A 223,983-nucleotide genomic window follows, 5' to 3' on the forward strand; every position below is an offset into this window, starting at 1 on the left:
AATACTCAACTGGGTTGAATAAGTGAACTGAAAGTGTCATCCAAGGGATTTTTATTCCTGCAAAGTTTGAGATAAAGGACACCGTTGTGCTGAGGTGTACAGATCGTTCCATCTACCCTGCATGGGGGGATTAGGGGATGGAAGACCTGGGAAGGGGAAGCCAGAGAGGCTGGGCCTCAGAAGCCAAACATTATCCTGACAGCAGTGGGGAACCACATGACCAAATCCATGTTCTAGGCAATGCCTTGCCACCGCGTGTGGGTTGTGTGGAAGTGTGAGGTACAGGTGGCCGTGAGCATGAGCCATGGCACGGACGTGGGGACCAGGAACAGGGTCACGGCTGGTTAGAAGTGTGCTGTCCAAAACTGTGGCCACCAGCAACAGGCGGTTATGGAGCCCCTGTCTGTGGCTGGGCAGAACTGAGATGCACGGGGAGTGTCTGATAATGCTTTGACTATATTGAGTTAAGTAAAATATATTATTAAATTTTTCACTATCTTTCATATAGCTACTGGAAATTAAAAAAAAAATTTTCACGTTATTGGAATGTGGACTCAGAGCACTGTGTTTGCTAGGCAGGCAGCCTATCACTTGAGCCATGGCTTCAGCCCTAAAATTTTAGCAGCTACAGAATTTCCAGGTACAGCTCGCAATGTATTTCCTGGTAGTTGGTGCACATGGGGTGAGGGAGACCCTTGGTCTAATTGTAAGTCTCCTCCTCCTCCATTCTCCTTCCTGATGAGACCATGCAGTGCAGAGGCCCAGGGCAGCACCAAGGTAGCCAGCTTTCAGCTTAATACAGCACACAAAATTCCCTCCCTTCAGAAGAGCAACTGGCTAGAAATGAAACAGGTTGATAGAACAGGCAATGAGCCCTTCTAAGAAGAAACCTGAGGATCCCCACATTAAACAGATGAAAGATGTTCAAACTAGTTCTTCTCGAGCCAAGGTGTGCAAACTGGTAATCTCAGCACTGGGGAGCTAAGGCAGGAGGGTCTGGAGCTCAAGGCTAGCCTGGGCTACATAGCAAGACCCTATGTCAAAACAAAACACAACAAAAAGCATGCCCCCAAGACCACCACCCGCTCCATCACCTGGAAACCGTTCACCAAAACAAAATCTAGGACTCGTGAGTAGCTCAAGCTGTGAAAGTGAATGCCTAGGAAGCATGAGGCCCAGCTCAGTGCTGCCAAAAAGAAAAAAGAAAAGGAAGCCAGGTGCAGTGGCTCTTGCCTGGAATCCTAGCTTCTCAGGAGGCAGAGATCAGAAGGATCATATTCAAGTCCAGCCCAGGGAAAGTAGTTAGCAAGACCCTATCTTGAAAAAGCCCATCACAAAAAAGGGCTGGTGGAGTGGCTCAAGGTGTAGGCCCTGAGTTCAAACTCCAGTACCACAAAAAAAAAAAAAAAGAACCATAGAAATACAAAATCCTCAGGCCCCATCCCAGCCCTACTTGAGCCAGAAGTTCTGGGCATGGGATCTACAACCTGTATTTTACCAGCTCTGCCCTGACGCCCGCTGATGTTTGAGGACTGTGGACTAAATGCATCCTGCCATCTGAAGACTTAAAAGCCTGACGCATACTAAGTGCTCCTAAAAACTTTCCTTTACCTTGTTTGCTTCCTAGTCCCAGTGTAAGGCACCTCTGCTCCTTCCACAGCACCTGGCTGTGTGTGTACCTGGGGCAAGGTGGCTGTATCACCTAGAGGCATTTGCTACCTTTCCATGCAGGATAGACCTGCCTGAGGTATCAGAAGCCCCCCGCTCGGCTCAGTTCAGTGACCTCACCGCCCTGTGTGCTCTTGACTCATGGGACAATCTCCCACCGTTCTGGGGCACAGCTGACAGCCCCAGGGAGCCAACTCAGCAGCTGAGCTTGGCACTGGCTTCCCTGCATTCCAGAACTGCCTGTCAGGCCCCTGACTCAGCACACACGTGTGCTCTGATTAGACAGAGTGGCCTCAGTTTCCCATCACAAAAATGTTATGCAGCAGTTCCTGTTCACAGAGAGGATGTTTATCATGCTTGGGTCAGTGTTGGATGGACAGTCAGGCTATGCATCGGAGTTCTCATGATAAGGGCCATGGATACCTCAGGCTGAAGAGCTCCCAGTGGCTCCTTTGGTGTCACACCTATGGATGTAGAGGAAAGGAAGGTTCAGCTATTGTGAGCACCCAGGAGCCTAGCTCTTTAGTTTTACTTGGATCCCAGAAGGTTTTCTAAGAGGGCAGGGCCATCTTTATCATCTGAAAGTCTCTATTAAATGAGCTGTGAAAAATCTGAGAGTATTGTACCCATTTCATGGATGAGGAAAGTAAGGACCATAAAGGTGAAATGATTTTCTCGGTCACATGGGTGGGATATGGCTAGGCTGGCATTTGTACTGGAGTCTCCCTGACTTGAAAGCCAGACCCACTGCTCCATGGAGAAATGCCATGCTAACCCACAGGCTTAGCAGCTCTGTCTGAGCCATTTAAATCCAAGCTTGAAATGTGAACTTCTGATCTATGTTAGAATCTTCACAGCTCTGCATCCTTCGAGAAACATGCCTGTGTGAAGCGGAAATGGAGCTTAAAATGTTCCTAGATCTACATTAAAGCCTGACTCACTCAGGCCTCTAGGCCTGTTGTTTCTCCTGTAAAATGGGCTTAATGCAGAAAGCCAGCCTTCTTTCACCCAGCCTACTTCTCTAGGTTCACCTGGTTGTTGCCCCATCAGCAGCTTGCTCCGGCCTTCAGTGTGGACGTGCCACCTTGGCCAGGCATCCCCCCATCCCAGACCTGGTTGCTTCCGCCTAGGGCCCCTAAGACTGAAGCTGCAATAAGCACTCACACTCAGGTTTCTGCATGAAAGGAAGTGTTCGCTCCTCACGGACAGATGCCCAGGAGTGCACTACTGAGCTGTGTGTTGAGGATTTTCCCACCAGCAATGGTTGAGGGGACTTGTCTCTCCACATCCTCACCAGCATTTGGTGCTCGTTGTTTTTTCCAAACTGAAGGCCTTACCCATGTGAGGCCTGGCCAGTGTTTAATCATTGTGATTGCTCTCACTGACGTGGGACGTCTTTCCATGGCTTATGTGCCCGCTGCATACATCCCCTTCGGTGAAATATCTGCTCTTGTATTTTGCGCATCTTCTAGTTGAAGTGCTTGTACTCTGGCTGTGGAGCGTTAAGTTCTTTACGTAGGTGGATCATAACCCCTTTGTCAGTCCTGTGGTGCTCAGATTATCTCCTCCCAGCGTGTAGACCACTACTCGAGAGCGTTAAACTTGTTCTGCTCTATTCCCAGGCCCTGAGAGGCTGCTGAACAGTTTTTTGCAGTGAGGGATCGAACCCAAGACCTCATGAAAGCTAGGCAAGTGCGCTCACTGAGCTACAGGTAAAGTGTTTTTTTTATTTTGGTGCTGGGGATGGAATCCACTAAGTAAGTGCTCTACCTCTGAACCTCATCCCAAGCCCTGAGCACTCTTAGGTCATGGGACAGATGAGGAAGCCCAGGCTCAGAGGCTAAAAGACTTGTCTAAAGATGCACCAGGAGTTTGGGAGCAGAACCCAGACCTCCTGTCCTTCCACCAAATTGCTCTTGCCACTTTGTGGAAGGAGTGGTTCTCCCTATTCCTCATCCCAGATGGACACCTGGCACAGTTAGCAGCTACTGTGCTCTCCTAGCTTGCTGACATCAAAGGAGAGGGACCTCTGCTCCTGGGAAGGGCTGGTCTTCTAAAAGGACCCTGTGCCCAGAAGAGGAGCCTTCCTCCAGGCCATGGAAGGGTGTGATCCCAGAGCAGTTTCTGCACATGAACTTCGGGGAGACCGAGGCCCAGGGAGGGTCAACCTGCTCGAGATCAAATGACTAAGATTTGGGGGTTCAGTTATCAAGCTCCCTGCAGCTTCTTCCTTTCAGCCCTGACACTGGCTTCCTATAAAGAAGCCAGATGCATTTGATGCAGAGGAGACCACACCTGGCTCTCAGGAAAGGAGAAGGGAAGCAAAGGCCTACAATTATGGGGAGGTCAACTCTCCCTGGGACACCAGCACATTAGACAGTTGGGGAGGAAATGGGCCAAAAGCTTTGGTCATCTTTCCCATGCAAGGTATGGGCCTGCAGTCCTTGTGGATTTACCTGCAGGTGAAAGAACTGAGGTGAAGAAAGAAATGAAGGCCCCCATCGGATGTGGTTTATCTGGGCTCTGGATCCAGAAGCATAAGAGGATGTCTTTGACTCATCTTGTCCATTTGTTCATCTCTGTCTTGATAAGGTTAATGTGAGCCCTAGGCTCACAATCTTTAGCAGTCAATGATTATCTAATTAGCTGAGGATGAAAACCAGGCCTTGCACAGGCTGGGCAAACACTCTATCACATCTCCGCCATTTAATATCTGGTTTCCAGATATTTTGTCTTTCTAAAAAAATAGCTAGTTTTAATTTATGGCGGACAGTACTGGGTTTCCATCTTGGGTGGCAATATAAAGCTTCTTTCAAGATGTAAAGATGTGAATTAAAAAGAAGTTAGGCTGGGGTGAATTCAGGGGTGGAGCACTTGCCTAGCACACGAGGCCCCTGGTTCAGTACCTAGTACTGAAAAAAATAAAAGGAAAGTGGGCCAGGCATGATGACGACAGCTCATGCCTACAATCCGAGCACTTGGGAAACTGAGGCCAGCCCGGACTTCAAAGGGAGGCCCTGTCTCAAGCAAATAAACAGGGTTGGGGGTGTGGGCTCAGTGGTAAAGTGCTTGTCTAGCAGATATAAGGCCCTGGCACTTCTATCTCCCAGCACTGCAGGGGAGAAAAGGTTATAATGTGTTATTCAAAATGACAACTATTACTGTGCAATATTAAACTTAAAATATGTAATAAATAGAAATGCAGGTGTGTTCCGTTTGAAGTTTAGGCAACTTTGCTCTTGAAGACAGGACAGCATGACGGGGTCTGGCGGGGGACATTTAGACAGAAGCTGTGCAGCACAGGGGTGAATGGTGATCTGTATGGGGCCCAGGCTACCCTGTGCCCTGCGGGGATGAGGTGGGCCAGGGAGGGGAAATTCAAGAGAATTCTGGAATCCCATATTCTTCTCACCTAATTGTCCTAATGGATGTCTTTGACCGACTCTGGCAAAAATATGAACATTGTCTGGTAATTAAATTATTTATGGAATTGTCATTTTTGTTAGGCTTGAAAATGGCACGGCAGTTATGTGGCAACAATGTCTTCCACTGGTGATGCAGGATGGAGCAATGACTAGTTAGTGACATGACGCCATGCCTGGATATACTGATCTTTTGGTTTTGGCGGCACGGGGGCTTGAACTCAGAGCCTTGCACAGAGCCATGTCCCTAGTCCTGGATTCATTTTGAAGTGTTCCAGCAGCATAAACAGGGAAGAGATGACGCAGGATTGGCCAGTGTGGATCAGTGGAAGCGGGAGAGTCTATGGCAGCTGCATTACACGTTCTTACTTCGTGTGTAATCTGAAGTTCCCACAAGCCAAGTGTTTAAGGATGCAGCGTGTCACCGGGTCCACACTGCACAGCATCAGAGAGGCACCTAGCAATCAGACACCAGGAGGCTCCAGGAGCGGCCCGGCTAACGCACACGCGGCTGCGAGATCTGTTAGTACAGCGCTGCTCTTTAGGTCTTCAGCGATCTCTGATAAAGCAGCTCAGGCTGGGGACGCAGCACAGTGGGAGGCGCATGCCTAGTGCTCTGGGTCGGATCCCCAGCACTGTAGGGAAAAAAGTGTGGGTGCTCCCTGGGACAAACACACAGGAGAGGAGCGCAGGAGGAAGGAAGGTAGGCAGAATGGAGGGAGGGCAGCAAGGAGCAAGGGAGAAAGACTGAGAGGCTCTCAAGGGCTAGAATACCTGCCTAGCCAGTGGAAGGATGAGTTCAAGCCCACTATGAGAGAGACTTGAAGAAAAGGGTATCTTGAGCCCCAGGCCCCAAGTGTCTGGAATGGGCTCCTATCTGTGGGAAGAAGACCCTGCTTCCAGTCCTGGAATACTCCCAAGAACGCCAGGAAGTGACTCCTCGGAGTGGTGTGGAGGCCTAGCGCTATTTGGGCATGTCCCAGGACACACCTGTGCCGTGGGAAGAGGCTGGGACAGGGTGCCCAATGACGGGAGCCACGGCCTTAACACCCCAGCAGTGTGTGCCTACTTCTCTGCCAGGACGTCCCTGCTCCTCCCTCTGTGGCCCTCCCCCGTGACCTTGTATGAGCCAGGGCTCTGCCAAAAACAGAACCAATAGCGTGCAGACAGACAGACAGAAAGACTGTCTTGGCTCACATAGTTATGGAGGCTAAGGAGGCCCAGTCCGCAGGCTGAAGGCCAGGAAAGCACAAAGGCCTGAGGACTGGAGGCTCCGACTGAGGGAGGAGCATGTGGACGGGGCAGCCCACGCAGAGAGCGCACAGATCTGCAGGGCTCCCTGCAGACCAGATGCTGCCCACAAGCACTGGTGAGGCCAATGGGACTTGGCCTGCCTACTGGTTCAAATGCTCACCCCTCCCATTGCCCCCTGGCACACAGATCCCAAAAGATGTTTTAACAGCTGTCTGTCCACGGCTTGGTCCAGTCAAGTTGACACCTAAAATTAACCACCACAGTGCCTCTGATTCTCCTCTCAACATACTTTTCCTTTGAAAAATTTAAAAACTTTTTCAACTATGGTACATGTTGCACTGTGTGGTAACTCCTGGTCACCATGTCTCCATTACTAAATGTGACAATAATAAAAAAAAACTAAGATCTCCATGTACCAGCTTTTCTGCCAAGAGCTTTCCCTCAGAGGTGGCTGCTATTGGCTCCATTTTTTTTTTTCCCAGTACTGGGGTTTGAACTCAGGGCCTTCACCTTGAGCCACTCCACCAGCCCTTTTTTGTGAATCATTTTTCAAGATAGGGTCTTGAGAACTATTTGCCTGGGCTGGCTTTGAGTCACAATCCTGATCTCTGCCTCCTGAATAGCTAGGATTACAGGTGTGAGCCACTGGCCCCCAGCTTTTGGCTCTATTTTATAGAGTGGCAACTGAGGCTCAGAGAGCTTAGTCACGTGCCCAAGACCACACAGCTCCAGCAACTCAGCTCGTCGAGCGACTCAGCTCCTTGTCACAAAGCTGTTCTTCAGCACATGTCCTGGATGCTTGAGGGAGCAGTCAGCACTGTGACCCCCAGCTCCCCCACAGGCCCAGCTTGGCCACCTTCACCTGCCTTCCTCATTCACTCCCAAAGGTGTGATGGAACCATTCCAACCTTGCTTGCTTCAAGCTACAGACATCTTCCTCCACCCCAGCCAAGACAGGCCCATCTCCATCTCACTAACTCCGCAGCAGGAGCCGAGACCCCACTTTGAGTTCTGGCTCTGGCTGTGTGGTGTGTGCTTCGCCTCCACAAGCTTTGGCGTCCTCACAGGTCAGCGGGGGAACCACCTGCCCCTGGGGACAGCACCTGTCCAGCTCAGCAAGCATTCCTTTCCTGCTTCTCCAGAAGGGGACTACAGAACTCCTCCAGGGCCCCTGTGATGGGGCTGCGACCTCAGGACACAAAGCACCAGACTCAGGCACAGGGCGAGGAGCTCAGAGGGCACAGCCTGCCCCCAGCCCAGGCTTGTCTTCAGGAACACTCCATCCACCCCTAACCATGGACCACAACAAATGAGGATTTGCCAGGCACCTATGGGTGCCCTAGGTGGAGAGTTGGGGAGTGAGCCAGTCCTGCTCCCGGGTCTGGGGGGATGAGAGAAATCTATTTCTGAAGTGTACAGACAGCTTGGCAACCACAGCTTCCCCATCTTTCTTGCTCTTCACTGCTTCTCCCAGCTGGACCCATATTACTTGAGTGTCCAGTGTGCTGGGCACTGTGCCTGGGGCCGGGCCGGAGGGAAAGTGATACTGCTGCATTTAGCAGCCAGGTCCAGTGGTTAGAGTGGGCCTGGAATGCAGGGACTCCCGACTGCTTTTGACTACTAAGTCTTTTCCAGGTGCAGAGGACTTCCCAGACTGCCATGAGACAGAGGAAGGGAAGTTGGGGGTGGGACAGAGGAAGTGTGTGGAAGGGGAGAGAAAGGAGAAATCCAGGAAGGCTTCAAGGAGAAGGCAACAGCTGGTTTTGAATGTTGCTTGGGCTTTGGCTTCATTACTTGTTTTTTCCTATAATTTCTCCCACCTCTTGACAAAATCAAGCATGAATCACTTCTGGTAACCTGAAGAAAATACAGGTGAATGAAGAAGAAAAAACAAGTATTTGGAACTCTAGTCACCCAGAAATAATTGCCATTGACCTAGTTTGTGTATCTTTCACCTTTTTTCTAGGAATACTTTGTTTCTTACAAACTCAAAAGCAGGCTGAGAAGCTGATCTTTGAGGTGCAGAGCCATGGTGCCCCACTGCAGCTCGGGATGATCTCTCTTGCAGCCTAGGAAAATGAATACACAGGTGCCCAGACCACTTGGTCTCAGAAGGGTTGTGCTTCCGCTTGTCAGCCATCCGGCCAACCTGAGAAGCCTGCTAATACAGGAGAGCAGAATTACTGTTAGCCTCCCATTACTATAACAAAATATCCAAGATTAACAGTTTAAAAAGAGGAAAGGTTTATTTGGGGCCACATTTTGAAGGTTTTGGTCCACAACCAGCTAGCCTGTTGCTTTGGGCCTGTGGCAGAACAATAGTTCATAGGAGAGTGTGGTGGATGAGGCCTGTTCACCTTATCACCAGGTATGAGAACAAGTGAGACAGGGCCCTTCCCGCATGGGTCCTTCCAAGGGATGTCATTCAGCTGGCCTGAGGCAACAGACCTACCACCCTATAACCACGGCCCCGTTCACTGTAACTGCACAGAGAAGGCCCCAGCCCAGGTGAATGTTGCTATAACTCACGGAAAGCCTCTACTGGTCTCACCGTGGCACCACACCAAGGCTGAGCTGGTTCCTCCAGCCCTGCTGAGAGCCCTACAGCTAGTTGGTCTGAAAAAATAATCCACAGAGCTCGAACTGGTGGCTTCAAACAGCTCACAGTGAAGAAAGCTGCACTGATGGCCTGGTGGCCATTGCCATGTGGGTGTGAGTTTTGAATCAGAGAGTATGCTTGGACCCTGTGTGATCAGACTGCTATCTGAATAAAGGAAGATGTATCAGAGAGAGAGAGAGAGAGAGAGAGAGAGAGAGAGAGAGCAAGCACAAGCATAGAATCCCTCAAGGGCACATATCCAATAACCCAAGACCTCCTACTGGTCCCCATCACTTATGGTTTCCATGGCACCATCATGGGGACCAAGCCTTTAACACATGGGTCTTTGAGGGACATCTCAGGTCTAGACTGTGGCTACTATCAACAACCTCCTCCTCTAATCCCTGTGTCTGCCTCTGTCCTGGTTCAAAGTGCAAAAGGGAAAGGGGTTGTCGTTAGCAAAACACAGTAGTGTGAAAATCCTGACATTTTAGCTACATTCTTCTGAAATGACTTTTTTCTTTTTTTTTTTTTTGCAGTGTTGGAAGTCAAAACCAGAGCCTCACATATGCCACAAAAGGGCTCCGCACTGAACTGCACAGCAGCCCCCCAAACAACTTTTCAAGTGCATCACAGTTTACTCGTCCGTCCCTAGCTGGACATCTATGCTTTCTCCAGTGTCTGGAAATAGATACAACCCTGGGGAGGAAAGCACGTCCTCAGGGTATCTGTGTAAAAGAGGGGTCAGAAGGGCTGTGGGGACCAGCGAGACTCAGAGTTGACAAACTCTGGAAAGGGCCAGGGGGAAATATGTTAAACTCTGCAGGCCAGGCTGTCTCTGTACCAACAATGCAACTCTGCCATCACAGGGTGACTGAACAGCGTGGAGTGTGGCTGTGTTCCAGAAACAGGAGCAGGGCTGTCTGGGCTGTGGGTTGCAGTTTGCAACCCACAACCCCTGAACTAGAACAAACATGAGAAAGTGCAGGATATGGTGGGGAACACAAAACCAGAAAGGGCAAAAACATACCCCACAGTATGTGTGCCGTGGGAAGTAGAGAGAGGCCTATAGACACCAAGAGAAGAACTGGAGATATCAACTCCTTATGCCAGAAACTGAGTATCTGTTTCCTTCTTTTCCATAGCAAAAGAGGGTACATGGCTACCAGAATGTAGACCACATTTTCCAGTGTTCTATTCATTATGTGTGGCCAATAGATTCTAAATAAAAGATCTAGCGGCAGCTTCTGAGAACTTTGCTTAAAATACTTATGACTATTACCTTTGTTCCTTTTTTCTTTTCTCCAACCCAACTAATTGGAATGTAGATGTGATGGCAGGAGTCACAGTAGCGATGTTTGACCATAGGCCATGAGATCTTTTACTTTTTTTGTGGTTCTAGGGTTTGAACTCAGGGCCTCACACTTGCTAGGCACACACTTGTACTGTGTGAGCCACTCTGCCAGCCCTCAATGAGGAGTGCTTTTTTTTTTTTTTTTAATGTTTTTTAATTTGGCAGTATGGGTTTGAACTCAGGACATCACACTTGCTAGGCAGGCACTCTTCCACTTGAGCCGCTCCACCAGCCCTCAATGAGGCGCTGTTGAGATGTGTGAAAGACTGAATGTTTTGTCCCCTCCCCAACTGTATTTTGAAACTTAATTCCCAATGTGATAGTGTTTGGAGGTGGGTCTTGGGAGGTTCCTCATGAAAGCACATAAATCCCCTTGAACAAATTAATAAATAAGAGACCCCAGAAAACTCCCTTGCTCCTTCTGCCAGGTGAGGTTACAAGGAGCCATCTATGAACAGCAAGCACTCAACAAACTGCACCTTGACCTTGGACATCCCAGCCTCTGACACTATGAGAAGAAAGCATCTTTCTTCTCTTTTTCTTTCTTTTCTGTTGTAACGGGGTTTGAACTCAGGGCACTTGGTGCTCTACCATTTCAGCCATGCCCCCAGCATAAGAAGGAATTATTGTTGTGCATAAGCGTCCCAGCTTATGGTATTTTGTTACAGCAGCCCTCACAGCCTGAGACAGGAAGGTTAGTTATCATGGGAGCAGACTTCTCAAAAGCAACAATATATACCAGAAAGTAATGAATAATATCCTCAAAGTGCTGAAAGGAAATAATGATCGACTTAGAATTCTAAATCCACCTCATGAGCACATGATAAAAGCTTTACCACACAAGGGAGGGGTGAGGATAGGTAAGACACCTAAAAAACTAGCTAGCATTTGTTGCCCTTAACACAGAGAAACTAAAGCAGATACCTTAAAAGCAACTGAGGCCAAAAGGAGAAGAGGACCAGGAACTAGAGAAAAGGTTAGATCAAAAAGAATTAACCTAGAAGGTAACACACACGCACAGGAAATCAATGTGAGTCAATGCCCTGTATAGGTATCCTTATCTCAACTAGCAAAAACCCTTGTTCCTTCCTATTATTGCTTATACTCTCTCTTCAACAAAATTAGAGATAAGGGCAAAATAGTTTCTGCTGGGTATTGAGGGGGTGGGGGGGAGCGGGAGGGGGCGGAGTGGGTGGTAAGGGAGGGGGTGGGGGCAGGGGGGAGAAATGACCCAAGCCTTGTATGCACATATGAATAAAAAAAAAAAAAGAGCAAGAAGGCTTAAAAAAGATATTGTTAAAAACAGGGTGAGGTTGCCACTCCTAGGTTCTTGCTGAGACCTTCCCTGATTTCCCACACCAAGAAAAACAAACCTGAATATAAAGAAAGGAACAAATCAGAGAAGGAATTGTTAGTCAAGAAACTTTCAAACGCATGGGATAAATCTAATCCAGTACTTTCTGAAATAATAAAAATTAACTTAAGCTCTATACACACAACCCAAAATAGAACTCATATTTACACTGAACAACAGTACCTCTCAGACAGGAGACAGTGACGTTCAAGAATCAAAATTCCCATATTATTCAGGAGAGGTAGCGGTATTAATTAACTTGTGAATTAAGTTTGGATTTTATGCTGAGCTCTGGTGGCTCACGCCTGTAATCCTAGCTACCCAGGAGGCAGAGATCAGAGGATCGTGACTGGAGGCCAGCCTGGGGAAATAGTTCATGAGACCCTATCTTGAAAATACCCAACACAAATCAGGGCTGGTGGTTCAGGTGGTAGAGAGCCTGCCTAGCAAGTGTGAGGCCCTGAGTTCAAAGCCTAGTACCACACACACACAAAAAAGGTACAACTTTCAAAATATCAGAGGGAAGCAGCAAAGGTGGATTTCCTTTTAACATTTTACTTTCATGTGAAGTTGCAAAAATGGTCCAGAACCTTTCATCCAGGTTCTCCCAGTGGGGACATCTTATAGAATTTGTACAATATCAGCAACTTTTCTTGAACCCAAAGAAAACTGAGATTGTAGGACAAACCATCACCCTGAAATCTAGAAAGACAAGCGAATCTCCGATGTCACAATTGAGATCTACTCACCCAGAGCAAAAGCCACGGAGGCTGGAGGCTGTAAACTGGTAGGAACACTGAGATGGTGATTTAGACAAACTGCTAGAGGCTGAGTGTGGACTAGAGTGAGAGTGACTGGGAGCTAGAGTCCAAGGGGGAAGCCCCACACCTTTGTGAGGTTTTGTTTTTGGTGTTTGTTTGTTTTTGGTACTGGAGTTTGAACTAAGAGCCTTGCAATTGCTAGGCAAGTGCTATACCACTTGAGCCATACCCCCAGTCCTTTTTCCTTCAGGTGTTTTTGGAATAGGATCTCATGTAGATGCCTGGACTGTGACCATCCTAATTCACACTTCCTGCACAGCTGGTATGGCAGGTGCACACCACCACATCAATTGTCAATTTTTATTGATTGAGATGGGATCTCACTAACGCCCCCATACATACTGGCCTCCACCTTTGTTTTCAGCCTCCTGAGAAGCTAGGATTTCACCACACACAGCTCCTTGGTAAGTTTTACATACAGGAATCACTTAGTTCTCATGGTGAAGAGCCAAGAAAGATTCCTTCCTGAATTCCTGTATTTGGCAAAAATACAACATTCATACAGTAAATAATCTCTCAGTAAACAAGAAACAGAGAATGTTCTCACCTTGACAAAGAACATTAGAAAAAACCTACAGCTAGCATTAAGCTTAGTAGGTGAATGCTTTCCCACCAAAATCAAGAATAAGGCAAGGATGTCCTCTCTCACGACTTCCGTTCAATATCACACTGAAAGTCGTAGCTACTACAATATGACAAGAAGAAATTAATGCACGCAGATTGAAAAGGAAAGAATACAACTAATTAACAGATGCCATGACTGTCTTGGTACAGAACCTCCAATTATAGACAGAGACACAGACAAAAAGAGAAGGAAAGGAACTCCAGGAACTTACAAGCTGGTATAGAAGATCTCTAATGTAGTAACATCATTTGCTGTCTTACAACTGCTCCCAACAGTGTACAAGTGAGAGTCTGAATATGTATTACCACTTATATAAAATACATATGTAACTTATAATAGCATCATCTGAAAAAAGAAATACTTAGGAATAAACGTAACAAAATGTGTAGGGGACCTGTACGTGCAAACTACAAACTCTGATGAAAGAAATCAAAGAGGAGCTAAATAAGCAGAGAGACACTCTGTGTAAACGAATTTGATTGTTAAGATCACATTTTTGTCAGGCACCCATGGCTCACACCTGTAATCCTAAGAAATCAAAGAGGAGCTAAATAAGCAGAGAGACACTCTGTGTAAACGAATTTGATTGTTAAGATCACATTTTTGTCAGGCGCCCATGGCTCACACCTGTAATCCTAGTGACTCAGGAAGCAGAGATCAATCAGGAGGACCGCAGTTCAAAGCCAGATGGGGAAAAAAAAAAAAAAAACAACTCAGCAAGAAAACAACCAACCCAATTAAAAAATGGACAAAACATCTGAACTCAGACCTTATCAAAAATCTACTGAACAAAAGCAAGCATAAACAAATGTTCAAGCTGTGTTGACAGTGGCTCACACCTGTCATCTTTCCTACTTGGCAGGCTGAGGATAGCGGTTTGAGGCTAGCCTGGCAAATAATTCATGAGATCCCATCTCCAAAATAAGCAGAGCAAAACAGACTGGAAGTGTGGCTCAAGCAGTAGAGCACCTGCTGTTCAAGCACACATGAATCCCTGCAGAGTTCCAACCCCAGGCCCACCAAAAGAAGAAAGTGCAACATCACTTGTCAGTAGGGAACTGCAAATAAAAATGAGACACCACTACAATCCTATAAGAATGGGTTAAAATTTAAAAAACTCAACAACATCAAATGCTGATGAGGCTGTGGAATAATAGAAACATTCACTTATTGCTGGTGGAAATGCAAAATGGTACAGCCACTTTGGAAGACAGTTCTGCATTTCTCACAAAGTTACACAGAGCTTACCATTGCTACAGCTAGCAATCACGCGCCAAAGTATTTATGCAGCTGGTCAGAAAGGTGTGTGCATAAAACCTACCTGTGAAGCTGAGTGTAGTTGTGCACACTTGTAATCTCTAGAAGATGAGGCAAGAAGATTGTGAGTTTCTGGGCTAGATAGTGAGACACTGTGTCAAAAAATGAAACAACAATAAAAACAAAACAAACAACAAACAGCTGCCTTTGAATGCTTACAGCAGAAACTGAAAGCAACCATCAGATTGGTGAATGGATAAACAGGTTATGCTACATCCATACAATGGAACATTATACAGCCAGAAAAAGAAATGAGGTGTTGAGACTGCTGCTGTCCATCAGTGGTAGGGCACTTGCCCAGCATGGACAAGGCCCTGGGTTTGACCCCCAGCACTGCAAAAATTTAATAAATAGATAAAAGATGAGCAGCTGTCAAAGATAAGCTCACCTGGATATTGCAGCAGGAATCTCCAACTGGGGGAACCAGCAGAGCCCAGCTCCAGCTTAGGTAGGGGTGACCTGTCCCTCCCGCCAAGGCATTTTGATGGCAAGGCATTTGATGGTGACTGTGTCACCCAGTGGCATTCTTCCCGATACAGCCTGGCCATCAGCCTTCCCACGATGTGACAAAATCCCCACTAGAGGAGGAGCGGCTCAGCTGGCTGGTTTTCTGGTCACCTGACCCTGTGGCTTTGGGACTGTGGCAGAGCAGCACATCATACTGGGAGAAACCTGTCCCAACATGGCAACAGCGGGAAACAGAGGAAGAGGCAGGAAGGGGCGGGCCTGTAATATTCTCTTGGGAGGCACGCCCTGTGACCTCACTTCCTGTCACCTTGGGCCCCCCCTTAAAGGTTCTACAGTCTCCAATAGGGCTGTATGTGGCCTTTCAGGAACACTTCTAAACCATACCAGGGAGTTTGGTCAGAGTTGTGATATGCCAAGTGTTTTACAGTTCTCAAAAGACATGAAGAAGACGTGGATGATTTTTTTTTCTTTTAATTTCCCAGACACTAAGTAATCCAGGCTGGCTTCAAATTGTAGATCTTCCTGCCTCAGCCTCCTGAGTGCCGGGACTTCAGGCACTCAGCACCTCACCTAGATGCTTCATGGAGGAATCTTCAATGCATATTACTGAGTGGAGGAAGACGGGTTTCCAGAACGCAACATACTGTGTGATTCCAACTACACAACATGCGAGAAACAGTGAAGTTATAGGCACAATGATCAATGGCTACCAGAGGCTCCAGGGGAAGGAGGAGGGGTGACCAGGTGGAGCGCAGGGGTTTTTCAGGATGGTGAAACTATACAGCAACTCTTCATGATATTGTAATAGTGATAAATACTTGATGCTATGCATGTGTCAAAATCCATTCAATTTTACAGCACAAAGGTGAATTTTTAAAAAATTTATTTGCCACACTGGAAATTGAACCCAGAGCCTCCCGATTGCCAGGCAGGTGCTGCACCACTTGAGCTACACTTCCAGCCTTTTTCGTTGTTTTGTTTTTAGGAGACAGGCTCTCAAACTCATGATCTTCTCGCCTCAGCCTCTGAAGTACTGGCATCACAGATGCCACTGTGCCTGTCTTCTTCAAATTTTATAGCAGGCTGGGGAACTCCAGAAAGGAATGCAGAATGTGAGAAAATAATCTAGCTGTATTACAAATATATACAACAATGTCATTGAAACCTCAAATTTTATTAGAAAGCGTTAAGAGGCCACTTAAGCAGTGGCTCACACCTGTAATCCCAGCTAATCAGGAGGCAGAGACCAGAAGGTTCACAGTTCAAAGCCAGCCCAGGCTCAAAAATGTTATCAAGACCCCCATCTCAACAAACAAGCAAGGTATGCATGAAGATATGCATGAAGTTTAAGTAGGAGGATGGAGTCCAGGCTAACCCCTGTCAAAAACACAAGACCCTATCTAAAAAATAAGGTGAAAAGGGCTGGGGCCACTTCTCACGTGGTAGAGCACCTGCCTAGCAAGTGCAAGGCCCTGCGTTCAAACTCCAGTACTGAAAACAACAAGAACAACAAAAGGTAGATAGAACATAGAGTAAGACCCAGCGTCTTGGTTTTTGAGACGGTCCAGGCTGACCTCAAACTCAGGTATTACTCCTGCCTCCGTCTCCGAAGTGCTGGAAGGCTGAGTAGCTGGGATTACAGGCTCAAAACTTAGAAACCCAAAATGCACGTTCCTTTCAACACATTCGGGGTATGCACAAGAGGTGATCATCTCCTGGGACCTAAGGCAAGTCTTAAATACTGAAGAAGTGGGATTGGGCAGATCTGAATCCCAGTGCCTCTGGGTTTGCCACAGGCGCGGGACATCTCTGCCCATCTCTTCAGTCTGTGTTGCAAAAGCAAGCCAAGCAGCTGCTCCAAGGCTCAGACTCTACACTAGGTGATTGCTGTGTTCCTCCCCCAGAATATTCAGTCCCTTGAGAGGCTGCCTCTTTCCCCAGATAAAGCCTGTCGGGTATGGGGTTGAGGCAGGAGAGAGACCCTGGGAGAAGCAAGAGATGCCTCTCCCTGTACCCCAGTTTAGGGACTCTCTCTGCAGCCTCTGTTCAGTCACTTGGCTGGGGATACACACACACACACACACACACACACACACACACACACACGATCTCCCTGGGCCCCAACCGACATCCAGAGAGAGGGTTAAGGGTGGCAGCAAGGGGCCGGGTGATGAATGCACCCTCCAGATCCTACAGGCCAGCATGGGGGCGTTGAGGGGGTCGGGGGAAGGGACGTTTAAGCTGGGTTTCTTGGTTGCCTGCAGATGAGAAAAGCTGGTGCGCAGCAGTAGAGGAGGCGAGGCGAGGATTCGATGTTAAGACGCGGAGCAGGGTCAAGAAGCCCACGGAGGGCGGGGCCCCGTGGGCGTGGAGGGGCGTGGCCAGGCGGGGCGGGGCCGGGCGGGGCGGGGCCAGGCGGGGCGTGGTGCTGGGAGCGGGGTGCGGGCGGCGCTGCGCACGGGCCCTGGCGGTGGCGCGCGGCTGGCGGGGGCTGCTATTTCTGTCGCCGCGGGCCGCGCCGGGGGCGGGGGAGGGGACAGGGCACGGGGAGGGGAGGCCGCGCCGCCATATTCGCTCCCGCCCGCGGCCAGCGGTGCAGCCAGCATGAGCACCGCCGCCTTCCACATCTCCAGCCTGCTGGAGAAGATGACGTCCAGCGACAAGGACTTCAGGTGCGCCCGATTCCCCTCCCCCCACGGGAGCCCCGGGGTCCCCCGCCCCCTCTCGGACCTCGTCCCTCCTCTCAGGTGCTCAGCGCTGGGCTCCCCCGCGTCGATGCCCCTCATCGAGCTTTCAGCCTCTCCTGGGGGATCACAGCTCTGTCCCCCATTGAAACCAGCCCTTTCCCGGGACCACTCCCTCCCTTCTGATGCCCCCAGCTCTGTCCTGTCTGCAGGTCTTCTTCCACGCCGCCCTTCCCTCTCTCTCTCCTGTCCTCTCCACGTGGCCCTCCACGCAAGGTGGGCTGTGTAGGGTGGGGGCTTCTAGGTTCTGTACCACCTGCCCCCCCATACACACATCCTTTCTTCTCTGTCCCCTTCTCCCAGCACCCTAGAACCACCAGAACACAGCTGAAAAGAAGGGTGGGAAGATCTGGTACAATCTCTCATCCTCAGGGGAAACTGAGGCCCAAGCAAGAGAAGGGATTGACCCACAATCACACCTGTTCTTGACCCTCCAAGCAAACAGGAGAACTTACAGAGCATTATAGCCACACCCCCTTGTTGGAGGTTCTGTGACTTTGCCTCCTTGTACAGATAGGGAAACTGAGGTTCAGAGCTGTCAAGGGCCTAGGTACAACCACAAAGATAGGAAGTGGATGGAGGGCCTAGAGTCCAAGTCCAGCTCAAGTACAGAAGTAGGGGTCTTAGCCAGAGCCTCTGAATCCAGCTCACAAAGCAGGCGGTCTACACCTGAGCCACAACTCCAGTACATTTTGCTCTGGTTATTTTGGAGACTGGGGGGTGGGGGGAGTCATCTCATTAACTATTTGCCCTGGCCGTCTTCAAACCATGACCCTCCTGATCTCAACCTCCCAAGTAACTAGGATTACAGGTGTGAGCCTGGCTTACCCCTGCTGTCTTTTGAAAGCTATTCCTCACACCCCTCAAGAGGTCCCCCTCTGTGGTAAAGCCTTGGAGCCCTGGTCCTGGCTTCAGATCCTGTTTCCCATGACTTACTGGCTGTGTGATCATGGACAAGTTACTTCACCCCTCTGAGCCTTAGCTTCAGTTTCTGTAAAACGGTAACAGAGCCCACCTGAGAGGGTTGGTGCAAGGAGGAAGTGAGGAAGTACCTTCGATGTCCTTAGGTCAGTGGCCAGCACAAGGAGCCTGTCACACCCTCTGGCTTCTCTAGACCTGTGTACCTGTGCCTCCCCCTTCTCTGTTGCTCTCACTTAGTTGTCACCTCTTTGGAATATCTTTGGACCCCACACAGGATTAGGCATCTCCTACCATGTTTCTGTCATGTCACCTTTGGACTCGGGGGACCCTGAGCTCCTGGACACTGGGATGGTGCATTTCCTGTTGATGTGCCCAGTAGGTTTCCAGGGGATGTTTGCTGGGTCCCAGGCTGTTCCTCTTCTCCAGGGGCTTGGAGGGGTGCAGTAACTTGCCCAAGGTCACATGGCCCAGGTCAAGTCTACAGGAGAGGGAGAGGGAGTTGGCTCTGCCAGCTAGGGCCTGAGAAGCCTTTTTGGCCTGTTCCTGCAGAGGTGGCAAGGACACTTAAAACCATCCTGAGCATATGAGAATGGTGTCTATTTTTAAAGTCTGAATACCAGGGGACAAGTCCTGCTGACCAGCTGTCCAGGCGCCTTGTGGCCCTATGTTTCAGCTGAGTTGCCTGTAGGGTATCTCTGGGATGGTTGGAGGCGGGGGCACTTTGGTTTCTGCAGGGGAACAAAGACTGCACATGGGGGTCCCAGTCCGTGTGGGGGAGCCCTGTTCTTCTGGATCCTGGCTTTGTGAGGAGAAGGCTCTATTATGGCTGAAACTCTAACAGAGAAAACCAGTACACTAGTGGGATATGGCAGGAATTTCCAAATAGTTTTTTGAAAACACAATAGCACTGGTTGAGATGGGCCAATTCTCCACCCAATTTGCTGTGCACCCTCTCTGAGCCTAGTTTTCTCATCTGGCTCAAGTAAAGAGCTGATTGTCCATTTGAAACCTCCAAGGATTCTATGAGTTAGGGACAAGAAAACTTCTGTTGGCGAAAAATTACCAACAGATTATACCCCACCAGTATATATTTATACAATGTGGCTTTCTTTCTTTCAGAGCTGGGTGTCTGCAAGAACTCAGGGTGTCTGAAATACAGTGACGTGGTTTAGTTGAATTTTGTTTCTTTTTTTTTTTTGGCATTACTAAGGATCGAACCCAGGGCCTCATGCATGCTAGGAACTCAATCACTGAGCTGTATCCCCAGCCCGGGTGACATAGTTTAGAAGAGTTAATTTCTGAGTTTGGGCCCCCATGTCACTGTTTAGCTCTAAGGTCTGTTCAGCACTGGCTCCCCTCACCTACCCCCAGATCCTTTGCAGATATGTTCTTTACTGAGTCACAGAGATGTGCCTGACGGGTCCCTTCCTTCAGGCTTTCACAGTCTCATGGAGAAATGCTCTGGTGACCACACTTTGATTGCAGAATGAGAAGTGCTGTAACGGCCATGATTCACATCTGGAGATCAGGAAGGTCTTGGTTCAAGGCCATCGCAGGCAAAAAGTTATGGAGATCCCATCTCGATCAATAAGCCTGGCCTGGTGGTACATGGTGTGGTCCCAGTTATACAGAACGCAGTAGGTGGGAGGATTACGATCCAGGCTGGTGCTGGTCAAAAACCTGAGACCATACTTTAAAAATAATCTAAAGCAAAGAGGGCTGAAGGTTGGCCTCAAGTGGCAAAGCAGCTGCCTAGCAAGCTCAAGGTCCTGAGTTCAAACCCCGGTATACCCCCTCCAAAAAAAAAAAAGGTGAAAAGGTGATGTAATGGGGGGGGGGCAAATTGCTCTGAAAGGATCCTGTCCAGAGGACTCAGTTGTGGTTAGAGTTAAGTGGTCAGAGTCATCCCTGAGGTGGGGACATCTGATCTGGGCTCTTGACAGATGAATAGGAGTTGAACAGGTAGAGTAGAAAGCCAGGCAGGAGCCTGTCTTGAGCTCCTAGGAGCACCGTCCCTGAGTTGTCAGGTCAACTTCAGCAGAAACTCATAAGGCTTAAATCCAAAGCTCCTTAGCCCTACCTTGGCCCAGGTCTGTTGTGCCATCCTCTCCCTGCCTCCAGTCCAGCTTCCTGCCCTCTCTCAGCAGGTAGAGACGGATCCAGCTGTTAAAAATAAGCAGCTGTAGGGCTGGTGGAGTGGCTCAAGTGGTAGAGCACCTGCCTAGGAAGTGTGAAACCCTGAGTTCAAACCCCAGTCCCACCAAAAAAAGCAGCTGTGACAGGAACAGGTGCCTTTCTGGTGACAGGATGCTCTGAGTCACCATGACATCCAGCAGCAAATCTAAGCCTGCACAGATAAGGGCTAGGATCCAGAGGAGGGGTGCTCTTGGTGGACTTGCCTGACAATGGCAGGAAGCAGGACTTTCTTTGGGGCTATCACACTGGGCCCAGCTTCACTGCATCTTCTTGCTGCCCTGTCCTGTTTTTTCCCCCCAGTCTCTACTCTCAAGTGCTGGAAGTGGCAAAGTGGGAACCCTGAATCCGAGAGAGGACAGTTGTGACTGGCTCCTGCCAGTTGCTGCCAGCAGGGATTGTAGGCCCAGGTGTATTTGAATCTTCTACTTCCCGGAGTTATACTGTTTTTTGTATAAACTATTCCAGTTCTCCGATGTTGATAAGTAATTCAACCTTGGAAAACACATTTACAAGCGGGACACAGCCAAGGGCTGCCAGTCCCAAGTCGTCTGCCCTCCCCTCTTCATTTCAGCACGAATGGTGCCCCCATGCTGTCCGGCCGCCCCTGCTCTCTCTGACCTTCCAGCTCAGAGTCAACTCAAAATTCAAACACTGGGAACATTGAATCAGGGTTTTGGCATCAGGCCACTGGGGTGGGTGGGTAAAGCCCTTAGATCTTGTGCCCACCCTGGGTGATTGGGCCATGCCTGAGGAGCAGCTGTTGGAGCTGGTCTCTGCCACAATATGAGCTGTGACTCATCAGCTGGGTCCAGTGCCCAGGTTTTCAAGTGTGACTGGTTGAGTGACTTCAAGTGGTAGAGCGCCTGCCTTGCAAGTGTGAGGCCCTGAGTTCAAACCCCAGTACCACCAAAAAGAAAAAATGATAATAATAAACGTGATTCTTGACCCTGAACGTTATCCGGGAACTTGTTAGAAATGCACATCCTTGGGCCCCAACCTGGACCTTGGGCTAAGAAAGTGGGATGGGGTCCTAGAGATATTGACAAGCCCTGCAGGGGCTTCTGATGCTGGCCACAGGCCAAGATTCTCCCTCCACCTGTCTAGCATAGGTGCTTGCCCACACCTGACTCAGTCATAGGCATCTTTTGGTGTTCCCATGCCAGCCGTTGCTGTGAGATAAGAATGATGTCCTGTCATAATAATGGCAGCAGTGCAGTTTACTGACTGCTTACCCCCTGCACCTGCAACTCCAGGAGGCAGGCTCCCATTTTTCAGACAGGTACCCTAAGGCTCAGAGAGGGGAAGTAATTTGGCCAAGCTCATATTTGCATAAGTGGCAAAAGCCAGGAGCCACATACCCTGAGGCCATGAGTGTGTAGTCAGTGTCCTAAATTATTCCTAGTCTGCCACCCTGTGGCAGTTGGTGTCATGCATGCCTGTTCTCGTGTGCTGCCCACCTTGCTACTCCACTTGCCCTTGAATCCTGGTATGGAGATTGACTTCTGAGGGGAATCTGGGATACTGCTCTGGGAGCTGATAGGCAGCCCTCCCCTCCCCTCAGGTTTATGGCCACTAGTGACCTAATGTCGGAGCTGCAGAAGGACTCCATCCAGCTGGACGAGGACAGCGAGCGCAAGGTGGTGAAGATGCTAATGCGTCTGCTGGAGGACAGGAATGGCGAGGTGCAGAACCTGGCCGTCAAGTGGTGCGTGTCATGTCAGCCAGGACAGGGAAGGGCGAGGGAGACAGCTGCCTGTCATGGGAGCAGAGCTGATCTCAGGGCCCCAGCATCCCAGCAGAGGTGCACAGTGGCTCCGTCTGGGCTCCCCAGACAGACCCCAAGCCAAGGAGTCAAGGCTCAGTTTCTGGGGGAGGTGAACTGAGGAGAAGCAAGGAAGAAAGTAGGGAGGTGTGGTGGGCGGGGAGGGGGAGAGGGCAGTAAAGGGAATGTTACCAAGTGAGGGCTGCTGTAGAAGAGCCGGGCTTTTATCGCACTGGGGCCCCCTACTCCCAGGTGTAGCACAGGCCCCACCCAGGGGGCAGGGAAACTGGGTCATAAAAGGTAAGACTGAGGGGACATGGGATGGAGGGGAGCAGGACGGTGAAAAGGCAGACACCAGAATCTGTGTTTGGATGCACTCCAACATCTGAGGTCTCATTTAGAGCTGCGGTTTTCAACCTTGACTGCACATTAAAATCATCAGGATGGCCAGGCATGGTGGTATACCCCTGTATCCCAGCATTAGGGAGCAGGAGGCAGGAGGATCCGAGTTCAAGGCCAGCCTGGTCTACATAGCAAGATCCTGTCTCAAAAAACAAACAAACAAAAAAAACCAACCTGCATTTAAAAGAAAGTTCCAGGCCTCACCTGAACCCAGTTATCTCAGACTCTGAGGTGGCTCCCAGGAGGTGACAGTGTGCGACAAAGCGAGAAGCAGGAGTCTAGTGCAGCCTGGGGTCGTGTGCAGCTGCAGACCCCATTTCAGGAGATCCAGGCTGAGCCCAGAGATTCTGCAGCCTATCAGCTGCCGGGTGACACTTGATGGTGCTAAGCCTTGGGGAGAAGCAAGGCTCCCAGGCTGAGAGCTCCAAGGGGATGACAGCATCAGCGAGTGGAACCACGCCAGGAAGGCACATTCTCCAGCTCCACCTGGACCTCCACAACCTGTAACTCGGGTGGGGCGCAGCAGTCTGGGTTTTAATAAGTCCTCCAGGGGAGTCGGCTACATCCTCAAGTGAGAGAGCCATTGTTTTGTGCCACTATTGGGCCTACAATAAGATGCAAAACAGGTGCGGGAGGTGCCAGGATCGGTGTTGGCATAGCCAGAAAGTACCTCTTTACCTCTTTTTCTAGCGAAACAGAGGGCACCCTGTTGCACAGGAACCTAGTATGTGTGGCCCCAGAAGCCTGAGGGGACAGAAAGGGCTGTCCTAACTCAGGACCCTCCTCCTTGTCTCCCTCCCTGTCAGCCTGGGTCCTCTGGTGAGCAAAGTGAAAGAGTACCAGGTGGAGACTATCGTGGATGCCCTGTGTGCCAACATGCGGTCGGATAAGGAGCAGCTCCGAGACATTGCTGGCATCGGCCTCAAGACTGTCCTCTCAGAGCTGCCCCCTGCAGCCACAGGTACCCAGGCCTACTCATCGTAGTTTGTGATAAAAAAAAAAAAAGGGCTCAAAGAGGTGAAGGGACTTGCCTCAGGTCACTCCGCTAGGAGTGGTAGAGAACTCAGCTACAGATAGTTTAAATTCAGAGCTCTGTGTCTACTAGGATGCTTCTGGCTGTGAGTAATGAAATCTAACTACTGGCAGATTAAGGAAGTGTGGAAACTTTCCTCCTGCCTCAGCTTCCCGAGTGCTGGTATCCCAGGTGTGCCCCAGGCCACTTCATTTTTGCAGCAGTTCACCTACCAGCCTTTTTTTTTTGGCAGTATTGGGGTTTGAACTCAGCACCTCATGCTTGCTAGGCAGGCGAGCTACTGCTTGAGTCACTCCACCAGCCCTAGTTTTGTATTGTGTATTTTCAAGATAGGATCTCATGAGCTATTTGCCTGGGGCTGGCTTCAAACCACAGTCCTCTTGATCTCTGCCTCCTGAGTAGCTGGGATTATAGGTGTGAGCTGTGTCAGGGGCACAGCTCTAGCAGCAAAGTTTTGACAAGGTTTTGAGTTCTCTGTTTGTATCTCTTTTCCTTTCTAAAAAAAAAAATGCATTTCCCCAGAAGCTTCCAGAAGGATTTTACTTTTGAAATGAAGTTTAGTTTTTTGTTTTGCTTTGTTTATATATATATATATATATATATATATTTTTTTTTTTTTTTTGTGGTACCAGGGTTTGAACTCAGGCCTCACACTTGCTAGGCAGGCACTCTACCACTTGAGCTATACTCCCAGCTCAGAAGACTTTTACTTTTTTATCTTACTGGCCAGAGCTGGGTCACTTGGCCACTGCTAGCAGCTGGGAGGGTGGGAAAGGAAGGATTTAATGGGGTCGGCTTCCCTAGTGGAAGAGGACAAGGCGGGGGTTGGTGAGCCAACCCAGCATGTCTCCTGTAGTTAGTTCAGACTCTGGGTCCAACCTTGAACTGCTGGAGCCCTGGATTCCCTGGACCCACAGCGTCCTGGGGAATCTGGGCTCAGGAACACAGCCAGAGCACAGGCAAGCTGGAGGTGGAGGCTGCCTTTCCCCCGGCCAGGGCTTCACCCTCCCCACCTTATGTTCTGTTCAGGCTCCAAGCTGGCCACCAATGTGTGCCGGAAGATCACGGGCCAGCTCACCAGTGCCATCGCCCAGCAAGACGATGTGGCAGTGCAGCTGGAAGCCCTGGACATCCTCTCCGACATGCTCAGCAGGTGAGGGAGGCCACACTGCGCAGTGAGGAGGGGACACTGGGAGGGACTCTGATCCACGGTGCTGTACACCGTTCTTGTGCTCAGGGCTCCTTCATCATCCAGCAGCCATGAAGGAAGGCTTGGTTGTCACCATGACACAGCTCTGAGAAGCAGTATGGCCTGCCCAAGGTCACGCTCTGCTGAGCACCTACCCTGTGGCCAGAAAACCTGGCAGTGCTAGACTAGCATTGGCTTGGTTATTCCTAGAGAGGCGTTCATGGGCAAGTATAAAACCACGAATGCTGAAAGTGTAGTGGCAAGAATGAGAGCAAGGCCTGTAAGAGCTCACAGGGGGCCCCAGCCTGGCCCCAGAGGCCAAGCCAGCCAGAGGGCAGAGGCATGAGGAGACATGGGGTGCCAGGGCTTGTGCCAGGTGGTTGAGGGCCTGGGCTGTAATGAGGAAGGCAGGTGTGGAGAGAAGATGGGGAGGACTTTGTCTCCTGCTGCTGTTTCCTTGTGCCCTGTGGAGAGGAGAAAGGAGGGGCTTGAACAGGCAGAGGCTACGTAAGCACATTGCCTGAGACAGTCGATACCCCAGGAAGGAGGTCTCCAAAAAGGAGGAGGCTTCCACCTGGCCCTTGGGTACCAAGTTCATGATGTTGTCACAAAAAGCATTTTAGAACACATCAAGGTAGAAACTAAAAAAGTCTATTAGTAAAGCATAGCAAAGATAGAGACAGTCACAGCCCAGTCATTGGTGCGGGCACACCTGGTAACAGGTGCCATGAGTGTTTCAGCATCAGGTATTTATAGCGTAAAAGTGGGTTGGGGGTTGGCTTGAATTCACCTTAGGAAAAGTCCTTACCTCTGTTCTGACACCTGGCATATTTAATCATTCTTACTGTTACGATTGTTACCAATTAGCCCAGAGATTTCAAGGTTGGTCCGCTTATTAAATTTGGGTCACTATGACATAGATGTCTGAGCATCCCTTTAAACCAAGGATGGGTCCTGCCAGATGCTCCCTTCAAGACAGGCGTCCACTCTCAAGATAGATATTTTCTTTTATAAACATTTTTTGTGCCTAGAGGAGTCGTTTTCCCAGGTGTTTTTTCTCAGTATAAGTGTCTTTAAGATGTCTTTGTCATTTCCCAGAGTGCACCAATCATTTGGGCGAGCAAGCAAGGTCAGGGTGAGAGAGCTACTCTTTTTTCTTTTTTACTAAATGTTTAGCTTATTGAGAAATGTTGTACTTAAAGCAAAAAAAATAGTGCCTGTGTGCTTTTAATCGAACTATTAATACAGTGTTTACCTGTGAATTTCTGGCTCCTGTTTCTCATGCCTCATTTTCCCCGATCTGCACTGACTCAGGTGCAGGCAGAATAGTATGGGTAATGTAAAGGAGGTGGAGTAGGTACAGAGGCAGCGTCTCTACGACCCCCAGGGGTCTTCTTTAGGAACTGGGGGAGAGGTGGGGGACTGGGGTGATGCCTTCCAGGAGTGAGTGTGTGGGACAGAACGTGATGGATTCCGTTTGGGGCTTGTTGATTTTGAGGTTGCCTGCGAAGCTCTTTTGAGGACAGGTCCTGGGGCCAGGTCTATCCTGCTCATCCTGGCTTGCAGCAAAAGCCCTGTCACATAGTAGGTGAGTAAATAACAGACTATAGCAGCAGGATCTGGCAGGACACAGATAGGAAGGTGAGGTCAGTTAGGACATGTAGAGTAAGAAGAGGAGATGACTCAGGACATTTCTAGGGTGGAAAACCTGGTCAAGAGTGAGAACAGAGGAGCTAAGGCAGGGAACATGCTCTGTTGCTGCCTTTTGTCTTGAACCTGTCTTGAGCCTGAAGCTCAGCTTATGCTACAGGCACCGGGGAGCCATGGAAGGAGTTAAGCAGAGAGTGATCAGGTCAGATGTAGATTTTAGACCACTCGACTCAGTGAAGAGGATGGGCTTAGGAAGGCTGGTATTGAGGCCAACCCTAGATCCCCAGAGAAATCAGGACAGCCCAACTGCAACTCCCATCCCCACCCCCATCACCACTGGACCTTCTCCCCAGGATGGGAGATTGGACCCCTGAGTTCAAGTCCTGGCCTTGCATTTATTTCTCATCTGAGTGGCCTTGAGAAGTCCCTCTGTCTGCTTCCTTGCCTGTAACAATAATTTAATCTGTCCTCACCACTGGAGGACACCGCTCCATTTTCCAAGGGCCACTGGGTTACGGTAATTCCAGGGAGGAGGCCAAGAAAGGGTAGGGAGAGGTGGGGAGCCTGATGTCTCTTTGACCCCCAGGCTAGGCGCCCCGCTGGGCACCTTCCATGCCAGCCTGCTGCACTGCCTGCTGCCCCAGCTGAGCAGCCCACGCCTGGCTGTGCGCAAGCGAGCCGTCGGGGCTCTTGGTCACCTGGCAGCTGCCTGCAGCACCGACCTCTTTGTGGAGCTCGCCGACCACCTGCTGGACCGTCTTCCTGGCCCCCGCGCCCCCGCCAGCCCCCCTGCCATCCGCACCCTGATCCAGTGTTTGGGCAGCGTGGGCCGCCAGGCAGGACACCGCCTAGGTGAGGGGAAGGGGAGGGGCCGGGGGTGGGCCCAAACGCAGGTGCAACTGGCCTTAGTCTGCCTAGTGGAAGTCTCCCTGGGGAGGGGCTTGTACCAGTCACGTCTCTGGCGATATGATCTAGCCCCATTTTGACAGTTCACAACAACCCGTGAGCCAAGTTTAGATTATTTCTAAATTTTATTGGGGATTAACATATATATAATTAACCACACTATTTAAAATGTATACATCAGTACATTTTGACCTTTAGATATACTCAGGAAGCCCTGACCACAATCAAGATGTGATATTTTTCAGTCATCTCCTCAAATTTCCTTGCCCTTCATAGTTCATCTCTCCCTCTGATTCACCCCAGCGAGCCAAGTGAGCAGAGGTTTGTTAAGTAGGGAAGAAAAGCTGTACAGGAGAGGTCTCAGAAAGGTGCAGCCCCAGTCTCAGACTCCTTGATAAGAGTTCCAAGCTAGTGCAAAGCAGTACAGGTAGACTCAGCCTGCAGTCAGCCCCCTCCAGCCCTGGTTCTCACTGCAGGAGGCTTTGCTAGCCTGGGATATGCCCCACCCAGTGCACATGTCACTCTGGGTCTAACCCCCCCCAAATGAAGCCACTCCTTGGCCACCCTTGGAAGTGTGGCCCTGGGAAAGAGCCCTGCACAAAGGCTCTGGATGGTTGAGCAGGAAACTGTGCGGTCCCAGGTATCCAAAGTAGTGTCTAGAAAAGACATATGAGAAGTACAGGGGGGTCCCTTCTTGTACTGTGGGGAGGGTTGTAGCTACCAAGGGTCCAGGTGGGATATTTTAAGGGCTGGGGACCAGGTGGGGACCCCTTTTGCCAGGTCTGTGAGGGCAGTACTGCCTTCCCCCTTCTCCCATCTGGAGGTTTATCCCAGTGCAGGAATAAGGCAAGGTCCCAAACAATGGTTCGACAGCATATGGTACTTACTGAGTGCCCGCTCTGTGCAGAAACCTGAGCTAAGCTCTAATGACATCCTCTCTCATTCATCCTCACAAAATTGCTGCCAGCAGGCATCGTTCCCCATACTGTGAAGATAAGTAGACTGAGTCAGTAAGTCTTGTGACCTCCATCTAGGTGGCACTTGGGGCTAACCCCACATCTGCCTGCTCATGAAGCCTGAGTTGAGTTTGAAGTGTCCAGGACAGGCTGAGTGCTATGGGATGGGGGACCACGGGATGGTCTGGCCATTTCAGTGACCCCATGGTCCTGCAGGGGCCCACCTGGACCGTCTGATGCCCCTGGTGGAGGACTTCTGCAACCTGGATGATGATGAGCTCCGGGAGTCCTGCCTCCAGGCCTTTGAGGCCTTTCTGAGGAAGTAGGTGAAGTGGGGGTGGAAGTTGGGCCCCCAGAGTTCTTTTGGAATTTGGTGGGGATGGGGGACAGGGTGCCAGCCTCAAAACAATAAAGTCATAGGACTCACCCTTGGGCCCACCCTGTCCAGCAGCACCTCCCCATCCTGCCCCACAGGTGCCCCAAGGAGATGGGCCCTCATGTGCCCAATGTGACCAGCCTCTGCCTCCAGTACATGAAACATGACCCCAACTACAACCATGACAGTGACGAGGATGAGGAACAGATGGAGACTGAGGACAGCGATTTCAGTGAGCAAGGTGGGTGGACAGCCTGTTGTGGGTATTGGAGATGGAGAGGGGCATGGCCTTCCCAGGATACCCCAGCCAAAGATGGGATATATCTGGGCCCATGCAATGGCCGGCTCATTTGAGACCCCATCCCCCCATCCTGAACTGTGCAATCACAGGAAGGAAGGTGGGACAGCTGGTCCTTTGTGTTTGTGGGTTCTGTGTCCACATACTCAACCAACCGTGTATCAAAAATGCTTAGAAAAAAATCCCATCTATACTGAACCAGCACGGGCATTTTTTCTCCCAAAACAATACAACTATTTTTCTCTAATTGGCTCCAACTTTTAAAGTATTTTTTAAGTCTTTGATCGATCATACATTAATAATATGAGGGCATTTCATTGTGATAATTCAATACATGCGTACAGTGTCCCTTGAACAAGTTTACCGATAATATTCTCATTCTCCCTTTCTCTCTCCCCCTTCTTTCAAACAATGTTTGGTGGGACAACTGTTATATAGAATAACAAGTTTTCATTGTATTATATCATTTATTATATTATAACAGCTATGGTACAGTGTGACAAGTAACTATTTCCGTAGCTGTACATCGTACCAGTGTTACGAGTAACGTGGAGATGGTTTGAGGTATAGGCAGTACGGGTGTAGGGTCTATACAAATATTAAGCCGTTTTATAGAGGTGACTTAAGCATTTTTAGATTTTGGCATCCAAGAGGGTCCCAGAACCCACCCCCCACAAATACTGAGGAATGACCAAGACTGCTGCCATTCATTCAATATCTACTGATAGTCTAAGCTCTTTTATGTCGTATTCCTCACAATGACCCCAAAAAACAAGGAATCTGAGACAGAGAAGAGACCCACTGAGATGACACAACTAGGAGGTGGCACAGCAGGGCCTTGGAGCCTGCTTTGACAGACCCCCCCCAACACCTCTGAGCCGTTGTCTTTTGTACATGGCTTTCAAGACACTGCCTTTAACCCAGCAGGGGAAGCTCTGATAGAGGAAGGATAGCCCTGATGGTGTGAGGGGAGGTCTGGCTGGGGGACTAACTTGGTGGCTTTTTTGCTTTGTGCCTCTGGTCCTCTTGCTCACTCAGACAGATTTCCAGGGCAGAGAGGCCCCTGGACCCTAAAGGGTCCTAAAGGGTGTGTATGGAGACTAGGGGCTTAGCACCTTATAGGAACAAGATCAGACAGGCATGATGGGGCCTTAAATGCCAACCAGGGAGTTTGGCCGTTTTCTTTCCAGTAATAGCTGTGGATGTTTCCTCTAGGGTGGTATAGGGTGGAGGGAACAAGCAGGGGTCCAGCAGAGGGGATGTCTGCTGCACTGACCTACTGTGGCTCATCCATATGCCTGTGCTCTGAGAGTCTGAGTTAGCAACAGACAAGGACGGATAGGAACACCCTGGCCTCTGAGTGTGTGCTGAAGGGTGCTCTTTGTAAAACCATACTCTTCTAAGTTTCACCCCAGGTGACATGGGCAGGTCTTGTGGCCCTGAATCTCAGCTCTGCAGTTTCCTGGCTGTGTGCCCCTAGGAAAGTCTCTCACCCTCTCTGAACCTTGCTGTGTGGAATGGGGCTCCAGAGCACCTTTATTTCCGAGGTGTGGCGACTGCTGCCTCTGGGGGCTTGTAGAGTGGGAATCTTCCCAGACCCAGTCTGGCCTTGGTATTAGTCCTGCCGAGAGGCCTGCGGAATTGGGACCCCTGAGAGACTGGGGCTGGGCTGAGGGAGGAGGCCCCAGGGGGTTGTGGTGCCTCTGCCTTGTGGAATCCCAATAAATAAAACACCACACAGCCAGACCAGAGGGCGAAGCATGGCTCTCGTGCCCCAGATGGGATCTGCGAGTCTCCATGGTGGACTCAGAAGTCAGTTTTTCCCTTGGTGCAGTCAGACGGTTAGGGACTGGAGGCCGAGAGGGCTCCAGTTTAATCCTGGTGTTTCCCCAACGTGGGCAAGCCGCTTCCTCTGTTGTACCTGTGACATAAGCCCTGCCCCACAAGGTCATCACAAGGCTGAAATGAGATATGGGTGTGCTGTGCTGGATGCCATCCCTAGCACACAATGTTCAAAGGGTGGGTGGCATTTCTACCGGTACCTGCCCCTCCTGCCCTGAGCACACCTGTCTGAGGAGACAAGGGCTCCATGTGTGTCTTGTTCCTGCCCCAGAGAGTGAGGACGAGTACAGTGACGATGACGATGTGAGCTGGAAGGTGCGCAGGGCAGCAGCCAAGTGCATGGCCGCCCTGATCGGCTCGCGGCCCGACCTGCTGCCCGACTTCCACTGCACCCTGGCGCCCGCACTCATCCGCCGCTTCAAGGAACGGGAGGAGAACGTCAAGGCTGACATCTTTGGGGCGTATATCGTGCTGCTGCGACAGACGCGACCCCCCAGAGGGTGGCTGGAGGCCGTGGAAGAGCCCACCCAGACCGGCAGCAACCTGCACATGCTGCGGGCACAGGTGGGCATGCCTTTGCCCACTCACCTGTTCCCAACCCCTCCATTCACCAGCCCACCTTCCCATCCTTCCTGCTGGGTGTGTATTGAGCACCTATCCTGCACCTGGTCCTGCGTACAGTTCAGCTCAAGTCCCTGCACCCTGGACTGCACAGGACAGTCTCGGGCAGGTAGTCAGAAACCCTAGTTGGTCTTGAGGATGGGTGAGTAGTTGGTTTTACTCTAAGAGTAAGCAGAAACCATGGGCTGGGGTGACGGGGTCCAGTTCACTTTGGAAAACTCACTCTGGCCGCTAGGGAATGGACCACAATGGAGCAAGAGTCACAGTTGGGGACCAACAGGAAGACATGTAGCTGCCTGGGTGATGAGAGATGGTCCCTGAGGCCCAGTGGCCACCGAGGGACTGACAGGATGGTCAGGCCCGAGAAGTAGGTTTTGGGTTGAATCATCAGCTTTTACAGACGGATTCGATGTGAGCAGGACAGGCAGGTGTCACGTGACTTTCCGGTTTCTGCTAAAGCGTGAAGTGCTTGCTGTTCCCTGGGATGGGGGAAAGTAGAGCGGAGGTAACATGTAGGCTTCTGCATGTTTATGTTTGAGGTCCTCATTGGATGGCTGCAAGTAGAGCATTTTCTGTTACTATAACAAAATACCAGTGGGTACTTAATAAGAAAAGAGGCTTATTTATAAGCTCAGAGTTTTTGAGACGGAAAGTGCAAGCAGCATGGTGTGTGCTCTAGTAAGGCCTCCCGTGGCTACATTACATCATGGCCAGAAGACATAGGAGAGGGAGAGACCACATGGCAAGACTGGGAGCCCGAGGGAAGAGAAGGGCCAGGCTCTTTTATTATAATAATTCTCTCTTGAAAGCACTGGCAGAGTGGCTCAAGTGTAGAGCACCTGCCTCGCAAGCCTGATGCCCTGAGTTCAAACCCCAGTGCTGCCAAAAAAAAACAGTAGATAATTTGAAAACGAGTCCTATGAAAACTACTTAATTCCTTCCAAAGTGATCACCCCAAGGACTTCACACTGACTGCACCCCTTGAAGGTCCCACCATCTCCCAGTACTACCACCCTGGGGACCAGTCTTCCAGCACATGAACCCCTGGGGGACATAAGCCATAGCAGATGCTGAAGTTGAGCTGTCAGGCAGGCAGAAGTTGGTGAGTTGTGCTGGAGGTGTAGACGTGGGTGTCGTTAGCATCTCTGGGTTTAGAAGCCCATGGGGAGGGAATCTAGTTGAGGGAAGGAAGGGGCCCCTGGTGGTAGCGACACACACACTGCCTGGGTGACCTGGAGCCACTGTTTTCTCTCTGTACTTGTAGACATGCAAGATTCTTGCCTCTGAGCATCTGGGTGTTGTAATCAGGTAGCAGCACAGAGCACTGGGTACTGGAAAGGCATCCTGAATCCTCGGCAGCCTCTCTGGGGAGACACTTGGCAAAGCCCCGGGGTGGCAGGTACACTGGAGAGGCCCCCTGGCCAGTCCCTGACCTGCCTGCCTGCCCACAGGTACCCCTGGTGATGAAGGCCCTGCAACGGCAACTTAAGGACCGCAGCATCCGGGCCCGCCAGGGCTGCTTCACCCTTCTTACCGAGCTGGCAGTTGTCCTCCCCAGCAGCCTGGCTGAGCACATGCCCACACTGGTGTCAGGTAGGCTGGACCGCAGCTGGGTGACTTCTGTCTGGGCCTCTTCCAGAACCCAGACCTCTGCTTGAATTAAGCATCCCCCATTCCCAGGCTGACACCCCTGTGGTGACTCCCCACCACTATCAGGGTGGGCTCCAGCCTAATTCCCTGTGCTCTGTCCCCTAGCCAATCAGTAGCCTCTCAAAGCTTCTGCAGAAGAGTTTAAGGTCTGTGGCTACTCCATCCTGCTTCCGTGGAGGGCCGTGTTGGGTCAGGCTCTGTGGCTCTGTAACCCATGTTGTATCTACCCACAGGCATCGTCTTCTCCCTGGCTGACCGATCCAGCAGCTCTACCATCCGCATGGATGCCCTGGCCTTCCTGCAGAGCCTGCTGGGCACAGAACCAGCCGAGTCCTTCCATCCACACCTGCCCACCCTCCTGCCACCTGTGCTGGCCTGTGTGGCCGACCCTTTCTACAAGATTGCAGCCGAGGCCCTGCTGGTGCTCCAGGTGCTGGTGAGGGCCTTGTGGCCACTGGATAGGCCTCGGATGCTGGACCCTGAGCCGTATGTTGGGGAGATGTCCACAGCCACTCTGGCACGACTCCGTGCCACTGACCTGGACCAGGAGGTGAAGGAGCGGGCCATCTCCTGCATGGGCCACCTCGTGGGCCACCTGGGTGACCGGCTTGGGGATGATCTGGAGCCCACGCTGCTGCTCCTCCTGGAGCGCCTGAAGAATGAGATCACCCGGCTGCCTGCTGTTAAGGCACTGACGCTGGTGGCCAAGTCCCCATTACAGCTCGACCTGCGGCTCATCCTGGCCGAGGCACTGCCCATCCTGGCTTCATTCCTGCGCAAGAACCAGCGGGCACTGCGGCTGGCCACACTGGCTGCCCTGGATGCCCTGGCTCAGAGTCAGGGACTCAGCCTCCCACCACCTGCTGTGCGGGCAGTGCTGGCTGAGTTGCCAGCTCTGGTCAGCGAGAATGACATGCATGTAGCTCAGCTGGCTGTGGACTTCCTTGCCACAGTGACTCAGGCCCAGCCGACCTCTCTGGTGGAGGTCAGTGGCCCGGTACTGGCAGAGCTGCTGCAGTTGCTACAGTCGCCCCTGCTGCCTGCCGGGGTGCTGGCAGCCACAGAAGGGTTCCTACAGGCGCTGGTGGGGACCCGGCCCCCATGTGTGGACTACGCTGAGCTCATCGCCCTGCTCACTGCACCTGTTTATGACCAGACTGGGGACGGTGGGACTGGCCTGCACAAGCAGGTGTTCCACTCACTGGCCCGGTGTGTGGCTGCCCTCTCGGCTGCCTGCCCCCAAGAGGCGGCAGGCACTGCCAGCCGCCTGGTCAGCGATGCCAGGTCACCCCACTCAAGCACGGGGGTCAAGGTCCTGGCGTTCCTGTCACTGGCCGAGGTGGGCCAAGTGGCGGGGCCTGGCCCCCAGCGGGAGCTGAAGACTGTGCTCCTGGAAGCCCTGGGGTCGCCCAGTGAGGATGTGAGGGCCGCAGCTTCCTACGCACTGGGCCGCGTGGGTGCTGGCAACCTGCCCGACTTCCTGCCCTTCCTGCTGGCACAGATCGAGGCTGAGCCCCGGCGGCAGTACCTGCTGCTGATCGCACTCAGGGAGGCCCTGGGGGCCGCCCAGCCCGACAGCCTGAAGCCCTACGCCGAGGATGTCTGGGCGCTGCTCTTCCAGCACTGCGAGGGCGCTGAGGAGGGCACCCGGGGCGTGGTGGCCGAGTGCATTGGGAAGCTGGTGCTTGTGAACCCCCCGTTCCTTCTGCCCCGCTTCCGGAAGCAGCTTGCTGCAGGTAAGGCACAGACACAGGCAAAGGGGGCTTGTGCTGAGTGAGCTTCGTCACTGCATTCCAGAATGTCCATGCATCATGGCAGAAGACCCACAGTGGGAGGCTCTGTGTCCCCGAGGCTTACAGACTTTCTTCTGCAGGATCTCTGGGACAAAGGGGACAGACAGAGCCTTTGATGTGTCCCTGTTGAAAGTACAATCAGCCCTTTTGCCAAGGGTGCTGCATCCACAGTCAACCAACCCTGGATTGAAAACATTCGAAAAAAAAGTGTCTGTACTGAGCACATATGGTCTTTCTTCCTGTTGTGACACAGCCATTCTAGTAACCTAGAGCTGACTCAAAGTACAGGGGAGGGAACTGGAGGAGCTGCTCTGGTGGCAGAGCACCTGCTTAGCAAGCATGAAGCCCTGAGTTCAAGCCCCAGTGCCACAAAAAGAAAAAACACAGGAGGATGTGTTTCAGTTCTGTGCAAATAGCAGACCATTTTATAGAAGGAACTTGAGACTTGAGCATGCTTGAGTTTTGGTATCCACATGGGTCCTGAAACCAGTCCCCTGAGGATCCCAAGGAACAGCTGTACAGTATGAAAATTCATGAGGCCATTTTCGCAATCCTTGGTTTGGATGCCAGGCGAAGGCTAACCAAAGTGCTTCTCTGAGGGGCCGGGGCTGTGGAGGGGCAGCGAGCATACTCAGGCCAGCTCGTGCCAAGAGCAAGCGCCAGTGTATGCTGGGATGCACGGCATGGCCCTGGGATTTGGAGAGGGGCAGGCAGGAACCAGGAGGGCAGGTGTGTCATGTCATGTCGGGATATGTCAGGGTGTTTCAGACCTCCCAGAGAAGGCAGGCAGGTGGGTTGTGGGTTCTTACGTGTGAGAGCCTCAGTATCAAAGGCCTCCAGGCCTCCGCAGGTCCCTGATGGGAGCAGCAGGTGCACTGACTGACGTGACGCCCGTGAGGCTCTGTGTGTGGCACCCGAGTTAATGCTGCTCTTGATGCTGCGTGTGTCAGTGTTACAGCTAAGACCTGTTGGAGTTGCTCGGTTCCTGGTCACCCGTGGACAAGGGAGCACATTGTTACGGACGTCATCTATCACATTGCACGAGGAATCTTGAGAGACAAGAGTCTCAAGAGGAAGAGTCCTGCTTTCTCTAGGCACTGATTGATTTCTGTCCCACGTACAGAGCCAGCTACCTGGCCACATTTCCTTCTTACCACCTGCTGTTGGTAAGGTTAGGACCCAAATTAGTGGCCTGCTCCTAGCAAGTTCCTGGAACTTCTGGTGGGCTCTCCCTGCACACACCCCTCCTAGACTCCATCCTCCTCCCTGCTGTTGTTTGCCTTTGCCTTTTCTTTTTTTTCTTAGCTTTTTCTTTCTTTCTTTCTTTCTTTTTGGTGGTACTGGGGTTTGAACTGCCTTGCTAGGCAGGTGTTCTCCCACTTGAGCCACCCCCACCCAGTCAGCCCTTTTTTGTTTTTTAGTTATTTTTTGGATAGGAACTCAAGCTTTTGCTCAGGCTGTGATCCTTCTACCTACACCTCCCATGTAGCTGGAATGACAGGTGTGTGCTGTTGGGTCTGGCCCTTACTTTGTTTTGAGACAGGCTGTCCACATCTTTGTCCAGGCTGGGTTCAAACCAATATCCTCCTGCCTCTGTCTTCTGAGTATCTAGGATTACGTGTATGAGCCACTGCACCTGGCTGGCTTGTTTTTTCTTTCTTTCTTTTTCTTTTTTTTTTTCTGTGGTACTGGGGTTTGAACTCAGGGCCTCACGCTTGCTAGGCAGGTGCTCTACTGCTTCAGCCACTCTGCCAGCCCCAGTGTTTTTCTAATACTCAATTCTCGAGTCATAGCAAGCAATTTAGAGTCAGGGATCTCCTGGCACGTTTCTGTCATCAGTAAGGGAAATGCACCTCCCTGCCATTCTTCAGCCTCTCCACTCAGAAAGTGAGCAGCAAAGCAGAATAAATGAGTTTTTCATCACCAAGCTGAGGGTGCTCTGAATTGTGGGAATCTCCTTGGCCTCCAGCCTGTCAGAAGCAGACTGGGGCCTTGCTGGACACTGAGGCCCAGCAGGAAGTACCCGGCCAGGAACTCAGGATTCACTGTGTGGCCTGAGGTTAATAGGAGCGTCATGATTCACTGGGAGAAACTGTGGTGTGGCCTCAAGGCGGGAGGGAAGCCTATCTGTAGCGAGCAAGCACCGTCTTGGGTACCATCACCTCAGAACTGCCAGTTCTTTCTCAGCCACAGGAGGAAGAATGCAGGGCAGGTTCAAGACTGCCAAGGAGAACGGTCGCATTAGCTTCCCCAGAGTCAGGAGGGGGTATTGCAAGTGGGGAAGGGGTGCAGTTGCAGCTGCATACTCCAGGTTGGTCTGCTTCTTGCTGAATGGCCCCCTTTTGTCCTGCAGGTCAGCCACATACCCGGAGCACGGTCATCACAGCAGTGAAGTTCCTCATCTCAGACCAGCCCCACCCCATCGACCAGCTCCTGAAGAGCTTCATCGGTGAGCACCTTTCCTGCCTTCCCCGGTGCTCATACACTTAGCCCAGGGTGGTCAGAGACCTGAAGGTCACATTGCTTCCCCTTTGGGCAGAAGGGCCTGAGTCTTACGTTGGGAGACCTGGGTTTGAATTGTTGGGTGGGCTTAGCATGCTCCTCTCCCTGCTGGGCCTCAGTGTCCTTACCCATCAAGTGGGCATGGTGCCCACCTGGAAAGAGCACAGGCTACTGGGGGAAAACATGCTCTGTAAAGGCACAAGCTCCAGAAAGTGGAGGACTGGCATACCTGAGCCTGTGAGCACCCAGCCACCCCTGTCTGAGGGCCTCTGGCCAGAGGAATGCTGGGAGGAGGCCTTGCCCTCCCTTGGGTTCTACAGAGCCAGGCTGCTCCTCACCCTTCTGTGCCTGGATCCTGTGGCCTGTCATGGGACCACACCAGAATCCCAGCCCTCTTTGTCCAGGAAGGGCAGCTACGTGGAGCCCCGAGAGGGCGTGGTGCTCACCAGCTTTGGCGTTGATTCTTGGCGCTGCTATTCCCTGGCTTGTGAGTATGGGCAGGTGTCTCATCCTCAGCTATGAAGTAGCGGTGCTGATCCCACCTGCTGGGGGCTGTGCAAGACGAAAGGGTCAGTGATGTGACCACACTCTGAACTGGCGGTCACATTCTCCAGCAAGATGTGGTGGCTTCATTCCGTGTCCCAACCCAGCAGGCACACCTCCCAGCTGGACTTCCCCTGTCTTGCCTGAGCTGCACATGGCTGGCACCTCCAGAGGCCTCCACTGGGAAGTTTTGAGTTTGGCTTTGTATGTGTGAACCCTAGATCTTGAGCCCTCACTGCATCAGGTGCGAGATTATGGCCTTTAATTCAGTTCATCACCGTTGATTCTCACAGACCCCTGTGTGGTATGTGGCACTGGCCCCATTTTACAGATGAGGGAACTGATTCTCTGAGAGGGGTTTTGAACTCACGTCTTGCCAGTTTCCCATAGCTGGGTTCTCGCCAAAGAGGAGGAGGACTCTGGTAGCCAGTGTGGCACAGTAGGAAGGGCCCAGAGGTTCCCTGTGCTGGGGTGGAGCCCTCTGCTGTGAGACTGCATCCTTCCTGGTGCACCTGGTTGAGTTGGACACTGCCAGGTGTCTCCACTCCATCATTATTTTACTGCAGAGGTAGATCGTGTGCCCATCTTGTGCAGAGCCCTAAATTCCATCTTCACCAAAAACTAAAATTAACAAAGCTCCTTTTCTTCCTTTGGAATGAGTCTGTTTGAGTCTATGTACAGATCCTCCTCCTCCTCCGATTTCTGCCTCCGTCCTTGTTTCTTGCCTGAATCAGCAATCACGGTTATTTGCCAAGTGGTATCTTTTGTTTGTTTGTTTGTTTTTGGTTTTGGTACTGGGGTTTGAACTCACAGCCTACATCTTGAGCCACTCCTCCAGCCCTTTTTTTTTTTTTTGAAATGATGGATTTGTTTTTTGTTTTTTTTTTTTTTGAGATAGGGTCTCGTGAACTACTTGCCCAGTCTGGCTATGAACCATGATCCTCCTGATCTCTGCCTCCTGTGTAGCTAGGATTACAGGCGTGAGCCACCAGTGCTCAGCCATTTTAATGTTCTTATTTATCAGTTAAAATTTAATTTAAAAAAATACTAGCGAAGTTCTAGGGGACTGGGGTATAGCTTGTGGTAAAGCACCTTTTTAGCATGCACAAGGCCATGGGTTCAATTCCCAGCTCCCCAGAAAAATAAAGCACTAGCAAAGTTCTCGAAAGTCTAACCTGCACACAAGGCACCCTGTGAATGGTGCTGTGACGCTCACAGCATTTCGCCCTCCTGTCTTCAGGAGCCTCAGGTGTAACATGAATGCGCTCACAGAGTCCTTCCTCTGAGCCAGGCACTCTGCCTAAAAGCCACCCCGTCCTACCATGGAGCTCCCCATTTTACAGATGAGGTCATCAAGGCTCTCCAAGGTCCCGTAGTCATGTAGGAATGTCCAGAGGGAAGCCAGGTGTCAGGGCTGCACAGCTCACAGTAACCAGGGTGCTGTGGGGAGATGGATTTGCATGTTGGCTCCGTGCCCCTGTCATTGTCCTCTGCAGGAGAGTTCATGGAGAGCCTGCAGGACCCAGACCTGAGTGTGCGCCGGGCCACTCTGGCCTTCTTCAACTCAGCTGTGCACAATAAACCCTCGCTGGTCCGGGACCTGCTGGACGACATCCTGCCCCTCCTCTACCAGGAGACCAAGATCCGCCGGGACCTCATTCGAGAGGTGCGGGGCTGAGCAGCGCTCCTGTGCTGGCCAGCTCCTTGTTAGCTGTCCCCTGGGAAATCTGGGCTGCTGCCACTTCTGGTGCCTCCCTGGCAGGGCTGGTAGCCTGATCCGACTGAACCTGTTTCTTCCCAGGGCCTCACAGGGCTGTCACAAGGAGTCAGTGAGTGAAGTCCTAGCAGGGCTCAGGACCCTCCGGGGATGTAAACGGGTGCTCACATGGCTGATCTAAAAATCCAACGTCTGATATACTCCAAATTTGGAAACTTTTTGTGTGTCAACCTGGTGCCACAAGGGGAAAGTCCCACACCTGACTTCGTGTGATGGGTCACAGTCAAAATGCAGGCCCCCTAAATATATATAAAATGATTTTTGTGCTGTGTATGTAAGGTCATGTAAAACATTAATTTTGTGTAGACTTGGGTCCCAACTCCACAGTCTCACCTTATGGATGTGCAAATACTCCAAAATCCAGAAAACTGAAATCCCAGAATGGCTGGTCCCATGCCAAGCATTGTACATAGGAACGCCCCAGCTGCAGGTGCTGGCACCCAGCAGCTGAGTCCGAATGCTAGGGCTCCGAGTTGGATCAGATGTGGTTTCTGCCAGCAAGGAGCTTGCGTGGCCTCCTGGAGGAGAGAGGTATCCGCCCTGCTGCCTGCCTAGGGCAGAGAGAGGGGTTGAGAGGCACAGTGTAAAGGTGACTGGACAACTAAGCCATCACAGTGACATAACAAGGTCCCAACTGCCAGGCATCACCGAGGAAGAAGTAACTCATTAGAGGGGTTGGAAAAGCTTCGCAAAAGAGAGGGGCGTTGTAGCTGTGTTTTGAGGCACGAGAAGGAGTTTACCATTAAAAGCTGAGCCTCGTGGTAAAAAGCCTGAGAGAGACCTGGGTTTGTAATTCTGGTTTGGCCTTTTTCCAGCTGTGTCCTTTGGCCAGTTCATGAACCTCTCAGCCTTAGTTTCCTTCCACATTAAAGGGGTTAGTGATAGCGCCTTCTTCCTGGGAGCATCTGTGGTGCTTGAGAAAGGTATCGTCTGTCGGGCTGAGGGTGCAGCTCAGTTGTACAGTGTGTGCTTAGCACGAGGCCCTGGCTTTGATCCCCAGCACCACACACACAAAAAGATGTCCTTTGTCAAGCATTCAGTACAGCCTGACCCTCAGACAGCGCGCTCTCAGTAGCTCTAACGGTCATGTTTATTGTTGCTGGCATCTTGAGCTGAGCAAAGGCGTGACACTTGAGTCCATGAGGCATGACCTGTGGCGGGGACACGGTGTGGAACACAGGTGTGCTGTGTAGCAGGAAGGGGGTGGTGTTCTTCCACCCTGGGCCACCTCCTCAGATGTCATTCTGTCCTGCAGGTGGAGATGGGGCCCTTCAGGCACACAGTGGACGATGGGTTGGATGTGCGGAAGGCAGCCTTTGAGTGCATGTACTCGCTGCTGGAGAGCTGCCTGGGCCAGCTGGACATCTGTGAGTTCCTGAACCATGTGGAGGATGGACTGAAGGACCACTATGACATCCGGGTAGGAGTGCACCCCTGGCCAGGCCCCTGCCCACCCTGGCAAGGGACAGCCAGAAGTGCCACAGACCCTCCTCCAGGCACCCATGACAGCAGCTTGTTATTCTCTGATAAGAAAAGGGAGCCAGCTGGGTGCTGTGGCTCACGCCTGTAATCCTAGCTATTTGGGAGGCTGAGACTGGGAAGATCTAGTTCAAGGCCATCCCGAGCAAATAGTTCACAAGACCCATCTCCAAAATAACCAGAGTAAAATGGGCTAGAGTCATGGCTCAAGCAGTAGAGTGCCAGCTTTGCAATCGTGAAGCCCTGAGTTCAAACCCCAATCCTGCCAAAAACCAAAACAAAACAAAGAAAGAAAGAAAACGGCACCAGGTTTCAGACCCCTTCCGTGGGAGCACGCACAGGCATACTCTTAGCAGGACGGTTTGCAGTGTTTAGAGATGTCAGACCCCAGACACACTTGCCTGGGCTTATCTCACGTCACCACGTGCAGAGCCTCTGGGCCACTCCTTCATGTGCCAGAGTCTCTCCCATACAGCGTTGCCCCCACAGCCCTCTGGGAACAGGGAAAGGTGGTGACTCCCTAAATGTCCATCATGGAGAACCCACACAACAGACTGATTGTGTCCCTCTGGTCACGGAGCGCCAGCAGCATCGCACAGTGAGCTGGACGGTCACCAAGATGTGCTGTTTCGATAACAGTGCTGGACCTTTGGGCCGTTTCTTTACCTGTGGGCAAAGGTGGGGCCACCAGGACCTGGAAGAGGCAGGTTTCTTCATTGCAGAAAGTGCTGAAGTCTACTCACATCGTAATAGGAGCAGTTGCCTTTTCATTGTAATGCATATGCAAAACGCAAAATTTACCATTTTAACCTTTTTCTGTTTTAATGCTGGGGATTAAACCCACCCAGGCCCTGGAGTACGCTAAGCATGTACGATGCCACAGAGCTACACGCTCAGGTTCCATTGTAACTTTCTTTTTGGGGTGGGGGTACTGGGGTTTGAACTCAGGGCCTCACACTTGCTAGGCAGGCGCTCTATCACTTGAACCACTCCGCCCACCCTGCTGTCTGCTTTGTTTGTTTTTCAGGTAGGGAGGGTCTCACCAGCTTTTGCTTGAGCTGGCCGTGGACAACGATCCTCTGTCCGATCTCCATCTCTCAAAACACTAGGATTACAAGTGTGAGCCACCACACCTGGCCCTCATGCCCTCCTCTTGACAGCTCTCCAGGGGAGCAGGCCTCCAGGGGAGCAGGCCAGGCCCGTTTGCCATGAACCCCTCTGAAGCTAGGGGGGCAAGGGTGACGTCTCTGCGGCACTCACCGTGTCTTCAGGTCTTCACTTCTTCAGCGAGAGAGACGGGAGACTTGGCCAGTTTGAGGCACAAGTCAGGAAGCACAGGAGTTAAGAATCATAGCTCATACAGCTTTTTTTGTTTTTTCTTTGAGACAGATTCTTGCTATGTTGCCCAGGCTGGCCTCAAATTCAAGATCCTCCTACATCAGCCTCCCACATCAGCCTCCCGAGTGCGGGGACTGCAGGCGTGAGCCACCTCACATGTACCGCCTCCTGAGGTTCATGATGCTTTCTGCTGTGATGGCCCCAACACATGCTGTGGGGCTTGTCAGACAGCTGCCCTCTGTGCCGTGCATCACTTGTGGGCATTTGCCAGTGTCAGTTACCCTCCTACAGGCTAAATCCTGACCTGTAGCCATGTTTAAGTGGCTTGCAGTTTTTATTTTGTGTTGATTTTTTTAATGCAGGTACCAACATTCAAAAATTAAGACATTTCACATGAAAATAGGGATTTCTTGCCAGTACAATGTGGCTTGCATCTGTAATCCTACCTACTTGGGAGGCTGAGTTCAGGAGGAGGGAGGTTCGAGGCCAGCCCCGGGCAAATAGTTCACGACACCCCAGCTCCAAAACAACCAGAGTAAAATGGACTGGAGGAGTGGCTCAAGCGGTAGAGCACCCACTTTGCAAGTGTAAAGCCCTGAGTTCAAACTGGAGTCCCACTAACAAAGGAAAATAGGGATTTCTTTTGAAAACAATCCATTGGTACTGAACTATACACCCTCATTCTCAGTGTATTAGTCTGTTTTCTGCTGCTATAGCAAAGTACCTGCAGCAGGGTATGCTATTAAGAAAAAAAGGCTTAGCTGGACATGGTGGTGCACACTGCTCTGTAATACCATCTACTCAGGCGGTAGAGATCAGGAGAATCAAGGTTCAAAGTCAGCCCAGGCAAAGCATTAGCAAGACCCCATCTCAACCAACAAGCCAGGAAAGGTGCCAAGCATCTGTGATCCCAGCTAAGTGGGAGGCCATAGGTAGGAGTATTTCATGGTCCAAAGCAACCCGGGTCAAAACTGGAGTCTCTATCAAAAAAATAATTAAAGCAAAAAAGGGCTGGGGCATGGCTTAAGTAGTAGAGCACCTACCTAGCAAGCACAAGGCCCTGAGTTCAAACTCTGCTACCACCAAAGAAAAAAGGTTTATTTAGCTCACCTTTCTGAGTGCTAAGAGCACAGTGTTGGCATCTGCTTGGTTCTGGTGCAGGCCTGTGGCAGATGGTATCACGTGACAGGAGCGTATGCAGGAGACTTCGTATGGTGAGGCAGGAGGTTCTCAGGACCCAGGCGGGAACTAGCTAGGATCCTCCAAGGACTACATCAATCCCTTCCCAAGGCAGTGCCCCCAGTGACCTAACCACCTCCCACAAGGCCTCACCTGGGTAAGGTTGGGGACCAAGTTTCCAGCATGTGAACCTTGGGAGACACCGAGAACATCTCCAGAGCCACTCGCCCACCTGGCCACGTCAGCTGGCGCTGAGTAGCTGCTGCAGGTGGAGCTTGTGCTCGAGCCCCCGTGAGCCTCTTCCCTCATGGACAGGGTCACCTGATCCCAGGGGCACCTGAACTTGCGACCTACCCCCTCCCTGGTGCCTCTTCTTACCCAGTCATCCACTGGACAGCAAGGCGTAGCTGGCCATGTTCATTGTCACCACTTACATGTTCTAGACAAGAAAGCTGAGGCTCAGGGAGGGAGGGAGTCCATGCTGGTTTGGACTTGGGCTCTGCTTATTCTCCCACCGTGTCACTGAGACCTCTGCCTCCTTTCTCCTGGGCAGATGCTGACCTTCATCATGCTGGCCCGGCTGGCTACCCTATGTCCTGCACCTGTCTTACAGAGGGTGGACCGGCTCATCGAGCCACTCAGGGCCACCTGCACTGCCAAGGTAAGCCCTTGTGCAGCCCCGGGCCACCTGCTGTGTTCTCTGAGCCTCGTTAGTCGTTGTTTCACCGTGCACCATGAATGTACTGCAGTGGTGGGTGAGCCGCTGCTCTCTCCTTACATGGCCCTGGGACATGCTTCTGTTCTCACCGTTGCCACATGGGAACAGAGACTCACAGGTGAAGTCATTCACCAGAGTCAGCTCCAAACCCAGCTGCTTTTTTTTTTTTTCATGAAGTAAGCACCTCTTGAGGACTTGGCTTTGAAAGATACCAAGGACACTATGTGATGGGCTCACTCTTCCCAGTCTGCTCAAATCCTAGCTGGGCAGCTGGCCACAACCCTTGTGATTGATTAAGTGATCAAGGACAAGGTCACTGCTAGACTGGAGTGTCTCAAGGTCCTGAGGAGGGAGCTGCAGTGTAGGGGACAAGAGCCTGAACCCAGAGAAGGGGTTCCAGTGAAGACCTGGTGAATGAAAGGCTGTGAGAGGGCAGGCACTAACCAGAAAAGGGCCAAGTATTTTTTAGGTTGGAGCTTAAAGGAGAGCAATGGTTTTCTTTTCTGTTTCCTTCCTTTTTGAGATGGGCCTTCCCCGTGTTGCCCAAGTTAACCTTAAACTCTGAGGCTCCAGCCATCCTCTCGCCTCAGCCTCCCAAAGTGCTGGGACTACAGGTGCACCCCACCATGCACAAGCAGGGATTTTCAAGTTACTTTTCCCCAAAGCTGAAATTTTATGTGGATGAAACAGATTAAAACTAGTGGCTCATTAATTGAAACTTGACCTGTAAGTTTAAATCATTAACACTTTGTATCCAATCAGTCCATGGTCCACCATTCTAACTCTACAAAGCTCTGAACACCAAAAGCGCTTGAAGAACTTACTCAGCAACAGACCTTGTTCCCTCCTTCTGTAACATAACGTACCGTGGAGGAAGTAGTGACACATTTGAGTGTAGGGTATTATGCCAGACACCGCTGAAATGTTATCTTCACAGTACTTTGTTTTGTTTTTATTCGAGAGAAGGTCTTCCTGTGTCGTAGCCCAGGCTGGCCTACCTCAGCCTCCTGAGTGCCTGGATTATAGCCATGTACCACCGTGTTTGGCCCTAGCATTATCTTTTCAACACCACCCTCCTCCCCGATCCTGGATTCCAAGCCCATCTGGCCACAGGGCTTTCAGAGAAGGGAGATGGACCTGGGTGGTCAGTTAGTCCTCAGCAATGCTTTGAAGAGAAAGCTTACTTACAGATGGGGAACAGAGCCCAAGGAAGCAGCCACCTGAAGTCACAGCTCTTGGGGGCCAGCCATTTGAACCCAGGACTGTCTGGGCCCAGCACCCAGCTCTGGCCTACTACAGCATTCTCGATGGGAATTGCTCAGCGTAGTTAAGTTGAACTTTACTCTTGAGCAGTGGAGAAACTACTGAGATGCTCTGAATTCACAGGAGATGGGAAGAAGGAAACAAACCTTGGGAGGCAATTCTGATTTTCTCTAGCTGTGTGTGCAGAGCACAGCAGCTCCCAGGGGCAGGGACCCATCTCAGTAGCGATTCAGTGTGGTCAGGGGCGCCCAGGTGGGCTGTAAGCACTGGCAGTACCCTGCGCTTACCGTCCCCGCTATCTCTGCCGGAATGGTAATTGCTGAAAGGAAAGGTAGGCGATTTGGATGGGCTGGTCACAGCCCCCCTTGGCCACACTGCAGGTGACCTGAAGGGCAGAGGCCCATCAGGGAAGCAAACAGGTGGAAAGCCAAACCAGCCCCGCTTAGGGGGAGCTTGTGGGGATGGGTGGCTCTGTAGAGGTCTACTCCTCCCCTTCCCTTGCCTCCCATTTTAGGTCAAGGCCGGCTCCGTGAAGCAGGAGTTTGAAAAGCAAGATGAACTGAAGCGCTCTGCCATGAGGGCGGTAGCTGCCCTGCTGACCATCCCCGAGGTGGGGAAAAGCCCCATCATGGCCGACTTCTCTGCCCAAATCCGAACCAACCCCGAGCTTACCACCTTGTTTGAGAGCATCCAGGATTCTACTCCCGCCCCTAGCATGGATTTCATGGAGCTCAGCTAGTTTTCCCCAGCTTGGGCCCAGCCTGAGGAGCCCCTGCAAGCCCCAGGCCTCATCCCCGACCCCGCAGGCTTCTTCTGCCTTTCCCTCACCTCACTGGGGGCCTCCTGCCCCTGGTGGGGGTGCACAGTGCCTTCTCCAGGGACCCAAGCTCACAGGCCCTCGGTCCGGTCCAATCTGCGAGGCTGGCAACAGTGGGTCCTTTACCTCAAGATGGTCATTCAGAGAATTACGGTGAGTTTCTAGTGACCCTCACACCACACCCCTCCAGTTACCCTGGTTCCTGTGTCTCAAGCTGGCAAATCCACTGTGCTCATAGCCATGTGTCCCAGCTTTCTCACTCCCACTTCACATCTGAACCGAGTGCCATTAGTGCTTTGGAGGGACACCTGTGAAGGAGGTGTGGCTCTGGCAGAGCAGCTTACCTTCCATGTGCCAGGCCCTGGATTCCACCCCAGAACAATCCCCCCCAAAAACACCCCAACTTAGTTCCATTCTAATTTTTCTTTGGTGCTGGGGATTGAGCCCAGGGCCTTGTACATGCTAGTCAAGCACTCTATCACTGACTACACCCCAGCTCAGAATGCTTTTATTTCTACATGACAGCAGTGAATCAGAAACTGAGAGGACACCAAGGTTTCTTTTTGTTTTGTTTTGCAGGGAGGATGGGGTGGGGGATTTGGACAATCTTGAACCTAATGTTTCATTTCTAACTCCTCTACCACCCAGACATAACCACAGGCTTGTGTCCTTCTGAAGGGTTTCAAATATGTCTAGTTTTTAGTATCAAAGATACACAAATATAAATGTCAGGCCAAAGTATTTTCTGTGACATCTGAAGTTAATAAAGAACGGATTCTAAGTTGTTACATTTTCCACAATTCTTGTTACTACTGTAACACAATCGAGTTGGTTTAAAGTCCTGGAAGTGACCAGTTCACTGCACAAATATCCAAGAATAGATTTTGACCAGCAGTAAGGCAACCTGGAAGACATTCACCTACTGGAACTAAGGGACTTATTACATTATCATGACTGGGACACCTAGAAAGGGTCATTTTGTAGCCAGCACCGTTTTTCTGGTAGGTTGACTATAATTAGAGAGTAAGGCTAGAAAGCAAAGTCTAGTTACTAATGTCTCCTCCCCACTTCACTTTGTAAAGGTTTGTTTAGTTCAGTTCTCAAGGTCCAAGGGTTGAGCGCACCTGGTGAGGCTCTTTCTTGCTGATGGGATCTCATGAAAAGAGGGGCAGTGTTTTATGTTGTCGCTGTATCCCTCTGATCTGTGCTCCCATGTACAAATACTGCCTTTTCCAAAAGTGGAATCTAAAAACAGCAGTAAGATTCATGACTGAAATCACCAAGGTTGCTCAGCATCATGAACTCTGAGCACTGACCAGGTCTATCATCAGTCATATCCCAGACCTTGGAAGGCTGCTGTCTTCCAAGTACCCAGGGCCGATCATGTAAAAGCAGGCTGTATCTCCCTGTTGTGGACTTCTGGACAGAAATTACAGTACCCTAGGAACACCATGAAAGAACTCAAGGGCGCTGAAGTCCATCTGATGCTTTTATGCACATTTCCCAGTTCTCTCAAGAACCACAGGTGCTTATAAATCCGCGTTGGTGAGACTAAACATGACTCAGTGCTGCCTAAGTGTATGGTATGAGGGCCAAGCCTTTCCCCACTCCACCTGCAGCTGACTCAGGCTAGTCTAGAGTCCAAGGCCCAACTTCCTGTGCAAGAATCCAGGCCTTTTACAAACCCCCTCCAGATGGAAGATTCTGCAGGGTATGAAAAGGCAAAAAACACCTCTGACAAGTTGTCAAAGCCCATCAAGAAAACGAGAACTAAAACCAAAGGAAGGAAATGCCAGATGACAGTTTTTGAAGGTTTATTTAAGCACAAATAAAACACACACGTGGGCCGTCTATTCGTTTTCTTCACTGCGCAGCCTGGCGTTGGGGTTGGTGACTCTGATGGCCAGCTGGGCCGCTCTTTCCACGATGGCTTTGCGGTTCTTCGAGGAAACGTTGTGTGCGATCTCGGCACAGTAAGATCTGGGAGGGAAGCAAGCAAGTGGGGAAGAGGCCCCTGGAAATGCCACCAGGGAGGTGCCAAACAGACGGCCAATCCTGCCCCTCAACTGCTGGCATTGTGGTGGAGGCTCCGGCAGTGACACAGGAGCTCTAGTTTACAAAGCACTCATCAAGTCCTCACCGTAGCCTGCGAGATGGGTACTACTTCCACTTTACAGACGACACCAAGACTTCCCAAGTAGCACAACGGGCAGGGCCATTATGAAAACACGTCCAGACTCCAGGTTCTAAAGTTTTCCCCTCAGACTCTCTGGTGAACGAACCCAACTCAACAGTTTCAAGGTACTTGGCCTTGTATGTCAGAAGTTTTGAAACTCTGCAAAGTGACCAAGAATCTGACTGGCTTCTAGTTTGATGAGGTGACTGATGAAGCCAGAGACGTTTTGAACAGTCAGTTCCCAACCCCTGAAAGCCATTCCAGCCAGAGAAGCAGGACTGAATGACTTAAGCGAGGCAGCAGGTAAACACTTCTCAAGAACTCTGAGAAAACAGCCTTAATAACCAGATTCCTACTGAGTGTCTGTGGTTCCTATCTGTAATCCTAGCTACTCAGAAGACAAAGATTAGTAGAATTGTAGTTCAAAGCCAGCCTGGGCAAATAGTTTGCTAGACCCTATCTCAAAACACCGTAACACAAAAAAGGGCTAGTGGAGTTGCTCAAGTGTTAGAGCACCTGAGTTCAAACCCCAGAACCACTAAAAAATAACCACACACTAACTCTAGGCAGAATTTTGATTTCACATAGAACAGCACACTAAAGGTCAAAGTAGTTGTAACCTTTCATAGTTTTTGACAAAACACATTGCATTTCTTTTCACTCTCATGAAACTCATCCTTGTCCACCTGCACTTACGTGCCATCTTAATGTCAGTAGCATTTCCCACACTGTTGCACAATCAATCATTCTGAATGGACTCAACCACTCACTACCTTCCTATTGTTTTCCAATTGGCCACTGCTGCAAGGATCTGCTTTGTGGACACGTAGGGATAAATGCCCAGAGATAGAACTTGTGGGTCATATGTCACAGAATATTTCTCTGGGTCTGAGAAACACTGCCAAGTTACTCCTAAAATATTTTGCATGTAAAAGAAATGTTTCTATCAGCAACATTTGCACTACAAATGAAGACTACTTTGTCACAACACAGATACCAAATTGTATCTGTCTTTGAGAATTCAGCTGTGGACCTGCCCACTGTGATTTGGATATTTACGATTCCTACATTCACCTTTTCCAAAAGAAATTTCCAGCACTTCGATGCCTGGTTAAGCATCCAACCTTACAATGACCTGGCCAACTCAGATCACTGGCTTCCTTCATTTATATTGTGTCTACAGCCACCCTGGAGAAAAGATCTTTGTAAACACACACATTTCCACTCAGTCACACTGTCCGTGTCCTTTACATTACCTGGGACAGTGGAGCTTTCTGGCTTCCATTTACCCGGACAGGAGGAAAATAAAACTGTGTGATAAATACTACCAAGGCCTCATACGGCACTCACCTTGGGCTCACCTCACTTATTCAAAACATCTGCAGCCCTGACTCCCCACCTTGTAGAGCATGCTTTCTGCCTGGGCCTTCTTCCTTTCCTCTCCCCTCAGATCGAACGGGGCTCTACAGCCCTGCCCCAGGCAGGTGCGAGCCTTTCCTTAAGCCTTTGGAAGTCTGCTCAGCACTGAATCCAGTGTCCCTTAGGTACAAGGCAGTGTGGTTTCCTCCCACCCTCACATAGAGCAGCATTCTAGAAAGGTCTGCCAAAAGGATGCTGCAGTGCTCACTCTGTCACGCAAAGTCCTTTTTTCCCTGAGTCTCTACACTTGTAAGGACAAAGGTCTCCCCCCTCTGAAACAGAGGAACCATTTTGAACTCCTTAATAAGCAGCCACTAAATTCCCACAGGGAACCACCTTCCATTTCCACAAACACACAACTACTCCTCCAGCACCCCAGAGTCTACAGTTCCTTCCAGAAACACTCACAGGCTGCAGACCCCTGGCCCGCTAAGCCAGAGCTGGGACCCCACTCACTTGTTACACATCAGAAGCACTTCCAGCTCCTTGACATTGTGGACCAGGAACTTCCGGAAGCCACTGGGCAGCATGTGCTTTGTTTTCTTGTTGCTCCCGTAACCGATGTTGGGCATCAAGATCTGGCCCTTGAATCGTCTCCGCACTCGGTTGTCAATACCCCTAGGTTTCCGCCAGTTACGCTGAAAAAACCCCAGATAGTTACTTACTCTCTGTGCAGCTCTTCCTCTTAGAGCAGGGAAAAAGGAACAGATTCAATGTCAACCAGGTGCTGTCCACGGATGACAGGACTTTCTGCTGCTTATGTTCTAAACATTAGAAATGCAGTCCCATTCACTTGTAAGCAATGGTTAAGTAAGAACAGATTGGGTGTGACATGAGGGCACAGCTGTGCACCCTGCTCTCATCCATAAAACCAGACAACTTCCCTCTCCTGCAGTCCTCAGGCCTCAAACATTATACAAACACACAGCCCTTTAATCATCTCAAGAACCCAGAAAGGCACATTCAAGAGCTCCCAGGTCAACTACAAGCCAGTTCGCCGGCAGAAGCTAAGGCTCTGAATAAAATGCAACAGCAACAGCTTAGCCAGCACACACTCCCACCTGCAAGCACCCACCTTAATTTTGACATAGCGGTCTGACTGGTGCCGGATGAACTTCTTGGTCCTCTTTTTCACGATCTTGGGCTTCACCAGAGGTCTGAGGGCAGCCATGATGCCTTGAGAGCGGAGTAAGTCCAGGTTAGAGAAGAACCTTGGAAAGAGGGTTTCCTGCCGAGTGCCTGCGCCATGTTGCAGAGTGTCTTCCAATCACCAGCTACTGAGCCAGCTGGGAATGGAATGGGTGCCTCTGCCGGGCTTGCTTTCCCTCCTGTTTCCGAAGCTGGCAGAATACGAGCCACTCTCCAGACGCGATCCCAGGAGGTTAGGGTCACCTCACCCACTCACAGCTCTGGCACTTATGCCCACAACTGGCCTAAAACCCAACACTAAGACCTAGCTCGCAAGGAGCAGCAAACCCCACCCTTCTAAGATCCCCAGCCACGCCGAACGCATGCAGTGCTGGCTCTGCAGCAGCCTCCACCACACAGAACCTCCACCCACCCTCCCGCCCGTGGGCCCTGCTCTACCTGGACAGCGTCAGCTCCGCCCTAAAGTTTCCTACCCAAGATGGACTCCCCGGCTACCCCGCTTTTCTTACTGCGGCGCCCTTCCTGTAGTTTACTTTGCTCGGCACTCAGCAGGAATCCAACACCCCGGCACCATGACACCCGGGAGAGCAGGGAGTACTAGTAACATCTTCACGATCCCGTTGGTCCCGACCCACCACCGGAACTGCTAACCGAGCGGACGGTCCTGGCAGCCCAGGGCTAAAGGGTGGAGCGAAGGAGCGCGGGCGCGGCGCAGTACACACGGGCCGCCTGGGCTGTCACGCCGGACCCCTCCGCTCGCTCCACGGCCGCTGGGAGCCTCCAAAGTCTAGCCCGAACTAGCACCTCGTGCTCCAAGGACCAAACAAGCTGTCCGCGGCCTCTGACTGACCCCAAGTGGTCCCCATAAGGCAAGCGGCCCCGGGAAGCAAAGCCCCAAGACGACCCCGGGCCGCATCGCTGTTACGATGCACGTTCCAGCAAGCCAACAGCGTCAGTACCCACGGAGATGACAGCGCAAGAAGGGAGCCATTCTCACCAGGGAGCGATGAGGCCTGATGGGGACCATAAGAAGACGGATGGGGAACGATTGGGACTCACCGAGTAGGAGATGGCAGCCACCACGGAGGCAGCGCCGAGGAAGAGGGAGGGGAGGGTGACGCGCAAGGGCTGATGGGAGCGTAACCTCTGGGTCCTGGCAGGGAAAAGTGAAGCACTTCCGGCTTTGGGTCCTTCAATGAAAATAAAGACGTGCCAGAAGTAATGCAGCAAAAAATGCGAAGTGCATCTGTGTTGCATTAGACATTAGTATCTAGGCATATTAATATCTAGGGATTGCCTTCTCTTGGGACCACACAGAAAACTTGGGGTTCATTCTAAGCTAAGACCTGGTGGGTGGGAACCTACTTCCGCCAAAAGTGGAAGCCATTTCCGGTTTCTGGACCCTTTGGCCTGTTCTCCACGTGCGCCTCCTAGTGGCCGGGAGGGAACAAACCAGAGATTTCCTAATAATTCTCTGTTGTGAATTTCAGTCCTTCCTCAGTTCCCGCAGGCAATTGGTTGCATAATCCGCAGATGCTCATAGAGAATGATGTAGTATTTGCAGAGACACCACCCATACCCACCTGTATGCTTTAAATCGGCTCTAGATTACTTACAATGTCTAATGCAGTGTAAATGCATTCGGTTATCAAACTGTATTGTTTAGAAAATAATGATGAGAAAAAGTCTGCACAAGCTTAGGGCAGACGTGAGTTTTTTCAGATATTTTCTATTGGCGGTTGGTTGCATCTGTGGATGCAGGCGTGGAACTTGCAGATATGGAGGATGAGTTGTATATAGTAAATAGGGACTATAGTAAGGAGATGATAACATTAACATTGCATGGGATCTTATATCCTTGCCACCGTTCTATAAGGCAATTCTATTATTTCCTTCATTTGACATATGTGGAAAGCGAGGTTTGAAGGTTTGACTCCAAACTTCACACTTCTGTCACCAGGACGAAGGTGGGCCAAGGAGGTTACCAGGAGAGGTCCTCAGCTTGTCTATTGGGGTCCCGATGTAGTCACAAAAAAAGAATTTTAGGACATGTAGAGGTGAGACCAGGAAAGTTGATTAGTAAAGCAAAGCAAAGGCAAGGACACAGGTGCGAGCACATGAGGTGTGCTGAGTGTGCTTACATCAGGGTATTTATGGACGACAGAGTGGGCTATGGGTTTGGTTTGAAGTCACCATAGGGACTGGCGGTGTGGCTCAAATTGCAGAGAATCTGCTTTGAAGCCCTGAGTTCAAATCCCAGTCCCATCAAAAGAAAAAAAATTCCACAATTTAAAGTCGACTTAGGATGAATGTTCCCCTTTGTTCTGGACACCTGGCATGTTTTAGCCATTTTTGCTGTTATACTGCTTTGACATTATGAGTTGGGCCCAGACATATCAAATCTAGTTGGTTTACTAAATTTGGGCCATTGTGTCATAGATGTCTGTTCTGAGTATCCCTTTAAATATAGGATGGGTTTCATCAAATGCTCTTATTAAGACAGATGTCCTTCCTTAAGGTAAGTATTTTTCCTTTGCAAAAGCTTCTGTAATCAAAGGATTCATTTGCCAAATGTTTTGTGCCCGGGGTAAGTGTCTTTAAGATGTTCTGAATTGGTTCCCAGAGAATAGTGGTCATTTGACCAAGCAGGCAAAGTCAGGGGGAGAGAACTGCTTTTGATGTTTTGGTGGCACTGGGGTTTGAACTTGGCTTCCTGCTTGACTACTTTAGTCACACGAGTCACACCACCAGCCCTGCTTTTTCATTCTGTGCTGCAGCTCAGTGAGGGAGTGTGAAGCTTAGAGAAAATAGTGTCAGTGTGCTTTTAATCAAGCTATTCATCAATACAGTGTTTACCTCTGAATTCCTGGCTCCTGTTTCCCATGCCTCACCTTCTCTATCCTAAGCTAAATGGCCTAGTTTAAAAATTGTTCCTTTTTTAAATTTGGCAACATTTATTTTATGTTTTACTTTTTAGGCATTTTTTTCTTTTACACGTTTTTTAATTATATTGTTGTACTGGGGTACATTGTGACATTTACAAAAGTTCTTACAATGTATCATAGTTGAATTCGCCCCCTCCATCGTTCTCCTTTATCCCCTCCTCCCCCTAAAAATTGTTCTTAATTTGTTTGGTTAGCTTTTGTTTTTAAGATCATTGTGACAATCAAATTCCAGAAGGAAACAAAACAAAACCAAAAAAATCTTCATTCTACAACTCAAAACACAATACAAATGCCACTGGTGACCTTGACAGCAGTTCCAGGAGAGACAGGGCAGGTGCTGAGCTGGCTTGTGTTGATGCCTGAATGGGAAGTGAGGAGGGAAGACAACAGTGTGTGCTGATGACGTCATCTGGAGATTTGGGCTTTGAAAGGAAGGGGAGTTGAGGAGTCCCAGAGAAGGGAATAGATGTCTTGTCCTAGGTGTCACAGCTGGCAAGCAGTAGGGCTGGGACTAGAACTCGCTTGTGTCTGTGGCTTCCCACACATCATGAGCATAAGTCCAGTGGGACATGGGGCGTGGAAGCACATTGCTAATGGCAGCTCACAAGGTGCACATCGTGATGGGGACAGTTTTGACAGGGTCAAATGGGTTTAGTCGTGGGGAGGGCTCACGAGCCAGAGAGCATGTCTCCAGTTTCCAGATACCCAAGAGAGTTGGGAGCAGTGATCCAGTGGGGCATGGGGGAGTGAGGGACATTTGACAGAGGAGGGCATCCTGCTGCTTCCCTGTAGCACCTCGGTCCCAGGACAAGACACCACGCAGACGTCGCTGTCACTGTCCCGGACACGTACCTGCTGCATCCCCCTAAGGCTAAGGACTGCCAGACACCCCTCTGGCCATAGCCCCTGAACAAGAAATCACATCAGCTGGGTCACAGGTCCCATGAGAAAAGCTCCAAGCTGGTTTATTTTGAGAGGGCCTAGGTCAGGAGAGGGAAACAATATAAGAACAAAGCTGCATGTCCTTCCCTGGACACATCTACTCTCCGAGACACTGGACACTTTGGATCCAGGGGAACTGGCCCCAGGGCAGCCATAAAACAACTTCCGCCTGACACTGACACGCTTATGTCTATGGCCCTGGGCCCTGGCCACCCTGTCCCTGGCCCCTGGTGGCTGCGTGAGGCCACACCTGGGCCCCTCTAGTCGATGGAGTACACCTTGTTAGCATCATAATGGGCTTGGGTCATGTACTTCCCACTCATCGGCCACCAGCGGTCAGGGTGGTAGATGGCTGGGTAGGCGTGGCGCTTGTACTGGATGCGGCTGAACAGTGCCAGGCTCTGGTCTGTGGCCACAGTGGGCAGGTAGAGCCGCAGCTTATCCAGAAGGTGACCGGGCCAGAAGGAATTGGGGTGAGTGAGGTGGGAGCCACTGACACTCTTTGCCTTCAGTGTCCTGGAAAAGAAGACACAGAGGTCACACAATGAGCAAGTGACTCAGAGCAGCACAGTGAACTTCTCTAAAATCCAAATTCTAAGCCCCTGCCATCCCTTCTTGAAGGGTATTTTATTTTATTTTGTAGCAGGCAAGCGCCTGACAGCTGAGCTACATCCCGGCCATGTTAATCGGGTGCTTGGACTACAGCTTCTGGAGCCAGCCTGGCTGGGTTCCAGCCCCTACTCTGCCACTTAGCAGATGTAACTGAATGTCAGTTTTCTCTCCTGGAAATGGATGCTGGGAGTTCCAGCTCTGCTGAGAGCTTCAAGTGAGCTAACCCACGGGAGGCACGCAGAGCAGCACCACCTGGCACCCTCCCGGTGCTCTTTCCATGCCTTTCCCAGCAGTGTGAGAAGCCCAGATGACCTGCAGGGCTCCAGGCTCCTCCTAGCCCACCCTCCTAACAGACAGAAATGATGCTACAGACCAAGCAAATTCCTCAAAGTCCTTAAAGTGCATCTTCTTGACTTTCTTTGATGTTTTCCTGATGGAGGAAAGAGAGAAGCATTTTGTTAGGAGAGGGAAAATCCAGGCTATTGGGGCTTTGGAAAGAGGGTTGGGAGCCATGGAGGGGATGTGTTTCTGAGCTCTAAAAGGAGAATCCCTTCTTCTTGGGATGTGGCTCTAACTCTGCCTCATGCCCAGAGGACACCTCGTGGTGGATTTAGCTCAGCCAGACCTGGCCTCACACCCTGGCCGGCTGGTTGATGGCTAAGCCACCTCCTCTTTCTGAGCTTTTTTTCCCATTTTCCAGCATGGAGGGCTCCAGAACAGTCAGTAGCAGCTGCTGAGCCTGACTCCCTCTACCCCTGCTTTCAGCACAAACTCCACACCTAGGGCTGGGCAGATGTCACTTGTGGATGACTGTGCTCTTTCCCTCCAAACCTGAATCTGGCCTCAGAATCTCCTGTGGGGGACTTGTTTTACATTTGGTGCGGGAGATGGAACCTAGAGTTTTGTGCAAGCTAAGCGTGTGCTCCACCACTGAGCCCCCATCCCCGGTGCCCAGGCCTCAGGATCTGTTACGAGTAGAGAGAGAGTCACTGTCCTTCCTGGAGCTAGGAGGCCTTTCTGCTCCCTTATGTCTGTGGCCAACAAAGCTTAGGCCACAGTCTCTTTCCTAGGCCCCTCCCACTTCCTGGGTTCACAACGCAGAATTGGTGCCAGCCTCTCTGGGATGGAAAGTGGTCACCAAGGGATCCACGGTGCCCTGTTGGCCACTACCTGCCTGCCTCATGTTCAGGTTTTACAGCCTGTACTAGCTGCAGGCCTGGGTCTGCCCTGCATGTGAGGACCCTGGACCAGGGCGGACCAGGCCAACAGCCACAATCCCTAACGGAGTGCTGCCTGCCAAGAGGATGGCACATCGCTCTCCTCTAATCCTCTCTCTGTGGTAGGAGCCTTGTGTCCACCTTCCGCACAAGACACCAAGCCGCACAGGGTAGGGTAACTTGTGCCTTTAACCTAGGGTCCCTCTGGTTTCCACGTGGCTCCCACACAGCATCCTACCCCAGGCTCTGGCCACACCACCCAGGAGGCATCTGGGAATAGTCTCAAGTGTTGGGCGGGCCTGGGCCCTCTTCTGTCCTCTGTGGGGATGCTGCCCTGTTCTGCAGTCACCACTCATGCTGCCCATGGGCTATCACCTGCTGCTTGGTCCAAATCTGTGCAGTCCAGGCTTTGGATGACAAAAGGAGGTCACTTTATTAGGATTCAGATTGGCCTAAGGGTCAGGACCAGGTCTCATGGCAGTGTTCTTTTCTCCTCCTAGAACCTTCCTCTTACTATAGAATGAACATGCCAGGAGCCAGGAGCAGGGCAGAGGGCGAGAAGGGGCTGCGGAGCCCTGGCATTGACTCAGGACAAGAAGGGTGGCCTTTGGATTATTCCCCAGGAGCCCATGACCGTGAGGGGAGCCAAGTGGGAGTTCAGGAAGGGGGCCCTGACCCTAAGCATGAGCCAAGGGTGACTCTGGGGAATAACCAGATTGGGACATAGCACACTGGTACATGAAAGTCCATGCTTGCTAGCATCCCAGCCTTGCAGCTGAAGAGACATCAATGGGACAGGTGGCAGGGGCAGGGGCAGGAAGCAAGTCGCTTTGAAACTCAGCTTGTCAGCCTTCTTGGTGAGGCCCTGGGTCCTGAGCAAGGAGAGATTTTGGGGGAAGAGCTTCCAGTCAGAGTAGTAACCCCCAGGCTGCTTGATGGGGCGCACTTTGTCATCCTGGAAAATGATCTTGTCCCCTGGGTACAGCAGCGCTGGGAGCAGCAAGAAAAACAGGAAGGATTCATTACCTAGCACCCTCCCTGAGCCTTTGGGGTAGATGGTGGCTATTTTTTTAAAAAGTAAGCTCAAATTTCTGTTTTGAAAGACTTTTTCTTGCTGGGCACCAGTGGCTCATGCCTGTAATCCTTGCTACTCCTGAGGCAGAGATCAGCTAGATCGAAACAGTTTTCAAGACTCTATCTCAAAAATACCCAACTCAAAAAAGGGCTGGCAGGGTGGCTCAAGTGGTAGAGCGCCTGCCTAGAAAGCATGAGTTCAATCTCCAGTACTGCCAAAGGAAAACGAAAAAAAGACTTTTTCTTTTCTTATGGGGGTATCAATTTTTTCTTAATTTGCATTTAGTTGGCACTAATTGTATGAATTTATGGGACACTGGGACATGATCCCATTGGGGTAATTACATCTGTCACCTCACATATTTATCGTTTCTTTGTGGTGAGAATATTCAAAATCTTCTTTTGAGTTATACAATACAACACTGTTGACTGGAGGTACTCTATGCTTCATAGAACACCTTGTCCTATAGATTATTTTCTTTTTTGGTGGCACTGAGATTTGAACTCAGGGCCCACACTTGCTAGGCAGGCATTTACAACTTGAGCCACTCCACCAGCCCTTTTTTGTGATGGTTTTTTTTGAGACAGGATCTGGCAAATTTTCTCAGACTGATTTTGAACCATGACTCTCCTGATCTCTGCCTCTTGAGTAGGTAGGAGTACAGGTGTGAGCCACCAGCGTCCGCCTAACATTTTATTTTTAAATGGTTGAGGATTCACCAGAAGTTGCAAAAGTAGTGCAGAGGGGTTCCCTGGAACTCTTTTGCAGCTCCCCCCAGTGGTGATGTGGCATATAGCTCACTCGATGATAGGGAAGGGTCCTGTTTATAACAGGTCAGCAAAGGCCCCAGGCCTGGTGCAGTGGAGAATTCAATCAAGACTTTCCTAGGGCCAGCGCCGCTGGCTGACGCCTGTAATCCTAGCTACTCAGGAGGCAGAGATCAGGAGATCATGGAACCAAATTGCTCCCCTCACGTAACGAGAGTGACAATGTCTCCAGGAGAAAACAAGGACTGAGATGATGGCCAACCAGGCTTCATCCAACCAGTGCTGACAATGAGCTGCCAGACCACCTGCCACCTCTGAGCACCTGTGCCCGGGCTGCCCTCCCCTGCCCCGCTCTTCATCTAGTTAAACCTGAGGCTCACATGTGAGCTGACGCCCGCCTGAGTGCTCTCTCTGCCTCCCCACGTGGTTGGGGAGGGGCTTTCAGGAGCAGCTATCATGTCTAGCAAAAGTCCATCTTCGGAGTTGGGACTGTCCCTCACACTTGACCTCAGGACTCCTGTCCCTCGACCTTTCACCAAGCTCGGGGCTCCATGACCCAGACCCCCACCTTCTCAGCCTGCGCTCCAGGAATCCTAGTGGCAGCAAAACAGGCTGGCCTGCTCCTCCCTTCCTTCTTCCCAGCGTCCCCACCACAGGTGACAGCCACCTCACCTTAGCTGGGCCCTCTTGGCACCAAGCCTTTACCTTTCACGAGGATGTCCTCCGTCAGCGGGAGGCCGTAGGCCTCACAGAGCTTCCAGCACTGCAGGTAGACCAGGAAGGTGTCGGTGCGAGCCTTGCCAATGATCTCCTTCATCTCCCCCTCCACGGTGGATGGGAGGCAGTGCTCATCAAAGTGCTTGTCCCCGCAGCGCACCAGGCGACAGCTCTCCGTGTACTGGATGGAGGGGATGGACAGCTGCGGGAAGAACAAGCGGTTCCTGTTGCTTTGCTGGCCACCTTCCTCCAGCCTCCTCCACCTCCCTGGGGAGGCCCCTGAGGGGCGACGGAAGAGCACACACAGCGGGCTGTGGCTCAGGGGAGAAATCACTGGGGGTCAGGGTTACCCCTGAAGAGCACCTAGGTGAGCAGCACGCATGGCTCTGTGTGCAAATGACTGTGTGACAGCAGCAGGAAGGGTCAGGACAGGAGTGCCAGGGGCATCCTGAGGGAGAACTGCAGGGGGCGCTAAGTCAGACATAGCCATCTGTGACCTAGAGGAGGAGACCACATGCTAATGTCGAAGGGTCTGGGGGTGTGGGTGTATAGCCTGTCTCATTGGCTACCTCTGTCTCTCTCTCTCTCTCTCTCTCTTCTCCCCCCCGCCCTTTTTTTTTTTAGACAGGGTTGCACAACATAGCCCAGGCAAGCCTTGAACTCATGATCCTCCTGCCTCAGCCTCCCGAGTGCTGGGATTACAGCATGCACCACCACACCTGGCTCTATAAATATTTACTGGATGAACTAATTCACACGATCGGTCCTTCCTTCTCTCTAGATCCTTTCTTTATGGATCCTGGAGCCAGGCCCTTGGATTCCAGCAGTGATGAGGCTGCAGCCTGCTCTCAGAATGCAAAGTTACAAAGAACAGCCGAGGGGAGCTCCATGCTTTCCAGATGGGATCTTTTCATCTTTGCAGACACCTCGTGGCACTGGTGTAGTTCTTATTATAGAGATTATACAGATGAGGGATAGGGCTCAGGGAGGTGAAGACCCTCCAAGCGTCCCCCAGCTGGCAGGCATGCTGTGCCAGTGCAGGGCCTTGAACCCCGGCCTGCCTAGGCCCCAAGCCCTGTGCCCTCTGAGAGTGGGCGGGTACCTTGTGCCGCCGCTTCCGCTCGCGGTACCGCTTGCCCACGTCCTCCATCTCCTCCAGGGTCAGGGGCCGAAACTCCAACTGTGTGTTGACCTCGGGCACTGTCAACAGGTCCATCTTGGGAGGCTCTGGGGTTGGATCCACCGTTGGCTTCTTGGGTGAAGTCTTTAGGGAAGGTTTGTGCTTGGCCGGGATGTGATCTAGAGTCAGAGGGAGGAGATGGACTGGGGGCTGAGAGGGAGCCCAGCCATGGGGCCCGCCAAGCAATGTCCAGTGTCAAAGGGGAGGCACTAGGCTGGCCCTCTGCTCCCTTCCCACAAGTCTGTACCTTCAGCGTGTCCCCTCTCATCCCCACAGACACCCCTTCATCTGTTCACCCACCCCTGACTCCTTGCTGCCATTCTTGCCCTCGGTCACTCTGTTTCCACCAAGTGACAAATAGGAACTTTACAAAATATAAACCTTCTTCACAGCAGTACTGCTATAATACTGATGTAGAGGCCAAAACAAATAAACTCTAAACGTGCTGATTCTGTTTCTGAGCAAGAAATTTTAGTTAACTTTTGTTGTTGTTTGTTTTTGTTTTGAGACTGGGTCTGGCTACATATCCCAGGCTGGCCTCAAACTCCCAATCCACCTGCCTCAGCCTTCTGAGCGCTAGAACCATATAGCTATAAGATATGGGTTCATGGCAAGGAGGCCTTGGACCAATACAGACAAAGGCCTCTCAGAGGGCTGGCCACGGGGCCAGTTGTTAGCCTCTGGTGGGCTCTGGTGGGCTAAACTGTCCCTCTAAGGACAGGGCTGAGTCTTGTTCATCTTTGAATGGACACAAGGGTCCTGAGTTGGTCCCTGGACCTGGAAATTCCAGAGCTTGGCTATCTATAGCCAGCCAAAGTAGGAGGCCACACTCAGGAAGCAAGTGCCAGGAGGGCCAGGCTGTGGGCACTAAGCCAGGCCCTGGGGTGGGCCGGGGAGGATACGCACCCTTTCTGGCCATGGGTATGGAACTCCTCTGCTGGGTCAGGGACCAGTGCTTGTAAGCGTTGACAAGGACATCTGTGGTGATGGCATTGTATTTCCCGAGAGAGCTGAGGAAGATCACGATGTCCTCCATTTCCTGGCTCTTCAGGGGGACTCCGATCTGAGGAGGGAGAGAAGCCCATCCGAACATCCAGGCCTTGCCCACCCGGCCCCGCCCTCTAATGCTCCCCTCCTAGTTCCACCCACAGCCACTCCTACCCTCAACTCACACTCAGGGTCCCTGCCACTGCTGCTCAGAGCTCTTGCCAAGTCCTGGCCTTTTCTTACCCTCTGCCTTTGCCCAGGTGGTACCTGTTTCTCTGCCTGAAAAACTCCTATCTGGTCTTCAAAGCCTGGGCCACATATTCCGCCATCTTTACAGTCAGGTCCTGGGCTCCCACCCCACTTCGCACCAAGCTCACTGATGGCGTTTAGCACGCTGGGTAGGAAGAGCGGTGTCACATGGCTATCACCTTTGTCCAGGTTTAGCTGCTAAACCTCCCTTAACTGAAGTAAAGTAGGAACAGACTTTTGAACTCAGAACTTCACACTTGCTAGGCAGGTACTCTCCACCACTTGGGCCATTCTGCCAGCCCTTTTTTGTGAAGGGTTTTTTTGAGATAGGGTCTCTCGAAATATTTGCCCAGGCTGGCTTTGAACCGTGACCCTCCTGATCTCTGCCTCCTGAGTAGCTAGGATTACAGGCAGCTCTAAGTGCTCGGCAAGAAGAAGGAACTATAATTTCTCCTCAATTTCTACAGACAATAATTCATTGAACCCTCCTTAAATAGCACCAGAATTCTCCTGGAGCTAAAGGATTTTAATGTTTTATCTTTGTTGGTGGTGGTGGGTAAGGACCCTTCATTTCATTTTATTTTTACCTATTTTTTGCAGTTCTTGGGGTTGAGTCCAGGACCCCACTAGGCAGGTGCTTTCCCCCTTGAGCTATTCTTCCAGCCCAAGACCCTTTATTTTCTTGTTGCTTTGGAATGAAAGTTGTCCAGATAATTACATGTCACAAAGCATGTGAAAACTGATGATCTGGGGCTGGGGGTGTGGCTCGAGTGGTAGAGCACCTGTGTAGCAAGTGTGCCGCCCTGAGTTCAAGGCCTAGTGCCACAGGAAAAAGAAAAAGAAAGAAAAAGGAAACTGGTGATCTAAAATTGCAAAAGATGAGTGAACTTCCTGAGTTTTGGTTATAAGTTCTCTTGTATTCAGATATAGAAAGGTTTAATTCATCTAGACCGGCAAGCTTTTTCTCTAAGAGGCTGGATAATAAATAGATGTGTGAGCCCCATGGCTTTGCCACTGTCGCCTGAGAGCAACCAGTGACGATATGTAGATGAACAAATGTGGCCGTGTTTGATGAGGCTTTATTTATGATCCAGGAGGCAGGCTGGCTTTGGCATGAGGCATAGCTTCAGCCCCGCTGCTGGACCAAAGCCCTTCTGCAACGATGGGAATCCTACATTTGTGCTGTCTAATGAAGGGACTGCTTGCACGCGTGGCTTCGTGGTCCTTGTGCATAGTGGATACGCCCTACCACCGAGCCATACCCCCAGCCCCACAAGTGATTACTGAGCACCAGAGTTGTGGCTGATACGGTTGAGGAATTGGATTTTTAATTTATTTACTTATAGTCAATTGACACTATTGGCCTGGGGACCGGCACCCAGGCTCACTGTGCTTCCTGGAACTGTGGCGTCTTGGGCCTGGCATGGAGTACTTGAGTCAGACCTGTGTGTGACTCAGGTGCCAGTGACAGCTGGAGAAGCTCTAGAAGGGCCATCTCTGTGGGCTCAGTTCTCAAGTCTGATGAGCACAAGTGATTCTCCTGCCAGCTGCCTGGCTTTGGAGTTGGCTCTGAAAACTTTCAACTCATGTGGGATCTCCCTCACTTCCCAAGTGCTAAGGATGGACAGAACCGGGCCTTGGTCACGCTAAACACAATCTGTTCCCCCAGCCCTATGGGTGTTGGTTTATTTTGTTTGTTTTTGGTGGGACTGGGGTTTGAACTCAGGGCCATGTGCTTGCCAGGCAGGCACTGGAACCGTGCCCCAGCCCTTTTTGCTTTAGTTATTTTTTGCATTGGTCTCCCATTTGTGCCTGGGTCAGCCTGGACAACCCTCCTATTTATATTTCCCATATAGTCGGGATGACAGGTGTGCACCGCCATGGCCACTTTTTATTGTTTGAGATGGGATCTCATTAACTGTTTGGGCTGATCTCCAACTGCAATCCTGATCTCCACCTCCCAGGTAGCTAGGATTGCAGATGTGAGCCACTGCACCCAGCCCTACAGGTAAGTTTTAAGGTCAGACTGGTGCTCGGGTGGTGAAGGGTCTGGTGTGGCCACAGGTCACACCACCTTTTCCTGTCTGGCTCTATAGGTATAGGGCTTGATGATAGGTCTGTTTCCTTCAGCTGATCAGAAGCTGGGAGGTGGAGGGGTGCGGGCACCTCCTATCCTGTAGGGGTGGGGGCAGCCACAGGAGGACACTTACTGCCTTCAGAGCCATGATGAACTCCTCCCGGGTTATTCTCTGGCTCTCGCCCCGGTCCATCTTGCCGAATACCTCCAGGACCTTGACCTTGTGGCTGCGTAGGAAGGAGTACAAGGCCGACAGGGCAGAGGGCTTGGGCAGCTGGAGCTGGGGCACCACGTGGCGGGAGATTTTGGGGGCTCTTTTCTGGAAGAGGCAAAAGAGGGACAGAGGGGAGAGGTCAAGGACATGGCCAGTGGGGTGCAGCCCCCAGGGTTAGAGGGAGACAGGACAGAGAACAGCCAGGCAACTCTGAGTGGAGAAGGCAGAGGGCCAAGGGCACTGGACCAAGGCAACTGGGCTTTGCACAGAACATGAGGTGCTTCTCCCAGCCTCACTTTTCTCATCGAAAATGCAAGGCTTGGACAGTAAGAGCTAAAAGTTCATTCTTGTCCCCACCCTTCCAAGCCAGACCCGGCTCTCAGTACCTCAAACACACACCCAGCTGTGGTGGCTCATGGCCTCTGCCCATCCTTGTCCTCCTGTCTGGTGCTGTTCCTCTTCCTGCCCACCCAGACCCGCTCTGCATCCAATTCTGTGCTAGGAACACTCCCTGATCTTGGTGTAGACTTGACAGCTCACACAGGACACTGCTCCCCTGGCTCCCATGTGTTTGGGAGCTGCCTCTGTTAATGGCCTGTAGCAAACCTTAGCATCATTAATCTGATCGTGTCTGTCTCTCCTACGAATGTGTGATTACTTTAAAACGTTCCACTCAGCTGCATACCCTGTCTCCTGTTCTTGTACTGAAGGAAGGCCTGGCCCTGGGCAGGGAGGCAGTAATTGTGTGCTGCAGGAATGAAGGATGCTGGGAAATAGGTATTTACAAATGAGGAATCTGGTTCAGATGGGTGAAGTGACTTGCCCAAGGTCACACAGCAGGTAAGCAGTAAGGGCTTAGTCTGTAACTCAAGTCCACTGCTTATTCATAGACACAAAATTTGGGCTTGGGCTTTGACCACAACAAAGACTGATCCTGAAGTTTTGGATGAACCAACCCCAGTTACACTAGTGAAGTTATAATAATAGTACACGTACTGAGTGCTCACTGTATGCCTAGCACCCGTCCAAGACACATTACAGAGACTGATTTTGATCACCCTGACTCCAGGAGAGCGGTATCACAATTGTTCCCATCTTAGTTTTCCTTTTATTTTTGAAAGAGGGTCTTGCTGCATTGCCCAGGCTGGGCCTGGAACTCACAATCCTCCAGCTTCAGCCTTCTGAGTAGCTGGGATTACAGGCGTGAAACGCCACACTCGGCTAATCCTCATTTTATAGGTGAGGAGGCTGATGCCCAGGACCATGTAACTGGGAGGTAGCACAGCAGAGTCATTTGATCTCTTATCCCAATGTATCTGAGCTGGGAGAAGTTTCAAGTGTCTGCACTGCAAATGGGAGAGGAGTAAGAGGGAGAGGGAGGTGGTGCTGGCTGTCATGTTTGTCTGGCCTCTTAGCTTCTATTTGCACATCTATCATGGGGTGGAGGTGCCTCCTTCTTCTCCCACTGTTGCAATCGTGACCCTCCCTGAGCCCATGAGCATGCTCAGTACACATAACCCCCAGCAGACAAGTGTGCACAAATAGAAGGCCCATAAGAGTGCTGCCAAGAATGGTTCCGGCTGGGGTGTTTTTAAGGTACACCTGCCAAGTCCTCAACCTTCTCCCTTCTAAGACAGAGCCTTCTTCCTTTCCCCATGCCTGTGGCAGAACCCAGTGGCTCACTTCTGACCAGAAACCGATGGTGGAAGGGATGTGAAAAGCATCTGAAACTGAGACCTTCAGAGACGAGGTCACAAAGGCCCTGCAGCCCCCTCCTCGCTCTCTTTTCTGGATGGGTCACTCTGGGGACGACCCACCATGCTTCGAGGACTCACGCAGCCTCTGACTGGTCCATGTGAGAGGCACTGAGGCTCTGGCCGACAGTCATATGCAGGGCCATCTTGGGAGCAGCATCTCCTGCCCCACTCAAGCCTTCAGACAACTATGGACTGAAGCCACCTAGAAGAGCGGCTCCCAGATTCCTGGGTCTCAGAAACAACTGTGTGCGATAAGGTCACCTTGGGGTATTTGTCTGTGGCAACCGACAGCTTCACACCTCCCTTTCAGGACTTGTGTTTGCTCCTCTGTGAAAGGGGGAAACCCTCCCCACCCTGCCTCACCCAAGGGTACAAAATGACGACACAGCCCTTTGTCGGGCCAGCGCAGTTGCTCACCTTGGTGGCCCTCATCATAGTCAAGTGGTCCATCCACTGGGCGTCCTGCTCCTCCTGGATCCAGCGTAAGACCTTGGCCTCCGAAGGCGTGATGCTCTGTTTGTTAGCCAGCCACCTCTTCACGTTGCCGCACGACTCCAGCTCCCTCCGCAGCTTCATCCTCTGGTTCAGCCAGATGGTCCTGTCCACCCGCCACTCTTGAATGTCTTTCACTTCCAAGGTTTTGAAGCTGGGGAGAGGCCTCGGGGGAGCAGGGGGCTGGGGAGTGGGGCTAGCGGGCACCTGGTCCTGCTTGCCCGGCACCACGATGATCCGCCGGCGGCTCGGGGGCAGGTGGAAGTCCTTCTGCCTGAACTGCTTGAAGCAATGGGCGATGACCCGCTCGGGATGGAAGGCGGCGGGGGCTCTTGCTCTTGATGCTGTCCTCATGGTCCACTGAAGACTTAGACTGGCAGATCCCTTGGGAGAAGAGGGTGAGAAGGTGAATTCTTTTGAAAGAAAGGGGCCAGAAAGGAAAGATGCTTTCGTACGAGGCTAGGCATCACGGCCCCTGGGTCCCCAGCCTCACTTCCTCATTGTCCCCCTCTAACAAGGAGCATAATGTCATCGTATGTGGCCGGTACTCCCGATGGCAGGCACTAACTAAGGCAAAGGCTTTAAGCACTTTCTCACGTGGGTTCCTCTTCACCTCCGGCTCCCAGTGCGCCTACTGGCACTCTGAGGAAGGCCAGCCTCACCCTGTCTGATCATCCACATAGCACTGCACCTGTAGGTGCAGAGGCTCAGAAGCTGGGTACTCCCCTCTGAGACCTGGCCCTGCTACCTGCTGGCTGGCTGTGTGACCTTGGGCAAGTCACTTAACCTCTCTGTGTCTCAATTTCTTCATCAGTAAAGTGGGTGATAATGAATGTGCCTATTTCTTGGGCGGTAGGGATGTTTACAATCAGTTTATTAGAGTTGCTTTGTACATATTAATTGTCTGCTGTATACGTGTGTGTGTGTGTACATGTACACATACACAGTCATCTTTTATCCATTTGAAACCCTTCCCTGGCTTTCCATATCCCTTAAAACAGAGCTCCTGTCCTGTGCCTTAGCACTCGCCTCTCTCTTTACTGTGTCCCAGGTGTCTCCTTCTGCCCTCTCAGTGATGGCAGCTCTGTCCTGCCTAAGAGTTTGGCACCTGCTGCTCCCTCTGCCTGGAGTGTTCCTTCCTCCTCCTCTTTTGGGTCTCAGACCAAACGTTCCACTCCAGCCCGGGGCTTCTGTTACCACCTCACATCTCTGCATGCCATGGCCCGTACACTTCCTTCTCGTCACTGCCACCGTCATGCACAACCAGGGCTGCAAACTGCTGGCCCTTGTGTCTGAGGAGCTTGAGGTCCTGTTTGTTTGGCAGCTTGCTTAAGATGTCTGGGTTTGAGTCACTGTCGCTGGTGCATGCGGTTCCAACTGGCTTGCCATAACTCCCGCTATTCCCTGTTGTCTCGTGTGTCACTCAGTGCCACTTTGTCCAGGCCAACACCCGCATCTGCGAGCCCTGGGGTGATGACTTGGCTGACGTTTGTGTTTTCCAGTGATCTAAGCTCCATGGCTGGTCCCTCTTGTTCCTGCCAGAGCCCTGGCACCTCCCTAAGTGCCTCCATACGGTGCGAGCTCAGTAAACACTTGGTGAATGAGTGAATGACAAGCGTGCACAGCTGAGAGGCTGGTGCTCTGGTGATGCCCATTCCACACATAGGGACACTGATGTCCAGAGAGGCCTAAGGCCACAACTTTCATCACTAGCAGAACTGGGACATGAACTCCAATGTGCTTGGCCCCACAGCCAAGTTCATAGTCATGACGTGAGGTTACCCCAGGCGGATCCCTAGTCCCGCTGAGCCTCAAGTCTTTCGTTTCTAAAACAGCATAAACTCTGCTTCCCAATGTTGTTACGAAGAGCCAACAATGGAAGTGTTCTAAACTCAGGGATATAAATCATTATTGAAACATCACTGCTACCCTTTTCGTCTCAGAGCCCAAACTCCCCTGCTTAAAATCCATCCAGGGCTCCCAAATGCCTCTAGAACAAAGTCCGAGCTTCTTGGCCTGAGGGGACCCTCCCCACCTTCTGCTCTCATTTCTCTGCTCCTTCTCTTGTTCCTCCTGCCTCAGTGAGTTGGTACCCAAACTGACCTCCCTCTGAAATTCAGCTGGTCATTCCCAATTCATCCTTTGAAATGCAGTTCACCACTGTCTCTTGAGGCCTTCCCAGCCCTGTCTCGGCCCCTCTGGGTTCCCACAGCCCCCATGCTTAGCTCATCACAGTCTCTGCATCTTCTTCTGAAGTGAAGGTGTTTTTGCCTTTCCCAACAGCCTGTGAGTTTCCCAGAGGCAGGGACTGCACGTTAGTTTTCCTGATTCCCAGGTGACCTGCCTGCCACAAAGTGGGCACTCAGTACATTTGTTTACAATGTCCATGTGTGGGACATGGGGCAGGATCTCTCTATGTAGCCCAGGTTGGCCTTGAACTTGATCTTCCTGCCTCAGCCTCCTAAGTGCTAAGATTATAGTCGTGTGGCACCATGCCCAGGGTTCCTTTCCTAATCAAAAATAATAAAAGCAGGTACCAATAGGTCAGGCATGAACACTTGTAAATAACCCACGTATCATTTCCTTGACAAGAAGAAAGTCTGTACCCAGCAGGGAATGACTGAGAATTCAGCCATTCATCTGCCAGGATTTCTGAGGATCCGCCAGGGCTGAGTGTCCAGCCATAGTGTGCTGCTTGGAACGAGGTGGGCAGTCAGAGGGTAGCAGTGTGCTCTTAGCTGGGGGAGAAGCACTGATTGAGGGCGTAGGAGAGGTCATCAGGGAAGAGAGGTCACTGCATGGGTCCTTAAGAAAAGCTGGGCTTCCAGGGTAGGGAAGGAAGGCTGGGGTAAGATTTGGGGATTTTAAGGTCACTAACTAGTTCTGCAAGCTAGAAGCACACTGTGTAGAAAGAAGGAGGTTAGCGGGAAATGGGGTTGTGATTATTCCCGTTGCCAGGTTGAGGGGTTCAAACTTTACTCTGGGTACCATGGGCTTGTTTGCATGTATTCATATATGCAAATATGCTCCTAACTCTCTAGCCACTTCTACTGTGCCCTCCAAGCCCCCAATCCATGTTTTAAGTCTTTTTTTTTTTTTTTGGTAGTACTGGGCTTTGAACTCAGGGCCTCACACTTATTGGGCAGGCGCTGTACCACTTCAGCCTCTCCACCAGAATTGTTTTGTGTTGGGTATTTTCAAGATAGGGTTTCATGAATTATTTGCTGGGGCTGGTTTTCAACCTGGATCCTCCTGATCTGGATGCCTTCTGAGTAGCTAGGATTACAGGCGTGAGCCACCACAGCCCAGCTGGAAGTCTTTTTAAGAAATATAAATTGGGGGCTGGTGGAGTGGCTTAAAATAGTAGAGTGCCTGCTTGGCAAGCATGAGGCCCTGAGTTCAAACCCCAGTACCACCAAAAATAAATAGAAAAATAAACAAGCAAATAAAATCATGTCTCCTTATTACCTATTGGAAATCCTTCAGTGGCTTCTGAGTGCTCTTGGAATGAAGACCCTCCCCCTGCCGGGCCCCTGCACCCCTCCCTCTCCTCCCTGCCTTGCCTCCTTTCCTTTATCTCCTCATGGCCCTCTTAGCTCCCTACATAGGATCCTTACTGGTTTTTGGTTTTTGCATTTGCTGTGCCCTCTGAAGGGCATAGTATCCTCCAAACCCTCCCCGGCCTGAGTCCTTCCTACCTTATGGTTCAGTTCAAGTGTCACCCCTGGCCATCTCTTGCAGGTCACTGGCCCCTGCACACTCTTCTTATGGGGCATCATTCTGTTGCTTTTTGGGATCCTGTGTCCATGGAGAGGAAAGTGAGGCAGGCCCCTGTAGTAACAGAGGCTGCTGCTTGTAGTTGTGGCTGGAGACTGTGACAAGGTGGCTTTCTCAGAGCTCTATCCCCTGCCCAGGTCAGGGACTCTTCTCCAATGTTAGTGGACTTTGCTTACTCCTGCCTGGGACATGGAGCTCTCTGGTACATTGTGGCTACTCAACTCTGCTAGAAAATACTTCTATACAGTGACTTGGGATTTGATTCCTGGGAACATCTACCTTTTGGTCCCAATCCTCTAGGTGATGCTCCAGAAGAAAACACTTGTACCCATCTTTTGGGATAGCCCAGGGGTGTCTGGAGATGCAATTTCCCCTCTCTGGTCTTCTGACTCACTTTTCTCTGAAAGTCTCTTCCTACTTCTCTCTCCAGTCACCGTTCTGGGCTCCCACCCCTAACCCTCGGCACTTTGCAGATTTATAGTAGCACTCTCTTGACTTTTCACATCATCTCTTCTCCTGTGTCCTTGGCCCTCCAAGGACATCCACACCAGTATTTATGACTTGGAATTAGCTTTACACGTCCAGTTGCTCCCAAAATGTTTTATTTGGATGACTCTCAAGGATCTTGAGCTCAGAAGCTAGTTGTCACCCAGGTAAGACTGAATTTGCCTCCATACTCAGGTGCTGGTTTCCTCTGAGAAAGGCACCCACACCTACAGGGCCCCTAGCTTCCCAACTGAGCATCTCTGTTTGCTTCTGTGTTCTGGGTCCAGTCAGCACCCAAGGCCTTGGAAGTTCCCTCTAGCCTGGCTTTTCTTCCTCTACCCCCAGTGCATCTGTGCCTGGGAAAGGTGCCCAGGGCTCCAGCCCACTCTGTTTGTCCAATGGACATTAGTATGTCTGGCACTGGAGAGTAAGCTTTCAAGCTTGAAAGCCTCAGGTGTGCTCTCCCACACCGTCCTCTGAACTGGCCAATGCAGTCCCAGCTTTTGCTGATGGCTCCCATGCTGTACCTCCCATCAGTGTCTCCATCTCCTGGTTTACAAGCTTGCTGTAGATCTTGTCCCTTCTGACCTCTCTCACCTCATTTCCAGAGACTCCAACTACCAGCAGGTAGTTAATACACCAGCACCTCTGTGCCTAGTGTTCCTTGGCCTGAAATGTTTTTCCTCCCCCTTTTGACTTGGGGGAACTCCTTTTTACCCTTTAGGCTCTGGTGTAAAGATCTTTTCCAGGAGCTGGGAACTGTTCCTCCACACCCCACACACTGAGAGTGGCTCTCTTACTCCTCGGTGTCACTCTGGACTGGCATCCACCCCTTCTTATTCTGTTATGTGATTATCTCTGTCCTTTACCTTTAAAGCAGCAGCGCTTTATCAGGACACTGGGCTCTGGAAGATTGCCAAAAGAAACTTGAAGATTGACGTTTCTGGGCCTCTTCTTCAATATGGAGCTCATTGGTGTCAGGGAGAAACAGGCAGAGCCGGAGGGCCCTAGGCCCAAGAATCAGACCTCTAAAGCGGGCAGCTTGGCTGGGCATGGAAATCACAGAGCTGTGCATGACCTGCCTGGCTCCCTGGCAACCCCTCACCCCGAGGGGACACGGCACAATGAGATTTCCTTGCCTCGCTTTCCTGCCGACAGCAATGACCCGGGACTTACCGGATCATGTACCAGATTCTGGTGCATTTCGTAGGAATCGTCCATGTTGGCAGTGCTGTGTGTATGTGTGCTAGTATGTGTGTGTGTCTATGTGTGACTGCTCGAGCGCGGTGCCACCGCATGGAGCACAGTGGCTCTAAGTTTTGCGAAGGGCGCTCAACTTGCAGAGCGGAGAGGCAAGCTGTCGCCATGACTACGAGCGTCCCGCGCTGATTGGCTGAGCGCCGCCACGTGCGCGATCCTCCCGTCCCCGAGCGGTCCCCGCCTGTGCATCCCAGATACCTCCGCCTTACACTGCTCCCAGATCTTGGGACTGGGCCTGGGGACCCCAATCTCAAGTGAAAAACGCCCGAGTGTTCTGCAAACCGTAGGATCTTCAGACCTCCACGTTTAGGCCTGTTTTCTCATCCAGGGAATAGGTCCTGTCTCCCCGGAGGGTCTTAAGAAGCCACGTGAATAGTGGACAAGTAGAGGCAGGGTACTTCGTAGTATGCTTTGCCCCCTTACGACGGGGTACCATGCTTTGGAATTACAGAACCCGAGAACCAGAGAAGTCATAAGCCCTTGCAATGTCCATCAACCCATAAACTATGGTGTATCCATGCTGGCTTACCATGGAGGGACCTTCAAAACAGTATGCTAAGTGAAAGAAACCAGACCCCAAAGGCTACACGCTGTTGGTTCTATTTCTATGAAATGCCCAAGCAGGCAAATGTACAGACAGAAAGTACACTAATGGTTACCAGCACATTGGGAAGGGTGGTTAAGATTAACTGTTGGCAAGAGTGGGGTTTCTTTTTGGGGTGATGGAAATGACCTGGAATTAGATTGTGATAATGGTTGCACAACATTCTAAATGTACTAAAAACCACTGAATTGTGTGTGTGGTTTTTTTTTTTTCCCAGTGCTTGGGATGGAACCCAGGGTCTTGTGCAAGTGCTCTACCATTGAGCTACATCCCAGCCCTAAAATGGTTAAATGGTGATTTTTTTTTTTTTCTCTCAGTTTCTTGAGACAGGGTCTGACTAGGTAGGGAAGAGAGAAGGTTGGCCTCAAACTTGGTATGTAGCCCTGACTGGCCTTGAACTCTTTTTTTTTTTTTTTTTGGTGGGATTGGGGTTTAAATCCATGACTTTGCACTTGTAAAGCAGGCATTTGCTAAGCAGTTTCTCTACCGCTTGTCATACCTCCAGTCCATTTTGCACTGGTTATTTTGAAGATGGGATCTCGAGAACTATTTGCCCAGGCTGGCCTCCAACCTCGATCCTCCCGATCTCAGCCTTCCAAATAGCTGGGATTATAGACATGAGCCACTGGCACCTGGCCAAATGGTATTATCTCAATAAAAAGTTACTTGGGCATGGTGGTACAGGCCTGTAATCCTAGCATTCCAAAGGCTGAAGTAGGAGGATAGAGTTCAGGCCAGCCTGGCCTATATAGCAAGACCCTGTCTCAAAAAAAAAAAAAAAAGTTAAAACAACATTTGAATGCTTACTCTGTGCTGAGATGCAATCTCTCTTCTTGACCCATAACAATCTGAAGCAGTCACTCAGATCAATTCCCCAGGCCACATTAACCTGGCATCATTTCAGCACTTCTGGGTATGAATTTACAATAACATATTAGTGAGGTCATACTATTCCATTTGGAGATGAGGTAACAGATAGAAGTCAGGCAACCTCACCTGCAGCAAAGGGAAAGCAAAGCCTGGAACCCAGCAGCCTGTGGTGTGCACTTCTTTGCTGCAGAGCTCACCATCACAGTCCACATTTTTGTTTTTGGTGGTACTGGGGTTTGAACTCAGGGCCTCACACTTAGTAGGCAGGTGCTCCACCACTTGAGCCACTCTGCCAACTCTTTGTGTAGGATATTTTGAGATAGGGTCTCACTTTTGGCCTGGGCTGGTCTTGAACCACAATTTACCTGATCTCTGCTCCCCAAGTAGTAGCTAGGAGTACAGGTATGAGCCATCAGCACCCAGTCGCACTGTTTTATGGGGGGTAGAGGGTAGTATTGGGGTTTGAACTCAAGATCTCAGGGTTGCTTGGCAGGTGCTCTACCACTGAGCCACACTCACAGATGTTTTTTGCTTTAGTTATTCTTCAGGTAGGGTTTCATGTCTTAGCCCCAGGTCAGCCTCAGAAATTCTACTACCTATGCCTCCCATGTAGCTGTGATAACAGACATGGACCACTGTACCCAGCTTATTGGTTGAGATAGGGTCTCACTAACTTTTTGCCTGGGCTGGCCTCCAACCATCATCCTTTCAGTCTCCTGTAACTGGGATTACAGATGTGAGTCACCACACTCAATTCTGTCCACACTTTTTTTTTTTTGGCAGTACTGGGGATTGAACCTCAGGGCCTCATGCTTGCTAGGCAGGTGCTCTACCTGTTAATCTACTCCACCGGCCTGGTCCACATTTTTTTTTTTTTTTTTTTTTTGTGGTACTGGATCTTAAATGCAGGGCCTACACCTTAAGCTACTCTACCAGCCCTTTTTTGTGATTTTTTTTTTTTTTGAGATAGGGTCTCATTAACTATTTTCCCTGCCTGGCCTTGAACTGCGATCCTCCTGATCTCTGCCTATTGAGTAGGCGTGAGCCACAGGCACCGGCTCCAGTCTACAGTCTTGATAGCTACTACATTGGGGGATTTGTCACCAGGCCCTGTCATGCAGCCACTCCTGATACCTGAAGCTTGGTGAGCTTGCCCTACAACCTGGCTGTGGCCCAGGGCTCCAGAGAACCTTCTGTACCTTTAGGTGCCATGTTTGGATGGCATCCTGGTATCTTATCCCTTTTGTTCCTTTTCATATGTGCTGTTCTCTTCCTGTGGGGGTCTCTACAGAGCCTTTTAGTCTTTGTACCCCACCCCAGCATGGGGTTTTGCACTTCCTGAAGGCTACTGTGATGTCTGCAAAATGAAAATGTGTTGGATTATTGTGAAACAGATGTTTGTCTTGGGCAGGGGGAGCTAGGGCAAGTTCTCCTGTTCTCAGGTTAAAACTCCATCCCTTTCTGAAAACTGACACTTGCTCACCAAGGGGAACAACCCACCACCTGCCTTGCTCTGCACCTGTTCTGTTCACACACCACCTTCCTGCAACAAGGCAGTCTCCTGAACAAATGACTGGCTTCTTCTTTATTCAATCAGTTTAATTTTCAAGTTAAACCTGGAAATGGCAATTAGAAATTAAGACAATAATTTAGGACTTTTTTTGGGGGGGAGGGGTTGATGAGTTCTTCCTAAGGAAAATGTTTCACTGTTGGAACTATAACATTACAATACCTGTAATAAAAATGGCATACAACAGAAAAGCTCCCATTCTCTTACTGGAAGATGAGATGAGGCTTCCCACAGGGACCAAAGTCAAGGGCATGAGCTGAAATGGAGCCACAGATTTCACACTATCACAGGATTTTTCACACTATCACAAGGATGCTGGAGTCAAACCTACACTTTCTAAGAGCCAGTGTGGAATCAATGACAAAAAGAATCTTTTTTTTTTTTCTTTGGCACTACTGGGTTTGAACTCAGGGCTTTGCACTTGCTAGGCAGGTGCTCCACCACCAGAGCCATGTCTCCATCCCTTTTTGCTTTAGTTATTCTGGAGATGGGGTCTTGCTTTTTGCCCAGTCCAGCCTGGGCAGGGATCCTCCTATCTTAGAACATATTTTTTAAATGAAAATGAGATGGGACATCATAAGTGGATGTTTTCCTTTCGGAGGGGAAGTATAATTTAATTTTCAATGTATACCTTGAAATGGCAATTAAGACTTAATTTAGGATTTTTTTTGGTTTGGTGATTTATTTCTAAGGTAATTATGTCAGTTTTGGATATTATAATACTTATAATAAAAATGCAAACTCTTTGGTCAATTCTTCCTATAACGACTGTGTTCAGTAGTATTACTTTCTATAGAAAGAGCAGAAAGTCTAATCTGTCCTCCAGCAGGAGTGATACACCTGCTTTGTTGTCCTGAGGGTTATGAAAGCAATTTCCACCTTTCTTTATTGGAAGAGTCATATTCATTTTCAGGATTGTTATCAAATAATTTATTTAGAAAAAAATCTCAAAATATATTCTAGAATCTTCAGCATCAAAGATCCACCAGTGGCACGCACACTAAGACAATAGACACTGGGCTTCCAGTTGAGCTAGTGACAATCTACATGCCTGGAAATATGGCTGGCTTTGTAGAATGGAGCTCTTAGAAGCAAGTGCAAAGCAATGCATAAAACACAGTTAGGAAACATACAGGGTTTAAGACAGGTTTAGTTTTTCATGATTTTCCCAAAGCCAGTCATGATATTTATTTAACTTGTGGTCTTCAGGGTGCACCTGGAAGAAATACAACACATTAGGAGTCGTGTAAGTTAGTTATAAATACACTTTTGAAAATTGGTTTTAGGGCTGAGGTGTGGCTCAAGTGGCAGAATGCCTGTCTAGCAAGCACGAGGCACTGAGTTCAACTCCAGTACCATAATAAAAAAAAAAAATCAATTAAAATGGGCTTTCAAAGGTTTGGAAAGAAACAGGACTTTATAATATACCTGAAATATAAAATCACCTTTAAACAAGTAGTGTTCATGAGTGGTTAAAATTGTACCTTATATTAAGGTCATCCTGTACAGTTTACAAAGTACTTTCCAATTCAGAATTGACCCAGACCTGGAGCAGAAGGTAGTGATGACAGAAGTCAAGTCACAGCCCATTTTCTGGAAGGAGGCTGTAGGCCTGAGAGGTTAAAAGGGTTGCTGAGGTCACAGTGGATTGCTCTGGTGGAGCAGGAAGAGGAAGGCCGTGGCACTTCAGCCTGGGCCAGACCACATAGTTCTGGCTGAATGCTTTACAGCGAGTGAAGCTAAGAGGGCCATGTATGAGGGGGCAGCTGGAGTTACCATAGTCACCTGAGACTCTAGGAGAAACCCCACAAGCAAACATTCTAAGCCCAGGCCCGTCTGTTTTCCTTTGGTGGTATCCTTTTGACAGGAGGCAGACCACATCGGGCTTAGAGATTGTACAAGAATGGGGAAGGACAGGAACAGGGGCAGAAGTGACAAACTGCTGGAGGTCATTCAGAGCCACATCAAGGGGGTCTTTGCGGACTTGGGGAGCGTTTGTGGACCCTCACCCTGCTGCCATTGCCTTCACGACACCTTCTGAGCTGGGAACAAACCGGTTGGGATTGCAACAGGACTTTTGTACAGTAAGCAGTTTTAACCATATTGGTGGATTTCTCTTGCCTCAGAGTCAAGTGTGCTGGATATGTTATGGCTGGGAGTGAGCCTTACCTGCTTCCACTCATTGACGCAGAAAATTCGGTAAGAGTCATTGCCGTATTTACCAATCCCATGAAGCTCGATTGGATACTTCCACTGCTTTGTCAGATACTCATCTGAAGAATACAGCATCCCACATGTGAGGTCAGCTCTAGGAAGACCCCTTCCCTAAACTGGCAGTGATGGAGGCAGGGTGGAGAAACAGCAGAACAGGACAGGAAAGACACCTTCCAAGGAACCCCGGTTGCAGTCACTCTTCCTTCTGTATTCCTGCAGCACCCTCATCACCTGCCTCTTCCTAAATGTTATTTTGTGCTATTAATTAGACAGAGGTGATGACTTCCTTCCGAATTCTCCCCACATGGCCTAACCCAGGGGTGGGCAAACACAGCCTCCTAGGTCAGGTGGAGACTGCAGTTTGGGGCAAGCAGACAGTTTTAAAATGCCTTTGGTTCTTGAGCTGGATGATCTCTATTAATATAGCATCTGAGAACATTAACATTTAAGGGGTGGCTCTTGAATAGGCTCCATTTGTTTCTTTCCTTTGGGAATAGGGGAACATACCTGAGAACTTGATAATGGTTTTTGCCCGGAGATCGTAGAGACCAAGAGGCTTAAGAAGTTCTGACACGTCTCTCCAGTCTGCAGTTCTTGCTACCTCGGCCGAAGGGTACTTCTCTAGAAACTCCCAAAGCACAGGGATCGCCATTTTGCCTGGGGAGTACACATGGCTGTAAGATTAAAGCCTCAGAAGGGCCGGTTTCCTGTTCAGGGAGTTTTTTCATCTAAAAATCTCATACAGAGGCTTGGTTTGCTTGTCCTGCTACTGACAAAAAGATGTCCCCTGATCAGCAGTCATTTTCAGAGTCAAATATTAATACTGAGAATCTATTTGGCTAATAGCTGAATTACATTGAAACTGGCCTTGGTACTGGTTTTTAAATAATCAGATCACTAGATAACTACCATAGTAGCATACAGAACATGAGGTGCATTCAATGAAAAAGAATGCTTTTAAATATGGCAGAGGGCAGAGAAATGTTCATTGATGACCAAAGCTAATTTGGAAGTAGGGAATAAAATGACAATCTGTCACTTAATGCTAAAAAGGCCACTGGATGTTATCTAGTCTAACTTTTGTTTTTTTTTTGGTGGTACTGGGGTTTAAGCTCAGGGCCTCATGCTTGCCAGGCAGGTGCTCTGTCACTTGAGCCACTCTACTGGCCCTTTTCTGTGATGGGTGCTTTTGAAATAGGGTCTCATGAACTATTTGCCCATGCTGGCTTTGAAACGCAATCTTCTGATCTCTGCTTCCTGAGTAGCTAGGATTACAGGCTGAGCCACTGACACCAGCCTAGTCTAACTTTCTTATGGGTGAAGAGTTTGAGGGCTAGAAGAGAAAAGCCTTGGCCAACCTACAGAGAACTGAAAAGGACCTGGAACCAGGCCTCTTAACCAATTCAGTGCTTTCTCCAAACCACTCTGTTCTAAGATGGATACAAATCACCAGCAAACCTGAGGTCCGATTCAGAAATATAGTCGCGATGAGGAGTTTCCAGGGATCGTGAAAAAGTGTTTCTTGGACGAGATTAAAAGGTGACCGAGGAGGGGTCCATTTCCTGAAGGCTTTGCGTCGTGGGGGGCTAAGAGCTAAACAAACACATGGCATTAGAGCTGTCTACCTGAAATGCACTTAAACAATCTGATGTTCTGATTGGGAAAGGGATACCTTCTTTGTTATACTTGCTGGAAAAATACAGGCTTGTTTTCCGTTTTTCTATTTGTGTTCGCAGGATGTCTTCTGCAAAGGAAGAGGAAACACTGTTTACAGCATCTCTCTCTGCTGCATATGCCTATAATCCCAGCACTTGGGAGGTTGAGGCAGGAGGGTTGTGAGTTTGAGGCCAGTCTGACCTACATATTGAAACCTTGTTTCAAAAAAAAAAAAAAGAAGAAAAATAAAAAGCTGGCATTATTCTAAGTACTTAAATTTAATTCTACAAATGACCTATAAGCTAGGCAGTACTTTATCTTCACTTTACAGATAAGGAAAATGAGGTGCAGGGAAGCTTAGCTAGTGTCAGAGCTAAGTCAAAGGTGGCAGTCTGGCTCCGGAGCCCAGCCCTCTGACTACTGTTTCCCTCGTTCTCTTTTCTTCTGTCAGTACTGGGGTTGAACTCAGGGCCTGGGGCTTGCTAGGCAGGTGCCATAGCACTTGAGCCACACTGCCAGCTACCCTATTTCTCTCTGATTCATGCAGAGATCGCTGTATTGAAAAACTGCAAACAGCATGGAATATTTTAACCTATAACATATTTAATGTGGCCATTAGAATATTTTTGAGACTATATCACTTATATTTTTCCATGACATTAATTTCTAAATGAAAAAAAGCAACATTCTATATATGATCGCAATTTTATAAGTGTATATGGATGTATATGTATACACATATACAGAGAAATCGAGAATGAAATAAACCAAAATGATATAAAGGTTGTTGGTGAGTGGAAACTTTTCTTTCTGCTTTTTTTTTTGCTATATTTTCTAAAATTTCTGCAGTGGACAATTATATTTGCCAAAAAAACAAACAAACAAGGATTCAGAAAAAATAGAAAGTGCAGGAAAACCTAAGCTCTGGACGCTGAAACACCACTACTGAGACTTCTCAAATTTCTAAAATCATATTTAAATCCCCTTTAGCCATACTCTCTAAATTTGAATACCAGTTAATAATATCTTGCATTTGTATAGTGAAGCCATCATTCTCACTTCTCATTTTATAATATTCTTTTTTTTTTTTTTTGAGACAGGTTCTTGCTATATAGCATAGGCTGATCTTGAACTCATGATTCTCCTGCCTCTGCCTCCCAAGTCCTGGGATTACAGGTGTGTATCACCAGACCTGGCTTCATTTTACAATATTCTTGATATGAAAATAGAACTAGTGATAGTTATTGCTTCCATTTTACAGCTGAAGAAACTAAGGCTTGGAAATTCAGCAACTATCCCCAAATGACACTGGGGTTGACTCTACACTGGAACAAGTGTCCAGGTCTTCAGCTATCTAGTTACTTTTTCTATTCTAGTTTGCATAGGTAAAGCCCAGTTGAAAGGAAAAAACAGCACAAAGGAAACTGCTCTTACAAGCCACTTTATACCATCTTCTATGGATTCTTATAACTACTAGTTAACCTCCTTCATTACTAGCTTGCCAACTTCTGGCTAAGCCAATAGGGAAGTCTTCACACCTGGTAATCTCATAATACCTAATCTTATATTAGCACCAGACTTCCATAAATATAGGATGAAAAGAATACTTACATCTTAGTCACAATAAGATGCTTTTAAATATTTAATTTGCCCATTATACAAGCAATAAATCTACATAAACCCCAATGGTTCCTTTAAGTAGCTCCAAGTCTTTTAAGGACAGACTTGAAGAATTCTTTGCAGCTCTTAGGTATATATGGCCATTTTCTGTTGAAGGTAGAGAAATGCCAGGCAGAGAAAAGAGATCAACTTACAGGTGGGATTGATGACAGGAATCCAAGGTAACCCCCCTGCTTCTACCAATCTGTCTGCGCTGTGTTCCCTAAGGGTTTTAAGTAAAACTACTATTCTTCTGTATGGGAGTTATTCATTATACCCTAATGGCATAGTGAATAACTAACACAGAGCTGCTCAAAGATCTCCTTTTTAGCTATTATTCACTGAGGCATTACAAAGGCAAAATTGCTAAGCTCAGAATCTGTATTAAGAGGACATCACAAATAATACATGAACTATGTGATTACACATTTGAATTATTTAGAGCTCTTGAATCTTTTAGAGAAGCATTACATTATAATCAAGATAAAAATGACCGTGATATATACGAAATTAAATTGGAAGTCACACATCAGTAGAAAGTTACAGGAGGGGTGTGAAGACACGGATGTCGCCTAAGTGAAGCCTTTCAATTTTCCTTCAAGTCTTAAGACTCCTGGCTGGAAAGAGGGTGCGAAGAGGGAAAGCAGTGCTGAGGAAAGTCCCAGCTGTTGCCCCCAAGAGAGATGATGGCAGCTCTGACAGGCACCAACCTCTTTTGCTGGGTATCCTGCAAGTGCCATAGGACAGGGCTTAACAATCAGTAGGAATATTAGGATCAACTGGGAGAATGTATCTGACCATGGCCCTCTCCCTTCACCCTGTTCCCACATCTGAACCATTTGCAGGCATGAAATACAAGATCCAGGGGTACGAACTCCTTGTCACATGGTTAATAGCGCTTCATTGCACTGAATACCTTGAAATGTTTTCTCAGAAGTCAAGTCGCTCTTGGCTAGGGAGCAGTTGTGCGTTTCAGAGCCACATTTTAAAATGTCAAGATGCAAATGCTCCTTCTTTCCCCCATCTTCTGCTGTTGTTCTGGTTTCCTCTTGTTCTAAAAAGGTATCCTCACGCTTCTCATGGTCTGCTTCTTCAGTTGAACATAATTTGTTTGTGATGCCAGAAGTTATCTGTTCAAGATGAACGTCTGATCCTGAACTCAGTAATTCTTCTTTTGCAAGGCTGTCTTCTCCATCGGTCACACTGAGGGCCTCCCTGCCTGCTTTGGCATCAGAACTGCAGGAAGAGTCATCCAGCTGGTCTTCTTGAGCAACAGGCTCCTCTTCAGCATCTGCTCTATGAGGCACACATTCTCTTCTATTACTTTGAACAGAATCTGGAAGACTCTTCCTATATTTGCTTTTGGTTTTCTTAATTTGAATTCCTTTCAAAACTGTCACCTTTCTTCTGGACTTACTAACCTTCCTGAATTTATGAACACCTTCATCTTCTTTCAAATGCAAGTGAATGGAATTAAAGCCAGACTGTCCTCTGCTATCTTGCAACTCTGAACTACTACTTGGCAAAGGAATCATATCTTTTTTCCACCTGCTTCGTGTCCTGATGTTCCGGTTTGAAAAGTCACTTTGATTTTGCAATTGGGAAGTCACACCTACCAGGCTGCAGTCTTTATGCCCTGACTTGACAACCTTTTCAGACACTACAGTAAAATCAAAGTCTTCTGGCTTCAGAGATGTCTCTCCATTTTTGTGAAGATAATTAACAAGTGATATTTTGGATCTGAACTTCAGTCCTTGTGGGCTAAAACAATGATATTAAAGGAAATTTACTGTTAGTATATAGATATGACCTTAAAAAAATTGATTCAAATTTCAGGGATTTCTAATTAATAATTCCCAAATGTTTGACATGGATGTTTGTCTTTTGAAAGTTTAAAAAAAAGTGATAAAGGGCCCATTGAAATACATTCCTCTATAATAGCTTAAAATAAAACTTACTTACACCATTAATCATTCATAATAAGGGTGACAAAATCAACGTAACTGCCTCCCAAATCATGTGATATACCTAACCAGTAACATTGAAGAAACAGAATCCACAGTGGTTTTATGATAAAAGTAAACTGAGACCTCTACTGTGCTGTCACACAACTGTCTAGACAACATGATCTGTCTGTCCATCTATACTCGACACCATGCATGCTTACCTGATAAAGTATACATCAAACCTTCCTGCTGTTTTCCCAGATAACCTCTGTTTCACAACTCGTTCCCATCCACACGGGACAGGCCGGTGGCCCTCTGTCATTGCAGTACTGCCACACTGAGGAGCAGCAGTGGGTTCTTGTGGGAGGGGGTCACATTCACTGCTTCTTTTTATCACCGTTTGTTTTCCTTCTTCTCCCACTCTTCCCAACCCCACCACAACATCTTCCTTGCTGGGAAAATAAAACACAAGGGATTGACATTTGAGATTTAGTTTCCTCTGTTTATTCAGTGACAATCCATGACAGTGGAGGAAACCCATGGACCATTCAGATTAAAATAGGGGAGACTGAAGTCAGTATGGACAAGTCCTGAGAGTATGGACAAGCATGAGAGTATCTTCTCGTCCTCCAACCTGGGTTCAAAAATGATGAAAATCTCTGAAATCTCAGTGAAAACCTCAAGCTACTTGCTAAAACTTTTTGGGTTAATCATCCAATAGGGCTATTATAAAGATTTCGGGTGACTTTAAGAATGTGAGCCAAGAGCTGAGCCCTTAACCTGGGAGCAACACAACTGCTTAAAGCAATCAGGGAATCAAGCCCCTCTTCTGCAAATAAGCAAGGGGAAACTTTACCTACAGATGCATTTTTCTGAGGGAGAGTGTCTACAGCTTTCATCAGATGTTGTTAACCCTCTGAAGGGTAAATAATTTCTGACAAAAAATTTCAAATATCAGTCTGGAAGAGTGGCTCAAGTGGTACGAGCGCCTGCCTAGAAAGAGTGAGGGCCTGAGTTCAAACCCCAGTGTCACCAAAAAAAAAAAAAAAAAAATTTTTTTTTTTTCAAATATCCTTCATTCTTTTTTGTTTTTCTCTTTTGAGATAGGGTCTCCCTGTACAGCCCAGGCTGGCCTGGGATTCACATGCAGGATGCTCCTGCCTTGGTCTCCCAAGTGTGGGAATTTGAGGTACACATCACTCAAATCTTCATCTCGATTCTCATGGTAAATGTTTTGTGAGGTGGGTAGCAGAGTAAGATTTACTCCCATTTTGTTGATAAAACTGAGTGATGAAAAGGTTAAATCACTTGCAGAGCTGATACCAGGTCCTGGGTCTATCAAATCATGGTCTCATACTTCTCTGTACTATTTGAATAAAAAAAACTTCAGTAAAGTCATATATTTTAAAAGGTGGATGAATCGACAGGGGTCATCTTTCCGACAAATAGGGAAACCAAGCAAGAAAGAGTGATGAACTAGAATTAGAATCATGGTAGTCTGATGTCATTTGGGGTGCTAGATGGAGGTTATGAAATAAAGGTTTTCTTATCTCTAAGTATATTAACTCTGAAGTCGAAACTAGGCTCAAATCCCAGCTGGACCATTTACTAGCTGTGCGTCTGAGAGCAAATAACTTAAGCTCTCAAAGTCTCCCTTCTTCTGTAAAAAGGAATAATACCGATTTTAAGGAAACTGTGAGGGTTAAGTCATCTTAGCCTCCCATCACACCTATGCGAGCAGACGATTAGCGGTACCTTCCTCTGTTCCTTTTTCTAAGACCCGTTTCTGGGGCGTCCCTGGGTGCCGACCATCTTTTCCGAGATCTCCCTAGGATCCTCCATCCAAGCTGACCTCTACTTGCCCTTCACACCCCCCCCTCCCCCGTCCTGCTCCTCCCAGCACCCGAGTCAATTTGGGCAAGGAAGACTGGCACAGCCCAGGGCTGCTCCCACGGGAGGAGACATCATCAGACCTAGTAATTACACCTGCCGGCCTCCGGGTCCAGGGAACCGACTCCCCCGCTCCCATTCTACAGGTGGTGAAACTGAGGCCCGGGGGGGGGATGAGAACTTGCCGGAGGTCACAAAGTCGGTCAGGAGCTAGGCTCTCACTGGAAGCGACCGATGGGGTAGCTCCGCCGTTCCCAAGGCTTAGATTCTGCATCGCAGCTGTGAGAGTCCAGTGGGCTCGGGCTGCGGCAACAAGCCAAGAGGTGCAACGTCCCGGGTACGGAGTGACCTAAGATGTGAAAACTTCGGTTCAGAACCACCTCCTCCGCCACAGCCGCCATTTACATGGTTCCGCCAATCAAATCACTCGTTGCGAAGCGGCACCGCCTACCCCACACTCCATGGCCAATCGTGTACGCTCTTCTGGGCTCGCGTTCCATCTAAGCTTTGGCCCCCTTTTAGGCATGCGTAGTCAGAGCTACACGCGCGCGAGGCTCACTGCGCATGTGCGTTGCCAGGGGTAACGCAGGTAGCCAAAGTGGTTCGCGGAGTGGATCCTGTGGCTGAATCTGGGGAGGAGGGGCCTAAGGCGTGAGGGAAGCTGCGATGAGGACCTCGTTGAAATGGAAAATTAAAATCGATCAGTGGTGAGGAGCGGGACAGTCGGGGAGAAGCGGGAGGTCGAGCTCCGGTATGGCGGGAGCCGCTGCGTGACCGCCATGGTTGCCAGGGCAACGGGCTTGCGGCCTGGGCCTGTGGACCAAGGCCTGGAGGCTGCATGTGACCCTCCACTGTGGGTGGGTGGAGAAATTGAGGCTTGGAGAGGGGCAGAGGGTTCCGCTGGCGGGGCGTGGGGGGGGATTTGGGGTGGGTCGTACGTAATCACCGTCCCGTCTTCTCCGGCCTCAAAATCCCCCTTGAGCTCATCTCGCACCCACCACAGTGTTTCTCAACCTCACAATTTTTGCCACGTCCACGGATTACCCATAGCCCTGTTTGCTTGACATGTTTCTCCAAATTGTCTCCCTTATTTTCGCTGAAATATGGGTTTGTATTTTACACGGAATCTTAATTACTCCACGTGTGAAAAGCCGGTATCCTTTGCTATTAAGCGCCAGAGGGCACGTAAAACTTTTAAGCAGGGAAAAGCAAAACAGTGCTCCTAAGTTGTAGCTAGAGGCTGTTGCCAGCGAGCCTTTCTGGCATGAGGGCTAATGGGTCTCCAGCTAGACCTTCACAGCCAAGATCGACAACTTAAGATGAGCGTCAGGCCAAGACCTCCTAATTAGAAAGCTGGAAAAGGAACCGGAAGAGAATGACTTTCTCATCTTCATGATTTAAGGTTGTTCCACGTCCTCTCCTGTTTCTATCACTGGAATCCATCACACAGTGGTATCTCTGGGGACATACTGACCTACGGGATCGTTCTCCTCAGCCTGATTTCAGCATCTTTCAGCTGAGCGTGGTGGTGAAGTCTGTGTTGGCTCCAGGGACAGGGAACTTGCCATTTTCTTTTCTGAGGCCTTTCTCTCTGTAGCATACTTCTTCTGTTCTCACACTGACATCCTGAACATCCCTGCAGTCTTCCTTAGGGGATGATCACTCCCTTTTTGTGCTTTGCACTAAGCACTTACACCTCATCATCTGCTCACAGCAGCCCTCTGAGATAGGTACTACACTTACCTCTGTTTTTCGGATGAGGACACTGAAGCACAGAGAAGACAGATAATTTGTCAAGGCCACACAGTGGGTGGTGGAGCCAGCTTTCAAGTTTAGGTGATCCTCACTCCAAAGCAAGTGCTTTCAGCCACTACATTAATTTCCCAAGTGTTACAGAGGTGGCAAATGCAACTGCCTGTAGGAGTCAGCAGGTAACATAGATGGGAGGTGTTTTTTCCTGTTATCTAGGAATACTGAGGATTTAACTCAGAGCCTTAAACTTGCTAGGCAAATGTTCTACCACTGGAGCTATGCCCACCTTCCTCCACTCCTTTTGCTTTTTTTGTTTTTCAGGTAGGGTCTCCTGCTGTTGTCCTAGCCAAACTTAGCCCACAGTCTACTTCCAGAGTAGCTGGGATTACAGAAGGGTATCACTAAGCCCGGCCTCTAGGAATATTATTCTGTAGCCTACTTGAAACATGTCTCTTTGTCAGTGTATCTTTCATTTCAACTTTTAATGCATATTTTTGTAAAAAGTGAAATTCTTTGTACTTCTTTCTTCACTCTGTTATTAAAGTACTCACAGCACAGGCTGGTGATAACTGGCAACTGGGCACTTGGCTTTGATGTCAGAGAGCAAGAGAGAGTGGCAAGGCCTCTATTTGAAAGGGGAAGCTGCTGCTGTGCTTCTGCCAACTACTACCGTGCAGGAACTTGGCCTGGTGCGCCCAGATCCTCCTATTCTCACCAGAAGCTAGGAATCTGGGTTTTTAATGTGAAATGTCCTAATTTTTAAGTGTTGGCACTTAATTGGAAAAAAACAAGTAAAACACCATGTGGGCCAAGCAAAACATTTGCTAGCCAAATGCAGCCTGGTCTGCTCTGTTCTCAACCCCTGGCACAGGATTTTGCTCATGCCTCTCTTGTGGTACTTAGAATCTGTCGAGTGTAAGAGCTGTTTTTTTAATCTGTTTATGCCAGAAGTCTATAAACCTGTTAAAAGCAATGGCTATGTCTCCAGAGCCCAGTCCAGTCAGTGGTTGTTGTGACTATTTAGTGGATAGATGTACACGAGTGAGTAAATGAATGATGAAATCAGCTGGCCCGTTAGAGGTTTGAAACAACCTGTTAGGATAGGCGATACAGAACAGCAGTTCTGATAACAGCCAGATATGCCAGTTAGAAATCCAGAATGAAACAGAACAAAAATAGAAACCACAGCAAATAGATAGTGAAGGTCAGCATCACCCACGTCACTTACTGCCCTCATGGGCTCTTTGGCTTCCAGTGTGACCTTGCAATTGCAGCAGAGCTCTTCCTAGGCCTGCTGCTGGGCTACTCTTATTCTGGATTTCACAAACTCATGTCAAACTGTGCGTTTTGCTAGGTGGTCCTCCCGACCCTCTTCTCTCCAGGGTTGCAAACATTGAAATTTTTGCTTTAGAGTTTCCTATTCAGAGATCCTTCCCAAAAATGCTCTTCTGCCCTTCTCTGAGCCCCCTTACTTTTCCCGCTAGATGCACTGCTGCAGTTCCTCTCACATGGGGCCTTGCTAGGCTTGTGGCCTTATTCCCATTAGGCTGGCATTGCTGCCACTCCCCATTCACCCCAGCTCACGTTCACTGAGCTCATTGTCTTGTGTAGACTCTGCAATGATCTATGAGGTCAGAATTGTTATCCCATTTACAAATAAAGAAATTGAGATTCAGTGTGAGGGTTGGGGTCATAGCCCAGTGGTAGAGCGCCTGCCTAACATCTATTAATCCCTGAGTTCCACCTCCAGCACCACACACAGACAACAGAGAGCAAGTAAGTGGAGTAGTTATGTATAGATCATGTAGTGCTTCGAAAGGCCCCTTGGGGCTTTGGTTTACAGTGGACTGCATACAGGATTGGTGGAGAGCAAGTGGCAGGACTTACCTTCCATCTCTTCGCAGAGGACTCTGATGATGTATGTTTTGACAATTTATTGTTTTCATAAAAGGGGACAGATGGGCAGAGAGCCATCTTACAGCAGAACAGACTGCCTGTAGATGAGTGAGCTCCCAACCCTGGACTGTTCAGGCTGAGGCTGGATGGCCATGTGCAGGAAAACTTTGCCCTGGTGGGGGCGTTAGACTACACGACAAAGTCTAGAGTCCTTTCCAATTCTGAGTTTCTATGATCTCATGATGTAATTAAAGTCTGAGAAGTTTAAGATAAAATCTTGTCGGTTTGTCAGTTATATTCAATGCCACGTACCGTGGGTTCACAAACGTATAATATAAAACATAGTCATTTTCCTCCAGTTGCATATGAATAGAATTAAAGAGGCAGTATCTGAAACAGTGAAAATATAGAAAGTTATATAATTGAGAGCTAACCTAAATTGTACAGAGTCTAAGTACAGTAAGAGTTTAAGTTTGGGGCTATGTTATATGTATATGTAAGTTGTGTGTTATATGTTCGTTATGTTTTAGGAAGGCAAATGTTGAGAGATTCTGAGAAAGTGAATTTTCACATCTAAGAGGAAGAAGTTTAGGCTCAGCCCAAATGAGACACTTTAATAATCTAATATCTCAACCCAAAATAACCCTGACAAAGAAGCCACACGGGAATCATTTGATGAGCTCAGATGTGTATGAGGCAGAAAGGGACCACATAACTAAGGACTATAGAGGACAAATGCAGACCCCTCCAAACTCTGATGTCCCATCACAGCACCCCACAAGTGTCAGATGTGCCACTCCCAACCCCACCCCCAGGAGGTAAGAAGATGGCTCTTCTTATTTTGTAGGTGAGGGGAAAGGTGAAGATAGAGGTCAACTTTTCTGGCCTCAGTTTCCCTCTACTTTTCACTGTACTGCACGCTTCTCAGAACGTGAAACATGCTGAGGATCACCCCCAAGCCCCAAGTCAGATAAAGAAAGTGCAAGAAAGGAAGAAACCCAGGGCTACTACCATATCACAGTAAGGAAGTGCTCAGGGCTCAGTGTGTCCCGCTGGAAAGGATATGACACTTATCTGTGTTCAGTTTCTCTGTCAGCCAGCTGTATGACAGCAAACAACTTGCCTCTTTAGGCCAGTGGCCTAAAGGCCTGCCCTGTCTATCCCATTGTGTTATGATAACGTGAGTGAGTTCATGTAAGTTTCTGCTCTGACAACTCTTACCTGCTGAGTAAGAGTGAAAAGGCCTCTGTGGTCAGTGGAGCCTGTGCTGTGTGATTCCACTTAGTGTGGAACCGGACGAGAGGAGTAGGGGCAGGGAAGCTGTTGATCAAAGGGCGCCAAGCTTCACACTGGAGGAATGAGTTTCAGTTGCCCACTGCACTGCATAGGGACCACAGCTATTAGCTATTAGTATATATTTCAAAATTGCTAAGAGGATAGATTTTTAACACTTTCACTACAAAAAATGCTAAGTTGTTGACGTGATGACTGTGTTAATTAGCTTTCTATAATATACACATACATCAAAACATCACATTGTACCCCGTAAATATACACAATTATTATTTGTAAATTGAAACTTACAAAAACTTTCTGGATTCTACATGAGATGTCTTGTCTAAGTGGTAATACTTTTTTGCTTTTGATAAGGCATGAAAACAATTGCTAATTATTCTGCAACTGTGGCACATGCTAACAATGACAGTAACGAAGGCGACAAGTGTAGCGGTTAGAGCATGGGCTTCAGAACTAGGTTGGGTTCGAATCCTGGCTCCACCTCCACTCTGTAGCAGTTTATTTTCAGGCAAGTTGTTAACTTTGTTGTGCCTTGGCTTTCTCATCTGAAAGATAAGTATAGGATTGTCGTGAGGTTAAGTGTTAATACAGTAAGCATTTAAACTATACCTGGTATACACAGTAATATAGGTGCTCAGTAATGTAAGACATTGATACCATTGGGAAAGCATTAGGGGTGACAGATTTGACATATGTGGCAGAAGGCAGTGCAGTGCAGGGCTGGGAGCACAGGCTCTGGAAGCAGACCCAAGTGAGATTCTGGCCCTTTCACTTAATGATGTGTGACATTGGGGAGGCACTTGCCTCCTTGAGACATGGTGTACTCATCCACGAAACACAGTGCACTTTCTCTCTCTGTATGCACAGGGGGTGGGTTCCAGCATCCCACAGATGTCAAAACCCATAGGTGCTCAAGTCTCTAATAAAAATGGGGTAGTGTTTGTGAGGAATTTGCATAGAACTACACTAGACTTTCAATCATCTCTACATGATTAAAATGCTATGTAACTGTCATACTCTGTTGTTCAGGGAATAGTGACAAGAAAAAAGTCTGTGTTCACTGCCAACACAATTTTTCCATTTATACACACACACACACACACACACACACACACACACACATACATATACATCTATATCTGTCGATCTATCTATGTTTGGTGAGACTGGGGTTTGAACTCAGGGCTTTGCACTTGTGAGGCAGGTGTTCTACCACTTGAGACCTGCCTCCAGCCCGTTTTGCTCTGGTTGTTTTAGAGATAGTGTCTCACTTTTTTGCCCAGGCTGGTCTGGACCACAGTCCTCCTATTTTAAACTTCCAGCTGTAGCTGGGATGGCAGGGACATACCACAACACCCAGCTTTTTTCCATTGAGATGAGGGTCTCACAGACTTTCCCAGGCTGGCATGGAACCATTTTTCTCCCAGTCTCAGCTTTCTGTGTAACTTTGTTTTTTTTTTTTTGGGTTTATTTTCTGTTTATTGGTTTGTTTGTTTCTTTTTTTTTTTTTTCTTTATTTTTTTTTTTTTATTTATTTTTTTTTCATTTTTCTTTTATTATTCATATGTGCATACAAGGCTTGGTTTATTTCTCCCCCCTGACCCCACCCCCTCCCTTACCACCCACTCCACCCCCTCCCGCTCCCCCCCTCAATACCCAGCAGAAACTATTTTGCCCTTATCTCTAATTTTGTTGTAGAGAGAGTATAAGCAATAATAGGAAGGAACAAGGGGTTTTGCTGGTTGAGATAAGGATAGCTATACAGGGCATTGACTCACATTGATTTCCTGTGCGTGGGTGTTATCTTCTAGGTTAATTCTTTTTAATCTAACCTTTTCTCTAGTTCCTGGTCTCCTTTTCCTATTGGCCTCAGTTGCTTTAAGGTATCTGCTTTAGTTTCTCTGCATTAAGGGCAACAAATGCTAGCTAGTTTTTTAGGTGTCTTACTTATCCTCACCCCTCCCTTGTGTGCTCTCGCTTTTATCATGTGCTCATAGTCCAATCCCCTTGTTGTGTTTGCCCTTGATCTAATGTCCACATATGAGGGAGAACATACGATTTTTGGTCTTTTGAGCCAGGCTAACCTCACTCAGAATGATGTTCTCCAATTCCATCCATTTACCAGCGAATGATAACATTTCGTTCTTCTTCATGGCTGCATAAAATTCCATTGTGTATAGATACCACATTTTCTTAATCCATTCATCAGTGCTGGGGCATCTTGGCTGTCTCCATAACTTGGCTATTGTGAATAGTGCCGCAATAAACATGGATGTGCAGGTGCCTCTGGAGTAACAGTCTTTTGGGTATATCCCCAAGAGTGGTATTGCTGGATCAAATGGTAGATCGATGTCCAGCTTTTTAAGTAGCCTCCAAATTTTTTTCCAGAGTGGTTGTACTAGTCTACATTCCCACCAACAGTGTAAGAGGGTTCCTTTTTCCCCGCATCCTCGCCAACACCTGTTGTTGGTGGTGTTGCTGATGATGGCTATTCTAACAGGGGTGAGGTGGAATCTTAGTGTGGTTTTAATTTGCATTTCCTTTATTGCTAGAGATGGTGAGCATTTTTTCATGTGTTTTCTGGCCATTTGAATTTCTTCTTTTGAGAAAGTTCTGTTTAGTTCACCTGCCCATTTCTTTATTGGTTCATTAGTTTTGGGAGAATTTAGTTTTTTAAGTTCCCTGTATATTCTGGTTATCAGTCCTTTGTCTGATGTATAGTTGGCAAATATTTTCTCCCACTCTGTGGGTGTTCTCTTCAGTTTAGAGACCATTTCTTTTGATGAACAGAAGCTTTTTAGTTTTATGAGGTCCCATTTATCTATGCTATCTCTTAGTTGCTGTGCTGCTGGGGTTTCATTGAGAAAGTTCTTACCTATACCTACTAACTCCAGAGTATTTCCTACTCTTTCTTGTATCAACTTAAGAGTTTGGGGTCTGATATTCAGATCCTTGATCCATTTTGAGTTAATCTTGGTATAGGGTGATATACATGGATCTAGTTTCAGTTTTTTGCAGACTGCTAACCAGTTTTCCCAGCAGTTTTTGTTGAAGAGGCTGCTATTTCTCCATCGTATATTTTTAGCTCCTTTGTCAAAGATAAGTTGCTCATAGTTGTGTGGCTTCATATCTGGATCCTCTATTCTGTTCCACTGGTCTTCATGTCTGTTTTTGTGCCAGTACCATGCTGTTTTTATTATTATTGCTTTGTAATATAGTTTGAAGTCAGGTATTGTGATACCTCCTGCATTGTTCTTTTGACTGAGTATTGCCTTGGCTATTCGTGGCCTCTTGTGTTTCCATATAAATTTAACAGTAGATTTTTCAATCTCTTTGATGAATGTCATTGGAATTTTGAGGGGAATTGCATTAAACATGTAGATTACTTTTGGGAGTATAGACATTTTTACTATGTTGATTCTACCAATCCATGAGCATGGGAGATCTCTCCACTTTCTATAGTCTTCCTCAATCTCTTTCTTCAGAAGTGTATAGTTTTCCTTGTAGAGGTCTTTCACATCTTTTGTTAGGTTTACACCTAGGTATTTGATTTTGTTTGAGGCTATTGTAAATGGAATTGTTTTCATACATTTTTCTCCCAGTCTCAGCTTTCTGTGTAACTTTGGATGATGGAGTGGCATCACTGCACCAAGGTATTGGTTGAGCTTGTTGCCTGGGCTGACCTTGAACCATGATCGTCCCAATCTCAGCCTTCCAAGTCACTAGGATTACAGTGGTGAGCAACTGGCACCTGGCTTTCCAAATATTTTTGATCCATGGATGTGGAATTCACCACATGCAGGGCTGACTATGATAATTCCTGCCTCACAGAATTTTTGTGAGGATTAAATGGAATTGTATACTTGAAGACCACATGAATAAGGACTGTGATAAGAGGCCCAAGTACTGTAACTGAGCGTGTGTATTTTTTAGACTGCTAGCAAGTACCAGTTAGTTTATCTCAGCTACACTTTTACAGTGGACTGTTTGAGACATACTGTCTTTTCTGCAGTGATAGGGGTTGAACTCAGGGCCTCACACTTGCTTAAGCAAGTGCTCTACCACTTGAGCCAGGCTCCCAGCCCTTTTTGCTCCAGTTGTTTTGGAGCAAGGGTCTTCTTTTTGCCCCTGCTGGCCTGGACTTCAGTCCTCCTATTTGCATTTCCTGTGTAGCTGGGATGGCAGGCGCACAATACCACATGGAGCCATTGGTTGAGATGGTGTCTCACTGACTTTTTGCCCAGGCTGGCCTCTACAATCATCAAAGATCTCTGCCTCCTGAGTAGCTAGGATTACAGGCTTGAGCCACCGTGCCTGGCCTTGACTGTGCTGTCTTGACACATTCTTACTAGTCACCTGAACAATGAAATCCTCTATTTAGGGCATTCAAGAATCTTTGTAATACACCCTCTCCTGTAATACACCTGAGTCAGAGGTCTTAGTCCAGTTTGATTATTTATATTACTTACTGTCTCTGCCTTTATATCTTTGCTTGTTCTGTTTTCTGTGCCTGAGAGCTGTACCTAGCATTCTCCTCCTGCATATCTCAAGGTCTTCCCTTACTCAAATATTGGTTTTTTTTTTGTTTTTGCCGTGCTAGGGATATTGAACCTAGGGCCTTGAACATGCTAGGCAAGGCAAGAGCTTTCCAATGAGCTACACTCCAAGCCCCAAATACTGTTTTGTTTTGTTTTTTATGAACCTCATCTTATCTTCTCTCCAAATCAGAATGCCATGTCTTCCTCCTTTGAATCATATAATACAGTTTCATTGTATCTCCAGTACAATTCTCACAATTTTTCTCTATATTTCACTTGATCTCAGAGGTCCTTGATATAAAATGGTTGCTCTTTCTATACAAGAGTGAGTATAGAATTTTTAAATAACCATAAGAAGGGTACTAAGGTAGAAAGGAGAAAAATGGAGGGAATGAACTAATTTGGGATATAATACATATATACATGGAAATGTGATAATGAAACTTCCTGTATAGCTATCTTAAACAAACAAAAGTCTTTTTTTAAAAAATGGAGGACAAGAAGGGAAAACAGGTCCTGTCTGGGGTTTGGTACCTGTAGGAGGGGAGAGGATATGAGGAAAGAGTGTAGGAGGGAGAATGTGGTGGAAATATTACGTAGTCACATATGAAAATGGGAAAATGAGACGTGTTGACACTGTTCCAGGAGTGGGGGGAGGAGGGATAAAGGAGAAAAATGGAGAGGGTGAATTCAACTATGATATATTGTAAGAACTTTTGTAAATGTCACAGTGTACCCCCAGTACAACACTATGATAAAAAATTAAAAAAAAAAACTCAGAAAACATACTTTCAGTTAAACTGAGATATCATCAGTTGTAATACACATCCCAAACTAAGAGATTCTAAAATGTGAAATAAAGATGGATGCCCTAGATTAATGGCATAGAATTCTGAGGGACCGTGTCTAATTCATACTGGCTGATAACTTTCTGCAGGCAGGGAGGGACTCTACCCACTTATCTTGTACCTGTTGGTGCCTCACACTTGAGGCACTCAGTGAATCTTTGCATTGCTAGGGGTGTCTAGCCCTCATGGTATCATTGGAAGAGTTAGAGCCCTTGGCTGTTGACCCTCGGAATCATTTCTGACGTCTGACTTCTGGACAAGAAGCTGACTGCTGAGCAGATCATGATTGAATGGGCTGTCAAGGTGTGGTGGTTGAATGGAATGTGCAAACAAATGCAGTTCTTAGTCATCATTCCCCCCACCCCCACACACACAGTGGAAGTGAAGTTTGCTTTCTCGGCTATTAGCAGACCTCATCATTTTGGCTTCTAATTGTTTTTTTGTCTTGTCTCCTGTTTAGTATCTATGGCCTCGCATTTAAGCCCGATGGAACTCAACTGATTGTGGCTGCAGGAAACAAGTTACTGGTAGGATTTTGTCTGAGCTTCCTTTCTAAGTGCTTTTTTTCCCCCTCGCTCTTGTAAGTAGTCTGAAATTTGATGCTCCCCCCCGCCCTTTTTTTTTTGAGATAAAAAAGGCAAGGTAGGAAAACCCAGTCATTGCTTTTTAATAGGGAAGGAAATGGGGCTTAATATTTAAAATAGATAAGTAAACTGTCTATCAGATAGGAACTTGTGAACAGTACCTCCTTTGGAGTCATTCGTCTTTCTCTTTTTGCTTTGAGACACCCATGAAATAGTTGAAGACAATCAAATGCCTTTGAAAATGAGTGGGTGTCAGTTCATATTTTGTCCTGAAAAATTAAACGACAGGATTGAAGGCGATCCCTTCCTGAGAACGCAGGTAGCCTGACCCAGACTTTGAGGCACTGGCCACCTAAACAATTCCATACAGATGCTGTTCTGTTTTTCATATTTTCAAAGGCTATAAGCTCCCCCTGGAACCTATCCCAGTGTACAAAAGTAATCTTCATAGAACTCTCTGTTTGACCTAAAAACCTTTATGATTTCCCTTCCTCCTGCCCTCCGTAAGTCCACTTCCTGTTCTCTGTGTCTCCAGATATGAAGAATGACTGATGTCTGTTTTTTGTATGGTAACTGCATAGTCTTAAACCCCAGTTAAATTGTTCTGCAGACTTATTCTCTCCAGGGTAAACAATCCAAATCCTTTCAGATTTTGTTCATAGGTTTTCTTCTGCAATATTCTGTGTGGGAGAGTTTTGCCCTGATTTTTCAGATGGTGTGTTTTTCACATTTGCACATATTAATCCATGGTACACAGCTATAAAATATCCTAAACCCACATTGCAGCTGGCTTTTCTAACACACCTTCCTACTTGCAAACTCAGTGCTCAGGCCTGTGACTTTGAAAGTCTTGGTAGCAACAAGAAACACCTCTCTCTGATGTTGATGTTAGGGGCAGTGGTAATACGAACATTTGCATGTGTTGTAAGCTGGCCCTTTGTGTGCTGGCTTTGTTTAGGAAGGCTTGCCTTGATTGGCTTCTTATCCAAACCCACGTGAGAATGAATGAAATTTGTAGAGGATTTCCGTGAAGTGAATGTTGGAGCCTTTGTTTCTCGAGGATTGATGGCATGTTCCTGGTCACGTAGAGCATACATAGACTCAGGACTTTCACTTCCTGGTTACCCAGCCTTTAGTCATATTCTTTCTCGTTTTGTAGTGCAGTCTTTACTTGATACAAATTTAGCATATTGACAACTGTTTTGTTATATAAACAAAAATACCAATAGCAACCCTACAAGAATTCTGAATATTTTGTATCATTTAGATAATCTACACTTCTGCTCCTTTTTGCAGGTTTATGACGCCTCTGATGGATCCTTACTTCAGCCCCTTAAGGGACACAAAGACACGGTGTACTGTGTGGCATATGCAAAGGATGGTAAGAGACTGTTCTGGGTTTTGGTCTGTAATGGCCTCATAGCTGCTCATTTTTCTCCTTAGGCAGTCTGTCTGTCATTATTTAAAAATACAACCTTCAGGTTCAGAAGATAGGAACTTGCTTAGTCTTCACTTCAGTCATTGAAGTGAACAGTATTTATCACAACCACCCATGTCCAAGGTGCAGGCACTGTCCAAGGTGCTTGAGACACTTCAGAGAACAAAACAGACAAGGGTCTGTTGGAGTGGGGAGGAAGACATGAAGAGCATAGAAAATAGAGAACTAAGTTGTACGATGGTAGGTAGTAGATTGTATGGAAGAAGAAAGGTTGAAGCTAATGCGGGGGATTGAGTGCTGGCTGGGTGGGAGGTTGGGGGCAACGCCCAGTGGTAGCAAGGGTATAGCCATTCAGATGGGGACAGGTGAGAGAGTAAGCTTTGGCATGTGGGGAGGAGAGCTCCTTCTGAGAGCAGAGCCTCTGCTGAGACCCTGGGGTGGGAGTGTGCGATGTCTACTGGGAGCCAGGGCACAGAGAACTGAGGAGCAATGGGGAATGAGGGTAGAGAGGTAACAGGCATGGGATAGCGGGATCGTGTTGGCCATTGTAGGGACTTTGGCTTTGATTCTCAGTGAAGATGAGGATAGGTTCTGAGTGGAGGAGGGATCAGATCTGACTTATATTTTATATTTGTATTGGAAATAGCCTGTGAGAGCTGAGGGTTGGGGCAGGGAGACAAGTGAGGAGCTGCTTCTAAGTGAGGCTGACTGGGGGCTTAGGTGATCTGAGTCTGGATATATTTTGAGGGTGGAGCCAATGGGATTACCTGATGGATTGGAAATCAGGTCCTAAGACTGAAGAGGTGATGATGACTCCCAGACTTTTGACCTGAGCAGCTGAATGGATGCAGTTGCCTTCTACTGAGGTAGCAAGGCTGCAGGTAGAGAGGCTTGCAGTGGAAGATCAAGAGTTCAGTTGTGGACATTGGAATGTGAGAAAAGAGGAGAGGAGGGAGAGAGTGGGTAGAATGGAGGCTTTGAGTGGGCAAGAGGATGTGGGACCTAGTGCACAGTAGGGCATATGCTTCAGATGGGGGTGTGGGAGGACCTACCCTTGGGGCCATGGGATGGTAGGAATCCCATGATTTCTTCCATGTTTTTAGTGAAAAGAAAGCCACAGCAGCAGAGAGCTCAGATGGGGAGGGAGATGTTAGAGAGGTGAGGAGAAGGGAGAAGTAAAATCACTGCCCAGGAAAGTGGGAGAATGAATGGACCAGGAGGTCCAGTGAGGTCCCCAGTGATGAACAAGAAGGGCCACTTGCAGCCAGGGATCATGAATTGAAAGTGAGATGGATTGGAGTGGTTATGTCTTCTCTAGCCATTCATTCTAAAGTGTGCAGAGGCAGGAGCTTCTGAAAGAGGTGGATTTAGCCAGTGATGGTTTTGTAGGCATGGTGAAGATGAAAGCAGAAGGCAAGGAGGAGGCAGAGCATGTGTGCAAAGGAGGTATTATGTTAGTCAACCTCGAGATGGCAGTTGAATGATCGGGGGAGATGGGACTGTGGGGTTGAAGGACAGTGGGGAGGTAGTGGGTTCTGGTGGTGTTGGAGGATTGTTGCAGCTGAGATTAATATTCAAGGTGGGTTGGGAAGGAAGGGAGGTGGTGGTCAGAGAATGGATGTGTGAAATTGAGATCGGGAGTTAAAAATAAATTCAACATCACAACACAGCCCCTGCCCAGCCCAGAAGCTCTGTGAGTTTCAGCTGTCTTTTGAGCTCTCTGAGTCTCAACTTCCTGTGTCAAGTGGATAGCTAGCTAGCTGGCGATAATGGTCTGTGACCTCTGCTGGAGGTCAAAGAACGAAAATGTTACAGTGCATGATGAAACTTGGAGACCATCAGGTCCCAGGCTCTAACTTCTTTTGGATGGCAGACCTCTCGGAGAATCAGATGAAAGCTGTGGACTCCTCTAGAAAAGCACACACTTCAGTAGATGCAATATTTTGTGTACATGGTTTTGTCCTGACTTAGCCCAACCTTTTCACTATAGATCTAGAAAAGGAAAATGACTGGTTAAGGTCATGCAGCAAGTAGACTCAAAGACAAAATGAATGTCTTGCTTCATGGTCAGGTGAGCTATGCCATGGTGGCCACATTTTTTATGTGCATGTTTGAATTCAAGTCCAGAATGATGTTCTAGAGAAACAGTGGGAGGGAGCCTGTGAAGCTGAACTGTTTCTTCTCTGTCTAGAGGCCTTGGAGGAACATGAATCAGCCCAGGGCCTCATATGTGGCCCATAAGTACAGAAGGGCTGTTGGGCCTCCCAAGTTCATAAGCATAGAGGGCTCTTTGACCTGCAACACCATTATGGCACCAGAGGATGTCACAGTGTGACCTGGGAGCAATGGCATTTGTACAACACTTCGCAGAGTCCTGCCACACACCTTTTCTCATTTGATAGTCCAACAACCCTCTGAAGCAGGCAGCAGGGGTTCTCACTTCCTCTCACAGACAAGGAAACAGGCCTGAGCAATCGCAGGCAATGGAGGCAGAGCTGGGCCTGGCCCAGGTCTTCTGACTGCAGAGCATGCTGACTTTCAGCAACACTTTACAATGAGTAGGAGGACTTAATTCCCCCTTAGATCTCAGACCTGAGATACACTGAACCATAAACTGCTTGTTTATTATTTTTCCTGTAAGTCTGATAAGTAATTAATGAGTAACCATGGTACAAAGGGATGTAAGATACAGTTTCTTTGTTCAAGAAGGACAATATAAAACAATATGAAGAACGAGTGGTAATAATTGGTAATTTTTTAAGCATGATTCTGTTCCAGAATTGTTGTTACCACTTTATATGTCTATATGTGTGCGTGCATATGCTCATTTAGTCCATCAGCTTTGAGGTGAATACCATCAGGTATATGCTTTTCAGAGGAGAGGAAAGCTTGTTGCAGGTGTGCAGCTGGTTAGTGAAATCACTAGGAATTCTGACATGAGGCTCTGAGCCCAGAGCCCACACTTGTCACTTGCTGCCCCAGACAAGGGAGGAGTGACAGAAATCATAGCAAAGGAGAGCAGGTCCTGTTTGTTTAGAATTTGCAGTGTTGTTGCTTGGTTCACCCTTGCGTCAGTGTTGTCAAGTGTGGTTGACAGATACCATCATAGTTGACCTACAGAGAGCCTCTGAGGAACGTATTCTTCTGCCTCTGGGATTCAGACAAAGACGTTGAGCCTCAGAGAGCCCTGACTTGCCCAGGGTCATCTTTCACTTGCAGTAAGGATAAAGTCTAACCATCCATAACAAAATCTGGCTGGTGTTCATCTCATAACCATTGTCACACCAGAATAGGCAAAGGCTCCCTGGTGTCTGGGGCTCTGATACCCTGATCCTTCTCCAAGTGCTTGTAAGCTTGTAACAGTTGTAAGAATTTTAACAATTAAGAAGCAGTTATGTATTGTATGTTGCTTCTCACCAGTTTTCTTTCAAAAAGCCCAAGAAGTATGAAATGCATTTCTAATCAATTTCTTCTGTGTTTCAAGCCTTTCTCTTTTAAAGCCTTTCCATTGCTTTGGGACAAAGGGCAAAATCTCTACTGCAGCCCTGAAGACCCTAGAGCTCCTTCCCCCACCCATCTTACATCCCGCCCTCATTGTTCCATGATGGCTGCTCCTCAACCCCTCACACATCCCAGCCCTTTCCTTGCCTCAGGACCTTTGCACATCTGTTTTATCCATCAGGCTGTGTCTTTCTCCTTTCTTTGCACCTGGCAAGCTCTGCTTATCTTTTAGGTCTCTACTTAGGGGTCTCCTCTAAATTAGCATCAGGAGATGCTGACCCAGTGGTACAAAATTTCAGTCAGGCAGGAGAAATAGGTTTCTGGCATCTTTGGCACAGCACAGCCACCATAGGTAATAACAATGTGTATGTCAGAACAATATCTGAGGTAATGGACGCAATATGTTAGTTAGCTTGATAAAACCCTTGACAATGTATACATAAAGCGCCACACTGTACTCCATAAATACACACAATTGTTTGCCAACTAAAAACAATTTTTAATAAGTAAATTAGGTCCCCAGGTTTCTCTTTTCTAGGACCTACATGGTGTTTGTGTTGGATTAGTTTAACTTAATGAATGCCTACTTTTCCCACTGGACTCCACAAGGGTGAGGGCCATGTGTTTTCACTGAGGCTCAGTCCTTAGCATAAATGCAGTGGCCCTCAGTAAATCTGTGTTCACTCAGTGCCAGACAGCAGGTGTGGGTCCTAAACGTCCCTCTTCCAGGCTGCTGACTCCCAGCATGGAAGAGAAGTGGTAGAGAGGGTGGAAGTGCATCTCAGCTGTGGAGAGTGTGCTTGCCATGTGCAAGGCCCTCACACCCCCCAACATGTAGTAGAGGAGAAAGTGACAGTTGTTATCTTAAAGAACTAGTTTTTTAGGTAGGCTTGGTTATACACTCCTGTATTCCCAGGACTTGGGGCTGAGGCAGGAGGATGGTGAGTTCAAGTCCAGGCCTGACTATATAGCAAGACCCTGTCTCAAACAAAAGAAAACCAACCTATTTTCTAAGAAATATTCTGGGAGTGCTGATTTAAAATAAATTTGAGAATATTTTCCTTTTAAAACACTTAGGCAAGCGGTTTGCTTCTGGATCAGCTGACAAATGCGTTATCATTTGGACGTCAAAACTGGAAGGCATTCTGAAGTACACGTAAGTGACCCTTTGGGTATACAGTATTGTATCATTAGTTTGTTTCCTTTTTTATTTTCGAGACAAGGTTTTTCTGTGTACTCAGGTTGGCCTCAAATTCAAGATCCTCCTGCCTCAACCTCCCAAGTGCTGGGAATACAGGCATGCACCGTGCCTGGCTCTAGTTTGACTCTTACTAATTGTTGTGAAAGTCCTTCAAAAAAGATGTAAGGAAGAACTTTTTTCTCTAAAACAAATTTGAAAATAAGTTATGGGGGGTTTGGTTGGGTAATAAAAAAGCACTAATTAGCTTGGCCTTCACTGGAGTGGGCGTTTTCCTGTAATGCATTTTAATTCTTCTAACACCCCAGATTCCACCTCACCCCCAACCTGTCCTCTTCCAATGTTCCTGCCTCAAGGAATGGCCTTGCTCCCCCCCAGGGCCAAAAGCCAGAAATGAGGGCCAGGATCTGGGGGCATCTGCTCACATCCTCCCCAGTCCTCCACTGCCAGCCCCTCACCCTGCAGATCTCAGGCTCACATGTTGCTGTTTCCCCTCTAGACTCATGTGGCATTTCTCATAGCTCAGTCTCACACTTAACACTTAACACTTAACACTTGTTCTGGGGAGCAGACACTGCCCCTGTTTTTGCTCAGTCTTGTGTTCCTGGTGAGCGTCATGCCTGGGCCACAGTAAGTACCTAATAAGCAATTTTCTTTCTTTCTTTTTAGTTGTGGGAAAATACACAAAATGTGAAATGTATATCTTAACCATATTTTATTTATTTGTTTATTTAGGAGGTTTTTTTTTTTTTGGGTGGGGGGTTTGAACTCCTGGCCTTAGATTGACTAGGCAGGCATTCTACCACATGAGCCATTCTACCAGCCCTTTTTTGTGTTGGGTATTTTTGAGATAGGGTCTCAAGAACTGTTTGCCTGGGGCTGGCTTTGAACCATGATCCTCCTGATCTCTGCCTCCCAAGTAGCTAGGATTACAAGCATGAGCCACTGGTGCCCAGCCTGAACCATATTTTAAATATTCAGCTCAGTAGTGTTAAGCACTTTCACAATTTTCTGCAAAGGTAAAATCTCCCAAGCTCTTCATCTTGCAAGACCTAAAGTCTATACCAAACGACCTCCCTTCTGCCCTCCCCCCCCAGCACGTGACTCCCCCATTCTACTTTTTGTCTGTGTGAATTGGATTGTCCTAGGGACCTCATGTAAGTGGAGTCATATAGTGTTTGTCCTTCTATGTCGGGTTTCCTTACTTAGCATAACGTCCTCGTGCTCCATCTGTACAGCATGCGGCAGAATTTCCTTCCCTCTAAAGGATGGGTAATATTCCATTGTATGCATATACCACATTTTGTTTGTCAGTTATTCATCATTTGATAGATGCTTGGGTTGCTTCTACCTCTTAGCTATTGTGAATAATGCTGTATGAACATAGCTGTACAACTCAACAGCCAATTTGCAAATGAATGAGTGAGGTTGGAAGTAAAATGTTACCCAGAAGTGAAGAGTAAGACTGGGGCTGACATGCCACGTGTGGCCCGTGACTTCCTTGATTTTTCATTGCTAAGAAATTTGCGGTGTTTCCAGATGTTGGCCTGCAGTGTCCCCATTGCACCTCCATCCTCTATTTCCAGGCTACCACAAAAAATTTGGAGTAGCAGCCATAAATCAAGCATTTACTCTGCACCTGGCACTGGAGGTGCTGGACCTGGAAGTCCTGGGCAGGTTCTGGGTAGTAACAAAGGCGGTGGGTGAGCCAGTTCAGGAGAAGGAGTATTGCCCCTGGGCTTTTTATCTGTCACTCGCAGAGGGGCTTATGGCATGTAGAGTGGGGCTTGGAGCTCATGGTGAAAGCTCAGTTGTAGACACTGAGATATTGTGGCTTGCTGCTTAATAACCCATGCTATTTACCTTCCAGGCACTGCGACTCTGTACAGTGTGTCTCTTACAACCCTATCACCCACCAGTTGGCATCTTGTTCCTCCAACGAGTTCGGTAGGTTCTGACTACCAAAATCTAGTCCTGGAGTAACCGAAACTCTGGGCCCAAAATGCTGAAATCCCTGCAGAACTTGGGGATTTGTCCTGAGAGTTAGGGCCATGTCTTCCCCTTCAATGGCTCCAGGGAGGCTGGCGGTTATTCTTTAAATTGTGTAGACACCTAGACTGTGAGTGATGATGACCTTGAGTCTTGTAAGACAGAGGAGACAGACGATATGAGGGCCCCAAGGGAGTAAATGGTGAGAAGGATGGGAGAGCACATGTAGGTGCACCTTGCTGTTGCCACCTCTGGGAGGTCTTCCCTGACTTGTTCTGGCAAAGATAGGTCACTGTCCCTACTTTTATGTTCACCTACATTCACTGTGCATGGAATTCATTATTGTTTCACCTATCCTTCCAGGGCAGGGTTGTCATTGCTGGCCCAGAGACTGAGCTGTGCTCCGTGAGGGCTGTAGGCCTCAATCCTTCCTGGTGTCACATGGGCTACTGTGGTGCCAGCGTAGAGGAAGGTGTCAGGGATGTGTGTATGGAGGAGGAAGGCAGGCTTGTAGGTTACCTCCACTAAAGTCGATTCTGGTTTCCAGCTCCATGTGATGTGTCTCTTTTCCCAAGAGATAGTGAGAATAGGGGAGCAGTCACCCAGTGAGGGGTCTGTATTTCATCTTTCTTTTCCAAAAGAAGCAAGTTAACCCACCCTGTCTGTCTCATTGACAGAGTTCTGGTGTTACAAAGAGAGAATGTAACTGAAAGCTCATTGTTTAATTAAATTGGGAAGGGACCATAATTTGCTTAAGAAATTCAGCATTGTCTCCCTGAGAGGCACTGGCTTATGTGCTTACTGTGGGGGATTAAATTATCTCTGCCCCCAAGCTTTTGGTCTTGGAGGAAGGTAGGATTTGTAAAAATATCTTTCTTATTAAGTAAAAATAATAATGTGTGTGGAATGCTTGCAATGAACAATGAGTGAGGCCCTATGCTGAGGGTGAAAGGTGAATTCCCAGATGACCTCTGTGCCCCCCCCAAGGTCAGTTACCCCATTCCCACCCTGGGACTTAGTGAGGTTCAGGGATCATTGGAGATCACTTAGCCAGTAAATGGAGGAACCAAGCTTGAATCCAGGCCAGGCGACTGCATCCAGAACTTGCTCTAGGAAGCAGTGCCAAGGGAGGCCAAGAGAGAGGCTTCCCTGCAGCTGGAGGCCCAGGCAGGCTCAGTGAAGCATGGATAATGTGTGCACAGGTGGAGTGTTTGAGGGAGACCTCATGGACTAGGAAGAAAGGGGAGGAACAATGTGTTTGCACATGGCTGAATAAACTTTTTGCTCTAGGTTTCCCTTCTTGATCATGTTTCACATCCCAGGCAAAGAGTAGAATTTGCTTGTGTTGTTTGGATGCGTGTCTCTTGCTGGAGGCACTGAGGGAACAACCCTAAGGCGACCAGTGTGCCATGGACAGGGACTAGCTCAGATAGGGGCACATGCTCAGATAGAGGCCTGGGAGAGGAAACAACTCTCAGAAAGCACCACTGGTGACTGTAAATGCTCAGGTGGACTCCTTGCTCTACCCTAGTTATGAACAGTGAAGTCACCATTTCTTTGAGATTTAAATCTCAAGGTTGGCTAGACTTTACCATTCTATTTTTTTTCCTTTTTCTCTTAAAATAATTCTAGATTCCCAGTGAGTTGCAAAGGTAGTGCAAAGAAGTCTCAGATAGCCTTCATTCAGTGTCCTGCAGTGGATCCATCCTAGGTAGCTATTGTACAATACCCAGACCAGGACTCAGGGCCTGGAACAAAGTGTAGTTCTGACATCTCATCACACCTGTGTCTCCATCACCACATGGATACTTCTTACCATCACACCCACCCTCCTGACCTCCTGTTATCACAGTCCCAGTCACCACAAATCTGTCTTCAGTTCTGTAATTTTGTCGTTGAAAAGTTATATAGTGCTCGCTTCGGCAGCACATATACTAAAATTGGAACAATACAGAGATTAGCATGGCCCCTGCACAAGGATGACATGCAAATTTGTGAAGCGTTCAAAAAAAAAAAAGAGTTATATAAATGGAATCAGACAGCATGTGATTTTTCAAGGTAGGCTTTTTCCCCCCTCAGCATAGAACTCTGGAAGTCCTCCAAGTTGTTGTATGAATCAATAGTTTATTCCTTTTATTGCTGACTAGTATCCCGGCCATCTGTCTTTTCTCTTACTGTGCATTGAAGGGCTGTGGTCTCCTGAGCAGAAGTCTGTCTCCAAGAACAAACCCAGCAGCAAGATCACCTGCTGCAGGTAAATCAGGCCCCTCTGAAGTGAGGCTTTGTGCGCCTTCCTTTCCCAGATAGACCCCCACGGTCCACCGATTCACACAGCACAGAGGCCTGATGCTAACTAGTTGGTGTGGGCTTCTGTGTTTCCTGTTTTCTTCTTTTCTTATCTCTCTGATGGGAAAGACCTACACCTTTGATCATGGAGCAAAACCCACAAGTTGCCTTCGTGTAGGTAACTGGCAACAGGCTCCTCACTGAGTGGCTTTCCTAAATGGAGGCTCTGGAAACATGAGGCTGGCCTCATTCAGTAGCACGTGCAGGGGAGGAAATGCGGCTTTGAGGCTAGACACCAATCAGAATCTAGATTCTGTTGCTGACCAGCTCTGTGATCTCAGGAAAGTACCTAAATCTCTCTGAGATGTAGACTGGGTTCCTTTCTCATCTGGCAAATGGTGGTACAAACACTGAGTTGATGAGGTTGCTGTGAGATACACACAAACTAACGAGTGTAGGGCATGCAGCATAGCACCTGGCAAACAGCAGGCTCTTTATAAATGTATCTGTTTTTACAGTTCAGCTTCTGAACATCTGTCCAGTCCCTGTTCTAGGGCTGGGAATACACCGTGACTCAGGGTCTGGTCAGAGGGCAGTTTTGCATTGGGAGGGAGCTGGCCCAGAAATGCAGGCACAAGCTGTCATGTAGGTGGCCTGTGGGAGCTCAGAAGAAGACACCATTGTCTTCACATTTCACTGCCAACTCCTGAAAGAAGTGGGTTATAAGCTTGGTCCTCTAATAGTATGTGAGGAATAAGCCGGAATGATGAAACCATAGCCCGGCCACTGTGCCTCATCGCACCATATTTCAAAGCAGGGCATTATCCTCACTGGCTTTCTCTTCTATGTGTCCTTTCCCTCTCCCACGCCCTTGGCTGGTGTGTGCACAGCTGGACAAATGATGGCCAGTACCTGGCTCTGGGGATGTTCAATGGCGTTATCAGCATACGGAACAAAAATGGTGACGAGAAGGTGAAGATCGAGCGGCCTGGAGGCACCCTCTCCCCAATATGGTCCATCTGCTGGAACCCTTCAAGGTACCTTTAGAAGAAGGGCTTTCTTAGCAGGCTCAGTTATTTCTGTTCTCCTGACATCTCTGTGGTTTGGAAGTCTTCTCACCCCACTTCACTGGTCTTTTTTGGAACCTATTCCATTTAAATGGAGTTTTTAAAGACCCTATCTTGAGTTTTGGAATGAATCCCAGAGATTTAGCTAAACAGATGAATTATCTAGGCCAGCCCAAAGTGTATGTGTAAATGTTGTATGTGTGCATGTGCGTGTTTGTGTGTGAACAGCATAGGAGGGCCATTTCCTATGAACTCCCACCTGAGATCCTTGCTGCAGCATTTTCTATTCCAGTTCTTCCCTGCAAGCCTGGGCAACCTTGAGCTCTTTTATGAACCATTATAGCTGCCCTTGCCAAAAAAGTCAAAATTAAGTCTACAAATGTCCTAGACTACCAGTCTACAAATAAGTGGTATCTACCTTCTCAGCCCTCACACGCTTTCCTTTTATGCCCATGTAACTTTGAGGGTGGACTAATAGCTTTACAGGCTCTTTGTATAATCCTGTCATATTATTAAACTGTCAATATCCCCCACAGAGTCCCTTGAAAGTAAATTAAAGGACTTACTTGTTTACCAGCCCAATGTCATTTTACAGGTGGGTGTCTGCTTGATTTAGGAGGCCATTTAACTCCGTTGCCTTTCCTACACCGGGCTATTACGCTTCTTCCTGACTAATTCTGTCCAGCCCAGGCCATACCATGTGTATCATCTAATGCCATCAGAGGCTATTAGCCTACCCCAGAGTTCCTGCTATTTGATTTTGTGGCTACAGAAGACTTTGTGGCTGCAGGCCACCATTTTTAATTCATGAGAAGCAGGATGCCCAATGTACCTGGTGGCTGTCCTCTTCCGGGTAGGCTTTAGGGGCTCCTTGACAAGTTTTGAAATTATAGCTTTAGTGTAGTTCTAGGCAACATGACTGTGAACAACCACTTACTGTCTACAGCCGATGGGAGAATTTCTGGATGAACAGAGAGAACGAGGATGCTGAGGATGTCATTGTCACCAAGTATTTTCAGGAAGTCCCTTCCACTGTGAAGTCAACAGAGTACTGTAGTCAGGGTAGTGAGGCAGAGGAGGATCCAGAGGAAGAGGACGACAGTGCCAGGGACGGCAACTCGTGAGTGTGTCCCAAGGGGTGAGAACCTCCTTGGGAGGGCCCACACCCACATAGCCCTGCCAAGGAAGGAGCTGCTGTGAACTTCCTTGGCTGCAGGCAGCAGAGCAAAGCCTGGGGACTGTTGTGACCCCTGCCTCTCCCCTCACCAAGGGGAACACATGCCGAGAATTTGGGTAATCCTTTGAGAAACTAGGAAATGCTGGAAAGTGCAGAGGAGAAGGCTCAGCCTTTCTGTGGGACCCATCCTCAAAGCCCCCGTAGCACCTTAGTGTATTCCTGTCAGGCTTGGCGTGTTCCTTTAGTTATCTAAATCACGCCCCGCTTCTATCTCTTTAAGTGAACGTCATACAGCAAGCTCTTCCCAGTAACATTAGGAGTTCTGATGCCTGCATAGTATCCCTTGTGTGGACGCTCCATACTTCACTCAGCACTGCCTTCTTTACTGGACACTTTTCTTGGCCTGTTCCCACACCACACCTTACCTTGCATTGGATAGGACATGGCAGAGAGGCAGCCCTTTACTTGTCCCTGTCCTCACTCCCCTGGACAGTAGGCACTCTCTCCTCTGTTAGTTTCTGTGACCCAGAGGGAAAACACTGCAGTGGGAAAGCTGGGTAGTGGACTCTCTTCACCACATCCACGGTGCCTAAGGTTCTTTAGAAGAGTCTCAGCGTCATGGGGAAGAAAGGAAGAAAGGTGGACTTCAGGTCCCCTTCTGTGCTTTAGCCAGAGCAGCCCCTTGGATTGTTCAACATGAGTGTTTGTTTTGGTAAAGAGTCCCAGTGCTGGGGGCTGGGTGTTAAAAACCATCAAGCCAGCAGCTCCTAGGGGCTGAGCCCTGTGTGGCCTCCCCAAGACAATTCCTCCAGGCTGGGCTTCTGGCTTGTGCTGGACTTCAGTGTCAGTCACATAAGTTCACCTGCCAACCCCTTGCTGCTAACCTCCTTTTGACCCTTCCTTTTTGCCCTTAGTTCTGAATTACTGTCTGACATTTTCCTCTCTACCTTTCCTGGCTGAGTTTCACAAATGAGGCTGTACTAGTCCTGCCTGTATAGTGCTGGTGGTACTGCCTGATGACTACCAGGCCCTGAGTTCTGAAAAGCTGGAATTAACAAAGACGAGGCAACAGTGGGTAGTTTGAGACCCAGCCTTAGAGGTTGGGAACACCAGTCTCAAACTAGATTCCCGTGTGGCTTGCTTGGCCAAGGACTTTCTCCTGGGTGCTGATCCTAACCTTCTTTAAATTAGATCTGGTCAGAAGCCATTTTACCTGTGCAGGAACTCCTGGTTGGAAAAGAACCTGGCTTTAGTGTTCATTCTCTTCTTCTTCAGGAAGAACGAATACATTCCGCTCTGTGTATTAAAAATCAGACTAGTGCTGGGGATGGTGGCTACCCCTTTAATCCCAGCACTCAGGAGGCTGAAGCAGGAGGATTGCGAGTTCCAGGCCAGCCTGGGCTACATAGCAAGACCCTATCTTAGCCTCTCCCCAAGCCCTGCCTCCTCCTCAAACCAGACAGTTCACATCTCACTGTAAGAGCTGTGTTTTACAGTAATAAGAGAAAAGTGTTCTTGGGTCTGTACCGGAGCTCTTCCCAGGAAGCTCTGAAATGAGTGGTTCACCAGTGCAGCTGTGGCAGTGTCCCCACCCTCCAGTTCATGGCCAGGAGTCAGTGCAGCAGCAGATCCCAGGAGGGCCCGACCTCTAGCTTCAGCCCATCGGGCTGATTGATGGCTTGGGCCGATTCCAAACATTGGCCTCAATGAGGACGTATGACATTTGGCTCCCTGACAGCCTGGCCAGGGGCTGCTTTTCCTGTTTGCTAAAGCACTAGCCTGCACTCAGCAGCAGGCCATGCCCTCATAACCTCCTTTGTCTTCTGTTGATTAGAGAGGAACATAATGACATCCTGGCTGTAGCTGACTGGGGACAGAAACTTTCCTTCTACCAACTGAGTGGAAAGCAGGTATGTAGTGGTGTACAAACCCACTTACACTCGTACGCTTTAGTGCATTTTCACATTCACAGGTTGTGCTGCTATCAGTTAGGCATGACCGTTGTTAGTTCTGGTTGATGAACGTTTGCTCTGACACCAGGTACTCAGTGCTTTGCTTTGCTTACTTAATTCTCACCAAATCCCATGAAGTAGAGACTTTAATTATATACTCTTTTTGTGTGTGTGTTGTACTGGGCCTCACACTTGCTAGGCAGGTGCTCTACCACTTGAGCCACACTACCAGCTCTATTTTGTTTTGTTTTGTTTTGAGATGGGATCTTGCTTTATGCCTGGCAAGCCTGGACCGAGATCTTCCTGTTTGTGATGATAGTAGTGTGCTGCCATGCCCAGCCATTGGCTGAGGTAGTATCTTGCAAACTTTTTGCCTGACCTGGGACTGCCATCCTCTTGACCTGTGCCTTCTGAGTAGCTAGGATTACAGGCTTAAGCCACCACACCCGGCTAATTAGTCTTTAGAAATGAGTAAACCAAGACCAGAGTACTGAAATACTATGCCCAAGGTCCCACACAAAATAGTGGAGATGGATGGAGACCTGGATTGGTTCAACTTTAAAGGCTAACTCTTGGGGTTGGGTGTGTAGCTCCGTGGTAGGGTCCTAGCCCAGTGCACATTAGCCCCTGGGTTCATTCCCCAAGCCTTCAACACAGGAGCTTTTGTGGGGGCATTTAAGACCCAAATCTTACAGATGATAACTCCAACTTGTTTGGACAGTAAAGTGTTTTTCCTGGAGGATGAGTGGCTTTTCAACTCTGGGGAGATTTAAATGTAGGATGATGAAACAAATCAAAGCCAAACTTTTGTGTTATGCTTACACGAAATTTGTGTACTTTTGACATTTTAAGGGTTTGTAGTGTTTAAGAGGATCTGGATTAGTAATAGATAATAGCTAATATTTGTTGAGTTCTACACATCGCATATACTCTTTACAAAAATTAACTCTTTTAATCCTTATAACAACCCTATGAGGCGGGTCCTATTACCATCATCATTTTACATGTGCTTCAGGGCACATAGTTTGCCAGACTGGCACTAGAAATCCTTATTAGATTATCTACCAGATTAGTCTTGTGATGACTGTTTAAAAGCTATAATTAAATTGAAAACTGTAATTTTATACTTCCAATTTCAAATGGAAAGACATAGTATTTTTTATTAAGTGCCTAAGCAATAGTGGAATTTAAGAGATTCATTACCTTTTCTTACTTGGGGTTTACTGGATTTTTAAAGTCTATGTATTTATGTCTTTCACCACTGTTTCTTCAAGTATTTTTTCTTATCCATTCTCTCCTTTTCCTTGAGCAATTCCAGTTCCAATTATGTAAGTGTCTTTGAGTCCTCTGTAATCTCTGATGTTTCTGTGAAGCTCATCCAATGAATTTTTGTTTGAATTACTATAATTTTCAGTTCGAGAATTTCCATTGGTTCTCTTTTCCTGTTTGTGCATTCATTTGTAGGGATATTTTTCTTTATATCCTTCACCATAGTTACACCTGTTTCAAAATTCTCACCTGCTAATTCTAAAATTTGGGTCAGTCTTTGTTTGATTGTTTTTTTTCTTTTATGTGTCACATTTCCTTCCTTCCTTCCTTCCTTCCTTCCTCCCTCCTTCTTCTTTTTGGTAGTATTTGGGTTTGTACCAGGTTCACACTTGCTAGGCAGGCACTTGAGCCATGCCCTCAGCCTTCACATTTTCTTCCTTTTTGGAATTTTGGATTCTGTTCTGGATTTTGTGATTGCTGTGTCATAAAGACTCATTTCTATCATGTTTCTTTGAAGCCTTGTGTGTGTGTGCATGTGTTTAAGCAGGTAGCTTACTTTTCTGGATTTGGAGTTCAAGCTCTGTGTTCTCAGTGGTGGGCAGCAGCCCTTCATCCTTAGTGAGGCTGCTTGACCTCTGCATGACACGTGGATAGGTCAAGGTTTCCAGATATTTGACTAAGTTCATGCTTAGGGTTCATGCCCCTCTCCTCACCCCTCCCCGCCCCCCACTTCCCACTGTTCTCCTTTTCTAAGATTTTCCGTCTCACTTTCCAGCTACTGTGGTCCTCCCAAATTCTGTGCACACCCACAGCATGGTGCTGACAAGGTCTCTCCTCAGGCAAAAAAGGCAGTTAAGAAACCAAGAGGCTTGGTCAGGCATGGTAGTGTATAGCTGTAATCCCAGCACTTAGAAGGCTGAAGCAGGTCAGAACCCAGTAAGATCTCACTGGGCTACACAGTGAGTTTGAGGCCAGCCTGGAGTATTGAGATCCTATCTCAAAAAAATAAAACAAAATAAAAATCTAACCCAAGAAACTCACCTAATGCTGTTTCTGTCTTCCATTTGTGCACGTGCCCGCCTTCCATTTCCACTGGCTTTGGTTGCCCACCAGTTTCTTCAGGTGCTAGTTTTTGGTCCTGAGTTGATGGTTGTCATGAGCCCTGATGGGACCTGCCAGTCCTCCATGTCAGTCTTTTCGGTTTTCTCATTAGGTTTTCTAGCACTGCAAAATACTAGGGAAACTTTTGGTTGCTAGGCATTTGACATTCCTTAAAAGGAAAGGAAAAGTGAACATATAAAACTTATAATTATAGTTTAAATTAGTCTTAGGGAACTAAGTTGAAATTGGAGCTGACTATTTAAGGTATTTTATAATCTGTTCAAAATTACATTCATTAAACAGTTGTAGTCAAATGATTGTTCACTATGACCAGATGTATAAACGTTAAAATATTCGTAAGTTGTACTTAAAAACTTCAGGAGAAACCACATTTCTAGAGTTATTTTCTTAATAAATTGAATAAAGAATAAAGGACAGTCTTTTAAACCAGATAAACTCTTTTTAAAAGGAGAGAGAGAGATGGTAGGAGAAAGAAGCTGAGAGGGCTGTTGAGCCATAGCAAAGGCTGTGTGTGCGGGGGCACCTGTGGGAGAAAGACCATTCCTTCTCCCACAGGTGGGCTAAGGGGGAAGAGCTACTTTTGGACAATTAGGTGGCCCTGGGGAGACACCACTGACTCTAGGAGTTAAGCTTTGGCTGGGTGGAGGGAGAGGAGTAGGGAATCCAGAGGCAGAGAGGGAATAATGCAGGCAATTAGGCCAGCCAGCTAGCCCCCACCTTCGCATCAACCCATATTAAAGTGGGTGGGGAATGCCCTTAATGTTGTTGTGATTATTAATGCATTCAGAAATGGTTTTTCCCCTGGCATGTGTTCTCTCTCCTCAGATTGGGAAGGATCGGCCACTGAACTTTGATCCCTGCTGCATCAGCTACTTTACAAAGGGAGAGTACATTTTGCTGGGGGGGTCAGACAAACAAGTGTCCCTTTTCACCAAAGACGGAGTGCGTCTTGGGCCTGTTGGGGAGCAGAACTCCTCCTGGGTGTGGACGTGTAAAGTGAAACCTGATTCCAACTATGTGGTAAGAAGAGGAAGTTCATTCTTTTGGGCCACTTCTTGAGGAGGCATGGAGCACCAACTGTGGTTAGCCAGTGAGAGCACTGGTATTTGCTGCAGATAGGTGGAAGGGTAGATCTGTGTCTCCACAGAGATGGATTGACAGCCCTCTTCCCTGCAGGCAATAGGCTGCCAGGATGGCACCATTAGCCTCCACCAGCTGGTCTTCAACACAATCCATGGGCTTTACAAGGACCGTTATACCTATAGGGACAGCATGACTGATGTCATTGTGCAGCACCTGATTACCGAGCAGAAAGGTAAGAGGCAGGTCCTGCCTCTCTGCCCTGTGGAGAGACTGGAAAGAGGAGAGCTGGTGACAGGGCACATGTGATGACAGCAAATATTTCTCCATGGCTTTTTGAAAGCGTGTTAGACCACTTGGTCTTGCTGTTTTGAAGTAGGCAAGGAGATGTAGATCTTGTTGAGGATCTAATGAAAGCAATAACTCTCTAATAAAGTGTACCAGCTCACAAAATTATGCAAATAATTCCAAGGGGAACATAGATCACTGAGACAGGGAGGCTGACTTATATGTTGGACCCAGAGTGGTCTTTGCAGAAGTCTTTGTGGACCTTTTTCCTTCCTGGTCAGAGTTATTCTGGCATGCTTATCTCTCAGCTCAGCCTCTGTTTGTCTCTAGGTGGGTCCCTTCTGCCAGAGACAAGTAGGGACAGTGGGTGGGCCGAGGCTGGGTCAGAGGACCAGGGATCCAGGCCTTTCATAGTTGGTCCAGCTCTGACCATCTATCTCTCTTCTACTCACCCAAGAAGCCATGCTGGATAACAAGGTGTGTTGACATCCAGATGTGCTGGCCACAGCACACTGCCAGATGCCTTTGCGTAGGGACCCCTGTAGGGAGTCATCCTGCAGCTTCAGGCTCGCTTCCTTTGGTCCCCATTGGGGAGCACCTACATTTTGAAGAGACCAGCTGTGATGGTGGCAGTGCACCTGCTGGGGCAGCTCAGCAGTATCCCATCTGGGACATTTTCTCTGTCCCAGGTGAGGCAGAGCCTGGTGTGTCCCAGAAACTGTATGCAATTCCCTGTTGTCAGGGAGGTAGGAGGGGTGTGGCCAGTCATTAGGTGAATTCCAGATCATCAGGGGCCATTAGTGCTGTGCAGAGGGGTGGAGACTTGCTCAGCAAATGGTGATAGCATTCCCAATTCATTTTCCATCCTCAGTAGAACTCCTGCCTTGCAAGTGCAAGGCCCTGAGTCCACTCCCCAGTAACACCCAAAACTATTGTATGCAACTCTGGATCCCAGTGCTGAGCAGAGCTGACTATAAAGGGTTTTAAATGAGAGCATCTCACTTTAATTGCCAGGAGCATTAAGTAAATGATGGCTTTTAATTTCTCTGCCTTCCACCTTTTGCTGGAGCCTGATTTTTTTTTTTCCCCTCTGACAGTTCGGATTAAATGCAGAGAGCTTGTCAAGAAAATTGCCATCTACAAAAATCGATTAGCTATCCAACTTCCAGAGAAAATCCTCATCTATGAGTTGTATTCAGATGACTCGTCAGACATGCATTACCGGGTGAAGGAGAGAATGATCAGGAAGTTGGAGTGCAACCTCCTTGTGGTTTGTGCCAACCACATCGTCCTCTGCCAGGTGGGCAGCAGCCTGAGGAGGGGTCGGGCTGATCCCCTTCCTGCTCCCTCCAAGGATAGGTACCTACCTTATGGTTTTCAAAGTGGTCACTGGGAACTGCTTCCCCTCCCATTAAAACCGGTGGCTGTTTGTTGGCTTCCATTGTGTTGGCATCTAGAGGAATCAGACTCTACTAGAAAGCCATGGGCCATAAACCAGAGAATATATTTTTGTATTGCAGAGCATTCTGCAGTACTGGGATGAGATATATGTTAATAACTTAAAACGTAACTTTTGTCCCACAAAATGAACTTAAATTTTGTTTGATGAGCATATACACATTGAAATTTGTATCAACGCAGTAATCAAGGAAGTTTTACTTCCTGAGATTTTTTTTTTCACAGAAAAATGTTTTTCAATGGATTTCTAGAAAAGAGAAGTTTGGAAAGATTTTGTGCAAAGCCTAGTACATGTGGATGGGCCTGTTGGACGTGATCAAATGGAAGAAATCCTTTAGGAATCACCATAGTGTAACATACTAGCAAAGTCTGTGTGAATGTCTAGGTCCTCAAGCAATCTGGGAGCATCACAAATGACAGGGTCTGTGTGGCAAATCATGTGCCTTTGGATGATGCTATGAAGACTGCACTAAAGATGTGAGGCCGAGTTTGCTCCATGGGGAAGCCTTGTGTGAAGGACTAATGATGGCAGTGCTGGGGACAAGCTGGGGTTAGCTAACTGCTAAAGGTGCAGGTGTCTTCACCCAGTGTAGGAAAGCCCCTCTGGAGGGCTGGGAGCATCCATCTGTGAAGGTCGGGGCTGAGCCAGGTTTGCTTCAATAGGAGAAGCGGCTGCAGTGCCTGACCTTCAGTGGAGTGAAGGAGCGGGAATGGCAGATGGAATCTCTCATTCGATACATCAAGGTGATTGGTGGCCCTCCTGGAAGGGAAGGTCTGTTAGTGGGCCTGAAGAATGGACAGGTGAGTACTCCCTGGTATCTCCCATCAGACAGGTTATCTGCATGCAGATGCAGGCAACCCATCTGGCAATGACCCTGAGATGAGCAGTGGGCTGGAGCAGGAAAGGTTTGGTTTGTTGTAGCTGCTGGAGTTTACTTTTATGAGGACAGATTCAAGCCAAAGGCACAATGGTCCTCAAGCTCATAGCATGCTCACATTCTGTCAGAGTTGCTGCCCTGGCCACTGGGCTGCACGTACAGTGGATTATGGGCTTAAGGCCACCTGGAAGGTAGGTGATTTGTTAAGAGCTGCAGCTTTATTGGATTGCCAGAGAGGGAGGCAGAGATCGTTAGCGAGGTCAGAGTTCTGTTAGGGCAGTGACTGGATTACCACTGCAAGTTCCAGCCTGGGTCCTCGATATGTTACAAGATGCTATGAGAAAAAGGGCCCCAAGGGAAATAGATGTGGGAAATCTATGTTATGTGAAGTTAAACTGGTGTGTGTGTGTGTGTGTGTGTGTGTGTGTGTTCTTTCCTCAAAATAAGAATAGTTCTTTGTGGGCTACATAGAAATTTGAAAGTGAAAATATAACTGCATTAGCCTGCGAGCCAAGCTGTGTAGCAGATGGCTTGTAGCTGAGGATTGTTAGGTCCTTACTGGGGACGGAAGTTACAGAGCATGAGATCAGTGGGAGCTATCGAACAGCAACACCGAAGTGGGGAAGAGCCGCTTCATCCTCACAGTCAGCTCTTAGATCTCATGAGAGGCAGACAGCATAGGCTTTGGGGTCAGGTCCACCTGGGATCATACTCTTACTTAGCTGCTGACTAGCCATGTGACCCTGGGCAGGTCACCTCACCTGTCTGAGGCTCAGGTTTTACAGCTAAGGATAACACTACACTTCTCACAGGGCTCTCAGAAACAGGGATGTCAATAAATGGTAGCTGCCATCATCTGTATCATCATTACTATTTTATACCAGCTGTACCATCAGTGTTATTGTAGCCTCTTCCTGTGTTAGTTTGTGACTCAGAGCTTTACTAAATGGTCCCCTAACCCTGCAGTTTGAGCAATGTCATTAAAAAGTCCAAGCAGACACTAGAGTGAGTCTGGCATGTCTCGGGCGGGCCTGTTATTACTTTGGTGACCTCCAGTGAACCACACTTCTGGTCTCTTAAGGATAAGTCCCTGCCCCCGCCACCCCTTCTTTCTTTTAATGAGTCCTTTCTCTGCACACAGCTCCTGGTAGAGTTGGTGGGAGTTGTTCTTGAAGAACACATGGGACTCCCAACAGCCTGGCAGTGGGCCAGGGTCTGGTTGCCATAGTGACTCACGCTTTTTCTCTGAAATTTTGCCAGATCCTGAAGATCTTTGTGGACAATCTCTTTCCCGTCGTCCTGCTGAAGCAGGCCACAGCTGTTCGCTGCTTGGACATAAGTGCCACCCGGAAAAAGCTTGCTGTGGTGGATGAAAACGACACGTGCCTGGTATATGACATCCATACCAAGGAGCTGCTTTTTCAGGTGAAGTCCCAAGACTTGAGACACAGTCCTTTGATTAGGGACCTTGCTCCATCTTACCAGTCCCTGCGGAGACACTCCTGCTCCTGGGAGTCGCAGTGAAGAGCAGGGACGAGCATAGGTGGAATCTGCCTCAGCCTCCCCCAGACCTGGCAGCAGCCGGGGCTAGGCCTGCCTCTTGCAACTTTGGTTTCTTTGTGGGTAAGGCTGGCCAGCAACACCTTTCTTACATTTACATGAGCAGTAAGTGAGATGATAATGAACATCCAAGTGGGTGGGTCAGTGTGGTAGAGAGGGTTCTCTGAAGAGGTCTTTGTCCTCTCCTGCAGTCTGCCTATTACTGTGAGTGAGTGATCTCAGGCTCAGTAAGGACACAGGATCAGCTTTGTCATCTGAAAGGAGGGGAATCCCACCTTGGTATTTATTTCACAAGAATGCTGTAGAGCCAACACAGTGGGAACTGTTTGGATCTTTGGGCTGGAAGCAGTATGTTACTGGGGAAGAAAGCCCCAAGGGTGTGTGCCCAGTGCCAGCTGGCTGGCTGCTGGGTCAGGGCTGTTCTTGGCTTTCTTGGACTTTGTAAGCTGTCAGGGCCAGTTTGCCTAAGATAAGTTCCCCATAGCTGGAACCTCTGTGGACTGGCTCCCACTGCTGGTTTCCCAATGTCATGGTAAATTCAGGTCCCCTTATGGGGTCCTTCTTGTCTTCAGCCACAGAACCAGTAGGGGGGAGGGGCGTCTGGAGTAGGTAGCTGCTTCAGTCACTTGGATGGGGTGACCTGGCTGCCACTAGCCCAGAGGTGACCCCCAGCTAAGTCTGACTCACATCACAGAGGAAGCTGAGTGGTTTAGCGGAAACAAAGCACAGCCATTGCTTTCAGACTGACCTGGGTTAGGGTCCTGCCTGCATCTCTTACCATGTGATCTTGAGCAAGTTAGTGAACCTCTCTAGGCCTCACTTCTGCTTATTGCTGAAAGGAAACTAGCCATTTTCCACTCATCGAATTGCTACAGAAATAAACAATATACCACTATCGCTAGCTCAGCGCAGGGCACAAAGTAGGTCTAAATGTTGCTTCCCGTCCTGCAGCTTCTCAGTGCTACTGCCTGCCGCTGCAGGTAGGTTAGTAAGCCCCAGTATGCGCCATGTCAGGTCTGAGTCTAGAACCACATGAGGGTGACGGTGTGTGGCTCCCCTCGCTCACTGCAGGCTTCATCGGAGGCTAAGGCTGGTGAGTTTCAGGCCAGGAGACATAGTGTTCCCAGTCTCTTGCCTGTTGACTCTCCTTTTCACTGCCTTCATCGCCTTCTTATTGAAAAAGTAACCCATGTTCATGGCAGGAGACTCTGACATTGAGAGATTCTGGGTAGAAAGGGATGAATCTGTTCTGGTCTTGGGGCTCTAGGGCCAAGCAGAACACTGAGTAGAGGGGCCCCTCTCAGGGTGATGGTAGTTTTAGTGTGTGAATTGTAAAGCAGATACAGTAGATTATTTCTCATTTAAAAAAGAACTCCCAATTCTTTTTCTTATTATAGAAAACAATAGATATTCGTGACAAAAAAGTTCAGGCAAACAAAAAATAAGAAAATAAAAAGCACTCTCTCAGAAACAATCATTGTTAATCCTTTGGGATATATCCTTCTCAGCCTTCTTTGTGTATGGGGATATGTATTTATTTCTTTTTTTGTCATATTATTGTTGTATTGGGGGTACATTGTGACATTTACAACAGTTCCTAGTTGAACTAACCCCTCCGTCATTCTCCTTTATTTGTTTATTTTTTATTTATTTTATTTTTGAGGTGCTGGGCCTTGGACTGTTCAGCAAACACTGTGACATTGAACTTCACCCCAGCCCTATTTATTCTTTAGTAGACTGGAATCCTACTTTGCTGATTCTCCACTTACGATGATGTGATTAAATATGGGGAAAATAATAATCTTTCTAAAAGTAACGCTTATTCAAAAACTCCAGCACTCTGCCAGGACATAGAGAGGATGGCCCCACCCTCTCTTTCTGGTCCCCCTTCCTTCTCTGCCATGTGTGCATTGTCAGCACTTGGGGTCTATAAGATGGGCCCATGACTGAACTGTGGGAGCAGCATCAGGGTGGTCCTCACAGGCACTTACATCTCTGCCCCTCAGGAACCAAATGCCAACAGTGTGGCCTGGAACACCCAGTGTGAGGACATGCTCTGTTTCTCTGGAGGAGGCTACCTCAACATCAAGGCCAGCAACTTCCCTGTGCACCAGCAGAAGCTGCAGGGCTTTGTGGTCGGCTACAATGGCTCCAAGATCTTCTGCCTCCATGTCTTCGCTATGTCTGCTGTGGAGGTGCCGCAGGTAACCCCGTTTGTCCTCTGTTGCAACAGGGCAGGTGGCCCAGGGAGGCTGGGCACCGGTACTGTGTGCAAGGGTGCCGAAGAGAGGGAAAAGGGAGAGTGACAGCTGTGATACCACGTGTGTGCCTCTAGCAACCTGCTCAGCCTCACTGAGTCTGTTTCATTCTGATCCTTTTCCTGGTAAGGACAAGAAGGGACACACGTTGTATCAGCAGGCAGTGCGTTTAACTGAGAGCCAGCAGAGCGAGGAGCACATGAGTGCTGCTGCTGGTGGTGATAGTGGGGTGTGTGTGAGAGAGAATATGAATGAGAATGAAAATAGCCAGGGTGGGATGTGGGGCCTGAGGTTTGTGAGGCAGAAAGAGAGCATGGGACCCTGCACAAGTTTCCTGAACTTAGAGGAAACCATCTAGGAATGGGGGCTGGAGATGGAGTCATGGAATGGTGGAGGGCAAAAATACACAGGAGAGCCCGGAATGACAGCCAGTTTGTAGCTGGCCTAGTCACAGATGCCCTGACTATCTGCTGCTCTCCCCCACTCCACAGTGAATGATGCTGGCTCTAGGATTGTCATAAATCAGAGACAAACATCTATCCTCAGGAGAGAACTATTCTTTTTAAAATTTATTTCTTTAGTTAGGTGAGGTCTTGCTATGTAGCCCAGGTTTTGAACTTGTGGTCCTTCTGTCTTAGTCTCCTGAGAGCTGGGATTGTAGGTCTGCGCCACCAAGCCAGACTATGAATTATTCTTAAACATTGTCTATACATGTATATAGTGTATGCATAATTATGAGCATGTGATTTTATGTAAGCATTTTTAAACAAATCATGCCATAAGGGTCATTTCTTGACTTTTATCCACATAAGGATTGTTACCTAAATATGAGCCCTCAGGTTTACTGTATTTACTTTACTGATGGTCCATAAACGAGAGATTGCGTGCTGACTTCTAATCTAACCTAATATCTGTGTACTGTGACCCATCCCCTTTTGTGTAGGAATCAGAGTTTTTTCACTTGGCAGTTCACTGAACACATGGCGTGTCAATGAAGGTACTTCTCCAGCGTTTTCAAACCTGAAGATGATTGCGTATCTACATGTATTTGTAGGAAATAATGCAAAGATCCCTTATACATTTTGCCCAGTTTCCCCAAGGGTAACAGTTTGCAAAATCTCAGCGCAATTGTTCATGTGCTCTGCCACCACAGTGCAGACTTGGGGCACTTACCCCAGTATCCCTGGTGGTGTACTGCCCTTTGACGACCAAGCCCCTTCCTCCGGCTCGCCCCCAGCTTGTGTAATGGCTGCCATAGGTCCTGTCACATGATGTTCCACTGTCCCCGAGCCTATCCCTCTATATTTAACCAGCACCCTATTGGGGGATATTTATACTGTTCACAGCTCTTTGCTCTTGTTAATAGTGGACATCTTTCACCTAAGTCTGTACATCTTACCCACTGAGCCCCTTGGTATAAATTCTGAGAAGTGAGGTCGCCTGACCAAAGGCTGTGTACATTTGAAAGACGATCAGATACATTCCCAGATTGGCTTTCATTCAGCTGTGTCAGTCCACGTGCCCTGCACACAGCTGGACTTTAGATGATCTGCTTCTTCCGCTGAGCCAATGAGACCCTTGTCACTTACTGCAGGAATTACTGGGACAGATATTCACCCAATGACAGTGATTTCTGATTTGACAACACTGAAGAAGAAAAAAAAGAAAACAAGGGAGACTGGAGTAGGGCAGGTTGTGTGTGCGTGTGGCAGAGTAGGGCAAGCAAAATGCAGTCCCCTGGACTGTCTCCTTGTCCTCATCTGCTCCCATCAACGTCCCATACCCAGACCCCACATCCACCAGGACCCCATTCTTCCTCAGCTGTGCCAAATAGACTGTGCTTTTTGAAAGGTTTTCTCCCAAGACTGCTCCCCTGACCTCAAAAACAAATGCAGTTTGTTGCTCCCTGACTTCAGCCAGCCAAGAGGAGCCGAAGGGGCCACAGGGCTTCCTCTGCCAGGACCTTAAAAGTAGGCAGAAAGCCTGATTTGGCTGCAGCAAGCATCCCTGCTGAGGCAGCAGGGCAGGCCTCCCTGCCAAGGGTTAGGAAAGGCGATCTCAAGACAAAGGCTGTTTATCTGTCGCCTCTGCCTCCAACCATCCTGTGGTTTGGGCCTCCAGAGCTGGGAGAAAGTCCCAGTCTTGCTCTCGGGATTTTTAGTTTCCTTTCGAAATTTACATCATCTTGTGCAAGAACTGGTCTGTCAGAGCTGCCAAGTAGGGCAGCAGGCCCCAGCCGGGCTTCTCTGGCGGCAGTGACTTCACATTTGGAACATAGCAGTGAGATAAGGGAGCACTTCGAGGGGACCCGTTCCAGAGTGCATTTGCCTTTTCTCATAGACTCCACCTTCCTGGCCAGCCCCATGTCAACCACTGCTGTATTGATGCTCCATTGTTCTGCTGCTCCTCCGTGCCTGTCCTTGTGCCTGTCCCCTGTCGTGGGGCAGGCAGCATGGCAAGAAGTCCTGCAGGGTAGGGAGGGAGCACTGGCTTTGAAACCTAGCTCCATCATCTAAACCAGTTGCGTCCTGAGCACCTCATTTCAATATTTAGGGTCTCATTTTCTTTTCTGTGAAATGTTTTTTTTTTTTGAGATGGGGTCTCACCATGTTGCCCTGCTGGTCTTGAAGAAGTTGTGGGCTTAAGTGATCCTCCCATTTCAGCCTCCCAAGTGGCTGGGAATACAGGCTGTGCCCTATGCCCAGCTTGAAATGGGGTTAATTATACCCATCTTCAGGTTTTGTCTGGCCCAGTTCCTATTATTATTTCTCCTTATTACGGATGGTCATAAAATAGCAAAAGCCACAAAGAGAACTAAATTGGAGAAGAGGGTACTCACTGAAGAAGTTTAGAATGGAAAGCTGGCCATATGTGAGGAGTTAGAGGATCTTCCAGGAGGTGCTGACTCCTAACCAGGGAGGTCTGGAAAGGCAGACAACAGTGGGTAGATTGGAGGTGAGGGTGGGCAAGTCTGGAGAGTTCCAGAGGGTGTGGAGCTGGCATGAGAAAAGACAGGAGGAAGGATTGGGCTTGCTTTGCGCCCAGTACTTTGTCGCTTTCAGAGTGCCTCTCTCATTTGCCCTTAGTAGCCTGAGCAGGGCAGGGAATCTAAACAGAAGGTAATGGATTTCTCCAGAAGGCACGGGCTAAGATGCAGCTGAGCCACACCTGGGTTCCATCTCAGCTGTTCCCAGCCTCCATGCTGCCTCCTTGAAGGGAGGAAGGGCAGGTGGCCTGGCGTGGTGGGAAAGACCAGCCCAGATGACTGCACTCTGATGCCTTGCTATCAGAGTGCAGACTGTCTAAAACTCTAAAGCTGAAAAAAAATGGGACCGGAAATTTTAAAGACAAAGGCCCCAAATGGAGAAAACAGCACTTTCAGCTGCACATTTGGGAACCATTAGCACAGAGGTACTGGTTGATTGATCTTCACTGTCTGGGAATCCATAAGGGGAGACAGGTCCATGCAGCACATCGACTGACCTAAAACAATGATCGAGCCTTTTGTTGTTACAGACACCTGGGCCTAGCTCAGACTCGCTCTGTGTGTACACACATGCACACACACACATGGACACACACAAGGCAAGAGGGAACACAGCACCTGGAGTCAGGCCATGTCTTGCTCCAGGCTCAGTTTGTCCATTTGCTAGGTAGATGTCCTCAGACAAGTCAGGTGTCCTATCTGAGTCTCAGCCTCCTGGCCATGAGGGGCTAAGAACACCTACTTACACTTTGTACCCTAAAAAGTCATTAGGAACTAATCACAGGTGTTCCCAGTAAAGCAGCCCAATCTTGGAGGGACCTGTTCCCCAGCGCCAGGGAACTAGGAGAGTTTTTCTAGGACCTTCCTGGGCACGTGGAACAAACCAGGCTTGGACCCTCTGAGGAGAGGCCATCCTGACCCCTCCCTCCCCGGAGTGCCATTCATTTCTCCAGTGCATGGACTGAGAGCCTGCTGGGATAGGCAAGTACCATCCATAGTGAGTGCAGGGCCTTGTCCAGGAAGTGGGCATAGAATTACAGCCGTACCTGAGATCTGAACAGAGTACAGAAGAATCGCAGACTCCTTCCTTTGGGGTAGAATAATGAGGAGCCAGGGAAGAGTTTCCAGAAGAGTAATATTTTAACAGGGCTTTGAAAGTCAAGTAGGTGTTTTCTACAGGGTGGGGAAGGGCAAAGCCTTTCCAGGGAGGGTGACATCTTGTGAAGCAGGGCTGGGATGGGAAGGGGGAGGATGGAAGAACTGTGACTCAGTTGTGGGGAGAGGCAGAATGGAAGGTGCAGGTGACTGGGGTGAAGCTGAGGAAGGGGCTGATTGACCATTGTGGTGTGGCAGGCATTTGTGATGAAGTCATGGCACACATCAGAAGCAGGCTTGGTTGTACTCTGACTCCACCGCTCTAAAAAGAATCCTCTTTTCTCCATTTGATGAAACCCTGCAGTCAGCTCCAATGTACCAGTACCTGGATAAGAAAATGTTCAGAGAAGCCTACCAGATTGCTTGCTTGGGTGTGACGGACACTGATTGGCGGGAGCTGGCCATGGAGGCTCTAGAAGGACTAGAGTTTGAAACTGCAAAGAAGGTAGGCACGTAATTTGATAAAGGGTCCCTTAAGGAAGCAGAAGGTGGCCCAGGGGCATGGAGGGGTAGAAGCTGACTGTAGGAGGCTCTGGAGTTAGACTGACCTGCATTCTCAGCTCGGTCACTTCCTCGCTGTGAGCTTGAGCAGGCAATGTCCTTTCTAAGGAGGCTTCTCTCCAGGATTCTGAGGGTGCAGGCCCCATCCATCCTCACAAGGTTGTAAAGATCTAAATGGATAATGCTGGGAAAGCCAGACATAGGAAAAGCATCTGGTAGACTCTGGCTGTCAGTCAGTTTTTTGGTTTTTTTTTTTTTGGCAGTACTTGGGTTTGAACTCAGGGTCTCACACTTGCTAGGCAGGTACACTACCACTTGAGCCACTCCATCAGCTCTTTTTTATATTGGATATTTTTAAGATAGGCTCTGGTCATGGTCTTGAACCATGACCCCCTGATCTCTAGCTCTTGAGTAGCTAGGATTACGGATGTGAGCCACCTGCACATGGCTGTAACTGTCAGTCTTACTAGCTATTATTTATTGTAAATCACCTAAAGAACAGCCTGGTACATGGTAGGCATTTAATAAATGGTAGCTTTTATGATTGGTGCAAGCAGTAGGCTGTTTATTACCCACTATTTTCAATACTCAGCAAGTGTGGCGGAGGAAATGGCAAGTTCCATTGAGACAGCAGTGTGGTTACTTCCCATCGTCCTTCATGACACTTGCTTCATTGTATCATTTTCTTATTTAGTCAATTAAAGCTAGAAATATGGCTGAAAACATTGGACCCCTTTCTAGACATTAGAAAAAGCCCACGTGTGTTTGCCTGAGGTAGGGAAAGGGATGGTATCCAGTTGCTCTCTGCTCTTTCTCTCCCCCTTCCCCCAGTCAAGTAGGAGCTGCTTCTTTTGCCCATAGCTACTAGTCTGGTATGGAAGGAGCTGCAGAGAGATATGTGGTACTCTCCTAGTATTAAAGTCAAGACTTCTAGGCATGAAAAAAGAGTAGACTGTACCAGAACAAGGGGTGGGGCATGGCTCAGTTGTAGAGCACGGTACAAGGCCCTGGGTTCCATCCCCAGCACAGAAAAGGAGAAAGATTGTTATATGTAATAATTATCTACACTATATTTTAAGATCTGCTAAGAGTCAGGAAAGTGGTAATGGCAGAGGGGAGTGGAGGCCTCTCCCTGGAGGGACCTCCTTCTCCTTCCCTGCCCAGAAATTCCAGGAGAGATGATGAGCAACAGAGGATTCCTGGGATCTGTCTTGTTTGTTGTAGCTGGGAATGGGATTAAATATCTTCCCTTTAGGTTTTCACTTTCTTAGGACACCTAGGAACCTACACCCAGCTCCTGTTAGTATCACCCCACCTCTGCCTACAGTGCTTTGCCGGGATTGCTAGTAAATGGGTGTTTGAATGGATGGAAATGAAACTAGAATATGACTCTGCATTCACTTCACACCCTGCCCTGTAATCTGAGAACACTCCCTGACACTAGAATTGCTTACCCGGAGCACAGTGTTTGTTCGCTTAGTGACAAATAGATATTTTCTTTACATTTATTGTGAACAACATTACGTTTAGAGAAGTTGGTTAAGATTTAGATCAGGCTACAACTGGAACTTTATCCCACTCCTGAGTCCCCGGCCTTCCTTTCTCCAAGGAGCCAGTCACTCAGGACACAGGCTGTGCAGGGAGGTTCCCAGCCCAGAGGTATGTGTCCACTAGATGGCAGAGGAGAGCTGCTCAGTGTGGCCAGCACTGCCTCACGGCTGCTCTGCTGCCCACTCCCCTCTGTTGAGGTTACCCATGGGCCTCCTAACTGACCAGTTGACCAGCACTGGGCTCTATGGATATGGCAGGGCTGAAGAAATGCAGAGGCAGAGTTCTCATGGGGATTTCTCTAATCCCAGCACAACAGAACGAGGCCCCTTGGACAGGGTGTTACTAGCTTGCTAGAGTCCACAAAGAAGTCACTATAGCCCAGAAGAAGAGAGGAAGCAGGTTAGGGCCCTAGCTGGAAAGCCTCAGAGTGGACTGAGACCTCGAGTGCCCAGCATTGGCCATGGCATGGCCCCAGGAAGCTGTGATGTAGGAGGTGGCATGTGAGACAGCATGGCCCCTCAGGCCCTTGTTCATGTGGTGACTGCCTTGCCTTTCACAAATTCCTCCTCAAGAAAACCCACAAAGCTGAGCCCAGCAGTCAAGACCAGCCTGGGCAACACAATGAGACCCTGTCTCAGATATGAGAGAGACAGAGACAGAGAGAGAGAGAGAGACAGACACAGAGAGAGACAGAGACAGAGAGACACAGAGAGACAGAGACAGAGGGACTGAGACAGAGAGAGAAAGAGACAGACACAGACAGAGAGACACAGACAGAGGGACTGAGACAGAGAGGGAGAATGGGAGAGAACCCACTTGCCAGGTTCCTGCTGTCCTGCTGTGCATGCTTTACTTAATCCTGGCCTGCCACTGCCCATGCTCAGTCAGTGAATGTATTTTCTCAAGGGGACCTCCTTCCTACTTGTACAGCTCTGAGCTTAGGGAAATTTAGTGATCTGTTTAATCTGCTGAGCTCCTCTTTCCAAGTGTGGGCCCCTGAACTGAGCAGGGGTACAGAGGCCAAGTAGAATTCATCTCTGGGTCCCCAGCCTCTGACAAGAAGCTGGCCCTTTGGGATAAAATGATGAAGTCACGTTGTGGTCATCTGTGAGGTGGTCAGAGGCCGGATAACTTGCTCACTTTCTGAGTCTTCTTAGGAGGAGGGGATGCAGCTAACTAGAGGCTACAAGTGGCTAGGGTTCTGCACTTTAAATCCTGAAGGCCCCTGGAGCTGCTGCCTCCTCTAGGCACTCAGCCCCTTTCTGGACACAGTAAACAGCACCGCTGGGTGAAATGTTGACAGCAAAGCCATACAAAAGCCAGCTGACATGATGGTCATATTCCCCTTGACCCCTTGTAGAATCTGAACAGTTGGCGAGAAGCCTGGCTGGCCCCAGTCTGCCTTTCTCTAGAAACTCCTATCAGCCCATAGGTTAAAGTGCTGCCCTACTACAGATTCAGGGCAAGGGCTATACTGTCATGATCTGCAGGAGAGTTTGTCTTCTGGAGACTTGGAGTGATTCATTCACTACCATCCCCCTCCTTTAGGAACTGTCCCCTTCCTCTCTCTCCAAGTCAGCCTGTGGAATCTGTGTGCCCTGTGTCCCTGTGTTCATGGCCTCATGGGTAAGCAGAGCTGTCTCCTGCTTTCCTGCCAAATCACCAGGATGTGCCAGCAGGCTCCTGTCAGTGCATCTCATTCACCCTGCTGAGGCCACTGCCTTGAAGTCAGACCCCCATCCTTCCCTAACCATGGAGCTTCTCCCACAGAGACCACGTCGCAGTATCAGAGTTTTGTTTCACCTAATCTCAAAATGATTGATGCAGTGGGGACTTCTTTGTTGTTCTTTGTATGGACTAATCCTTGGGATAAAGCAAGCCTCGCTGGGTGGCAAACCTCCCGAACACATGACGATTAATCTATGCTTGCTTCCCCTCCTTGCTGGCTCCCTTTCTGGAGATTGGCGTCCCACCCCAACCAGTTGCCCACTGTTGAAACTGAGAAGGCAGCTGATTGCATTTTTTCTTCTTCCCCATAGGCTTTCGCTAGAGTCCAAGACCTGCGGTACTTAGAGCTGATCAGCAGCATCGAGGTAAACTCTGAGGCCATCCCCTTCAGAAAGTGTGGGCACTCTGAGGACAGGGCACACAGCTAAGGGGACAGAGTGGCCATGTGGAAGACAGTACCCCTGGTGGGGGGGGGCGCAGTGTGTCACTTGGTAGCAGGTGAGGCGGGTGGTTCCCAGGCCGTCTGAGCTTTACTTTCTTGTGAAATGGGATCAGCTCTCCTCCACAGGATTGCTATGAGGTTCTTGGTGTGTGGTTTGCATCCCTGGAGTGGTGGTTAGCTGGTTCCTGGACTCCAGTGATCTGTCAGTATAGCAGGCATTTTCCCCGGGGCACCTGATCTGAGTTGAACACCCCAGTGCCTCAGCCCCACTGCTCCTGGCTGAGAACTGCCCTTGTTCGCCAAACCAGGAGGCTTGGGGGGTGGGCTAAAGAAGCTGTTCTAAGTGCACTATATATGGGTGACAGTAGACACTATTTTTAATTTCTGTGTATCACAGTGCTGTCTGACTGTCTGTAAAAAGGCGTACATATTTTTTTCTCCTGAACAGATTTATTGTGAGGCTAAGGGAATGTGAGACACATTTGAATTCCCAGATGGAAGCAGTGAGGAAACCAGCAAATGTCTTGTCCCTCTAATTCAGTTCAGCATAAGAAACACCTGTCATGGGCCCAGCCCTGTGCTGAACCTAGTGGGCAGAGAGCTGGGGAGAGAGGAGGCCTGCGGGGGCTCCTAGTCTGCCAAGCAGGACAGGAGCTGCCATTTGTAGAGCCTGCTCCATGCCCAGTTTTAACTAATATGTGTGTTGTTCTGAATCCAGACTTAGCCAGGTTCTGTTGTCATTATATTGCATTCAAAGGGTAAAGAAACAAGTTCAGTGAGGCTATGTCCCATCTCCAGGGGGCCACAGCCAAAAGCTCAGTAGGAATTCAAACCTGTTTCCCAAGCTCTGCCATTTTTACCTAGGTCATCCCCTATGGACCCCAGCAGGTCACAGGTCATTGGTGTCTTCGGTGGTTTACCTGCCTGTGTGGGAGCCATCTCCCCATGCTACCAGTGCAGTCCAGTCTCAGGAATGGGACTTGGGAATCAGCTGGCCTGGATTCTAGGGGCAGTCTTGATCCAAAGCCATGGAATGTAATTTTTCTCTACACAAAGTAGCTGGCCTCTGTGAAGATCATTGCTTGTCCTTTGTCATTTTCTACTTAGTTCAAAACATCTGCCTCTTCTGGTGTGCCATGAGCTGGGAAGTCAGTCAACTCACAGAGTTGTCTCTCGAGTAAAGCACAGTGCTCTCCGAGTAGCCCCTTTTTACTGCTCTGAGGCCTTAGCTGTTTGCTTCTGGCTGTTCAGCATTATTCCAGAGAGCTGCAGTTCCTGGTGGGTGGGAGTTCCTTTTGGTTAGGTGAGCTAGCGTGGCACTGATAACAAGAGGAGGGGAGAAACTGCCCATATTGTTATCTGCCTACTGAACATGGTAATCTTCTGTGACCTACAATGAATGTGGTTTCAACTCTATGCCTACTAAAACCTCCCCGCCCCCTTTTTTATTGATGGTATTGAAGTTCGAACTCAGAGCCTTGCACTTGCTAGGCAGGCGCTCTACCACTTAAGCCATGTCTCCAGCCTTTTTCTCTTTAGTTTGCTTCTATGCCCAGGCCAGCCTGGACACCAATCCTCCTATTTATGCTGGTATGACAGGTGCACACCACTACACCCAGCTTTTATTGGTTGAGATGAGGTTTCTCAGACTTTTTACTCTGGCTAGTTCTGAGCCACAATCCTCCCCATCTCTGCCTCCTGAGTAGTTAGGGTTGCAGATATGAGCCACTGCACCTGGCTCAAGACCTCCTTTTTTTATTTCACTATAAGACCTCAGTTCATTTCCAACTATTAGAAGTTAGTTTATTTGGCTGATGAGCACAAATAATTATTTTTGTCATTGGGGAAGCGTGTTGCCTCCAGCTGTTAAAACTTTCACCAGCTTGTCTGGGAGTTTGATTGCATGTCTCATCTTCCTCCAGTGTGATACACTTGCTAGGAAACAAGCACAAGGCAACTGCTGAGAACGAGGGACTGGGTGCTACTGAGTGTTTACAAATACTCAAGCTGTAGACTAATGAATGTTCCCCAACTCAGAACGAAGACATGTACTTCATCCTCTGCACTGCTGAGTACACACGCTTGCTCATGTGCTCACTCATATACATCCGCACACTTGGGCATGCAGGTGTGCGGTGGGGGACCATCACTCTCTTTAGGCAGAATTATGGGATGCAAAGAGCAGACCTGAGTCCAAATGCCAGCTCTATCTGACCTTGACCTGTACCTCACCTTGAACTCAGCTTCCTTCACTATGGTAGTTTGGCAGCATGAAGGTTGCTGACAGCATGAGTTTGTGTATGTATAAACTATGTCCCAGAACCTAGGAGTTGTTCAGTACATGTTATTTTTACCTTCTCTTTAGAAACAGGAGCATGGCAAGACCTGTTATCCTACCTTATGATCGCCATCTTGCCTAGATACCCTAAACCGTCTCCTTGTCTGTCAGCCTGGGTCACAACTCTCAGGACTGGGAGTTTGGGAGATGTTGGGAGTTTAGGGATCATCAGTGAGTCGGCAGTGCACATTGTCCAAACCATCCAGTAGTTACCTTGGAAGAACATACAGGAAAGCAGCCTTGAAGAATTTCCACCAAACACACAAAGGTTTGCATGGTTTTTGATCTTCACTGGTCTAGAAACAAAGTCTGCTTTTGTTGTCCAGTGTCCCAGCAGAAATGTAGGTGCAGCACAGGAGCCAAGTGTGGGCTCTGGGGGGAAGGCTCAGGGCTTAGGCTCAAAATAGCATCAGCTAGCCTTTGTACAGTCTGCTTCCTGCCACTGCTGCAGAGGCCATTTCCTGTGCTTCTGATTTTCCAGGAGAGGAAGAAGCGGGGCGAGAGCAACAATGACCTGTTTTTGGCAGATGTGTTTGCCTACCAAGGGAAGTTCCACGAAGCCGCCAAACTGTACAGGAGAAGCGGGCGTGAGAGCCTCGCACTTGACATGTACACCGACCTCTGCATGTTCGAGTACGCCAAGGTAATCCTCCACCTCCTGGGCCCGGGCTGCCACCAGGAGTCCCAGGGGTCTGACCTGCAGTGTTCACATCATGTCCCCCATGAAACGGTGCAGACAGAAAATAGGGATTTTCTCAGAAAGGGTACGGGTAAAGCAGTTAACAAAGGAACCTCAAGGGTGCTGGTTGACACTGAAAGCTGACCTTGAAGGCTGACGTCAAAGGAACAAAATAGGACAATTCAGTCAGCAACAGCTGCATTGGCGTAAGTACACCAGCATGGTGCTGTCACCAGGCACTGAGTGCTTACAGCTTTGGGGCTATCTGTTGCAAAGTCCCTCATACCTGTATCAGCAGCCACTAGGAATCAGTGTCCTCAGAGAGGAACTGGGCTAGCCAGCCATGCAGGAAGATGTGGCTCCCTGCAGCCAATGTTCCCTAGTGCCTGCCTGCTTTCTTGATTCTACTGACTGCCAAGAAGCCAAGACAGTCCCTACCCTCAAGTATTAGCGCAGTGTGGTTCATGAGCTTGGCAGGTGCAGTGGCTCCCACGTGGTGGGAGATGGTGGAGAGTCCCCTTTTGCATTTGGGTTGGGGGGGACGCTCTTCAAGTCTCTAAAAGATCTAGACCTTTGAAGGCACCTGAACCAGGCTCCTAATGACTTATATGAGAATGAATCCCACTAAGGAGCCCAGAGAAGCCCAGATATTTGTAGCTCAACTGTATGCATGTGGTGGGAATATGGTGGAGGGTAACAAAGATGAAGTGGAAAAGGCAGTAGGACCTGAAGCCTATAGATCTTAGATATGAGAGGAGGCACAAAGGTGGTGCCCAGGTACCTGCCCAGATACGGACAAGCAGGAACTCCTGGCCATATCACAGGGAGCTGAATACAACCTGCAGCTCAGCTTACCAAGGTTAAGAGAGCCTCGATGCCTGCAGCAGGAGGTGTCTTCGTTCATCTGCCTTTCCTGTAGTGGCAGAAGAAGCTTTCAGAGTCTTCGGAAGTGAGTCATCAGCACAGTCAGTTAGTGACTGTTACCAGTAATCGCCTATGTCACAAGTTCAAGATGGAAAATCTTCCCCATTTTTTTCTGCTTGTGTGTTCCTAAAAATGGCCAGGTTCTTTTACTGCCATTGTTATTGGGACTACAGGTTGTAATTCCTGTGATACGGCCTGAAGTTACTGCTCATCCATATCTGGACAGGCACCAGGGCCCCCACCTTGGTGCTTCCTTCCCTTCTACCTCAGATCTGGGGACTGACTTCAGGTCCCTCTGCCTTTCCTCTTCATCCTCCTTACCCTCTGCTGTATTCCCACCACATGCATATAGGATTTCATAAAACGTTCACAATGAGCACAGCAAAATCAGTGTATCTCCTCTTCCTGGGATAACAAAACTTTACCCAGGGACAAAACCTTAAACTAAAGGGGTGAATCCCAGAGATAGAACTTAGGCATCAGGAACATCCAGGCCTTTAGTCCTTTGGGACTGATGCCCTTCCCAGAGCCACCATAGCCTCCCCAAGATGGCAGCTATTGTACAGCCACAAATGCCTTCCTTGGCATCTGGAGTGCAGCATGCTTGAATGTGGGCTGGGGTGAAGGCTTTTCCGTAGCTGAGGCTCTCTGTCCTCAGAGAGCCACAGAGCCACAACCCAGTGTGCTTCAGAGAGTTGCCACGAACCATCTACAAAGCCCTTACAAATGCCAACCTGTAGAAAGATTAGGAAAGCAAGAGGGCTGAGTGTGCCCACGGGGTGGGTGTCCTGTAGCCCTCTCCCTGGCTGGCCCCTTCTGCCCCTGCTCTGGAACCCACTTTGTGTTTCACTTCCTGCACCCAGAATCTCTCACCTAGCAGTGCAGCCCATCTACACATGCCATCTGCTCTGTCTTTCTTTGAAGGTAAATACTTGGGGCTTGTTTTTTCTTTTAGTTTTTGATCACAATTCCAAGTAGGTTGGTTCCATTTCAAGCTGCCCCTCCTCCGGTAGTCTGCATTTGAGCAAATGTGTACACACACATTATGTTGGGGGTGGGGAGATACACTGCTTATTAACATGGCATGTTTTTGTTTACTTGAAAATTGCTTCCCAAGATTCAATCTGGTTTTCAGAAAATTTTTAAATTACATTCCCACGTACAAATAAATTGTATGCTTTCCGGATAAGTGACATGTTTATATGGTGATAAAGGGAATTATAATGCTCTTAACTCTTATGTAGTATGTCCTTATCAAAATCACCAAGCATGAGAACACTGTTTAGTCTCATTCATCACTCAGCACAGCCTCTTTCTGTCCACTTCAGGACAAAGTCTTTGCTGTGGCCCCCAGATAACGTGTAAATTAGCTTCATGGAAGCAAAGAGCCTTTGAAAACCCACTTTGTTGAGCCTCGAAGGAACCATTTAAACTCAGCTTCAATTAAGTCACAGCCCTTGAGCTGGACGCCTAGGCTGGAGGAAGTGCACCTCCCATCAGAGGAGACTCCCAAGTCCTGAGCTATGGCCTGCATAGTCCCCTCGGGAAGATGCACCAAGCTTAGGGCCTCCCCTTAGCCTCTGACCCTTCTTCCCTTGGTCACCCCACAACCACTGGGCACTCCGTGAAGTCCCTTTGAGGGACCCTCCTATTCCCTTAAATGCCTGTCTCCCCCTCTGCTAACCTTATTTATCCAGCCAGGTGGGCAGTTTCCAGCTTGGTGAGGCATAGAGTCGACGTTGTTGCAGCTGTAATGAGTGGAGAGTGTGTCTGTAATGTCCCAGGTCAGACTCAGTCCATGGCTGCTTTCCCAGCTCTCTGCCCCTCTGTGAGGAAACCAAAGGCCATCTGAAGAGCCCCTGTCTTTTATTGGGTGCATCAGGGTAAATGATGCCCTTCCTCCCTTTCCTAAAACACTCTGTTGTCTTAGGCCAACCTAATGTATGATTTTAGGGGCTACATAATTACCCTGAAAGCAAATGGAAAAAGAAACGAGCTGATTGTTCAAGTGGGTTTTTAGCATATATTGACTGTACTCTCCTGACAAATGAGTGTTAATCACAGGGAAAGGAGTGCTTTTTTTATACCGTGTGAGGTTGACACAGCACACTCTTGGTAGGGTACATTCTTCCAGAGACAAACTACTTCTCACTAGTAATGCAGATCTGTGATGAAACCTCTCAATTTCCCTTTTTGAAAAGCCCCACCTTTAAGAATGTCAGCACCAGGGTTGCTTCAGCTGTGGTATCTCCATCCTGATGAGTGGCAGTTTTCTGAGGCTGTTTGTATGTATTCTAGGGCCAACTAGGGAAGCTCTGTTGAGGTGGAAGGAATCCAGACCCTGCAGCCCAATCCCTGAGCCTCCAGGACCACAGGCCTCTCTTCTTCACTTCAGGTCACCTGTGACCTCCCTACTCCAGGAGTCCCCACTCCTGCAGACCTGACCTCAGGAGGTGACCTGACACCATTCAATTGAGAAGGAATGAATCAAAGAGGGTTTTGCTTATTAACTGTGCTGGGCAGATGGGCAAAGCCAATGTGATGATTTCTTGAATTTAGGCAACAGAATGTTTTAGCAAACAGATGTGAATAGCACTTTTAGTGTGGTGAAGGCCAAGGAAGGGCCCAGCCTGAGGCTGTAGTGTCATCTTATATGAATGAAGATTATAGAACTGAATATTTGAAATTGTGCAGCCAGGTGGTCCAAGAATAACCAAACTGTACAGTGCATGAGTAACCTGTTCACAGTCCCCCCACCTTATACCATTTGTGTGTGGCACTCCCAAGAGTCTGGAAGGTGGTATTTAACTGAAAAGCAAGTGTGAATTAGTGTGAAGGGAAGGAAGCCCTGAGGGCTACAGTCCTTGACATTGTCCCAGGCCCCCCAGGAACACCTGTGGATGATCCATGAACTCCCCTCCCAGACACCTGGGACTGCCCTCCACTCAGCCACGCAGGGCTGGGCTCCTGCCTGCATCCTGATTGCCTGCACAGCCAAATGGAGCCCTTCCCTGCTCTGGCTTTCAGGAGCTGACGTAATGCTGGCACAGGAAGTCCTAATCCGGAGTGTTTTTGTTTGTTGTGCTTCCTCAGGATTTCCTTGGATCTGGAGACCCCAAAGAAACAAAGATGCTAATCACTAAGCAGGCTGACTGGGCCAGAAATATCCATGAGCCTAAAGCCGCTGTGGAGATGTACGTCTCAGCGGGGGAGCATGTCAAGGCCATCGAGCTCAGCGGCGACCATGGCTGGGTTGACATGTAGGTTTCAGCCTCTACCCCAAGGAGCACTTGGCAGCTTGTCACATCATAGCAGCTCTGGGTTTTGACTGACAAGGGAAAAAACGGTGTTTCTCTAAGTGTCTGAATCAAATGTGAGAGTGACTGGGCTCTCTGGGAGACACATTGAACAAGGCAGTCATTCCTTTGAGGAACATATTAGAGCTCTTAGAGAAAGGGTGGCAGGGACTGGAAGGGGACACACCCAGGCTCAGGCTGCCACTGGCTGTGCAGGCTCTACATCCCAGGCACTGGGGTGACCTTGCAGGACTTTTTTTCTCCCCCATACTTCCACACCCATCTTGCAGATGAGGAATTTTCAGACTCATAGGACACATGAGTTTGCAAAAGACTGAACAGCTGGGGAGTCTTGGGGTGAGCTTCAGACTCTGATTTGGAATGTCTCAGTGCCCACAGTTCATGCAATGAGAGGAACCAAAAAGAACCAGGAAAGTTCTTCGGTCTACCAGAACAGCAGGTTCCTCCCAGGAGGGGCCATGGCTGCTGCTTTTAGGAGGAGTCTTTGTATGAAGAAGCCTTGGTGAACTTTATGGGTAGAGATGGTCAGAAAGGGAAGGAGCACAGGCAGGCGGAGCAGCAGAAACCATGAGTGGGTCCTGGCTGGAATTAAAGGTGCGTGGGAGCCAGAGGAGGAAGGATGGTCACTGCCAGCGGCCAGCAGAGGAATGGGCTGGCCACTGGGGGCCTCGAGTACCAAACTGAGGCATTTAGATCTGTTAGGTAGTGAGGACCCTTGGTCAGGACCATGCTTTCAGAAGCCCCCTGGGGGATGGAGGGAAAACTAGAGGAAAGGAGATCAGGGGACTGGTCAGTGCTGTAGACTGGGAGGGACTGTGGTGGCTGATAGCACAAGAGAATGGAGGAGCTGGAATTTGGCCACCTGGGGTGGTGGGGCAACAACTCTGAGCTCTGCCTTAGTGGTTGCCAATGTCAGGCACCAAGGCAGAGAACAGAGGAGGAGTGGGCTAGGGCTGCATAGGCATAGGATGGGCTCAGTGTTAGGCCTTGGTGTGCCAGATCTCCAGTGGTCCTCTTAGGACAGTGGGCTTCACACTCCCATGCATGTGTGCATGTGTGCGCTATGACAGCTAGTGAAAGAGATTGACCGCGTCTGAGCACTAGAGGCCCACAAAGAGATGTTGGTAGTTAACGTACCACCCTACCCTTCTCTTGTCCAAGAATAATGTCTTGATATTTGTCCCCCAAATCTTTCTTCCACCTCCTGCCCCGCCACATGTCATTTTCACATGTCATTTTAATTTGCAAGCACTGTGTTTTGGGTTACCCTGGGGACATTTAACCAGTTCAAGAAAGAGAGGCTAAGCATGTTCTGTCCCTTTTCCAGGTCTGGCTGTAGAAGGAGCCTGTCCTCCAGGGACTTTGAGTTTGATGGGTGGAGGGCTCTAAGGCTCTTAGGGGCTGCCTGTGCCACCTTTCCCTAAAAACATATCCTTTCTCTGCTGAGTGTGTTATTTTTAGAGGCCATTACTATTCTCGGTGCAGATTGACAGGCCTCCTGAGCTTGCCTGTCTGAGACATGATCTGCTATGCCACTTTCCATTCCTTTTCCACACAGAGCAGGCTTGGTAGAGCCCTTGCCCTGAGAGAGCTGCTTTTACTCCAAACCCCAGGCTGACCAGAGCCAGGAAGCACGTTCCATCCAGCCCCATGTCCCCACGAGCAGCAGGAAAGGCTGGTTACCACTGAGAAGATGTGGTGAACATCTGGGCCCTGCAGCCCCTCCCTGTGGCCAGTACCTTGGCCAGGAAGAGGACACTGCCAGTATTTGTGTAGCCTTCCTCCTGCCCAGGACAGGCCCCCCCTTCTTCCCGCAGAGCACTGGGCACCGAGCAGTTCTCACGCCCCAGCCTCTGCCTTCCTGTAAGAATTCCTGACAGACACAGTGGTGGAAAGAGCACTCTGCCACTTCCTGGCTGTGGAGTCTTGGGCAGGGTGCTTCACTCTCCACCTTAGACTTAGGTCTTCTCATCTGCAAAGTGGAAATAATAGTAGCCATGCCTTAGGGTGGTAGAGATTCAGTTGAGCTCACACATGGGAAAGCTCTTGGCATCGTCTTTGTTCCTGGTAGTGGGTTGGCAGATTTCATTTTTATCCCCAAGTCCTGTTGGGTAGATTTGGTACAGACTGTGTCTTCAGAAGTGACCTCTCCTGGTCCCTGGCAATGCTTCATGAGTGTGTATTCAATCATTTAATAACCGCCCACCAAGCACCTTCCCGGGTCCATGGCACTGTTAGCATGGGGCACAGGGGAATGAACAGACACGGAGCCTGCCCCTGAGAAGACCAGAATCCTTTGCTACTTCCTTCCATCCAGCCCCTCACAGGGGTCCCTTCCCTCTTCAGGTTGATCGACATCGCCCGTAAACTGGACAAGGCTGAGCGTGAGCCCCTGCTAATGTGTGCTGGCTACTTCAAGAAGCTGAACCACCCAAGCTACGCTGCTGAGACCTACTTGAAGATTGGTGACCTGAGGTCCTTGGTGCAACTGCATGTGGAGACCCAGCGCTGGGACGAGGTAAGGGAGAGCCGCCTCGTGGGTCGGGCCTCCTGAGCCTGGGCAGCAGGCAGGTGGGTGATGGGCACCTTTGAGTTGGGGATAGAATGAAACTGCCCTCATGACAGAGGAGCTTTAGTCTGGCAGTCAGGAGACGTAGCCTCTAATTCTCTGAGCCAGAGCATCTTGGAGGGCCTTTCCACAATAGCTTTTTTTGTTCGTTCATTCTTTCATTTGTTCATTCATTCAGAACATCTGTAATGGCTGTAGCTCTGTAGGCCTGTGCCCTAGAAAGAATGCCATCTCCATGAGGGTCAGAGGCACCACCCAACTTGGCAACATGGCAGCCTGTTTTATAGAGCCATAGCAAGGCCCTTTCTGGGTAAGAGCAGTCTGGCTCTTATCTGCTCTGAGGAGAGGCTCCTTTTGGTGAGATGACGAGGGCATGGATGAGAAAAAGGTTGGGCCAGAAACAGAGGCAATAATAGCTTATCAAGATAAATTGACCAGGAAATTTCCTAGGCAGCATGAGGTAGAGCATCTTAGAACCACCAGGTCCTGGCTGCACCTCAGGCAAATGTCCCCTGGGCTTGTGTCTTGTTCTCCAGGCCTGGCAGGTGGCCTGGAGCTTGGGAAGCAGTCACTGAGTCCCATGCAGCACCACGTCCCCAGTCATCTTTGACAGCTCATAAGCAGTGATGACGATAATGTCAATCCTGTTTCCTTAGGTGTCGCCTGCAATTAAAAGAAATCTGTTTGCAGCACTACAGGAGCCCACGCAAATCCTCAAAATAAAATGTTTCCGATTTTGTGCCGCTTCTGTGGTCCAGAAACAGACTGTGTTGTTATTGAATCCAGTCAGTTGCATATTGCTGTTAATTGCCTTTTGTTTTCAAAGAGCTGGTTTGTTTTTGTGTTGCTGGGGGTGGTTGTGGGGGAGGCACTCTCCCCCTCAGAGTTGTCAGCCTGGCAAAATGTGACATCCCTGATGGATTCAGCCAAGAGCCACGTCTTGGTGGGGCTGTGGGGTGGCTTCATTACGAGTGCTTCTGCTCTTCTCTCCAGGCCTTTGCTCTGGGCGAGAAGCATCCCGAGTTCAAGGATGACATCTACGTGCCCTATGCTCAGTGGCTAGCAGAGAACGATCGCTTTGAGGAGGCCCAGAAAGGTAGGCCACACAGACTGCCATTCAGAAGACAGCGCCAAGACACAGCTTCCTGGCCTTTCTTGTCTGTAGGTCCCGCGTTGCGTGACTTCATCGTGGGATGTGAGGTGTTTGCTAGTGGAAGACTTTGCAGCAGTGGACAGGACATGGGCCTTGGAGTCATGTCTACCTGGGCCCATCACTCACCTTTGGCAGGTCCTGTCTCATCCCTGAGCAAAGCACTGTGCATGACAGGGCCTCTTCCCCTTTAATCTCACTATGCCCCATGGTGTGGGTACCACTGTTATTCCCATTTTGCAGTCGAGAAAACTGAGGTTGAAGGAGGTAAAGGAAACTGCCTGAAGTCCCGTGATTAGGAAATAGCTGAGAGATCTTGGGAGCCAGGGTGCAGTGAGGACAAAACAAAGAGTACCACCTGAATGGCCGCATCGCCTCACCTCCACTTTCCTCTACTGAGGATAGAAACTAGGGTTGTGCTTCTAGTATGAATAAAGGCGGCCTCTGCTGCTCAGCTTTTCCATTGGTGAAACGGGCTGCACACAAGGTATGGAGGCATCTGAAATAGGAGCCAAATCAAGTACAGAGCTTTGACTGGTAGCATTAATCATAATTTAAAAACCTGAGTGCCTTCCCTGTGGCAGGTGCTGGCTGGGTGCTTAACCTACGTAACCTTGAATCTTGCCAGCAGCCCTGCACAGAGACATGGGCTAAACGTGCTGTGCAAAGACGTCAAGCTAGCAAGCGGCAAGCCAGAATTGGACCACGATCTGTCCAACTGGGGAGCCTTATTCTTCTGGCTGTTTTGCTGCCTATCTAGGACGTCTCCTAATTGAGTTGGGTGTGTCACATTCCATAGCGTCTCATTTACACTTGTACGTGGTAGCAGTTGCCACCTCCAGACACATTGCTGAGCAAATGTCTCCCTGCCGGAGCTCCTCAGTTAAAGCCCCATTGCAGGACAGTGTGTTCCCTCCCCCGTCAGCACTTTCAGAGCACCCAGTTGCTGAAGTATCTGCTTGTTTGGGCAAAACACATCAACCTATCCATCTGTCTGCGTCACTCTTCCAAGAATCCATCGCCATAGTAACTTGGTACTCAGACACGAGAGAGAGATGGGAGGGAACAAAGCTAGACCCTTTCCTTCCTTACAAGTGGAGAACAGAGACCATCTGAGTGCCCACAGGTGGGCAGGTGTCACGGCTGCGAGCGCTTCCCCAGCTGCCCCACCATCCTGAGGGGTCAGGGGTGGGTGCTCAGGAAGTTTCTGATAAATAGATGTAACAGTGATTAAGAAATTTGTTGCTTGTTTCCACAAGTGTCTGGTTTCGAGAACAGGCCAGATCTTTCACGGTTGACACAAGAAAGCACTCTGTGGAGACAGCCGAGTACTTGAGCTCAGCTCCATTCTTTGACCTTGGGCGTGACATTCTATCGGTATCTGACAAATCCCATTTCATTGCCCATTAAAAAGGGGGCTAATTTTCCCTTCTCCGAAGTCTGCTGATGTAGTGAGGTAAATTAGCAATGAAAGTGTTTTGAAAACCACCAAGCTCTATAGAGTGGCAGGTCTTCTCAGTGTCACCTGGAGTCACAAAGCTTTGCCCTGGAATGGAGGAGGGCAGATGGTCACTCCCCTTGGGCTGTGCCCTGGGCTTTGCTTCCTCATGTTCATGTCTTTGCTATGCCTTGATAAACTAGGTTGCCATTTCCCAGCCCAAAAGTAGTGTGTCTCACTGTGCTTTTTCAGGATGCAGTCCTGGATATTTATAGCCTGCGGCCTGAGAGGCAGCATCCCAGCAACCAGGCACTGGAGATGCTCTGTGAGCATCCCACTTCCAAAGCCCCCCCTTGCAAGCCCCACATGGTTCCCTGCCTCCTTGTCTGGCTCCTCAGATGACATGTGCTTTCCTGGCCTCCAGCATTCCACAAGGCTGGGCGGCAGAGAGAAGCAGTCAGGGTGCTGGAGCAGCTCACACACAACGCAGTGGTGGAGAGCAGGTTCAGTGACGCTGCCTATTACTACTGGATGCTGTCTATGCAGTGCCTTGATATCGCTCAAGGTAAGTAAACATAGCCAGCCGCCTTTCCCCAGCCTCGCGCTGGCACCAGATAAAATGAGAAGAGTTGGAACATTTCATTAAAGCCCGGGCTGGGTTATTGGATGTATTGTCCGTGAGCCTGTGGCACAATCTGGTGTGTCATCTCTTTCTAGTTTGCCCAGAAGTAGGATAGTCTGAGGGCTGGGTAGGGGTTACAAATGGCAACCTGCTGCCCTGCACTGCTAACTCAGAACATCTCTCTCTCTCTCTCTCCTGTTACCTGGGATCCCATAGCTGGGCCTAGTGAGCACTGGCGTAAAAAATTTAATTATGTGAAAAGAGGAAGAAGAGGTCACTTTGCAATAACAAACTCCAGATGCTTTCATCCCCATCCTGGCAGAAAACAGTTTCAGTGTTATTTTCATAAGATTTCCCATGATGCACTGAGGAAGCTCTGGAATGGAGGGGACAGGGATAGATGTTCTTTCCCGCTGGTCTGAGGCCACATGCAGGAGGGGAAAGCACTGGACATGAAGGCTGCAGGGTGACTTGGAGCAAGTCCAGCTCCTTCCCATGCTCCATGTGCCCATCTGTACCTGGTGGTGGCCCTGTCCCCTTTCAAGGCCACTGTGAGCTTCACAGCACCATACTTACAAGTCCAGGGGTGAGATAGCATTTTTTGGTTCTGGTCAGTGTCATGCACTTCTGACGCAGCTGCACCAACAGCAGAGGCACATAGCCAGTGAAGCTGTATCTTCCCACCTCATCCCTCCAGGTTCCTTCTGGGTGTCTGGTTCTTGCCCAACAGAACAAGCTGGGAGGGGCCAGTGTGTGACCTGGGAGAGACATATCTTCAGGTACTTCCTGGCCAGGAGCCCTGCCCAGCTGAGATGCCACCATCCAGGATGGACTACTCCCAGGAGGGCATCTGTCCTCTAGGCCCCTCTCCTTATTGTAGGCAGGTGATACAGAAGAACCAGTGGCTGTCAACTGTGCTACAGCCTGGCCCTTCCTCCGGTGGCCAGTTGGCAGCTCCAGTGTTTGACACATCTTCTCCCCCCCTGCTGCACACAGCAGATCCTGACCAGAAGGACACAATGCTTGACAAGTTCCACCATTTCCAGCACCTGGCTGAGCTGTACCACGGCTACCATGCCATTCAGCGGTACACGGTAAGGTGGCCAGGAGGTTGGGAGAAGGTGCTTGTAGTCCCCGCCCGCTCACATCTTAGAGAGCAGTAGGCTCTGAATGGGAAACTAGACCACAGGGCTCAATGAACTGCTGAGAAATGTTGTCTCCTCAGGGAGGAGAGTTTGGTCACCCTTCTCCTGCTATTTGTTTGTCATGCAGCAAATTCTGGGCTTCTGACTTACAATCCAGAACCAGAACAGGCCTTTCTCATTGCTAGTTCAGGCTTTATGAGCCAGGCAAATGCTGATTCAGCCAGAAAAGGACTGCCTCTCCACAGCGATGGAGTGGGCGTCCACTGGCCTCTCCTCTAGATGAGTGAAGGCTTGCACTCCCTCCCGGATCCACCTGCCACAGACTTGCTGTATGTCCTCAAGTGATTCACTTTCCCTCTCTGGCCCTCAGTTTCCTTCTCTATAAAAAAAGAGGGCTGGCCTGCTCTCCAGTGGACCATAGTTCTTTGTAGGCATTCCCTGATTCCTTTGATGAAGCCATGTCACATAAACCTCGCGGCAATGGGTGACAGGCTGTGATCAGCTTCCTCATGCTGAGCATCTTCTCAGTCCTTCCACAAATGCTAGCTAAGCTTATACAGTGTGAGCTTATCCTATGGCAGTGAGCTAGATGGTCCCAGTGGCCAGTCTGTTGTGAGCACCTGCTGTGTGCTGAGCAGTGTGCTCAGGTCTCCACCACATCAACTCACTTCTTCCTTCAGCCACACTGAAATAGGTACTGTTACCCCTTCTGTGGATAAGGACACTGAGAACACTTGACTCTCAGCTGGCTCTGGTCTGGGCTCACTACCTGTCTGGTAGAGGAAGAGCCTCTACCTCTCTCTCCTCCAACTTAGAGACGGGCTGCGGTTGTGGGTTCCAAAGGTGAGCTCTGGAGGTCTTGAGGCCCAGCTGTGCTGTATGACCATGGGCAAGTCCTTTCCTCTGTCTGTGCTTCAGCTTTTGTCTCTGTGAAATGGGGATAGTGACAATACCTGCTGGATGGGATGACTGAGCAGTGGGTGACTTCACATTGGTAAAGTTCTTGGAGGAGTGCCCAGCACGAAGTGGGCTTGGGCCCCATCAGCTGCTCTGCCCCATTTCAGGCAGAGGCTGCACACCAACTCCCCCACCTCCACCCTGCCCCTGGGTGCCTCTCTCCTCCTCTGTGCTAAGCCTTACATTGTCCTTGCCTCTTGGGAAGGCCAGGCCATGCCGGGCCAGCCCCAGTCTGGAGTCTCATCTGTTTCCCAGCATAGTCAAGGTCCTCGAGGGGCCTCATCTTTTCTTAATGGTTTTTTCTTTCCTCTGGCTGAGATCCCTTCAGAGGTTCTCATCTCTGTCAGGTGAGAAGCCATCAACAAAGGAGTCCAGGCCAGCCTGGAATGGTCTGAGCCTCCTTGGAACCCAGCTTGTGGCTCCTGACCTCTTGGCTCTCCTGCTCCTCCCCTCTGCCCCAGGCATGGGCTGGGGTCTCTGTAACAGCTGGCTTTGCTCAGGATCCACATGGGGATGAGCCGGGGGTCTCACACCAGCCAGGGCCCTGATGTCACCCTGGCCAAGGCTGGCTCCTTGGGCCATTCCTTCATCCAACTCATGCTTGTGTATGACAGGCCCTGTGACGAGCCTGTCACAGGATCCAGTCGTGAGCGAGAAGTTGTCCGTGCCCCCAGGAGCTCACTGCCTAGGAAACAGGACAGCCCCTTGAGGGAAGAACTGTAGGCCTGGGAGGTGACAACTAAATGGAGGGAGTGCAGAAGAGGAGGAAAAGGGACACAGCTTGAGCCAAGGCCTTGAGGCCAGTGGGAGTGTGGGATTTGGCATCAGGGCCGGCAGAACAGCACTGCCACAGAGCAAAGTGGAAGCCTGGAGAAGGAAGTGTGGGATCCTTCCTGAGCTACATGGCTTTTTTCCCAGAGAAGAGGCACCAATCTTGAGACACCCCCCACCCCCATTCTATCTGGGACATTTCTTAGCTTCTTCACCTAGTGTGGCAGAACCAGAGGCAGACGTCTTCCTGGCTTATGCTCAGAAAAGGATGCATCTCAGGTTTTCTTGGGTTCTTGGAGCTAACAGAGACTGTAGAAGCGTAAGTGCGAACCAAGAGAAGATATGGGCTCTGATCCAAAGAAGTATAAAGAGGTATAAAGTGAGCCCTTATGAGTTTGGACCAGCTGGGGGCTAAACATGGTAGCTCTGTTATGCAAGGGCCATTTCAGTGCTGGGGGGCAGCCTCACTCCCCCATTGGGAGCGTGGTTAGAAAGTACAGTCGCAGTTTATGCCCCACATGCCAGGGTCCTTCAGAGCAGGGTCTGCTGAGCCTGCACAGACCACCTGATAGAGCCTTCCCGTGGTCCTCTGTGCTGTGTTCCAACAGCCTATAGGTGCAGAAGTCCTGTTCATTGCACTTATGGGTGCCAAGCACCTCCTGGTGGGTTCCAAGTGGAAGCCTGAGGATCAGTGGTTGGGAACCACACGTGTGCAGGTTTGGTGCATTGCTCAGGCTGCTGTGGAGGAGAGCAGAGGCCTGCCATTTCCTCTAGGGAGGGTTGTGTCCTGCACTGGACTCCTGCTTGCTAGTGGTCATGTCCCCCATGCGGGAAAGGCCTTCCCTTTTAGAGCTGATTAGAGACAGCGTGACTCAGCAGGGTGAACCATGCTCTGGTGAGGGGTCGTCTGGCTGGGGTTGTGGACAGGTCCTCTCTCAGGTGTCACTTTCCTACCAGTACGGCAAGGATGAAAGTACATAGCCCTCAGAGAGTGTTCAAGACCAGATGACACCAGCTATGGTGACCACACAGTAGGTGCTCAATGCATGGGGCCACTCTGCTGCAGCAGTTCAGAGCCCTTCATCTGCCTTCCTTCCAGCGGGAACCCCATCCATTTGTTATTCTCTTGCTGCAGGAGGAGCCCTTCAGCTTCCATCTTCCAGAAACCCTCTTCAACATCTCCAGGTTCCTGCTGCACAGTTTGACCAAGGATACCCCCTTGGGCATCTCTAAAGTGTATCCTCTCTCCCTACTGTCCCACCCCTGCATCTAATAGCCCTGGGTTCTTCGCAGAGCACTTTCCTGGCAGAAACTCCATCTCAGTGGCCCTCAGGGAAGGGAGAGAGAGAGAGAGAGAGAGAGAGAGAGAGAGAGAGAGAGAGCTGCCTCCCGCTGCTGTGTGCTGCATAGGAGGCACAGCCAGGCAAGTGAGCAGCCAGTGTCCAGAGAAGATCGGCTTTCAGGGCTCTGGCTGAGCCCACCTTTTTTGGCCAGCACCCTGTCTCAAGCCCTCCCAGAACCCACAGATGAGGGCATAACTGTAACAAGGGAGCCTGGGGCCTTTGCCCTGGAATCTCAGGTACCATCCTCAGGAGGGGGACATTGTCAGCCTAGGTGTGTGGCATGCTGGGCATTGGGCCAGGCACCAGGTGACAAAGCTGCCATCTAGTAGGAGAGGTGACAACTGGCAGGGCCTGGGTCAGTGGGATGTGCATTGTGCTAAGGCAGGACTTTGGTCAGGACAGCAGCCTGGAGGAGGCTACATCCACCCTGCAGGCTGAGGCAGACAGGAGACGGTAGAGAAGATGTTATCAGGAGCACACAGCTATGGAAAAGCAGACAGCCCAGGAAGGCAAGTGTGTGGGAGTCTAAGGCCCCAGAGTGCAGTGGCAGGAGGGAGTGGCCTGAAACCTCCCAGTACATTTGCTTGTCCTAGCTGGCCAAGGACACTGAAGGGCCCCTCCCAGGAGGGCCTGCGAGGCTCCCAGGTGGGACTGGCATCCAGGAAGGGCCCAGGCCTATCACTCACATCTCAGGAAATATCCCAAACCAAGGGGTCCCCTCACTGCCTGAGGGCCCCTGCTACAGCCATGCCTGCTGCCCTCAGCCCCTGCACCCATCGTTCTAGCATGTTCTGTCCAAGCCGGCAGAACAGGATCAAACCCTTGTCCTGAGCTTCCCCTGCACTGTCCTCTAGGCTCTCAGGGATGGCTCCTGACTTGGTGAAGTCAGTGGATAGAGACGAGGAGACAAATGGCTGCACAGGACTGCTGGGGTGCTGGAGTACCCTGGAGAGTGGGAGCCCAAAGGCTTATCAGTCTCAGGCTAGGAGGCTCCGAGGGCCCAGAGAGCAGGGGAGTCTGTGGCTCAAATGTCACCCAAGGGACCCTTCCTTGGTGATGTGCAGGCTGAATGCTGTGTAGTCTGTGGCTTCTGAACCAGTCTGAGGGTGGCTTGCAGGCAGTCTAGGATAGGCCCAGTGAGGCACTTAGTCCCAGGCATCCTAGAGACAGGCTGGCAAGGCAAGGAGAACTGTTCTGGCCTGCCTGGGGTTCAACATGAGCTCTCAGGAGGCCCAGAAAACCTAAACCAGGCTTAAATAGTAAACTGCACATTGGAAGATGGGCTCTCTTGTAATTCCAGTGTTTGGAGGCTGAGGCAGAAGAACTATGAATTTGAGACCAGCCTTACACCTCACAGAGAAACAGAGCATGCTCCAGTCTCCTGACTGTGGCCTCATGGGCTATGAGCTATGTCCCAGCATGAGCTCAATTAGAGGGTAAGCAGTGCCAGCTCTGAGTCCCAACCTCTGCTCTCCTTAACTTTGATGCTGGCAGGAACACACTCTTTACCCTGGCCAAGCAGAGCAAGGCCCTGGGTGCCTACAAGCTGGCCCGGCATGCCTATGACAAGCTGCAGGGCCTGCAGATCCCAGCCAGGTTCCAGAAGTCCATTGAGCTGGGCAGCCTAACCATCCGCTCCAAGCCCTTCCATGACAGTGAGGTAAGGACATGGTCCCTCAGGGAGAGGCCCCTCCTTTCCTCCCAGGACATCTCCTGATGGCTTCTTGCCTGGTCTGGATTGTTTGAAAGACAGCCGCTATGCTCTTTGGGGCGCATTGCTCCCTGCCCTGTCCATGCCTTGGCTTACCAATGCCTGCTCTTCCCTCTCTGCTTTGTCTGTTCTCCATTCTATCTGCTGTACTCCAGCCCACAACCTGGCTATTGGCTCTTTGCTGACCCTCTTCCTGTGAGCCCCTGCCCACACCACTCTGGAAGCCTGGTTGGGCTCCACCAGCTCCACCTGCAGCATCCTCAACCCAAGTTTTTCCAGCCTGCTGTCCTCCAGCCCGGCCCACAAGCTCAGAGCAGGGACTGAGTATTCGATCGGCCTGGGCTCCAATCCTAGTCCACCATTTCCTAGCTATGCCTCAGGCTTTCAGAGCCTCCGTTTCCCCCCTCTATCAGGTGGGATACGTGTAATTTGTTCCCCATAGGTGGTGTGAGGCTAACCACAGCACAGGAGCTGTGCTTGGCACAGTGCCCGGTGTCCAGGGAATAGCAGTGGCTGCAGTATTGTCATTCTCGCTAAGAAGCATCCTGCCAAGCCCTGCCTGAGGAGAAGTGTCTGGGGCAGGGCCCTGGTGGCAGGCCTGGGTTATGTCTCTAGTCCTTTGTCCTGCTACTTGTCAGTGTACAGCCCCAGCACGGGGAGGCAGGGGCGCGTGGTGTTCCTGGGGGCCAGGTAAGTCATGCTGCTTCTGCAGGAGCTAGTACCCTTGTGCTACCGCTGTTCCACCAACAACCCGCTGCTGAACAGCCTGGGCAACGTGTGCATCAATTGCCGCCAACCCTTCGTCTTCTCCGCCTCCTCCTACGGTGAGTCTGGCCATGCCTGCCGCGTGATGCAGGGCAGGGCCCCAAAGGTCAGTAAGTGTCACCCTCCCTGACACACAGTTGCTCAGAGCCCACAGAGATAGGATCCAGTGCTGCCAGATCAGGAGCTCCCACACTCAGAACCTGGTGTGGGATTTAGTGCAAGGTCCCAACCAGGAGCAGAGGCTGGGAGACTGAGCAGGCTCTCAGGTCCCAGCTCCTTCAGTGGTGACACACAGTCAGAACCCCTTTCCCAGGAGCTGGGTAGAGGCCTCTGTCTTCCCTCAGAGAGCAGCCCACCCACTACCATGGGAAGAGCTACCAAAGGTTCTGCTTTTCCCCCTCTCACACACACAGGGGCAGCCCCACTTGCCTTTGGGAAGCTGCTGGGGCGAGAAGGGCTGCTCACCTGCTGCCTGGTGTGAGCACTTGGCCCCATGAGGCTGACCCCCACCCCCCTCCCTGTGTCTCCAGAGGTGCTGCACCTGGTGGAGTTCTACCTGGAGGAAGGGATCACTGATGAAGAAGCTGTCTCCCTCATTGACCTGGAGGTCCCAAGACACAAGCGGGAGAGCAAGTGGCAGGAGATCTCAAGCAACAGTATCCATGTACTGGGCCTGGACAAAACAGGTCAGAAGGCCAAGGCCCAGCCCAGCCTATGACCCCAGAAAGATTGGAGAGATACCCACAGCAGTAGGGACTGGGGGTCAGACATGGGCAGAGAGCTGGCCAGGGCCTGCAGGCCCAGGAACAGCAAGTGGCACCTGGGTTTTCTGAGCTTCCTTTCTGTGAGGCTTCTCCACCCTGGCTCCTAAAGGCACTGGCCATACTCCTAGCTCTGCGTGACTAAGTGGACATTGTGGTTTGTCTGTATGGGTGATCCCCAACTTTCTAGTCAGGTCACTTTTATATGTAAGTGACAGGAATCTTGATTCAGAGAGGCTGAGCAGAGAAGGGGGGAGTGAATAAGCACCAGAGGGAATCCAGCAAGTCCAGGCACCCAGCCACACTGCCAGAGGCCTCTGATCCTCCCAGCCCTGGTGCCTCTGGGTGGGTTCATCCTCAGGCAGCTCCACACCATCCCCATGACACAGGGACAGCCTGCTGCTTACAGCCATGTCAGAGCAGCCCAGGTAGCATCTCACTGGAACAACTTGGCCATACCCTGCTTGTCCCTGGTGGGGAAGGGTAATTGTCCAGGCCCAGACCCTGCAGTCCAGTGCTGAGCACAGAGTGGCATCCTCTGTGTCACTTCTGTCACCTGGGACCTCATGACCATGGTCTGAGTCAGCAGACCAGGATGCTGAGTTGTCTGCTTCCCTAGCAAACTCCCAAGGGGTTCACTGGTCTAGAACATGTTTAGAGAGGCAGAGGTGAGAGGAAAACCCAGGAAGTTAGTTGCTTGAGAAAGGAGGCAAACTGTGTCTGCTGCTCCAGTTCATTATACATGCCACCAGGTGCTTAGGTCAGGTTGTCACCAGGTCCCGTCCCTGACTCAGTACCAGCAGCCTCTGTTACCCTGGGGCCTTGCCCCCAGTGGCCCCTCCTGCACCCACCTCACACCTGCTCTGCTGCCACCACCTAGCAGGTAGAGGCTCCTAGCCACCTTGAGGCTGCCCTGATCTGGCTGGTTATCTGCACCCCCAGGACTGCTGAGTGTCCCCAGGAATTGCTGGGCCCATTGTCTTCTCCACATGCAGCCACTCCAAGGCTCTGTCCTCATAGTGCTCTTGACCAGCCAACCCCACCCTCGTGAGCCACAGTTTGGCCAGTGTGGGGTCCATAGGGGCAGCAAAGGGACAGCAGGTCCCTCTCTCCTTCCCCAGCCTATTCCAGGACCTATGCCCAGGACCTGGTCCCACTCTCTCTGAGGTCACACCGGCTCCTGCCTGGCCTATGTCCCCACCCTCCACTTGGTGGGCTCTCCCACTCACCCCTCCCGACACCTGCGAGACACGCACAGCCTGGCTGACCCAAGAGCATGGTGGCTGGAGGGTGGCGCCTGCTTTCTGTTCTGCCTTGGGCTCCTTGACCAGGCTTGCAGATTCCCAGACGCTGAGGCTGGATGAGACCATGGACTCCATAGGAGATGAGGACCCGTTCACAGCCAAGCTGAGCTTTGAGGTGAGCCCCAAGGCCAGCCCCCCCCAGCCCCCCACTCTCCAAGGATCCTGGGATCATAACCTATAAACGTGCCACTGTGACTGAGAGGGGCACCTTGCCTATGCCCCTACCCACAGCAAGGGGGCTCGGAGTTCGTGCCTGTGGTGGTGAGCCGGTCAGTGCTGCGCTCCATGAGCCGCCGGGATGTCCTCATCAAGCGCTGGCCTCCACCCCTGCAGTGGCAGTACTTCCGCTCACTGCTGCCTGACGCCTCCATCACTATGTGCCCCTCCTGCTTCCAGGTAGTGGGCCCAACATGCACTCACACATGCTTCCAGCCTCTTCTCTCTGCTGCTCTTCCTTTTCCCAAATGTCCCTTTGGGAGGTCCGCCACCTGGGTGAGGAGCACGAGTGTACTGGCTGTAGCCACAGCTCTGGGCTGGGAGAAGAGAGTGCGTCCTTGGCCCTGCTGCTCACATGAACTCCACCAGCTGTCTGGAGTGGACTCCCTGGCCCCATGTGCTCCGCACTGGCCCTGAAGGTGGGGGGAGAAGGGGTGCATGATGTACCTGTGTACCTTACACAGGAGAAAGGGGCTCAGGTCTCTCTCTCCCCAGCCCCCAGCCCTCAGACCAAAGTGCTGCAAGTCTGCGGTTTGTGACTGTAACTCATGGCTAAGCAGGGCTCAGGGCCAGAGGAGCGCCCAGTGCTGTGGCCTCTCATCGCAGCTGTGTCTCCACAGATGTTCCACTCGGAGGACTACGAGCTGCTGGTGCTGCAGCACGCCTGCTGTCCCTACTGCCGGAGGCCCATCAGCGACCCCAGCCCATGATCAACAACTGTACCTGGCCGCCTTGGGGGAGGCTGTGGGAGGGAAGAGAGCTAAAGGCAGAACGTGCTCCTACCCAGATGAAGTTCGGGTCTCAGGGAGGGGCTTGTAACCACAGCATTCCTATTTATGGCATTTCGTGCCTTGTAAATAGCACCAGGAGATGGGGAAGAGCATGTACACATGTTTTCTAAGAAAAAAAATCTGTTACTTTCAGAAGGGCTCAAGTTGTTCACGGCAGCCTGCTGGAGTCCACAGATCTGTCAGACCGTTAACATGTACGCTTTGCCGACAGATTGCCTCAATAATGACAAATAAAGGGCTACTCGTTCTCATCAGTGTCTGCATTTTAGCAAATCTTCATATTGTCTGCAACTTAATTTCCTTATGCAAAAGTGCACCTGTTTCTAATTTGATCCAAAAGGAACATTGCATTTGCGTGGCTTTTAAAATATAATCTAATCGAAGTGGCAATGTGGGAAGGGCAAGGGAGAGGGTGTTTTTGTTGTTGTTTATTTATTTTGGTTTAATGAGGATCCATCTTGACGAGAGAATAAAATACCTGGCTCTGAAGAAGAGAGGTTGAAATAGAAACCCTTCCCCAGCTTCTGGAGCCCACCCTCCACACTCACCAGGAAGGGTCCCAGCCCCGCAGAGGGTTGCAGCCCTTCCTTTCCCCTGGGCCCTGTCGTGAGGGGGTTCCATTGAGATTCCCAGCTCCTGAGGTCCCTGCCCTTGGGCATCATCAGTGTTGGGCTGTGGACATGGGTAGAAGGTAGTGGGTAGGAAGCCAAAAGGAGAGCTCGTTTCTGGGGATCTTTTTTGCCCAGCTATACCCTGTGGTGCCTCTGTTCTCCCACAGCCCTGTGATGTGGGTTATGGTTTCTAGATTATAGCCAGCCTGGCTGGAAAGCAGGAAGCACTTTCCAGGGGCTCCCCATCCTCAATGGAGAAACCTGGGAGTTAGTCCATTCCTGAGGCCCTGCTCCCTTCCTCCAGCATGCCACTTGCCTGGGGGACAGCACCATGCTTCACATGCAGCCGCCAGAGCAGCTGAACACAGGCAGGAGGAGGGGAGTTGGGCTGTCAGGAACAACATAAAGACCCACCTTGAGGCAGAGCAGGGCAAACTCGCTGACTGAAGGGATGAAGAGCTGAGGCCAGAGAGGGTGGGGGAGGCCGAAGAGGGCGGGGCAGCCCAGGTCACCCAGTGCTGGATCTGGAGTCCATCCCAGCCTCCATCTCTGCCTCCCTCTGCATCTCTGTGGAGATGATGGAGGGAGAAAAGGAGGGAGCCAGACAGTTGTGCCAACAGAACTCTTCCATTGAGCGTCTAATTGCTTACGATCATGCATGCTCTCTCTCCTGCTAAACATTTATTAATGTGTTAGGATTTCCATTAGCGCGTTACTTGAACTGAAATCATTTGCATATGGCTGGGAAAAAGTGGGGTGAGGGAGAAAACAGCTCCAGCTACCCAACAGGCGTCAATCACAGTGACAGATCAGATGGTCCCTGCCTGAGACGCCGGCACGCATCCTCTCAGCCAATAACACAGGAACGAGAGTCCTGCTGCCTCAGAGCAGAGCACCGCAGTCCGTGTCTGAGGCAGCTCCGTTCAGCCCATCACTTGCTGGTGTGCATCACTGTGTTCGACCCTAGTGACCTCCAAGGCTGCTCCTCCCACAGATGGTGGAGCTGAGCCTCAGAGACTCATTCAGCAAACGTGCACACTGAGCCACGGCAGGTTTCACACCCAGGTACAGCCTTTGCATATGAGCGGTGTTCTGTCTCATCTCCACTTTGTCCAGATCTTGGCTTAGTTCATCCCTTTCACTGAGACTCAGTTTCCCCTGTACAAAGGGCCTTCTGCAGCTACAACACAGATTCCAGTCTCAGCCTGCAGCTGTAAGCAGGGACCCATGACAACCCTGCCCCATCCTCCATGTCAACAATGGCACCAAAGCTGGCAGGACAAGGGCATGAGATTCCCATTTAACCTAGAAGGGACAGAGGCCCAGGGTGGGAGCAACACAAAGATCACACCGCGTGGGAGCGGCTTGGCCAGAGGCTTGGCCCTGCTCTGGGGTCTGTCATTGCTGGACCTTCTGTCCTCTCAGGGGGAGGAAGTGAGGTCTCCAAGAGGAGGACAGGCCTCAGCCAGCAGCGTTGGTGGGCCTTGGTTTCCCATCTCTCCCAGCTTGGCTATTGAAGGCACATGTGGGCTGATGTCCCTTTTCCAAGGGTGCTGCTGTGTCTCTTTCCTGGTGCAGTGATGGCAGAGGCCAGCTGGGCAGATAAAAAGCCTCACAAGGAGGCCACCATTGGGCAGGGCTCTTACCCTGGACCAGGCATCCACCCCAAGATTCCCTGGCCCTCCACCCAAACTCCAAAACACCTCCATAGGATGGCCATGTAATGATGTCTCTCCCTGCCTCCCCCAGGCGTCCGGAGGCCAGCCATTCTGAGGGACTCGCCACCCTCCTGGTCCACATCTTGCTCCTCTGGGCTCCCATACCCCGAGACTGGGAGCAAATTCCCAGCTCTTCTGGCTACTGGTTTTCCTTGTCCGCCAACCCTGACTCCTGACACAATGAAGAACTCAACTCAGGTCCTCAGTGCCCAGCCACGGAGGGTATTTGGCCAATTTTAGGGGAGGAGGACGGGAAGGAGAGGCCTCTGACCCCTTCTCTTGTTCCTTGGTACCCTCAGCTCTATCTAAGGCCTCACACAGCCTTGGTGACACAGCTTTGGTGATGCAGCCAGGTGGGCTAAGCCACAGGGATGTCGGAAAGCAGAAGGGGAGTGGGCTGCTGACCCAGCAGCCTTTCCTGCTGAGGCTTAAGAGCTATTAGTGTGCTAAGTCCCTAATCCTCCAAGGGGCCTAGATGGCTGAGGCCATCCTCAAAGGCAGCCACCTAGGGCCTGGCCCACAGTTCCTCTCAGGTCTTCCCCAGCCTACTTGGGGCCATGTGACTTTCAGGTCACCCACACTGGAGCTTGGCACCCTGTACTCTCGGAAGGGAACAAACTCAAGCTGCAGGTCACTCTGGTTCTGCTGAGAGTCCCAGGCTTCTGAGCTACAGAGGCCTAGGGGTGCTCCCCACCGGGCAGGGGTGCTCACTCATTCCACCAGCACTTATCAAGCACCTCCCGCTTTGAGCCACCAGCCCACAGGTGTCATAGCCAGGCCTGACCACCTGGTTCTAGAGAGGAAGGAGCAGCTGTTCAGGAAGAGATAGGCCATGCTGGTGGCAAGGCACACTGGGTAGAAGTGAGTGTGATGGGCCTGTCCTGGTGTGCCGGGGTCAGGCGGCTCTCCCAGGACATAAGTGTAAACCAAGACCTGAGGGAGATGAGGTGAACACCTATCAGCCAATCGCAAGCCCTCCAGCAGCCCAGGGAGCAGGCACTGTCACCATTCCTGGGTCACGGGACAGGGGACGGTGCAGGAAGGGGCCTTGTCAGATGTAAGGGCAGTGTAACAGGGCCAGGGGCCTTGTCAGTTCAGCAGTTCCCCAAGCTGGGCCCAGAAGGAGACGGACAGGGACGGCAGCTCAGCTTCTCCCTAGAGATAGTTGTGGTCCCGAGTTTTCCAAAAGAGGCCCAGATGGGGAAGTGGGACTTACCAGGTCTTTTGATGACTCAGAGACACGGGCTAGAACCCAGCATCCTCCCCTCCCAGTGTGTTGTGTGACTCAGACTTGAGCCTTTCCACCACCCCAGCAAACGGTCCTTTAGTCACTTATGTCATGTTAAGGTCTTTCCTGAGCACTGTCTTTGATGGGGAGGGGAGGGGCTGATAGATCTTCTGAAGCCTCGTTGATGAAATGTGCTGGTCACATGACCTGGGTGGCTGGGCTCAGAGTCTCCAAATGCAATGTAGGTCAGTAGGGAGGGTGCAGCAGATGACTTCAGCTCCCTCTGAGTCGTGTCACTTAAAAACAGTTCTCTGTCATGCTTTACAGACTCCAGAGCCCAGTCACCTCTGAGACGGCCTCTAGTGTTCCACCACCACAGCCAGTGAGGTCAAGATTAAACATTCTCACCGAGAGGGAGCTGGAGATGACCTAGCCCCAACCCCTCACTCAGTCTGCGGGTATTTACCATGCACCGACTGTGTGAAAGGTCCTGCGGGTGCACAGGTGAGCAAAAAGACAGAAATCCCTCTTTTAATGCTGCGAAACTATTCCCAATGTCCCTACTGTGTGCCAGACCCCAGGCTGGCTCTGGGGACGGACACAGGCCACTCCTGCAGGCTCACATTACAGCCTGGGAGTCGAGAACAGAGAATGACCTTCCCAGATGTTCTCAGAGCACGCACACACCCATGGCGACAAGCCAGGTGCTGAGGTGCTACTGAGCTGGGCTGGGGCTGGGGCAGTGCTTTCCCCTCCTCTGACCACCAGGGTGGTGTCAGAATCAAACTGTCCACCTTGACCTCATTAACGTTGGCCTAATCACCAAGCCAAGCGCCTTAAACTAGGAAAGTCACCCCTCTCCCCCTGTCCACGTTCTGTGCTCGCTTTCTCAGCCCTCCTTGTGCCAGGCCCTCCCTGTTAGACCGCAGTACCACTTAGACAAGAGGAGTCTGGCCCAAGGGGACATTTTTCTAAGCAGACAGATCCAGGAGTCCCATGTGGGAAGAGAGACTAGACAAGAGCTTACAGACCCAAGTCTCAGAGACAGGGACAGTTCCCCGGCTAGCTTTCTAAACCAGCCTCAGGGCCTTTGCACTTGCTGTTTCTCTGCCTAGACACCTTTGCCCCACAAACTGGTATGGCTGGCTCCTCCCGTCACTCAGTTCTCTGCTCAAGCTTTACCCTCTCGGGCAGGTCTTCCCTGGGCTGCTCTGGGTAGCGTTCAGTGTTGTTGGGAGCATGTCAGCACCTGGACTTCCCCTGTCGCTGATTCTCATCATTTGTAATGTAACCCCTGCCCACCCGTTCATCACCCATGGAAATGCTGTCTTCTTGTGTCCAGGGTCTTGGTCTTTCTTGTCCCCTGTGTGTCATTGACTGGGATATGGTGGGTGACCTGTGCATGTGCTAGCTGGACAGTGGTCAGGGATTGTCTCACATGCTGGGAACTCCTGGCCCCCACACAAGTCACTGCCGTCTCCCCACTTCAACCTGGGGTATCACCGAGCTCCTTTCACAGAGCTCCTGCAGTGTCCAGCCTACATCTGCCCCTGGTCACCTTCCCCCAGGGCTCCCACTCTTCCCTCCCCGCAGTGCATCCTGAGACCTGCTTTGTGGCCGCATGGTAGATATGTGACCGCACATCCCCAGACAATGCCGTCTGCAGCACAGTTCAACCAGGCCTGCGTCAGGGTCAGCTGTTGGCTTCCTCTTCAGCCTGGCGTCCCTAGAGGCCAGGACCAGCCTGCACTCAGCCTTCACAGGGTCCTGGAACTCCACAGCTGAGGTCTCTGCCCCTTTCCTGTTCTGGTCATCCCTTCCCTCCACTCCATCTCTGGGAGCGTATTTGAATCACCTTTCTGCCCCCGAGGTCTATCAGAGCCTCTGTCCACTGACCTCTGGAGAAAGCTGGGCTCCTCAAGACCCATCACTGGGGCCCCTAGTGGCCCCTAGCAGTCCATATCCTTCCACCTCCCTCAAGTCCTAAGCAACCCCTCCTCAGACCCCACCCACCTACCCACCCGGGAGGCAGCTCCCTTCTCCATGGCCCTGGTGCATCCCTCCCTGGGCCGGAATCTATTTCAGCTCCAGCTAAGTCCTCTTTGGCCTAGCACCTTGCCCGGGTGGGGTTCTGTCCCTCTCCATCTCTGTGTCCCCAGTGACCTGCTGGCAAATGCTTACTGAACGAGTGAGTGAGTGGTTTCCAATGCAGCAGACAGTTGTCGAGCTGCTGGGCTGGGCCAGGCTCTGCCCGCAGGAAGCTCAGATTAGGCCAGATGAGTGAGTGTCGGGCCTGGGCCTGTGTGAGCCATGAGAAGACTTGGAGAGGAAAGGACCAGGCCAGGAAGGGCATGAGGGGGAGAGACTGAGTCCAACCAGAAAGGTTGTGGCCATCTGGGAGCTCATGGTCAAGTTCAGAAAAAGCTGATAACAAGCAGGGCAATGGACATGGGTCCTGAGGTTCCAATCCCAGGCCAAGGCCACAGACTGAGATGGGCAGAAATTCCTGGGGGTGCTTGGGATGGGCAAGGTTAGGCACCCCCTTCCTTTCCCAGGGTCCTACCAAGCACCTCCCCACCCTGACCCTAGCTTCGGCCGGGTGTCACCTTGGCCCCTTCTGCAAGCCACTTAGGCCCCCAGCGGCAGCACTAGGGATTAGTATGATTATGGGCACCCCAATCTTCCCGATGCTGATTCAGCCAGAGGCTGGGGGGAGGTCACTTTATAAGGGCCTGGGGGGGTCAGGGCCAGCCGAAGTCCTGGGTGGCCGAGCTCGCGCCAACGCGCAGCAGAACTCCTCTTGGTCGGATCAGCCCGCGGGGCAGCTGCGAGGGCCACAGCCATGAACGGAACAGAGGGCCCCAACTTCTACGTGCCCTTTTCCAATGCCACGGGTGTGGTGCGCAGCCCCTTCGAGCAGCCGCAGTACTACCTGGCCGAGCCGTGGCAGTTCTCCATGCTGGCCGCCTACATGTTCCTGCTGATCGTGCTGGGTTTCCCCATCAACTTCCTCACGCTCTACGTCACCGTGCAGCACAAGAAGCTGCGCACGCCGCTCAACTACATCCTGCTCAACCTGGCCGTGGCTGACCTCTTCATGGTCTTCGGGGGGTTCACCACCACGCTCTACACCTCCCTGCATGGCTACTTTGTCTTCGGGCCCACAGGATGCAACCTGGAGGGCTTCTTTGCCACCCTGGGCGGTACGAGCTGTGGGACTGGGGGTGGTACAGGATCAGGGGAGCATCAAGGGGGTCTAGGGACTATTCCTGGCTTGGGCATGGTGGCTTAGAGGACTCCTTCCTTCTCCTTCCCTCCTATCAGCATTACCCAAGGCCCTCCTTTATTCAATCAACAATCACTGCTTTGTTGAGGGCTTTGAGTGCTGTGTTTATCTCATTTCAAGTAGTGCTCTTGTGCACTCGATAGTAAGGAACATGGGGTCAAAGCAGTCTGGGGCCTTGCTGAGGTGCAATACAAGGACAGGAGCAGAGTTGGCTTTGGAACCCATGTCTATGTGGCCCCTCAGGTCGTGTTCTGAACACAGAGGCTTCCATTTGACTCATCACAGCTGAGCTGGGTCAGTACCTTCCAGCCTCGGGGAGTGAGATACTCTCTGCCCTCCAGAGGCATCCCCGGCCCAGGCAAGGAGCACGTTCTTGCATTCTTGTCCTCTGTCCGTCTTGGGCTCAGTCCCCAGCATCTGTCTGACTCCTTCCCCAGCCTCTCTCCAGCCTCAGCCACGCATGCAGGGTCTTTGTACTGGGGCCTCATCCCCTCTGGGAGCAGCACCTGTTATAGGGAGGCATTAGACCTGGGTGGTAATCTATAGCCTTGAAGGAGCATGTTTCGGTTTGGTTTGGTTTGGTTTTTGTGGTAGGATCTCACTATATAGCCCAGAGTCCCAGCTCAAATGCTTGATTCTCTTGTCTCTGCCTCCCAAGTGCCAGGATTACCAGTGTGTACCACCACACCTAGCTAAATGTTTGCAAGTATTTGCCAGGCGTGGTATTACATTCCTGTAATCCCAGCTACTTGGAAGATGGGAGCAGGAGGATTGAGAGTTCAAGGCCCTGCCTCAAAAACAAAATGCAAATATTTTCTTTCTCCTGACTAAAAATGGATGGCAGAGCTGCAGGTGCTCATTCAGCAGAGGAGAAAACAGGGGCAGGGAGAGGGCAAGAGATGCCTTTAGGGCTATGGCAGGCAGGGACCAGAGCCTATGTCTCCTGGCTCAAAATCAGGGATGTCTCCCCTGGTCATGGGGGAGATAGGTGTGACAAAGCCAGGGATAGAGCTTGGCGCCAGCCGTGAAGGTGGCTCTGCCTGTCCTGGCCTCTCTCCCTCTCGTGTCTACAGTGGTGTTCTCAGGATACCTCTGAGGTGCTTGTCACTTTCTGTGGGCAGATGTTGGATGCCACATGCAGATGGACCCTTCTTTGCAGGGTTCACCTTCCTCCCAGAGTGTTAGTAGGGTCCCCTTCACTGTCAGACGTATCTGGTTATTCCATGGCTGTTCTTCCCACTGAGCTTTGCAGGTGACAAGCAGGACAAGTGCCTTAAGCCGCACACTTCACTCCTTCCTGAGGCAAAGGAGTTCCCAGCTTTGTGGCTCCAAGGAGTGGTCCCAGAGCGCAGTTACTGTGTTCCCCTTGGGGAGGGAGCAGGAAAGACACCCACCTGTAGGTTTTCACTGCCTCTGTCTGTCCTTCCAGCAAGAAACCCTGCCCGTGGCCCCGGGAGGAACACGCTCTTCTGTAAACCTGCCTTGGGCGCCACGTCCAGTCTGAGCCCAACTGCTTTCCTCCCTCCTCTCTCCATGTCCAAGCCCACTGTGTCCCTCAGGCCTTGTCACCTGTCCCCCGTTGAGGGGTGCCCTCTCTTTGGAAGCATGTGAGGCCCAGCAGGTAGAGGCTGACAACCACTGACTGCCTTGCAGGTGAAATCGCCCTGTGGTCCCTGGTGGTCCTGGCCATCGAGCGGTACGTAGTGGTGTGCAAACCCATGAGTAACTTCCGCTTCGGTGAGAACCATGCCATCATGGGTGTGGCCTTCACCTGGGTCATGGCGCTGGCCTGTGCCGCACCCCCACTCGTCGGCTGGTCCAGGTAATGGTGCTGAGCAGAAGGGAGGGGGTTACAGGGTCCTTTGCCAGCCCAGGCAGGACCCAGACCCCACGTAGTCTGGTCCCAGACTCTGACCTATATGGCCCTGCCCCAAAGCCCACCTAGGCAACTCTTCGAGGGCCTGAGCAGGGGTGGGAAAGACCCCAGTGGTGCCATGGGGCTGGTTCCACCTCCTGCATCTGTGTCAAGGAGAATCTCAGATGGCCTTCACCTTGGCCCAGCTCCTAATCCTCAACTAAGCCCAGGCCCAAGTCCAATCCGCTTTGGTCCCACACCCTGTAGGCAGCTCGCTCTGACCTTGGGCTCAGCACCTGGGGAGGCCGAGCCTTCCTACATGGATGGTGACATTGTGGCCCCTGACAACAACTGGGCCCCATCCAGCCTTCAGGCCATAGTCTGTAAATGTGACTAGGATGGGTAGGCGGTGGGGACTATGGTTTGGACAGCTGGACAGGTGACTCTGCCTTCCCATCCCTCAGTTTCTGGGAAATTCCGGTTCTCTTTTCACTTCTCTCCTCTCTCCATGCCCCTGGGGTCCATTTCTTGGCCCTTGCTGAATTCCAGCCCATCCCCTCCTCTGGCCTCTTTCCCCATCCTGCCCAGTGTATCCTCCATTGGCATAGATTACAGGCACTCTGGGTTTTCCAAGGTCAGTCACGGTCCTCAGAAGTCATGAATCAATGCCTGGGCTTCACTTTCAGAAGCTGCACCAGGTCCCTCAGGTCCATCTTTGGCCTAGAAAATGCTCATTTGTGCAAACTGCTGTGCTTACAGAGCAGGCATTTCTCCTCTACCTTGTCACCCTGGGCCAGGGGAGGGCAGCTGACCTGATGGAAAAGGACTTGGTGGTTGGGGTGGCAGGAATGCTGAGGGATGGCACGGTGGGGGGAGACTGGGTGGTCTCATCTAACCATTGGCTGTCAAGCAACAGTAACAAGGCTGCTTCCTGAGGCCCATGGGAGCCATTGTCTCTGTGGTTCTGACTTACAGCCACCCAGCTCAGCAGATGCCTTCTTACCTGTCTTATGGGAGTGAAATGGAGGCTGAGAGGGGCTCGCACACGGCAGTGCATTTTCGTCCTTGGAGCCCCAGGTGCCTCACAGTTGGGGTCTCCCTTACCCACCGCCTGCCATCCCTGTGCTGTCCTCAGATACATCCCCGAGGGCATGCAGTGCTCGTGTGGGATTGACTACTACACGCTCAAGCCAGAGGTCAACAATGAGTCCTTTGTCATCTACATGTTCGTGGTCCACTTCACCATCCCCCTGATGGTCATCTTCTTCTGCTATGGGCAGCTGGTCTTCACAGTCAAGGAGGTACAGGCGGGGGCAGTCCCTAGGAACTGGGGGTCTCTCCCATGCAGCACAGCCCCTTGCTCGTGGTGTGGCCAGTGATGGGTGCTGGGGACAGGTACAGACATGTGCCCTATGTCCCTGCAGGCAGCTGCCCAGCAGCAGGAGTCGGCCACCACCCAGAAGGCAGAGAAAGAAGTGACCCGTATGGTCATCATCATGGTGATTGCTTTCCTGATCTGCTGGCTGCCCTATGCTAGTGTGGCCATGTATATCTTCACCCACCAGGGCTCCAACTTCGGCCCCATCTTCATGACCCTCCCGGCATTCTTTGCCAAGAGCGCCTCCATCTACAACCCCGTCATCTACATCATGATGAACAAGCAGGTGCCTGCTATGGGATGGGAGGTCCAGGGCCCCACTGCAAGCACTACTGCCAAGAACAAGTGACGTCCTGGGGCCGGAGAGTGGGTTTCTAGCAGGAGTGGGAGTGTGGGGCAAATGCAGAGTCCCGGGTCCCACCCAGAGCAGCTGAATCTGAACCTCAGAGCAGGCCCAGGAATGTGCATTTCTTTTCTTTCTTTCTTTTCTTTTGTGGCACTGGGGCTTGAACTCAGGGCCTTCTCCTTGAGCCACTCCACCAGTCCTTTTTTGGTGAAGGGTTTTTTCAAGACAGGTTCTTGTGAACTATTTGTCCAGGCTGGCTTCCAACAGCAATCCTCCTGATCTCTGCCTCCTTTGTAGTTAGGATTACAGGCATGAGCCACTGAGGCCCAGCAGGAATGTGCATTTCTACCAAGCCCTCCAGTGACCCTGGAGCCCCTCAAGTGCAAGAAGCCTACATTAAAAAGTCACACAGTTCCAAGCTGTGTGACTGCTCCCAGTCTCCATAGGCTCAACAAAAAGCTAAAAAGGCTGTTCTGAGGGGTATCTCAGGTGAAGTTAAATAGTGTATAGAGTGACCTTGATACACACAGGACACCACAGAATGTCATTGATGACAAAGTCCCTTTGCATTGGGTCCCTGGGACTGGGATAACAAGTGCTTAGCAAGTTCCCTCTCCAGAGCCAGATTAGAGAGGGTGGAGGCTGTGAGGCACTGAGGCAGGGCAGAGATGGGGTCCGAATCTATCCCCTGTCACCTGGCCATGCAGTGAGGTCCACACTGTGGGGTACACTGCCCCTGACTTGTGCCCCTTGCCTTCCAGTTCCGGACCTGCATGGTCACCACCCTGTGCTGCGGCAAGAACCTACTGGGTGACGATGAGGCCTCCGCCACCGCCTCCAAGACTGAGACCAGCCAGGTGGCCCCGGCCTAAGTCCTGCCAAGGACTCTGTGGCCAACTGTAGGAGTCTCCCATCCCCACATCCACCCCAGCATAGCCCCCACCAGGAGTGGCGCCTGTTGGTTCGAGGTCACACAGGCTCCCTGAGTGCATTCGTGTTTAAAGAACTAATGAGAAAAATGAGGCCCCCCCAATTCATCGGGGACGGCCTGAGAAGGGATGTCCACCAAGACCCCCAGATCTGGAGCCCCCCAGTTCCCAGGGGCCGGTAGGACCTGTTCCCCTCTCCCCCAACTTGTCTCTCAGGAATGTGAGAACTCTTGCTCTCTGGAAAAGTGTCCCAGCTTAGGGCTAAGTGTCTAGCACAGAACGGGACACACAGTAGGTGCTTAATAAATGCTAGATGGATGAAGGAAGGAATGGATGAAGGAATGAGTGGAGGAGCGAATGAGGGATGGGTGGGCAGGGGGAAAGTGACTGTCCCCCACCCAGGTGGCACCTGCTTGGCAGGTGTGACTCACATTTGATGATGTCCTTGACCAGTTATTATTCCTTCCCTGGCCTCACTTTCTTCCCCCATAAAATGGAAAGAAATCCCATTCCCTGGCCCTGACAGTCCAAGGCTGCTGCAAAAACCCAGTGAAATTGTGTGTGTGTGTGTGTGTGTGTGTGTGTGTGTGCGCACATGAACACTTTGTACACAGTAAGGGCTGTACAGATGTTAGTTAACATTCTGACTATCAAGTAATAGAATTAACTAATTCTCATGATTGTCTCTGCTTGGCAGTGACCATTTTGGGATTAGGCAAAGCCCAAGCATTCAGACAGTTGAGGTTTCACTTAGCTTCAGCAGGCTTCTAGGCCAGACAGGGTTGGGTCTGGGCTTTGGGGAGTGGCAGTGACAGGAGTGCAGAGTGCAGTCATCAGATCTGGGAAAACAACGTCAGGGCCCCAGCGTCTCAGGCCCAGGCCTGGGGTCTCACCTCCAGTGTGGAACCCCAAGTCTAGTGCCTCCCCATTCCAATGTGGCCTGTGAAGACGCAGGCCTTTCTCCTGGCTTTTGAAAACCACCCACTCTTGCACCCCAGCTCCTGGGTGGCAGCATCTCTAGGCCACTATGGGGTTCTAGAGCCCATGCTAACCTGCTCATACTCAATGAAGAGCTGAGTCCCTGATATCAAAGAGCTTAGCAACAGTGGGAGAGGTGGGCAGTGATGCTGATGGCCTCACTTTCCAGCTCCCTTGCCAGATGTGCCCCTGTCTTCAGCTGCTGCTAGTCTGCTCTTCATCCTGGAGAGTCTTTACTCTGAAGGAGTCGGAAGTCTGGGGTATCAGACTTAAGCTGCCTCAGTTCAAGCTCCTCCTTCTCCATGAAACCCCAGCTCTGCCTGCAGACCAAGGCAAAGAGAGGCATTAAAAGCTCAGCTCCCACAGGTGGTATTGGTGGTCTTCATTGGCTGTTCTTTGCCCACAGGATGAAGTGAAGCTAAGCAGTTCCCCCTGATCAATGGCCAGGGATGTCTGATTGCCAGTGGGCGGTGACGTGCAGCTGAGCTCCTTGTAGGGCAGTGGGAGCGGGAACAGTCCTAAGAATGGAAAAAAATCCATCTTGGGTGTCGTAGAAACCCAGGCAACCTCTGGCACCACAAGCAAGTTTTGTGACCTCTCTAAACTGACTTACCTGCAAAAGGGGAGCTTAAATCTGACCTTGAAATAACTAGATGATGCATAAGTGGACATCCTACCTCCTGGCACACTGCAGACAGATACTTTGGAATTACTGGGCCTCAGCTGACAGCTGGGTTACCAGAGACCCCCACCCCCAAGGGGAGTGGGATGGAGCTGTAGCTTCTGGGAGTGAGCTCATCCTCCAAGGTGGGAGCCAGAGATGGAGGCTCCTCAGTGCTGGGCTGGGCTTGGCTTGGGCAGGTGACTGTGGGGATCTGATCACTGCCTTCTTTGCTGTCTCCCCAGATGATGTCAGTCAGGGTTACTTTGGTGGCAAGTGATAGGAAACCCAATTCAGTTGGGCTGAAGCAAAAGAGAGACATAATTGGCTCACATAAAGAAAAAATCCAGGCTTCAGGACAGCTGGATGCAGGGCTTGGGTGACGTGATTAGCTCTGTCTCTCCCCTTCTGGTCTGGGTTGGCTTCATTTGCAGGCTGATGATTCCCCAGTGGTGGCTGAAATGGCCACCACTTCAGTCCCTGCAAAAGGGACTTCTCTTTTAGTCCCTTAGTACAAGTAGGAGTTCCAGTAGGGCTCTCATTGGCCACATGCAGGACTTGGGTTACCCCCGAACCAATCACAATGCTTAAGATGGAAATTCATCCTCTGACTGGCCAAGTCTGGGTTCACAGGTCTATCCCTAAACCAATAACCATGTTTAAGATGGGGAGTCATCCTCTGATTGGCCAGGCCTGGGTCACCTGATCATCTCTAAACCAATCACCCATGCCTGTGATGGGGATTCATCTTCTGATTGGCCAGGCCTGGGTCACCTAATCACCCCTAAACTAATCAGCATGCCTAAGATAGGGATTCATCCTCTGATTGGCCAGGTCTAGGTCATACCCTCACCTCACCCATAACTACCAAGAGAGAGTCTTCACTTAAGCCAAGAGCTCTGAGAGTCGGGAGAGATAGGGCCCCCAAAAGAAAGCAGGGGAGGGCAGGAGGCCAGGGAGTGGGGAGGACAAAACCACAACCAGCCCAGGGGAATGGAGGGACTCTATCCAAGCCAGGTCTCCCTCCTACCAGGCTTGAGAGAGAAGATTCCTATGGACAGCTACAGGTCTTGCTCTTCATTTTACATCCTGCACTGGACGGGGGCATTGGCATTTCAGGTGCCCAACTGTCCTGCCTTGGCACTCCCCACCCCAGTCCACTTATTCTGAGGAGTGATATGTTTGCCTTGGCCTCTGTGCAGGGAAAATGTTCCTCTAAGACCAGAACCTTCTCTGGCTTCCTACTGGAGAGGGCAGTTGATTTGACAGGCTCTGGCCAGTGCCACCTATAAGGGGACCAGCTGCTGATGTCAGTCTTGGGGCAGGGCTCCCCACCTGCTCACCAGGCTCCAGGCAGCTAAAAGATTCTGCAGCACCAGCAGTATACAATCCATTCAGCCAAATCTAAGGAAGCCAGTCCCAGGCCAGAATGTGCTGAGGACTCAGAGATAGACCCAAGGGAGTGGGTCTTTGGGTTTTGATCTGGCCAGCCTTGGGTCACATTGTTCTGTCACCCCAGTAGAGAAACATATGCCTTGAGGTGACCACCCCCAAGACACTGTATGGCCTTCCCAGCTACATGATCTCAGAAAAGTCCTTGAGCTGCTCTAGGCTGCTTTCAGCTGAAAAGGAAGAAACATGTCAATTGGTCAAATTTTCTAGAGCTCAATGGGATGGTTGATACAAAGGGTGCTGTGTACGGCAGGTGCTCAGAACACACGTGTTTCCTCCCTGGAGGCGTGAACCAGGTTCAACAGAAGGGAGAGAGGCATGTCAAGAGATTAATATAATAGGGAGGGTCCAAAGAAAGGGGAAACAAGTGCTGACTGCCCCCCAATATTCAAACTCCTGTCCTTTGCCTTCCACTAGTAAGATACTGCTAAGTTCTGGCTGGATGTGCCCCAGCTTCCCTTGCACCTGTGGTGACACATGAAGTGACAACTCTGAGTTGCGCATTTCAGAGAATGGAAGTGCCTTCCACTCTTCCTCTCTTCTTTGCTTCTCGCAGGCTGGAATGTAGTCACGATAACCGGAGCTACCACAGCCATATTGGATCATGAAATAGAATCTGAGGGCAGGGAATGGCAAAGCATGAAAAGAACAAGAGCTCGGTTCTCCCAGCTGCTTTCCCAGCCCTGGACAACTTAGCGAGTTTCATGAAGAAATGGTTTCATGGGTTCCTGGTTAAGCTGATGTTATTTTGGAGTCACGGCTGTTTTGTTAACTCACACACACGGCTCCCAGGTTGCAGCCCAGGGTCTGAACTTGGAAGATCTAAGTGCAGATCCGCTCAGAACTTGAGCCTTGTCATGCACAAAGGAAACAGTGAGGACAAAACATGCTCACGGATATTGAACACGGAAGCTGTTACTGTTTCTTTGGACCCTGCCTTTGATACACTTATCAACCCAAAGCCAGGTCGACTTAAATAAATGTCACAGTGTGCTCATGGCCCAGGGGCTGGAGTTATACAAAGCTGTAACTGCTTCACTAAGTTCTCCACAAAGATCTCCAGAGTTGTAAGCAGGCCCACAGGGAGGAGGACCCAGCCTGTAATGAAGTTTTCAGCGGGAGTCAGACTCCGCCCGGGCCTGGGTGCAGAAGTGGGGAGGACCACTTCTTCTTGCACTTGCCAGCAAGTCAATCGATCGTGTCATTTCCCTGTAAAAGGCAAACCCTGAGAGGAATTTTTAGATCACGCAGTGCATTTTAGAACATCCCTCCTCTGAATGCAAACCTCGATCCTGGCACAGCCTGGGAGCAGGGTTTCAGCTAACGCTCGTGGGAATGTTTACATCGCGGGAGCTGAGAGTCTCTGTGTTTCTCAGTTCTTGGAACTGCCCCACAATCTGATCAGAACTGCTGCCCCGTTTGTACCAGACTCAGTTGGCCTCTTTGCCTTGCCACTGCTCTCGCAGGCGGATTATAGGCCTCCCTCCATGCCCCCAAGCCAGGCTCTGGCCCTGGGATTTCCATGGCAGTGCAGCAATAAGTATTAAACACCGACTGTGTGCACAGCAACAAGTATTATGTACCTACTGAGTGCAGGTATCACTCTAGGCACCACGGTACCACCAGGAACAAGACAGACCCATCCTGTCCCATCCTGGAGCTCAAGGGCTAGGGATAGACAAGGCAGAGCTGGAATTAGAGTGCTGGGGACTCCCAGGGAGCTAGTGCAGGGGTTGGTGACACTCTAGCCTTCTAGGAACCAGGGAAGTCTTCCCTGAGGGTGTTGTCTACACCAAGAACAAAGGTTGAGTGGGAAATATTCCAGAGAAGTTAGGTGCAGTCAGTGAGGCCTTCTAGGCCAAGTGCATCTGTCAGCTTGTGCTGTGTGACAAACAGTCCTCAGAACTCATGTTTAAAACAACAAATTACACATTGTTGGTCACAACTGTAGATTTAGCCAGTGGTTCTGCTGATCTGAATCAAGCTCAAATGATGGCCACTGAGCTCATGCAACCATCTGTGGTCAACTGGAGGGTTGACTGGGGACCAGCTGTTGGGCTGGCTGCTGGCTGGGTGACGGGGTAACTGGGCTATGGGCCTCTTGGCATCCTGCAGCTAGCTTGGGGATGTTCCTGTGGCAATGAAGACCAATGCAGCCTCACTTCCACTACAGTCTATCAGTCAAAGCAAGACACAAGGCCAACTCAGATCGAAGGACCTGCAAGTGGCTGTAAAGTTACATTGCAAATGGGCCTGGGTAGAGTAGGGGTGAAAAGTTAGCCCCCCTTTTACATTAGTTTGACATGGAGCACAAAGGACAAGGCCCAGATGGCAGCACAGCCCACTCCAATAGCCACACTGTGGGTCTGTTGTTTAGCTATTAGAGCTGGGAACTGAACCCAGGGTCTTGTGAATGCTCTGCAGCTAAGCCACACCTCCAGTCCTCACAGCATGAATGATGTATGGAGTTCAAGGGCAAAAGAGCCACTATAAGCCACACGGAAGAGTTTAATTCTCACCCAAAAGCAGTAGGGAGCCGTGGAAGGTGCTAGGCAGGGGAGTGAGGTCTGATTTCACCGTAGAACACTCTGAGAGGTACAGTTTCCCTCATTTCAGACGTCCAGTGATGGAGAATCCTCTGGGAAAACTTCAGAAAATAAAGGTACTACATGCAAAGAGAAAAATGCAAGTTTATGCCAAACCCGTCCCTTTCAAATCTTGTAGTTTCTTCAAAGGTAAGTACTGCTATTCCATTGATATGAATCCTTTCAGTACATCTTTACACACACACACCAACTTTGATTGTCTTCTAAGAAGTACAGTGAGTTCTACAGTTATGGTTTGGCTCATCATTTCCCCAGCTGTATACTATTCCACCACAAGAATGGGCCACAGCTGAGTTAGCCTCTTTCCATTTAACGGGCTTTTAAGCTGTTCTGACTTTCTGTTGATGTTTCAGCGACTGTCCTTACATACCAGTGTGTTTCCCCCAGATTTTCTCCAGCATGGAATGGGTGGGCTGTGGAACAAGTCCATCTTTAGTTGGACTTCCTCCAAAGGTGGCTGTCAATTGGCTGCTGGGTATTTCCACATGCTCTCAACAATCAGTATCAATAGATACTTAAACACTCATCATTCCGCCAGGTGTGAAATATATAGCCTCCTCCTGGATTTAATCCACCTTATCACTTTAGTTCTGCATTTTGTTTTTGAGACTGGGTCTTGCTGTGTAGTCCAGGCCGGTCTTAAACTTGCAATCCTCCTGTCTCAGCCTCCAGCGTGCTGGGATTACAGGGCTGTGCCACCAGGCCTGGCCACTGTCTCATCTTAAATGGCTGTGGGGTATCTTTTACAGCGAGGGAGTAATATAATCAGGACCGGTGTGATTTTTGTGGAAGTTCCTTCTGATTCCTGTATGTTCCAAATCAGTTGCTGGACTCCTGGGAACAGGAAGTAGTCTGGACCCTGCACTTCTTGCCAACCCTCCCACGCTGTCAGTCTGACAGGACGGGTGGGATTTTACACTCCTGTCAGTGTCAAGGAAGTTGAGTGGATACTTCCCTGCTGGCCTTTCTGGTAACTGGTGGGATTGTATTCTTTACCCATTTCCCCAGCAGACACTATCCTTATTTATAAAAACTTTTGCTAAGAAATTTTATTTCAAAATTGCTTTCATGCCATGATTCTTAAAAAAACAAAAACAAAAACAAAAGAACCCAAACATGCCAAAGAGGAACTGGACTCCAAGGGTCTTGTAGACCCCCCAGTGCCCACCCTGGGGCAGCTGCTCTGAGCAGCTGGTCGATCCCAACTTCTTGAGATATTGAGGTCAGTGGTGGCCTGGGAACAGGGGCAGAGACTGGACCTGCCCACTTGGTGGGATTTGGGGCTTTTGTGGCCGCAGTTCACCATCAGTGCCTCCAGTCCAGGTGGGCAGAGGGCACGGGAGGATCCAGACATCCTCACCCTTGTCATTTTGCCCAAGGGCTGAGACCCAGGGAAGCCAAGCGCTACAGCTAAAGTCAGGTGGAGTATGGTACTGGGGGTTCTGTGCAGAGGATAGGGTCACGTGCTCTGCTTCCCCGGCCCAATCAGCAGCCAGAGCACCCCGGCCGCGGATGCTGATTGGATGGTGGGCTGAAGGAAGGTATATATAAGGTGAGCTGGCGCGCTGCACCCTTATGTCTGCGGACGAGGGCCTGCAGCTGCCTGTGCCATGGCTCCAGGAAGCGTCTCCAGTGTCACCTCCTCCTCATCCACCGTCACAGCTGGCTCCTCTGCGTCCTCTGAGTCTGAAAAGCCAGGTGAGTATGGGGCAGTGGGCTTCCTGGTTCCTGCTGCATCCCTGGGCATTGTAGGCCCTCCTCCCCACTCCCTCCCAGCCTGGCCCCAGCACCCACCTAGACGCTGTTCAGTTCACCTGTCCGTTTGGTGGATCAGTTTGCCATGCCAAGGCTGGACGGGGGGTGGGGGGGCTGGGTCAGCCAGTGTAGGCCATGAAAAACCAGTGGTGGCTTCCAGCTGGAGCCTGTCCTGCCCTACCCTGAGCCCAGCTGCAGGGCATCTCGCTGGAGGGGTGGAGCAGGGAGCTCTGATGAAGGCTGGGTATCCCAGTCTTCAATCAACAAACCAGGCCACACATGAGGGTGTCTGAGGCAAGCTGGCCCAGCTCATTCCCTTGTGGAGCCCTCAGTTTGAACAGAAGCCTATTTGGTAGTAGCCACATGTGCTATAATGGTGGCTGCCCGCTCACACCGGGAGGTCAGCGAAGTCCTCTTCAGGTGGTCCGTTCTTCTGCTGAAGGCAATGAGGAGCCATGGAAGGCTCCAAGCAGGGAGGTGGGTATGGGGCTGGAGAGGAGAAGCTGGAATGCTGGAGAGATGTGAGAGAAGCGAGATGTAGGGTAGATGTGGCTGGGGGTGGGGGGAACAGGATGGCCCTGCTTCCTGTGTGAGTGTCTGGGTGCATGTGGGAGATGGAGGTGGCTTTGCAGGCAGGAGTTGTGTTTTGAACATCCTGGTGAACTGCTGCATGAGCAGGTGCAGGAGGAGACAGGCCTGGAGACACCTTGGGGTGGCTTCTGGGGCTGAGGCAAGGTTTGGGGGAAGCTGCTGTCTGAGATCAGGCGGGAGGACTCCCAGGAGACCCTGGACCCTGCAGCAGAGAAGGCTCGGGCACTTCTGAGGCTCTGTTTCCACCACATGCATGGGGGTGGGGGGCCTGAGCCAGGAGAGCACCTCTCAGCTGTGGTCCCGCAGTGAAGACTCTGAGCAGGCTGCAGGGGTTGAATTGGGTTAGGTATCATCAGTTTGCCTCTAGATACAGTTTCACGGGGTTTCTCCTTCTGCCTACAGTTTTCGGTTTTCTTTTGCTGGGTGTGGTGGTACACACCTACCCCAGCCTTCAGGAGACTGAGACAGGAGGATCATGAGTTCCAGGCCAGCCTGGGCTACATAGCGAGACCCTTTCTCAAAACTACAAAAAAATTGAAATATTGTCATTCCTTTTATCCTTTATATTTTGCAAATTGCTCAGATCTGAGCATTTCCCAGCAATCATCATGTTAAGTCGTGTTTCACGTTTAGGTTTCACACCTTTTGACTGACAGCTTCCCCTGCTGCTCCAACTCCTGTGGGCAATGATTAAAAAATAACAGCCCATTGAGAGAATTTACATGCCTTACAACTCACCCACTTCACATCTGCGATGAGTTTTAGTATGCTCATACATGTATCCCTCTCCACAACTGTAGAAAAAATTCACTTCCTCAAAAAGAACCTCTCCACCCCGAAACTCCCCCCAGAACCACTAATCTTTCTGCAGGTATGGATTTGCCTGTTCTGCACATCGCACAGGAGTAGAATCGCGCATTACATGGCTTTTTGTGACTGGCTCCTTTCACTTAGTATGTTTTCAGGGTGTCTTCATGTTGCCATACATAGCAGTGCTTCACTTTTTTTGGCTGAGTAATATTCCATTCCATGTAGATGTCGCATTTTGTTTTTCTTGTCTGTGATCATCTGTGGGCATTTAGGTTGTTTCCGCTTTGGGGCTGTTAGGAATAATACTGCTATAAACATTCATGGAAAAGTTGTCCCCCACCACCTGGGGGGTGCTGGGGATGGAGCCCAGAGCCTTGTACACGCTGAGTATGCTCTCTACCACTGAGCTACACCCTCGTCTCCTCATGAACAAATTTTCGTGTGCTTAACGTGTTTTCATTTCTCTTGGTCACCTATGTAGGGGTGGAATTCTTTCATAAGTTTTTATTATGAAAACTCCCGAACAGATACAGAAACAGACCACTGAGTTGATATGCGCCCCTCTCCCTGTACCCATCAGCCAGCTTCACCAGCCGCCAACTCACAGCTCTTCTTAATCTGCAGGGTTATTTCAGAGCAAAGGCCAGACTTCTCACCTGTCAATAGTTCAGTATTGATTTGCAACAGATAAGGACGCTCGGAAAAGTAATTTCGGGGCTGGGGGTGCAGCTCAGTGGCAGAGCGCTTGCCTAGCATGCAAGAAGACCTGGGTCCCCTAGCACTGCAAATGAACAACCACAAATAGTTAGCACACGGGATCCCGTGCCATTCTTGATATCGTTCAGTATGTCCTTTTGGCATCCACGTTTATCCAGTTGCCTCCGGCCCGAGCTGAAGTGTTGAAATCTTGCCCTGAGTCTGAGCAGGGACCCCTGCTGTGTTTGGCTGAGGGGTCTCCATGTGCCTTTAGCCTGCAGGGTGCCCTCTCACCTTTCCCCCTTGGTGGTTCACATGTAGAAGAAACCAAATCAGGCAGTGTTCTCTGGGCAGCCCTCGTAGTCTGGTGTCTCCTGTAGCTGCCTCTCAGACGCCCCCACCCAGGACATCAGTAACTGAACGTGGCAAGTGACCCTGTCTAGGTTTGTTTTTTCAAGTGACTATTTGATTCTTAAGAGACTCCATGAGCTCCAACAGGGACAGAGACCAAAGGAAGGGGACTCCCAGGCCAGTGGTTGCCCTGTATGTGCTATGCTCAGCCCTAGCACACGTCGGTCCTTAGGTGGGGTGGGGGGTGCCCCGGGTGACTTCCTGCTGTCCGTTCCACAGGCCTGAGTCGCCACGGGGTTGTCGTGGGCCGCCGGAAGCCATCCATGCTGCACATGGTGCTGGAGGCTCTGCAGGCCGGGGAGCAGCGCCGGGGCACGTCGGTGGTGGCCATCAAACTCTACATCCTGCATAAGTACCCAACGGTGGACGTCAGCCGCTTCAAGTACATGCTGAAGCAGGCCTTGGACACAGGCCTGCGCAGGGGCCTCCTCACCAGGCCCGCCAACTCCAAGGCCAAGGGTGCCACCGGCAGCTTCAAAGTGAGCCTCAGGAGAGAAGGGGTGTGGGAGGACGTTAAGCCCGGCTTGCTTCTCCCTCAGTCTTTGTATGGGCTGCTGCCCAGCCTGGCCCGCCTCTCCCGTGCTCTCTTGCCCAGCGAGCGTCTCTAATAGAGATGGCCTTTCTGGACTCCTGCCTGCCCCAGTCACCCTGATGTATCTGGCTTTGTCCTGTTGGGGTGTAGAGACCAGGGACTGAACTCACTCGTGGTTCCAGGCACCCCCACTGCAGCCATGAGATGTGCTCCCCGGTCTCTCTGGCAAGTGCTGCCCCCTCCCCTAGCATCACTTTGTCCCCTTAGTCCCATCCCGGTAATGAGGCTTTGAGCAGGGACCTGTCCAGGCTCCCCCAGAGCTAAGAAGAGACTGGAGACAAAAGTGAGCCCCAGCTTCATGTCTGCCATTGGCCACCAAGAAAACCTGAGGGGCCCAGGGTCTAGGTCATGGCACTGAGCAGTTGTGCCCATAGTGGCTGTGGGATTAGTCCTGACTGACTGTGTGTCAGGCCCTGTGGTCACTGTGTGACCCATTGCAGGGAACAATGAGGCAGGTGGGTTTGGGATGCATGCAGGCTTGTGGGTGGTGGTGGTTTCTGGTCTTGGTGGGTGATGGGTGCAGCGGGAGCCAGGGGGTTGTAGCAGTCAGGGCAGGGACCACCTGCTTGCCAGGAGCCCCTGTGTTTTCTAACACCCCCAACCCCTGAAGCCCCCGTGAAGATGAGAAGCTCGTAGGGTTGGAGTCTTACAGTCACCTGAAGAACCCGTCTGTCATCAGACTATGTGTCACAGGGCATCAAGGGGAGGGGGCCCAAGGAGGGTGAAAGGAATGACGTAGGTGGTGACTGGGGGACAGGGGTGGAATGTGAGGGTGCTCGGGAGACCCATGATGGGTGCTCCAGCATGGGTGGAGGTGGGGTCAGAGTTAGGAGGAAGGTGGCCTTGTGTCTCTCACCTGCCACCTTCTTGGCCCTGTCATTTGGAGTAAGGCTCCCAGAGGCCTACATGGTGTGTAGAAGCATGACACACCCAGAGCTGCTCTCCTTCCTCCCCTGCTGCCTCAGCTCATCCCCAAGCACAAGAGGAAGAGCCAGCCCAGGAAAGCACTCCCCCTGACAGCTGCCAGGAGAGCACAGGGCAAGGGCCCCGCCAACCAGAGCGAAGGGGAGAAGGCCACCGAGAAGTGGGGAGAGGCCGGGAAGATTCCTCCCAGACCAGGAGCTACCAGAGAGAAGGCCCCTAAAAGAGGCAGTGAGGCTGTGGATGTCGGGGCAAAACCAGACAAGGCCACCCGGGCCCCTTCCAGCACCAATGGGCTCAGCAGCAAGATAAGGGTCAAAGGCACGGGGAGAAGACAAGGTGGGTGTTTGAATGCGGTGGCAGGGGGACCAGGAATACAGGTTCCCAGCAGCCCCTGGGGCGGGATAGAGGCCTGGATCCAGGGAAGGGTTTCCTTCTAGAGGAAATGTGCCCTCAGTGCTTGGCCTGGCCTTGGAGAGGCAGAGAGATCATGATAGCTGCTAGAGGGAAGCAGAGGGGACCAGGATCTGCTATCCTGGAGGCAGGGAGCAGGGAAGGCTTCCCTTCCTTGAGGAGGTGTTGTAGCCCCCACCTGTGCAAAGGCCAAGATGCATCAAGAAGGTGGAACTGCTGTATTTCTGTCTGCAATGGGGAGAAGGGGAACCCTGAGGGCAATGAGGCGCAAGGGTCAGAATTATTTAAGTGGATCCTAGCACCATGTGGTATACTAAAGACCAGAGGCTAATGGCACAGACAGTTTTAAGGCAGGGGGTCTGCTTGTGCCTTGTGCAGAGGAAGCGGGCTGCGCCCCCATGGTCTGGGGAAGGTCCTCTTCCCAATGGGCTGAGAGTAGAGCTGGCTTGCCCAGGTCACATGGCCTGTCAACATCAGCGTGAGGACATGGAACCCAGAAGAGGGGCTCGGGGGGCTGTGTTGCCTCCCCTCATGAGCCCTCCATCTTCCAGGCGTTGCAGAGACCCACAGGAAAACTAAGGCTGAGGGCCAGAGCTCAAAACCCACAGCTAACAAGGTAGGTACCCATGTGAGCTCCAGGTCTGGCATCCCACCCTGATCAGGCAGCACTGCGGCCCAGTCCCTGTGGAGTCACCAGTAGTAGGGACGGTGACATTTCTCCCTACTCAAACACTTTTTCTGGAGGGGTCTCCATCCCCTGCTACAGACAAGGGATGCTGGCCAGGACAGAGGAGGCTCCTGTCCCCAGCTGTCCAGAGGTGGGACTCCAACTCTGCCCAGTGGGCTCTGAGCTGTGTGCCCAGCTCTGTCTATTTTCCTGTAGGTCCGGAATGGTGCTGCCCCCACCAAACAGAAGATAGCGGCCAGGGCACCCACAGGGACAGTTGCCCTGGGGACTGGGGAGAAGCCGAAAAGCAAGGCAGCTGCTCCTTCCCAGGGAGGGCCCAAGGTGCAGTCCACACAAGCAGCCAGGAAGAGGGAGTCCACCAAAGAATCTTCGTTCAAGGGCTCGTCATCCAAGGTGTCCAGCAAAAAGGCAGAGGCCAGGAGCTAGGGCTGGGATGGCGAGAGATGGCGGAGCTAGGGCTGGGATGGCGAGAGATGGCGGATTCGTTGAGCTTTTATTCTCCGCCAGGCCATTCCTCTATTTAATTGTAACTTATTTATCAATAAAGAGTGTTCTGTTTCCTCACATTGAGATGGTGGATGCTGAGGTTCAAAGATTGGCCATTTGCTCCCTCATAAACATCCACTGAGCACCTGCTGTTTCCTTGGCTACTGCTGGGGACCAGATGAGAGCTGCCTCTGTCCTGGAGGAGATCGGTTCATCACATGAGGGGCCAGAGTGTGGACAAGCAGATCACAGGAGCACAGGTCTGGATGTGCCCCATCCTGTGGGACTTCTGATGTGGAGGTGGAGTAGCAGCTGCCACACAGATGAGAGAAGGGTCTTGCAGATGGAGGGCCCCTCCAGGGCTGGGTTGGAAGGCATGGTTTGTGAGCAGACTGGGCGGGGAGTGAGACGGGAGGGCCTGCAGCAGCAGACGTGCACTTTCTCTTGGCAGGGGGAAGCTAGAGAGGGCTATAGGGAGGGAGCACCTTCTGTGTGTGTGTGTGTGAGAGAGTGAGAGTGTGAGATCTGGGTGCCAGTGAGTGTGCACTCTGCAGACAAGGCAGGGGCAGGGTCTCCAGAAGCATGGAAGCTGGCTGAGAGTCTAGATAGGGTAGTGAAGGCCTCTGAGAAGGCACCTATGTCTGGCAGGAAACAGCATTTCAGCAAGAGAAAGGGCAAAGGCCTGTATCTGACACCTCTCCAGGATGCCACTGTGGCTACAGCACTGAGAGGACAGGCATGGGGGATGGGGTCTGCACTGCCTGAATACCACCTGTGACACTCTTCCATGAGAGGCGGAGTCTGTCCCCCTTAAATCTGAGCTCTACCATTTCATAACCTGAACAGTAGCAATGCCAGGACAGTAAGCCCCCCCCGCCCACCTTAAGAAACCAGCAGCTTTTACTTCCTGTGCATTGTCTTTTGATACTTAGTCTTGGAAATTTACCACCATGCCCAAGCTGCCTGCAGGAACCAAGGCACCAGTGTCCCTTGCAGCTGAGCTCCCAATCACTGCCACATGAGTATGCCAGCTCAGCATTAGGAACAGAGGAGTCACCTTGCCCACCCCTGACCAAGTGGCAGACTGCTGAGCAGAGCGAGTGCTGGCTGTTCCCAGCCTCCTGCCAGTAGCCTGATGGGCTGCAGGTGATCAAGGGCGGCATCAGGAGAAGGGATAAGCACTGTGAGTTTATCATTGTAAGGAACCATCAGCCAGCAGGCAGGAGTGACTCAAAGGCGGCTGCCAAGGGGGCTAGGGCCATTGCCCAGGTGAGGGAGGAGAGCAGCTGTGGGGGGGCTTAGACATACACAATGAGTTCTGGAGGGATCTCCTGGGTAGTGCAGATGAGGTCTGTTAGTGGACCGGATGGAAAAAGGGGTCAAGGGGGAGACCCGTGATTTGAGGTCTTTGATGGCGTGGTGGCTGTTTCCTGAGGTAAGGACTCCGCACAGGCCAGGGGCTGTGAGGTGCTAGGGAGGGCATTGATGCATTTGAAGGTATCAAAGGCAGATGGACAGGTCTTGGGAAGGAGCAGCCAGGGCACTAAGGTTAACTGAGGCTGCCCAGCTGGCCATCAGGCCTCTTTTCTTCCTGCAGCTGCTCTGTGGTCCCAGCTTTGCCCCCCTGGAGTCTCATGGAGGGCTATGTCTAGCTCTAGTGATGGGCTAGCCCCCCTGGGCTGCCTGTAATGTGGCTTAGCCCCCAAGGGGCACTGACAGCAGATGGTGGCTGGCACTTCCTGCAGAGGGACTGCTGCTGCTCGTTTGTGGCTAGACTTAGGGCTGGGGACATAGCACTGGGCACCTCGCCTCCACCAGCTGAGTACTGGCCATGATGTCAGGGTGGAAGGGTCCAGCATCCTTGAGCCCTTGGGCGAGACACTGCCTTACCTGTAATGGCGTCTCCCCTTCTGGAAGCTTGGCCGGAGCCTCTCGCCCTCCTAGGGTCTCCCTTGTGCCCACGGCTGTCATGGGCAGACTTGCTTTTACATTTCAACAAGGAGCTGCATGTTAATCAAACGGTATGCCAGGCTGTGGAATATTTAATGACATAGAAAGATGTTCCTGACATATTGCCGCACGAGGGGGAAGTTGGTTGTGAAATGATGTGTGTACTTGATCCCGATTGTCACCCCCGGCCTCTCAGGCACACAACTTGTTCCAGCCTTGCTGTGTCTGCCACAGGACCCTGGGAGCACAAGGGCAGCTTTTATTTTTCCTATGCCTTTGTATGCTTATTGCATTTCTCTGGGAACCGTATGTGTTCATTCTGGAATCACACCTCCCCCTCACAGAAAAAAACCATCAAATATGCCAATAACGGGAACTAGAAAATCTGCTTAATAAGAAGGAATCAATGCTCAGAATAGAACATTTGAAAGATAGACTCTCTCCACACCAAAGCTGTTTTTGAAGCAAAAATGGTTTACTACTTACTTCTCGCCTCACTTTTCTATTAACTCTAAAACTGGCATTTGTGGGATCTTGTTTCTATTTGAATTTTTGGTTCAAGGTCTTACTGTTGATAAGCATGGTGGGAGAGGTCTTTTTCTTCCTTAGGGGATAGACTTGCATGGCGTGGAGGGGTAAGCTTCTCCCCCTCAGGTCCGCAGCTGTGGAGCGGTCTGGAGGGGCTGTTAGCCTGTGTTCCAGGTCCCATGGACTATAAAGGCATGAGGAGCAGAGTCCAGGCTGCCTGCTGACTGGAGAAACTGGCTGCTCCCTTATCTGAAACGTGGGGTTCTTGACACACAATTCCCCATATGGGTGAGGAATGCTGGGCCAAGCCCACGAATGTCAGCTCCTTTTCTCAAGTGGTCACTTTTGGCCTCCTCACATTGTGGGGACTGGTATGGAGACTGGCCTGGAGGAAGAATGGAGAGAGGAATGCAGGACCACACTACCTGGTCTCCATTTTACCTCTGGCTGTGTGACTTTGGGATCACACAACAAGCTCAGAGGCTTGTTATGAAATAAGCAGGTGGGCTGGGGATGCAGCTTGGTGGCAGTGTGTGCTTAGTGTGTACGAGGCCCTGGGTTCTAGTCCAACCCCACCACCAAGGAAAGGGGGTGGGCTGGGACCAGGGCTCAATGGGAGTTGGGTAGCACATAGCAGCAGTGCACTCTTCCTGGCGGGGGGGGGGGGGTCCCCTCGGGGCCCAAGGGGATGGCAGCTCTGGCCAGGCCCCTGCAAGCAGGCAGTCTGTTCCACCTCATTCAATCCTGGTAGCCAAATCTTCACCTCTCAGATGACAGCTGAGGCTGTAAAATGGGTATGAATGGCCTCATCTCCCCCTTGGCCAGCTGAGGACAAAGGTTGAAGCCCACAGTAGGTTTTCCTGTCAGATTTTTATTATAAAGAAGGTTCCAGAGCGTCCCAGCCCTCCCTCCAGCCCAGCTCCCATGGATCCAGCCAGTCCCAGCATGACCAAGCCTGCAGCAAGGAGGCCCATGGGCCACTGGCCAGGCCTGCCTGTCCTCTGGAACAGTCATTTCCAGTGTTGCATTGGGAGCCACTGGGGACCCTTCTCAGGTCCTCCGCACAAGCAGCAGCTATTCACAGTTGGTGCGTGGTAAGTTTTTTAATATATAAAAGCTTTAAAAAAAAAAACAAAAACAAAAAAGTGGTGCTATCTTTAGAAATACTTCCAGAAAGATCAAGTAGCCCAGCTACAGCCTTGGTGCATCCCAACCTCTCTCTCTTCCCTGGGGACCAGGAACCCCCAGCCCTGCCCCCTCCCTCTACTTCTCTCCACAGGCAGTGGGCACCGCCCATGCTGCCAATAGCTGCTGAAGCGACAAAAATCTGATCCCACTTGGAACTGTCTGTGGCCAGGGACCCCTTGGGGTGAGGGAACACGAAGACAACGTTTTTTGGTGGTTGAAACGGAAGCCCATGGAGGGCTCCCCTCCGCCAGGTTGGATGAGGTAGTGTTTCTAGGCGGCGGCCTCTTCTCTCCAATGTGTGCTGGGCTGCCTGGCGGAGCTGGCTCTGGGCAGCTGCTAGTGCAGAGCAAGCAGGTGGACGGGGCTGCCTTTCCAAGGCCTGGGGCAGGCGCTGGAGAGACAGTGGTGACCTAGAGCCAGGGGCTCCACGCCTGGCTCTGAGAGTCCCCACGTCCTCCTCCCTCCCATCCTGAGCCACCTCGGGCTCAGATGGCTTCCACCTGAGAGAGGGGTGGGGGAGAGGAAAATAGGGTGGAAGCCCAGGCATCCACTTCCTGTGGCATCAGCTCTGACAGGCCCTTCCCTGTGCTCAGGCCTCACTGTAACACTCGTAGATATTGTTCTCCATCAGGGCCACCACCTGCTCGAACTTGTGCTGCAGCTGTGTCCTTCGGGCTGTGGGGTTGGCCTCCAGGGCAGCCATGATCTGGGGAGGCAGTGGATCGGCTTAGATCCTGGGAACACTCACTGGCCAGGAGCCAGAAGTGCCAATGCCAAAGGTGAGCCCTGCCGCGCTTCTTCCTGAGCAGGGGGCAGGGGCTGGGGGACTCACCTGTGGGCGGTATCTCTTGGCATATTTATAGATCTCTGCCATGGCCACCTTGGTGTTGAACTCATTCTGGTACTTCTACAAGGAAGCCCGAGAGGAGGAAGGGCCAATAGCACCGAGGTCCACCAGGACCTGGTCAGGCCGGCTACTTACGCAGGACTTATCTCCTGCAGCTGGCTTCCTGGACCCCAAGTCCCAATCTCCTCTCACCTTGGGGGACATTCTGCCCCACCCCCTGCTGATGAAGTTGTAGGGGAACCCAGGCCGCCCTGAAATGTTGGGCCTCTTGCTCTGTACTGTTGTGGCAGTGACCTAAGAGGCCCAGTCTTGGCCACCCCTTGGGGACTAGGACACCAACCCCAGCACCTACCCGTGACTCCTCGGCCAGGTGGGCGTTCATCTCCTGCTCGCTGAGCGGTGTCATGTCTTGGATCTGTCTGTAGTAGCGTTGTACGATCTTACGGTACTCGGGGATCTCCTTTGCGTATAGCAGCTTGTTGGTAGGTGAGTCCTGGGCAGAGGGAATGACACACTGGCGGGTACTGGCCGCCTGGGGTCCATTCGGGCAGTCCTCATCCTTACTGCCATGTAAGTGGTCCCTCTGAGCTTGTGGACCAGGGGTTCCTCCCCCACACTGCCTCTTGCCTAAGAGTCCCTGCCGTTTCTTGGGGTGGTCAGGATGGTGACCAGCAGGGAACCTCCTAAGAGGAAAAGCATGTGGGCTTTGTGCCAATGCTCTGCCACGTGCAGCCTGTTATGTCCTTATTAGGGTGATGGGTCTTGGTGGCTAAGCTTTCTGGAAGCCCGATGGCTGGCTGGGGAATACTCCCTCCCAAGGAGTGCTGAGTGCGAGAAAAATAAGGCATTTCCTCTTCCTCGCAGTCTGCCTCTGAGAAGTGTGGGCTAAATGCAGAGCTGCACCTCCCTCCCCAGTCCTGCAGTGACCTCCTGCGGGCTCACGGTCTTCCATAGTTCTCTCCTCCCTGCCCATGCGTGTCCCTTTGCCTGTCTTCCCTTCTTTGCCCTAAGCAGGTGCCTGCAGGTCTCCCTCCTACTGGTGTTGGAGCTCCTGGCGCCTGTTCTGCTACCCCCTTCTCTGGCTCTTCAGGGGCTGCCACTCATATTCACTGATGTTTACCCCGGCCTCCCCACACCCAGGCTCTGGCTGGGGCCCAGCACACCTGAAGCAGGTATAGATGGCTACAGTGCCACAGCTTCTGGGTGTGTTCTCTTATTTCTGACCCCATTCCTGCCATGTCTTCCACATCTGGGCTCTCTTGGCCCACTTTCAGCACCCCCTATGGCCCTAGCAGGCCCCTTGCTGCCAACCTTGCCCAGCTGCAGGTCAGAGATGGAACAGGCATCAATGAAGGCCTGTGCGATGACTGAGAGGCAGGCATCGATGTGGTCTGTCTTCTCAATGTCGAAGACGAACTGGGGATTTTTCAGGATGTTCACCCAGAAGCGGAGGGGAAGGCTGTGGGATAGAGGTGACAAGGGCTGTGTAAGCTCAGCAGAGGGCAGGGGGAGGCAGATAGCCCTTAAGAACAGTACTAGTACTGACTCAGCCCCACAGACCATACGGCCTAGTCTAGGACAGAGCCTCTGGGCTCCTGGCTTACCCCTCCCTGGCCAGCTGAGGGCCTGGTTTCTCACTGAAGCAGGCTGAGCAGCCAGTTGAGCTAGCCTCCCTCCCTGGCGTTCCCAGGAGCCTACAGCTGGGCCTGGTTATCATTAAAAGCCCCCACCCTGTCTGCCTGCCTGAGGCGGCTCCTCCAGCCTTGCACGCAGCAGAAAGTCTCCTGTGGCAGAGAAAGAGCAGGGCTGTGTCCTGTGCCCTGTCCTTGGGAGGCAAGAGAAGGCTGGTGACAGGCCCCAGCCCAGGGCCATCCAGTGATGTGGCAACCTAGGCTTTATGGACGGACCCCAGAGTTCTGAGGAGCACCTGCAGTTGCTCAGAAACTGCTCAAACAGGCATTCTTCTTTCAACATCTCCTCCTGATGAGGGTGTGACCCCCGGAAGCTAAGCCAAGTCTCCAAGGAGGGCTATGAAGTGAACGTGGGCTGCAGAGCAGGCAGGGTTGAGCTTGGTTGTGCCATCCCCAGGGCTGCGGGGATCCCGTTGGGAATGGTGTTGAATGGAGCCATGGAGATGGAGCTATCTGCTAGAGGGAGGGTTTTGGGGAGCACTTCTAGTTCATTCTTACACTTAAGGCAGGGCTACTTTGAGTTTCCTAGTTTTATAGCAGGGCAAACTGAAGCACAGAGAGCTGAGGCCTCTCACCCAAGATCATGTAACTGAGAAATGGCAGAGTAGGAAGTAAAGCCAGGCTCTGCCTCCCCACGCTCTGGCTAACCTACCTGTTTGTCTTCCAGATGTGCAACGTGTCAGGGTCTGAGATTCCCCTCTTCTCTGCCTGCTCCTCCAGGAAGTCAAAGAAGTACTTGACAGCCAGCGGGGGCTTATCCTCCCGGATGCTCAGGATGGCTTTGAACAGGTCATCCAGAAACTTCTGCAGCGTACCCTGCAGGGAGTATGTGGTCACTGTCAGTCAGGCTGCCAGGGCCATGTGACTTGGGGCCATGGCTGACCCCACTGAGTGCTGGCTAGGGATGGTGCCCCATGCATAGAGAGGAACAGAGGCTGGGCACACCTTGGTGGACAGCAGACGGGTCAGGTAGATCTCAGGCAGCACTTTCTTGCGGTGGCTCTGCCGGTGGGACTTCTTGGGCTCTGCCAGCTCGTCCGTGGGTAGCACCTGGGAGGCCAGGCAGGAGTCAGTGCCTGAGCCATCCTTGACCTCCTATGGAAGTCTGTACTGTATCCAGGGCCCCTGGCTGTGCCCATGCTTCTCGCACAGAAGTCTGTGGCTCTCGCCTGATTCTGGGCCCATCCCTGCTCTCTCATCCTGGCCTTTCCCAGGGCCTGGGAGCACTTTCCCGGAGCCTCAGGGCGGCAGAAAGCCAAGGCCACACCCAGTAAGGGGCTGGCTCCCCAGGGTCCAAGGGCAGGCACTCACCAAATGGAAATACTTCTCTGTGTCCAAGTCTTTCACTGCAAGAGGGGAAAAAAACCAACAAAAAAACCATAAACAAGAGAGAAGAAGGAAGAGAGAATGAGACAAGAAGGAAGAGAGAATGAGACAGAGAGAGCAGAAATAGACATACAGTCAGAGATTCAGGAAGACCCCACAAGTGGGGCAGAGGCCAACACACTGTCCTCACCCCTCCCAACCCCATACCACACAGGCATCTAGGACAGAGCCAGGACCTGAGCTCAACCTCAGGAAAGGACCCAGAGCCTCTCCAGGCGGGCAGCTGCACAGCTAAGCCTGGGGTGTCCGAGGGTAGGGAGGCAGGACCACAGCCCAGAGCCCCGCTAGGCATACCAGCCCCCCTTCGACCTGGCAGCTGCCCCTAGGACATCACCTGGAGGAGGCATGGCCTGAGCAGAAGCAGCTAGGTGGCCCCACTATGAAGTCCACATTCAGGCCCTGCCCTGGTGAACCCATTTCCCCACTGGGGCTGTTCAGAGAGGCTCTGGAGGGAAGGACCCCGTTGTCTAGCCACCCTCCCAAGATGCCACAGTGCTACCTCTGCCTAGCGTGTTGTCCTTCTTGTCCGTGAGACTCAGGGCCAGCGAGGCCCCTTCAGGGATCTAACAGAAGGGAGAGGCCAGGTCCCAGGTCAGAGGTTGGAGAGGTGCTGGGGCGTGGTGGGGCTGGGCAGAGCTGGGGACTGTACCTTGTAGTGGGCCAGTGTGTTCAGTTTCTTGCGGCCATCCTCCACCACTGAGGTGTCATCCAGGTCCCGCAGGATGTAGCTCTGCGTGCTGGAGGCGAACCACTCTGTGGGGAAAGGGGCAGGCTGTCGGGACCCGGGCGGCATGAGAGGCCTCGCGCACTGCCTTTCTGAGCCTCTTTCCTCATCTGTTCTGTGGGGAGGGGAGAGGGAATGGCATGCAGAGTAGGGCTCTGGAAGGCCTTCACCCTCGAGGTGTTAGCAGTGGACTATGAGAAGGTACCGAATGGGAGAGGACCACACACCTTCCAGGCCCCCACTGTCCTCAGGATCCACCCTCCCAGGTGATAAAGCACCTGCCCAGACTCCTGCCTGGCAGCCCAGCCCACTCAAAGCTCTCTGCTCTGTACAACCTGTCTGTTTACCATAACATTCCAGAGCTTAGGGTAGGCCTGTCATTTGAAGAACAAGCAGCTCCCACTTGGCCTGACCCAGACTCCTTTCATCCTTTAAAACCCACCCCCAAGCCCTTCCTTCAGGAAACCTTTTTTGAACGCTTTTTGCTTCTTAACACCACAGGACCTGTTTCCCACAGAATAGATGGTCCTCAGTCTGACCATCTCCGTGTCCCCAAGGCCACCGCCCATGCGAAGGGAAAGGAGGTGGAAGCAGCCAGACACTGCACTGCGCCCGCCCTGCCCACCGAGGTCGACGTCCTCCGCCCGCGGCCACTGTGAATAGGGCACGTTCTTGCAGAAGGCCTCGAGGATCTTCTCCTTCACCTGCGTCAGCGTGTCGGTGTCCATGGCCCGCACGCTCAGCGAGTCCATGCCGCAGCCCTGGAAGGACACGTTCAGGTTCTGCACGAGAGAGGGCAGGGGGGTGGGGAAGTCAGGGAGTTGCCCAGGGAGACGGCCCCGCCCATTGCCTGCCCACGCCCCCGTTGGCCACGCCCTCCGCAACGCACCCGGGGCTTGGCCTCGATGTTCTCCCGCAGCAGCCACTCCTCGTTGAGCGTGTAACGGGCTTTGCCAGTGATGGCGTCGATGGAGCCCTTGTTGATCTGTTGCTTGATGGCGCACAGCAGCAGGAAGAACGGCTCCCCCACCGTCTCCTATGGGAGTCAGGCATCAGCTGTCACGGCCAAGGCCACCCCTCACAGCTCCCCAGCCCTGCACTGCCTTCAGTGTCCCCTCCTCCAGGCACCTCCATGGCAGCCTGCCTCACCCTCCTGTGGGATGCTGGTGCCACACTCCATCCAGGGAGTGTCTATTAACAGAATGCCTTCAGTGCATTGTGCTCACACCCCTTCCAGGGACCAGCTAGCCTCATTGTCCTGCTGACAATACTGATGCTCAGAGAGGGTGAGTAACCTGCCCAGTCACCCAGCTGGGGCAAGGGTGGAGCTGGACTTTAACCCCCAAAGTGGCTAGTTCCCAAGCCTTCGAGGGGCTCTTTCCATCAAGATGGAGCCTTCCAGTGTGAGGTGGAACCAGAACACAGAAGCAACTGTAACTAATCCAGATCTCAGCCTGATACCTGCAATCTCACACCAAACCAGGGCTCTTACTCCAGCCCCTGCCAGCCATACCCTTGGGTTTCACCAACCCCACCCAGTGTCACAGCCTTGGTGATTTTCATGACAGGGTAAGTGATTCTGCTGGTCCGTTTACTGTAACAGTGAAGTAAAAATGGTGAGTAGATTTGAAGAAAAATTATGAGCGTAATAGTGTCAGGAGGCTTGGCAAAGACATCAAGGCTGTCTGCTGGCCTTGTCCCGTCAGTTTTCCAGGCCTTGCTATGGGAGTCACCAATGCCTGGCTGGGGCCAAGTGAGTGTGGCCTCTGAGGGCCCAGATATCCCACTGGTCTCTTCCTAGGTCCCCAATTTTCTCCTACTCCCTGTCCCCTCCAGGAGGATCATAGGCCATAGGCAGGGTCCCCTTTGCCAGAAAGAAACCAAGGCCTAGAGAGGACAATGGCTTTCCCAGAGTCATAAAGTCACTATACCAAAGTCCAGGCTCAAACCCAGGACACTTAAGTCCCTGGGTCTGGGCTCGAACAAGGCTTTTCCTTTATCATGGGTTCTTGAGGCCTGATGCCTTCAGCCCCATGAGGCAGCTAGAAGGCGGGATAGGACCTGGGCCTGATGAACTCCATGCTGTAGCAAAGTTCTAATGTGGGTGCCCTTAGCAGAATGTAGGAATCCTCTCATCCCACTTTTGTTCAGACTGGACCAGCACTGTCCCCCATCATTTCCCCTGAGTCCCGTGGGGTCACCTGCACCAGGAATCTGCCTTGAACTCCCAAGCATCCTGCAGCCTCTGCTCTATGACATTTCTTGCTCTGTACTTCAGTTGCCACACCTCTCCCTGGCACCGTGAGGCCCTCAAGGATCCTGCTGGGATGTGATTTACCTTCCAAAGACACCCAGGGCAGGGAGAGGGCAGATGACTAAGAAAAAATATTGCAGGTCAAGGCCCCCATCACAGCCTCTGTTCCATCCCAGGTGCTGTGTGTCCTGCAGTGGGCCTCAGTGTCTGAGCTGTGGGGAGATTATGAGAGGCCTACGAGAACTTGCCACAAGCACAGTTGTGCTCAGTGTTCTGCGCAAGCTGAGTTTGGCACAGCCCCAGCTGCAGAAAAGAGCGAGAAGGCAAAATGCAGCACATCCGCTTTTCCTAAGTTGTTTAGACTTGCTGAGGAAGAAAACTTCTTCCAGAGGTTTTCCTCTGGAAATCCAGAGGTTTTCTGGATTGGTGGGCTGCTTGTAAGAATAACGCCGCTGGCTGTTCGTCTGCAAGTCTGAGCACCGAGACTTTAAAGAACAAAAGAAAAGAAGCAACGAGGCTGTTGTGCTTCTCCATCCGAGCACCCCAGCACACCTGGCCCCAACTTTATGCATGTTTGGCAATGCAGAAAGGACAAAGGATAGACAGTCGCCCCCAGTTAGGTCAGGAGGACCAGAGCTCTCGGGACAGCTCGTGAGACCCAGGCTCACCCGCAGGCAGCTATACATGCAGATGGACATCCAGTTGGTGAGCATCTTCTCCACCACGGACTCAGTGCGTCGTAGCATGAGCTTGGGGTTCTTGGCGGCCGAGGCGTCAATGAGGTCCACCAGCAGCTCCTTCATGATGCTCGTGTAGAACTCCAGCTTACCGTGCAGCGCGATGGTGAGCAGGGAGGCCAGGCTGCATCTGTGAGTGCAGGGCCATCAGCGAGGCCCACTGCCCAGGTAACAGGGCCACGTACACACATCTGGCCTGGGCCTCAGCGTCGGTCACCAATCCCTCCCCAGCCCTGCAGCCTGACCTGTCACGCACTGCAAAGTCCTTCTGCTGCTCCAGCGCATGGACAAAAACGATGAGGAAGTGCTTGTTGCTGAGCAGTGAGGAGAACAGGCTGATGCCCTCCTCCATGCTGGGCCTGCGGTCCTCGGGGACCTGTGGAGGCACCTGGGGGTGAGTGTCCAGAGGGACCGGGCCAGCACTCAGTGCACCCCAATGGCTGCCTGGTGCCCCCCTGGGACCAAACCCTTGCTCCCTTACATAGCACAAAGCCCCTTGGGTGGCACTCACCTTCCACTCCCCCAGTAGTGGGTGAGTCTCCTGTGCGGGGGAGCTGTGAGTCTGGGAGGGCAGCACGTAGCGTTCTTCATACAGGGAGGAGCACTGCAGAGGCAGAGCGGCCCCTCAGCGCCTGGCAGCCCCCACTGCTGCACAAGGGTTGCTCAACACACCCCACCCAGGTCAGCCAGGGGCCCCCACGAGCCCAGGTGTAGTAGTGTAAGAGCACACAAGGCTGAGGAAGAATCAAAGGCGGCTTGGTATGCAGTGGGGGAAACTGAGGCAGGGGCTGCCAATCCTGAGGCTGCAAGAGCTACTGCAGGCTTTCACGAATAATTAGTCATGCATGGGCCTCCTTAGGCTGCTACATAGGAAGGATGAAGACAGACCAAAAGAAAGGGCAGCAGCCAACATCATAAATGCCCAGATCAGTCAGGGAAGGTGGGGCCTGGAGGAGCCCCTTAGTGTGGGGAGAAGCAGGTCCCGCACAGCAGGAGGAGAGTGGGTGCCAGCTGGCTTCCACGTGGACGGTTAAGCATCAAGTGAGCAGAGAAGGGAAAGTTGGGGGGAGAAACTCGGTCCCCTCCCTTAGTAGGGCAGGGGGGCAGGACTGCGGTGCGGGTTCGAGGGTGGCCGTGGGCTGACCTTGGGGAAGAAGGTTCTGGTCACGAAGTGCTTATACTCCAGGAAGGGGATGCCCTGGCTGCGGTTGAGCTCCTTTGTCAGGTCTGTCATGTCCGTCTGCAGCTCAGCAAAACCTGGCAGGCGGGTGGGCGGCTGTGAGTGGGTCAAGCTCGTCCTCACACAAGAGAGGCAGGGCCCAGCCCCAGCAGTCCACTACCTTTGCGGATTTCCTCTCGGATCTGAGACTCCATCTCCTCCATCTGCAGCAGTGTCTTCTGCCAGTAGCGCTCGGCACGGCGGCTCTTGGTGCAGAAGACGAACAGGGCTGTGGGCAGCAGAGAGCCAGGTCAGGTCTCCAAAGCCCTTCAGAAAGCACCTGCTCGCACCTGCTGTATGCAAGTCCTGGGCTTCCATGGGAAGGAGGACGATGGACACCCTTTATCCTACATCCTCGTAGTCCCAGCTTCTATAGGGCATGAAGACTAATGCTTGGTCCCTTTGTTAGAAGAAGAAATGTGTGTGTATAAAATAGCGGTCAGCATAGGTTTTTCTCTGGGTGGAGAAATTTGGGGTGATTTGTTTTCTTCCTGTTCTTCATTCTTCTTATAGTACTAAGGCATTTCTTGTTAATTAAGAAACTATTAAAAACAGTATACTAATACCTTTTTGAGACATGGGTGGGAATATGATGGTAGCCTGCTTGGGTGTGTTTCCTTCCAGTTTTCCAACCACCTAGGGTGCTAATGCATGTTTTCCCCTACAAATTTTAACATTGGATATAGTTGGGTTTTTTTTTAACAGCCTTATTGAGCTATGAAGTACCCAGTGTCTAGTCCATCCGTGCACAGTGCAGGTGAGTATATCTGCTTACGGTGCAGTCAGCAGTACTGTTTAATCTTAGAACACTTGCACTGGCTCTGGACACCTGTGCAGTTGCTCCCTCCCCCAGGACCCACCATCTGCTTCCTGCCTCTGTGTATTTGGACATTTCCTATAAAAGGAATCGGCTAACACATGGCCTTGTCTGCCGCCTTTCATTTACTGTAATGTTTTCAAGACCCGTCGAGGTTGCAGCATGTATCAGTACTTTCTTCCTTTTAATGGCTGGATAATATTCCATTGTTAGGGGTTACTTATCCATTTATCACTTAATGGCCGTTTGGGTTGTTTTGACCTCTTGTCTGTGATAAACAATGTTACTATAAACATTTGTGTTCAAATTTTTGTGTGGATACATATTTTTATTTCTCTTGGGCAGACACTCAGGAGTGCATTGCTGGGCCATATGGTACTCTATTTTTAAATTTTTGAGGAACCGCCAAACTGTTTTTCAAAGCAAGCACACCTTCACTCCCCCCACCCCGCCAGTAGTGCATAAGGTTCCACTTTCTCTGTTATGTTACTTTTGTAACTGAATTTTAGCATTCAGTACCTGCAGTAGCTCCCTACTGATTGGAAAACAAGTTTCCAAATTCCTCCACCTGGCATTCAGGGCCAGTGGCCTGGGCCAGCAGATCCCGACATCTCCCACCCTCTGCTCACTTGTACAGCAGCTGGGCACGCTGCTCCCCGCCTCCGGGTGCCTCGTCATACCTCCCCCCAGTGCCTTCTCTGCTAACCTGGGAGGAGCTAGGGGCCACCCTCCTGAGGGCGGGCTCCTTACCAACCACGGACAGCAGCAACAGGACGCTGCAGATGACGATGGACACCACAATGGCGGTCTCGCTGCCCCCCAGCTGCAAGGTGGCGATGGTCTGGTTGAAGTTCCCCACCTGGATCTGGGCAGAGGTGGGGAAAGGAATCAGGCTGTGGTTTTCCTCAGTGCTGTCTGTGGGGCCTTGGGTCTCATGCCTAACACGTGGTAAGCACGTTCACCTCCTGGGGACACTGACAGTGCACCGAGTTGAGACCAGGAGTGGGCAAGGGCAGGACTGGACTGGGGTGTGGGAAGAAGGGGGCTCTTCCAGCCATAGCCATCCCAGGAGAATGCAAGCCGGGACAGTGTGGCTAAGACCCCATGTTCTGGACCTTCTTTCCATCTCTGTGACTCTACGACGTAGTGACCACACTACGGGTGGGACAACAAGTAGGACAGTGGAAACGTCTATGGCTTCTCTCAATCCAGCCTGGTCAGGGCCCAGACCTTGAGCAGATCACTAAGTTCTTGGGCCTCAGTTTCCCCAACTATCAAGTGGGGGTGTGAAGCTCTATGCTTCACTAGCCTAAGCTATTGAGCATAAAAACACTGTGTGATGGCCACATGGCTGGATGAGGGGCTAGGCCCAGCCTGCCTCCAGTAGTCCCCACCCACTCACTGTGATGGGCAGCTGTCCCTCAGCAGTGCCCAGGGACTCGTTGACCGAGCAGTGGATGACTCTGTCGGAGACGATCTGGATGTCACAGGCTACCTGGCCGATCTTGACACGGTACTCGCGGCTCTCAAGGCCCAGGCTGTCCTGCTCCTTCTGTGGATGCAGAGTTAGGGCTCACTGGGGTGCAGACAGAGCCGGGGCTCATGCCCTGGTCATCCGCCTGCCATGGCCCTGGGCTCACATGGATGACGAGGGTGAGCGGCTCTCCAGGGTGGTGCTTGATCCATTTCTCCCTCTTGGCCGTGGAGAACTGCGGGTTGGGGAGGTAGTCTAGGCGGAAGCGGCCGCCCCGCTGTGCCTCCGCGGGGTCCAGGAGTTCCTCAGTCACTGCCACCTCGTCTGCATAGGCCCGCCCATTGATGAAGAAGTCCACAGGTGCCGAGGCATTGCTCAGGGCCCCAGGGGATGGGCAGGTGATAAGAGTAGAGTTGAGAACTTTGCAGAGCTAGTCCAGGATGGCCACGGCCAGGGTGGAGGATGGACAGACAGACATGGAGAAATGGGGGTATGGGGGAAGTTGAGGTTAAAAGAGACACAGACACAATGGGAGGAGGCCTGGTCAGTCAGGGCTGCTGGCTGCTCCTGGACCCACCCCACATTTTGGCCCCCAGTTCCCTCACCGTGGGCTCTCGGCCGATGTGGTGCACTGACATGGATACATTCTGCACCATGTGGAAACGCTCACCCGCCACTGTGATGGTCCTGCCACCACTGCAAGAATAGCAAGACAGGTCAGCCCACCTGTGGCCCTACGCAGTGAGGCCCAGCACAGAGGGCGGGGAGGGGGGGTGCGGTCTCACCTGACAGGGCTGCGGATGGGGCTGATGGCTGTGATCACAGGATTCTGCATGTACCAGAAGGTGAGGTTGCCAGGCACGCAGCCACGGTGCTCAAAGCGCACACACACAGGCACAGGGGCTGGGAGGGCACCTCCGGGCACCGTGCATGTGATGCTGGTGTCTGTGCGCCTGTGGGGACATTGTGCATGGTCAGCAGTCCTCTCTGATCACCCAGTGCAGTGTCCATCCTTGTCTCTGCCCCTCAGATAGAAATGCATGGCCAACTTCTGATTCACACGCCACAGCATCACTGGCCTCCCCCTCTGCTTCCTTTCTGCCATGCTTCCTAGTCCCACCTGTTCCTCCTCTCAACTCCCACCTGCTGGCCTTACAGTCCTGACTTTCGTAATCCTGACCCCACTGGATATTCTGTCACCTGCGGCTGCAGCTGTTTTTCCCTCGAGGGCTGTGCCGAGTTAATTATGGCATTCCCTAGCAATGCCTGCCCATGGGTCCTGGTACACCACAGGTGCCTAATAAAGACAGGTGCTTCTCCATGAGTCTCTGGACCACCCCTCTGCCCCTGGCCACACCTCTGGGCCAGCAGGAGGATCTGAGTAGGTATAACTGCCATTTTCAGTAGTCACTTATGAAGCACCTGCTGTATGCCAGGCACAGAGCACTTCCCCCATCTCTTCTGACCAGAAGAGGAGACCGAGGTCAGAGAAGGGACAAAGCTAGTGAGGCCCAGGTAAGGCTAGGCACCAGGAAAAGTCCCCCATCTCCAGGGGAACTTGGGGCTTACAGGAGCTCCGTGCAGGGGTCTGTGTTGTTCACCAGGACTTGCAGCTGAGAGCCCACGTGGAGGTCACTTCCATGGATGGTAATCCTGGTGCCCCCTGCCTTGGGGCCCATAGCAGGCTCCAGGGAGTGAACGGTAGGCAGCTGAGGGAAGAGGGTGGGCAGTCAGGCCCTGGGCAGCCCTGAGGGGTGACAGAGCAAGTGTTCATACAGAAGACGGGGCCCTTACCACGTAGGAAAAGCGCTCCTGCGACTGGCCCTCCTTGGAGGCATTCACCGTCACCACATCTGAGAACGACCCTGGGGCGGGTCCCGTGATGCACACAATCCTGCAGGAGGGAGGAGGCCCTGGTCAGAGAGGTGAGATAAAAGTGATTCTGTACCAGCCCCTGGTCTCCTGCCCACAGTTGGCTGGCACTCAGCTCGGGGATGTGCTACACCATTGCCCGGGTGGGAACAGTGTACGGTTCTGCCAGCAGGTAACCCGAGGGTCCCCGGAGGTGGCCAGGCCCAGGGATTTCCCTGTTCCATGTGTTTCCATGTTCTGTATCTCTAAGATAAGCTGATGGGACAGTCTCTGATCATGGGAGCAGCTGCTGGGCTGACTGCCTGGTGCCCTTATCTGCCAGCCTGGCTCGGGCAGGGCCTCTCAAGCGGAAGACCAGCTCACTCTCAGCCCACAAGCATTTCCTATAGTCCAACAGGGACCAGCAGCTCCACACCCACATCCTCACACCCCAGCAGGAGCCCCCAAACATTCTAAGTGGCAAATCATTTCATCAGAGCAAGGTTTAGTGGCAGGGGGCTGGGCTGGGGAGCATGGAGGGATTCCTGGAAGAGGGGGCATGGAGCTGGAAGGGCAGAAAAGAAACAGGTGGGATGCACAGTGGGGAGGACGTGGGATAGCAGGGTGCCAGGGCAGGGAGGGGGAGGACTAAGCTGAGGCTGCGATGCTAGGCAGGGTGGGGACCCAGGCACTGCCTGTCACTCACTCCTCTGACACTGTGTATCTGTCAGCCAGTGGCTCACAGGCCACTGTGCCAATCCACACGCCATGGGTCACGTCGCTGAGCCGCCGGCCTAAGTTTCTGCCTCGGATGGTCAGCAGGGTCCCTCCGTCCAAGGGGCCACTCAGTGGCTCAATCTGCCAGGGGACAGAGAGGGCAAGCAGGGTTCTGAGGCTGAGACACCAGCAGGCTGCACCTCCCGTTATCATGTGCACCCAGGGGAGTGCACCCAGACTCTCTGCTGAAAGGAGGATGGGCTGGGGCTGTGGGTCACTTGGCAGGTAACTGGGCTGCCCACGAGGATCTGCGCGTGCATTATAGAGCCTACGTGGATCTGGCAATGCCACTTTAGGTATCTCTTGGGGGAAACCAAGGTCAGCTCCCAGTGGCCATGTCAGACCACAGTATCCTGCATCCTAGCCAGCAGCTGATTGGGCCAGTGCTAGACACCACAGTGGCTCCCGGAGGTGGGCTGTTGGCTTGTGCACGTGGTGTGAGCTAGTTTGTGAGCCCAAGGACTAGGCCACGAGGGGGACACAGGTACAGGTGGAAGCTATGCCCTCGTGGGCCGTGTTTACCGTGCGGATCTCAGGGGCGGGGCAGGTGCCAGGTGGTGGCTGCAGAGGTCCCCGCAGGCGACAGCTGTCACTCCACATGCACAGGTGACCCAGGTCTTCACGGCCCAGGCACTGGGAACAGTCAGGGCTGCCCATGGCACAGTTATAGACTTCAACTGGAGAGATACAGGCAGCACGGGTCAGCGTGAGATGGGGCTGGCACTGAGGTCAGCATCTGGTGAGGTTCCCAGCTCCTTCTCCTGACCCTGGGCCCGTGCCAGCCTCAGTGAAGCCACAGCCTCACAAGCTTCCCTCCCTCAGGGGACTCTGCCCGGCCAGAGCTCTTAACCAGCCCCATTTTACAGGTAAGAGGCTCAGAGAGGAGAAGCCACCTGCCTAAGTTCACATCCACGCCACGGGCTCAGGGATGCCAGAGGATGGCTGAGCAGGGTGGGTTCTGAGGCACCAAGGCCCCACAAACCCTCAGAGGCCTGAGGAGGTCTCATTGGCTTGGGTGTGTGAGACAGTTTTGGGGCCTCCTTTCAGCCTTTGAGGTGGGGTGTGGAAGTCTCTTGTGCCCCAGGAATGCCTGAGATCCCCCATGAACAGAAAGACCTGTGGGGAGGTGGTTCAATACATATGAAACCCAATAATGGTTCCAGCCACTGCTTAGGGGAGCACTACCTGTCCCAGACACTGTTCTCCAGGCTTTGTGAGCGGAGGCTCACTGAATTCTCACCAAGTGGATGGGAGTGAGGGGAGGCTCAGAAAGGGCAAGTGAGGGGCCTAAAGCTGCACAGCTACTGTCAGGCAGGTGCCCAGGGGCATGGAGTCTGGCATAGCAGCAGGGCTAAATGTGAGTCTGAAGGAGTTTTGGGGGATGACAGGGTAGGACATCTGGAACTTTGTGGTGAGCGCTGTCTCCCAAGGCTGAGTCCCCTCTGGTCGCATGGGTGGGCAGGGGTGCCCACCTGTCATAGGGTCAGGGCTGTCCAGGAATCGGGATGGCTGCCCTTTTAGCTGGAGGCTGAGTGGAAACACCTGGCTCTTCTGAGTCGTGTGCAGCTGCAAAAGGAGGTAAGGAGAGTGAGGGGCAGGGCAGTGTCTGGCTCTGCTGGGGGAGGGGGTGTCACAGAGACAGATGAGGACAGGGCTTCTGGGGACCAAGGCAGAGAGGTAGGTAAGATGGGGGCTCAGGTAGCATCTGAGCCTACGCAGGCCTCCCCACCCCCAGCAGGACCACTTACCACTACTTGGCTGCAGCGTACAACTGATTCATTCAGCCACACGGCCTCAAAGCCCTCCTCCAGCCCAAAGCTGCACTCTAGTGCAGCACCCTGAGGGACACAGGGACACAGAGGGCTCAGAGAGCTACACCAGCTTCTGTTCCCTCCACTTCCATTAGGACATCACTGTCTGCTGCTCTGAAAGGTGGGCTTGCATGGCCAGGCCTTTGCCTGGGCTGTCCAAGTCCCCACAACCCTCTTCCTGGTCATCCTGCCTAGAGTGTTGGAGACACTCAGAAGTCAAGAACACCAGGACTCCAGTCCTACACTCTCCACGACACTAAAAAACCAGGGGACTTTGACTCAGCTGAAAAGGACCCGGCTCCCAGGGAGGCATCACCTGCTCTCTGAACTTCACGTCTTCCACCTCTACCTTACAGGGCCAGCCCCAGACACCGCCTCCCTAGGGTAGCTGGGTCTCCCTTCTGCCACCAGCAAGACTAAGCACAGCCTCCTGATTCCAATGTCTCTCCAAAACTCCTCTCAGACAGAGCTCAGGCGCCACACTCGATCCTGCACTCAGCCACATTTCAGGGTGCACTTGTCTCGCACTGGGGGCTCTGGGAAGCCTGAGCCCCACCCCGAGGGTGGAGTGCCCCCTTCTCCCTTCACCTTGGTTGTCCACACTTGTCTCGCCAGCCCCCTGGAGCTCAGCCCTGGCCTCTCATACACCCCCAAGAGCAGCAAAACTCAAGGTTTTATTTCTCATAGCCTGGGTTCAAATCCCACCTTTACTTCCTAGATGTGTGACCCTATGCTTTTGCTCCTCTCTGAGCCCTAGATTTTTCTTTTTTTTTTTTTGGCAGTATTGGAGTTTGAACTCAGGGCTTCACACTTGCTAGGCAGGCGCTCTATCACTTGAGCACTCTACCAGTCCTTTTTTGTGTGCTGATTACTTTTGAGATAGGGTTTCTCGAACTATTTACCCTGATACCTCCATCCTCAAGATCTCTGCCTCCAAGTAGCTGGTATTACTGGCTGAGCCTTGGTTCTCTTAACTGTCCAATGGGGTGAGATTCCCTAGCTTGTAGGGTTGCTGGGGAAACTAAGATCCTGTGTTTTAGTGGTTTGAATACTACAGGTGCCTAATGCATTTGCTTTGACTGGTATGCAGGAGGTGCCCAGTGAATGTTGAATGACTAAGCAGGGCTCAATTCCCAGTCTCGTCTTGCTCTCTCAACAGCTGCATCACTTAATATTTGCTGAGTAAACAAGCTCACCAGGTTTCATGCACAGTAGGACAAGCTGCCAGCCAACCATGGGGCAGGACTTCCTGTTTTTATCCCTGTCACTGGCACATGTGACACCGCGAAAAGAAAGCAGGCCAACCTCCCCTGCTTCTGGGGTCCCATCCCAGAAGCTGTTGCAGGAAAGTGGTGGCTGATGGGACCAAATACCCTTCTACCCCTGCTGTGCTGAGTGGAGTTGGGTCCCTTCTCTGAGGCCACAGCCACCTTGGGACAGCAGATCCCAATTTGCCCTAGGGCTGCTCAAGGTGGACGCTCAGCACACAAGGCAGCTGCAGAGCCCAGGTCCCATCCTCAGGCCTGCTCTGGGTTGTTCTAGAAAGGGGGGATATGAGACAGGACAGGAGAGCAAAGAGTCCTGAGCCTGGTCACAGCAGACCAGCAGTTACACAGCTGGGAAGAATCAGCCAGGACCAAATCAGGGCTTGGACCTCCCCACCCTAGGCCCCTGTGCCCAGGGATGCAGAGCTGCCCTTCCCACCCAACAGGCCCCTGCTGCTCTGCTCTGTCCCATGCAGGGAGGGGCTTTGGGGTGGAAGGGGGCCCCACCCTCGCCCTCATGAGACTTCCTGATGCATCCCAGATGCCTGGCACGTGGCTCCCACGTGTGACAGCCGTCACGGGCCTCAGCTCCCCGTGGAAGTGACAGATGGTGCATCTTGGGAGCTGGGGGGTGGGGTTGGCACCCTTCCAGGACTCAGCAACACTTCCCCCCAGATGCCCTCCCAGGAGGGTCCCGGAGGGTCTGCATCCCCTCCCCCAGTGCAGATGAGGCAGTTGAAATCAAGCATGGGAGTCCACGGCTGCACAGCCTGATGTTACTACCTCCCAGGCCCGCTTTCCCTCAGGACATGGGAGCCAGGGACAAAACTTCTCCGGCCATCCTCCAGGAAGATGTGGGAACCACAACCTGGCCAGTGTGCTCCACCAGTGCAGCTGTGCCCAGGGTCACAAGGCAGTCGGGGCAGGCAGGGTGGACCTCTTTCCTGTGGGCTGCAGCACCAGACTAGAGGCTGAGCCCACTCTGCCAGGGGAGCCCTAGGGGTGGGGCACCTGAGGCTGGCCAGGATCTCCCTCAGCAGCTGCTGGCCGCCTGCTGTCTCCATTGGCCTGGCCTGTCCTCCACTTCCCTTTCCCCCAGTCCCATGTAGCCAAAGCTTTTCCCAAACAGAACCCAGAGGCTCAGGGGAAGAAATGCAGAGCATATGGGCGCCCAAGTGTTGGCTGGGCCAGAGCAGAGGCCGCCACTGGGGACACAGGGACAGTCAGTGGCCTATACGGTCCCTGCCCTCCCCAACACACCCCAGCCAGGCCTCTACTTACATGGAAGGCAGCAGCACTGGTAAGTGGCACCAGGATGTCCTGGGAGCCACCCGTGGGCATGGGTGCCAGAGTCACAGGCAGGATCTGGGGGCAGTCCTGGGGACTCTGCAGACAAAGCACAGGAAGGGGTCACCTGGACATTTTTGAGATGTCTCCACAGTCCTGCCTACCTGGGAGCACTAAAATCCTGCCTATGTTGCCTCACCTGATCTTCACGCCAGTCCCAGGGCAGGCTTCAGCAGCCCTGCTTTACAGATGGGGAAACTAAGGTACAGAGCGACTAAGCAACCAGCCCAGTGGTGGAGCCCACTGTGGAGGCTGAGTCAGCTGGCTCCTCTGTCCCTTGGCCACACCTTTGCCTACTGTGCAATGAAGGGCTGTGCCCGACTCCCCGTCCCATTGCTAGGGGCTCAGGGCCCAGCTCGGGAGATGCTGTCCCCAGGCTTCTGGGGTGTCCATACCTCACTGGCCAGAAGCCCCCTCCGTGGTCTCTCTGAAGAGGAGTCCTTAACTCCAGGGCCCTGAGAACCGCGTTCTGCTCCCACATTCCCTGAGGATCTACCCTGCTAGGACATGAGCCAAGGACCCTGGAACAGCTGCCCCCACGCGGAGGAGCACAGTGACCTAGCAGTTCAAGGAATCTCTCCTCTACCCATGCCTGACGGAGGTGGGAGAGAGAATTAAGGTTAAGGTCAGGCCAGGAGGTGGGGATGAGCCTCTATCTACCTGAGGTCACCCAGCTGGTCCTTGCCCCTGGGGGAGTCATCCTTGGGTCCTCCCTCCCTCCCTTTCTTTTCCTTTTCTTTCCTTCCCCCTCTTTCATTTATGGCACTGGAGATGAAATCCAAGGCCTCTCGCACACCGGGCGTGTGCTCTTACCACTGAGTCCTACTCGTTGTGCTGACACAGAAAATACTTTGACGGCAGGAGGTAGCCGATTCTCCTCAGGAACCCCAGCACAAAGCCAGACCTCAGGGGTGACCAATGTCACAACAGTAAGGACAACTGAAACTGACAGCTCAGATGCCCTTGCTATGAGCCACGGCCATCCTGGGCACTTAGCCACCCTCCTTGTGAGGCAGGTACCACCATCAAACTCATTTGGCAGAAAAGGAAACCGAGGCACTGGAGCAATGCAGCTGGCCCACAGTGAGTGGAGTAGCACAAGACGGCTTGAGGTGCCCAGGCCATTTGCTAACTGACCACAGAACCAGTATGGTGACTTTTCCTGGGGACAATGCCTGCTGCACACCACAGGGGCTTGTGTTGAAGGAGCAGGGCAGCCAGGCCCAGAAAGGCCTCCTGAGCTGATCACAGGGGCCAGCGGACCCCACGAGCACACATCCCTCTCTGAGCCTCTACATCTTACCTACACCACGGGGATTTTTAAGGCAGTCTCTGAACAGACCAACTCCAGGTCCTCGGCAGAGCCTGGGCTGCCCTCCTCTGCTGACTCGTATGTAAAGCCTGGGAATTTCAGAAAATGGAGCCCATGTTTCCAGTCAGATGAGGCCTACTCTGGGCTGGCCAAGGCCCAGCACCTCTGTCCTCCGCTCCACTCCTCCGGTGGCAAGGTGGCCAAGAGCAGGGCCAGGGCTGAAGGGTGGGCAGGAGGAGCTATTCTCAGGGGGCCCCACAATGAAGATGTGGAGCCATCCCTGAGGGCCCCCGCACCCTGTATCTGATTGTAACCCCTGGTCATGCATACCCATTCTACAGAGTGGCACCAAGGCTGAGTCTTGACACCTCTGCCCTGCTTCGGGGTCTCCACCAGAGTTTACAGGCCTCTATGGGGCCAGCAGCCATGTCTGTTGCAGGCTTAAGACCTGCCCCCCTCTCCAATCTGCCTCCAAGTCCAGCTTAGCCTTTAGGGAACCTCCCTCACAGGCCTGGGGTTTGGGGCATGAACCCTGTTCTCAACTGCAGGAAGGGGAAGGAGCTCAGGCCCACTCTGGCAGCCTCGGATGGTTCAAGAGCTGCGTGTGAGCCAGCACAGCAGTGAGACTCAATGCTCGACAGAACCAAAGACATCAGTACAGTTTCCTGGGGCTGGCAGGAGGGGGACCAGGAGCCCGCCTGAGCTGCCAACGCTGCCTTGGCACCAAGAGCAGGGCCTGTCTGAGCACGGCGTCCTCCCAGAGGAACCTATACCGCCACTATTGGAAGTGCTGGACCCAGCTGTTTGTGAAGGTGTTCCCAGCCCCCACTTGCACGAGCCAATTCATTCTGTGAGCCTGAAGAGGGGTTTGGGCAGGATTTTCCTGCAAAGAACCTGGGCCTCCTTTTCCTATCTCTACCCAAGCCATTAAGGCCACAGACAGGGCCAGGGGCTTCTCCCCTTTGCCAGAACATGAGCTACGCCAGGCAGCAGGCTCAACAGCCATGGCTGGCTGTACTCAGGGCAGGTGAACAGGCAGAGGAGAGGGGACCTAAGTGTGATCAACCTGGCTGTGGGCCCAGTGTGTGCCAGGTAGCCGAGAGCCTCGCCTCAGCTCAATGGGTGCCCAGGGATCCCACATAGGCCACCAGGAAGCTGGGAGACTTGGCATCCGGTTCAGTGGAGCACTAATGGGTCCTGCAGCCAGACCTGGTGCCTCCAGCCCACAACCCCTGACTTCTCCCACCTCCTACCAAACCTCTGTCCGCATGGCTCCTAATACCAGGACATCTAGGGCCCATGCCATCAGAGGCCACCTTGATCCTGCCCTCAGGGCTTCATGTCACAGGGTCTTGTCAAAGCCACCCCTGGAGGCCGTGTCAGCCCTGGGGCACTGGGAGTGAAGGGCACGTCCACTTTCCTCACCATCTTCCCATCTCCTGCGGCCTCAAATGGCCTGTACCTCTCTGCCTTTCTGGTGATCATAGGGGACAATGAATGTGTCAGAACATGTAGCCTCCATCATTACCCCTCCCCTTCTGGGGCACCCTCCAGCTCCTGAGGGGTCCTGGTGCATATGCAGACCCTCTGCCCGCTGTCTGCCCAGGAGGCCTGGCGCCTCTACAGCTAACTGGCACTTAATTAAGTGCCAGATCAAGCATCAGTTCAGAGCCTCGCACAGGCCTAGGGCAGAGGCTGCCTCTTCTCCTGCAGATTACAGTAATCCTCTAAGACAGCCGGCTCTGCGCTCTGCCCCGCACTCTGCCTTACTCCTGCCCAAGAACTGCAGCCCTGGGGGATGGCAGACTAGCACCACCTCAAAACACCTCTCAGCTAGTGAGCTCCTACGCAGCTGTCAAGATCCAACACACCAGGCCCCTCTCAAAAGAAGTCTTCCACGGCCCACCACGAAGAGAGTCGCCCTGAGCTCCTTAGGAGCGTGGTGAGCCTTTTATTGAGTACCTGCTGTGTGTGGAATATGGAGGTGGTGTCTTACAGGGGTAATTCCAGGTCTTCATCCCAGCCCTGGAGGTAGGCTCCATTTTACAGACTGGGAAACAGGCACAGAAAGGTTCAGTAGCTTGCCTAGGATCACACAGCCGCAAGTGAGAGCTGAGGCTCTTGACTTATGATGGAGAAGGCAGAACTATAGCTAACTGGGTTCTTCTGGGTGCTTAGACTCAGGTGTGCAGGCAGTCAGTAAGTGCCGGATGGGTCCTGGGTCCTCCTGTCCTTCTGCCCCCTCAAGGTTAGCACATAGGACACAGGCTGCCTGTGACCAATGCCTCACACTGACATCTGTTCAGTCTCTGCTGTGTGCACAGCTCTGAGTTGAGGCTGGAAAGAGGAGACTCAATCCAGATGTGGCTCCCCAACAATGCAGCCAGAGTCCTGGCTGGGCCCAGGCTATGCAAATCCTGGCGCCTGGGGCCAAGGCTTGGAACCTCCCCTGTGGTTTGGCCACAGGCCTGCTAGGCCTCTCCCAGCACAGGACACCCACACTCTCACGCCCCTCTCAGTTAAGCGTGGCTGCTTCTGCTCAGAGCAGGCCTAGGGGATCAGGCCCAGGTACCGAGACCCATGGAGTCCAGGCTCCTTCCTTCCTGCTGGGTCAGCACCTGCCCTACAGAAAGAGTGGGGAGAGTTCCCCAGCCTTGCCAACTGCCTGGGACCTGTGCCCAGAGTGGGCCCAGTAACCTCCGTCTGCAGGGCACCAGAGGTCATGCAGGGAAGCTCTTCCTCAGTGCTGCCATCTGCAAAGTGGGTGGGGCAATCCTTCCCCAGAAAGGCATCCAACAGATGCTGGGGACCCAGGACTCTGCACCTCACTCAGCATGGCATCCACCTGGCTGCATCTACCCCACAACCCTGGGAACCCCATCTGCCTCCCATGCAGATGGGGGCTGCAGTTTTGAGTATGTATGGGGGTGGAATCGAACCCAGGACCTGGCACGCGCTAGGTAGGCGCTTTGCTGCACCCAGTCTGCCCTGTGGATGTGAATCCCCTGCAGGTGAGCTCATCCGGCCACTAGCCAGGTATAGAGATCCCCGTATTTCCTCCTGCACCCCCATGTCAAAGGTTAAATCCAGCCAAGGTGACATGGCACAGGGAGGATCTGGGAGCACATCTTGCTGAGACAGGTTACCTCCCTGCCCAGGGAGAGCCACTGGGTCCCCTCTGACCACGGGGAAACTGAGGCAGGCACCTTTCCACCTGTTGTGGGTCTTTAGAAAAGAGACCATGCCAGAGGGATTCGGATTCAAGGCTCAAGACTGGTACCCCCCACAAGGATGACCCTAAGTGAGTCACCTCCAAAGGCTTCAGGCACAAATCACCCTGGAATGCTAAGGGAGCTGAACTTACAAAAGGGAGATGAAAACAAACAGCTGCCCAGAGGGCAATGGAGCTCAAAGTAGAAGACCATAACTTCCCTAGAACATCATCTTTAAGAACTGATCTTCAGGGAGGAATGAAGGATGTGCCCTGGCCAGGCAAATGCAAAGGAGAAACAGGGAGCAATGGGCATACCCACCAGGAGGGATCAGCAAAACCTGTGGGATGAGCCCCACATAGATGAAAACTCCAGTGTCTGGATGTGAAAACACTCTCAACAGATTAAATACTTTTTTTTTTAAAGGGACTGGAGGTGTGGCTCAAGCAGTACAGCACCTGCTTTGCAAGCATGAGCCCTGAGTTCAAACCCCAGTCCCACCCCCCCAAAAAATAAAAATAGAACAGCAAAGGGCACCCCCAGGCTGCCTTACCGTGGGGTTTGGCAAGGCCTCACACCGAGACTGGTTGGAGACACAGCTATGCTGCTGGGCACACCAGAAACAGGGCCACGGCGCTGACAGGCAGCTGGTGCAGCTGAAAGATGAGGACCCCTCAGACTCCCACCCCTCGGCTTGTCCTCCCCTAGAAACTGGGGCCCCAAAGGCCAGTGCGAGCGCAGGGGAATGTCCTGCTCATCCCCAGAGCTGCCTGGGAGGGGCATTTATCAGGCAGTGAGCTCCCTGCTGAAGGGGTATGCAAGGAGAAATACGGGACCTTCAGGAGGAAGGTGGGATCAGGGTTCTCCCTCTGTACCCCAGTGCTGGCAGTAGGCCTGGGGGGGGTGGGATACCTCAATAAAGGAGCCAGCCAGGGTCCCATCTGAGGTGTTTTTTTCCGCCAAGGGCCTGGACTTCCCTGGGGTCCATTCTTCCTCCTGCCCTCCCCCCAAGGTGGCCTCCACCACACTCACGCTGCGTGGGGGTACACCTGTCCAATGCGGCTGCAGTCATAGATGGTGAAGTTGGCTGAGACAATGTTGTGTCCATTGACCCTCACGGCCATCTCCACGGTCACATGGTCTAGAGTGGATCAGGGGAGCCATGGAGGGGGCACGGGGTCTCCTCTGACATCCGAGGCTGTGATGTCAGTACCCCAGCAACCCCAGGCCTACAGCCTGCCACTCAGCCCTCAGCTGGCCTCTGAGAGCCTCGCCCCCCTATGCCACGGCCCCAGTGCTCACCCTGGTGGGGAGGGAAAGGCGGGAACTGGTCCTGGGGCAGGAGGTTGCAATAGGCAATCTGGTGATCGTAGGCTGGGCCTGGAACACGGGCCACAGTTCGGATGTCATTCCCGTAGTCACAGGCCATCTCCATGCTGCTGAGGCTAGGCAGGCTGCCCGAGATCTGCAGGATCATGCCCTGGGGACGAGGGGCCCTCAGTTCCAGGACCCAGGCTGTCCCCTCGCAGCCCCACCCCACTCAAGGACTGAGCACCAAGCCGTGTCCTGCCTGAGCGTCCCCGGGTTAGGGTGGGGGGAAGGACAGGACAGGATTCCCTAGAAAGGGACTCAAGACCAGACAGCTGCACCCCACATGTACCTCCCTGGGCCTCAGTTTCCCCATCTGAAACACACCATCTCAGAGGAGTCAAGAAGTTCTCCATATTCTGGGCCCCGTGACCTCCTTATTCCTAAAACTCTCCTGAACCCTCAAATGCATTTGCACCTCAGGGCCTTTGCACTACAGTTCCCGCTGCCAGGACTGCTCTTCTCCAGGTACCTGCCTTGGCTCCTCTCCTTCCTGTCCTTGCCCAAGCGTCACTTTAGCAGGGAGCAGCCCTCTCCAAAGCCCAGAGCTGATCTAAAACGCCAGCTTCATCCCTCCTCACTCCCCACCCCTTTTCTGTTCCGTATTCTTTTTCTTCACAGCGTCCTGATCACCTCAATGCTATCTGACTTACTCTCCATATCCCTCAAGCATGCCAGGTCCACCAGGGCCAGGGCTCTGTCTGTACACTGATGCAACCCCAGAGCTAGAATATGTGTTCGGTAACATGTGACTGACTGAATAAGTGAGTGAATCTATCTCAAGCTGCTAGGAGGACAACAAGAGGGCAGGACCCTGTGGTGTGTGATTTCGGGGGGACAGAGGGAGTGGGCTGGGCCATCAGAACCCACCAGGGTGGTAAGTGACACCCCCATCCTTGGGGAACTCACTGAGGACAGGGCTGGCCCCCTGCCTTTGCAGGGGGCTGGCACAACTCTGCCATCACAGCGGGCTCAGCCTGGGAGCCTGGCCCCTGCACCGTAGTGCGGTTCACCGGCTTCTGGGAAAAAGAGATGACAGCCTGGTACTTGGTGACCCCTTGTCCCCCACCAGGGAGAGAAAGGAGAGGTCTTTTACTCTCCATCCCCAGCACCCAAACTCTGGGCACTGGGAACATTCGAGCTGTTTACATTCCAGCACTAGCTACTGGTGTACACGCTTTGCCCTTCTGGGCCCGTTTCCTCTCTGTAAAACGTGCCATGACCAGCCTCGGGTCCCAGATTGCATGCTCCGGAAAGTGGCTGTCACTGCTTCCCGCCCTGGACACACCCGTGTGGGCGTGCACACTCACCGTGTACTCCTGGCGCACGTCAATCTCGGCGGGCAGAACGGCCATGGAGGGGCAGCGGCTGGGGCCCTCACTGGCACTGGTCCAGAAATGTGGCTGACTGGAGTTGGCACAGTCCTGCTGCAGGGTGCACCTGAGGGTCGGCAAGGTCAGGTCCCGTGCCACCCTACTGCCACCCTCCCTCCCAGCCACCACCGTCACCTTCGGGACCTCACCGTGTCTCCAGCGCACACCAACCACAGTAGGCATCAGCTGCACCCACGCAGTCCCGGCAGGTGGAGTGCACTTCGCACGCTGCAACCTTCACACGGGCCATCTGCAGGCACAGGCAGGGCACCGCTGAGCCAGCCTGCCGGCCCTTCCCAGAGGGCTGGCTGGCCTGTCAGCATGGCCCGAGCCATGGGAGGCTGGGGAAACTGAGGCTGGAGGCTCTAGTGGGGGCACCCAGGACATAAGGCTTCCTTCCCCACAGCGTGGAGGCTGGGAAGTGGTGGTCATGCAGTGAGCAGATAAACCCAAGGGGGAAGGGAGCAGCAAGTGCAAGGCCTGGTGCTGGGCTTGCTCTGGCCTTACCTGGTGGGAAGTCATCAGATAAAGGTAGCCAGAGTCTGCTGGGTCGAACTGCATGACATGGTGCACAGGTTCCCCATAGGCCACGGTCAGCACGCGCCTGCTCACCACCTGCATGCTCTCGTTCAAGTTAATCTGCAGGGCAACGGCTGTCAGGCTGACACCAGGAGATAGGTGCCAGGGAGCAGAGGCCACGCACCAGCAAGAGCTGACCCAGGTGTGAGGTCCTGGGCCCCCCTCCTGCCCAGGCTCTCTCAGGGAAACCACAGGCACGGCAAGGAGGGAAAGCCAGCCTCCTCTCCAAGAACCTCCTCCCTGCTCTTCTCCAACACCTCCAGGTGGACAGGTGCAGACTGTACAGTTTCCAGAACTTTCTGGAGGAGACTGTTTAACATCACCACTAATAGCAGGGACTCGAGTTTGAATTCTGGTTTGACATCATAGGCTGCAGAAATGCACAACTGTACACATCAAGTCCCCTCTCTGAGCTTCTTCCCTGGGCTAGTAAGGCTGGTGTTCCACAGGACTGAGGATAGCACAGAATGAGAAGACGCTGGGCCAGCCCTGGGGTAGCTGCTGAGCTACACCTCTCATTCCTCCCCTCCCATTTCACAGATGAGGAAACTGAAGCCCAGAGAGGCGCAGGGGCTTGGCAAGAGCTGTAAAAGAAGGATGTCTCAGGGTCACAGTGGAAACCCAGGCCTGTCTGACCCCAGAATCCAAGGCTGAGGCTGGGGAGTGTGGATGGGGACCAAGGTCCAAGGAGGAAGAGACCAGGACTCCTGGGGCCTGGAGGCTTCTCTGGCTGAGGCCCCTCTGCATATCCCCTGAGGACTGAGTGGGCCGGGGAGCCCACAACTCACCCAATCAATGTAAGCCCTCCCAGGTCTCCACAGGCTTGGTCCCAGCTGCTGAGATGTCTCTGTTCAGGAGGCTTCTAACAGAGCCTGGCAGGGGCTTGGTCAGAGCCCCACCCCACCCCCACCCCCAGGCATCCAGTGTTCATTTCTACTCCTTCAAATGTTTATTGAGCACACAGAGTGCTCTGAGGATTGAGATCTGAGTCCCAAGCAGGGTGGTGGCAGAGATACCACACTGCACAAGGTGGAGGGTGACTGTCCCAGGCTGACGTGAGGAGTGGGCTTGGGCCAGATGAACTCTAGTATGTGTGAGGAGGCCCTGAGTTCAATCCCCAGCACCCACAAAAACATTAAAAAGTAAGTGAGGAGATGCCACTTCTGCTGTGTGGGTTTGGGACAGTGGTGCCCCTTGGTGCATCTCAGTGTCCTCATCTGTGAATTGGCATCGTGGCCCTGCCTCCCTCACAAGGGTGGGGGTGGGAACTAAGTGGGATAATGCTGTGATATGCCCTTCGAAGCAGCTCCTTGGAAGGGGGTACGGGGGCTCTGATCACAGTTCTGCATGGCAGTGCTCATTCTGCCTCCACAGATGGAGACAGAGGCCCAGAGGGAAGAAACAACTGTGTCCCCAGGTCACAGAGTGGGGACAGCAGACCAGGCCCCACTGACTACTTCATTCACTACTGAGGACCCCCACCAGGGCTCCAAAAGCCAGTCCTGAGGGGCTCTGCCCCCCTATCCCGCTGTGTGTCTGCAGAGCAGCTGAGGGGAATTGGATTGTCAGCTCTGAGTCAATTAGGCCGGGGCCTGGCATGCTGAAGGAGCTGGGCCTGACATCTGACTCTCCACAGAGAGCATTGAGAGATGGCCGGTGGGAGGGCCCCCTTAGTGGGGAAGCAGGGTTCAATCCTTTCCTTCCCAGCCCCAGGACTCTTAGGGTCCGTGGCCCCAGCATCGTTAATCCAGGCCACTCACCCCGAGGAGGTGGCCAGCAGGGCTGGGGAGGAAATAGGACTGAGGATCCTAATTTGCCAGACAGTGGCCTTATCCCATTGCAGCCCCATGGCAGCTTATAGCCCTTCACAGAGTGGGAAACTGAGGCCCAGAGGAAGAATCTGCATGACCAGAACCTAACAGCCAGCAAGAGGCAGAGCCCAGAGACCTGACGCAGGTCTGCCGGCCGCAGAGCCAACCACACTGAGGAGAGGCCTCGTCAAGCCTGCCTTTCCCTCCTCATGCCCGGCCAGTCAGTGCTCTGACCACTGTGGGAAAAGCAGACTTGGCCAAGGCTGACTTGCTGTGTAGACAGGAGCAAAGGAAGGCTAACACCACTCAGCATGACCTCCATGGCCTCCCCCACCACGCCTACCTTGAGGAGCCTCCCGTTGGCAGTGCCCAGGAAGACCGCTGTGTAGTTGTTGGCACTGGCCACAGCCACGGCTGTGAGGCCCGGGGCCCGGAACACGGGTGAGGCCTTCAGAGGCTGCAGGATGGACAGTGGGTGCTGCAGGTGGGCGGCACCGCAGTCCAGCTGCTCCGGCTGCAGCTGGAGAGAAAGAGCAGCTCAGATCTCAGCTCTGGAACCTTCTTCAGCTCCCAACCCTGCCAGCAGGACGGCCTCTCGGGCCTCAGCATGGAGCACTCAAGTCTTGCTCCTGCTTGACACCTCCAGCTCCGGGCTGAGGCCCAACACAAGCAGGGCCCTGTCCCTGCTCCAGGTATGCCCTGACCTCCACTCAGGTCACAGGCCACGCCAAGGAGATGACAAGTAAGTAAGGCTCACGAGAACTGGACAGTGGCGTCACGTGATGCTGGCAGGACGTGCTGGCGAGGGACAAGGGTGGTTTGACTTTTAAGAGGCCAGGGGCGGCACAGTGGCACACACCTGTGGTCCCAGCCACTTGGGAGACTGAGGCAGGAGAATCGCCTGACTCTGCGAGACCTACACACTCCTAGCCAGCCACAGCTAGGCAGGGCAAAGGAGTCCATATAAAATTACCAAGGCAATGCGTGCCTCAACTTACCTGCTGACACCAAGAGGTGTCTCTCCAGCTTTGACCATGTCCTGTAGCCCTCCCTGGCTCTGTGCTCCACACTACCCTGGGCTCTCCTCCCACCAAGCCCCTAACCCATAGCTCCAGCAGCTGGAAAGGCAACTCCGGCTTAAGCCCTCTGAGACCTGAGGCCCTGCCTCCCTGGCAGTCCACACCTGCCCATGTTACAGGGAGACAAACCGAGACTAGTGTGTCCCAATGGCATAGGGCTGCATCTACCTCAGCCCACTGTCACCGCTCCTTCCCTGCCTTTTCCTGTCTTGCTAGTGCTTCCAAAGGTTCCTTCTGCTATTGCACAAAAATACAAGACAGGCTTCCAGAAAGTGAGAAGACAACTGTGCAAACCCACAGAGGCAGCTCAAGTTCAAGGGAGGAGGGAGTGAGGGGACGCAGGCCCAGGCTCACGTGTCCAGGTGACACGTTGCCCAGGAGAGCAGCCCAGCCTAGGGACACCGGAAGTCCATACCAAAAATGAGAAAGTTGCACGATGTTGGGGGACATTTTGGTAAAATGAAATAAACATAAGGACAGGCCAAATTTACTGGCCCTGACCCTGTGCTGGAAGGGTACAACATTTCCCTGGGTCCTGGTGGCCCTATGAAGTCCGTTTCACAGATGGGAAAACTGAGACTGGGATGAGAAGCTTGCCAGCCCCCCAGAGGCTTGGAGCAGGGACTCGGGAGGCGTCCCCAGAATGGAGGGTCAGAAACATCGTCGGTGCAGCTCCACAGAGATTGCTTTTGGTCACTGCCTGTGCATCCTGCAGGCCTGAGCCACTGACAACATGCCATGCAAGGTGCACAAAGCTCAGCTAATTTTCAAAAGAAAACAAATAGTGGTCCTTCTGTCTGTCCTCAGCAAACGCACACTGGGGCAGCAGGCTTCCAGGCTGGAGCTGGTACCCTGTGTCCCTGGGGACGGCAAACTCCAAGCCCACTGGTGGGATGGGGCTGGGGTGCCCTGGGCCAAAACCCATACATGAATGGTGTCGGCGGAGGCTGTGGATGGATGTATGCCTCAGTTTCCTAACTGCAAAACAGGCATGTGTACAGCACATCCCCTGTGGGGCCACGATGAGATCCTCAGCATCGGCAGAGGCCGCGGGGACAAGTGAGCAGACACTTGAACCTCACGGTGACTGCAGTACTGTTTCTGTAAAATGGAATTTGAGGCCACGGGCATGGCTCAGCGGTGGAGTTCACGCTCAGCAGGCACAAAGCCTGGGGTTCTCTGTGCCCCACACACCCCAAAAAAAAAATAATAAAGTAAGGATTTGGGGCAGAGCACACCTACCTCCAGAATTTGTGATCTGGGCTCCCTCAGAGTGCCTCAGACAGCCGTCCTCTCACTTAGGCAGCCCCCCAAACCCTCATTCTCTGGTCCTCCCTTGCCCCTGGCATGGCCCACCTCCAAACACAGCTGCCAAATGAGCCTTTTAAGCATGCCGGAACATTGATTCCGGGACACCTGGAACCAATCCTGAAACCAAATCCTCCCTCAGCCCATGACCTTGACTCCATCCCTTGCACCTCCTCAGCCCACTCCAGCCACACTAGCCCCATTTCTGTTCCTCAGGCATCACAAGCTGGGTTCTCCCTCAGGGCCTTTGCCCTTGCTGTTCCCTCCGCCTGGACACCACCCCAGCTTCTCACACAGCAGCCCCTCCCATCCATGGGGACACATTCCAAGACCCCCAGAGGACGTCTGAGAGGATGTCTGAAGCCACAGAGTACCCAACTCTACAGATACTGTGTTTTATCCTGTATGAATGCACCTACCATAGTTTTTAAAAACAAATTAGCCACAGTAAGATTAACTAAAAATTAGACAGTAAACTATTAGCTACAAATAAAACAAGCCAAGATTACATGCCTGTAATCCCAACTACTCAGGAGGCAGAGACAGAAAGAACACGACTCAAGGACAGCCTGGGCAAAGTTATCAAGAACCGTCTCAAAGTCAGAAAGGCTGGGGGTGTGGCTCGAGTGGCAGAGCACAGGCACAAGCCCTTGGGTTCAATCCCAGTAACACAAAAATAAACAAGGAATGTTTACTGAAAAGATGTGAGCGTGGTCTCACACCATCTTAACTCAAGTGGACATTTGACAACCTCAGCACTCCACTCTTTTTCCTTACGTCAAGAACTTCTACCTGTGGCTTCTCTGCAATGTCTGAATTGCCAGCACCAATACTCTTGGACTATGGGGACGTGATTAAGTGCAATAATGGTGACTTGAACACAGCCGATCTGATACAGACACAGTGGATCTGATAACCAAGACGATAATCAGGCGGGTAGCTTATATGGCGTGGATACACTGGACCGAGGAGCAACTCACCACCCAGGCGGGGATGGAGTGGGACGGTACAGGATTTCATCACGAGAACAGTGAGCAATTTAAAACTTACGAATTGTTTATTTCTGGAATTTTCCATTTAATATTCTTGGACTTCAGCTGACCAAGGGTAACTGAAACCATGGAAGGCAAAACCACAGATAAGGGGGGAGGGGAAGACTACCCCAGAGCTGGCTCCTTCTCCTTCAGCTTCCTGCCCTAACTTGCCTGACTTGGTGCTGTGTGCGTCCAGGTTGGGGACAGCGTCCTGCAGCCCAGGGAAGAGGAAAGGTGGGGTCCACCAGTGCTTGGTGCTACAGGACTGCACTTTCCGTGAGATACAACTTTTCTCCACTGAATAGGGATGACTAGAGTCATTAAATAACAAGCTGTTTTTAAATTAAAATTGCAAAGGGGGGTGAGCTCTGGGAGGGAGATCTGGGGGCCCTGGATGGTGATGCTGCCTTTGGGGTTTTTTGCTGAGCCTACCTCCACCACCACGGGGCCCCCGTCCAGCCTGAGTGGGGGTCCTGGGAAAAGCCAGATCAGACATCCCAGCCTGGGGTGATTTGTGGGCCACAGCAGCAGCAGCGGGAGGAGGGGACAGGCTGGGACCCGGCTCTTTCCCGCCCCGCCCGCCCGAACGTTCACAAGCCATTAATTCTGTGCCGAAGGAATTTTCTGAAAAGCCTTTCCCCCAACTTTTTTTTTTCTTATCCTAAAAATAAAATCTAAAAAAAAAAAAAATTTAAAGGAGAAGTGAGCCATCAGCTGCCGAGTGATCTGTGCTCTGAGGGGAAGCGGTAGCCGGCTGCAGGAGAGCCATCTGCCCCTCCCAGGCACTTGGGAAATGTCCCCACTCCCAGCAAGGGCTGTAGGCCTGGGAAGGGGACCGGGGCTCAGAGGCCCAAAAGCATCCTGACTGTAACCCCAGCTGAGCTCGGTGTCCAGGACAGTAAGCACCACAGCCTGACACCCCACACAATCCCTCCCAGGTGGCCCTAGCCGTCCTGCAGGCTGTTCAGACACAAAGTCAGGGAGGGGACAGGAGGAGGCCACCATGTCATCCAGCAGCCCAGCCCCTCCACTCCTCAAGGGCAGCTCTGTCCACACACAGCTGTCATCCTGAGGGGCAGCCCTGGCTCCCACTGTTCCCAGGACCCAGCTGTGCTCCAGCCTGGTACTCTGGGCCTTTGTGACTCCGCGCCTGCCAACCGCTCAGGCCTCTGGTGTCAGTTCCGACTTCTGCCCACACCCTGCTCCAGCCACACCAGTCCCCCCCAACACCCCACAGTTTCCTAAACATGTGCACACTTTCCTGCCAGGTCCTGCACCTTCCCGACACCTCAGTCCCTGTCTTGCCCCGTGCTGTTCTCTTTCCAGGTGTGCTTACACCTGGCAGCTAGCTAGCTTTGGTTCCTCCAAGAACCTCAGTTTACCCCTCTCTAGAATGGTCTTAGCGCTTTTCTGAGAGCAGGCTGGGCCCTCCCCCTCAGGCTGGCCACTTCCTGGGGCCAAGCTCAGCTCTGCCCACTCAACCATTAAAACCCTGACATATCGATTTGACCACCAGCTATAACTGTGCTCTTCTGCTCTTCCCAGGAAGCCAGCTGGAGGGGGAGTGGCAGGAGCCCTGGCCTTGCATCTTGCCCGCAGTCCCTCTGCAGGTGGCCCTCAGTGGAGGACAAGGGAGCACTGCAGCCACTGTGGCAGGTTAGAGGGGCCATGGTTCCATCCCAGCCCTGGCCATGGGGCTCTGGGGTGGAGGAGAGGGCGTTTTCCTGCCCAGAGGTTCTGACCATTATGACTGGCCTCCTGAGAAAGTCAGGTGTCCTCACTGGGGAGCTGAATCTGCACAACTGCTTTGGGGTACCCAGAAAACTATGGGTCAGCAGCCTGGGGCCCTGAATGCCTTCAAAGCTGCTACCTCCTCCCCTCCGACCGCCACAGCAGCCAAAGGGAGATATTTCCTAGAGCTTTGTTTTTTTTGGTGGTACTGGGTTTGAACTCAGGGCCTCATATTTGCAAGGCAGCAGCTCTACCATGTGAACCACTCCACCATCCCTGTTTCATGCTGAGTATTTTCAGGATGGGGTCTCATGAACTATTTGCCCAGGCTGGCTTCAAATCACATTCCTCTTGATCTCTGCCTCTGAGTAGCTAGAATTATAGATGTGAGCCGCCCGACTTGCATTTCCTTTTTTGAAATGCTAGGGAGGTAGGGCCTTGGGCCTGCCAGGCTGGAGCTCTGCCTCTGAGCCTCTGAGCCTCAGCCCCAAAGCGAGCTGATCAATAATTTGGAGTTTGAATGCTGGTTGTTCGTTTGACACACGGGCTGTGGTCATGTGAGATGTTAGCCATGGGGACATGGGGGAGGGGATACAGATTGTCTGTACTGTCCGCAACTTTCCTGTAAACCTAAAATTACCTCAAAATAAAACATTTATTTAAAAAAATACAACCTGGGTACAATGGTACACACCTGTGACCCCAGAACTTGAGAGGCTGAGGCAGGAGGATGGAGAGTTAAGAGGTCAACCTGGGCTATGTAGCAAGACCCTGTCTTCAAAAAATAAAATAATTATTTATTTTATTTAGGGGCCTCAATTGAGGCCCCTCTGCAGCTCAACAGCCTTTGATGGCTCCCTAGTGCTGTCAGTTGAAACCCAGACTTGGCTCCTGGAACCTGGAGATGGCTAAGTCTGGCCTTGACCTTTGTGACCAATCCCAGCCTCCATTCCCTACAATTCATCCTCAGCTTGGGAGGCCACAGGAGGTCTGCATGGCACTTCCCGGGCCCCCAGTGGGGAATCAGCAGTTGTGGGCTGAAGCCCAGTCTTAGGACAAAGCCATGAGGAAAGGCAAACCCTGCCACCCTTGGGCTGGGAGATGAACTAGCGCCAGACAGGGAGTAGAGCAGGCAGAGACAGGGCACACAGTAGGGTCTGGCAGACACCACCAAGAGGCCCCCAAAGGCAGCCTAGTGAAAGCACAGAAGCCACTGGGTGGTGGCTTCCTGCAGGACCCTGTCCCTCCCGTGATCCTTTTCTACCTGGCCCCACATCCTCTCAGGATCAAGGGGACTGTCCTCAAGGTCCCACAGGCATGTGGCCAGGTCACATTCGAACCCAGCTCTCCCCATCACTCTCGCCTTGAGCTCCTCCCCCTTCAGCACACACTGCTACTTGGAACGCTGCGGTTCTACCCAGAGGGCGCCTGTACTGAGGGGAAACTCAGGCACAGAATGAGCCAGGGGCCTACAATGTGGAACCCTGGGAGGGGAAGATGGATGTGATGCGGGGGCCTCTGAGTCCTCGTGCCAGAGAGGAAAGGGCTGGCTGCTGAGACAGGAAACACTTGCCCTTTCCAGGGGGCTGACCAAGTTGCTCCTGGAGGGGCTAGGGGTGTTCCTTGAACACAGCACAGCCATTTCCCCGCCTGGCCCCAGGCTGCTTGGACCAGCAGGGTGATGAAAGAAACAGCAACCCTTCCAGAACTTTAGGGAGGCCTCCATGGAGGAGGTGGGTCACCAACCCCAAGGCCCTGAGGTCACAGGCTGCTGGGTACCACCTTGAAGGGCAGTGTGAACCAGGCTGCCTGACGACATCACACAGTGTCCTGTGTACAGAGGCTGGCACTTGCAGAAGGCCCCATCCAGAGGGACAGGCCCCCACTGTGGTCAGAGACCTGGCATACGAAGTACTTCCTCTCAGCTGTTGGGGCACACGTGCTCTTGCTGTGTCCCCCTTTTACAGATGAGGGAGCAAAGCTCTGGGTGTGCACTCTTGTGGTCATCACTCCCTGTGGGGTGTCCTTGCTCTCTGCTTCCTCATCTGTGAGATGAGACAGGATGGCTGGTTAACTGCAATACCCAGCACAGCTATGGGCCACAGGCTGCCCCTTCAGGGTGACCACTGGGCTGGGGGCCACAGGCCGCCCCTTCAGGGTAACCACCAGGTGGCTGCAGAAGGGCTCAATGTGGCACCCTACGTATTCTGGCTCAGGCCGGAACCCTTCTGTGCTGCTTCTTCCCTGCACAGGATCCCAGGCCCAGAGGAGCAGGACTCAGCTGCTTCCCAGGAACACTGGCCGCCCAGCCTGGGCTGGGGCCACGCTGAGCACCGTGGCCCCTCAGTGAGGCTCCTGCCAGCTCAGCACCCACACTGCCCAGGCCTCAGCAAATAAACATCATAGGTTGGGGACATGGAGGCCCACCCGAGGGGGAAGGGACAACTCTCTAGGTCTAAGGACACAGTAGTACCGGCACCACGACAGCAGAGAACAGCTGTATGGCCTGTTAGCAGCAGGGCCCCTGCCTGTACTGTCCTCACTGGCTATGCCTCTGCAGCAAAGGACTCTGAGGCAGAAGAAAGTGGCCACCAGAGATGGGTGGCAGACATTGCACCAAGCCTCCAGGGTGGGCAGGCTGGCAGGAGTGCTTGCCCTTCCCAACAGCCTCACTGACGTGGTCAGAGGCACGCATCGCTACCAAGAACCTGGTATTTGCAGCTGGGAAGGCCCAGCTGAAGAAACTGAGGTCCACAGAGGCACAGCCACTGTTGGATGGCTCTATCGCTCCAAACAGAGGCCAGCAGAGGCGGGAGAGGGGCCTGGAGCCACCAGTGCTGCTCGGCCCCGCCCGGCCTCCACTTGGGCTGCTGCCAGACTCCCCCATTATTTACCGATCACAGCCTAAAGTGCCACGTGACGACGCCCACAGGGGCCTTGCGGCCTCCTAATGGAGCTGTGAGCTCCCTCCTCCTCTGGCGTGATTTATCTATCGGATTTCAGGTAAGGACGGTGGACTGGGCAGCTCGGGGCATCGAGTGTATGGCCTATAGCTGGTGTGGGACCCGTTGCCAGCTGCCGGCCTGTGTGGTTCAGCCCCCCGCCTGAACGTGGCCTTGGGCGACAAGAGAAAGTCCGTACTCTGGGTAGCCAGGATCCAATTCCATGTGGCTGGAGCTCAGAGACTCCTGGGCCTGTCCCTACTTGGGGATAGCTGGTTTCCATGGCAATGCCCACACCATTGTCAGTGCTGGAAATACCCCTGGGAGTCACCTGGTCCAGCCACAGTGGGGGCCCCCAGCCAGCACCTGGCAGGATGAACAGGCCTACAGCCATAGGCTCCTTCCAGAGCCAGACCTGCAGCGGCTCCCTCTTTCCCCAGAGCCTGCCCACGTCCCACGGCGGTGTCTCCGAGTCCTTGCCCACAGGCAGGACACCACACTCTCAGCTTCATCCCTACCCATGTCCCACCCCTCTGGGCCTCAGGCCCTGTGGTGGCCCATGTGTCAAAATGCTCTTGCAATGCCCCTGCCTCCAAGAGGCTACCGGCCTCTCTTTGTGAGGCTGGTCTGCAGGTGGTACCAGGTTCCCTGTGTCCCTGACTATTCTGGGGGCTCCAGGAGATGGGGGCAGGGTGTGACTCACTTCTTTTTGGGGCTGCCATGTGACAAGGCTGGGCCCCTCCCAGTCTCCCCCACTCTACAGGACCATCTGACAGACACAAGCTGGTGGGAGAAAAGGTGACAACTGCAGACTCTGTAGTCAGGAACAGGCTGCTCCACCTTCTACACACTGTATGACCCCAGGAAAGTCACTTGACCCCTCTGGGCCTTTGCTTCACTTACTGCAGATTGAAGATAAAATGGCTATTCAGATCCTGGGGGATTAAAAGACACACTATGCAGAGCGTTGCCAAGTGCCTGGCACAGCACAAGTTCTCAAAAAATGACAATAATTGTGACTCGGACGATGTCAGTTGTGGTGGCTGAATGAGGGCCTCCTTGCCACCTCACAGCCCAACTTAGATGGGGGGGAACTGAGACCCAGAGTGGGCAGGGGGCTCTCCCTCCCAGGCACAGGTTCACAGGCCTCCTCCCATGCACACCTGGCTCTGGTCCTACCAAGGCCCCCAAGACTAGAGCCTCCACTTCTATGCACACCAGCACCCGAGATGTCTGCAGAGCTGACGCCACTAGCCACCACACCGATGAGGAATGAAGCCAGGGAAGGAAGTGGCTGGAGTCGGGGTTGGTGCCACGGTCCAGCACTTCGCGCCATCTCCACCACCTCTCCCTGGATGGTGAGGTGCAGCACAGTGCAGGGTCAGCCCCTGTGGCCAGTGCTCAAAGGGATCTGGGAGGTCATCGCTCAGTGTGACCGTGGCCCTAGCTACCATCTGCACATTCACAGGGCCAGGGGCTCACCCCTCCACAGGGGTGACACTGCTTGTCTTTATGGGGTTTTTGTTTTGTTTATTCCAAGTCCAGGCTGGCCTTGAACCCACAATCCTTCTGCTCAGCTTCCTGAGAGCTGGGGTTACACATGTGGATACCACGCCTGGCAAAGACACTGCGCTTTCAGGGAAACAATGGCCAGATGACCCCCTGCTCCTCACCCTCAGGAGGACATCTCCCCAGTCCCACACTTGTGGCCAGGCCTCTGCAGCTGCCCCCACCCACTCCACCTGCCTCACTGTGGCAGCAGCCTCCAGCCTCCATGGGACCCACAGCAGGGCCACCAAATGACCTCACCCAGCTCCAGGGGAGCCATAGCACCTGGGCCCAGTGCCACCAACCACAGGAACTGGCAGTGGGGACTCTAGAGCCAGCCAGCAGGCTGGGGACCCAGCAGTCACTGGGCCTCAGTTTCCCCACCTGTAAACAAGGTGACAGCCCTATCTCCCTGACTGGACTGTGAAGTCAAATGTGCTGGTGCAGAGTTGCAGCTGGGAGCAGGGCTGGGTGCGGCTCAGTGGTAGAGGCTTGGCCAGCATGCACCCAGCCCTGGGATCCATCCCCAGCACCCCGAACGGGAGCCCAGGAGCCACCTGCCCTCTACAACCCATCCTGGTTCTCCAGTTGCCCCAATTCTCCACCTGTCTTCCTGCCTCTGAGCTGCTGAGGACAGAGGCACAGTCACCCCCTTGCCACAACCCTCCACAGCCTGGTTTGATTCAAAGAGCCTGACCCACCCTTGTCCAAGCTCCTGGCACTGTTCTCAGAGGGATTTTCTCCCTCTAATTCCTGCACCTGCTGTTTCCTGGGCCCTGCATGTGAAGTTTTCATCTGCAGTGGGAGGCACGGACCGTGTTTAGAATGAGAAAGTAAGGGACCCAGAGAGAGCAAATGACTGGACTTGGGTCACACAGCATGTTGGCAGACAGACGCTCTGCCTGGGAGCCACTCTCAGGGTGGGAGGACTGGGGACCGAGTTTTACCTGTCTTTCCAAGCCAGAAGGCCATGGCAGCCGAGCTTCCTTCTAAGTCCCACCAAGGGGCAGGGGGGTCCTCTGTGTGCTCCAAGCCCCTACCCAAGCACAAAGCACGGCTTGGAAGTGCTCTTGCTCCGCCCCCCCCTGGCATTTCAGCCCCGAGGTTGGTGCAGAAAATACCTTCCCGATAACACCCACCCACCATGTGCCAGCTCAGAACTGCCTGAGGGCTTTTTTCCACCTTCACTATAAAAAGACACCTTGAAAAGGCAGCCCTGGCACAGTTGCTTCCTTGTGATTTAAATGTACAGTGACTATGGCCACTCAAAGGTGGAAGAGAGTGAGGCAGGAAAGAGTCTCCCCCAGCCCACATCTTGCTGGGTGACCCTCTGCCTCAGTTTCCCCGAACAACTTCTCAACTTGCTTTCCCCTCAAACAGGATGTGCTGTGAGGAAAGAGATCCAAGCCACATGCAATTGGGGCTAATTTCTTTTTCTTTCTTTCTTTTTTTTTTGAGGCAGGGTCTCACTATGTAGCCCGGGCTGGCCTCGAACTCTTGTCCAAGTGCTGGGATTACAGGCATGCACCATCATGCCAACAAAGCTCCTTTCTTCTCTGAGTTCATCTCTCAAAACATTCCAGCAGCCCCAAGTATGCCAAAGCAACCAGGGACCAAATTGGGGGTCCTCCGAGAACTAGAGGGATGGAGCATGGCTGCCTCTGACCTCCGTCTGTTCTTGGCAGTCCCCACCCCTACAACCCCACTTCCCAAGGGGAGCCTTTGATCATCCATGGCCTGGAGGTGGCACTCAGAGCCCAAAGCCTACCACATGTGAAGCTGGAACCCCAAAGGCCACCGCAGTGGGGACAGGGTATGACCAAAAGACCCCAGAAACAGGGGTGGGAGGTGCAGTTTCCAGAGGCCTGGCTGAGCCACCCCACTCGCAGCCCAAACATTCCTAGGGACCACATGGGAAGGCGGGTCCTGTCCCCACACCCAGTCTCGCTTGGCCTGCCAGGTGCTGGAGAGGCCAGTGCCACACAGGACCCCCAGACCAAACCCATCTTGTCCCCCAGAGGCACCAACTTTCTCATCTCTTCCCCTCTCATGCCAGCCCCACCTCTGGGGCTGTACCCCGCACCTGGTGGTCCACCAAGCCTTCATCCGGCCTGGCCTCAGACTAGGTCACAAGTAATGCCAGGCCCACCACATGCCTGGCACAGAGCAAGTGCTCAAGAAGTCTTCAAGGAGATGAGGGCTCTCCTGCCTGGAAGGTGGTCCCAGTCTCCCAGCCACCTCTGTGCCACCATCCCTCCTTCTCACCGGCTACCCACACAGCCTTTCTAAAAGAATATTAACTCCCACAGCCATCACCAGGCCCTGTGCTGGGCTCTCTGCTAAAAGTGTCACATGTGCTCTTTCACTTATCCTCAGGACAATTTCAGGAGGAGGCCTCCTTATCATACCCATTCTACAGAGGAACAGGCTGAGATCATATCCTCTGGCTAGAACCCTCCATGGCTCCCCATTCCTCCAGCATGGCCTACCGACCCTTTCTACCCTCTTCTTAGGCCGTTCCCTCTCCCTGGACCCATCTTGTCCTGTGGGCTTCCTCCTGGTTATCCACTCCCTTGGCTTTAATGCCTCCTTCCCAGGTCCCCCTTCAGGGCACAGCACACCCCACCCCGTGTTCTTGGTGCCTGGCCTTACATCTGTGTTCAGCTGGCTGCCCCATCCCATCCGTGAGGGCAGAAGGCAAGAAACCACCAGGGACTGTTCCCATGGGGGCTGCAGGTGGGAGAGGATGGGGGCTTGCAGAACAAGCCAAGTTAGAGCACTGCCGTCCAGGACTAAGTCCAGAGCCATGTCACCAACAGTATCCCCTAGGGTGACAAGAGAGCAGCTGGTATCTGTCAGGCACTTGTTGTGTACCAGGCATCAATGCTTCACATGAACTCACCTGCTTTGTCCTAAAGCAGCCCTTTTGTGATAAGGAGCGTTTATCCTTCTCTCACTCTACAGAGCACAAAACTGAGGCTCAGAGACGTCATGCTACCTGCCCAAGTCACACAGCAGAGAAGTGACAGAGCAGAATGTGAACCCTGTTGAAGTTCCAGAGCAAGACTAAGCACCCTCAAGTGCCCTTCCACCTTCTGGAGGCCAGACCGCAGCCTTGGGCACATCTGGGGGATCTTGTGACCTGTGCCCACGCCAGCCGGAGGGAGGGGAGGGGTGTGGAGCCCAGGGAGACAGGCCTACAAGGGCCTCCCCCACCAGGAATCTGCATGGTCTTTGGGAAGAGGGAGTTGGTCTTGGCCATCCTGTCCCTGGGTCTGTGTCCCTGCTGAGGCTCTGCCCTGTAGGAAGGACAGCCCAGACTCCTTAAGCAGGGTGAGTCACTGCCCAGCCCAGGGGGTGAGGGGCCGTGGGAACCAGGGCAGTTCTTGCCAGAGGGGGAGGGCAGACACAGCCTGAGGCATCCCGCAGACCAAGGCTGGCCCAGCAAGGGGCCCACAAGGGGCAGTGACAGCCCAGGGAGGCCTGAGCTGGCCCTGCTGGGCCTTCGTTCTTTCTTTCACTTCCAGATCCCCAGTGCCAAGCCTGGGGATGTGCCTCTGGGAAGGGGGAATGGTGGCCATCCCATTCCCAGTGCTCACAGCCAGCAGCACGAACTCCGCTTGCCCACGGTGGCGTGGCTCCCAGGACAGAATGCCCCTCACCCACCACGACCTTTCTTTTCAGGGGGCCGGTGGGGTGGTGGGCGCACAGGGCACTGCGCTGTGAAGGAATGTGGTTTTTTCTCAAAGCCCCAGCGCTGGGCAGCGTTAATCTCAGGAGAGTCTAGCTACCATAGGAAGCAGGAGAAGGGACGGGGCAGGGCCCGGGGGGGTTCCAAGGTCACCAGGAGGTTGGGTTTGGCATTTTGGATTGTGGGGTGTTATCTTGGGGCCTCATGACCCTGGGAGGAAAATGGGAAACCACAGACTCTCTTTCCAAATCGTTGGGAGAAGTGACCACTCGCGGTGGACTTCCTCATTAGGCGCCACAAAGTCCCTCTGTCCCTGTTACATCCCCCAAGGCCAACACACAGCAACCCCCTAACATGGCTCTCTTGCCACTGCCTCCCCAAGCCTCAGATACCTAGGCTCCATACGACCCACCCCTCCTCATTCCCTGACCCCAGTGTCACATCGACCTCCCTCCTCTCTCTCCGTCTCTCTCTCTCTGAACTCCATGTCTATAAGGCAGCAAAGCATCAGAGAGATGCTGAGTCCAGATAGTCTGGATTCAAACTCCCATCTCTGCCAGTTTCAGCTGTGTGATCCAGAGCAAGTCACTAAACCTCTCTGTGCCTGATTCTTCATCTGTACTATGGGGATGACAACAGAAGGTGCTGTGAGCACTAAGGGAGCTACGACATATGATGTCCTTAGTAGGTACTCCCCATTGTTTGTGTTTGCCCCGGGTCTGCCCTGCCTGCTACCTACTAAGTGGTCCATGTTTGTTGAATGAGAGAATAAAAGCCACAGGCACACATCTGTTTGCCAACCATGAAACCTCCCCAGAAAATCTATTGGACTCCAGATACCACTGTCCCCTGCCACACATGTGCCTTCTTGCACATCTATACTCTTGCAGCTCCAACTCAGTACAACCCAAGTCTGTCACACACGCCCCAATCTACAGGGCCGTGGTGCACGCTGGCATGATTCCAGCAAGCCTGCCACACCCATGCATACACCTATCAACATGGAATCATCACTCCAATAAGCTCACAGTTGCCCCAGAACACACCTGCGGTCACCACACACCTGTGGTTCCCATGTGCACACCTGGGCTGTACGTGCACCTTTGCTCTCTCAGGGAGCACCTGGGTACCGTTGGCAACCTGGGCCCCTCCTGATCCACTTAGGTACGCACACCTGTAACCCAGCACGCTCTTGAGCTCCCGCAAGTGCGCGTCCGGGCCATCACTGTTGCCGGTAATCGCCCCTCGGTGGACACCTGCGTCCCCAAGCGCACACCTGGATCCCCATACAGTCACCTGCGCCCAGAGTACACACCTGAGTCCCTGCACACGCACGTGTGGGCTCGCTCACACCTGTAGCTGGCTCGGCGCACAAGTCGCGGGGTTACTCGCCCGGTCCCCCTGCAGCCCCCCGCAGTGCCCCGCGCCCCGCCGTACCTGGATGTTGCGTTTGCGCTCGCAGGCGGGCCCGGTGCCCTGCACCACGCTGTCCAGCACCGCCACCACGTCGGGTGCGGGCTCCACGAAGCAGGCGGTGCGCGCCGCGCGGATGGCGGCTTGCACGTCGGCGAAGCGGAAGGCGCAGAGCGCGGCCGGGGCGGCGCGGGCCGCGGGGGCGCCCTGGGGCCGCTCGAAGACCGCGAAGAGCAGTTCGCGTGCGGGGAAGACGGAAACCAGGCGGCTGTAGAGGTCGCCGCGGCCCGCGCCGCCAGCGCACTGCAAGCCCAGCTGGATGTAGGACTCGGTGAGCTTCTTGGCGTCGCCGCCGGCGCCGCGGGGCAGGCAGATGCGCGCCAGCAGGCTCCGCGCCTGGCTCTCCTTGTCGCCCGCACGCGCCTCGCTGTTGAGCGCCAGGTACGCGTAGGTCTGAGCGCCGGGCGGCGGCGCGGCCGGGTGCAGGAAGGCGCGCACGAAGCCCAGCTTGTGCTGCTCCTTGGCGCCCTGCTTGATCTTGAGGATGTTGTCGTCGGAGGGGTTGAGGTCGAAGGTGAAGAGCTTGGCCAGGTCCCCGCGCGCGTCCAGGGAGCGGATGGCGATCTCGGGCGTGTTCTCGAAGCGGTGGTCCTCCAGGCTGCGGTTGCGCGGGAAGAAGGCGCTGCCGAAGCCGGTGTACGTGGCGCCCACGAGCAGGCGGCTGCCCCCGGCGCCGGCGGCCGGCGGCAGCACCAGCCCCACGGTGGACGCGTTCGGGTGGTTAGCGGCCACGTTCAGCATGCTGGGGAACACGGTGACGGGCTCGGCGGGCGGCGCGGCGGGCGGGAAGTGCACGGCCACGGCCGAGATGTTGCCCCGGCGCCGCAGCTGGCAGAAGCCCTGGTAGATGGACCCGCACACGACCACCAGGCCCTGGCCAGGGTCCAGCTGCAGGATCTTGTTGTAGTTGTCGGTGAGGCGCCGCGGGTGCTCGCACGAGGCCTGCGGGAGCTGCGGGGCGTGACACAGCGGGCTGTCCGCCACCGGGCCCACGGCCGCCTCGGCCTCCAGGCTCAGGTTGGCGCCCGACAGCTGGTACAGGCGGTTGACGGCCGCCAGGTACACGGTGCCCGCCGCGCCGTCCAGGGCGAAGTTGTTGGTGGGCGTGGGCGAGGGGAAGCGGCGCTGGATCTCCAGGGCGCCGGCCCGCGCCGCCCCCAGGAGCAGCAGCAGCGGTAGCAGCGGCGGGCACGCCGGGGCCCCGGAGGGCGGGCGCGGCGGCAGGGGGGCGGCCGCGGCGGCCCGGGCGCTAAGGGGTGCGCCGCCCGCGGCGCGACGAGCCATCCAGGCGAGCGCGGGCTGCGCGGCGCGGCGAGTGCATGGGGCGCGGCGCGGCCGGGAGCCGGGAGCCCGGAGGCGGCAGGAGGCGGGGGGCGGGCCCGGGCCGCGAGGCGCTTCCTGCCCGCGCCAGCCGCCCCCGGCCCCGGCGCCCCGGCCCGGCTCAGCCGCGCGGCGCAGCCCCGGGGGCGGGGCGGGGGCGGGGGCGGCTCCGCAACGGACCGGCCCTCGCGGCCCGGGCCACGCCCCCGGCTCCCTCCACCCCCCTCCGGCCACGCCCCGCCTCCCGGCCCCTCCCGTGTGCCCGGGCCCCGCCCCGCTCCGCCCCGCCCGCGCTTGCTGTCGGTGGTCGCCGCCCCGCGACCCCGGGATCTCCCCGGCGCGGCCTCCGCTTGCTCTCGGCCGCTTGGCCAGTGTCGCTCGCGCCTGGCTTTTCTCCTCCCTCTCCGTGCGTCCGTCCCGTCCCCCACGCCGAACTCCAGCGGGGCGGCGTTTCGCTGGTTCCTCCTTCACCGCTACTTCTCTCCTACTTCGCTCACCCTCTCAGTCGTCCCGGCCCCGGCCTCTCCCAGTCGCTGTCCCTCTCCGTTTTCCTGCTGGGCTCCCTCTCGGCGCCGCCGATC

The 223,983-nt window shown here is 51.6% G+C and overlaps 8 protein-coding genes and 2 non-coding genes across 17 annotated transcripts; 5 read left to right on the forward strand and 5 right to left on the reverse strand.

The window, feature by feature from the left end:
• The first annotated feature begins 17,414 nt into the window (after positions 1-17,414).
• Positions 17,415-47,625, forward strand: Cand2 (cullin associated and neddylation dissociated 2 (putative)). The gene is made up of 15 exons (XM_020177154.2): positions 17,415-17,554; positions 22,305-22,448; positions 23,714-23,868; positions 24,970-25,093; positions 27,366-27,631; positions 28,858-28,963; positions 29,116-29,258; positions 31,429-31,721; positions 33,230-33,371; positions 33,662-35,164; positions 37,575-37,670; positions 39,763-39,932; positions 41,299-41,463; positions 44,593-44,700; positions 46,535-47,625. The coding sequence occupies exons 1-15, from the start codon at positions 17,487-17,489 to the stop codon at positions 46,757-46,759; spliced, it is 3,708 nt and encodes a 1,235-aa protein (XP_020032743.2). The 5' UTR covers positions 17,415-17,486; the 3' UTR covers positions 46,760-47,625.
• Positions 47,626-48,634: 1,009 nt separating this feature from the next.
• On the reverse strand, positions 48,635-52,750 carry Rpl32 (ribosomal protein L32). Of its 2 annotated transcripts, none has more exons than XM_020175608.2 (4): positions 52,641-52,750; positions 51,508-51,608; positions 50,889-51,070; positions 48,635-48,817 (listed from the first exon to the last, which is right to left on the reverse strand). In XM_020175608.2, exons 2-4 carry the CDS (start codon positions 51,601-51,603, stop codon positions 48,688-48,690), a joined length of 408 nt encoding a protein of 135 aa, XP_020031197.1. In that variant the 5' UTR covers positions 51,604-51,608; positions 52,641-52,750; the 3' UTR covers positions 48,635-48,687. The 2 variants fall into 2 exon arrangements, with proteins under 2 accessions (XP_020031197.1, XP_020031198.1); XM_020175609.2 differs by having other exon boundaries at positions 52,579-52,727.
• LOC141413203 (small nucleolar RNA SNORA7) lies at positions 51,677-51,816 on the reverse strand. The gene has a single exon (XR_012438011.1). It is a non-coding gene; the product is annotated as a small nucleolar RNA SNORA7 (small nucleolar RNA).
• A 2,723-nt stretch (positions 52,751-55,473) lies between the features above and the next one.
• Efcab12 (EF-hand calcium binding domain 12) lies at positions 55,474-76,138 on the reverse strand. Its single transcript, XM_074044455.1, has 9 exons — positions 72,252-76,138; positions 66,738-67,196; positions 64,483-64,668; positions 61,943-62,099; positions 60,959-61,155; positions 59,845-60,058; positions 58,140-58,287; positions 56,454-56,510; positions 55,474-55,984 (listed from the first exon to the last, which is right to left on the reverse strand). Exons 1-9 carry the CDS (start codon positions 72,294-72,296, stop codon positions 55,729-55,731), a joined length of 1,719 nt encoding a protein of 572 aa, XP_073900556.1. The 5' UTR covers positions 72,297-76,138; the 3' UTR covers positions 55,474-55,728.
• A 156-nt stretch (positions 76,139-76,294) lies between these two features.
• On the reverse strand, positions 76,295-85,175 carry Mbd4 (methyl-CpG binding domain 4, DNA glycosylase). Its single transcript, XM_020175613.2, has 8 exons — positions 84,930-85,175; positions 83,076-83,306; positions 81,825-82,669; positions 79,266-79,337; positions 79,052-79,186; positions 78,101-78,250; positions 77,549-77,652; positions 76,295-76,595 (listed from the first exon to the last, which is right to left on the reverse strand). The coding sequence occupies exons 1-8, from the start codon at positions 85,016-85,018 to the stop codon at positions 76,518-76,520; spliced, it is 1,704 nt and encodes a 567-aa protein (XP_020031202.2). The 5' UTR covers positions 85,019-85,175; the 3' UTR covers positions 76,295-76,517.
• Positions 85,176-85,285: 110 nt separating this feature from the next.
• On the forward strand, positions 85,286-151,594 carry Ift122 (intraflagellar transport 122). Of its 7 annotated transcripts, none has more exons than XM_074044462.1 (30): positions 85,287-85,451; positions 95,535-95,601; positions 96,955-97,039; positions 101,675-101,753; positions 103,666-103,742; positions 105,972-106,038; positions 106,961-107,107; positions 108,084-108,257; positions 110,149-110,224; positions 113,483-113,677; positions 113,834-113,972; positions 115,123-115,325; positions 116,147-116,284; positions 117,622-117,786; positions 119,928-120,125; positions 124,625-124,765; positions 128,412-128,465; positions 131,362-131,523; positions 135,577-135,743; positions 138,147-138,318; positions 139,363-139,465; positions 141,382-141,522; positions 142,576-142,673; positions 145,588-145,688; positions 147,290-147,455; positions 148,219-148,330; positions 148,802-148,927; positions 150,372-150,451; positions 150,568-150,732; positions 151,173-151,594. In XM_074044462.1, exons 1-30 carry the CDS (start codon positions 85,411-85,413, stop codon positions 151,260-151,262), a joined length of 3,729 nt encoding a protein of 1,242 aa, XP_073900563.1. In that variant the 5' UTR covers positions 85,287-85,410; the 3' UTR covers positions 151,263-151,594. The 7 variants fall into 7 exon arrangements, with proteins under 7 accessions (XP_073900561.1, XP_073900563.1, XP_073900560.1 ...); XM_074044459.1 differs by lacking the exon at positions 108,084-108,257 and adding an exon at positions 139,535-139,657; XM_074044456.1 differs by lacking the exon at positions 108,084-108,257 and having other exon boundaries at positions 139,363-139,657.
• LOC141413117 (U6 spliceosomal RNA) lies at positions 105,695-105,798 on the forward strand. The gene has a single exon (XR_012437941.1). It is a non-coding gene; the product is annotated as a U6 spliceosomal RNA (small nuclear RNA).
• Positions 151,595-157,742: 6,148 nt separating the features above from the next.
• Rho (rhodopsin) lies at positions 157,743-162,637 on the forward strand. The gene is made up of 5 exons (XM_020175614.2): positions 157,743-158,103; positions 159,840-160,008; positions 161,177-161,342; positions 161,466-161,705; positions 162,527-162,637. The coding sequence occupies exons 1-5, from the start codon at positions 157,743-157,745 to the stop codon at positions 162,635-162,637; spliced, it is 1,047 nt and encodes a 348-aa protein (XP_020031203.1).
• A 7,344-nt stretch (positions 162,638-169,981) lies between these two features.
• H1-8 (H1.8 linker histone) lies at positions 169,982-175,852 on the forward strand. Its single transcript, XM_020175616.2, has 5 exons — positions 169,982-170,089; positions 172,874-173,133; positions 174,212-174,506; positions 175,133-175,197; positions 175,465-175,852. The coding sequence occupies exons 1-5, from the start codon at positions 170,002-170,004 to the stop codon at positions 175,693-175,695; spliced, it is 939 nt and encodes a 312-aa protein (XP_020031205.1). The 5' UTR covers positions 169,982-170,001; the 3' UTR covers positions 175,696-175,852.
• A 4,011-nt stretch (positions 175,853-179,863) lies between these two features.
• Plxnd1 (plexin D1) lies at positions 179,864-223,366 on the reverse strand. The gene is made up of 36 exons (XM_020175605.2): positions 222,047-223,366; positions 207,620-207,796; positions 205,394-205,525; positions 205,036-205,136; positions 204,824-204,953; positions 203,448-203,625; positions 203,178-203,286; positions 202,699-202,801; positions 197,556-197,660; positions 194,947-195,036; positions 194,671-194,764; positions 193,721-193,875; positions 193,128-193,279; positions 192,365-192,464; positions 192,140-192,279; positions 191,356-191,523; positions 191,176-191,266; positions 190,737-191,000; positions 190,499-190,648; positions 189,847-189,961; positions 188,401-188,508; positions 188,205-188,317; positions 187,572-187,664; positions 187,306-187,436; positions 186,992-187,190; positions 184,959-185,105; positions 184,695-184,851; positions 183,995-184,098; positions 183,845-183,908; positions 183,271-183,305; positions 182,905-183,009; positions 182,612-182,775; positions 181,580-181,727; positions 180,621-180,761; positions 180,254-180,328; positions 179,864-180,127 (listed from the first exon to the last, which is right to left on the reverse strand). Exons 1-36 carry the CDS (start codon positions 223,364-223,366, stop codon positions 180,011-180,013), a joined length of 5,775 nt encoding a protein of 1,924 aa, XP_020031194.2. The 3' UTR covers positions 179,864-180,010.
• Positions 223,367-223,983: the final 617 nt, after the last annotated feature.

Source organism: Castor canadensis, chromosome 10 (genome assembly GCF_047511655.1).
Source record: "Castor canadensis chromosome 10, mCasCan1.hap1v2, whole genome shotgun sequence".
Taxonomy (NCBI): Eukaryota; Metazoa; Chordata; class Mammalia; order Rodentia; family Castoridae; genus Castor; species Castor canadensis.

What these genes read in the sequence shown, in the direction of transcription:
- Cand2 (XM_020177154.2), top strand. Translation starts at nt 17,487, where the DNA reads ATGAGCACCGCCGCCTTCCACATCTCCAGCCTGCTGGAGAAGATGACG. An exon ending in CAGAACCTGGCCGTCAAGTG is followed by an intron (nt 22,449 to 23,713) that starts GTGCGTGTCATG and finishes CCTCCCTGTCAG; the next exon opens with CCTGGGTCCTCTGGTGAGCA. An exon ending in CATGCCCACACTGGTGTCAG is followed by an intron (nt 33,372 to 33,661) that starts GTAGGCTGGACC and finishes ATCTACCCACAG; the next exon opens with GCATCGTCTTCTCCCTGGCT.
- Rpl32 (XM_020175608.2), bottom strand. Translation starts at nt 51,603, where the DNA reads ATGGCTGCCCTCAGACCTCTGGTGAAGCCCAAGATCGTGAAAAAGAGG. An exon ending in ACCGCTATGTCAAAATTAAG is followed by an intron (nt 51,071 to 51,507) that starts GTGGGTGCTTGC and finishes GGGTTTTTTCAG; the next exon opens with CGTAACTGGCGGAAACCTAG. An exon ending in GTGCTTCTGATGTGTAACAA is followed by an intron (nt 48,818 to 50,888) that starts GTGAGTGGGGTC and finishes CTTCCCTCCCAG; the next exon opens with ATCTTACTGTGCCGAGATCG.
- Efcab12 (XM_074044455.1), bottom strand. Translation starts at nt 72,296, where the DNA reads ATGGACGATTCCTACGAAATGCACCAGAATCTGGTACATGATCCG. An exon ending in AGAATCTGGTACATGATCCG is followed by an intron (nt 67,197 to 72,251) that starts GTAAGTCCCGGG and finishes TCTTCTCCCAAG; the next exon opens with GGATCTGCCAGTCTAAGTCT. An exon ending in GACTTTGAGGAATTTGCTTG is followed by an intron (nt 55,985 to 56,453) that starts GTCTGTAGCATC and finishes CTTCTTTTCCAG; the next exon opens with GACACTGAAGGCAAAGAGTG.
- Mbd4 (XM_020175613.2), bottom strand. Translation starts at nt 85,018, where the DNA reads ATGCAGAATCTAAGCCTTGGGAACGGCGGAGCTACCCCATCGGTCGCT. An exon ending in GACCGACTTTGTGACCTCCG is followed by an intron (nt 83,307 to 84,929) that starts GCAAGTTCTCAT and finishes TTATTTTCCCAG; the next exon opens with CAAGGAAGATGTTGTGGTGG. An exon ending in AACCATTATCAAGTTCTCAG is followed by an intron (nt 77,653 to 78,100) that starts GTATGTTCCCCT and finishes TGTATTCTTCAG; the next exon opens with ATGAGTATCTGACAAAGCAG.
- Ift122 (XM_074044456.1), top strand. Translation starts at nt 85,411, where the DNA reads ATGAGGACCTCGTTGAAATGGAAAATTAAAATCGATCAGTG. An exon ending in TGTGGCATATGCAAAGGATG is followed by an intron (nt 97,040 to 101,674) that starts GTAAGAGACTGT and finishes TAAAACACTTAG; the next exon opens with GCAAGCGGTTTGCTTCTGGA. An exon ending in ACCACATCGTCCTCTGCCAG is followed by an intron (nt 115,326 to 116,146) that starts GTGGGCAGCAGC and finishes TTGCTTCAATAG; the next exon opens with GAGAAGCGGCTGCAGTGCCT.
- Rho (XM_020175614.2), top strand. Translation starts at nt 157,743, where the DNA reads ATGAACGGAACAGAGGGCCCCAACTTCTACGTGCCCTTTTCCAATGCC. An exon ending in CTTCTTTGCCACCCTGGGCG is followed by an intron (nt 158,104 to 159,839) that starts GTACGAGCTGTG and finishes ACTGCCTTGCAG; the next exon opens with GTGAAATCGCCCTGTGGTCC. An exon ending in TGGTCTTCACAGTCAAGGAG is followed by an intron (nt 161,343 to 161,465) that starts GTACAGGCGGGG and finishes ATGTCCCTGCAG; the next exon opens with GCAGCTGCCCAGCAGCAGGA.
- H1-8 (XM_020175616.2), top strand. Translation starts at nt 170,002, where the DNA reads ATGGCTCCAGGAAGCGTCTCCAGTGTCACCTCCTCCTCATCCACCGTC. An exon ending in AGGCACGGGGAGAAGACAAG is followed by an intron (nt 174,507 to 175,132) that starts GTGGGTGTTTGA and finishes TCCATCTTCCAG; the next exon opens with GCGTTGCAGAGACCCACAGG. An exon ending in CAAAACCCACAGCTAACAAG is followed by an intron (nt 175,198 to 175,464) that starts GTAGGTACCCAT and finishes ATTTTCCTGTAG; the next exon opens with GTCCGGAATGGTGCTGCCCC.
- Plxnd1 (XM_020175605.2), bottom strand. Translation starts at nt 223,366, where the DNA reads ATGGCTCGTCGCGCCGCGGGCGGCGCACCCCTTAGCGCCCGGGCCGCC. An exon ending in ACGTGCGCCAGGAGTACACG is followed by an intron (nt 203,626 to 204,823) that starts GTGAGTGTGCAC and finishes CCTCGTCCCCAG; the next exon opens with GGCATGATCCTGCAGATCTC. An exon ending in CACATCTGGAAGACAAACAG is followed by an intron (nt 181,728 to 182,611) that starts GTAGGTTAGCCA and finishes TCTATCCCACAG; the next exon opens with CCTTCCCCTCCGCTTCTGGG.